At 45.3% G+C, this 288,358-nt stretch overlaps 2 protein-coding genes across 2 annotated transcripts; both read right to left on the minus strand.

The window, feature by feature from the left end:
- Positions 1-1,346: 1,346 nt before the first annotated feature.
- On the minus strand, positions 1,347-5,463 carry LOC129343864 (guanine nucleotide-binding protein G(o) subunit alpha-like). Its single transcript, XM_055000247.1, has 2 exons — positions 5,385-5,463; positions 1,347-1,890 (listed from the first exon to the last, which is right to left on the minus strand). Exons 1-2 carry the CDS (start codon positions 5,461-5,463, stop codon positions 1,703-1,705), a joined length of 267 nt encoding a protein of 88 aa, XP_054856222.1. The 3' UTR covers positions 1,347-1,702.
- Positions 5,464-21,795: 16,332 nt separating this feature from the next.
- On the minus strand, positions 21,796-242,950 carry LOC129343925 (guanine nucleotide-binding protein G(o) subunit alpha). Its single transcript, XM_055000328.1, has 8 exons — positions 242,833-242,950; positions 242,107-242,149; positions 141,658-141,799; positions 67,867-68,027; positions 40,595-40,723; positions 38,210-38,339; positions 26,315-26,468; positions 21,796-22,785 (listed from the first exon to the last, which is right to left on the minus strand). Exons 1-8 carry the CDS (start codon positions 242,948-242,950, stop codon positions 22,598-22,600), a joined length of 1,065 nt encoding a protein of 354 aa, XP_054856303.1. The 3' UTR covers positions 21,796-22,597.
- Between the last annotated feature and the right edge of the window lie 45,408 nt (positions 242,951-288,358).

Below are 288,358 nucleotides of genomic sequence, written 5' to 3' on the forward strand. Positions count from 1 at the left end.
GGCAAACAATCCTTCAACTTTCTAAGCTGATTATGGATACCCGGAAACCCTACATGAAAGGTCTTCAGGGCTCCACATTGTGATGGCCATTAAGATTGTAAAGACTAAAGGCGGCCATTTTGTTTCCCCTGAGGCCCTTGTTTCTCCTGCTAAAGCCAAGATGTTACCTGCACCATTGACAACTTGCAATTACAACAAACTCAGATGGAGAAAGCCTCTTAGAATGGTTGCAAGCTGTTACTGTGTGCATGTGTATATGTATGTGTGTGTGTGATAAATAAAGCAGAAAGAGAATGTGGGAGATTTCCTTTCTTTTTTGTACGTACAAAGCATGTGGAGGGAGGAATCTTTCAGTCTCCCCCCTTTCTTAATTTCCACTTTTGTTTGTTTAGAGTCTAAACTTGGCTAAAACCAGGTTTTACAGCATCCTACGGAAACTCACAGCCACCATTCCAATGATTCAGGACATCATACACTTAGGCGATAAGGAAGGCCGTGTCTTTATACAAAGGCCCAAAGGGCATGCTATTTAGCAAAGAGAAGGCTACCAGAAAGGTCCATGTAAAGTTGGCTAGACAGGCAGACAGACAGACAAACGGAGGAGGAGGTCTGGGCATACATATGTTAGGAGGGAAAGAAAATCCTGAAACCAAACACATTCGAAAGGAGGAAATCCCCAAACTAGAGCCAAATATTTGAACTGAGTTGTAATTTTGTGGTAAAAGGGGAAACATATTCTCCCCATCGTCTCTTCTAGAGCTTGGCACTGACAATTTTCATAGGCAAATGCCATCTTCTGGTCGCAGGGGGCACTACTGCAACTTTCAAGCCTTCTCTTTCGTGCAGTCTCTTGTGCTGGTTTAAGACAGAAGAATCCTCACTTCTGCCTTTTAACTTGGGATGAGTTTTCTTTTACATAATCAGTAAAGATACCACCCCATAATCTCTTTATGGGGGAAGAGGGGGAACCTTAACCCGTTTCTGAATTTTCGTTTCCCACAACTTTTTTGTTCGAATGGGTTTTAAAGACACAAGAGCTGAACGGAACCGAGAGGTCCTGAAAGCCCAGCCGACACGGCAAAAGATGCAGTGTAGCCATAACTTTGATGGAAAGTTTCCACATATGGTGGTACCTTAAAAAAAATCCACAGGAACCAGGAAAAAAGGAGAAGATTTCCCCCCCCTACCCTATCCCCAAAAGCACCCTATGCACAAAGGAGTCTTTAAAAAAATAACAATACCACTTTTTTTTTTTTAAGAAAGTTGATTCTTTTTTAAAATTCACAGGCTGTCTTATGTTTCATATATGTTGGTGGAGAGTTTAAAAAATCCATTGATCTTTTTTTTTTTCTTGGCATGTTCAGGAAGCCAAATATTTAAATTTAATTGTTTGTTATTGTCAGGTAGGGCTGAAAACTTGTCAGGGGGGTATCAGTTCTGTCCACAGCTCTTTGAGGCAAACTTAAAAAAAAATGTGTTTTCATATATATATATATATATAATTTTTCATTATGCCTTTTTATTTACCAACTTGCATGATTCATTAATATTGTGTGTGTGCGTGTGTGTGCGTGTGTGTGTGTGAGAGACTCGTATTTTGTTTTTGCCTTTTTTTTTTCAAATATTTTATTTTATTTTCCTCTCGGTGTGATTGTTTCCAAATAAGTTGCTTGCTATACAGAATGGGAGAGGGAGGGGGGGGTCAGTATAAGCCGCAGCCTCGAAGGTTGTTGGCAATGATGATGTCGGTGACGGCGTCGAATACCACCTGGATGTTGTTCGTGTCCGTCGCACAAGTCATGTGACAGTAAATCTCCTTGTTTGGCGAACGGTTTTTACTCTCGAATTGTGCTTGGATGTAAGCTGCAGCATCCTCGTACGTGTTGGGACCTACAAGCACACGGTGAAAGGAGAAGAGAACAGCTCCTGTCAGGGCCTGCGAATCATAGTTTTCTCAACAACAACAAAAAGTAGTAAAGAACATTCTGGCCCAACTTTAACGACGGCCATTTCCACACACGTTGAATAATGCACTTTCAATGCACTTTAGCAATCCTTTGGAAGTGGATTTTTTGTTTCACACATGGAAAAGCAGTTCCAAATGTTCACTAAAGAGTATTGAAAGTGGATTACCCAACGTGTGTGGAAGCAGCCAGTGTGTTGCAAGTGAAATACAAAATCTGTTGGATAAATTCCTCATTGGGGTGCATCCATCCATGCATCCATGAATCCAGCCATCCATCCTCCAAGCAGCCCTTCTCTAGCTTCAGGAGCCTCCCTTCAATTTAAGTACTTGTAAGAACTTACGTTGGAGGAAGGTTCCTTAGATTGGAGGAAAGCTTCAAACTTCAGCCAAAAGTAAAGATGGGGGAGAGCCAGTTTGGTGTACCGGTTAAGAGTGTCAGGACTCCAATCTGGAGAACCGGGTTTGATTCCCCACTCCTCTGCCTGAAGCCAGCTGCGTGACCTTGGGTCAGTCACAGCTCTCTCAGAGCTCTCTCAGCCCCACCCACCTCATAGGGTTATTGTTGTGAGGATAATAAGAACACACTTTGTAAACCTCTGCAGGACAAAGGTTGCCTAGGGGTGAGTGTCAGCAGCTGCTGTCCTGATGGGGAAGGTGGCCTGGGGCTCTGTGGAGGCCCCCCACAGCTGAGGTAGGGCTGTCAAGTCCTCTTACCCTCCTGGTAGGAGGGGAGGGCCTGGCATTTTCCTCACGGATCTTTTTGTGTGAGTTTGCTTCCAGCAGGGTGCAATGTCATCACTTGAGGAAGTGATGTCATAGTTCCCAGAGGGAGTGCACCCACTACGTGCTGTCCCAGGAGGTTTTTTTGCCTCCTGGGCCCGTTCCCCAGGCTTTCCCCCTCTGCTGGCCAGGTTGAGTGGCAGTGGGGGGGGCACAGGCTGGGAGCAGGGGATCCTCTGCCCTCACCGGGGGACCTGGCAGCCCTAAGCTGCGGTTCTGACCAAGGTGGCACTGCAGGGCTTGGGGACAGTGCCTGCTGCTGCAGGGCTAGCGGGGGAAGCAGACAGGAGCACAGCATCACTGGACACGTGGCTTGGAAAACTCTTGGAGATTCAGAGGTGGTTCCTGGGGAGGCCAGAATTTGGGGAGGGGGAGCTCAGCGAGAAGTGATGCCATACATTCTGCCTACTGGAGCAGCCATTTCCTCCAGGGGAACTGATCTCTGTAGCCTGGAGATGAGTTGTAATTCCTGGAGAACACCAGGCCCCTCCTTGAGGGTGGTTTCCCTTGATCAGAAACCGTCCCCAAGGACTGGCACATCTCCTTGGTGGGAACCCACTGCAGAATCCTCTGCCATGCTATTGGCGAGTAGAGCGTGGCACTTAGATCTCCGGTTTAATTCACACCTGCCAATTCATTGCTGAAAGGCAGCAACATCAAGGGTTGACTGCACATCTGGCTCAGTCATTACAGAACAAGCACCAGATTACCAGACTGGGGAGGTCTGCATTCAAATTCCCGGTTTGTCACGAAGCGCCCTGGTGACCTTGGGCCAGTCTCTCAAACTAGCCTATGTCACAGGGTGATTGTGAGGAATAATTGGTAAGGAAACCATGTCCACTTCTCTAAGTTACTTGGAGAAAGGTGGGATAAAAAATATAATAAAGTAGGCACACAATGACAATTATTTATAACTTGTTTATCTAAAATAGTCCCTAGTATGAAAAGCTGTGAAGACACAGGTAAGAAGAACTGACAAAGTTGTTTTCCAGAGTACCAATTTCGAGTCTTTGAAAACAAGGTTGCAAAACTGCGGAGTGTCAGATTTTCTTGTTGTGTGAACCCTTGTCACTCAGTGTACATGCGCTCTACTGCCAAGCTAGGGAAGTCACCATAGTTCAATGGCAAAGCAAATGCTCTGAACGCAGATCATTCTAGCTTTTGTTTCCATTGTCTTTGGTTAAAAGGGTCCCAGGTTAAAAGGGTCCTTTGGTTAAAAGGGTCCTCTGCCTGAGACATGGGAGAGCTGCTTCTAATTAGAATACAACCAGTTGTTCCAATGGTTTGACCCAAAATTAAGCAACTCCATATATTCCTATGGCACCTTAGCAATAAACATGTGAACTGACCATTGGTTGCCTCTAAATGCTGTCGCCCTGTCTAGAGGAGCTACATTAAGGCCGTTATAAGTTCATTGGTTCAGGCTTCCTAAGATCTGACAGGCCCGGTTTTGGCTTGTCACCCTGGGAGTGGAACGTGCAGCTCAGGGCCAAGCTACAAGTGACGAATGACACTTGAACGGCAAGTGGATTGAGTGGAGGGCAAGTGAACAGGGAGAAATACACTTGCTGTTCAAGTGTCATTCGTCACTTGTAGCTTGGCCCTCAGTTAATTAATTGCACCTGTGAGCTGTTGCTCAGACTAGGTGGCCTTGAGGCACAAGGGAGTCTTGGCTCCGCATGTTCTCTTTCCCTGTTCTCAGGCGAGCAACGCTGATAGCGAAGTGTGCCTTGACTGGCTGACATTACTAGAAAAGATGGCTCCTCGCTGCATTCGGTTCCATCTTCCAGCTAACGTCTCATCATCATTCTATGCTACCTTATTCCATCTGCATGTGAGAGATTTTGCTCCATGTCAGGCCTGAGATGACCAGAGTGGCCTGGCATGGCTTATGGACTTTGTTGTGAGTATGAACCCTCAAGCCTCTTCGGAGAAATGCAAGTTAGCGAGCTTATGTCTAGATAGATAGTTTTAGCCAAGAAACAGATAAGTTGTTTGTTATTTTATTGACTTTGCTTGTGCCTTAATAGAGTGGCTCCTGCACCCCTGCACACACTCGCCTACGCTAATAAACAACCATTATATTTACGCCTGTGTCTTGAGTTTCTGACCAGCTGCGTGCAAATCCACCCAGAGTAAAGAACCCGGAGACTGGGAAGTCTCAAACAAATCCTGGTAGTTCAACCCTCCCGGAGGGCTGCCAGGGGGCTGAGTGGCTGGGAGCAGCACTTGGAACGGTGGCCTGGGGGATGAATGCCTAGATATGCCCTCATTCAAAGAGAGAAGTGATCAGTGTGTGGGAACCAGTTTCTATGCACAGATCCTATCAGGAAGAACGACAGACTACAGCCCTTTTCCTTGATGTACTGACTTTGTATGAACTGGGACTGTTTTTCATAGGGTGGAAGTGTTTCCTGCACCTGCCGTCTGAGATGGAACAGCTCCACAGAAACTGTACCAAGATGCTGGTCTGATTTTTTTTGGTGTGCGCGCTCGAGTTCAACATTAAACGACTGAATCTTCTTTCTCTGTGGTTAGAACCTGCCAACATCACAGCTGCTCGGCCAATGGCTGGGGCCCCAGCAGATGACAGATAAGCAGGCAGCCAGGTTTTGTTTAAATTTTCAAGGGAAGATACCTCTCAAGCAGTGCTGGATAAGCCTGGGAACTTTACGCTGAACCATATTCTGGGCCTCAACATACTCAGTCTGATCCATCTGCCACTGATTCTCTGGTCTTAGGCTCCTGTGCTTCTAGGTTCTTGATCAGTGAAGGCGAAGACCTCACATACCTGTGTATTCAGGGAAGCAGATAGTCAGAGGTGATTTCTTGATCTTCTCACCAAACAGGTCTTTCTTGTTGAGGAAGAGGATGATGGAGGTATCGATGAAGAATTTGTTGTTACAGATGGAGTCGAAGAGCATTAAAGACTCATGCATGCGGTTCTATGGCACAGCACGAACCGGAAAAGAAAAAGACAGGGACAGACAAAAGAAAGAGGGAGGGAAAGAGAGAAAGAAAGAGAGAAAGTTAGGCTTAGGAAAAGAAAATTGTTACCAAATGAGCAACTGGGAAAAGCATGAAGAACCATGGCAGAAAAAAAAAACACACCACAGCACAGTTATAGATCAATAAGGCAGTTAAGGTAAGAAGGTGGGGAATTTATTTTATTTTATATATTTTACTTCATTTATACCCCACCTTTCTTCCCCTATGGGAATTCAAAGCGGCTTTCATCATTTATGTTTTCTTTAGCTCAGGTCATCAACTTTTCTTTCTTCAAATAAAAATTATCTTCCAACAATGGTTCTGGGCTGCACAAGAATGGCCCTTTCCCTTCACCAGTTTAAATGTTTGTGACCATTCTGTGTCACCATAGTTGTTGAGCTACAGTACTCTGCCACCTCTTTCTGCAGCATGGCTCCCCTGGATCCCAGTAGGCTGCCTTCCCACTATCCTCTGTGCAATGGATACATGCTTTCAACTTGGTATCCAGTTGCTGCACCATTTCTTCCAAAGGGATTACTTTGTCGGTGAAAATCATACTGAAAGTCTTCCACTGTATGGAGGAAAGCAATTGCAAGTCAAGATTTTGTTGTCTTTCAGGGGAACATGGTGGTCACTAGAAGCAGGTATCTAAGTCAAGGCTGGATCCAAGAAATCAATTTGGTCCCCTGTTTTTGTGAACAGCTGGGCTCAGCAGCTTCTCTGCTGTGTCTCAAATGAACATTCTTCCATTCATTTTAAGAGCATATTGCAACTTCTGGATTTTTAAAATCCACTCCATTAAACACGTTGCCAGACTAGGGGGTGGGGGGCGGGTGAGGAGAGAAATGAGATTCAGTTGCTGGAAATTGGCTGCCAAGAATCCGTATAACACCATTAAGTGGCGACCTTCCACTTTACTGCTTCGCTTGAGTTCCATTACATTAAACGGCAGGGGATATTATGTATGAACCATTTTATGCAAAAGCCATTAGAGGGAAGCTGAACAGGGAAAGCAATCTGGTAAAAGACATGTCGGACCATACTCTGGAAATTTTCCAGCAAAAGGGATGTTCTCCTTTAGAAGAAATGTGTGCATGCAGGGGACAAAAGGTAAAGCCTAACGGCAGTTTGCATAATATTGTTGAATATAAGGGGACTGCTGGATTGGACGCAAGATCCATTCTATAGATCCAGAGGAGTTAGCCGTGTTAGTCTGTAGTCGCAAAATAGTAAAGAGTCCAGTAGCACCTTCAAGACTAACCAACTTTATTGTAGCATCTGACGAAGAGAGCTGTGGTTCTCGAAAGCTTAAGCTACAATAAAGTTGGTTAATCTTAAAGGTACTACTGAACTCAGTCTTTACTAAGATCCATTCTGTTTCCAACAGTGGCTAGCCTGAGAAACTTACAAGCAGGGTGTGAAGACGCAACTCTTCCTGACTGTCCTTAGGATATAGTATAACCAGAAGTACAGTGCCTCTGAATATGGAAGTTCAATTTTTAGCTATCCTGGATAACAGCTATTGATTGGGCCATCAAGCATCTGCAGCTAATTCTCTTTAACAATTGCTATTTAAGCCACTAACTGTCATCATGTCCGAAAATGAATTATACGCCATCTGGAAAATCACTTTTTGTTCTATCTGAATCTTTTTGCAGGGGAATGTCAAAGCAAGGTGAATAATCTCTATTAAACTTCTCCATATTATTCATTCTTAAAAATGTATCCTCTAAGGCAAAACAGGCAAGGTAATTATTTCCCATAGAAATCTCCCACTGGGACTTTTACACAGGGGAAGGTTCCAAACAACAACCAGAGAGGAATGAGAATTTTTTTACTCCCCGTTTTCATCCTTGGAGACATGCGTCATTAAAACACCATTTCTATCAACATGAAGCATTTATTAGCAAAACTGTGCCTTGTTTCTCTTTTCCTTCAACTGACAGCTCAGAATTCCCATTAAACTTATATAGGTTGTTTTTCTTTGCTTATTAATCACGTTTTGTTTGCATAAATTGTGGTGCATTTAAATTTGGTACTTCTGTAAGCCACTTTGGGTCCCTACTCATGAAAAAAATGCGCGGTGATAAATTGGCTAAATAAATGGGTGGTAGAGCATCTGGTTTGGATACAGAAGGCATTTCCAGTTAAAGGGATTTCAGGTGCTGGGAAAGACCCCTTCCTCCCTGAGACCTGGAGAACCACAGCTTGTTGAGACAGAACAATAATGAACTAGACAGACTAATGATCTGACCCAGCACATCCCAGCATACCCCCCAATATCCCAGCATATCCCTCGATACCCCCAGGCAGAAAGACACTCTTTGGGACACAGGTCTTGATTTCCCCCCCCTGCCTTACACAACTATGAATTGTAATTATTGCTGCGTAGGACCATCATAAGAGCGTAACAGCAGAGTCTTAACAACGAAGATAGTAGCAATCCAGCATCTTTCTTTGGAAGTCAACTGAACAGAAACCAATGAGAGGCATGCTTGACCTGATGAGATGTAGCATCTAAAAAGTATTTTATGATGTGCAGGAAAGGAAGATTCCTGCAATATTTCATTTTTGGAAAAAGGCAAATTTAGCCTTCAAGGTTGTGTGTCAGCACCACCTGCACAAAGTTCCAGTATTCAAGGGTCTGAGTTCTAATCTTGGCCACCTATCATTTCCTAGGCATCTTCTGGTTAATGTAACCCCGTTCTTCCTTTTTAGAGTGTAAGTTCTTTTCTCCTGCCACCTATTGCTCACCCAAACATTCCACATTCTTCTAACCATCTTTTCCAAATAGAATACAAGCGCGGAACATTTAAGCAAAATAAAAATATCAGCATACGTTCTATTAAGCAGAATCAATTTCTTTCCAGCAGGCACTTGGAGGATAACAGCACAAGTTTTACGGTCTCAGATTTCTTCCCAAAAGGCCTTTATCCCCAATAGAGCCCCAAAGCAGCTTACACTGTTCTCCTTTACACACAACAAATCTGTAAGGTAGGTTAAGCTGAGTGTGTGTGAACGGTCCAAGGTCAACCAGCAAACTTCCAAGGATTCAAAAGGGGATTCACACCTGGGTGTCCCAGATCCTGGTCTAATACTGTAATCACTGCACCATACTAGCGCTTGATCAACAATAGACTTGTTTTATGAGGCTACAAAAACAGAATATATTTCCAGGGGGGCGGGTGGTGGTGGAAATCTCCTATAATAATATCCTATACATCCGCCTCTCTCTTTTTCCCAGTCATCCTTATTCTGGTCATATGGGAGGCCAAGGGTTGGATCCATCCAGCTTCTTCACTCAATCTCACTCAATAGCCCTTGTTCCACAAGACAGATTTGGGAGGCAATAGCTCCTACTGCACTTAAATAATTTGTAAAACCATAAATAAACAAAAACAGACATACAAATAGCATGGATTTATAAATATAGTTCCTTGGATGGCACCATACTAAAAAAAAAATCTAGTAAGTGTCCAGATTGTGATTTCAATCATTGCCAAACTGATGAAACAATAGAAAAAATACCTTTGCCTGGGTCCTTCCCCAGTTTAATAATCCCACAGTGTGGACAGAGGGGAGTGAATTGCTTTGTGTATGCTGGTGCGTATACATCTATACCGCACTCTTAAATTAGCTTCATGCCAGTTTCACTACTACTGTGGAATTCTGAGAAATAATAGTTGTGTGATAGTGCTGACAATCCTTTTTCAGAGTCCAAAGCATCTCACAGAACTATAATTCCATGGGAATTGGGAGGAATGTGTGTTTGGGAATGGCATCGGTTTTGTGGTTGTAGTGCAGACATGCCCACGTGTCTCTGTACAAGCCACAACATCAAAAAAGCTGGAAATCTAGTTTTGCAGCTGTTTGTCTTTGCAATGCCACAAGATTATTTTGTGTTGTACCTGAAACAGATAAAAAGATAGCTACCTCTTTGAAATTTTGCAAGTTCATGGAGGAGGAGCAGGGAGAAATATTCTTGATATTTTTCTGTTTCGGAACCAGGCGTTTCTTTGACCAGCACTAATGCAATGCATTTTGATTAGTGTTTTGAGCCGGATAACAATGACTTGGACAAAACTGAGTTTGTGGAATACCTACCTGTGTCAGCTAGTCAATGAATGTTGGGTTGCTGCAGACATAAACACTTGTGGCTCTGCATCAGTGCATGTGTGCATACCTATACCCTCTCCACATGTTCAGCCATGCAGAAATGAATGTATGGAAGGGGGAGCAGGATTGGGCCTGCTGGACATGCCTCTGAATTCATCCAAACCTGTGATGAGAGTCAATGCGAACATGTTTGGATGAACCACATAATCAAGAGTCAGGTCAGCAGGAACAAATCAGGTCTCCTCTATGTGTTCGATTTCAATATGGGTGAATGTGCGGAAAGGGCTATCCAAATGCAATACAAATACAGAGACATTTCCCATTGATTCTGTGTGCTCCTGCATTCCTTACTTCCCCAGGAATACAGCCTTTTATACCAAAGACTAAACATCTTGGCTTGATTTAAGACACACATCTGCAAAATCACAATTATAGAAGGAGGCCACTTGTGAACATACGTTTAGTTGACCTTCCTATCTCTATCATATCCATTCAGATTACGCAGGAAAGATTCCAAAGTGTTAATAAATTAACAATTGCTTTGAAAATGTCCCGGGAGAGGAAGGCCCAATAAAATCTCTCACACACTAGAAAAGAGCTGGCACTTTATTAACATTTGGTAACTAATAAATACATTACTGACAGCCAATAAATTATTACAATAAGAATTAAAAGGACCTATTAAATCGACAATCATTCATACTCCATATGAAATGACAGTTAATATGGTTCAGACCCAATGAACATGCAAGGGAAGAAAAAAAACCTCTCTGCAAGGAAGTGGCAAAGAAAGGAGATTTTTTAATGAGTTTCAGCACTGCAGTGTGTGTGTGTGTGTGTGTGTGTGTGCGTGCGCGCGCGTGAATAGAGTACAGGAACAGAAGGGGCAGAAAGAGAGTAAAGCAAGAAAAAGGGCTGCTGGTATATACAATCCTAGAAAATGTGGTGCGTTAAGGACAAAGGGGAAATGGCTGGCTAGATCAAGGCAGGGGTAGGGAATGCATGTACAGAATCAGATTTCAATGTGCATAGATCAATCTGGATGGTGATGTGGCATGCCAACAGATGCGTTACACTGGATCCTCTGATCCAGCTTTATATATGTAGCCAATAGCCCTTTTCAGACATGGCAACTGCGTGTACAGGGAGACTACCAAGGGCATGTATTAGAAGTACACCCGACCCGACCCTGCTGGTATACGTGGTGATCATGTTGTATGGACAGGGGCAATGCACATATTTACCATGTGCCTCGGTACATGTGCACCATAACTCCTGAAAAATCCATTTGTCAGTTCACATGTGCCAGAGCTATACATGCATGGTAAATATGTCCATTACACACATGCATATTGAAAGGATCTACGCCTGGTTGTTAGGCTTATGGTATGTACAAAAGGCTAGGGCAGGGGCAATTGAGGCCACTAGCATTTCAGGAGGGGGAGAGGAGGCTGTAGTGGGAGGCAGATTTATTCTTCCTTCCCAGCTCCCACACTGACGGATTGGGACAATTGTTGACTTTCTCACAGGGCTTCCTAGTGTGCAGTTAGACCTGGGCTGTAAAACTCTACGAAGAGTTACAGCCTTCTAAGCCCATTTACGTTGATGGGCTTAGAAAGGTGTAACTCTGTGTAGGACTGCACAATTAATCCTTATCCAAAGGCCAACTCTAAGGGTTTATATATTACAGGAGGAGGATTTGGGATTTTTTTTTTTTAAAAAGGAACCAGTGACATTTTGGTGTTAAAATATCAGCCACTACAAGAAGTCTATTTTGATTATCCAAGTTCAGTGGCTCACATGCGGCTATACCTGCAAGGGGGGTGGTGGTAAAGGTGGATCCTTGGTCTGGAAAGGTTGAAGACCACAAGTGCTCGCACATGGGCAGTGGTAAACTTCATAAGCATGATCTCATGCTTTATCTCGCTTAATCCTCACATTAACTGCACAAAATAAATTGGTATTCTTGTTCCCCCTCTTGCACAAGGGGTGCATGACAGAGGAGACAGCTGCTTTTCTGAGGCCACCAAGTTAAGTTCATAGCTGAGCTGACCTTTGAACCAGGGACTTCACAGTGCGCTGTGCTGCATGTGGCACCGACTTTTCAGACGTGACGCCTGTAGAGGGTTTCATTATTTTTATTACGCCCCCATTTTCATGTTCGTTTATCTCTGGATTAGTAGGTTTTTGTCCTGCATTTTCAAAATATTTTAATGATGCCGTATCTTAATGCACGGGGACAGATCCCACTGATTTATTCCACTACCGGAAATGCTTTCCTCCGGCTGAAATAGCCTCCCGATTCAAGTGTCTCAGAAAAGCTTTCATTTTTTTTTCAAGCAACAGGAAAAAAAAAAGAACTATATTATTGGGGACAGCATGGAATCCCTATTACAAGTGCCCTATTATTAGGGCTGAATCCAAATTTTGCCAATGAACTTTTCCAACTTGAAATAGGAGGAACTGGGATGTGCGTGCGTGTGAAATGTATTTATTTACTTTATTTATACCCCACCTTTCTCCCCCAATGGGTATCCAAGGTGGCTGACATCATTCTCCTCTCCTCTATTTTATTCCCACAACAACTGAATGAGGTAAATTAGGCTGAAAGTGTGTGACTGGCCCAGCAAGCTTCCATGGCAGAGGGTGGATTTGAACACGGTTCTTCCCAGGGCTTTTTTTCTGGGAAAAGAGGTGGTGGAACTCAGGACTGCACAACGATGTCACTTTGGGTCAGCTGGAACAAGGGGGGGAGTTTGTTAAAGTTTAAATCACTCTCGGCGAAAATGGTCACATGGCCAGTGGCCCTGCCCCCTGATCTCCAGACAGAGGGGAGTTGAGATTGCCCAAGCAGCACAGAGGGCAATCTAAACTCCCCTCTGTCTGGAGATCAGGGGGCGGGGCCACCGGCCATGTGACCATTTTCAAGAGGTTCCGGAACTCCGTTCCACCGCGTTCCAGCTGAAATAAAGCCCTGGTTCTTCCAGATCCTAGTCCAACACACTAATCACTACACTATGCTGGAAAGGTGCACAAGAGCCTCCTTCCCACCTCCTTCAACCCTTTCATTGCCTTTTTCATGGGGGCTTGATAGCAACAACTCTGCTTTCTGCAGCTGTAGGGTGGCTTCCCCCTGCCTTTGTTTTCTTCAACAAGAAGATACCAGGATGGGGTCACACAGCAGAACATGATGTCCTCTGCTGCCAGGTGGGGCACATACTTTGGTCATTCAAAAAAAGGTCATTGGAAGAGGGGGGGTCTTATTTGTATGCTGCAAAGACAGTAATGAAGAATGAGGAAGGACAGACTTTTTGCAGCTTGCCATTGCAAGGGATAATCAAGATTTTAATTTCGATTGGCTCACCCGGACGTCTTCCATTCTAGAAACATTTGCAATACATCTTGGGTGGGCATTTTTTTAAAAAAAGGTGATGCAAGAGTGGCCGTTTCCACACGGCTTACCTTGTTCCGGAAAACAGTGAAATCTCGCATGAAATCGTGCGAGAAGATGCAATAACAGCGTCTTCTCGAGAGATTTCGTGTGAGATTTCGCTGTTTTCCGGAACAAGGTAAGCCGTGTGGAAACGGCCAGAGTCTAGAGTGAACAGCAAGGTGAACAGCATAGAAGGTGGTGGTGAAGATAACCAGCAGGTTAAACTAAAAAGGGAGCTAGCCATTCTTTTTTCCCCTCCGAGCATGTCTGCTCCAGACAATAGACTTATCCTTTCCTTCTCTTGGATCAGGATTTTTGAATAGTCACCCTCCTTTCCTCTCTAGATTTTTTTTGCAATTCAGAGAGGGGCTTTTTTTGTGTGGGGGCAAAAACTGGGAGTGAGCTTTGGAAATGTGGATTTCAGCTATAAGAACAGGAAACAGCAGTTTTGGCTAAATAGGTGGTAGACTGCAAAAATGCTGAACATAACCTTCTAACTGCCATTCTATGCCTATTGGGCTAAAGATTTTCTTTGTAGAACGATAAAGGCTTTTTTTTAGGTGAGGAACCTCAGGTCCTTCCTTCCTTCCTAGCAAGTTTCTAGTCCATATGACTGTGAAGATATACCTGAACTAAGCGAAATAAGATACTTAAGTGGATCCTACCCCATCCTATCAGTCTACTGAGATCTTCCTCCAAATTAAGTGGTGCTGCGTCCGGCAGAAGAGCCAAGTAAGTTGGAGGAAAGCTCCTTACACTGGAGGAAGGCTTCAAACTTTCTCCGAGGAGGGTAGGATCCGTCCCACTCAGTGGTTGAGGGAGCAACATTAAAAACTGAAAAAACTTAAGCAAAATAGTAAACAAAAATATTTTGCACAATTAGAGAAAGCTCGCCACTTTGTCAATGTGATTAAAAGACAGAGATGGGGTTTCTCAAGGCTGGAGAAGGCATTTGCACCAAACGTACCAGATGGCTGTTCCTGAATATGGCCCCGCAGGCATTATTTTGGCACTGAATTGTGATTTATGGCCCAAAATGTGAAGGGGATGAGCAGAGCTAAATGAGTAATAGGTCTGCTCCCATTTCTTTCCCCACAGAATGGCAATGAAAAAAATGACTTTTGGTCGATGATTTGGCACCATTTGTAGAATATGAAAATGCCCCCCCCCCCGCAATGGCACAGCAGTACAAGTGTACTAAAGTCATCTTTTGATCAACACCCTGTTGGATTGCCATGAAATGCAAAGAACAGTAGGTGAAAGAAAAGAGCTGTAAAACATTGCGTATCTTTTGACACCATCTATACAAGACAACATCCATCTACAAGCTCCTGCTGGCTCATTCTGAGTTGAACACTGATTCCGCACACGTTGGATAATGCACTTTCAATGCACTTTAGCAATCGTTTAGAAGTGGATTTTTTGTTTCACACATGAAAAATTCCATTCCAAATGGTCTCTAAAGAGGATTGAAAGTGCATTATCCAATGTATGCGGAATTAACATGGACTAGGATCCCCTTATAAGTATGCCCTGAAGAGGCAAGGAAATATCCACTTGCTAATCTTGAGCTCTCCAAATTAACAATGTCAAAGGCAGGGAGGTTAAAGATTACTAGAACGGAATAGCTTGTCTATGTTAGGTACAGAATTCTGTGTCATAATATTTATTTATTTATTCATTATTTTATTTTTAACCCGCCCTCCCCGCAAGCAGGCTCTGGGCGAGGTACAATATTGATTAAAATACAACTTAAAATCAATTTAAAAAACAGATAAAATACTGTTCCCCTTTTGGGGCAACCAGCAGGAGTGGACTCTCCATACCCCTTGTAGAGGGAGACCGGTGGAAGGCTCAGCAATGATGGGCTAAAAATTAGCCTCCACCATATGCCTGGCGGAATCACAGGGGCACATACATGGCACTTCCACATATTCAACATCTTTCTCGTGCATTATCTCAGTTATCTTTGCAACATCCCTGTAAGGTAGACACTGTACCGGGGGAGATGGCAGCAGTAAGGCCGAGAGGCTTGCCTAAGGCTAGCTTCTGGATTCCTTGCAGAGGTGAGATCTGGATGGAGAATTTCTGGCTCCCTTAATCATTATGCTGTACGAGTCCTGGAGGGCAGACACCCTTAGATCACTCTGTGTTTTACCCTACCCTTCCTCCAAGGTTCAGGCTGGAACACATGGTTCTCCCTTCCTCATTTTTTATCCTCACAACTGTCCTATAAGGTAGGTGAGGCTGAGTGATAGAGAATGGCCCAAAATCACCCAGTGAGCGTCAAGGTGGAGTGGGGATTTGAATATAGATCTGCAGATCCTGGCCTGACACTCTAACCACTACACCACACTGTCTCTCTGTAACGCCCTCAGCCTCACTTTCATACAATTCATCTCAACCCTTCATGCCGCCCTGAAATGTTGATATTTATCTCTCACACTTGCGCTCACCTTCAACATGTCCCTCTTTTCCTCCTTCAAGAGGTCTTAGAATTTTTCCACACAATAAATGCACTTTGGTCTCCTATTTTTTTAGCACAGGCCCAACTTCTCAGGCCATCCCTCAAGGTTGCTTTTGCCACGATCACATTTTCTATGCATCCATAAGACAATGTTTTGTACTTGAGAAAATGGGACACTTCCCAAAAGGCCCATGCCATATTTTAATTTTTCTTAAAAGGGATTCTTTAAATGGGTGGACAGGAGTCTTACTGCACGGTAATTAAAAATCATTATCCTGTCTGAAAAAACAACATGCGGTGTTCAGGTATATATACAGGGCTTGTCCACACCAAGTATTTTCTGCAACTTGGGCTTCTTAACCGCATTATTTCTCCCTTCCCCGCCCAGTATCATTTGCCAGTTGTTGCTCTCTCATTTCCCCCGTTTTTCTCCTGTTATTCAAGTATATTGTCATAGTATTATGACACTACTGATTTATTTTTTCAAAAATGCCAGGAAAAAGCCTACCAGTGGCAGGGTGAAAATGGCAAGTGTGGAGGGGAAAGGGTGCCCGATGTGAGTGGACTGGTCCCAAAATCTGCACATTCCCATTCACACCATGAGCAATTCCAGAAAGTTTGGAATAAAGCAGATCTGAGATCCAGTGGGGCAACCCAGGGGAAACCATGGTAGGAGACAGAAGGAGACAGGACTGGAGGGCGTCGTCATGTGAATGCATAAAAAAAACCAACCCCGATTTGAGAGCCAGAATAGACAAATTCTCCATGTTAAAGCAGCCACACAAGATTTTATATTCTCCAAATATTTTCTAAATATTCAGGGTAGGATCCTGCCAATATTTTCTGTTTGGCTATTGGAATGAACCACCAAGGTCCAAATCCCAGGACCCAACATTAGCATCTGATAATATCTGACAGCAGACGCTGTGGCATTTTGCAAACTTTGTAGAGTTATACCTCATGTATTCATTTAACCAAATTAGAAAATAGGTGAAAAACTTCACCAGCTGCAGCCTGAGGTCAAATTTCAGTTGCAGCATGGGAATCTCAAATGGTGATGTTATATTTCAGAATTAAAAGACAGAATCAAAATCTAAACTGCAAATGTATCATTCCCCTTCCACAATTTTTAAAAAATCTGATATTAGCATATGTGAAATGTTAACGCCGAATGTCATTGCATAAGTCTAAATATAAAATAAAAAGACCTAAATTTTCTGAAAGCTCAGCTGGATTGGAGAAATGGCGAAGCCAGTTTTATTTCCAGTACCCATCTCAAGATCCTCAAAGCCTGGAAAACGAAATCTCACCAACACTCGAAACTTTAAAAACCGAGGTTTGGCAACAAAAACGGGATGCTCACATCCTATAATTAAGAATCCACACTTTCACAAGTTCTTGAGTTTCTAGTAATTTCATAATAAAAAGTTCCAGGCTTACACCTTTTCTGAATGTGCCCCGAGACTAAAAAGCCATAATTGCCAGAATTTGCAAATTCATATTGAAACTTCAGACTTGTGGATTGGAATGCACATTTTGCTATTCTAATTAGCTTTGTTTCAGGTCTCAATTTTGCTTAAGTTTTTAGTCAAGCTTTTTTTACTTCAGTCTGGATTCTCTTCCTATTTATTTTTTCCTCTTTTCATTTTCTACCTTCACCTCTCTGCTATTGCTCTGATCCTCTGTTTTGCTGATGGAGAGGAAACCAATCCAAAATGCCCACCTGGACATCTGTATAACATTGCAAGAGCAATCTGAGGACATTTTGTCTATGTGTTGGTATTAAAAAATACCGATTATCCTCATGGTAATGAAAAACTAGTCAAACACCTGCAAGTCACAAATAATAAATCTTCATCCAGTGGTCAGCAGCCCACCAAGGCTGCACACTATTCAAAGCATAAATTTATGGCAAATTACTGCAGATCCCGCCCACCTCTAAGAACTGTGAGAATTGTAGTTCGGTAGGCTCCGAGAATTCGCTGTTCGAGATCCTCGGCTCCTCTCCATGGAATTACAGCATTCCCTGGGAGGAGGGAATGTTTAAATCTGCAGCATAAAATTCGAGTCCAGTAGTACCTTAGAGACCAACAAAATTTTCCAGGATATAAGCCTTTTGTGCACTTTCACCGACAACATGAGCTTTGACTCACGAATGCTTAATCCCTAGAAAATTCTGTTGGTCTCTAAGGTGCCACGGCACTTGAATTTTGTTCTACGACTACTGAATCTGCAGTGTTGCAAGACATGTTAAGGTTTTCTTCATCTGGGGAGCATTTCTGGTTCGATGGAAACTCCCCCCGCCCCCCGCTCATGTAACTAATTCATGTGTTTTTCCCAGCAAGCCACTGCATGAAAGCGTTATGGCTAACAGCAGCCCTAGCAAGAACAGCAGACTTGGAGGTAACAGCAAGAGCTCCTACTCAGCCCCTCATGAAAGGTACCAGCAAGAAGGTATCCTTACAACAAAGTTTAGGAGCCCAAATCATATTGGCTGCCCAAATTCCCAAAAGCCACTACGAAAAACAGGGCAGGGAAAAAAACTAGCATTGCTATCTATAGTCCTGTCTAGGGACCCTATTTGAGTGCAAAGGTGGCATAAAAATGATAAAAAAAATAAAGAAAATAAACCTGACGCTGACTCAGCAAATCCTAACCTGGATAGCACAGGTAAGCCTGATCTCGTCAGATCGCAGAAGCTAAGCAGGGTCAGACTTGGATAGTAACTGGATGGGACAGCTCCAAGGAAGTCCAAGGTTTCTATGCAAAAGCAGGCAATGGCAACCACCACAGTCTCTTGCCTTCAAAACTCCAGCAGGGGTCACCATAAGTTGGCCATGACTTGACAGCACTTTCTACCACCATGGCTCAGCAAGCCTCTTTTATTTACCTGGCTGTCGTTGGCTCTCTGCCTGTCCTTCATTGGACTGCTTGTCCTTCATACCTGTTCTCAATTTTGCCTGCCTTTTCTCTCCCTAGACCTGACTCGGTCTCTGTCGGGGATCCAGTCCTGCAATGCCTCCTGCTTGGGTCCTAGTTTTTCACCTACCAAACCTTTTCCAGGCTCTGACCTTGCACTACCATCGTTACACCCTTCTAACAACACTGAAGTCAATGGGCTTAAATGGGTGTAACTCTGCTTACGATGACACTGTTAAAGATGTATAATCTTGTCTATAAACTGGACTTGGTGTGAGCATTCGAAGAATGTTGGTTGTCGAGGATTGTTGTTCCAAACCTCACTCTGTTAATTTGCCATGCTCCTGTTCTTTAAATAAAACAAAACACAGTAACAATTACAAACCTGCGTCTCGGGTGTAGCCAAAAGGTGAAAAGCCTTTTCCAAAACGGAGACCTAGCCATTTAAAAAGCCCTATTATTTTGCACAACACTGTAGTTATTTAGGAAAGGTTCACAGATGGACTTCACCCAGTCATTTCTCTTCAAAGGCAGCAGCTGACAACCAGCAGTCTATAAAAGGCCACCATTTGCCCCCCTCACACCTTCCACAATACATCCTCAATAGCAGACTAAGAGCTAAGCTACAAGTGACGCCAGACACGTTTTTTATTGTGTCAGGGACACAATTTTAGTTGAAAACAGTATTATGTCCCTAGCACGGGGAAACAGGAGAGGAAGAGCTTTTCAAGGAGTTTTCAAAGACAGAGCCACACGGGCTCACTGGAGGAGAGGAACTTTGTAATTGTTTTCTTGTAATCTCAATGGGAGGGATAAACTACCAGCCCCTTCCCTTCCTCCCTGCGCTAGGGACAGGGCCCTGTATTCCTCTCCGTTGAGACTGCAAGAAAACACTTTTAAAGTTCCTCTCCCCCAGCGATCCCATGTGGCTGTCTTTGAAAAGCTCTTCCCCCCACCCTTCTCTCTCCACGTTAGGGACATAATGCTGTTTTCAACTACAGTTCCCAGGCAAAATTGTGTCCCCAACACGTTAAAAAACACGTGTCTGGCATTACTTGTACCTTAGTTCTAAGCAGAAGTTCAATGCCTATTCTAGGAAAAGGAGGGGGGGAAAAACCTTCCACATATCTGTCAGCAGGGCAACATACACGTTTCCTACAGTTTTTCCCTTCCTTCTCTCAGCTGTTTGTGAAGAAAATCCCCCCCCCCTTCCTGCTTGCTTTCTAAATTTTCTGCTTTAACTTCCTCTCACCAGAGGGCAGCACATTGCTTGGCACTTTTAGTCCCCCTTTCAGGCTCAGTCAACTTCAGACATTCAAGAGGGAGCAACTGGTGAATAAGGGAAGGGGGAAGATCTCGACCTTTTACCTCTCAGTCGCAGTAGGCCACGTGGCCAATTGAATCACTGAATTTATATAGTAATGAAAGAAGAAACACCACACAATGGGCAACACAAGGGTTGCTACTCTCTAGATAAGGCGATCTCCAGATTACAGAGATCAGTTCCCCTGAAGAATACGACTGTTGGGGGAGGGGGCTCCATGGCAATATACCCTGCTGAAGTCCCTCTCCTACCTAAACCCAGCCCTTTCCAGGCTCCAACCCCAAATCTCCAGGAATTTTCCAACACAGAATCTGTAACCTTAAGACAGAACAGCAATAGACAGTGATACTAGTTTTATTCTGCCCGGTATTTTGCAGTGGATTCTGTGCCTCGGAACTGAATCAAGTATAAAATGTGGCAATGTGGTAGGCGCAGGCATGCACGTGCTCATACACATGCGCACACTATCTCTGGCAGAATGAAAATTTCACATTCACCATGTAATCGGATGTGGAAATGTGCACAAATTAGAACAGTGCAATTTCTATGATGTGACTAAAGAGACAAGTGCTGTTGTCTACGGACAACTCAAGGGCAGCGGGTGAGGGGACAGGGACGGAATAGCTAAAATCACTAAGGAAAGATGTGCAAAGAGTTACAGAAAAAATGCTACATGAATATCTCAAACAGTAATTAAACCTGTTTAAAGCTTGAGGTAAGAACTGTTAACGGTAACATAAATGCATTAGATCAAGGATGGTTCAAACTTGGCTTTCATTCCTCTGCAGCCTCCCAAAACACAGGGAATCCCTGCAAAACAGAGAGGATTCTGGAGAATGTTTTAAGGTGCACAGTCTGGGACACCCTTATAGTCACTGCGCATGAGCTGAGTATTCTTTACAAGGCAATCTACATTGTCCTTTACCATTGTCCTCCATCTCATTTATCCACCTTCTTCCACCTTGAGAAGCTTCTCCTCAAGGAGCTGCTAAAAAGCTTCTAAAGAACCTAAAGTTTCCTTAGAACACTCTCTGAAAACCATTGCTTTAGGTTATACTCCAGAATACTTAGTAATGTCTCCTACAACCGAGCCTATCCTATTACGAGACATTGACAAACATCAATATGACTGCTCCAGGCCTCCAGTTCCTTGCCTGTAATTTTTTTTAAAGTCCTCAGACCTCAAACCAAACTATACTATTGTCAAACTATTCTACCCATTTACCTTTGGGGTAGAAAGTGGAGCCAGAATATGTCTCCGAACTAATAATCCTTTTTGAGAAACCGGTTAAAAAGGTGAAGAAAACTGAAAGCTCGTCATACACTAGGGTTGCCAGTCTTCCAAGGACAGCGGGGGAATCCAGTGGAAGTGGAATTTTTTTTTAATGGCTATCCTGGAAGTAACATCACAGCTCTCTAGGAATTGCCAGAAAATGGTAACACTAGAGAGTTTTCAGCAATTGCTAGAGATGACTGACATCACTTCCAGGGAAATGCTGGAAGTGATATCAGTTGTCTCTAGGAATCACCAAAAACTCTATGACTCTGGAGATTCTTAGAGAGGTGTGATGTCCCTTCTGGGAAAATTATCAAGCTGTCACCAATGGCTGCTCTCATGTCCCCCCACACCCCCATCTTCTGCTGGCTGCCAGGCCAGGCAACCCTACTCATGGGTTTTTTTAAAACGTTTAAGATTCAATCATCCAGAGATGTTAAATTTCTGGTATGCCAAAAATTAATTAATCTGTATTTTTTAAAGTACATTTTCATTTTATACGTATATATCTGGGATTCAGGTTCTTTTGTGTTAGCTTCAATACTGGCTCCCGTTCCAGAAATGGGATAGTAGGAAAAGTCATAAAATACTTTTAAAAGCAAGGTGAAGAGAATGGGAAAATAGAGTTGAATTTTCTGTCAAGAGTCAAGGAGGAGTAAGTTTTGCTATTTCTTCTGCTAGAATTGAGGGACAACTTCCCCTCAGGGACCCTGTTGAGCCCCTGAGCACTGCTGGAATTTTGAGAAAAGGTAGCAGCTGCCATCATAAAATGGCTGCTATGGGAGGTATGAACAATCACAAAATGGCTTGCCATGGGGTCAATCAGAAAATGTTTGGAGGTTCCAAGCCCAGGCTCCTCTTATAATGGGGCAGCTATTGGGCACTCCCTCCACACCCAAAGGTGCCGCTGCCTCCTGGGGTCTTCTGCAACATCTCCTGCTCTAATGAGGTGAAGATAAGCCAAGATTGACTCTTTGGTCTTGGGAAGAGGCACTTTTGGAAAGAAGTAAGTGGTAATCAGGTAACGTATCAGTGGGCACCATGGCACCCCGAGGCCGCACTGGGGATCACTATGGTAAAACTGTCTCATGAATGCATGTCTCATGTGGTGATCAATTTGCCATCACAAAACTATTTTTACCACATTAATACTGAAATGGGAAACGGGACTTGTGAAACTTTTCTGTTTCAAATATAGCTGTATGAATGGGTCTAAATGTAGGGGATGGGAAGTATGTCAGAAAAGTAAAAATAAACCCATCAACCTAAAAGTGAGTTTGCATCCCAGAAGGAGAAGGATGGGGAAAGGAGAGAGGAAAGGGAGGGGCTTAGTACAGTCCGCATCCACGCAAATTGTTGGCAATGATCACGTCAGTTACGGCATCAAAGACAAACTGAATGTTGTTGGTGTCGGTGGCACAGGTGATGTGTGTATAGATCTCCTTGTCAGATGACTTGTTCTTGCTCTCATACTGAGATTGGATGTAAGTCACGGCTTCAGTGAAAGAACCTGGGCCTGCAAGAGAGAAACATGAAGCCAGGTGAAAGACTAGTTCGAAACACGTAAGAAGCCCCGTCCATCTGACCTGACTCCCCCTCACCTCCCCAGATTCGCACCCGGCTTGTACAGGAATAGACTGAAGGGTGGAGGAGGGCCTGCAGAACCTTCATTTGGATTTCTTCAAAATGTCTGCATTGTGAGATCTTAAGCCATGCATGACGTGCCAAAATTCCACACTAGGACTCCTTGAAATTTATCCACAAGCCCTTGATTGGACAGAAGCCTGAAGATGAGCAACACTGGCTTGCCTAATGCTACCTAATAAGTTTATGGCTCAATGCACAGTGCTATCCTAAGTAGAGTTGCATCTTTCTTTGACTATTGAGTTCTAATGACTGAGAAGAATGTTATTCGGTTTAGAATTGTACCGTTAAGACTTTTAAGGCTTAAGCAGATGAGACAAAGATTGGGCACCAGAGGTGGGCATGAACCGAAATACGAATAGAAGTTTATCACAAACCGGGCCAGTTCGTGGTTCATGGACTGGGCCGGATTGTGGTTCACGAACTGGTGGTTTGTGGGAGCTCATTTCTCACAAACCTTGCCGAATTTTAGCCCAGTTCATTTGGTTCGTATTTTGGCTCGTCACTGCAGACAGCCTGACACTAATCTATCAGTTTCCTAGGCAATGGGGGTGTGGGGGTACTCTCTGCAGACCTGCTGACCCGGAAGTGACATTTTCACAAAATGAATGAACTGGTTCACAAGCCGAGGCAAGTTCGTAAAAGTTTGTGAAACGTGACGAACCACGAACCACACAGTTTGGAATATTCCCGGTTCGTGCCCATCTCTATTGGGCACCTCAGGCGTCTTGTGTGATCTTGATTTGCCTTGAGGCCATGGAGGTAAGGGAGAGGGATTAATACCCCTACCCCCTCAGGGTTTGCTCCTTGCAATAGGCCTCTCTGTTCTGTTATTGGCATTTTAAAGGAGAAGTTATGTGTTTTTAAAGGACACATCTTTTCTCTTTTGAAATGCTCATCAGAAGAGAGGCCAGTGTCCAATAGTGAAACCGAGTAAAGGCTGAAGGTCCCAGAGCAAACTGAGGTAGCAGAAAGCTGATTTTTTTATTCTATGGATGGAATGAGATTCCTTGGAACCTGCAGCCACAGTGCAACACAAGCGCTTAGATTCCTTGGAACCTTTAGTCACAATGCAACACTGTGAATTAATCAGAAGCTCTCGGTCTTTTGCTGGTGTTAATTTTTCCTCCTTGTCACCAACAAATCTGTGGTGAAAGAAGGACAAGTAACAGGTTTTTCTTTATATTTAATCAGAGGTTCACACAAAGCCTCCCTCCCCGGAAACTTTGCCAAATCTCTGGGCAGTACACAGGTAGGTTGCTTGCACGCTGAAGTTTTTCTCCACTTTGTTGTCCAAACTAGAGTGCTTTTTGAAAAGAGGATCCACACGATATTGTGCTCTAATAGTGTTCCAGTCATCCCTTCCCCATCCACAGCTTGCTTTCCCCCAAATTTGCTTTGCTATGAACTCTTTGGGAAGTGAGCTATTATGCCCTCTGGACAGAAAGCAGTGTATTTCCCAAGGTCTCATCCGCATCAGTGCTGTTTTTCTTCTCTCAGCCTTTCGTGGCTGCCATTTTCCCCACTGTGCCATCAGAGGGGTTTTTGAAGGATTAAAAAAACATTGGTAATTGCTATAGTGCTACAACACTTTCCCACTGTAACTATTACCGACTCCCCCATCAAAAAGCCCACAAAAGTCATCCAGTGGCAGGGCTGGGAAAAAATGTAGGGAAAATGGCAGTTGATGGAGGTAAGTGCATGGAAAATTGGAAGCTCGGTTGTCAATGTGAATGGCTCTGAAAATTACAGTAGCCATAAGTGTAAAAATGGAGACCTCCCTCACTATGTGGAAGAAATTTAAGTCCTGGACAATCTTTCTGGATCCTTTCTTTTCCTCTCCTGATGGCACCTCTTCAATGGAAAAAAGCAAGACCTGTTGAATTTTATTTTTTCAAGAGCTGGGAATTAGCAAAGGCTCTTGGCTCTCAGCATCTTCATCATTTGCCTCAGGAAACCCTGATTTCATGATTAACTCAGTGAAAAGTATCCATGATATTAAAACTGTCCTCAGGCCAGCCCCCCATCTGTTACGCTTACTTTCCTCACACTGTTGTATATGTATCTTACATATAAACATAATAATTTCCCCTCTGGATCAGATTAAATATTTGTCTATCTATCTTCATCTCAGAAAAGCTCATACATGATTCTCCCCACCCCCATTTTGTCTTCACAACAACCCTGTGAGAGCCAGTTTGGTGTAGTGGTTAAGAGTGGCAGGACTCTAATCTGGAGAGCCGGGTTTGATTCCCCACTCCTCCACTTGAAGCCAGCTGGGTCACCTTGAGTCAGTCACAGGTTCTAGCTCTCTCAGCCACATCTACCTCACAGGATGATTGTTGTGAAGATAATAATAACACACTCTGTAAACTGCTCTGAGTGACCATCAAGTTGTCCTGAAGGGTGGTATATAAATCGAATGTTGTTGTTGTTGTTGTTGTTATTATTATTATTATTATTATTAGAGGTTGAGAGAGAGTAACCAGACCCAGGTCACACAATGAGTTTTATAGTTGAGTAGCAATTTGAACCTGGGTATCTCAGGTCCCAGTCTAATACTCTAACCACTGCACCACACTAACTAGTCCAGCATTTTGTTTCCAAATGACCAACCAAATCCATCTGGAAGTTCATTAGCACAGCGTGAAAGTGACAGGTATACGCTTCTGAACACAGCAGCTCCATTTAGTCTAGTAGCCATTGCTAGACCTATCTTCCATAAACTAGTCTAATCTAATGCCCCCTAACACTGTTGGTCATTGTTTCTTTTGGAGCACACAGCCTACTGAATCCTTTATCTTAGAGCCAAGCTACAAGAGACAAATTACATGAGGACGCACACATGAAGGGAGTCGCAATGTTAGCTGGGAAGCTGAGTTTTAAAAGAGGTTGGAAGGCTTTGTCAATTTCTTCTCACTACAGAGTCAGCAAAGACAGCTCCTCAGAGGGTTTGTTAATTTCCTCTTTGCTTCCTGAAGGCCCTGTCAGTTTCACCTCCTCTTCTAGGAGGCTAAGAGGAAACGAACAAACCCCCTGAGCAGATATCTGCAGACTCTGTAGAGAGGTGAAACAGACAGAGCCTTCAGGAGGCAAAGAGGAAATTAACAAACACTCTGAGGAGCTATCTTTGCTGGCTTTGTAGAGAGAGGAAATTGACAAAGACTTCCAATCTCTTTTAAAACTCAGCTTCCCAGCTAACATTGCCACTCCCTTCACATGCACGTCCTCATGTAATTTGTCTCTTGTAGTTTACCTCTTAGACTAGTATAGAAAATACACAAGTTTAGAATAAAACAGAATTCTCTTACAAATGCACATACTTTTGAATCATCTTGAAATCTTGTCTTAAAGATTATCTTAAAAATATGTCTTAAAGCTTCTCTCTCTTTTTTTTTTACCTGTATATTCTGGAAAGCAGATAGTTAACGGCGATTTCTTGATTTTCTCCTCAAAGATATCCTTCTTGTTGAGGAAGAGAATGATGGACGTACCCGTGAACCACTTGTTATTACAAATACTATCGAAGAGCTTCAGTGATTCGTGCATGCGATTCTGCAACAGAAAGGAGACTGCGCATCAGGCGAGAGATGGTGATAGTGTCATTTTTCAACATGTAAGCGTTTGTCTAAGTTAATAAATAACAAAAAGAAAGTTGACAACAGTGAACATAATAAAATTCAATGTGTACATACTGAAAAATGTGTACATACAAGAGATGCCATCCCCACAGATTTGATGTACAATTAGTAACACTGTAAGGTTTTTTTTTAATTGTTTAACGGAACTGTATAGGTTTGCATAACATATCCTTTCCCCCCGCAGCTCAAGTATATCATCATGCACCATGCATGTACAGGGGGGAAACTACAGTTTCCTTAAAGGGAAAAAAAATCTAAAAAGAAGTGCAGGTCATGCAGATTTTTCTAGAACATTCTTGTTAAAATGTCCATCATCTCATTCATTGATGCATGTGTGTATGGGACATGTATTTGTTTGGATACATTAACCAAGGACTGGTAAGATCCTTGAATTAATCGAGAGTTGAAAGCAGACCAAGAGGTAGCAGTCTTCTTGGCAACGACCTTGCCGTGACCTTTGGCCTTAGTAGTTTATTATTTTGTTTAGTGTTGGTGGTTTACTTGACTTTTTTTTAGTGCAAATCTTTTTAGGAAAATGGCTTGCTTGAAAGCATCTTATACAAAAAAATCAAATGAATTAGAGAGAGAGAGGGAAAAGAAGAAGGGCCAAAGCAAACCACGACAGAGAAGAGAGAAGCAGCCGCCAGCAAAGTACCTTGCTGATGTTAAATCATGCTTCAATATTAGATTTGTGTGTGCGTGTGTGTAAGTTCTTTTCTTTGCAAATGTCACAAGATAAAACACACAGATGAAGGAGAAGCAGCTTTTCAGTTGGATTTCGTGCAATAAACCATGAAGAAGAAAGTAAAAGAGGTCAATTAAAAAAAACGCATTGGTTAGTTAGCTGCAGCTTCTGGTGTATGGAAGGTGAAACAAGCTCACAGCAAAATCAGCCAGTTAGCATTGTGTTCCCCGGCTGCTTTCAACTCTTGGGGTATTTTTTTTCTCAGTTCAAGAGAAGCTTCATACCTGCCAAATTTGTTGGGTCTCTCAAAATCTCATTATTTTGGCCTTTGTTTGGTAAGGAAAGGTCAGACGGCCGAGGAAAAGTGGTGATGGTGCAGAGCCTGGCGAAGTTTGGAACGAGAGGGTGAAGCTGGAGCGCCTGGCCGGTCACGTGGCCGCCTCTCCCAGCAGGAAACGGAAGAGCAGAGAGAAGCAGCCGTAACGGAGATCGAAGCACACCCAAAGAGTCAAGGGGAGTGATCAAAAGGCAAAGCAGGTTACAGACCAGAGAGATTTCTTCTTTGTCATCGGCAGCACTGAGGGCAAGATGCCGTAGTCCCCGCTACATGAGACTAGCACAGATTATCATCAACAAATGAAACAGACAGAGAACTTGGAGACTTATTGGAAGCCTTTTCAGAGCAGGTGGGACGAAAACTTCCTCAACCTATTCTTGAAATGATCGTATCATAGGATGACGCTATAGTTTCATAAAAGCTGCTGTGGTGTAGTGGTTAAGAGCAGCAGGACTCTAATCTGGACAACCGGGTTTGATTCCCCACTCCTCCGCTTGAAGCCAGCTGAGTGAACTTGGGTCAGTCACAGCTTCTTGGAGCTTTTTCAGCTCCACCCACCTAACGGTGTTTGTTGTGAAGATAACAATAACATACTTTGTAAACTGCTCTAAGTGGGCATGAATATAAATCAAATGTTATTATTACTGTTATTATAAACTGTGTTCTAGGATCCCTGAAGGCTTATCAGAGATTCTTTCACGACAAATTCAACAATGGCAGACCAAGGTCCCTGAAAGATAGCTTACCCACCACTGCAATGAACAGCTTGGGGGAAGTGTCAAGTGCATGTCCCTTCCAGGGGATAACAGTGCGAGTCAACATGCCCGGTCATTGCTATGTAAGCTTGTGTACCCCACAATGTGCCTTGTAATCCTTTGCTACATGCAAGGACTCTACTCTAGATGTCCAGGGATTCTTAGATGGGCTTTCAGGGTACTCTGAAGAGAGAAAGTTTGAAAACTGTTACACATAGACTTTTATTTATCCTATTGGCTTTCATGCGATATGACGGTGCAGTAGCTAAACCAGTGCCCACCAGGTAAGATCAGCTTAAGAACCACTGAACTAGACTGTTTGCGTATCTTAGGAGCAATTCTGTGGTGTTCCTTTTGGTTCACATGCTTCTTACTGATCTGCTTGTATCCAAACACGAGGTTACAAAATCTTACGGCGCTTAAGGAGCGGGAGAGGAGAAACATTCCATAAGTTATCTATATTACCACATACTCTGAATATCCTTTTCTGTTGTAGTTTAAATTTAGTATTCTTTATGTTGTGTAAGTTTCTATGTACTTTCTATTGCTATCTATATTTTTCTTTTCAAATAAAATTCTAATTTTTTTAAAAAAAAACTTATGGCACTTCCATCTCTGGAAGAGGGGAAAGCGATTTCTGCCAACTTTTCCTTCCAGTGCACACACACACACACCCCTGCCCTTTTTGCTGTTTGTGCAGATCCATTGACCTTGAGGAACAAAAATTAGGGAGAGAGCATAGTAAGCTTCAAAGAGAAGGGGAAACCATTTTGTGAGGTCCGCTCTGTGCACAGATCTTGTTGGATACATGCCTTTACCCCTGACCTCCCCCCTGCACTGACCGAAGACACGGCCAGTTCCTCCCCGGGGCCATACCCTGAAGATGACCAAGCAATTACATCGAGATTGGAGAGCGGGGCCAGCATGCTGAAACCTGATATTCTTCCTTGTGTGTTACCTGTACCAAGCTTCTCTCTCAGCCTAACCTACTTCACATGGTTGAAGTGAGGATGAAACGGAGAAGAGGTTAATGTTGTAAAATGCTTTGGGTCCCACTGTGGGGGAAAGTGAGGTATAATTATCTAAATAAATAAATAAGGGAGGTGGAGATATCTCTTTTATTTATGTATACCATTCTTCTCACACGATACCATATTTAGCTGTAAGGAAGATGGCCTTGAATGCAAGATGACCCCCTTAAAAATGTTATACAGAAAAGAATTTTTTTTGTTATGATACACAACTGTAACATGTTTGTGGACTGAAGACAATTCCTTTTTCTTCTTGACGGTACACCTGGAAGAAAACCCTTAAGTTTCCCTTTGGGTAAATACCATATCCACCATCTTCCTGGCCCAGGACAGTCATTGGGCCGAAATGAGAGCCAAGCTACAAGTGACGCCTGACACAGGTTGGACACTTGTCAGCTTACCTCAGGTTTTGATGGGAAATGTAGGCGTCCTGGTCTTACAGCTTGGCTCTCCATTTAATTGAAGTTTACAGAACGCCCCCCCCCACACCCAGCGGAGGGGAAGGGGGGCACCCGTCGAGAGCCCGATGCCTGCACCCCCCTCCCGATCGCATGTTCTCCCTCCCATAGACCGCCACTCTGTAAACTTCAATTAAATGGAGAGCCAAGCTGCAAGACCAGGACGCCTACATTTCCCATCAAAACTTGAGGGAAGCTGACAAGTGTCCAACCTGTGTCAGGCGTCACTTGTAGCTTGGCCCCGAGGCAGAGCTGCCTACATATCTACAATAGCCCTGAATGCAACAGTTGATACGTATTAGGAACCTGTAAATCCTTTTGGCTTTGGAAGTAATCAAATGGTGTTACATTTGCCTATCACAGGGCACGGCAGAAGCGGCCGTCTTATGTGGATGATCCCATTTGGTTTTCCTGCAGTCCTCACCAATTGCAGAAATTCTATCTAAGCTGAAACACCCGTTGTCAGCACGTTGTATACAATGTGCTAGAACGCTTGCCAGGGTTCAGAACGGCAAACCACCACCACCTCCACCACCACCACCACCAACAACAAAGGTTAAAATTGTTATTTCAACTGATCCTTCGGAAAGAAGGAAGAAGGAAATGATGGGGGGAAGCACAAAAGAGCAGTTATATATAGTTGTATGGCATCAACATCAACGTATCATGGACCAGATGTATGATTCTTTGAAGAGGAGCAGGAAATCTAATGCTGTGGTCTTCAACCTTTTCAGACCTGGAACCTGCTCAACATGGGACCCACTGAGCTACTAACACAGAACCGGAAGTCATATGGCATCACAGTCACATGACAGGAAGCAGAAACACACAGCTAAGGCTTCACTGGAGTCAAGGCCAGAACTGTGACCTGCAGACCATGAGAGACAGAGACAGGAAACGCAAGCCAAGCTTCAGGAGGTGTACCATAGACAGGAACATACCAAGGCTCAGACACAATGGACGAATCCTCTTCACCTGTGAGTGACTTGGTCATACCATTAGGCTGTTATTCTCAGAAGGTCAGGAGGTGTCGCACCCATGTTCTCTATGCATGCATGCTACCCACTTGGGTCTCCCAAAGACAGCAAAACATGGCAGCTTTATAGGGCTTGTGACACACTGTTTATATTGGCGACTTATTGTTCTAACCAGAAACTATACAGATTTAGAATCATTATAAGACTTACTCCCCCCACCCAGTTCTCATAACAACATTTGAATAATAAGAAAGCAACTGGAATAGGTTAAATATGGAGAGGGAGTTGTAGTACCACAGTCCGAACATGCACGTGACACAAGATGGATATTTTTATTTTCACTCTTGAAGACTTCTCTCCTGCTGGATTTATTATAAAGCATCCCAGAGCAACTGGCCAGCATCTCTGCTCTACATCTAGGCGCCATCTGAGACCACCTTCGTCTTTTTTAAAAATTAAGAATATTCTTGTGGCAAAATTGCCTGCAGTACCTCTTTCTGCTACTACTTATTTTGCCTGGGTTGTGGATAGGGTTACCAATCTCAAGTTGGGGCCTGGAGTTCTCTTGGAATTACAACTGGTCTCCAGGCTACAGAGAACAGTTCCTCTTTAGGAAATGGCAGCTTTAGAGGATGGACTTTATGGCATTATTTTTAGCAGTCAGATCTGCCCTCACAATATTAAGAAGGCTCAAGAATATGGGCAATATCATAAGCCCCTCTCCATTTGTGTTTTAAACATAGAAATGCTGCCTAGCAAGGCAGGAAATGGCGGCCAGATCCTGGACGGGAGCTGGAAAATTACTAGCATGTGAGGTGTCAGGAGAGACCGGGGCCGATTCCACATGGCTTACCTGAAGCTGGGACACTGCGGAACATGCCGGAAAAGAACGTGGAAGATCGCGTTTTCTTGCACAAATTTTGAGCGATGTTGCGCAAAACTCGCACGAGAAAACACGATCTTCCGCTTTTTTCCGGCATGTTCCGCAATGTTCCGCAACGTCCCGGCTTCAGGTAAGCCATGTGGAATCGGCCCAGCTTTCACCCCCCATGCCCCAGAGATGTGCAAAGATCCTAAGGCAATAGGGTCTTCCCTGAGTTCCTGAATTAATCTCCTAACACATCCTACCGATCTTCTCTTATCGACTCTCCCATTTTGGACTATTCAGGGCTAATTCTCCCAACTCGCAAGGAGACATTCCCCCCCCCCCAATTTGGGTAACATTATACTCCCTCACCTCCCCAAACTATACACTCTCCAGGCACTTGCCGCGTGGCAAGCCGGCTGCCCCAGTGCACACCCGAGCTGCCGCCGCCAGCTCCACAGCACACTGTGTGCTGGGGCAGCCGGCTTGCCGCACAGGCAGCATGTCCTCCCTACGTGATGATGTCACGAAAGTGATGTCATCATGCAGTGCCGGGAGCGCGCGTGCAAAACCGGACAAGGGTTGCCCTCGGCGCCGGCAATCCTAGATCCGAGCCTGTTAGCAGAGTTTAGCAAATTATTATAAACCAAAGTTTCTTTAAAAAGAAACAATTTGTTATGAAGAAAAAAACAGGAAAAAACATCACAATTTTTTTTAGCAATATAAGCAATGAAAATGATTCAGTAAATTCTAGTTCACGCAAGTGTTTCACCATTCTAGAGTAATTCAGCTTAAAGGATTTACACTCTTATGCATCTAACGAAGTTAAAGCTTATATTTTGTTAGTCTTCAAGATACCACTGGACCCTTGATTTATTTTGCTGCTACAGACTAACACGGTTACTGATCTGGAAAGCGAACAGATTTTGATATCCTAACGCTTTCTGCTTTACACTATCTTAACCATGCAATCCTTTTCCTTTGTAGTTCCCTGGTCTTTGCCACTCTTCCCCTTTCCAGTCTTAGCCAATCACTGCCTGCCACTTTCTCAACCCTCAACTGTGGATTCTTCTTCTCCAATATTTTCTTAAAACTGCCACTGGGTATGAATAAAATTATGAATTTCATTGTTCATGTATAAGCATTGGTTAAAAAACAAGTGCCCCCCCCCATCCAATTACAACTTAAACTGATCTGATTACTGATCATATGTATATCTATATAAAATGCCTAACGCAACTCTAAAACTGTACCACCAGTCATTTAATCACAAATCCCTCCGTGGCCAAGTAAAGGAAATCCACACCCGCCAGAAGTGAAAGAAAGAACCACACAATGCTATGTGACGCATGTCATTTAACTCAAATGCTGTCTGGATGACACTACAGAGACTTGCGAAATGAAAAGACAAGAGGCCAGCATCTTTTACAACTAAAAAGTCAAATCATGTCAAAATATAGAGTAAGAGATCAACAAAGAGATGGTATAAGAAAACCAAAAATATACACAGCTTAACCTTATGGATAAGGTTTGGTGTAGTTTGGAGCCAGTTTGGTGTAGTGGTTAAGAGCGCGGGACTCTAATCTGAAGCCAGCTGGGTGACCTTGGGCTAATCACAGTTCTCTGGAGCTCTCTCAGCCTTACCCACCTCACAGGGTGTTTTGTTGTGGGGATAATAATGGCATACTTTGTAAACCGCTCTGAGTGGGCATTAAGTTGTCCTGAAGAGTGGTATATAAATCAAATGCTGTTGTTGTTGTTATTATTATAAATGACATGTTGATTAATAATCCACAGAATTTCTGCAGCCCAAACACTGGTTGTTGTGGATCCTTTATTAAGACGTGGCACACATGAGATCTCACAGTAAGTACTGAATGTATACAGGAGCACCCCTGCACAATTATTTTAATGCACTACCATAAATCAGTGCATGGTTTGCACTTGTTCACCTGGATCATTTCCCTTTCTGAAAAGCATCTCCAAAAAGTGCTTTAGCCCCATTAAAAGTCGTTGCCTGCCATTCCCGGCACATCTTGGTATTCTAGCATCTAGCATTCTAGTTGGGCGCGGCAGGGGTGGGGGGCGCACGCCCGTAATCCCAGCCTGAGCATGGGAGGCTGAGGCCGGTTGATCACTTGAGCTCGGGAGTTCGGGGCTGCAGCGGTGTAACGCCAGTTGATGGTATTCTAGCATCTCAACTACCCGTCTGATAGACCTTAACTTAAAGAATGCCTATTTGGTTCTGTACTGAGCCACAGCTTGCAGTCCCCGGATCTAAAGGTCTTAATCCAACTGGCACCAACAGGTGCACTGTAGTTCAGAGAGAAAGTTACTGGAATTTTTCTGTAGCACCCTAGCAACATATCCGACTGCGAGCTTTCACCTTCCAACTGCCCTTAATGGGACCATCAAAGAAAAAGCACGACGCAGCCATGCAGAAACCCATCCCTTGGAAACATTTTTATTGAATTGTCATGTTTTGTATGCACTTCTACTTGTCAGATTTGGCAGAACGAAATAAATAATGGAGCGGAGCACCTAAGCTTCTTGTCTGCTTCAGTGCCACCTATGGCCAAGAAGTAGTATTGCAGCTACCTGCATTGCCAACCAGCCAGTATTTTACTGATCCAATTGGTAAATCAACATCTTTATCCTCAGCAGAAACTGCAGGATAATTTAGCACCTGCTCGATATCCCTGGTTAGTTTTGCTCTCAAAGGGAATACCTGTAGCTGATCAACTCTGTGTATGTTTATTTGGCAACAAGCCTTGGTGTAAATTTATTTAACCTTGTCTGGGAGGTTAGGAAAGAAAGAACCCCTTCAGTTGTTGTTTTGTTGCGCTATACAGGTTTGATTCTTTCTTTATACTATGTTTATTGTCTTTTGGAGATAAAATATAATGTTTGCTTATTATAGTGAGCCAGCATGGTGTGGTGGTCAGCTCATACCTGAAGAAGATACATACCTCATATCTGAAGAAGTGAGCTGTGACTCACGAAAGCTCCTACCCTACCACAAATGTTGTTAGTCTTATAGGTGCTACTGGACTCTTGCTCTTTTCTACTGCTTCTGTAATTGTTTAATATTTGAATGCCTGCTGCTAACAGGTAATTCAAATTATTTTTAGTTCATTTTTGTAATTAGGACATACTTCTAATACTATGACAATTAGTTCTACAGACTCACATTGGCTATTTTTCTTTCTTCGCTAACTGGAGATACATAGATATTCCATTGTACATTCCGAAGAAACTACAGTATCCTAACAAGTTATACCTAGGACTTTTCCTTGTTTGTACAATGTTCATATTTATGTTCTCCCCCATGTTCTAGTCCAGTGTTTCTCAACTTTGTTTCCTTCATGTGGCCCCCCCTGTCCTACCGGTATAAAGGTAGCTATTTTATATGCCAATAAAGGTGTTGTACTTGAAGGTAGCTATTTCAATGTCTTGTTTGTAAATAGCCAAGGAACAAATAAGCATAAACAGCCACACAAAATGCACACATGCAGTTCTTATTGGGAAACTTAAATTTTTACCTGAGGCCCCCTTGGAATATCCTGGGGCCCCCTGGGGGGCCATATGGCCCCAGGTTGAGAACCACTGTTCTAGTCTATACATAAATGTCTATTCCTTTTTAAAATTATTGTTAATATCATTATGTTAACGTCTTTATTTATTTTGTAATTATACTGGTTGGTTTTGTTTTGGACACAATATGAATCTATATAATTCATTGACATAATTACTTCTCTTGTGTTGCTTGCCTTCTCTTTGGAGGTCCTTATGAGCATTGTTAAAACAACATGGCTCAGTGGTAGAGCAGCAAGATCCCAGGTTCAATTCTTGGCATCTACGGTTAAAAGAGCCTCCAACTGAGACCCTGGATAGCGGCTGCCAGCCAAAGCAGGCAACATCGACCTTGACAGATCAATGGTTTGATATAGACAGTTTCAAGGTTCTGTGGTTTTGAAATCTGAAATTGGCAGCTCATCCTATGAATTCACGTTCCTGGGAATTGGAAAGGAAGGTCCTTAAAAGCTATGTTTCTATCTCCCTCCCGTATGTGTTGAAGTGGCATTCGCTATTGTTTAAATAAAAAAACATGTGCGGATCATTAATACTGGAGGATCAAAACTTCTACCATTAGAATGGTCTTGAAAGCACAAGATATCAGTGAAGTGGTTTATAGGTAAATAGCAAATTTATAAAAGCCCCCCCCCCTTGACTCTTCACCAGCTGAACACTGGAGAACCGTCATTAGTTGCAAACACTGGTAGGCAATTTCCCCCCATCCCATAATGCATTATTCTAATAACCTCAGTCCACAAAGAACCCATCCTATTGTACAACAGAGCACGCTCATGAGCTCTGCCCTCTTCCCAAGGTGCGTCAGCCTTGAACCCCCTTGAATTAGAAATGAAATAGATTGCAGCAATAGAAATAGGCTGGCATCAATTCGCAGCATCCACCGCTGGCTAAGTACAAATTTCTGAAGCCTGCACAGCTAATGTACGTTCAGGGTGAAGACCGCAAAGCCACAGCTGCCTTACTGATGTCCATGATCCAAAGACAGGCAGATGATTTCTGGGAATTTTCTAATAAAAGCAAAATGTCAGACTGAGCTACTCCTTTAACCTTTTCCTCCTTCCCCTGGCTTTCAGGAAGGGGTTCTTCTCTGAAAAGTTTTTATATGCTGTATATGAAAATGGTTATAACTGTGAGATGAAATTGCACGGCTTGATTCCAGCTAGCTCTCTACATTTGCCTTCCAGTTCCACATGCTGGAGGGTGCCATCAAGTCACAGCCAACTTAGGGCAACCCCTGCTGGGGTTTTCAAAAGGTGGATTGGCTTTGCCTGCCTCTTCTTAGCGACCCTGGCCTTTTTTTGAAGTCTCCTATCCATCTACTAACAAGGGCCAACTCTACTTAGCTTCTGAGATCTGATAAGACTGGGCTTGCTTGCTTGGATTATACAGGTTAGGGCTCCTAGTTCCATAGTCTATGCTTTAAAAAATCCCTCAGGAAGACATTTACTTTTTATATTTGACAATGTTCCACTCTTTAAAAAAATTATTTACAAACTAGAAGAAACCATAAAACCATGAAATATAGACAGGAACTCCCCCCTCCCCCCATTAAATTACACCATAAAAAGGAGTAACCGAAACAACACTTAGCAAATTGTTACAAACCCAAGAATCACAATAAACAAGCATCTAAACTTCGTTGCCTTGAGGGGATTACATCTTTGGCACTTAAAAAATCCAGAACTGATTTTCAAGGTTTTTTTTTTTTTTTTTAAAGAGACAATGTTCACTCTATCACTGTAGCAAAATTACCCCCTAGGCTGGTCAATGTGAACTTCCATGCTGAGGACTATAATCATGTCAACATGTTCCCTGTTACATGAATCCATTTAGCAGACGGTTGGTTGGATTTTAAAAAAAAAGAAGCAGAAATTTGGAATGTGACAACACCATTCAGCAAAGAGGGTTAAGAGAGCTGGTACTGAACAGCTTAGCAAATAAAGAATATGTAACCTTAATTTTGCAACAATGAATAGTGGCACGGGATTAACAGGGGTAGAACTCCATTAGTACAACTGCCTGACCTCTGTAGCCACCAAGGAATGTTAACTCAAGGTTCTAATAATCCCCAAAGCTCCCCTGTTCAGAATACAATTAAAAAAACAAAACATTGGTCTTGTGGCTTTCCCCAACTTTCAGACCTTGTTCACTGTAAATAAAGAGACCACAAATTTCCAGTTCTCTCGTCTCCAAAGGAAAGTACCCCCCTCACACACACACACACACACCCCAGCAGGCTTTCTTAACCTGACTGCCACTTGGGGAAGGAGGAATATGAATTGGTATTATTATTTTTATCTGAGTGAGCAGGTGTTAATATTCTTCAATAAAATTCATACAATCTCCTCTTTAAGACCCAGCTTTCATGGTTGTACTATGTACTTGAATTCAGAACACCAGTACCAACATTTCTGGTTCTGAAGCAGGAAAAGTAATGGTAGGAATCTGGCCAAGAACAGACCTTACAACTGTGATTAGTTCAGTTGCACTCAGTCACATTCAGCCATTATTACCCCAATAATGGGAGAGACAGCTCTTGGCAGATATCCTCTCTTTTTTTTTGCTTTTGTTCTGCAGGTTTTCCCTGAGCAGAATAATAAAAACTACTCTGCATGATTCCTTATATATATTTTTAAACATGATCCAAACATCCCCTTCTGTTCTGGAGACATTCGGTTCAAGTTAACCAGTGAAAAAGGGTCCACAGATCTGCAGCCGAATTCTTGATTAACTTAATAAGAGGGCAAGGAACAGTGGTTACCTGTGCTAATGTCGAATGGAAGACTTAACATCCAACAGTTGGCTGTAGAATGGAATCTCTGTAGCATTTAAGAGTCAAAGGAAGACATGTTAAGTAAGAAAAAGTGCAGCATCCTTTTAAAGATGTGACCTCCAACTGATACACAGAAAAGTGCTCACCTCTCAGGGACTAACTTGCCCGGGGAATACTCACCGTGGTTTCATCTTCATGAAGCACCTGGTCATATCCACTCAGTGCGACACAGAAAATAATCGCGGTGACATCCTCAAAACAGTGGATCCATTTCTTACGTTCTGACCTCTGACCTCCAACGTCAAACAGCCTGTAAAAGAAACGGGAATGGTTTTTCATTGTGGCTCGGATCCAAGGAATGCCTTCCAATGTGGAATTGTCCAGTGACAGACCAATGTGTGGATACAGTCTGAGCTTTTTGCTGAGGGAGAAAAATCTATCTCCGTGTAATTTAGTTTAGTTTAGTTTATTCGGTGTTTAACCCGCCCTCCCCACAAGTGGGCTCAGGATGGGGTACAACAGTCATAAAATACAATTACATAGCAGATTCTACAATAAAATTCAGCAATTGAAATTATATATATACACACAAACCTGAAATAGTTGGCTACACATTCCTGCCCCCAGCATACAAAGAGGAGGTAGACGGACACACGAGCTGTACTCAAATACTGGAGACCAGTGGGAGGTTCAATGATGGTCCTGACACTCCTCAACATCTCCTAATACCTCAACATCTCCTAATACCTCAACATCTCCTTCTATGCCAGAGGCCGTATATTTGGCTATGTTTTTGGTCTCCTACAGTTTGTGCTTTCTTCATCAAAAGTTTCAAAGGGAACTTTCATCTATATAACCTTTTTTACATTTCATTTATGAGTTAAAAACTGCAGTTCTTTCCTCTTTTTAATGGATATTGTTGATAAACTGAAAAGAGCCTTCAGTCATTAAATCTGGGTTAACTCGAATAGTTTAAATTATCTTATTTCTAATTGTAACATCACAGAACTCAACAATTATGTCTTTTGGTAATTTGTATAGTCTTGCGTATTTGTTATTGATCTGAAATGTATCTACATCCTCCATATTCTGATCCTAATCAAAAAATGAATATTTTAAATTAATCCTTAAACCATTCCCTTCTGTTTCCTCAGTCGAACCTTATTCAAAGATTGGTCTTTCTGACCTAATTTTCCATACCTTCCAACGTTTCTGACAGAATCATCCCCTTCTTCTGTGTACTAGTTTTTCCTCAGAGCCAAAAAGCACTTTCTAGTTTTTCCAGAAGCACTTTACAATCTTGCTACTTTATCTGCCATTACTTTCTGCTGATTGTAACCTCTTTTACTATCTCTTTTTCAATACTTTGTAATTTCTGTTCTAACTCTTCAAAGTGCTGCTTCATCTACTTTGTTAAACATCCATTTCTGAACTTCTTTAAAACCTTCTCTGATCCCCCAAATGTCATATAGTTTTTGTTTTTCTTCCAAAATTGGCATAATTTCTCCCTTAATAGCAGCTTTTTTCTTTGTGTATCTAGTGATCGTTCCCCCATGAGAGAAAAAAAAAAGTTCTAGCACCTGTCTTATTGTTCAAGGGAAGCCATTCAACTTCCTAATTAGTGACAAAATGGTAGACTGTATCATGACTTTGTACCAACACATATTGATTATTCTCTCCTATAAGGTAGTTAGAACAGTCACTGCTGGGTATAGAACTTTTTCAGTGTCTGCTCCTCTTTTATGAAATAGCTTTCCTGAAGTTGTTAGGGAGTTGTTTTGTTGATTCTGCAAATTTTGCAAGGCAGAATTATTCAGGAGGGCTTTTGACAATGACACCTAATTTTAAATTACTTGTATTTGTTAGTGTTTATGGATTTATCCTGTATTTATTATCATTGTGACCTGCCTTGAGTCTGGTTTTGGACAATGGCGATAGGAAAACATACTACAAACGAACAAACGAACGAACGAACGAACGAACGAACGAACGAGCGAGCGAGCGAGCAAGCAAGCAAGCAAGCAAGCAAGCAAGCAAGCAAACAAACAAACAAACAAACAGTGATTAAGTTTAAGTGGGATGCTGAATATTTGCAACGTTAAACAAATAAGTTTAAATTGGGTCTTAGAGAGTTAAAATTAAGAGGTGCTAAAACAGGGCCTTCTTTGCAGTGATACCATTATGGAAAGCCCTAGAGAGGTCAGTCAAGCCCCTTACTGTTCAAGCTTAGGTTTCCTGTGACAGACTTTTAACATTTACCATATGTTTAAATTTGGATCTTTAAAAAAAGAGTTAGTGCAATTGTTTGATTTGAGCGGTTGATTGTGCTTACTCTCTTTAGATGAACTCCTCAGCCATAAAAGGTCACTGGATAATTTTGCACCACTTTCTCAGACTAAGCTATCTCATAGAGTTGATGATAAAAAGGGAGTCAGAGAATATTATGCACACTGTCTCAAGTTTCTTGGAGAAAGAGCATGATGAACAATTGATTAGACAAACAGAGGGACTGCTGTGCAACAAAGCTGTGCGATCTTAACAGTTGCATTTTTGCATTGTACTAACCTGAAGTGGAGGTTTTTGAACGTGAAATGGGTTTCTACAATGCCAGTTGTTTTGACCCTGGTTCGAAGGATATCTTGCTCTGTTGGCTGGTAGTCAGAAGCTCCAATTCGATCTAAGCTGTCTAAGTAGCTGTGGAAATGGAAATATTAAGAAGCATGAGGCAAAAAATAGACAAAATATTTTTCAGGGCTATTGATACTTCAGGGAAAAACACAAGACACATTTTCTTTAGATTTAAAAAAAATCAGAAGAAAGCAATTATACACAGTTTGTACTATTATTGCTATAATTTAGGAGGCTCAAGAAAAAAATCAAAATGGGTAGGGGAAATAAAAGAACAGGATATTCCCTTCTCCCCATTATAGGACTGGAGGAACTGGTGCTCAGAATTCTGCATAGCCACAAAGCTCACTGGTTAATCTGGAGGCAATCACTCACAGACTGAGCTACCTCGCAGGGCTGTTATGAGGTTAAAATGGAAGAGGAGAGAACCAAGTAAGCTGCTCTGACCTTCCATAAGGAAGGGAGGGGTTAAAATGTTATAGACAGCTTAAGCTCAAAGGAGACAGAAGCGCCAAGTAATTCCAAATGCTAATGGAAACTGCCAAGTTTTTTCAGATTTCTGGAAGTCTAGGAGGGATGCAGCAAAGATCTCCCTTGAGAAGTCTGAAAAGGCCTGTTTTACATATCCACTTCAGGCTGGGGTCATTTTGTAGAAAAAGAGCTGCAGGAACTCATTAGCATAACTCATTAGCATATGCCACGCCCCCTTGCCACCACCGGAAGTGTCATTAGCATAACTGATTTGCATATGTCACACACCCCTGGCCTCACATATACTGGCTGTTTTGGACCCAATCCTGGCCATTCAGGGCCGAAATTAGACCCAAAATGGCAAAAAGGGGCTGAAAATGGCTGAAAAGGGACCTAAAATGGTCAGAATTGGGCCACTGCTGAGTGGAAGAGTGATCCACCACCCGTCAGAGGCCTGATTCTGGCCGTTCTGGGACCAATCCTGGCTGTTTTAGGACCAATCCTGGCCATTTTGGGCCCAATCCAGGCCAAAATTGGCCCCAAATGGCCAAAAATCAGGTGGGCGGGGCCACCTGACATGTGACCTCTTTGGAGAACTACTGGAACTGCGTTCCTGCGTGTTCCCCCTCAAAATGAGCCCTGCATCTCAGGCTGGGGACTGGGGGGAGAGAAGGAGACCTCAGACATTGATCTGAGTGTCTATATACATACAGACGGGAAAGGGTGACTGCAGTCCTTGCAAGATTAGGCTAAGCGGTCTTTATATCTAACCCCTGGTCAGCTCAAAACATATTCAGAACAGGCCAGCCTTGGCAATGAATATAGGGATTGTAAAGATTAAAGAAAACCTGTTTTGTAGACATTAAAAACTTGGGCGGGGGGTTAAACTCCCTCCAAAGTATTAATTGCATCACAAGAAGTCCAGTCTGGAGCTTGGGCAGCATTCCGATTGCTCCACCAACCCCAAATGGTACTCACTGTGGTGGCACCAGCCATAAACAGTGGGGGCGAAGTTAAATTGGACCCAGAATGGAAATGGAATTGGTGGGAGAACAGGAACTTCGTGTCCCCTGAAAGTTCTCACAGTGGTCCCTCTTAGGGTTGCCAGCTCCAAGTTGGGAAATTCCTGGAAATCTGGCGGGTGAAACCTTGAGAAACCTGGAGAAAGTGGGGTTTGGGGAGGGAAACGACCTTGGCATGGCATAATTCCAGAGAGTCCGCCCCACAAAGTAACCATTTTCTCCAGATGAACTGATCCCTGTGGCCTGGAGACCAGTTGTAATTCCAGGCGATCTCCAGCCACTACCTGGAGGCTGGCAACCCTAGTCCCTCTTGTTCTATGCTATTTCAAAAACTGGTAATGCTACAACAATAGGAATTTATTTACAATGGCTCATCTGCTGCTGATGGATAGTAAAGACCTTTGAGGATAGTAAAGATGTTTGCCACTCGAATGTTATTCTCAAAAGCTGCAAGCCCACCAAACAGGCTTAACGCAAGTCAATGGGACTGAAGCTGCCTGTTTGTAAGTGTGCAGATGGCTCAATCCAGAACCTGGCATGCGTTCTTTATAGAGGACAGGCTGCTGCAAAGGAAATGAATACAGCGGGCAAAAAAGCCTTCAGCACAGTGTAATGGTCGTTGTGTGCACACATATATAGCCGCATGGATCATAATGTGACCCTTGGTGGGAGAAGAAGAGTGTTGTAGTCTGTGAAAGGTTAGAGGGTACAGGGTTATATCCCAGGGAGCTTATTTTAGTCCCTTCCAATTTAAGCTGCATTTGTTACTGGCAAGAGGAGAGGAGAGATGACAAGAAAAGGTTCCCTGTGGAATCCACACTGTGACTTCTCAAGACGGCAAGCAGTCTGCAATTATTCTCAAGCCTTCATTTGGCAAATCCTAGTCTCGGAGGGGGGGGGAAAGTTCACATTCCAGACTCCAGTGCTTTGGGAAAAGATGGCCTAAAGGGCATGTAACTTCTGCTTACATCCTGGAACGAGAATGAAGGATCCCTCAAATGAAAAGTCTGGATGCACAAAACACTTTGATTGTCTGATCTCCTCATTTCAAGGCAACAGTGCCCTCCTGGATTCAAAGAACAAGCTCTAGGCAAGGCCAAAAAGCCTGCTTCTTGGCTTCGTTGGAGCCCGTTTCTGTTTCCCTCTGCTTATTTGTTTTCATTATTCATTTTCAACAAAGAGTTGTAAAAGTGACGTCACCTGAGGAAATGTGCAAGGCCTATGTGGACATCCTTCTCTCGTGCCTTTTGCTGAGCATTTAAAAAACATCTATAACCATAACATATAGTTATGGAGGCTTCCTTAAAAACCTGACACTGGGCAGGGAATCTTTGACCAAGGGTGCAAGAGTTTATCTTGGACATCAGACTCCTGGTTCTGATTCCTTACAGACATAACCATTCATTTTCCATTTACAAACAGCTGCCATCTTTTATTATTGACGAAGGGAGGAGGGTCTTTTTGAAAGAAGTCAGTGTCCTAGTTTTGGTTGTGTTACTAGTCTTGGGGACCCCAACATTTTTGACCTGTGGGCACATTTTGAGAGTGGGTGGTAAGCACCAACTGAAAATGGCTGCCACAGGAGGTCATAGGAAGGGGAAATTTACATATAGGAATGAAATCCACACAAAACCTGAATCTGTAGTCCTATGTCTTCCCAGACACCCTGACAATTCCACAGAAATTTGAGATATGGTGCCTCTCTTTTCTTAAATGTTTTGTTTTGCAATGGAATATAATTTTCTGAGTCATTCGGTTTTAGAAGGCAAAAGAGGGAAAAAACTCAGACGCAGTTCATTGCTAAAGGCAAAATGCTATCTCTTGGGGTATAGGAAGAAGACACGTTGGCTGTAATACAGAAAAAAGGAGACAAACCTATAAGCAGGGCTTTTTTTCTGGGAAAAGTGGTGGAACTCAGGACTGCACAAGGATGTCACTTTGGGTCAGCTGGAACAAGGGCGGAGTTTTTAAAAGTTTAAATCTCCCTCCGCGAAAATGGTCACAAGGCCGGTGGCCCCGCCCCCTGATCTCCAGACAGAGGGGAATTTAGATTGCCCCCTGATCTCTCTGTCTGGAGATCAGGGGGTGGGGCCACCGGCCATGTGACCATTTTCAAGAGGTGCTGGAACTCTGTTCCACCACGTTCCAGCTGAAAAAAAGCCCTGCCTATAAGGAACATTCTTCCTGGAAATCTTAGGTTCATTCTATTTTCCATGTTTTTTTTAGGCAGGAGGTAGACAATAGCTTTAAAAGGGGCTCAAAAGTGGAATAAGAGGGCTCACTGAAAGTGGTGAATTCCCATGTTTCTTCAACCTCTCTCGCTCCTTTGGACAAACAGGTTTTTGAAGTACTACAAAACCTCGTGAAACCTATTTTCCAGGGGTGATCATGGGACAAGAGAACATATCAATGGCAATGAAACCTCTTCGGCTCTGTTTATTTATTTATTTGATTTTATTTATATCCCACCCTCGCCACGAATGGGCTCAGGGCAGTCCACATCATCATAAAATACAATAAATTAGTCATCAGCTATAAAATCAATAATGTTCTTAAAATTATCACTAAAACAATCCAGGCTCCATTATACATAGGCTATTTTAGATAAATAATCAAAAACCTGCATAGGCCATAGCATGTGGGCAGAGCACATGGCCAAGGGCAGTCACAGAAAACTGTTATCTGTCTACAGCCTACACTTCTCAAACACATAAAACTTGTGTTGTTATACTTAGGAATTTTTAGTATTCATCAAGATGAGTAGCCGTGTTACTCTGTCTGTAGCCGTCGAAAAGAGCAAGAGTTCAGTAGCACCTACAAGACTAACAAAATCTGTGCACAGCTACATTGGAAGAAGTGAGCTGTGACTCACAAAAGCTCCTACCCTACAACAAATTTTGTTAGTCTTATACAGGGCTTTTTTCAGCTGGAATGTGGTGGAACGGAGTTCTGGCACCTCTTGAAAATGGTCACATGGCCAGTGGCCCCGCCCCCTGATCTGCAGACAGAGGGGAGTTGAGATTGCAATCTAAACTCTCCTCTGTCTGGAGATCAGGGGGCGGGACCACCGGCCATGTGACCATTTTCTCTGAGGGCGATTTAAACTTTAAAACTCCCCCCTTGTTCCAGCTGACCCAAAGTGCGGTCCTGAGTTCCACCACTGAGAGCAGAACCACAAGTGACAAAAGGCACAGACTGGATACTTGTCTGCTTCCCTCAAGTTTTGATGGGAAATGTAGGCATCCTGGTCTCGCAGCTTGGCTCTCTGACTGCTGTCCAATGGACTTTTCAACTGTCACTTGTCCAACATTCCGCCAAGCTGCCTACATTTCCCATCAAAACTTGAGGGAAGCTGACAAGTGTCCAACCTGTGCCTTTTGTCACTTGTGGTTCTGCTCTGAGTTCCACCACCTCTTTTTCCAGAAAAAAAGCCCTGGTCTTATAGATGCTACTGGACTCTTGCTCTTTTCAACTTTTAGTATAATTATACCTGCTATGAATGTACGCTCCATGCATCTGATGAGATGAGCTCTGACACATGGAAGTTTATGCTGGAATAAATGTTGTTAGTCCTGAAAGTGCCACTGGTCTTCAGCTTAATTTTGTTTGTCGGGTGCATGTCTGCCTGAACACCAATGCGCTAAACAGAGAGGCTTTCCAAAGGGAGAGCAAGCATGACTAACACAACAAGAGCTGCATGAATTTGTTGACAAGCACAATGGCATAATCTTTGGATAGTCCAGCCCAAATGTGGTGTGTGTGCGATACAAACCAAGCTAGCAGTTTGTCAGGCAATTTTGGTACCGTTGGCTCCCTACGGAGACATTTGGGCTGAACTATCCAAAGATTATGCCATTGTGCTTCTCAACAAATTAATCCAGCTTCTTGGAAGAAACGGGAGAACAATGGGGAAGTGTAATAAGGAGTTACCTTTGAAACCTTTCATTGATTGTCGGGTACACCTCAGATGTAATGAAAATTGTAACCTTATTTATTGTGTGTTATATTCTTGAGACACTGTAATGATTTCTGACAGTTTGTAATTATTGATGGTAAAATTGTGGATTATTTATTTGAAGCACTGAGCACTTTATACACTGAAGGATATACATTTTGATACTGTAATTGAGAGAACTCTTGTTGATGTGCCTCAACACCAAACCAATGACACCCATGAGTGAATGATGTATTTTCACAATCAGACATTCTTGACCTTCCCTGGATGGAGCTCATCCTATGAATTGCCACGACCTTGGGAAGCTAGCTTAGTTGACCACCAGACATGGTAAGAGAAGACACCGGTGTTAGAATTTGGCGTCCCAGGTCACTCAGGCAATTTTAAAGCAAGTTTGGAGTACTTATGACAGTGAAAGTGGGCTTGGAAGTTATGTGGGAAAGCATGATGAATCTGAAAAGCTGGGGGTTGGATTTCCAGTAGCCAGTTGGAAATACTCCACGTTTCCCCAGATAGGGTCCTCTGAAACAAAAGGGGGTTTGCTTCACTTGATTCTTTTGATTGCTGGTCACAAGCTCTCAGCAACCTACAGGGATCTGACCTCCTTGTTCCCTGATCTGGTTATTAGCCCCCTTTTATCTCCCCCTCTTGCCACGCCTCCTCAATGGGTGGTCCCAGAGTCCTCCTGGCCAATGGGATCCTTTGAGGGTTTGGGCCAGTCCTTCTCACTCCCGGGGCTCAGGTTCCTCCTCCCTGTTCCTTCCCGTACTCCAGGGCCTTGTGGCAGGCCCTCCTGCCACTTGGTCAGTAGGATACACCCTGGCTCCCCATCCTGATGGCAGCTAGCCAGTGGCCCCACAAAGGCCTGTGGCCGGCCTCCCAGCCATCTAGTGTCCTCTGCCATGTCCTTCCTATTGGCTGGGTCAACCTGAGTGCCCATTCCATTGGCTGCTGGGACAGGCAGGAGCAGCCCAGATGTCAGCAAGGTTGGAGGAGCTCCATTGATGGAAGCCAGTGGAGACAGCAGCAGGATGAAAACCAAGTGCAGTATGTCTGGAGCCGAACACCAGTGAACATACCTCATGCTAAGTGGGCATTATATTACCCAAACCTCTGCTCATCAGATCAGATCAGGAAAGGAAAGTGAAGAAAAGAAACACTGGCTTCCAAGATTGTGGTATTTTCTGGCTAGTGCGATATCTCCAGGCATTTCTCACTTCTCAGCTTATTGCTGAGGGAGACATTTGTCCTTTCCACCTCCTTGGGCAACACCTGAGATGTCATTAAAGTATCTTCGAAGCAAGCTGCATTGATTGCATTCTGGGACTATGCAAAACTCTCTGAAATGATGGACCAAGTTATGTTGTACGAGACAACTGGGAGAACTTGTGCCTAGTGAGAATCTCAGCCACGTCCTTAGATTTAAAAACAAATGTTGTTGATTCAGGGGAACAAAATGGACTTGCTATGGCTTGAGGTGGAATGTTTATCTACTGCAGGTCTGCTTCGCTTTTCATGACCCCTTCCAAACCGGCTCTCAGAGAAGCTTACTGCAATTAAAAACAAATACAAATATTAATCTAAATATAATTTCTGAAAACCATGGGTCTCGGTGTGGTGGCACAGTGCCTGACAACAAAACTCTTTTACCCCTGAGGGCTTCGCTGAATATAATTGGGAACTGGGAAGTAGGGTACTGTCGGGAAGAACTGAATCCACGTAGACTCCTGCCCCTTCACCTCCAGCCAGCCAGCCACCTGCCTCCTGCTCACCACCTCCCTCCAGGTGCCAGAAGCGACCCTGTCCTCTTTAAGTCCTCACTCCCTCATACCTGTTTAAAATCAAAGCAGCAAACTGCTCAGGCCAGTTCCCAAACAGGCTACCATGCCCAGTTGCCAAGGCAACCCAAGATGGCGACCAGACCTCATGAGAAGATTAATCTCAAAGATGCTCAGGAAGACATAAATGACGTGCATTCCTTCCCACACTGTTTTTAAACAATGTTAACAAACAGAAGACGTCGGGAAGACGAAACATCAGGAACAAACCGGATCTGCGAGTTGGGCATCAGGGCTCTGGTGGAGCCTTCTCTGTGCTTTAGTTTAACTTTCAACCACAAGGCTTGAGTTCATGGACTTTATTACCTTTATTGATGTTAAGAAATACAATATAGGCATTTAAATTTACTTGTTCATAATTTACCTTTGTGTTTGTTCACTTTATTAATAACCTTGAAAGTGATTGTTCATAATTTGAGCCACCCACTGATGTGGTTACACTGTTTGTATTACTATACTGTTTTTAAACAAAGCAGGGACTGTGAAGAGGTAAAAAGGATTCTCTCCTTTCACTCTTGGGTGGGAGTTGTTGCAGCAGCAGTAAGAAATGGGGTGATGATTAGAGTTGCCAAACACCACACAGGACTTGGAAATTTTCTGAAATAAGCGATTTCCATACTACAGAGATCAGTTCCCCTTCAGAAAACAATTGCTCTGGAGGGTGGACACTATAGAATTATACCTAGGGTTGCCAGGTACTGTTACCCTCCTGGCAGGGAAGAAGACCCTGGGTAATAACCAGTGTGAAAATCTTCACCTGACACAAATGTCCAGGCTTGCCGTGGATGCCGCTGGGCGGGGTGCCATCGTGCCTGGCTCCAACTTCAGGGGGGCACCAGGGATACTGCAGGACCCTGCTCTGTGGAAGGAAGGGTGGTATGCCTCACCCTGGCTCCCTCTCAGGGCCAACCTACACATGACAAATGACACTTGAACGGCAAGTGTATTTCTCCCTGTTCACTTGCCCTCCACTCAATCCACTTGCCGTTCAAGTGTCATTCGTCATGTGTAGCTTGGCCCTCAGTCCACTCATTGGCCTGCTCAACCTGACTCCATTACCACTCTTCCTCTCCTCCATCTCCTCCTCCATTAACTTGCCTCCTCACTCTCACTTCTCTCCACTCCTACACAACCCACCATAAACACTCTCCGGGGCCAGCTTTTATAGGGATCCCTTCACCTTCTCCCGCCCTTCCTTCCCAGCTCCTTCCCTCTCCTGATGCTGCCCAGCTGTGTCTGCCCTCAGGTGTTCCTACCCTTTCACTAACTCCTCCTGGCCTTCCTTGCCTCTCTAGCAGGGTGGGGTTAAATGTGAATGTGTCCCAGCTGAGGCTTCCCCCAGGTGTGCCTCCCTTTCTTCCTCCTTCCTTCTCCCTCAGACTTTCCTGCAGGACAGGGCTGGCAAGGCCTTTCCAGGTGATGCCCCTTGGCTGTCTCTGCCTCTGCTCACGAGGTGCTGCCTCGGCCGGTGTCTGGGCTACCTGTCCATTGGGGCTGGGTGTGGCTGCACTTCCCTGGCTTTGCTCATGAGGTGTGGCTGCACTTCCCTGGCTGTGCTCACGAGGTGCCATCCCGGTAGGTGCCTGTACTGCCTGTCCATTGGGGCTGGGCGTGGCTGCACTCCCCTGGCTGGCTTCCCCCTCTGGCTCTCCCCCCCCACACTTGCTGCTGGCTGGAGATGTGTTGCCCTCTCTGGAGCCTCGGGGCCTCCTGAATCTGCTGCTGGGGTGCCGTCGCCCCTCCAGTAAGGGGGCTGTGACAAGTCCGGGGTGCTCGGACTGCTCAACCCCAGACAGCAATGACGTCTGGAAGTGACATCACCATTCTTCCCCACTGGGAGTGCTCCTTTCGCGTGCTTGCCTGCCAGTGGTGGGCAATTACCAGGAGGCTTGCAATCTCCTGCCGAGGCCGGCACTGGCAAGCAACGGGCCAAACTGCCGGGAATTTGCCTGCCATTGGTGGGCACCTGGGAAGCCTAATTATACCTTACCAAGGTTCCTCCTTTGCCATACTCTCTCCAGCTTCACCCCAAATCTGCAGGATTTTCCCAACTAGGAGTGGGCAACCCTAGTGGTGATGCTGGCAAAACGCCTGGCATCACTTTCTTACTAGATACTACCAACCAGATGCAGAGCGGCAACATCCAGTTGGGCATTATCATTCTGATGTGAAATACGGATTTCGTATTTAAAATTTAGTTGCAAAGTTTCAGATTTGCAAACTGAAACTTCCCAGAACTTCAAACTTTTAACAAAAATCTATTTAGAGGAAACATTTTTGCATGCAAAGGAAGATAAAATGCATTATGACTGTGAGGAATGCTACAGGAATGTTTGCATAAAGTGGCATGCAGACAGCTTGCAGCTCTGAGCTGGACACAAGCCAGAAATTAATGTGCGAGAAGTTATAATATTCTGGCAGGAAGTCAGTATTGCTCAGAACTGGCCAGGGGCACCACCGGTCCGTGCCCCAATGAGATCTTCTGCAGTTAACTTTTCAAGTGAACCAAGATAAAAATGTTGCATGAGAGAGAAGGAGAGAAAAGGAGAGAGGATCTTTTCAGACAGGTGTCTCCACTGGGCTGGCAGAACTGAAGAACTAAAGGGTGAATTGTTGCCAAGTTTGGCCCAAAGCATAGCAACTGAGAGTCCGGTCTATGCATGCCACAGAATGAGGTGGGAGAGTGCCACGAGACTGCGGCCGTGGTGGCCATTAGTTTTCAAAAAGCATTCCAAAAAATTTGCAGAAGGTAGGTCTACTCATTGCGATTAGCCACAATCCTCGCTTCACCGTACTAAGGCCATGGAACCCCGTCTACGAAATGCTAGAGGCAGATAGCAGGAGTTGGCGTGGCTGCTGGATTTCCTCAAGGTTTTTGGAAACACAGCTCTGGACAAGATTGACGTGGGGCTGATTCAGCAACACAAAATCATTATGTTCTCTGTACTCTGTGATTTACAAAGCTCCAGGTAGGCAGTGCCTTTTCATACGGAGGCCCAGCTGGCTGGCTGTCACCTCTCGCTGCTGTTTGCAATTACCCTAATCAGAATCCTGTGGTTCAATAATGTGTTTCTAGCAGTTGGAGGAGCCTTTTCAGGTGCGCAGTTTAATGTGAAGGGGAAAAAAACTGGCGGAAAGCCGGTCCTCCAATCGCAACGCTGGATTTGTGAGAAAAGGCATGCAAAAGGAACATGAAATCAAGAGCCCTTGGAACTGAGAGGATTGGGTTGGTCAGGGCTGACTCTAAACTAAAATAGATTTGCACCTGACGAAGAGAGCTGTGGTTCTCGAAAGCTTATGCCACAATAAAGTTGGTTAGTTTTAAAGGTGCTACTGCACTCTTTACTATTTTGCAACTAACACGGCTAACTCCTCTGGATCTAAACTAAAAGGCATTCCAGGTATGAATTATATTACACGTGGGAGATCTGCAAAAAATGGCAGGGGGCATCTCATTTTCCTTTCTCCCAATACTTCCTCTTTCCCTTCCCTGAAATCCCCCATAGCATCTTCCCTTTCCCTTCTTCCTTCTTTCCTTTCCACCCACCCAGCCACCAGCCTCCCCCATCTTCACTTGTATTTATTATTTCATTTATACCTTGCCTTTTTCCCCAATGATGACCCAAAGTGGCTCACATCATTCTCTTCTCTCTTCACAACAACCCTGTCAGGTACTTTAGGCTGAGAAAGTGTGACTGGCCCAAGGTCACCCAGTGAGCTTCCATGGCAGAGCGGGGATTCGAACCTGGGTCCCCCAGATCCTAGTCTGAATCTCTAACCACTACACCACATTGGCTTTCGTGGGGTGGCTGCTGATGAATAGTAGCAAGCAGCTGGGCCCGGGTGAGTCATGGAAGTCACTGGTAGCAAGTAGCCATGTTGCTCTGGACCTGGCCCCAATCAGTCCTCCCTCAAAAACCAGAACAGGTCTGGTAACAGCAGAAGATCGCATTTTCTCGCGCGAGATTTGCGCAAATTGCGCAAATCTCGCATGAGAAAACACGATCTTCCATGTTTCCCCCCCGCAATATTCCGGGTTGTTACGAGCAGCGGGGAGCCATGTGGAAACAGCCCAGGCTTCCCATCTGAAAGCTATGCTTTTGAGAGAAAGCCATGTCTAGCATCACAGTTACAAGTATGTGCAACTCTGTTTTACTAGTGTAATGAATTCTGATCTTTCTATGCTGAATAAAGAAATGAGAGAAATGAGAGGAACATAAATCCAAAATGGTTTCATTATTTAAAAATGAAACGTGTTGATAAACAGGTCAATCAAGATAATTCAAGGTTGGAAGCAGACCTGAGATTTTGTTTACCCCGTTTATACTCGGGAAGGTATAATATTAAACGTTTATCTTATTTTGTCTGAAATGGAAGATTTCCTTCGAAATACATTTAAAGCAGGCTAGGATAAGAAGTTGAAAATGCATGTCAAAGATTCCAGATGGGAAATTATATTTGTACATAGGCCAGCATCGTCACAACGTAATAATTTGAAAGAAAAATTGTATGATATGCATGGTATACATCATCTCACTGCGTAAGTAAAATTTATCACTGCTTGCAATGTCGGAGATGTTCAAAAGGCAATTTAATTCACATCTGGTGGGAACATCCACCTATCCATAAATTCTGAAATATAATTCTGCATGTGGTTGGATTGATGGTCGGTTATATAATGTATCTAGAGTCATTCCACATTTTACTGGGACCATTGCCCAGATCAGTGAAAAACCCAACGTTCCGTGCAGTCCTAAGAAGAGCGACTCCTTTCCAAACCCACCGAAATCAATGAGCTTAGAAAGGCATCACTCTTTTTAGGATGACACAGGTTATGCATTAATTTGGAACGCATTTCCTGCTGCAAAAGTGTTAATGGCTGGAGATTTTCAGAACCACATTTGTTTTTAACTTGAGATGCCAAGTCACGGGACCGTTGTGGAGATGTTTACCGTTAAGGGCCTGGTGCACAAGCAGCATGAGATTTCTTATAAAAAATCATACTTGATTGTGTGGAAACCTTTTGTGGAATTTGTAACATGCCATTATCATGTGCGTTATGTGCTGCCAAGTCGCCTCTGACCTATGGCGACCCGATGAATGAAAGACCTCCAAAACGTCCTATCATTAACAGACTTGCTCAGATCCTGCAAACTGGAGGACGTGGCTTCTTTTATTGAGTCAAGCCATCTTGTTTTAGGTCTTCCTCTTTTCCTACTGCCTTCTACTTTTCCTAGCATTATTGACTTTTCCAGAGACTCTTATCTTCTCATGATGTGACCAAAGGACAATAATCTCCGTTTTGTCATTTTAGATTCTAGGGGGAATTCAGGCTTGATTTGATCTAGTACCCATATTTGTTTTTTTTGGCTCTCCACGGTAGCCGCAAAACTCTCCTCCAGCACCACATTTCAAATGAATCAATTTTCTTCCTGTCAGCTTATGATAATGGTCCTGACAGGCCATTATCACAAAAAAAAACCCAAATCTTTGGACTTTATATTGTCAAAAGATTTGAATCTGGTAATGTTTTGGCAGTTTTAATACAGGAATGCAGAGTCTTATTGAACCTGTAAGCATGTCTGGATTTTCAAAACATGTAGCAGACGCCATCACAAAATGGCTGCTATTGAAAGGTTCTGGCCAACTGCAAAATGGCTGTCATAGGAGCTGGGGCCAATCATACAATTTTAGGAGGCTCCAACCCAAACATCAGCCTACGGTGGAGGCAGCTGTTTCTGAACAGGTTTCTGAATAGGCTCTCCCCTGAAGATGCAAACTCCTGAAGCATTTCATCCTGATTCAGTGAAGTGGGGGAAATCTAGGATTGGTGCTTTGATTTCGGGAAGTGCAATGGGAAACACAGAGGCAGGCAGCACGCCACACATGGACTCATCAATGTTTTAATATATTTTATATGAAATATTAATAATTTAATATATTATAATTTAATATATAAAGAGGAAGATTGGTCTATTCCAAATTCAAAATGTGATCGTAAATTGCCTCTGGGCAGGGTATTTTGAAGCTTTTGACACTGATAGCATGACAGAAACAAATAGAAACAATGTGCCGTGCAATTCTCACCACATCTTTAGCAAGTCTGTGAAGACAGTTCAGAGCTTTCCCTCTTCTCAGCTGGCAAGACAGTGACTTGTTAGGACTAACCCCAATCCAAGCACAGTTGGCTTTCTGTTAGGCCACACCCAGTTCTTTTTTCTAGTCTAAGGGCCAAGCTACAAGTGACGAATGCCACAGGTTGGACACTTGTCAGCTTCCCTCAAGTTTGGATGGGAAATGTAGGCAGCTTGGCGGAATGTTGGACAAGTGACAGTTGAAAAGTCCATTGGACAGCAGTCGGAGAGCCAAGCTGCAAGACCAGGATGCCTATATTTCCCATCAAAACTTGAGGGAAGCTGACAAGTGTCCAACCTGTGTCATTCATCACTTGTAGCTTGGCCCTTAGACTAGAAAAGAGAACTGGGTGTGGCCTAACAGAAAGCCAGCAGTGCTTGGATTGGGGTTAGTCCTAACAAGTCACTATCTTGCCAGCTGAGAAGAGGGAAAACTCTGAACTGTCTTCACAGACTTGTTAAAGATGAGGTGAGAATTGCACGACACATTGTGTCCAACCTGTGGCATTCGTCACTTGTAGTTTGGCCCTAATTCTCTCCAGAAGATTCCTTCTTTTCCTGTGTTTCACTTTCCACATCAATCCCGTGCTGCTGGTGATGTTGGAGAGTGTGCTTTTTTCATCATTTCCATCTTTCTTTGTCGGAACAAACTCCCCTAGCAACCAACTACCTGAAAAAATGGCATTTATTTCCCTTACAGCGACTTGGGCTCATTAGCTAGTCTCTGCTGAATAAAATGCTTTAATGGGTCTCTGGAAATGAGAGTCGGAGGAAGGCAGAAAGACAATCAGAGAAAGAAATGGTCTTGTTGGGTCTGCTTCGGTTGTAACCAAGATAACTTTGTGCAACTCAATGCCAAGGCACTCTTGATGTCTTGGGCTGGGAACAGAGGACAGTATTTCAGAGACTTGAAGATGGCCTGCTTTAGAGAATGGCTCTACTCTGCTCTGGTTAGACCTCACCTAGAGTATTGTGTTTAGTTCTGGGCATCATAATTTAAGAAGGATATGGACACGCTGGAACATGTCCAGAGGAGGTCAACAAAGACAGTGAAGGGGTCTGGAGACCAAGTCCTATGAGGAAAGGTGGAAGGAGCTCAGTATGTTTAGTCTGGAGAGGAGACAACTCAGAGGTGATATGATAACCATCTTCAAGTATTTGAAGGACTGTCATATAGAGTTGTTTTCCATTGCCCCAGAAGGTCAGACCAGAACCAATGGGTTGAAATGCAATCAAAAGAGTTTTCGGTTAAACATTTGGAAGAACTTCCTGACAATCAGAGTGGTCCCTCATTGGAACAGGCTTCCTCGGGAGGTGGTGGGCTCTCCTTCTTGGGAGGTTTTTAAGCAGAGGCTAGATGGCTATCTGACAGCAGTGCTGATTCTGTGAACCTGGGCAGATCATGAGAAGGAGGGCAGGAAGGGTTACATCAGTGCTTAGTTCTCGTGGCCCCTTCTTACATGCCCAGGTAAGGCTGATTGCCACCTTGGGGTCAGGTAGCAATTTTCCCCAGGCCAGTTTGGCCAGGGATCCTGATGGTGTTTTTCCATCTTCTGGGCATGGAGCAGGGGTCACTGGGTGTGTGTGGTGGGGAGGGGGGAAGTAGTTGTGAATTTCTTGCATTGTGCAGGGAGTTGGACTAGATGACCTTGGAGGCCCCTTCCAACCCTATGATTCTGTGTGTTCAATGGGGCCTAGGCTCAGTGGTAGAGCATGCAGAAGGTCTTTTTTCCCACCCCCAGTAGCCCAGCTAAAATGATCCAGGAGTGGATGACTTCTGCTTGAGTCCCTGGAAAATTATTGCCTGCCAGATGGACCAATGGTCTAGCTCAGTATGAAGCAGCTTCATGTGTTTGCTGGTGGGGTTGAATGAACCACTCGTCCATAAGCGAGCCAGTGTAGTGGCTTGGCTAGAGTTTCAGACTAGGATCTAGGTGACCCGGGTTCAAATCCCTACTCTGTCACAGACTCACTGGATGACTTCGGGCCAGCCACACACGCTCAGCCTAACCTACCTCTCAAGTTTGTTGTGAGGATTAATCGGAGGGGAGGAAAACTATGTAAGCTGTTTTAGGTCCCGGCTGGGGAAAAAGGAGGGAGATAAATGAAGTAAAATAAAAACAAATACATCTATCCATATAAAAGGGAAAGCGTGTTCCCAACGATGCACTTTTATCCTGGTGCGCCTGTGCATCTTGGCCAATGTGGGTCCCAGAGGGAGCCGCTGCCACAAGATGGCCAGGTGACTCTGCCCGATCCTCTGGAGGGAGCCATGGCAGCTGAACGGCTGGGCGAGCCTGCCTGCCCCTCCGGAGGGAGCCGCTGCTGTGGGACTGTCAGGCAAGCCCACCTGCCCCTCCGGAGGGAGCCGCTGCTGTGGGAAGCCCAGCATTCCTGGGTTTTCTAGAGCCTGTTTTTTTTTTAAAAAAACGGGCTCTGTTGCTAGTAAATAAATACAATAAGTACTACTTCCATTTACCAGAGGGCATGGTTGAGTGGAGGAAGGAGATGCAGTGGGGGGGGGGAGGTGGGGAGTGCATGAAGCTGCTGCAGTTCTTAAAGAGTGTCTTGAAGCATCCAAGGGCAGCAGGGCGCTGATACTATTGGCTCCCAATGGAAAAGGCTACATTAAAAGGGAGCAGGGTCAACCAATGCCCCAACTCCTATTCAACTCTTTTAAATGAATATTGCTCACCCAGGATTTTGCCCAAATAGGAAAGTTTCCTAACTGAGCTGAAAAACTCCGAGGGCAGTTTTGCAAGAGATCTGCTGATATCCGTGTGATCAACTAGGTTTATTAGAGCAGAGGCAGACCTTTGGAAATAAATAAGGTATGCTTTATGTGTATTGATTTCCCACTTGGTATTTGGCACAGACTAAGTGCGCCATTTAGAAAGACCCATGCTCTTTTATGTCAGGTTGTTCCTTTCGGTGTGGGCAGCCAGCAGCAATAAGAGAAGGTTTGCTCTTGCAGATTCATTCCAATACTGATGTTGAATCTGTGAGTACCTGGTAAACATCTGGGGATGTTCTCTTATGACTTGCAGCCCGACTGGAGAAGCGGAGGGCAGTCAAAAGGCAGGGGTACAGTCCATATCTTCAAGTGGTTCACCCTTTCTTCACTCCTCTTCTCTTCCAAGAACCCTGTATCCTGTCCATCTGGGAGGCCACAGGCTAAGAACCCCAGAAGGAATATCCAGGCACTAATTTCCTTTATCTACTATGGTGGCAAAAACTCTCAGTCATTTCCCTCCCATCCATTTATACAATGTTGATTACATGGACCAAGGCCTGCCCTTGGGAGGTTGAATTTAGGAACATCAACTTTTGGAGTTCATCAACATCAATGCTGCATCAGTTATGGCAAAAGGATGTGTTCGTATGAAGCATCTTCAAAACAATGTTGAGCATGGAACATAACATGCATTGCTTGGCCGAGAAGGGGTGTGTGTGGGGGGGAGTGTAGTTCCAAGGGAAAACACATGCTGTGTATACACAATATTCTAAGTTCAGGTCCTGGCTGTTTCAGCTCACAGGATGGTAGCAAGTCTGAGGTCTTGGAGAGTAGCTGCCAGTTGTAGTAGTCAGCACTGGATGATGCGGACACTTGGATGGATCCAGTGATCTGCAGCTACAAGGATTAAGGAACTTTCTCATGTTTCCCTCCCTCTAGCAGTCCTGTCCAACCCCAAGCAGGTTGATTCCTAGGGTTGCAGGACCCACCTGGGCTGATTGGGGGAAGGGGGGCAAATCCTCTGTACTGACAGAAGAGGATTAGGTGCACGGCAACCTGAAAGAAGGCCTTCTTGGTCATGGCATCAAAACTATGAAACTCTCTCCTAGGACCAGGGCTTTTTTTCTGGGAAAAGAGGTGGCGGAATTCAGTTGCCCTCGGAGAAAATGGTCATATGGCTGGTGGCCCTGCCCCCTGATCTCCAGACAGAGGGGAGTTGAGATTGCCCTCCGCACCGCTCAGCGGTGCGGAGGACAATCTCAACTCCCCTCTGTCTGGAGATCAGGGGGCGGGGCCACCAGCCATGTGACCATTTTCAAGAGGTTCCGGAACTCTGTTCCACCGTGTTCCAGCTGAAAAAAAGCCCTGCCTAGGACATTTGTCCCTTCCTTTCTGTCACTGTCTTCTGCCAACAGGTGAAGTCTTCTTTGTCTTGTCTGGTGTTTCGTCAATGATCTCCCCTTCCTGCCTTTTGTTTTAATTACTGTTTTTCTGTGCTTTTACATGTGAATTTGAGTTCTGATTTTAGTTGTGTTCATGAGGTGTTTTTATAATGGTTTTAACTAACAAGAAAGTACCCTATGCTAACAAAACGTGCAGATAAAATTGAAGTCATTGAACGTATGATTATAGAGCGTCCCATATATTACTGAGTTGAGGGCTAGCTTAGTCATCCCTTTACTTAAAAATATGGCACTACCTAATATGAGCGTGCAGGTGACATGGTTATTATCGGAAACAAATTGTTCCATTACTCTTTCTGTGGCAAAATAAAATGGGGTAATAATTAAACATCAGAGACATGATATTAAGAAAGGTGCTTCCCATTTTAATTTTTGCTTAAGGCAATAACCGTATGAACAGCGATAGATAGATAGATAGATAGATAGATAGATAGATAGATAGATAGATAGATAGATAGATAGATAGATAGAGGGGGGAGAGAGAGGGAGAGGGAAAGAGAGAGAGAGAGAGAGAGAGAGAGAGAGAGAGAGAGAGAGAGAGAGAGAGAGAGAGAGCCAAAAGATAGGGTATAAATTTTGTAAAGGAAAAAAAAACCGAAGAGGCAAAAAGTGTGATTTTGACCCCTTCCCACTCCCTACTGCAGCCTCTTGACCTGTGTCCATGCGGGTCCCACAATCCCAGGAATAAAATTTTCCAGTGTTGCAGAGGAAGGGGGAAAGCAGGAAAAATCCACAAACATCAGCACCTTCTGTTGACAGATAGCTGGATCCAACCCAGTACAATGTCTGCAGCTATGAAACCTACCCATCATACTTTCTCTGTTGCCTCTGGTATAGGTACGGAAGCTCAGCTCTTCTTGCTCGGGCAGTGAATTCCTAGGAAGGATTTCCCAAACATTCTTTGCAAAGCCCCATTCCAGAGATTTAGTTTTGTTCCCTGAACTCCCTTGGAGAGAATTATGTTCTTTGCAACATATTCTCCGTTTGCTTGCAAGAAGCTACTTGGTGCAATCATCTGCTGAAACACAGGATACTCACCAATTGATCGACCTCACATACCAGCATATCCCATCCGGACCACAACCAGAATGCAAGCACATTGCAGAAAGTTTCTTGTGGAGCAAATAGCTCTCTTGGGTCTACTCATATCTCCCCACTTTCTGTCTCTGGGATACAGTGGCAAAGATCCAAAGAGCACCAGAAGAAAATACTTGACAAAAAACTGTAACACCAGCAGTTGTCCTCAAGCATCTGGAGGGATTACGAAGCATGCTAGCGATAGCCCAGCATCCCTTGAAGCTGAGATTGTTCGCTAGTCATTACGGGACCACAAAAATTGCACCCACTGTTTCATTTGGATATCAGACGTCAGCTATTTACTAAAATTTATCTGAAAACAGTTTAGGCAGCGTGGGAGCAAACTGTTCATACCCAGGGATAATTAAGCAGCAGCCATTACACAAACAGTGAATCAGAGCTGATGGTCCAAATGGAATTAAATAGACACTGACCAACCATGTCAGCAGCTGATGCAGCATCTCCTATCGATACTTCATTACTTTCATGTCTAATGCAGGACTCTTTATCTTTGCTTCTTTCTCTGCTACATACTATGAATGATGTACAAAGGAAAGGAAAAAAGATCTAGCAGTCAGGACTAGAGATGGGCACGAACCGAAATACGAACCAAAATTAAGCACGAACCAGGCCGGTTTGTGGTTCACGAACCACAGTTCGTCAGATCTGCCACGAACTTTAGGCTGGTTCGTTTGGTTCATTTTTTTGGTTTATCACTGCAGACAGCCTGGTGCCAATCAATCAGTTTCCTAGGCAATAGGGGATGGACTTCCTGTAGACCTTCTGCTGACCTGTAAGTGAACTTCTGCTGGCCCGGAAGTGATGATTTTCTGACCCGGATGTGATGTTTTCACAAACCAAATGAATCGGTTCATGAACCAGGGGCAGGTTTGTGAAAGTTCATGGTTCGTGAAATTTGACGAACCACGAACCACATTGTTCGGTTTTTTTCCAGTTCATGTCCATCTCTAGTCAGGACTGAGTTTTAAATTACACCAGGCTCTAGCCCTGCAGAATGAGGCAGTCTATACCTTAACGGTGATTTAAGAACCAATCATTACTAACTACAGAGGCTGGGTGCAAAAGTCAGACATGAGCTGCAGGATTTCCTCAATTCTTGTGTGGACTGGGGTTGTGGTGTGCATGGAAATGGGGATTTACCTTTCTGTACTACATTGATTTCCCAACCTGAAATGGTCCTAGGAAGGTGCTATTTGTATCATTTGAGAAACTCACATTCTCCTTTGTGGGTTTTCCCAATGGGAACAACAGTCCCTAAAACCATTTCAGGTTGTGAAAATAACACAGGGCTGGTAAAGGCCACAAGCCTGTTTTCCACAGGACCCTGGTCCCAATCCAAACCAGGCACCCTATGCACAAGAATTAAGGAGAATCTGTAACTCACATCTGACTTTTAGTGTTCAGAAAGATGCTTTAAGAAAGGTCTAGGGGCTGTGGACTATTACTACTGCATACAGTATGTAGTATTTGTCACTATATGTATGATCCTGCTATGTAATTTCTGCATTGTTTAATATGTTGTGTTGTTTTAGCTGGTTTCAGACCCTATCCTAATCCTATCACATTGCTTGCTGGATGTACCGTCCCGTTGACTGTATTGATTTATGCACGTACAACCTGCTTTGAGTGAAAAAGGCAGGCTATAAATAGCATAAATAAATAATTATTTAAACAATTCCTGAGTTCCCTGTAACGTTTGAATTGGATTATTTTTTCATATATAAACTGGAGGGTTGGATCTATTACCGTCTTGTCCATTACCGTTTCTTATGCGAATGCTTTATTATTCATGAATGCAATGCATTGGACTACATACGTTTTTAAAGATAGACTTGATTTCTTCCTCAATTTCACAAGAAATTGTATCACTGCTTTAGGAAGCATTTGTGATCCCATGTGATCCAATACGGGGACCCAGAAATGCCTGCCAGGGAAAGACCTTTCCTCGTTAGTCACCTGCTCCAAGGGCTAGCTGGAACTTGACTGGGATCTGGAGTGAGATTGCAGGCCTATCAGCAACATCCCATAAAGAGAAGAGAACTCCTATGAGGAGTTCCTTCAGGGATAGCTGATGAAGATGTGGTAGAGCAGAGGGTCTGCTGGCTTTGTCATTTCACTGCCCCTGAGGACACCTTCCATTTCTTTGCTGGCACTATCAACAACTCTGCCTCGTTTCCTCTGCATCCCTCATTTGGTCTAATCTGATGTGTTAATTTGTGCTACTCTAAGATCCAGAATGCTTGCAATGTAAGAGAGGATTTAGGAATGCCTTTATATGACAAAAACAAGAGACACAAATATTGGACAGTTTTGCATGTCGAGTTCACTGACAATTTACACTTTGTGCACCACCCCTGCCCCCTTTTTAGTCTCTTAAACTCCCCACCTGTGACCCTATCATGCTACAGAAGCTGAAAGCACGATCAGACCCAGTACGAAGCTTCGCGTGGATTAACGGCAAAGGCAAGGGCACCTGCCACTGTTGTCGCCCTCCTCCCTTTCCTTCCCTTCCTCCGTGTTATGTTGTGATTTTAAGAGGATGCAGCCTTAGGAGGGGAATAGCCTTCCTTCCCTCTCTTCCCAACCCTTTCTTTCCTTGTTTCTGCACAGCACAATGAAGCCTGGAACAATGGCGTGGGGTGGGTGGGTCTGGATCGCTCAACGGAAGAAGGGACAGCCAGAGTCCAGTTGTGGGAATGGCGTAATCATACAACCCAGATTGGCAATGGGTCTAGGATAACCGGACAGACTCAACACATATGAGGAACACACAGGGCTTTTTTCAGTTGGAACGCGGTGGAACGGAGTTCTGGAACCACTTGAAAATGGTCACATGGCTGGTGGCCCCGCCCCCTGATCTCCAGACAGTGGGGAGTTTAGATTGCCCTCCGCGCCACTGTGTCTAAACTCCCCTCTGTCTGGAGATCAGGGGGCGGGGCCACCAGCCATGTGACCATTTTCTCCTTGGGAAACCCAGTGAGTTCCACCACCTCTTTTCCCAGAAAAAAGCCCTGGGAACACATAAGTGTGGATGTGGAAAATATCACATCTGATTATCACAGCTGCTTTGTAGACCCAGTTTCTCTGAAATATGGACTGTTTGTACACCTGATCATCAGCATGGTGATCCTTCAGGGATTTTGCCTGGTCAGGTTTAGTACATTTACTTTCAAAGTGGGCTTTAGGGGATTTTTGACTTTTAAGATATGGAATGAGATTCAAGGTTTTTTTTGGAGGATATTCTCTAAAATCCAGCCCCAGTTTTACTGCTACCTTTCCAATACCACTCATGAGCCTTACAGATGGGCGTTCTTCAGAGCCCGATTTGAGGCACTTCCTTCTGCCGTATCGCAGGGTAAATTTGCTCGTGTGCCAATGCATGAACGCCTATGCCCATGCATGACCAACATGGTGGAATCAGTCACTCATGTTTTCTTATTCTGCAAACTATATCAAGAGGAAAGGGCTTGTCTTATACTGCCTCTCTTGTCTAAATTTAACCCCTTGCAGTCCTATCCCGATTTTAGACCAGAAATCTTGCGCAACTTCCTTTTAGAAGACACTCAGAGCTCAGTGACTTATACTGTGGCCAGATTCTCTTCCTTGGCCATTAGCTGAACATTAGCTGAAAATGTGGTATAATTGCTTTTGCCATTTTTTCTTTTATCTTCATTGTTTTTATTTCATCAATTCTTCCAGCACTAATGCTCTGATCTTATTGTTATGCCCTGATGTAATAACTTATTTTTTATCGCAGATTTTTTTTGTTTTACTGGCTTTTGCTGTAATAATAAATGACGGACTGGCAAATCACATTTTATCTTTTCCTTTTGAACCAACTCACCTTAGTAGAGAAAATGAACCTTTATTATAAAGATCGTTGATTTATTATTTTCTCTCCAGCGAATTATTTTTTCTTATTGATACTGGAGTGGATCCAACCCCTATCCTACCACTACACTAAGCCATGTTTCAAGCCTTCCTCCACTCTAAGGATTCTTCCTCCAACTTCTCTACCACTGGAAGAAGAGACATTTAAGTTGGTGGGATGGCCATTTAACAGGCTACCAGAAGGCTTCTGGGAGGAGGATTGAATCCACCCCACTTAGTGGAAATAGTACGTTATGGTTTCCAAAAAGGCCTGTAAAGAATTATTTAAAGGGCATGCTTCAATAGGATACTGATTTTTAGCATCTTTCTTCTTTTTATGGTGTATAAAGTTATGGCAGAATAGTGAATTTATAGATTAGAGACCACTGGAGAAGATTGTGCAGTCAAAATGCGTTTTGTCCATTACCGTTTCTTATGCGAATGCTTTATTATTCATGAACGTACTGTATTTGGACTACATATGTTTTTAAAGATAGACTTGATTTCTTCCTCAACCTTTCTGGGCTTACAGTAAAAGGAGACATTCCGGGTCAAATTTCACAAGAAGTTGTACCACCGCTTTAGGAAGCATTTGTGATCCAATGCTTTAAAAATAAGTTTCTCTCTTAACAGCTGCATTAGAACAAAATCTCTAATTCTTCGGGATGGTGACTTTGCAACCAACCTTCCCTCCTCGTTGCTGGAGATTTATATCCTCTTGTTATTCAGAGTTGGGGAGGTAGAGAAAGAGAAGAGAAGTGGTCAAGGGCTAAATAAATAGCAAGTGGGTCATAAGCAGCCAGGAGTCAACTGTCACTTGTGTTATCGCCCGTGCAGCTAATGCATCAGGATCCATGGCTGGGAAAACCAGGAAGCACTCATAACCTTGACTTGTGACAAGCTTTTTGCTCAGGGTGTTAGAAAGCACCAGAGGGGCTGCAGCAGTAACAAATCCAAACAAGTTACGATCAGATGATGTTTAAGCAGAATCACAACCTTGGGAGTTGCACAACTGTTCTCAGGGTGGGGAGGGGGAACAATGATGGAGGACTTGGCTGGGCGGCAACAGTGGCAAACGTAGGCAGTGCTTTATTATTCAACAGACTGGGCTGAAAAAATGTAGTCATCAAAAACGTCATTCCTCAGTTGTAGTCTCTGAACTGGTTTAATCCAGACTGGACTGATTTTGGCTGTTTCCACACGTCTTTAAAGGGACGGCCCACTCACCGAACGTTAGTGGCTTTTCCCCTTCAGACATCTCCGTTTTCAAAATGGTTGCAGGCTATTTGGCTTCTGTTTTTCAGCACCTTTCTGTGGTGGCCCCAGAAAAGGTGCCCCTCAAAACTGAAGCCAAACAGCCTGCAACCGTTTTGAAAACGCAGACGCCTGGAGTTAAGGGGGAAAGCCGCCAATGTTCGGTGAGTGGGCCGTCCCTTTAAGGACGTGTGGAAACAGCCTCTGATGAATGGGTAGACCAGTCCCAAGATTAAAATGCACAGGCCTGCATGCAATTCTGCCATCTCAGGGCTCAGCCTGTTCTCTTAACAAATGCCAGTCAGCTAAATGGCCTCCTGGGGAAGCCAACATGCATCTCTGGGAGCATGCAGGTTCCCCCAAATAGCACCCCTCCCTAGATGGTTTCCAGTTGGGAAAATAGGCAAGGAGGGAAAGGCTGAAGCTCTTTCTCCAGTGTCCTGATACAATTCAAGCACTGTGCACATGGGAATGAAGGAGAACCCGCAAATTACATCTGATTGTGGTAAGCCTGACACAGTGAACTTGTGTGCTCCTTAATGTACTGCATCCACTACACATCACAAAGTCACTGTGTTTGCTGGGAACGATACAAGGGTTTTGTACCACATGTATCTTTGGAATTTTGTGCTCCCAGATGTACGCTGGTTCTTTTCTGTTTGCAACTACAGCACGCAGGGAGAAGCCACCTTTGCTTCCCTTCCATGTTGTTTTTGCCTCTACGATCTGCCCCACAGAGCCATTATTGATTCCATAGTGAAACTAATGGGTAGCCACATAAATCATGTGATTTTTTACAATGGATCCAAAAGTGGTTCCATGGGGCAGTCTGAGGACACAAAAACAGCATCGTGGGTAGGGGTGGGTGGGTACAGCTGCTTCTCCTAGATGTTGGGGCTACAAACAAAAAAAAGCCAGCATGCATCTGGGAGTTCCTGTGTTATTCCCCAAGAAACACAAGGACTTTGTAATGTGAAGATGGAACCTGAATTGGTCTTCATCAGGAACTTAGTTGTATTATTGTTTATGGCAATCTATAGGGATACATGCGGATTAAATCCACTGATTTGAAGCTGGAATGATGGTAGGGGAGGAACGTCAGTCAATTGTTTCCTGGAATGACACATTGACATCATTAGTAATTACCTGAGGGCATGTAATCCTGACACAGCAACACTAATGTGTTTCTATCCCGCTGTGATGAAGATAATGATGCCAGAAATACCTTTGGGCTTCTCAGGAGCTCAGTTTTTCATTGTGCCAGAGAGACCGACGCAAATGCCATCTCTTGTACGAAAGCAATGTTGGTCATGCAATTTAACAAGAGAAGACTGATTTGGGAAGCTAAGCAATGCAGACACTGAATAAGAATATTGAGAGTTAAAGACCAAGTTACGTGCCTATCATGATTCCACATGTGTTTGTGTGTGTGTTGGTGTTTTGCCAAATTGTCATGGGTCACAAGCCAGCTTCCTGAGAATGTTACTGTCTCTGTGTTTTTAAAAAGTTTCTCGCTCGGGATAAGAATGTTCTTTTCTTTTCTTTTTAATGTAGAATGCACAGTGTTGGTGAAAGATAACATTAAATGACTAGAATAGGAGCAGTTAAAGACCAAACGATGATAAAGACACTAAAGTGCCACTGTGTACAAATTCAATAAAGGTTCATATTTTCATGGTACCAGCGTTTTGATAAAATAGGAGGCTAAAGTCCATTAAATTGTTGTTGAACTGGGGGTTCTTATCACTGAATATATTTGTAGAATTCTTGTTCCTTTTATGGCACTTTATGAGAACTCCTATTGGATGAAGAAACTCGAAATGAGAAAAAACATCCGGAAAAAATGTCTATGTTTTAAGATTCAGTGCACAACTTTGGAAATCTGTTGTTTATATGAATGGATTAATCATATGTACTGTTGCGGTGATTTAATCTGCATGGTGAATATTTTGTAAAATAATTATTATAAGACTCCATTGATATACACATGAAAATATGAACCTTTATTGAATTTGTATACAGTGGCACTTTAATGTCTTTATTATCATTTGGTGAAAGATAACCTGGCAGATTTGATGTGGGTAAAGCACAAGGGTCAGATAGTCAGCTCTGCTCTGTATCTGTAGATTTCTTTTGTAATGCAGACAACGGTGGGGCTGTGTGTGTGTGTGTGTAAAGTGCTGTCAATTTGCCAAGGTCTGAAAAGATCGGGCTTACCTGGGCCTGTGGTTACTCAGTGTTTAAAAAAACAAGTAAAATGCTAAGCCAGGGTACTCTTCATTCTGGCCCTTGCAGTCTGTATATATTATGCAAGTCAAGCATCAATCCCTATTAGGTTTTTTTTGCATAATTTATTCTGCTTCTATGAATGGGGGCAAGCAACTCCACTGGGCAGTGAAGCTCTTTTCTCCCCAACTGGCTTCTTTCATCCCTATGTCTCTCTACCTTGCAAATAACTGCCCAGTGTCTGCCAAATTAAAATTATTACTCCCTAAAGGGTGCAAGATCTTACTCTTTATTCTATGTGTGGAACTACCAGTGACAAAAGGCACAGACTGGACACTTGTCAGCTTCCCTCAAGTTTTGGCGGGAAATGTAGGCAGCTTGGTGGAATGTTGGACAAGTGACAGTTGAAAAGTCCATTGGACTGCAGTCAGAGAGTGAAGCTTCAAGACTAGGATGCCTACATTTCTCATCAAAACTTGAGGGAAGCTGACAAGTGTCCAATCTGTGCCTTTTGTCACTTGTAGTTCTGCACTATGATGACTGTCATCAAGTTATACAAGAAGGTAAGCCCACCGAGACCAGACCAAAAGCCCCACTAGTTCTACCTGGGTTGCCGCCACACACCATTGGCTATTGCACTATTGCAGCCACTATTGCAGTCGTTTGCAACTGGTTTTTCCGGTGTGGGCAAGAGAATCCAGGAAATGAAGGATTGCTTTAGTAAAACAAAAGACTACAGAGACTGTCTGAGAACTTTTCCCAGCCCTACTGTTTCACCTGGGGGAGGGGGAATGTAACCCCTTCCCTGTTTTCTTTTTCCATCTGCTGGATCATTGCTGTCCCTTATTTTAAAATGTTTTAATTGGGCTGGGTAGTATGGGTTGCCACTTTTACTGCTGAACTGTATCTTTTCTATGGTTTTAAATGGAAATTTTGATGTAGATTTAAATTTTCTTGTCATCTGTTCTGAGCCTGCTTGAGGGGAGAGCAGGTTATAAGTTGAACAACAACAACAACAACAACAACAACAACAACTAACAACAACAACTAACAACAACAACAACAACAACATTGCAAATGCCCTGAATCAGGGTCTCGGGCATGCCAAGCCCTACCAAAGCTGCAGATGCTGCAAGATACTCACTATTGAGCAGAGTCATTGAGTTGATATTCTCGGGACCGGTTGAAGCATTCTTGAATGCCGGAGTCTGCCCAAAGTCTCATCATCGCTGAAAGCAGTTCTGGAGAGAAGGGCTCTGTGTCCTCCATCCGACTGACGACATCGCAGACCATCTTTGCATCAGCCTAGAGCGAGAGAAATAGCGGCAGGTCAGGTTGGGGCATTCCTGGAAGCTTCAGGGCCAAAGTTCTCCTGGAACCTGGTATGTATGGAGAGGATGAAGACAGGCCTTTGCAACACTTTATGTGACAATTTGGCAAAGCAGCAGCCTTCTGTGAGTGGCTAAACCAGGCCGAATGATGCAAGATTACGCCACGGAATTTATTTTGCTTGCATGCTTCAAGCTACTTTTAGTGTTTATTTCTTAACAGGCAGATTGTGGACTGCAACAAACCGGCTGATACTCTCTAGAGGGCTCGGTGGATCACTTCCCTCTTCTTCTCCGATCACAATCAGTCTCACACTTCTCTTAGATCTCAGTCTATGTTTCCTGAAGAAACTGTGCTGCTATGTTTATTTTATTTACCCCCTTCCTAAAAGAGAAGGAACCATTATTTGATTCTCTGATGAGCACTAAAAGGCAGATCTAAATTACAGCTGGCTTGTAACATTTCGAAGGGAGGCCTTCCATCACTTCTTCGTCCCAGTTGTGGTTGCGCAACCTGAACGATGCTTTGGGCCAGCCTCCAGCTTCCACATCGCAGCCCAACACTATCAGAAATTGCAGCACAAAAGGTTTTTCCATTAAGGTCACCCCCTACACACACTTTTTGCCAGCCTGGAAAATTAAAGCATTCTGGGGAACTTAAAAGCTTGCTCACTTACTTTGTGACATTTTAGCAGGTCCTCATAAGCTTTATTACACTACTAACATTGGTCACTCGGCTTGGAATCTGGTGTTGAATGGCTTTAGCACTGCTGGTTTGTAGAATCTTGAGTAAGATTCTGAGAAACAGCTGAGCGAACTGGGCTCTTATTATTGTGAGCAGAAGACTGGAAAGACTGGCTCTAGAAGGGACTGTGTGGTATGCATTGTAATGCATCATTTCTTTCTCTCTTTTTTTTGTTGGCAAGTCACAGCCGACTTCAGGTAACCCTTCAAGGGGTTTTCAAGACAAGGTGCGAACAGAGGTGGTTTGCCGTTGCCTGCCTCTTCCTTCCTTGGTGGTCTCCCATCCACATACTAACCAGAGCTCTGTAAAGGCACCGAATCCATCTACTTGGAAGCACAATATGATTTTGTGAGTCTGGGAAAGAAAGTATAGTACGATCCTCTAATATGGTATATGGTCCTCGATGCCAGTTAGCAGCACACTTTCTTGTATTATGCAGATTTATCAATATATGCCTATTTTACATTTTTGTACTTTTAGCACCCACACCCAGATACAGTATTTTTTTAATAAGATTTTTATTGGATGGGTTAACATATACAAATCATAATATTTAATATCAATCTCCATCGCATTATATTATTCCCACCCATTCCCCCCCCACTTTTTCATTGACTTCCAACAGTTTTCCATTCCCTTCATATCCATTACATCACATTACATCTCTATCTCCTAAAATAATAATTTCTATAATATTAATTTCTACATTATACTGTATAATATATAGCATAACATATCCATCTTTACCTACATTCCATAGCTATCTCCTAGCTTAGCAAATTACCCTTTATCATATAAACTTCTAATTTATATATTATGTATTATATATAATATAGCATATACTATAATATACCACTATCTGCAACATTTAACCCAGCTTTCTATTATTATTAAATTCTAACTTATAATATGTAATATAATACCTTATTTTAACCTCTAAATTAAGTAAAATAAAGACCTATCTTCCCCTCAACAATTATCCAAAGACCACATCTTCCCTTTCCCAGATACAGTATTTTATAGTGATTTCTTTGTGCGCCTTTTCCTAGTTTTGATGTTAATATCCCATTCTCTTTTTTTACACGACGAGTTTGCAATATCATTAAAAGGAGGTAGTTGGGATTTGGTAGCCACGGGATCTGCGCAAGATAAAAAGCACCATGCTAGGAGATTAGGGGCAGGCATGACGACCGCACATATTGGGAGGATCTACGGGTACTTTTCAGCTAGGATAACCAAACTCCAGCTGGGGGCTGTGTACCTCTGGGACTACAACTCACCTCCAGGCCACAAAGATCTGTTCCCCTGGCTGCTTTGGCATAATAGCCCACTGAGGTCGCTCCCTAATCCACATCTACCCCAGGCTGCACCCCCTCCCCAAATCTCCAGGAATTTCTCAACTCAGAGTCGGTAACTCTATTGCTTCCTGCCATACGTCTGAAAAGGGTAACGTTTTCTGTGCTATTTTAGCAAATACTCTTAACCCCCTGTATGACAGCTTGCATATACATACTGCAGCATTTCTCCTCTCTCTCATCTTCTTCTTTCCTTTGCTTATAGCAACACTGCAATCCCTCCCTCCCTCCACGTTGCCTGGCAAGAGCTAGTGCTGTGCTGATGAGAAACACAAGAGTTGGAAGGGGCAGGACACTGTCTGCTCACAGAGGGCTGAATTCATATACCTCCCGGGCTATGCAGGGGCAGTCACATATAATTTATTGCGGCATTACTGTAATTGAGGGAAACAACACATGGAAGAAACCCAATAAAATTGATCACACAGATGCTGCAGAATAGCTCTGTGGTTGGTGGCCGGCGACCGAAAGCCCACAGCCTGGATCCTGCCTGTGGAGGTTTTCACCACGGAAAGATTTGCTTGTGGTCAGTCACCACGAACAGCTGTGCGGGCCAAAGTAAAGGCTTGGAGATCTGGGTGGGCTGCTGATCAATCTGAAAATGCTCCAATTCCTCAGACCTCCATAGATCAAAAGCCACAAGAGCTCTATATGATAAGGGGTTTTCTTGTTTTTTCATCTAACTTTATAACGATTTTTTTCTTTGGGCTGCCTAGAGACCGCTGGCCATGAGTCAGCTCATGAACTTTTAAATTCAGTAACAAATTCATGCAGGACAATATTAATCCTTTTGAAATTAGTTTGTTGGTTGTCTCCCCACCTCCCCATGAAGGGCTCCTTATTTTAGGCATTGTTAACACACAAAAAGAAACAAAACCACCCTTGTTGCTGTAGAAAAGAACAAGAGCACCTATAAGACTAACAAAATTTGTGGCAGGGTAGGAGCTTTCGTGAGTCACAGCTCACTTCTTCAGATACCTGTGAGCTGTGACTCTCAAAAGCTCTAACTTACCACAAATTTTGTTAGTCTTCTAGGTGCTACTGGACTCTTGCTCTTTTCTACTGCTACAGACTAACGCAGCTATCCATCTTGATCTACACCCTTGTTGCTGTTTCACTTAATTGTATGTCTGGCTTATTTGATTTTTTGAGTTTATTTTATGCATTTTTAAACATTTATTCGTGCATGTGTGTTGGTGTGTAGGGGGGAGAATCCATCTTGATTCCTGCAGCCCAGCCACCCTAAAACAAATCACAGGGTAAGTTTCATGGGGGTGCGGGTTGCCCCCTGCTCTGAAATACAATTCCAGACAGATGACTGTAAGATCCAGTGGTGGTACTGGGTAGAAGCATTCTACTTTTCATCTTTCTTTTGTGAAGACTCAGTTCACAGCCAGTAGTTCTGGCGACAACAGTCTTCTTTTAAGACAAATAGCTATCCCCCCTTTAATGTGTTATCCAGGATGACGTGTATGTAGAAAGCTAGCATAGCTCCTCTTAGAGTGCCACCTGCTCGTAACAGCCCATTGTAGGAGTACCCAGAGGTCTTTGTCTGGGATCTGGGCACATGAGCTTCCTGGTACATGGCTATTCCCAGGGCTTTTTTTCTGGGAAAAGAGGTGGTGGAACTCAGTGGGTTGCCCTCGGAGAAAATGGTCACATGGCTGGTGGCCCTGCCCCCTGATCTCCAGACAGAGGGGAGTGTAGATTGCCCTCCGCGCCACATGGCACAGAGGGCAATCTCAACTCCCCTCTGCCTGGAGATCAGGGGGCGGGGCCACCAGCCATGTGACCATTTTCAAGCGGTTCCGGAACTCCGTTCCACCACTTTCCAGCTGGAAAAAAGCCTTGGCTGTTCCTAACACAGCTGCTTCAACCACTGTACTTTAAAACCTTAACTGGCTCAGAAGGATTTAAAAAAAAACCATATTGGTCCATGCAAATCTCCCCAAAGAAGAACAAAATCCATGTAATACCTTTTTTTGGGGGACCAACTAAATTGGCACAAAACATTGTGCAAGCTTTTGAGTCCACCAGGACTCTTTGGCAGGCCAGATGTTACAAGCTTTAAAGAGACGGAAGGGTGGAAAGCAGGCCATGGTGTAAAGGTCTGATATTGCTGGCTTCCTCAGCAGGCTAATTTACAAGAGGCAAAGATAAGGCATCTTGCAGCCAAGGATTTAGCAAGACAGTTTGTTCGGAGGAAATTCAAGAGCGGTGACAAGGTTTATGATGAGCCCTCACCTTGGAGGTTTTTAGGAGGTGGTGCAAAGCCTGTCTGTTTGCCAGGGCTTTTGAGAAGGTTTGAGTGGCAGGAATCTTTTAAGGTGGGGAGGGAAGGATTTGAGCGTTGTTACTGTATTTTGATTTTAATTGTAAAAGTTTCTAATCTATTATTGTAAGCCACCTTGAACCATAAGAAGGTGGGGTAACAGGGCTTTTTTCTGGGAAAAGAGGTGGTGGAACTCAGTGGGTTGTCAGCACAGGGAGCAACTCTTGGCAGGAGGTGGTGCCCCTGGTACCATATGTGCGTGTGCAAAGTGCACGCATGCTCCCAGAGCCAATGACATCACTTTGGGTCAGCCAGAACAAGGGGGGAGTTTTTAAAAGTTTAAATCGCCCTCGGTGAAAATGGTCACATGGCTGGTGGCCCCGCCCCCTGATCTCCAGACAGAGGGGAGTTTAGATAGCCCTCCGCACTGCTCCAGCGCTCTAAACTCCCCTCTGTCTGGAGATCGGGGGCGGGGCCACCAGCCATGTGACCATTTTCAAGAGGTTCCAGAACTCTGTTCCACTGTGTTCCAGCTGAAAAGAAGCCCTGGGTAAAAATGTTTCAATAAATAAATGAACAGCCCGGAAGTCCAAATAAGTGAAACTTACATTTTACATTTTCTAAAACCAAAAAAAACCCATCTCGCTTTAATAGTTCTAGGGATGGAGGCACCACCACACGTCATGCGTGTAATCCACCTCAAATAACGTATGATGCAAACCTCTGACTATGCAATGCTGTTCCCCCCAAACAACCATTTGGTATGTAGCATTATTGCTGTGCTGCTTCAGTATTACTACGAGAGCTGTTAAATACCATCGCTTCTCCCCTTGGGAGCACAATGCCTTCCAGTACCGTCATCTCATTCCTTTAGCTTCCTGTCGCTTGCATCTGATTCAAACATACATGGGCGATGATGGATTTCTCTGCCCTTGAGGACGAGCAGCCGAAAACTGGCCTCATTTGAAAGAATTGTACTCAGGTATTGGGAGGCCAGATGGAAGAAGTTCCACCTGCCATGTTATCTCTGGGACGGCTCGCTCATACATGCAAATGATCATCCAGTGATGATAAATGGGCAGGAGTGAAGGCAGCTTTGTACAGCCTTGTCTCATCAGATCTCGAAAGCTAACCAGGGCCGTTTCCAGACGGCTTACCGGCCCCCGGAACGTCGCACCACGTTGCGGGGAAAATGCAAAATATCGTGTTTTCTCGCGCAAGTTTTGCGCGACGTCATGTGACGTCGCGTAAAACTCATGCGAGAAAACACGATATTTTGCGTTTTCCCAGCAACATGGCACGACGTTCCGGGGGGCCGGTAAGCCGTCTGGTAACGGCCCAGGGCAGTACTTGGATGGGTAACCACTGTGCTGTCACATCAGCATAAGAGCTTGTGCTTTTAAAGGAGAAGCCGATGGGAAATGTAGTATCCTCCTAACCCCTTTGGGGCAACTTCCCCTAAAGAGAGCCTGCTTTAGTGTGATTTTATGATCTTTTTCCTGTCTTTGTTTGTAACCTCTCCTATGGGAGGATGGGGAATCCTCCGCTTTTATCGCAATCTCCAAATGAACCTCTGCTATGAATAAAAGGAAGAACTCGGCTCATGGCTCAATGTGAGTTATCTTTGGGTCAATGGGAATGAGATGCCCTGGGTCAGGCGGAGGTGGAGAGGCGCGTAGCCTGGAAATCAGGAAAACCACCAAGGAAGACTCTGCAGAGTAAGGCAATGGCAAACCACCTCTGCTTCACACTTGCCTTGAAAGCTCCTTTCTGGGGGCACCATAAGTCAGTTGTCACGTGATGGCACATACACACGTATAAAGGGGCACATGTGAACCAGAAGCTTACAGGTATAAGGTGATAAAAGGCAGCATGGTTTAGTGGATGGACTGTCTGGATTTAAATTATTTTAAAATAATTTAAATTATTTTTATTTTAAATTATTTTTATTTAGGTTTAAGTTGTTGTTATTGTTGTTATTGTTATTATTATTAATAGTCTGCCTTTCTCACTGAGATTCAAGGTGGATTACATACTGGAAGTGAATACAATATAATCAATAGCCAGGACATTCACAGAGCAAAACTACAATAAGATCGATCAGCAGTTAGGGCATGCAATGAAAACAGGCATGATAGGGTATGGTAGGAGCACATTTGAAAGCAAGCATAAAGCTGAACACATTGATGATTTTTTTCTGAATTAAAGCATAAGTAATTAACAGGACATCTTTAGCAACGTCGAACTACCCAGTAGGAGTGTACTTACATCAGCAGACAGTACTTAATAGCCTAGTTTATAGTTGCTGGTCCTTACCAATGCATCTCTCTGAGTTACTTCTTACGACACAGCCCTATAATCTGAGAAGAAAACCCTCCTGAACCATTCAGTCTCACACCGTTTGTGGAAAGCCAGGAGAGTGGGAGCTTTCCTGACCTCCTCAGCTGCTGTGGCGGATCATAGGGTGAGAGGCAGTTTCACAGATACGAGGGGCCTGAGGGAGGGGCTGTCACTCAATGGATGAGCATCTGCTCTGCATGGAGAAGGTCCCACGTCCTATTCCCAGCATCTTCAGTTAAAAAGGACCAGGCAATAGATGATGCGAAAGACCTCGACTGGAGACCTTGTAGAGCGGCTGCCAGGGTGAGTAGACAATACTGACCTTGAAGGACTAAGGCTCTGATTCAGTATGTGTGTTCGACCTCTACTCTGCCACGGAAGCTCTTTAGATGATTGAAACTTAAACTAGAAGAGATGAATTACACGAGGACGCTCACGTGAAGGGAGTCATAACGTTAGCAGGGAAGCTGAGTTTTAAAAGAGATCGGCTTTGTCAATTTCCCCTCTCTACAGAGCCAGCAAAGATCACTCCTCAGGGGGTTTGTTTGTTTTCTCTTGGCCTCCTAGGAAGTGAAACTGACAGAGCCTTTGGGAGGCAAAGTGGAAATTAACAAACCCTCTGAGCAGCTGATCTCCCTGGCTCTGTAGAGAGGGGAAATTGACAAAGCTTTCCAATCTCTTTTAAAACTCAGCTTCCTGGCTAACATTAGGACTCCCTTCACGTGCTCTTCCTCGTGTAATCCGTCTCTTGTAGCTTAGCTCTGACCCAGTCACTGACCTTCGGCCAGTCACACTGTTTCTAAGCCTAACATACCTTAGAGGCAAAATCAAAAAGAGTCCAGTAGCACCTTTAAGACTAACCAATTTTATTTTATTGTAGCATAAGCTTTCGAGAATCAAGTTCTCTTCATCAGATGCCTGATCCGGCATCTGATGAAGAGAACTTGATTCTCGAAAGCTTATGCTACAATAAAATAAAATTGGTTAGTCTTAAAGGTGCTACTGGACTCTTTTTGATTTTGCTACTACAGACTAACACGGCTAACTCCTCTGGATCTATACCTTAGAGGGTTATTGTGTAGATTTAAAAAAAAATGGAGGGGGGAGAAAGACAAGGAAGTGAGTGATAAACATTTTCCAAATAAATATATATATATAAATACATGCATGTAAACCCTTAATGAAGACCATTATCAGAAATAATTGATACCATGCCCCAAGTCCAGCATAATAATAATTAGGGGTGCTTAAACATCCACTGGTTTGGCTCATGTCCTGTTTGCCAACTGTGAACAGAGACCTACTTTTTCAACAATTGGTTAGATAGTTCATCGATCGGTTTGTAGGCATTCTACAGGTTGTTTCACAGCATAATTGGCTTGTTCTCACACAGCCTGACTGAGGCCTACTGTCTCCCCATCCTCGCTACATAACTGCTCTGCTCAACAGATAATTATTTAAATAGATAATCAGATCACTCACAAATCATATCAATCAGTCATCAACAAATGCTGTGTTTCAATAAAATCCTACCCTTCGGTGTACACAGGGGTCATTTCGTAGAAAGAAGAGCTGGAGGAACTCATTAGCATAGCTCATTAGCATATGCCACGCCCCTTGCCATCACCGGAAGTGTGTCATTGGCATAACTGATTTGCATATGCCACATCCCCTGACATCACCTATCCTGGCTGTTTTGGACCCAATCCTGGCCATTCAGGGCCAAAATTGGGCCCAAAATGGCAAAAAGGGGCTGCAAATGGCTGAAAAGGGGCCCAAAATGGTCAGGATCGGGACGCTGCTGAGTGGGAGAGTCATCCACCACCCCTCAGAAGCCCGATCTGGGCTGTTTCGGCCCCAATCCAGGCTGAAACGGGCCCAAAATGGCCAAGAGTCAGGTGGGCGGGGCCACCTGACACGTGACCTCTTTGGGGAACTGCCGGAACTGCATTCCTGTGCGTTCCCCCTCAAAATGAGCCCTGGGTGTACATCTAAGTAGCCCTTAGTGATGCTAATGGCTGTTGATCAGTTTGAATTGGCAGAGCCCTTACGCATGTGCAGTTTTGAGAAATGCTTCGATGGGTGTTTGTGGCCGCATGAACTGATCAGAGTGATGGGATCTCATCTGATCACCAGTTCTGAACGTGGTAAGTTCAAAAGTCAATTCACAGCATTCCTAATAATTAATATGTACGTAGTTTTTCCAAATATTGAAATTCCTTTAAATACCTTCTGCGGTTGTAATCCTTACAAGTCAGTTACATATAAAAGTGCCTTACAGTAGGTCAGACCCCTGATCCATCTAACCCCTTCTTGCCTACTCAAGGGAAAGGCCTTCCCAGCACCCACTAAGATCCCTTGCCCAGATTTACCAGGGATGGAAACGATGACACTTTATCCCACCCTTCTTCCAGGAAGCTCAGAGTGGGTTGTTTACATGGGGATTCCTTCATCCATTTTATACCCAGAATAAGCTTATGAGATAGCTAAGGCCAGGGCTTTTTTTCTGGGAAAAGAGGTGGCGGAACTCAGTGGGTTGCCCTTGGAGAAAATGGTCACATGGCTGGTGGCCCCACCACCTGATCTCCAGACAGAGGGGAGTTGAGATTGCCCTCCACGCAGCGCAGAGGGCAATCTCAACTCCCCTCTGTCTGGAGATCGGGGGCGGGGCCACCAGCCATGTGACCATTTTCAAGAGGTGCCGGAACTCTGTTCCACCGCGTTCCTACTGAAAAAAAGCCCTGGCTAAGGCCGCAAAACAGAAACTGGCAAAAGCTCACTCCAGGATCTTTGTACGGTAGGTTGATATTTTGTTTGTAAAGTACTGTTAAGTCACCACTGACTTATGGTGCCTGTGCTGGGGTTTTCAAGACAGGAGACGAGTGGGGTGCTTTGCCATTGCCTGCTTCTGCCTACCAACCTTGGTCTTCCTGGGGGGTCTCCCATCCAAGTACTAACCAGCACCAACCCTACGTAGTTTCCAAATTGGACTGGCCTGGGCCATCCAGGTCACGGCAGGTTGATATTAGTATCCCCATATTACAAATGGGAGGGAGTATGAGCCTGTGTCAGAGATTGCCTTGGCTAAGGACTTAGTTTTGTGTTATAAAGTTCTTGTTTTTGTTGGCGGACATCATGGAGACTTTTATATCAGATGTGTAAAGGGAGTGCTGTGCTCTTCAGGTGCACGCTGACCCTTTTCTTCTTGCCAGTGCAGTGCGTGGCACGAAGAGGACTTCAGCTCACCATCACACTTTGCATCCTCAAACTGTCTCATGGAGCCATCATGGGATGCTGTGAGTTGATGAAGGGTGCTCTGACTCTTGAAAGCTCATGCCCTGGGAATCTAGTTGGTCTTTAAGGTGCTACTGGACCCGAATCTTGCTCACATCGCCTATGTGGCTCATTTTCTGCAACAGAGTCAATGGGTGGGATGGAAGGGTGAAGCCATTTCTCCCTGCAGGCAGAAACAATTCAGCATGCAACTGGGAGCCACAAAGCACCTGTTGTATGTCTAATACAAAGCCCTTTTGTCTTCCACTCACAAAAATGATGACTTTGTAACACATAGTCATGCCGTTATGAAGGCTACCCAGGGCTTTTTTCCAGCTGGAAAGTGGTGGAACGGAGTTCCGGAACCTTTTGAAAATGGTCACTTGATGACTGGTGGCCCCGCCCCCTGATCTCCAGACAGAGGGGAGTTGTTGTGGATTTTCCAGGCTGTATAGCCGTGGTCTTGGCATTGTAGTTCCTGATGTTTCGCCAGCAGCTGTGACTGGCATCTTCAGAGGTGTAGCACCAGAATACAGAGATCTCTCAGTGTGACGGTGGAGCGGCGCGGAGGGCAATCTAAACTCCCCTCTGTCTGGAGATCAGGGGGCGGGGCCACCAGCCATGTGATCATTTTCGCCGAGGGCATTTAAACTTTTAAAATCTTCCCCCTTGTTCCAGCTGACCCAAAGTGATGTCATTGGCCCTGGGAGCTTGCGTGTACTTTGCATGTGCACATGTGATACCAGGGGCACCACCTCCCGCCAAGAGTTGCCCCCTTTGCTGGCAACCCACTGAGTCCCACCACCTCTTTTCCCAGAAAAAAATCCCTGAGGCTACCTATTGCGTTCGTAGAAGAAGCAGAATTGGAACCAGGGGCTTTCTGACGAATAGCTTAGCCATGCTTTCTTCATGCTAGTTGCAAGAAGTCTTGGTCTTGTTCTACTCCCCTCATTAGCTACTCAGGCCCCAAACTGGCTGCCATTTGTTTTGCCATCTTTATAAGGCACTCCATTCTGTCTGTCTCTCTCTTCTTGCAGAATATTCTCTTTCTGGAGCTTTCTTTGGCCAGATGGAAACATGCTCAGTAAGCAGTGCTGTACCTCCAAAGTAATGAAAGCAATCTTTTTTATTTCCTGGCTGCCTGCCACCCGCAATCACATCGCCAAACCCGAGAACCACCACGGCTGGCTCTCCCAGTAGGCAGATAAAGCAAGCGCTCAGGACTGTATTTCTGCCACAGCAGCAGCAAAGAGGGGAGGGAGCGTTCTCTTTCTGACGTCACTTCATTCGACAAGATTTTCCTGCTCGGCAACTGAAGAACGAAGAAAGGACAAACATTCTGAATCGATGCTGGAAGGAGGCTGGAGCGGGGGACAGAAAACAGGCAATGAGAGAAAGCAGGGGACGGTTTCTAATGGGCAGAAAGGGGTAGGCACAGCCAGCTTTTAGGGCTTCTGGAACCAGGAGATATTGAAAGATGTAGGGCAGAATGGGTAAACCTAGAAACCTTGGGTTGTAGGAAAGGGGGTGCAGAGCAGAGTGAGCTGGGTATGTAGCATGACAACTGACCACAAAATCACGTGGCCCTGGATTCACAGGCATAGAAACTCGTGAGCCTAAAGAATACCATACCTAACGCCACCACTGTGTGTAGTAAGGTAAAGATAGTCCCCTGTGCAAGCACCGAGTCATTACTGACCCATGGGGGGGACGTCGCATCACGGCGTTTTCTTGGCAGACTTTTTACGCGGTGGTTTGCCATTGCCTTCCCCAGTCATTTACACTTTACCCCCAGGAAACTGGGTACTCATTTTACCGACCTCGGAAGGATGAAAAGCTGAGCCAACCTTAAGCCGGCTACCTGAACCTGGCTTCCGCCAGGATCGAACTCATGTTGTGAGCAGAGCTTGTGCACAATGCTTAATACAGTACTGGTGCAGTACCATGGAGGCATTTTCTGTCAATGAGGGCACCCAAAACAGCCTCCTGTCAGACTTTGCCTCATGGAGGCATTTTCTGCAACCAGGGCTGCTGCTACCCAGCATGCTCTACTGCGAATGAGCATCCAGACACAAAAATCTGACTGGAGGCTTTCTCCGACACTATACCATCCTGAAGGAGTTTACGGTCTAAAATGTGACATAAAGAAGACAAAGTGTATGGATGTGGGGAGGACAGAGGCAAACAGTGGCAGAACTTATGTTCACCCCATTTATGAATACTGAGGCTTAGGCCTGGACTACACATACAAGTCAATAAGGCAGTTCTGAGGTAGTGGAATGCTGAGGTGCTAGAAAAGAGTGTAGAGGAAAAATTACCATTTCCCAAGTTTCCCTACATTCCTCATCTTTGGAATGTGGGAAACAAGCACAGCACGAGAAGGGCCAAACTGACACCCGTCCCCGCCCCCTTCAGGTGCTCTCTGTTTATATGCAGAGAGGGGTATGCCAAAACTGTCATAGTTCTGAGGAAGGAATTGCAGGAAGGAAAAGAAGTGCCAACACTCGTGTTGTGGGAGGCAATTCAGGGCAAAGGGGGCTATTGCCAAAATGCTCTTTTTTGGGGTTCCTTTCCTAAAAGAAAGAGAGGAATAATTAAAGGGCACGGGAGCCCTCCAGACAGTGAAGGGTAGTGGAGATGCAGGAACAAAAATCATGAGAAAAAGCCTTGCTGGATCAACTGTGTTGAAATGTTACAATGAATGCATGTAGAATTCATATGAAGTGTACCCTTGAGTTTTCTTTATACCTGTCTTATTAAATTCAATGCACACACAACTGAACACATCATTGAAACCTCCATGTTTATCCAGTTAATAATCTCTGGTTTCATTTCTAAAGTGAATGCACGTTGACTCTTTAATACAAACAGGCATACACATGTATGTGCAGGCTGTGCATGCATTTGCTGTAACATGTGAACAAGGCTATTGTCCGGAGCAGGCTCCTCCTGCCCCGGACTGGGCGCGCACGCCGGCCTCCCTGCCGCCCGCGGAGCTCCCCCCCCACCTGCGAAGCTCCCCTCCCCACCCACGGAACTCCCCTCCCCAATCCCGCGCACCCCACACACACCCCCAACACCCCTCGGGGACCCCCTACCTGCGGGGAGCATGGACGGGGCGCACGGCGAGCCGGGCCGAAACAAGGAAGCGCTCACCCGCGCCGCCGCCCCTGTCAGCAGAGCCGCACGGGCCGGCATGGATGGCCGCCGCACCGAGGGAAGCCGCTCCGACGAGGGGAAGGGCTGCGGCCCAGGAAACGCCGAGGCGGCCGCCCACACCGTCCGGGTCGGAGGCGCAGGAGTGGGCCTGGCCGGCAGCGGGGCGAGGGGGCGGGACGGAGAGCCAGCCACGCCATCCCCTGACTGGCTGGACGGCTCCTGAGAGGGCTCGCCGGTGTGAGCCACGGGCAGGGATTGGCGCAGGGCCAGCACCGGCGAGCCATCAACGGGGAAGAGGAGACAGCTGGCGGGACAAGGAAGAAGTGAGGAGGGAGGATGATGGACGGGCACGGTGACCAAAGGGAAGGGGGGGGAAACCGAGGGAGAGCAGAGGGTGGAGGTGGCACGCACAGGGATTGGTGACGGGTCCAGAGGTGGGGAGGAGAGCCGCTATAAAGGGGGAGGTCCCGATGACGCCGAGGAGGAGTAGCTGACTGAGAGGTGGCACAGAGAGAGGGAAGGAGAAGTTCTCGGAGACAGCTGGCTGGAGACAGAGGCTGCTGGAGCAGCCACGGTCCCAGCCCAGTCTGAGGCAGAGGGAACTCACCCCTCCCCCTGGAGGCAAAGGAAGGGACGGCGGAGCACGAGGAGGGCGCGGTTGGGGGCGGGGCGGGGCCTCACAAACTGGTGGAGAATGCAGGCAGGCCCCGGCGGACCCGTGAGGCACCCGCTTCCGCACCTACCCACCCCCGCAGGCTGGAGCAGCTCCCGTACCCTTATACGCCCGGCAGTGCTGCAGAAGCCGAGCGGAGAGACACACCCGGCCAGCCCTGCCATGGATCTCACCCAGTTCGGGCAGTGGCTCACAGAGCATCAGGGCCAGCTGCTGAAGGAGGTGGCCCAGCAGCAGCTGGATGCCCAGGCCGCTCTCGCCCGCCAGCAGCAAGACGCTCAGGCGGCCCTGATCCGGGGACTCCAACAGACCCTGGCCCAGGCAGGGGCCGGTGCCGGCGGGGGCGGGGGAGGCGCCAACCCCCGCCCGTCCTTTCACCTGGCCAAGTTAGGGCCAGAAGACGACGTAGATGCCTTTTTGGAGGCCTTTGAACGCACGGCGGAGGCGGCAGGCTGGCCGCAGGCCCAGTGGGCCTTCATCATTGGCCCTTACTTGACCGGAGAGGCCCAAGCCGCCCTGAAGGCCCTCCCCAAGGCCGAGAGTGCCGACTACGTCAAACTCAAAGAGGCGGTCCTCGACCGCTATGAGATAACGCCGGAAACCTACCGCCAGAGGTTTCGGGCCATCACCTTCCAAAAGTCAGACCGCCCCCGCACGCTGGTAACCGCCCTCCAAGATACGGCGTACCGATGGCTAAGGCCCACCACAGACGAGGGGCGGAGGATTGTGGACCAGGTGGTCCTCGAGCAGCTGCTGCAGGTGATTCCCGCCCGAGCCAGAAACTGGGTGGCCTACAATAAGCCCGGCACCCTGAAGGAGGCCACCACCCTCTGGGAAAACGTGATGGCCGTGGAGGCTCGAGACCCCCCGAAGGCAGAAGCTCGTCTGGGTGGCGAAGGGGGCCAAGGTCCCGGCGGGAAGGGTGGCCGGGCCCGGTCCGGGCCTCGCCCACCCACCCCGCTCAACGCCGGTCGGCCAGCCGCCGGGCCTCCCCAGGGACCTCGGTGGACTTTCCCTCCGCCCACCACCCCACCTACCAAGCCGGCCGGAGCGAGCCGGGACCCCAGCGATAAGGGGCCCTGCTTCACCTGTGGGCAGCGCGGACACTGGAAGAGGGAGTGCCCCCTTATGGAGTGCGACTTGGGTTGGGACACCGCCCTGCCAACCACCGCCCGGTCCTCCAGGCCGCCACCCATGCTGATCTTGGTGTCACTGGCCGGGAGGCGATTGACCGCCTTGCTTGATAGCGGGAGTTCGGTGTCTATGGTCAGGACCCATCTCCTGCCGCCCGACCTGCCCGTAGTCCGCCAAGCCACCATTGCCTGCGTGCATCACCACGTCGAGGAGTGCCCAGTGGTCCAGGTGCCCGTGACCTACCGTGGCCAAACCCTTGAGACGCACCTGGCTCGAGTGAACGCCCTGCCCTACCCCGTCCTCTTGGGGAGGGACGCCCCCCACTTCCGGCTAGCCATGCGGACCGCCCTTCCCCCGGAGCCAGTGGACGGCGATGAGACACTGGCCGGAGCGTCGGTGAGCGACCCATCGGAACCAGACGAGGGAGAGGGGGCAGAAGGGGCCTCGATGCAGCTACTCCAGGGATGGAATAGGGAGCCACGGTTTGCCACTGCCCAGACGGAAGACCCCTCGTTGGAGAGCTTGCGACGGGCGACCGCAGTAAGTAACGGGCGAGTCTTAGATCCCCGCCGAGCCAACCGGTGACCGCGGGTCATCCAGGAGGGGGGCCGTTGGTATCGCCTGGTGAAGGAGAGAGGCAGAGAGATCCGTCAACTCCTAGTCCCCACCGCCTTCCGACCGGAGGTCTTAAAGGCCGCCCACGACCACCCGTGGGCCGGGCACCAGGGAGCCCGGGGCACGACCGCCCGGATTGAGGCCCACTTCTTCTGGCCAGGCTTAGTTAAGGAGGCCAAGCGCTATTGCCAAGCCTGCCCCCTGTGCCAGCGGCTGGTCGGCCGCCGTCCCGCCAGGGCCCCCTTGGCTCCCCTGCCGGTCATCGAGGAACCCTTCTCCCGGGTGGCCATGGACTTCGTAGGACCTTTACCCCGCACCCCCCACGGGGCACGTTACCTCCTGGTCCTGATGGACTATGCCACACGGTACCCGGAGGCCGTCCCTCTCCGCGACATGAAGGCCCCAGGGGTAGCCCGGGCGCTGGTAAGGTTCTTTGCACAGGTGGGGCTACCCAGGGAACTGCTGTCAGATTGTGGGAAACCCTTCACGGCCCAGATCACCCGACACCTATGCCGAACGCTGCATGTCCGACAGATCTTCACTAGCATCTACCACCCCCAGACCGACGGCCTGGTGGAGAGGTTCAACCAGACCCTGAAGACCATGCTCCATAAGATGGCCCACGACCGGCCCAAGCAGTGGGACCTGTATGTTGACCCCCTACTGTTTGCAGTACGCGAGACACCCCAGGCCTCCACGGGATTTGCCCCCTTTGAGCTCCTGTATGGCCGGCGCCCCCGCGGGATACTGGGGCTGGTGGAGGAACAATGGGCCCCCCCGACCGCCTCGGAGGCCCGCCCGGTCCCCACATACGTGCAGGAGCTCCGAGCGCGCCTCGAGGCCTGTCGGGCCGAGGCCCGGCAGAGGCTCCAGGCGGCCCAACAATCCCAGAAGGCTTATTACGACCGGGGAACAGCGGCCCGAAGGTTCCAGGTCGGAGAAAAGGTCTTGGTCCACCACCGAGTCATGGGGCCGGGCCCGGGGGACCCCTGGCGAGGTCCCTATCGCATTACCAAGGTTCGGGGGCCTTGGTCCTACGAGGTCCAGTGCGGCGCGACGCCCCGGCAGCGGAAACGCCTCCATGTTAATGACTTGAAGGCCTGGCACGAAGCAGAGCCCCTTCAGTGCAACCTGTCCCCCGAACCTCTCGAGCTCCCAGCCGGGGAGCTGCCTTGGACCCCAGCCGGACCCCCGGATGAGGAACCGGTCCTTGACCCCGCGCTCACGGGGGACCAGCGGGCCCAAGTGCGGCAGGTGCTCCAGGAGAACCCGGGCCTTTTCTCTCGGCAGCCGGGGCAGACCACGGTGATCACCCATTCCATCTCCACCCCGCCAGGGCAGGTGGCCCGTGCGCCCTGGAGGCCACTACCTCTGAAGCGCTGGGAAATCGTGGCCCGGGAGGTAGACGACATGCTCCGCTTCGGGGTGATAGAGCCGTCCCGCAGCGCCTGGCGGAGTCCTATTGTGCTAGTGGGCAAGCCAGATGGCTCTGTCCGCTTCTGCGTGGACTACCGCCAGGTCAATGCGATCGCAAGTTTTGACGCCTACCCTATGCCGCGGGCCGACGTGCTGGTAGATCAGCTGGGAACCGCCCAGTACATATCTGCCCTGGACCTCACAAAGGGGTACTGGCAGATCCCCATGGTTCCAGAAGACCGGGAGAAGACAGCCTTCGCCACCCCACAGGGGTTATTCCAGTTCCGAGTCATGCCATTCGGACTCCATGGGGCCGCGGCGACCTTCCAGCGGCTCGTCGACCACGTGTTGGCCCATTGCCAGGGATTCGCCCGCGCCTATATTGACGACATCATCATATTCAGCCCCGATTGGTCGTCCCACCTCCGGCACCTGGACACGGTGTTGAAGGCGTTGGCGGCAGCAGGCTTGCGAGCCAACCCGAGCAAGAGCCGGATCGGGTTCCGGGAGCTCACCTACCTCGGGTACCAAGTGGGGCATGGGGTGCTCCGCCCAGTGCCCGACAAGGTGACCACGCTAGAACAAAGCCCGCGACCCCGGACCAAGCGCCAGATGAGGCGCTTCCTGGGGCTGGTTGGCTACTACAGCAAATTCATCCCCCATTTTGCCAGCCAAGCCAGCCCCCTTTCCGACTGCCTGCGGAAGGACCAGCCCTCCACAATCCAATGGCGACCCGAACGAGTACAAGCCTTCGAGGCTCTGCGCAAAGCCTTGTCCGCGGCCCCCGTCCTCAGGAACCCCGACTTCAACCGACCCTTCCTCGTCCAAACGGACGCATCGGACGTGGGGCTTGGAGCGGTCCTGTCCCAAGAAGTAGAGGGCCAAGAACATCCAGTGTTGTTCATCAGTAGGAAGCTGCAACCAGCCGAGGTCAAATACGCCACGGTGGAGAAGGAGGCCCTGGCGGTGAAGTGGGCCGTGGGGGCCCTCCAATTCTACCTCTCCAACAACCCCTTCACCCTGGTCACGGACCACGCCCCCCTGCTCTGGATGGCCCGCATGAAGGACCATAACCCACGGATCCTCAGATGGTATCTCTCTCTGCTCCCTTTCAGCTTCCAACTACGGCACCGGCCAGGGCGTCTCCATCTGAATGCGGATTACATGTCGCGGGTCCACGAGGAGACAGCGGACCAGGAGGCGCCCAACCCCAGGGAGGGGGTGTGTCCGGAGCAGGCTCCTCCTGCCCCGGACTGGGCGCGCACGCCGGCCTCCCTGCCGCCCGCGGAGCTCCCCCCCCACCTGCGAAGCTCCCCTCCCCACCCACGGAACTCCCCTCCCCAATCCCGCGCACCCCACACACACCCCCAACACCCCTCGGGGACCCCCTACCTGCGGGGAGCATGGACGGGGCGCACGGCGAGCCAGGCCGAAACAAGGAAGCGCTCACCCGCGCCGCCGCCCCTGTCAGCAGAGCCGCACGGGCCGGCATGGACGGCCGCCGCGCCGAGGGAAGCCGCTCCGACGAGGGGAAGGGCTGCGGCCCAGGAAACGCCGAGGCGGCCGCCCACACCGTCCGGGTCGGAGGCGCAGGAGTGGGCCTGGCCGGCAGCGGGGCAAGGGGGCGGGACGGAGAGCCAGCCACGCCATCCCCTGACTGGCTGGATGGCTCCTGGGAGGGCTCGCCGGTGTGAGCCACGGGCAGGGATTGGCGCAGGGCCAGCACCGGCGAGCCATCAACGGGGAAGAGGAGACAGCTGGCGGGACAAGGAAGAAGTGAGGAGGGAGGATGATGGACGGGCACGGTGACCAAAGGGAAGGGGGGGGAAACCGAGGGAGAGCAGAGGGTGGAGGTGGCACGCACAGGGATTGGTGACGGGTCCAGAGGTGGGGAGGAGAGCCGCTATAAAGGGGGAGGTCCCGATGACGCCGAGGAGGAGTAGCTGACTGAGAGGTGGCACAGAGAGAGGGAAGGAGAAGTTCTCGGAGACAGCTGGCTGGAGACAGAGGCTGCTGGAGCAGCCACGGTCCCAGCCCAGTCTGAGGCAGAGGGAACTCACCCCTCCCCCTGGAGGCAAAGGAAGGGACGGCGGAGCACGAGGAGGGCGCGGTTGGGGGCGGGGCGGGGCCTCACAGCTATGGAGCTGTAGCATAAGCTTTCGAGAGCCACAGCTCTCTTCGTCAGATGCAAGATGAAGAGAGCTGTAGTTCTCGAAAGCTTACATAAAGTTGGTTAGTCTTAAAGGTGCTACTGGACTCTTTACTATTTTGTTACTACAGATTAACATGGCTAACTCCTCTGGATTTAATCTTGAGGAGCCAGAGGCCATACCCAAGACCTTCTGTGTGCAAAGCAGAGGCTCTTCCATGGAACCTCTGCTTTGCACGAAGATTCCCTTTTCTGCATCAGACCACTGGTTTATAAAATTCAGTATCGTCTCCTCTTGCTCACAGCAGTTCTCCAAAGTCCCAAGCAAAGGTCTTTGATATAACTGAATCTTTTAACTTGACGAGCTGGGGATGGAACCTGGGACCTTCTGTGTGCTAAGCTGCTGCTTTGCCACTGAGCCACACTCATTCCTCAGTTCTATCTAGTCCAACTGTTTTATGCTTCTGGCTGTCCTACGTTCTGCCAAAATGCTCTTTTTTTGGGTTCCTCTTTATACTCTGTATGAAGCATTGGCTGTTTGCTGCTTTAATAAAATTCAAGAAATGCAGTGTGTCACATATCTGATTTATGACACTAGGCAGAAGGAGAGAAAGGAAGGGCATCAATGGAGGGTGATGATACAGCAGAAACCGGAGCTAAATTGGGAGACCGGGGAAGGCATCTCGAGTGACGACCAGATCCTCAGAATGGGGCAGCAGTTGAGCTAATGCATCACGACAGAGAAGGTAACTTGGAACTCACTGCATCAGCAGAAACTGCACCTCTCCTTTGCCAACAACCCCCTCCCCCCAACACACATACACACGTGGTGATTTGGGCTTTGCTTGCTGGGATACTCCTCGCACAGCAGAAAGGGGCCATTACTGCTTGAAGGAAATTTCTGCTGTAGGATTGGTTGCAACATGCAGAGGTCAAGCATGATAGGATGATGGGGTGTCTGGGGGGGTAGGGAATGGGTACACTGATTGGGGACCAGGCAGCAAACTGAGTGTTGCTGTAGCACTGTGGTTAAGTGGTTTGGCTGTGAATCAGCACTCTGCTGGTTCGAATCCCACTGCTGATGTGAGCTCAGGAGGTGGCCTTGGGTAAGCCACTTCTCTCAGCCTCAGTTTCCCAGCTGTATTGTGGGGATAATAATAACAAAAACTTGTTAACCGTTCTGGGTGAGGCACTAATCTATCTAGAAGAGCAGTATATAAGTGCAGTTGTTGTTGTTTGTTGTTGCTGAATACTGATGATAAGTTCTACTTTTACCCCTTTTTATTTTTGAAAATCATACGCAATCCACTGTGAAGTCATGACATACATTACAATTATACAAAACAACATACAGTCTGAAAGTCAGCTGACACACGTTCAGTTCTAAATAACAGACCACACTGTTTTAGGCACTACCCTAAAACTAAATTTAAATATCTAATTAAAACATTCTATTTATGTCACTACGAACATTACAAGTTGGTAGCAAGCCCAGGGAAAGGATCCCAGTCATGCTTTTAAACCTGCCCTTCCTTTCGAGGAGCTCAGGGGTGGCTTACACGGCTCTCTCTTCTTCCGTTGATCCTCAACAACATCTCTGAGTTACTGGGCCCAGTTCACCTGGGCCGATTCCGCACGGCTTACCTGAAGCCGGGACATTGCGGAACATGCCAGAAAAACTGCGATCTTCCACGTTTTTTCTGGCATGTTCCACAACGTCCCGGTTTCAGGTAAGCCGTGTGGAATCGGCCATAGTGAACTTCATGGCAGAGCAGAGATTTGAACTTGGGTCTACCCGTTCCGACAGCCTAACTATAGATGCCTGGAAGAATCAAAGGTTTTATTCCATCTAGCTTGACAAACAACTCTTTATTTAAACTAAATATGTTTTTTTAAAAAACAGGTTTAAATAACAATACCAGTATTTTTTTTAAAGAAAACCCTTGCACAGCACAAGCAACCCCAAAAGGGCACTGCGCCCAGGCCTTCAATACGTGCTTTCCTTCGCTGACTTAACAAGCAATTAGCAGTCCAAGCAGACACTATGTCCCCCTCTCTTCTTGCTCTCCAGGACGGGTCTCAAACTGTGCATGACCTTCGCATCTTCGTCCCCCCTCTGGGCCCAGCAGGTCAGATTTTGAAATACGGCTTGAGTATTTTTCTCTTTCCCTTTTCCCTCCTGGCCTGCCTCTGTCTCTTTCCTCCTCCAAGGCAGTGGGGTTCAAACCTCCTGCCATGCGTTGCCATCTGTACCGAAGTGCGCAATTAAATAAAACAAAACAGGGAAAAAAACACACCCTGTCCCTATCCGTTCCCATCCCACTGGGGTTTTGTTTAATGAATACCATGGTGGTATTTCAGGCAGGAGGGGAGCTAAAAATACACAAGTGGGCACTCCAGGGATGGCTGGACCGAGAGGCAGAAAAAGACTGCACAATAGACCTCTCCATCTTTGCTTTCCCCCATTTTCTCTTTTTATTTTGCCTCCTTTTCAGTGGCTTCTATGTTATGGCTCTCCCAGACTGATGAACACAAAAGGAGCATCATATTTATCATTATGATTTATTGCTAGCAAAAGGGCCACTTGACAGCAGGAACGCATGCGGAGCAACAGGGCTGGTTGCTGTTTGCCTCTGTGTGCCCATATTCATTCCTGAGCCTTGGCTTCGAATCCAGACATGCTAAGCCTAGGCGTCTGTGCTCCCTTAAAAGTGACACACGTTGGTTGCTGGGCATGCAAATAGGTCAGAGATGAAAGCAGAGATTGGCCACTGATGTCAGAAAGGAACTGATGACTCCCTAATGATTGTGTCAGCCAACATAGGTTCCAAGAACCCATGTTAGTCCAAAGAAAAATCCCAAAACAAAAGCCAAATAATTATTATGACCAACCCAAACAACGCATTAAGTGTGCAAGCTTTCAAGTTCTTTAGAATTCTTCATCAGGATGGATGTTTAAAAAGGGGGTGGGAGAGGGGGGAGAAGATGTATCTGGCTATGATTTTGAGGCCTCTCATCTGTTCCTCTTTAGACAGTCTAGGAGACTAGCCGCACAATTCTAAAGAAAGTTACACCTAAGTCCATTTAAGTCAATGGGCTATACAAAACATGTATTTAGTTAGATATATTTATGTATTTATTTAGATAAGTGCCCCACTTTCCTCCTCAGGGAGGACTCAAAATGTCTCTTGACATTGTTCTCCCTTTCCTCATTTTATCCTCACAACAATAACCCTGTGAGAGGTAGGTTAAGCTGAGACAGAGAGGAAGGGGAAGGGGGGGGACTAGCCTAGGGTCACCCAACAAGCTTCCATGTCAGGGTGGGATTTGAACCTGAGGGCCAAGCTACAAGTGACAAATGACACTTGAATGGCAAGTGGATTGAGTGGAGCGCAAGTGAACAGGGAGAAATACACTTGCCGTTCAAGTGTCATTCGTCACTTGTAGCTTTGCCCTGTGAGCCAAGCTACAAGCGACGCCTGACACAGGTTGGACACTTGTCAGCTTCCCTCAAGTTTTGATGGGAAATGTAGGCAGCTTCGGGGAATGTTGGACAAGTGACAGTTGAAAAGTCCATTGGACAGCAGTTGGAGAGCCAAGCTGCAAGACCAGGACATTTCCCATCAAAACTTGAGGGAAGCTGACAAGTGTCCAACCTGAGTCAGGCGTCACTTGTAGCTTGGCTCTGAGTCAATTGAGTGAAAGAAAAAGGAAAGGAGAAGAAAGGGGGGGTGAGGGAAGAACCGCGAACAAACACAAAGCAACCTAACCTCCCCCTGCAAAGCAAAATGTGTGGGATGTACTGATCTATGTGTATGTACAAAGCAGTATTACTGTGAATTAAAAAATGAAGGAGGAAAAGTGGGTGGGGTGCAGGGGATAAGTATTCTGAGAATGACAGTCTCGCCTCCCCATGGGCAGTCCAGCGCAGCCTCCAGACCGCGTCCAGGGCCTGCTGTGTGCTGACAGATCAGCTCCCTTAATTACAGAGTGGGGATCAGTTCCCTCCTTCCAGCCCTGAACTCTGAACAGCCAACTAATTACTGGGTTCCGGCACTGTGTGGCATCCCAGCTTGAAGAAGAACGTCCTATAAATCATCTGCCCTGAGCTGTACTTAACAACAGATGCGTGTGCGCCTGGTTATATTTAAAGACAGAGCAGACACCGACGGCATCCTTGCCTCAGTTTGCACATTCTCTGCCTTACCGATTCCGCTTCGCTCACAAGTGCAAAGTTACTCCAGTCCAAATAATCCTATTAGTGCGGAATCACATTAAGTAGCTTTTCTCACCGTGTATTGGTACGTCTGGGGATTAGCATGTTAGGCGGTTGCGTTTAAGGGCTAACATTTCCACATGTGGAACGCAGGGTATCTTTGCCAATTCTCCCCTCCCACTGAACACCTCTGACACAGAGCAGCATTCTGGGCTACACTGGTAGAGTGAAAGTGAGATAGAAAGTGAGATAGAAAGTGAGATAGAAAGTGAGATAGAAAGTACTAAACAGATTAGTAATTTTTAGCAAACCATGGAATCTCAGCTTTCTCAGAGAACATATACAATCCACCTTTACAGGGATGTGTCGCCATCAGGGGAATTTTCAAGAAAAAGTTTGTTTATGGGGTACCCATGTCAGATTTCAGCAGGGAAGTGGAGAATAGCTAGTTCAGTGGGAGGGAGACAGACAACATTCTCGGTAAGAGTTTTAAAAACTATTATTAGATATGTTCAGAATAAAATACATGGGCATGAAGCCAATGAACCGTAAATAGAGCAAATTCATGGCATGGATCTTTTCTTCCTCCTGCTACAGACACCTGCCCCTGAGAAGCTACTCTTGAGAAGGGCTGCCAACCTCCAGCTGTGTGGAGATCTCCTGGAATTACAGCTGAGCTCCAGATGACAGAGATCAGTTCCCCTGGAGAAAATGGCTGCTTTGGAGGGAGCGCTCTATGGCATTATATCCTGCTGAGATTGTTAATAACATTAATAATAACATTCGATTTATATACCACCCTTCAGGATGACTTAACACCACTCAGAGCAGTTTACAAAGTATGTTATTACTATCCCCACAACAGCAATCACCCTGTGAGGTGGGTGGGGCTGAGAGAGCTCTGAGAGAGCTGTGACTGACCCAAGGTCACCCAGCTGGCTTCAAGCGGAGGAGTGGGGAATCAAACCCGGCTCTCCAGATTAGAGTCCTGCCACTCTTAACCACTACACGAAACTGGCTTCTGCTCCCCTCTCCAAACTCCATCCTCCTCAGGCTCTATTTCCAAATCTCCAGGAATTTTCCAACCCAGAATTGGTAACCCTACTTTTGAGGAACACCGTATGATAGGGTTGCCAAGAGACCTGGAGGAATGTGTCTTACCCCATTAATAGAGCATGTGTGCAAATGGGTAGCGGAAGTTTTTCATGGCATCGAGGTAAATAACATCACCTCGCACATAACGTTCCATTAAGCCTCTGTCCAAGGGACACGGGACGCTCTTTCTCTAGGAAGTTTTCTCCATGGAAAGGGGAATAAGGAACTGACAGAAGTAACCCCTCAAATTCTTATGTGAGCTCAGAAGATTTGAAAAGAAATCGAAGCTACAGAAGATTTGAAAAGAAATTGAATTGCTAATTGCAAACCAGAATTGTTTGGGGAGGGGCATTTCTCTAAAGGTATTAGGGCTATATTACAACAAAATGGTTTAGTAAGGTACTTTTTACAAAGAATGATTGTGTGGGGTAGCCCACGGTGTATAGTATACATCAGTATGCCCACAGTTGGCTTTATGTATTATCTTGCTCCCACCACGTCTTCTACTTACGTAATAAATTTTCTGCATTGTTTAACATACCATATCTAATACTTTTTGCTTTGTTTCTAATTTCTGTCATCCTAGTCCAATTCTGTTGCTTATTAGATGTCACATGTTATTGATTGCATTGATTTACACTGTCTGCCTTCAGTGCAACCCTAAACTGAGCTACTCCAGTCTAAGCCCATATGGCATAGATAGGTTTGCCAGGCCCCCTCAACCTCTGGGCGGGGGATAGGGGCCTGGTACTTACCTTGTGGAAGAGGGGGATGCGTGAGAAGCGCGCATGTGCGCCCCCCCCCCCACAGGCGTGACGACGTCACTTCAGAAGTGACGTCATCGTGCAGCCCCTGGGAGCATGTCCAGGCTCTGCAGGGGCTCAAAACGGGCCCGATCCATGCTGAAACGGGCCTATTTTTGAGGCGCTGCAGAGTGCAAGAGTGCTCCTGCGCTCCGCAGTGCCTGAAAACGGGCCTGTTCTGCCACAGATTCTGTTCTGCCAAATTCAAATCAATGTTGAATTTGGTATATCTACTTAAAACAGAGAGGCAGTGTGATGTGGGACTAGGATTTTGAATTCAAATTCACGTTTGGGCGCTAGTCACTCTCAGGGCCAAGCTACAAGTGATGAATAACACTTGAACGGCAAGTGTATTTCTCCCTGTTCACTTGCCCTCCACTCAATCCACTTGCCATTCAAGTGTCATTTGTCACTTGTAGCTTGGCCCTCAGTTTAATGTACCTCAAAAGGGGTCCATGCAGATAAAACGAGGGAGGAAAAATATACACCAATTTGAGCCCCTTGGTATAAAAGTGGGGGGAAAGTATAACAGATATAGCCAGATGCAAATCCCTGCCCCATTTAAAATGAAAACGTCTGTTTCTTAATGGCTTGTACATCTGTTCCTAAAACTAAATTATAAATATAACCCCAGCCTGACCTTTAACATTTCAATAGCTGATTAAAGCTTCAAAAGTATTCCCTCCCAAATGACAACTTCTCTGAGGACAAAATACACTGAATGTCATAATTAGAAATATTGATAGAGGAGCGGTCAGTATAATGATTCATCTCTTTGTAAAGAAAGGTTTTGATTATGTACAATTAAGTTTTCAGTAGCAGTTATGTTATATATTTATCCCTGAAAAATACAGCCCTCAAATAATCTGTAGTTATATCTCCCAGAACAATAAACTGATTAACAGTGATCCCTTGTTTTAAGATTTTCTTTGACTTTATAATAGCAAATGTACAAGAATAAATTTTTAAAATGCATTCTTTTATTCCAATGCCACAAAGCGTATTTGAAAAGTACCTTAGAATATACTTGTCATGGGTCCGCACATCTTTATCTACCTCTTTTAAAATTTATTTATTTTTACTTCATTTATACTCTGCTTTTCTCCCCAATGGGAACTCAAAGCAGCTCACATTGTTCTCCTTTCCTCAATTTTATCCTCACAACAACCCTGTGAAGTAGGTTTGGCTAAGAGTCTCTAACTAGCCTACAGTCTTCCCGCAAACTTCCATGGTAGAGCAGAGATTGGAACCTGGGTCTCTCAGATCCTAATGTAACACTAGCCCTGTTCACAAGTTACACCGAACACATGTACATCCTGTCTATGTGTGCATACAGCTGTTTTAAGAAAGTGTTAATACATTAACACAGTGAACTGAAATTGAACCCAGTGAAGACGGAGGTCCTGCAGCTGGGACGGGGGCTGCCAGATGTTGGAATCCAGCTCCCTGCCCTGGATGGGACATCACTGGCAACTTTGCCAGTGGTAAAGAGTCTGGGTGTGCTCCTGGATGCCTCCCTATCGATGGAGGCCCAGGTCACGGCGGTTGCCAAGTCTGCATTTTTCCATCTTTGTCAGATCAGGCAACTTGCCCCCTACCTGACGCCCCAGGACCTGGCTACAGTGATCCATGCAACGGTCACCTCCAGGCTAGATTACTGTAACTCACTCTACGCTGGGCTACCCCTGGGCCTGATCCAGAAACTACAACTGGTCCAGAATGCGGCGGCATGGGTCCTGACTGGTATACCTTACCAGTCACACATCACACCTGTCCTGCGCCAGCTGCACTGGCTTCCGGTTGAATTCCGAATCAGGTTCAAAGTGTTGGTTCTTACCTTTAAAGCCCTGAGTGGGTTGGGACCGGCATATCTTCGGGACCGCCTCTCCCTGTACGTTCCCCGGAGATTGCTTCGATCAGCGAATAAATATTTACTTGTGGTCCCTGGCCCTAAGGAAGCCCGCCTCGCTTCAACCAGGGCCAGGGCCTTTTCAGTCCTGGCCCCAGCCTGGTGGAACGCTCTGTCAATGGAAACCCGGGCCCAGCGGGACATATTATCGTTCCGCCGGGCCTGTAAGACAGAGCTGTTCCGCCAGGCGTTTGGTGATTGAAGGGGGCGGTGCCATGTCGGCCTCCCACCTTTAGGGTGGGGAAGGTTCTCCCCACCACTGCACCTTGTTAATTTGTTTTATTATTTGTATATTGATTTTAGTTTTTGTTTTTATCGATTTTAACTGTTCACCGCCCAGAGCCCCTGGGGATGGGCGGTATATAAATTGAATAAATAAATAAATAAATAAATTATTGATTCCACACACGTTGGATAATGCACTTCCAATCCTCTTTATAGATCATTTGGAACGGATTCTTTTGTGTGTGGAACAAAAAATTCACCTCAAACAATTGATAAAGTGCATTGAAAGTGCATTATCCAATGTGTGCGGAATCAGCCCATGTTTACTTTAAAAATAAAAATTGGGGACCAGTACCTTGATAAATAGGTGGTTTCAATCACACGTTCAGCTGTATGTGCTTTCTACATAACATGAGAATTACTCAAAGCATGTAAAAAGAAAAATTAAGTTTACACTGTACATGGATTGTATATGCATTCACTGTGACTTGTGAATGAGGCTGCTCTAATGACTATAGATATAACATAGCTGCTAGTTTTGATGCATGGTAATGTCTCAAATTTTACATGTATGGTAATGCCGTCTCACATTTCATACTGCCATGCCACTCTTACTCAGTTTTTAAATAAAAGGATCCAGCTTTGAACATGCACACTTAAATCATGAAACAGGAATAAATCCAGATTCCTGTCTTTCGTTCTTCATGTAAGATGTTGTTTCTGCTGCCTATGTCCTTTGACAAGTGATTTGAGTTCTGATAAAATTATACATAGTGTCTTCTCGAGTATGTGCTTTGGCACTCATTGCTTCAGTCTCAGCACAGTAGTGGGGAGGGGGGCAGAGATGTGTAAATCGCCATCACTGAAAGGCACAACGTCACTTCTGGCACAAACCTGGAAGCCACATCGTCACATCACGGCAATGCTCTAGGATTCCACTAAAACTCTATGGTTTCTCTATAAGTGGGAGACCTCCTCTCCCATCAACTCCAAATCAAAATATTTTAAAACTAAAATTACAGCCTTCCAAATCCATCAGAAGAAGGTCTTCAAAAAACCACAGCCTTAGACGTTTGAACTACTACTGACCTAAGTAACTATTCAGGATATTATGTTTTGAGTACATTGGCCAAAGTAGGCACATGCTAACCCTGAGGCATGCTGGAAGTTGCTTTTGAGGCTGTCATCGTGTGCAGAGTGCCATTAAGAAGACACGAGCCAACAGATGCAGGCCAAGGAAATGTGTGCAAATTATTCCAGCATCCTAATTAAGGTTTTATGGTTGCAAAAGATATTTGTCAGAGGAGAAATATAAAATGAGAATAAGAGTAACAGTAATCTGAGGTAGCAAAATAAAAAACTGGAAGGAAGCTTATGCCTCCCGTGCCATTTTCCCAACCTGAAATGGCCCTGGAGAGCCACTACTAGTCCCAGTGGGGCAAATGTAGCCATCAGCAGATGTAAATTTTAGTTCCCACCACCTCTATTTACAAAGATCAGATAGCAGAAAGACCTCAGCCTGAGACCCTGAGTTGTTGCCAACTTGAGTAGATAATAATGCCCTTGATAGACCAAAGTATACAGTGGTTTAAATAAGGAGCCATCATGGTTCAGTGGCAGAACATCTGGTTTGGATGCGGAAGTCCTCAACTTTTATTCCTGGCATCTCTACTCCAAGAGAAGACATGAAATGACTACTGATGAAGGTTAAAGGAGAAAGCACCAAAGCAGGATTACAGCTGAACATCAAGAAGACAAAAGTAATGACTTTTGGAGGAATTACACAATTTTAAAGTTGACAATGAGGACATTGAAATTGTTCAAGATTTTCTATTCCTTGGCCTCAATCATCAACCAAAAGGGAGACTGCAATGAAGAAATCAGAAGAAGATTGAGACTTGGAAGAGCAGCTGTAAGTGAGCTAGAGAAGATCGTTAAAGATAAAGATGTCTCTCTGGGAACCAAGATCAAGATAATCCAAACTATGGTATTCCCCATTATTATGTATGGATATGAAAGTTGGGTGGTGAAGAAAGATGACAGGAAGAAAATTGATTCATTTGAAATGGGGTACTGGATAAGAGTTTTGCAGATACCATGGATGGCCAGAAAGACAAATAAGTGGGTACTAGATCAAATCAAGCCTGAATTCTCCATAGAAGCTAAAATGACAAAACTGAGGGCCAAGCTACACATGACGAATGACACTTGAACGGCAAGTGGATTGAGTGGAGGGCAAGTGAACAGGGAGAAATACACTTGCTGTTCAAGTGTCATTCGTCATGTGTAGCTTGGCCCTGAGGCTATCATACTTTGGTCATAGTATGAGAAGACCAGATTCTCTGGAAAAGTCAATAATGCTAGGAAAAGTGGAAGGCAGTAGGAAAAGAGGAAGACCTAAAATGAGATGGCTTGATTCAATAAAAGAAGCCACGTCCTCCAGTTTGCAGGATTTGAGCAAGTTTGTTAATGATAGGATATTTTGGAGGTCTCTCATTCATAGGATCACCATAGGTCAGAGGCAACTTGACAGCACGTAACATGCACGTCTCCCCTTAGAAGTAGATGGTGATGGGAAAGACCCCAACCTGAGATTCTGGACAGCTGCTACTGGTCAAAGTAGACGATACTGACCCTGATAGACCAAAGGTTTAACATAGTAGAAAGTAGGTTCATGCATTCAATGGGGTCTTCATAGGATCAGTCTATTGACTGCTTGTTACAATCATTACTTAATGTGTAGAATCAGTAAATTCTGGGATAGAACCAGAAACAGAGGTGCTCCTGGGAATAATCACACATGGTCTAAAATTCAGGCGATTGTCCCCTTTAGCCATCCCTAAATGGCAGCCTGCCTTAATAATAGCCCTCCCTCTCTCTCTCTCTCTCTCTCTCTCTCTCTGAGAGAACATTCTTGGGAGCTGCAATTTTCTCGTAGAAGTTCTGCCAACAATGCATTGTGAAAGGGGGGAGCACTCGCAAGTCTTGATGGAGTAAATCGTGCCAGCAAAATAGAGATCTGTCCCTTCCATCTCCCATGGCTACTTTCTCCATTAGTAGCGAGCCTACAGGATCTTTGTCTGGTTAATAAAAATAACCTTTTAAAAAAAAGACTCCGGGGCCGGGTGCCGTGATCCCAGAGCCTCAAACCAACTACGGGGGCTTTGTTGCCAAGGCAACAGCTTGTCTCCTAGCTGCAAAAGGCCATGAGAATGAAGGCAGCCTATGGAAGATGAATAGGGTGACAGCACAACAACAACAACAACACACACACACATTTGCCAAGCAGAGTGTGAGGGAAGCGAGGCAATTTCTTGGCCACAAACAAAATGCAAATCCAAATGAGATTAGCTAAGGAAGCACATCAGCAGGCAAGTATGCTCCCTGATTTCCTATGCAGGAGGCAAAATTCCATCGTATTTATTGTGGAGGGCCCCCAAAGGTGCAGAAATCTACCTCTGGCACGGTCAACTATCATCAGTATATCTAATTCTCAACATGCCTCCATCTGCAGAGACTTAAATCCAGAGACTGAAGCTATTGACAGATAAGACAGATCATTCTACAAACCTGAGAAAATCTCCAAGTCTGCCGAAAAAAATCCAAAATCTTAAAAAAAGGGGTTAACCCTCCCACAAAATAATAGAAGGTGGCACCTCTACCTCAATCGCCATCCACCTCATTTCTGCAGGTTGGGGCACTGGGAGCTGAGTTTCGGGAAAGGGTCATAACTTGCAGGATGGGTGGTATCCTTCGGGCACCCCAGCCCCAAGCTGTTCAACGCCTTAAAGATAAGAATCAGCAATTTGAGTGGACCTTCAGCTAAACGTATCAGGGCTGGCTCAGCGCCCCCTCCCATACCCCCTACTACCATCCACTTCTTGCCCTCCCACTGCCGTGTCCCCATGTACCTGAGCATCCTTCCTTCACCCACTCAAGTTCTACAACCACCAGCAGTCACAGCTGCCTGCACACCCTTTCCCCGATGGCACTGGGTGCAGCCAGGAGTGTCACGGCCATGGCCACCAGGAATGCTGATGCTTTGTGTACCACCCACATGCCCTTCTCCAGCTAGGCAGCATTTGCAGCTGGGAGCAGAGGTGAGGAAGCACTCAAAAGCAGGCAGTGGAAGGCTGTGAGTGCAAGCATCAGAGGAGATGTGTGAGTAGGGAGTCAGCAGCAGTGTGGGCCCCACCAACAGCCATGGCCCCTGGCAGCTACCCCACCCCCCGTCATGTTCTGACGCCAGCCTGATGCGTATGTCTCTTGTGTCACAGTGTACGTGATCCTAGAGGGCCTGTGTTCTCCCCATGTGTATGGAATGACAACAATCTGCATTGCATTATTCATACAAAGTGCAGTGATTACAGCCTGTGTACGGGAGAAATCTGGCATCTGTTGAAAGCTTTTTAAGTTCGAGTGCCCCCCCATGTTCTTTATGAAATTAAAAGTGAAAATGATGATCTTCTAGAAGAAAATATGTGATTTGTTGTTAACGTCAACGAAAGGATTGGAAAACAGTCAGGGGCGTGCCAATTTTAATGTGACGTGCTCTGAACCCTCCAAAGCACTGTATGTCTGTGGAGCACGGCTGATGAAGCGGCCTTAGACTGAATCAAACCATGAGTCTATCAAGGTCAGGATTCCCTATTTAGACGGGCAGTAGCTCTCTAGGGTCTCAGGCAGAGGTCTTTCCCACCACCTACTACTTAATATTTTATCTAGAGATGCCAGGGATTGAACCTGGGACCTTCTGCATGCCAAGCAGGTGCTCTACCTCTGAGCCACAGCTCAAACACTTAGATGTGATCCCCCCCCCCTTCCAAGTATCTACCTTTCCAGTTCCTATTATCACTCCTCTTCAAGCAAAGCAGCAATGGCTCAGGATACAGACGTTAAAGTCTGACTGGCGTTGTGTGATGTGTTCTGCCCACTCCCACCCCGTTCTGAAAGACTCATTTAGGTGATGAAGCGCTCTTGCAATCAACCAATGTCAACCATTTGCATTTCATGCCAAGCGTTGCTTTATAGCCCCTCGCAGTCAATACGACGGGGCTGGCAGGCTGGCTGGCTCACCTTTTGAGATGAATTGCTTCCTGCCTGCTCTCTGCCGGGCTGGAGACCATATATTAGAGCTGGCCTGCCAGCTCCCAGGACCAATGATTTATGGTTGATTACAAAGGCGACATTTGTTTGCCTGCAAAGAATAAGGCAAGCACAGCTTACATTTTCGTCTCACGTCCTCTCGGCCTACCCTGGTGAGGAGAAAGCAGAGAGAGGGCTGACTTCTCTTGCAGGTAATAGCTTGTTGGTGGAGCAGGGGTGGGAGTACTAGTTTGATCTATATTTCAAATTAGGGGTGATCCACCACCCAAGGGCCGTCGTCACACGGGTTTTTGTTTAGCGCTAAAAAGGCGCTTAAATGGCGCAATTTCCTGGCAAAAACCCACCTTGAAGTGATTTCCTCATTGCTGTTTTTTGCTTGATAGTTGCGATATTTTGCGCCTCAGTGTGAATGCCTCACATCGATGTATTTCACCTTGCAACGTCCTATGCCCTCCCTTCAATCCCAGAATCCATTTCTTCCTGCGACTCCCCTTTTTTAAAATTTTATTATGTCCTTATAACGCCATAACGACATAACACAATGCAAACTTTCTGCTGAAGTAAAAATGACTCAATTGCCATGGCAGAGTCTTCAGCGATGGGGATCACGTCAGACAGGGAGTTTTCTGCGGGCAAAGGGCTATTTATATAATTTCAAAGTTGGAAAAACAAAAGGGTCGTAATGTTTATATGCTGTTAATCCGTTATAGCGGAATTAAACGCCAGAATAATAAAAAAAGGGAGGGAGGAGCTGCTTCTGTGCGGTTAGAGAGAACAGAACAGAGTGCTTCGGTGTGGACAGCTGGTGGCGCGAAGAGCCGTTAGGTGACCCAAAGAAACGTTACTGTGCCGATAACAGGTAGGACGCTATATGCTGTAAATTTAACGGAAGAGATGCCCGTGTGACGACGGCCAAGGTCACAGGCCAATATGTCCTGACCCCCAACCCCTCTCTGTCCCAAATGGTGTATTCAGTAAGCAACATATCAAACTGGACTCCTTTTCTTGATGGAGAAACTAGAAGAACTGAGCCCATATAACCCCAAATTTTGTACCTTGGAGAACAGAATCGGCCTCTCTGAATAGACATTGGCCTGTATGCCAATCCCTCCAGGTCTGCTCCAAATTAGATAGGAAAACAAACCGGGATCACAGTGTAAAAAACCAAAAGACTAGCAAACAACAACTGTGATTTATAGCTACTATATATTGTAATTAATAAAATTCCATATAGTCCTTGCATAAATGTCAGAAAATTGCAACAATAAATGTGATCCCATATCACACATTTGAAAAAGTCCCATTCTTGTGATATTGTGGAACAGCTTCTATAAGTTGTAGTCAGGGCTTTTTTTCTGGGAAAAGAGGTGGTGGAAGTCAGGGGGTTGTCCTTGGAGAAAATGGTCACATGACCGGTGACCCCGCCCCCTGACCTCCAGACAGAGGGGAGTTTAGATCTAGATCTAAATCTAAACTCCCCTCTTTCTGGAGTTCAAGGGGCGGGGCCACCAGCCATGTGACCATTTTCAAGAGTTTCCGGAACTCCATTCCACCACGTTCCAGCTGAAAAAAAGCCCTGGTTGTAGTAATCACAAGGCAAGCATCTAGATTTAAGCCCATTTCGTAACAGACCTTCCTCAGAAGTCATTCTTAGTAGAGCTTCCTCAGATGTTATCTCCTTATTTGATCCTGTACAATATATACCAAATAACAGGTTACAAGATTCCTCTTCAACCACATGTAATTTTTTTGAGAATTATGGCAAGATATAAATATATCTACTATAAGAAAAGAATTAATCTCAACTCTTTTAAGTGCAGTTAAGGCAGCAAATCTGGCAAAGTGGAATTCAAAGAAAAGTCCGAGAGCAGATCAATGGTATGCCAAAATTTGGGATCATCTAATCATTGAAAAAATTACAGACAAACTTCAAAATTCAAACGAGAATAGTAAAACCACTAGTTTGTATGAAAAATGGATGCCCTTTATTGAATATATTATGGTCAATAATACATAACCATCTAATAAACTACATAAAACTATATGGGACTCCTAAGAAATAAAAGCTACACAAATAAATAAGTTAGATTTGTGTATGTAAAAATGTAAGTTAAATATTCAGATATTTGCAATTATAGTTATTGTTACAATCTAAGTTACAAATGTAATCTTATTTAAGCACTGTTATTTCTTCTTGTGTGTTATCAATAAAAAAACCTTGTTAAGAAAATTATCTCCTTATTTACAGTTCTTTACAACTCAACATTTATATAAGAAGCAAGCCAGTCCAACAGCCTTTCCTCAATCAGGCACAAAGCCTACTGCAAAAAGCTAGTTTCCCGTTGAGAAGCTGTTTCACAATATCTCAAGAATGGGACTTTTTCAAATTTGTGATATAGGATCACATTTATTATTGTAATTTTCTAACATTTATGCAAGGACTATATGGAATTTTATTGATTACTACATATAGTAATAATAGTAGTAGCTATAAATCATAGTGGTTGTTTCTCTACTGGTCCAAAATAGATAGGGTCATTCCAGTCTTCCAAGCCTCGCTTGCAGTCTGGAAAGAATGGTGGTTTTCCTCCTGTCCAATCTTGTTATTTATGGCGAGAAGAGGGTTGTGGTGAGAGGAGGGAACAGCTCATAAGTCTCCATTGCTGATAATGAAACCACAGTAGGAACTGAGGATCTGGAATGCTACTGTACAGTAGTGATTAAGCTTTAGCTTGGAATTCAGCATTTCTTTGTTACAGGTAGGAGAAGGACCCATTTACGCTGAGAGCAAATGTGGTACTGCAGGTCATGAAGCTGCTGGGTAAGCTTGGTCTAGTCTAGTCATTCTTGCTCAGCCTGATCTACTTCACAGGCTTGTGAAGAAAAATGGGGGAGAGCCACGCAAACAGCTTTGAGCTCTTTGAGGAAAGAGATAAAAAATTGATGTGATTGATGGACACAGCAGAGGTTGAAGGTTCCGGTCTCTGGAGCACGGAGATGACATCACTGCCATAAATGTAAGCCTAGAGGCCCAATATGAACTCTGTACTGACATTCTGGGCACCAAGAGGACACCTGAGGAATTAATATATTTACTTTGGATTATTTCCAGTGGTGTATTCTTAGTGGTGGCTAGGGTTGCCAGCCTCCAGGTAGTGGCTGGAGATCTCCCGGAATTACATCTGGTCTCCAGGCCACAGAGATCAGTTCACCTGGAGAAAATGGCTACTTTGGCAGGTGGACTCTATGGAATTAGGCCATGCCAAGGTCCTTTCCCTCCCCAAACCCCACTTTCTCCAAGTTTCACTCCCCAGATCTCCAGGAATTTCCCAACTTGGAGCTGGTAAACCCAGTGGTGGCAGTCCAGTTGTCCTTTTCTACCTCTTCTTGTTAGAACTGAAGAGCACTGTTTGGTTGCCATGGAGATGTCATTGAAAATGGCCCCGTCCATTCTGTAATGTATGTGAGTGTTCTCCATGTTACTTGCTGTCTTGCAAATTTCCCTCTCTCTGCATCTTGATGCTGGTGTGAGGGGGAAAGTTCATGGAAATTTACAGCAAAAACCTGCCAGTTGCTCAATGGCAGTAGGCAATTCCTCATCTCTGCCCTTGATAATTTGAGGAGTGGGAGAAAAAAATGGGGAGGATGACATTGACAATCTAGGAATTTCTCCTAGTCTCGATGGTTTTTACTATAGAGATTAGGGGACATTCCTGCAGCATCACCCAGAAGTGATATCCGTTCCTCTTGAAACTTTTTCTTCCCCTGGCACCTGTCCCCAAATCTACAGGCAGTTGCTGGCATAGGGCTGGGGACCCAGTTATAGCATGAAACAAGTCATGTTGTGAGTATTTGCAAATGTTATTTGCTCAAATGCACATCAACCATGTATTTTGGCATCATATTGAGAATTATCTAGTTAGGCTCTACAATTCCCACAACCCCTTGGAGGGGAAGACATTAAATCTATTTTATATATATTTATTTAGATATTTATATCCCACTTTTCTATCCAATGGGGATCAAAAGTGGCTTACAATGTCATGCTCTCATCCTTCATTTTATCTTCACAAGAACTCTGAGGGGCAAGATAGGCTAAGAGATAGAGTAACTGGTCCAAGATCATCCAGCAAGCTTGCATGGCATGGCATGGCATGGCATGGCATGGCATGATGTTACCATGCTCAATTCAAGGTATTGGTTATTACAGACAAAGCTCTTCATGGCATACCTACAGGATTACCTCCCTCCCTATATCCCTCCACAGCAGCTTTGCTCATCTGAACAGGGTATCTGCACATGGGTAAAACAACAGTAGTCTGTACACAAGCTTTCTCTGTGGTGGCCCCTACCCTGTGGAATGGCCTGCCTGAGGAGGTCAGGAGAGCCTCCACACTCCTGGCTTTCCGCAAACGATGCAAAACCGAATTATTCAAAAAGGCTTTTTATTCAGATAGGAGGAAAGTATTGTAGGGAGGGGGTGCCAGATGCTTCGCTAATGAGTTAGGGACCATAGACTTCACCACTATGTTGCCTTGCATATTATCTGTTGCTTTGAATATGTACTCCTATATACTACCTGTGCTTCAGGTTATCTAATTTCAGCCCAAGAATTGATTATGTTCTGTTTCAGCAATTCTTCAACTCTGTATTGGATCTTTGCTAATGCTATGTCTTTGTAAAATACTATGACATTGGTTGTTGGGGGTTTTCCGGGCTGTATTGCCGTGGTCTTGGCATTGTAGTTCCTGACGTTTCGCCAGCAGCTGTGGCTGGCATCTTCAGAGGTGTAGCACCAAAAGACAGAGATCTCTCAGAGATCTCTCAGCACCAAAAGACACTGAGAGATCTCTGTCTTTTGGTGCTACACCTCTGAAGATGCCAGCCACAGCTGCTGGCGAAACGTCAGGAACTACAATGCCAAGACCACGGCAATACAGCCCGGAAAACCCCCAACAACCATCGTTCTCCGGCCGTGAAAGCCTTCGACAATACTATGACATTGTTTATGGAAATGTTCTTGATACTGATAGCACTAATCTCACACTATGTAGTCTGCCTTGAGTCTCAGTGAGAAAGGCGGACTATAAATGACATAAACAAACAAACAAATAAATGGCAGAGTGATGATTTGTACCTGGGTGTCCCAGATCCTAATTCCACATTTTAACCACTACGTGACACTAGTTTCATGTCTGTAATACAGAAGTAGCCTCTCAGTGGTACAATTAAGTAACTTTAAACTCTAGATTTAATCGTCTTATGATCTCATTCATCGTTAATATCAGGTGCTCTGTGAACTACAATTCCCAGAATGCTCTGGGGAGGAAAGGAAGTAGAAAATAATGATGGAGGTGAGATGGGAAGAGCCTATCTATCACAAGCTACTCTCTGCTTTTCGTGTCCCACCTGTTGAGGTGGGGTACCTGGGGGCCTGGACTTATGCCCCAAATCCTGACCTCAGACTTTGAATTGGCTGCCTGGATATAATAAAATGGGTGATACTTGTAATTGAGTGTTTAGGCCAAGATGATCTCTAAGCCTTACCCCTGCCACCAACCAGGTGCTCTGTAGGCTTGGGGGGGGAATGGTAAGAAATGGGGGGGGGATGTTACCCCTGTCCCAATATGCTGACATCACTCCTCATGAGTCCAGAAGTGACATCAGCATGTTGTTGGGGGGCGCTGGGGATTCTCTAGCATCTGGGGGATATACTATGGTTTAACCACAGAGTTTTCCCCAAATGCAAGAGCATGCATGGTGTCCCCCTGGCAATTCACTGATGTCAATTCCGGGTGTACAGGGAGTGACATCAGTGCATCGCCAGTGATGTAACGACATCCCTGGCAAGCCCCCTGCAGCTTGATAAGTCTTTCCCTGACTGTGCCGGTTGCTGGGGGTAGGGGGAACCGGGCGACCCTGCTCAGCCTAGACAATGTTCACCTGTCCTTGGCCACTTTTAAAGCCACTGGGATGCAGATTAGGAGGGTGCACCAGGCTTATTTCTTCATAACATGGGGAAGTGCTCCTTGACCTTCCAGCTTGTAAGCAATAGTGGCCTCAAGCGATTGCTTTCTTTCCCTGGCAAGCCCGGTGGACTTCAGGATCTGTGTATCATCATCCACAGCCTTTTACCAGCGAGCCACAGAGTCTAGTAACAGGGCTATTGATAGCAATGGCATCCTGCCCCCACTTCCTGCCAGCATAACTCCTGTCCCCCTTCCGCGCTTCCAGATGGACGGTGCCAGTTCTGCCAAGTTCCCGCTTCACTTGCCAGAGAAAGCCTAGCTGATCAAACAAAGAAAAGAAACCCTGTTGGCAAAGTTGGAATCTTAGCTCTAAGGGTGGAGATGTTCTGCTTTCAGGCTGAGCTCCACATGGTTTCTGCTACTCCCCTTCTGAAAGAGCAGGGAGCTACCATCAGAGGGAAGAGAGAACTCCTCCCTGTCGGTTATGGCCTCAGTTAGCAGACAGGATCTTATGACAAAGATGAGGTGAACGACTGGAGGGTTTAGTTTATCAGTTTATGACCCATGACATGGGACTTCCATGTTTGGTGGCACATCTCAGCCACCAAATACTAAGGACAAACAGGTGGGAGGACCGCCATCTTTCTGTCCTCTTTGTGGGTGCAGCTGGCTGGCTGCTGGAAAGAGAAAACTGGGCTAAAAGGACTTTTGGCTCTGAGTCAGCAGGGTGAGTCAACTCTGGTGAACTTAAAAGATCTGTAAGGGTGGAACTGATTTTGCATTTTAAAAAATTACATTCACTGAATGCATTTCAGTCACTGAAGAAGCAACCATGTACCTGTCACGAGTTGGTCCTGTGACTCCACAGAAATTAGACTGCTTCTGTGGGCGGCTGTATTGCAAGTAAGCCCTGAAAACTAACCTGCACCAACTCTGAGAATTGAAAGTTCCATCTAGGGCTGCCATGGACCCAATCGAGGTAGATGATTCCCCACCCCAAACTCCCATTGCCCACTACCACTCCAGGCAGCAGGAAAACCTGAAAGTGGCAGCAGTAGCTCTAGGGATTGCTGGAAACTCTATGGCTTTTCTACAGAGTTTTCAGCGACTCCTAGAACTACCACCATCACTTCCAGGTTTTCCCTGGAAGCAATGTCATCACAGTTACAACCCTTCCCCCCATGTCCCTGCATCCCAACCCTTCTGCAGCAGCCCTAGTTCCATCTGACTCTTGAAGTGTTTCACTTTAGGCACATATTCCTTAAAGGTCAACAACCCAGAGAGCTTAGTTATTGCAAAATAGCTCTTTGGCTTCTGCAGAAACAAAGTCAATTTACACCAGACTTCAGAATCTGATTCCATGATTTCAACACACATCCCAGTGGAATTTCTCCCCATCTCCGACTTGGTGGTGGGTGGCATTAAATATTTACAGCATAAAATGTTTAATTCCTGTTTGCTGCACCTGCAGCTTTAGGAGATCAGGGACCTGCTAATGTTCTTTGCCACCTACAATGTCTGGAAATTAATGAAAACGCTGATCCATTTCTCTCCTTCCTCCCCTAATTTTTTTTTTTTTTAGCTTGGCATGTTTGGTAAAGCAGTGCTGGTCTCTTCATCGACGCCTGAGCAAGCCTGCCTCACTCAGCAGAATGGGAAATTCCTCGCTGGGCTTCAGAGAAATGAATTTAATGTCAGTGGTTTCCTTACAATCAAATTTAAAGGCTTCCTCCTCGCCAGAGCTGTGTCAACTGGGCTGGGAGAAGGAGCACAGGAATTGGCTACTGGCAGAGGTGAGTGTTTGGCTACTGGCAGAGGTGAGTGTTGGCTACTGGGAGAGGTGAGTGTTTTTCCTTGCCTTTCCTAAGAGTCTCTCTGCGCGTGATGCCAGAGGGCATGTCCATCAAAGGTAGGAAGATGCAATGTTAGCCAGGAAGCGTAGTTTTAAAAGATAGAGCTGGCGGAGACTCCAGAAGGGACGGATTCTCTCACAGCCCTCCGCTGCCTCTGGCATTACAGAGACGTGGTGGGATGAGTCCCACGACTGGAATACAGTAGTAGATGGGTATGAGTTATTCAAGAAGAACAGGAAGTGTCGTAGAGGAGGTAGAGTGGCACTGTATGTGAGGAATGGGCTTGATTGTCAGGAAATACTGGAGGAGGAGAGTGACAACTCAGCGGAAAGTGTTTGGGTGAAGGGATTGTGGCTGGGGTCTGTTACAGACTGACCGAGGAGAGTAGGTGGATTCTGCCCTCTGTGAGCAGCTTTATAGGGTATCCAAGAAACATGATTTATCCAGGTTCTGGTCCCTGGTTTCGTTTGAAAAGTGAACACACGTTGGCTCTTTCTTACAAACAGGTACATGCAAGGCACATGCAAGTTGTATATGTGTTCACTGCAACATGTGCACAGGACAAGTGTCTTCCCATAAAATGTATACAGTTTCCACCATTATATGCACACTAATAAATCAATGTTATGTACATTACACCACAAATCCCCGATCTTTTTGACATCTGGGTACTATATGGATTTTGAGAGTAAGCAGTAGGCACCATTACAAAATGGCTGCCATTGGGGGGTGGGGGGAAGGGGGCTGAGGCACTCCCTGAAGACATCTGAGCGAGGGCTCTCTGAAGATACAGTGGTTATACCTCCTGGATTCTTCTGAAGCACCTCCTGCTACAGTGCGGCGGAGGAAATCCAGATTTGGCTCTTTGTTCTGGGGAAAAGATGCTTTGTAGATGAAGCAATTGGGCACCAGGAAGCCCAACATTGGGTACCACATTGAGTGTCACTTTGTTACCTTACCGATGAAAAGATATAAACAAATAATAATTTAAAAGTAAACAACATAGGGAACATTTGCTCACCCCCAGGGCTTTTTTTCAGGGAAAAGAGGTGGTGGAACTCAGTGGGTTGTCCTCGGAGAAAATGGTCACATGGGTGGTGGCCCCGCCCCCTGATCTCCAGACAGAGGGGAGTTTAGATTGTCCTCCGTGCCGCTCCAGTGGTGCGGAGGGCAATCTCAACTCCCCTCTGTCTGGAGATTAGGGGGCAGGGCCACCACCCATGTGACCATTTTCAAGAGGTTCCGGAACTCCGTTCCCCCGCGTTCCCCCTGAAAAAAAGCCCTGCTTACCCCTAATATTTGGGAGCTATAATGTTTGAGTTCCTGTAACCTTTCTTGCAAGACTTCGTTCATTTTGAGATCAAAAAAATCTGATTTCAGCCTAGGAATATCAGCTACAGTGCAAACACGAGGGGGGAAATAATTCAGAAAAAAGGAGAAAAAAATTGCACAGGCAATTTCATCCTGTCATGATTTTAAAATCAATAATAACAACAACAACAACATTTGATTTATATACCGCCCTTCAGGACAACTTAATACCCACTCAGAGAGGCTTACAAAGTGTGTTATTATTATCCTCACCCTGTGAGGTGGGTGGCGCTGAGAGAGCTCTGAGAGAGCTGTGACTGACCCAAGGTCACCCAGCTGGCTTCAAGTGGAGGAGTGGGGGACCAAACCCGGTTCTCCAGATTAGAGTCCTGCCACTCTTAACCACTACACCAAACTGGCTCAAAATCAAGTTCTTTTAACCCGTGTTCCAATAAGCCTCTCTTACATCTCTCTTAGATCTTCTCACTGACTACATTTCTTGCCCCAAGTGAATGAATCTGGTAAAGATGGTGTACAAGACAGAATGTGTAAATATTTCTATAGCACCAGAAATGCCATTTCCCTCTCCACGCATTCTAAACTTGTTAAGATGATGATTTCCATTCCAGCACACCATACAAATTTAATCACAATCGGAAGCTTGTGTTGTACATAAAAATGAATATGTTTTCATTTGCAAGGGATCCATTAGTGGAGAAGATGAGTCTTTCAATCTTTCAGAAGACCATTATTTAAAGTGCTCAAAGATAATGAAACTCAAAAAAAAACCTTGCCAAGGAAGAGCTGCACACACAGTGTGAATCTCCTTGAGCTTGCCACTTAAGCCCTCTTCACGTGTCACAGTGGCCACACCTACATAGGAACATAGAGCTGGAAGGGGTCCCGAAGTGTCATCTAGTCTAACCCCCAGTGCAGGCAATTCACAGCTACCCTTCCCCATTCCCCCAGTGACCCCCTGCTCTATGCCCAGAGGAAGGCAAAAAACCTCCTGGATCCCTGGTCAATGTTGCCTGGAGGAAAATTCCTTCCTGAATCAAGCGGCCATCAGCATTACCCTGGGTATATAAGAAAGGGCCACAAGAGCCTAGCACTGGCTCATCACTTCCGGCCCTCCCTCTCCTGACCTGCCTAAATTCATACTGAAACGAACAGTATAACCGTCACCTACTAACTAATATAACACTAAAGATACTTGACACAGTTCTATGCAAAAATACAAAATTTACTAGTACATAAAGTGAACTCTAAGTGGACAATAAAGCAAATTCTGTTTAAACAAGCATGATAGAACGTATATCACACCCTCACCTCAACAAAAAAAGGGGGTGGAAGGGAAAAACATTCAAACCAATCCCCGATGTCCACAGAGCCAATACAATTATAATAGGGCTAGAAAGCCTCTACAAAAATTCATCCAAGTACCAGTATACTTCTACAGAGTTACACATGTATGTCGTCAGAATCACTGGTCAATAAGAATTCGATTTGTGAATTGTACGCCGGTGAGCGAGCCATAACTATGTTAGATGTGGAGTATGAATTGCTTTGATTTGCTGGATTTGTAACTGCTCTGAAGAAGGGGAAACCGGAAACGGGACCTCTTGCTAGCTGACCCGTTGCGGTTACAATTTGAATATGGACATCGGGGATTGATTAGTTAGTAGGTGACGGTTATACTGTTTGTTTCGGTGGATTATTCCGTTACTCTCTCTACTTGGATTTTTTTTTTTAATTCATACTGAGTCAAAGAATCATCATTGCTGTCAGGTGATCAACTAGCCTCTTCTTAAAAACCTAACAACAACAAAAACATTCGATTTATATACCGCCCTTCAGGATGACTTAACACCCACTCGGAGCAGTTTACAAAGTATGTTATTATTATCCCCACAACAATCACCCTGTGAGGTGGGTGAGGCTGAGTGAGCTCTGAAAGAGCTGTGACTGACCCAAGGTCACCCTGCTGGCTTCAAGTGGAGGAGTGGGGAATCAAACCCGGTTCTCCAGATTAGAGTCCTGCGCTCTTAACCACTACACCAAACTACACCAAAAACCTACAAAGAAGTAGAGCCCACCACCTCCTGTGGGAGCCTGTTCCACTGAGGAACTGCTCTGTCAGGAAGGTTTTCCTAATGTTTACCAAAAAAACCTCTTTTGATTTAATTTTAACCCATTGGTTTTGGTCTGGCCTTCTTGGGCAACAGGAAACAACTCCACCCCATTCTCTATGTGACAGTCCTTAATATACTTGAAAGGGGCTATTGTATCACTAGGGATGTGTACTTCGTGTTTCCGATTCGGGTTTTTAACCTGAATTGGGCCCGATTAGGAAAGATTCGGGATTTCTGAAGCAAAGCTTTCCGAAGCAATTTGTATTGCTTCGGAAAGCTTTGGGTAAAGCGGCAGCAGCAACACTTTTCTTGCCACTTGCAAACTTCAAGAAAAGTGCTGACTTGAGCTTTGGTGTGCTCCGTAAAGATTTGGGGTTTATTGAAGCGGTTTAAACACTCGACTTTGGGGCTATTCCGAATTGTTTTCCCACTTTGGGTAAACACTTGAGGTTAAATATGCCCAGCTCTTTCAACCTTTCCTCATAGGACTTGAGCTCCAGAATCCCTCACCATCTTTGTTGACCTTCCTTTGGACACATTCCATCTTGTTAACATCCTTCTTAAACTGTGGTGTCCACAACTGAACACAGTACTCCAAATCAGGTCTAACCAGAGCACATTTAAGTGATAATTTGGACTTTGCATAATTTGGACACTATACTTCTTTTGCCTAAAATTCTGATACTGCCTAAAATTGCATTTGCCTTTTGAGCTACCGCATTTCACTACTGACTCTTGTTCAGGGTATGATCTACTAAGAACCCTAGATACTTTTCACGTTTACTCCTGCCAAGACAAGTCTTCCCCATTCTATAATTATGCCATCCAGCATGTACGTGCATACATCTGTGTGTAAGAAAGAGCCCGTGTGCATTCACTTAACAAATGAAACTGGGGACCAGTACCTGGATAAATAGGTGGTTTCAATCACATGTTGGAGCTGTACATGCATCAGACATAACCTAAGAATTACACAACATACACATAAAGAAAAATCAAGTGTACACTGTACATGGATTGTGCATATGTTCACTGTAACTTGTGAATAGAGCTTTAGGCATAATATTATGAGTAATAGATAGACAAAAATGAAACAAGGTTTAAGGGCATGTCCCGGTAGGCATATCTCCTGCACAAACCCTTCTGAAATGATCCTGAATTCTGCAATTCACTAGGGAAGGGCCGTATCTCAATAGTTAAACACTTGATTTGCAGGTAGAAGGTCCCAGACCCGGCATCTCCAGTTAAAGGATCTGGGCAGTAGGTGTTGGAGAGATAGCACAAAATTGACAGGGAACAGGTTAGGCGGTCAAACTTACTATGTTTGATTGCATCGGTCAGATGTGCCAATGCCAGATCTGTTTGGTTTGGCAGCCAACAACTCAAATGCATGATGAACGAGGCTGTCTTGGGTTTTTGCAAAACTGCTCATGTAAAAAACGGCTGCCTTTCCAAACAGATTGCCAGCCATTAGCACCACTAAGGGATACTTAGATGAACACCAAATGGCTGGGTCTTTTTAAAACACAGCCATTATTTATGGTTGATTTACATGATTTGTGACTGATTTAACTGTCTCTTCAAAGAATTGCCTGCTGGGTGGAGCGGCAGTGCGGGGCAGGTGGGGTGGTAGAATGGGATGCGTGAGAATGCGCATATGTCCGAAGCCAATTACACTGTACAGGAAGGAATATGGTGAAGCAACCTGCCGAACATCTGCGAAAGGGTTGACGGACAGATGGATAGTGTGTTGGGAGCCAAAACAGTCGGTGTTTGCATCCTTAGGAAGGACGTTTGCCTGCTTAAACCTCTGGAAAGTCACCAGCCATAATATCGCTCTCCATCGGAGCCTGATGAACCTCTGATCTGATGGAATAAGGCAGCTTTATCTGTTCATTTCCAAGGCGCTCCCAGAGCAGATGGCTCCCAGATAGGTCCAACGAGAGATAAAGCACAAACCAATGTACTACGCAAAAGTAAATTCAGGGGCACGCAGAAGGGTCCCACTGCCATTCTAGTCGGTCAGCCTGTATTGAAGCTAAAATAAGTTCCTTGAACTTATCTGTAGAATCTTTATCCCTGCTCTCTGAGTCTGAGGCCTTCTCAAAAATAAAATCCAGGCTTTTGGGATTAGAGTTACAAACTCTCTATAGTTCTGCTAATAGAACTTGCTCTCCCCTAAACTTGGGGATTGTCCCTAATGTAAGTCTCCCAGCAGTATACCTTTGCCAACTCCTGGCTCCCGATTTACGTAGAGCCTTTTCTCTGGCCAGATTTAATGTTCTTCCTTCAGCCAGTTTATCTGGCAGATTTCATGGGGTTCCTTATCCTTAGCAGGTGTTGTCCTTGTTTGATGGACTGTGCTGAAACTGTTTCCCACGTTCTTCTTCAGTTCTCTTGTTATCTGGCGCCTCACCGGGATCTTCTACATCCTATATTAGCCTAACTTTCAGAGTTTTCTGATGATTCTAAGGTTCAGTTTCTGCTTGACAACCCAGATGGGGAAATAACTGAAATAGTAGCAAAGTTTTTCTACAGTGCCATGGCTATACGCCTGGACAAGTAATACTCTATACTGATTTTGCTATACTGCTGCCCTGTTCCTATCTGTAATTTTAATCTCATTCTGTTTGGATTTGTTTCTGTATTTAAAATCTTGTATTTTTATATATGCCAATAAGGGCTTGCTAGAGTGAGTGAGTGTTGTTATTAGAAGCAAGGGACTTGGAACAGGAGAGTATCAAACGGAGGGATAGAATCCCTTAGAAAAGTGATCCTCTCAATGATAAACTGAAGGTCTGTTGCACCAAAGATGCAGGGGTTCTTGTTCCAGATTCTTGGCCATTGGCCCTACTGGCTAAATGAAACCTCCATATACAGAGGCAGTATATCTTTGAGTGCCAGATACTAAGAAATAACTAAAGTATACACCCACACCCGATCTTCACAGTATGTTTATGAGCTGCCTCCTTTGGAAACAAAATGCCAAACGAGCTGGACAGCGCTGTTTTCATGTTTGAAAATTCAGTAGTAATCCATTTTGCCTCCCACATGGACATGCTATTGTTCCCCAAACATTTTCCATTCGGAGAAGATCCTGGAAAGACCAGAGTTTTATGCCAAGGGACTAGCCGAACTGATTTGCCTTTCATTAACCTCTGGGGGCAGCAAAAAAGGCGTATCTGATGGTGCTAAGTGGCAAGCCATTATGCGCTAAACCTCAGCATCGGGCTTGATGGAGCCAAAGAGACAAAGAGAGGGCATGCGATGACTTCTCCTCCTACTTCTCCAAGACACTGTAAATAAACATGTTCATAACGCACAGAAAGAGAAGTTTAATCCAGGGCAAAATGCGACCAGTTACCACAGCAACCCGCAGCAGGGATGGAGGAAGGCCTTGAGGCTGATTTCACAGGGTCAAAGTAAAGTTAGAAAATGGATGAAAGGAGGCAACCCCTATCCCACTGCTGTCACATTCATTTTCACACTGCAACCTCCTTCTATGAAAAGCATGCTATATACATATGTGCTGCCGAGTCACAACCAACTTACAGCGACCTAGCAAGGCAAGTGAGAAGCAGAGGTGGTTGGCCATGGCCTTCCTCTGCAGAGTCTTCCTTGGTGGTTGCCCATCCTATGGGGCCACCTCCTTCCCTATGTCCCCCCACGGCAGCTTTGCTCACCTGAACAGGGTCTCCTGCAGGTGCCAGCCTGTCCATGGGTGAAATCAACAGCAGCCTGTCCATGGGCTTTCTCTGTGGTGGCCCCTACCCTATGGAATGGCCTGCCTGAGGAGGTCAGAAGAGCCCCCACCCTCCTGGCTTTCTGCAAACGATGCAAAACCGAATTATTCAAAAAGGCTTTTTTACTCAGATAGGAGGGTGGTATTGTAGGAAAGGGGTCCCAGATATTTCGCTAATGAGTTAGGAACCATAGATTTCACCATTATGTTGCCTTACATATTATCTGTTGCTTTAAATGTGTACTCCTATATACTACCTGTGCTTCAGGCTATCTAATGTCAGTCCTAGAACTGCTTATGTTCTGTTTCAGCAGTTCTTCAACCCCATATTGGATCCTTGCTAATGCTATGTCTTTGTAAACTTGTATACATTTACAAGTTTGAGATGTGAAAAATATGTATGAATTTGTACTTACCTGCTTATTTCCTGTAAAGCTGAAGTGGTGAAATGTATTTCTGTACTTGCACATACTCGGTTGCACTTGCACTTTAGTAGAATCATTAACATTTGTTAAGAGAAAGTTAATGTGTATTGTGTTATTTACCGGGAATTAAGATCTTTGTTGGCTGCTGTTAACCCGTAATTGCCCTGTTTGCTAGTAAAGCCTCCAAGTGGTGGCTGGAGATCTCCCAGAATTACAACTGATGTCCAGGCGACAGAGATCAGTTCCCCTGGAGAAAACGGCTGCTTTGGCTGCTATGGCATTATACCATTATACCATTCTGAGACCCCTCCCCTCCCAAACCCCACCCTCTCCAGGCTCCCCCCACCCCAAATCTCCAGGAATTTCCCAACCTGGACCTGGCGACCCTACTATGAATATATGTGATTAATACTTCTGTGTGCCACTTCCTAATAAAAGAGTCACAAGAACCAGGGTTGGGGGCTGCAGAAATGTCACGTATTATCAATCAACATGTCAGTATCAGTAATGTTAAATAGCATCGTTTCAGTTACGTGAATGGATTTTTTCATAGTGGCTCTTGGTTAATATCTTACTCTGACTTTTGATGTAGGGGGGCTGTTTAATTGTCGCAAGTTGCATCAGATCCCTGGTTTAGCCTCTCCCGCTGAACAAACTACGGTTCTTTTGTCAAGAATTTTACTTGAGTCATTTCTTTCATATTCCAGCGGATCTATTAGGAGAATAAAGGCAAGTCAGCCTTCTGTGACTTCATTTTAACTTGGCTGCGGATCATCCATGCAGGAATTCTAACAATCAAACTTTAATATAATTTCCCCCCTCTTTTCACAGCAAAATCTGTAATTGGTTTTTTTAAAAATTATATTTCCAGATGACACATTGATGGAATAATGCTGCCCATGAGGGTATGAATCAGCCTGCCTCCCAAAGCTTGGCCAAAGGCATCGACTAAAAAACTGGAAAGCATTTAGACAAAGACTGTAATAAGCAGCGGTTAGAACTCTGGTCAGGTTCACATCATCGGCGCTGTATTTTAATTGGCCTCCCACTGGGTGTTGAAGCTGCGTGAGAGCCATCGATGGTGTGACTGAGAACTGCAGATCGCTATGTCAACCCAGTTTTATTCCCACTTTCCTGAGAAGGAATATTCCATACTGGGAGCATAAAGGTATTTATTATAGGTGTGCACAAAATTCAAATTAAAAACAAAGTAAAAACATAAGGCCTGAATCGCAGGCTAAATGCATATGTTAAAAAGTGCTAGGAACATACTAGAAAGTTTATAATGTTCCTAGTGTGTTCTTTTATTGCTTTGTTCTTTTTGCATGATTGGATCAATTTTTTATATATACAACAGGTCTAGCTATCAAATTTAGAATGTACAATTAATATCAAAATAGAATACAATATGTTAAAAATGTAAAAACGTTAAAAGTTTCACCTATGCTGAATCCGCCGTTCCAGAAAAAAAAAACCCTCTTAAAAATGGGTTATCAGATTATATTTAGAATATATCTTTGTTTGTGCTTTGTTAAGATAGCTCCTGAGCTGAACAAAGCTGGCTTTTAGTAACTGCTGCTTCTTTTCAAGGTCGACCAGCCTTAGAGCCACCCATGAGATTCAGCCCACCAAGCCCTGTGGCAACATGCTAGATGTTCTGACATCCAACCCTCTGCCGTTGGCTGCCCAAGAGATAAATTAGAAAACCATGTTGAACAAAGAGCAAGTTTGCTAATTAGCTGGCATGCCGGAAGGGAAAGAGGACGCTTTGTAATAAGGCACTCCCAGAAAAAAATCCCTCTTGCTCTGAGATCTGCCAGTCCCCCAGGAAGGTTTACGTGGAATTCTCAGGCGGCCAGATCTGTAGAAGGAAGAGGCCATGGAGTCCCTCTGCTCCAATCGGGAGACAACAGTCAAAAGCTACTCAAAGTTGTTCCTAATATGCACAGCAAAGACTGACAGAGGGGCCAGTACTGTTATCCAAATGATACTTGGCAAGGAAGAGGAATCATATGGGTCTGTTTAGCCTTTATCTGGAGGGTAACCTCTGTTCCTTTTGTTGGCGGCCCATTGTTTTCTCGGTGGAGGAAGAGAAGTACTGTTGCCAACATTTTTCATCAGAACGATGTTTGGTTTGGGAGCACACAACTTGGAACCTGGGTTTTCTGCGAGGCTGCAGGGCAAGTTGAAGGGCCACCGGCATACTGTGCTGACAAACACAGAACTTTCTTCTTTGATAATTCTCAAAGAGCATAGCAACCAAAGACCTGCCTAAGGCCCTGGATTTCAAAGCATCAAGAGAGTCTAAGAGTGCAGGACTTGAAGAACGAGGTTATATTTATGTACCAAGAACTGCGTTAATAAAGATTTAAGACATTTTATTAAAAAATCTTCCAATGTTTCATATTTCCTGTATAAACAAATTGTATTAGTTTCACAGGGCATCTCTCATCTCCTTCAATGCCAAAACTGGACTTGGAGAACAAGTTATTCCCAGTTCTCCCAACAGCAATATGAAGCATTAAAGCTTTTTGTGACCCACACCACATCAGGATGCAGGAGGGCTATTCTCCAGGGTCTCAGGTAGATAGTGGTGTTTCTAAGCACCAAAAAGGTCTTTCCCAACACTATGAGGGGGAATGTGCAGAAATGCAGTTCCAGTAGTTCCCCAAAGAGGTCACGTCAGGTGGCCCTGCCCACCTGATTCTCAGCCATTTGGGCCCGTTTTGGCCTGGATTGGGGCCGAAACAGCCCGGATTGGGCCTCCAACAGGTGGTGGATCACTCTCCTGCTCAGCAGTGCCCCATTCCTGACCATTTTGGGCCCCTTTTTTGGCCATTTTCAGCTCCTTTTTGCCATTTTGGGCCCAATTTCGGCCCTGAATGGTCCGGATTAGGTCCAAAACAGCCAGGATAGGCGATGTCAGGGTGTGTGGCATATGCGAATCAGTTAAGCTAATGACATTTCCTGTGATGTCAAGGGGTGTGGCATATGCTAATTGGTTGTGCTAATGAGTTATGCTAATGAGTTCCTCCAGCTCTTTTTCTATGAAATGACCCCTGGTGTTGAGAGGTTCCAAGCTAAGTGTCATCCAATGAGAGTTATTTTGGCATGATTTTTCCCTACAGATAGAAAAATGAGGCTTCTTGGATTTTTCTGAGGCACCTTCTGCTGCACTGAGGTAGTGGAAATCCAGGACTGGCTCTTTGCCTTGGGAAAGAGATGTTTTGAGGAAGAAGGAAGTGGGAACCAGGAAACACGTCAACAGGTTCTATGGCGCCTGTGGGCACCATGTTGGGGATCGCTGCATCTGAAAAGTGGGTTCCATGAAAGCTTATACTGGAATAAAAATCTTGTGAGTCTTTAGAGTGCCACAAGACCTGTTTATTTCTTCTTTAACAACATTTTTGTAAGTTGCTCTTCCCAACCAACCATGGATAGAAAGTGTACATTCAAATCCTACTCCATCTGTCTTGAAACACTGGAGAAAGTTAAGCTTTTGCTTTAAACCCTTTTAGGGCTCATCCTCAGCGGAATCAATCCACGTTTGCTGGCATTAATCCCTTGCAATATCCCCTTTCCTCAGTTGTGTTCTTCTGCCTGTCCCTAAATTTAGCCCTAAGACAGTAGTCGGTCTTTTGCTGATTGGTGCTCTGTCAAGGGTCATCATAAACACATTCGGCACCAAGTTAATTAATTAAAAGAAGCAGATTCCTTTCTACCAACAACCACTGTAGGTGTTCTCTTTTACCAAAGCAGGAAGCAGGAGAGGGTGGGAATGCCATTTCAGTAAGAGCTACAGATTTCACCAAAGCTGCTAGTGTTAAAGATTCTCCTGACTTCCAGCTTGGGAAATAGCCCTGGTCAGCGTGGGATCAGTGGCCATTCCCTGTTTCGTTTCCTGGTATACTCATTTATACTTTTGTCAATAGCTTTGGGGCTGTCCTTAGATTTGTTCACATTATGCCTACATACTGTACAGTGGTCTGGTATATTTCTTTAAGGCCTGCTTGAATAAATGTTTCTTCCTAGCTGAACCTGTGTGACAACTGCACTCTTCACTACAGGATTTCCTAACTATCGTTTCACTCTTGAAGCTACGGCCTGTGATTAGCCTGAGCTTTCCGATGCTGCCCTGCAGCAATAAAACTGCCTCCCAGAGGCAGGCACCTATCATTGGGGCCTTCTTGCAAGACTGTAAGGGTCACTCTACGTATTACTTCTTTTATGAGTTCTCCACAGAGCCAACCTGTGCTCCACGCGGTCACACAGCAGCTCTGGGGAATGGCTTTTATAAAAAAAAGGAGAGAGCAAACGGAAAGATTTTGCCAGGGGAGGGGGAGCTCCTGCCTTTCTCTCAAGCTTCCCCCCACCCCTGCAAAAAACAGTGGCCGATTCCGCACGGCTTACCTGAAGCCGGAACGTTGTGGAACATGCCGGAAAAAACACGCAAAACACAATGTCGTGCAAAACTCGCGCGAGAAAACGCGATCTTCCTCATTTTTTCCAGCATGTTCCGCACCATCCCGGCTTCAGGTAAGCCGTGCGGAATCGGCCAGTGTGTGTGGGAATTTTCCTGATTCTGCTGCCGCACATGCACACAATGCCTCCACATTGAGCAGTGGAAGTGGGGAAATGTCTCCCCTCTGCATTGTTTCTGGATGAGACCTATATATGGTGGCACATTTGAACTGAGGGAAAAAATACCCCTCACAACTTAAGCATCACCGCTCAGATCTGAATTGGGCCCTTCCAAAGTTCTTTTTAGTCTTTTAAAAAATGTGACTATTTAATATTAGCTTTCCTAGGTCACATCAAGTTTGACCCTCGAGCGTAGTAAACAGAAATTTCAGCTGTGTGGGGACAGTGCGTTTTAAAATGGAACTGAGTCACTCAGCTGAGTCATTAGCCCCCCTCCCCGCACACACACACACACACACCAGTTCTGGTTCATGTGCAGTGAAGCTGCAAACATGTGCATTGCCCCTTTCACACAAAATGGTGATCAGTCTAGGGTTGCCAACTCCAGCTCTGGAATTGACTGGAGATTTGGGAGTGCGGCCTTGGGAGGTTGGAGCTTGAGAGGGGAGGGAGGGGTTGTAATGCCACGAAGTCCATCTTCCAAAGCAGCCATTTCCTCCAGGGGAACTGATCTCTATAGTATAGAAGTCAAGAGTCATTCCAGGAGAACTCAGACCCCTCGTGGAGGCTGGCAACTCTACATATCAGAAGGATTCCGTGTAGCATTCTCTTCCGGTATATATGGTTGCCAAGCTTCTATCATCTGTGAGCAGAACCACAAGTGACAAAAGGCACAGATTGGACACTTGTCAGCTTCCCTCAAGTTTTGATGGGAAATGTAGGCAGCTTGGCGGAATGTTGGACAAGTGACAGTTGAAAAGTCCCTTGGACAGCCGTCGGAGAGCGAAGCTGCGAGACCAGGATGCCTACATTTCCCATCAAAACTTGAGGGAAGCAGACAAGTGTCCAATCTCTGCCTTTTGTCACTTGTGGTTCTGCTCTGTGACTGTAATGACCAGAAGGGGATGTGATCTTTGAATGAATTACTTGCTCTCCACTTGCTCTCCACTTGACCAAGTGTTCACTGGAGTCAATCGTTATGGTGCTGCAATGTTTTTGTGTGTGTGTGTGTGTGATTCTAGGCTAAAAGAACAAACTGTGGCAAGGGATTGACTTTACAGAGCATTAAAAAGCAAGCCCCAGTTCCTGAAATGAGAGCTGTCTTCAATAAAATCTTGAGAAGTGGAGCGTTATTGGTGCCCAACGGGATCCAGCATCCTCTTGCGGATGCCTTTCCCCTCTCTGCTCAGAACAGAGCCATGATGAACTGGCTGATCTAATTCAAGCCATTTGTGCTTGAATACATTTCATATATTAATTGGTGTAGTTTTCACCTGCACGGGCAAATGTTTTAAAATGGCACTGAGTCACGCTACTGAGTCATCCCCCCCCCCCCCCACACACACACCATCTAGTTTCAACATTTCCCTTTCAAGACACTTTCTTTGCCCTGTGTGTAAAGTGGGGACAGAGGGTCTTAGGAGAGAGTTGCCAACTTTTAACTGAGCAATCTCTGAATGGGTAACCTGAGTCATCCCTGTGGGTGTTAATATGTCTTTCTCTTGCACTACATGGGAAGGGGCGTGGCTCTGGGTTTTTTTTACAAAATTATAAATGCCATCACAGAGACTATGTAATGTGGCAAAAGCAACCATACTGAAGGCAAATAAAAGCCCTGCGGAATATGACTATTAAATTCTCATTGGTGGAGAATGTCCATAGTTGTATGAATACTTGTTATCTTCCCAGTAAAAGGCATTGTTATCGTCCCAGTAAAAGGCACTTGAGTCTCTTCTGGAATGCTGGGGAAGGAAACAGATTCTCCCCTCTACTAGACAGACAGGGAACAGAAGGGCTTGCAATAAGGATAGCTCGGAACGCCTGATCCCTGCTGTTTGAACTCAAGCCCCGCTCGATTTCACTTCTCTGTCAGAACTGAAACTATGATTCTTTATTTTCACTCCATTTTCCATTTCTTAGCATTGAATTCCTCCCATAAAATACATGCATAATTTTCATGACAATAAATCAGCATTATACATTATGTATAAATAATATTAACAGGTAATACACGTCTTATATACCAGTGTGTCCAGAGGCATGACCTTTTAGAACGAGATGAAGGGCAAGAGCCAAAGGGATCTTTTCTACCCCAAAGAATCTATCCCTGAAAGCAAAGAGGCAACCTTGGTTTTCCTCCACCTCACTGGAAGAAGAGGTGCTTCAGAAGAACCCAGAAAACATCTCGTCTGCAAAGATCACCCAATCAGAACGGTTCCATAAGATCCCTGTTGGACAGCTCTTCCAAAACATCTACACTCAAACCTACAGGGAGCCTTAGAACCAGCCCCTTCCCCCAGGTTTTGCTTGTTGCTCTTTTTTGGTTGCTCTGCCCACCTCCTCCCTTGACTAATGCATTATTTTCTTAAGGGTGGGTAAGAAGTGGCTGCTCGTCTGCAGCGCTGAATAACAAATTCTGTGGTTTCCTCACCATGGGCTAGTGACACTTTCTTCTCCGTATCCTTTTTGATCCCTTCCCTTTTTTTGGCGGCCTTCAGGGCAGCTCCGTCTTGAAATAAAGTAGCACATTCATGAAAACCATAAGAATTTCTGCAAGTGGAAATATTTGAAACTTAAAACAAGAGAACATACTACCTAAAAATCCTTACCAATCCATTTTGCAACAAAACATCTTCAAGCCTCTTTGGCCCAGACCTGGATGGTCCTGGCTAGCCTGATCTTGTCAGGTCTTGGAGCTAAACAGGATCAGCCCTGGTCAGTATTTGGACGGGAGACCACCAAGAAAGGCCAGGGTTGCTACCACCGCTGAATGTCTCTTGCCTTGAAAACCCCTTGAGGGGTTGCCATAAGTTGGTTGCAACTTGACAGTGCACATACACAGAGCCTCTTTTATGAGTCTCTCTACACGAGATATCTGACATGTGAAGAACACATATCTGGAGATGCAAAGTTAGCCAGGAAGGGTAGTTTAAAAAGACAGAGCCAGTGGGAGGGCAAAGGCTTTGCTATACACTGGAGTTGTGTGAAGGGGCTGTGAAATGCCAAAGGGAAACTTCAGCCCATTATAACCTCTCCAGGTCCAAGCCCTGTTCTGGAAGGCAGCTCCAGCCCACTTCTGCACTGCCCTCTGGCTGCGATCCCACACAATTTTAGACTGGAGAGGTGAAATTGACAGAGCCTTCAGGGAGGCGAAGATGAAATTAACAAACTCTCTGAGGAGCAATCTTCGCAGGCTCTGTCATTTTAAACAACGCTTCCTGGCTAACATTGTGTCTCCCTACACTTGACGAACACACGCTGAGGCACCTCGTGTAGAGAGCCTCTATGTCAACTGGAAGAATGTGTATTCGATAGAGGAGATAAATAAAAATAGAAGTCCTGGGCCACAGCTACCTGCTAACATCTTCAAATATTGCTACATTGCTCTAATGTTGAGTTTATTTATTTAAAATATCTCTACCTTCTCTTCTCCCAAAGTGGCTGTCAACAGCTGAATATCCAAAAAGGGCTGATTTCCTCTCCTAGCCATAAGCAGTATTGCAATGAGTACAAACCAGAGAAAATTAAGCTCTGTTTAATCAGCAGAATCCTAGGCCAGTTTCGGCTGCAGGCGTAAATATTCTCTGTTGGGAAAATAAAAAAACTCTATGCATACAGAAAGCTAAGATGTTGCAGAGAAAGCAACGCTGCACCCCTTTCCTAATATCCTTGCTTAGAATGCCCATGAATTTGTAGGAGGTGGGCGGTTGATCAGGGAGCATTTAAACTTGATTTCCCACCTGCACTCTGAAATTGTACAATCCAATCAGACATTTGTACAAGTGGGGACCTGCGAAGAATTTTTTGGAAACTCCTCTCCCCTGAAAGCCTTTTCTTCTTGGACTTCATACCTTCTCAGTGGCCTGGTCATGCTCAGATGTAGAATATCTGCATGGTATGCAGAAGTTGGAGTTCCGTACTGATGCCCAGTTACAGGGGTGCCCAATTCTTACATTTCTCAGAAAGTTGAATTTGCACTAAGGTTGAATAGGACCATTACATTCCACATAGGGTGGCAATGGCAAACCATCTCTTACCTTGAAAACCTTACAGGGTCATTGTAAGTTGGCTGCAACTTGAGGACACTTCACACACACAGAGTCGCCAGCTGGCCTGGAGAAAAATATCCCTTTAATAGAGGTTGGCTCAGACATTATTTGCCAGGATAAACATATGGAGCAGAGGTCCATCTGGATAAACGTATGGAGTAGAGGTCCATCAGTGGCTATTAGCCACAAGGTATAGATGGAACTCTCTGTCTAGGGCAGTGATGGTCTGTATTCTTGGTGTTTGGGGGAGCAATCAGTGGGAGGGCTTCTAGTGTCCCTTCCCCACTGGCAGACCTCCCGAGGACACCTGGTTTTTGGCCACTGTGTGACAGAGTGTTGAACTGGATGGGCCATTGGCCCGATCCAACATGGCTTCTCTTATGTTCTTAGGTGATGTTTATTTACCTCCAAACATGCAAAACATCAGCTGTTCATTTCAACATGTTAAGCTTCTATTAAAGAAACAGGATATTTTTCTTCAGGCCACTTGGCAACCCTAGTTCTGTCTGCCCACATGCCAGAATAGATGGTGGCATCCAGAACAAAATTCACAATTCACTCACAGCATGCGACACCCACAGCTCCACCTACATTCTGGAAACTTCAGAGCAGACATGATGAGGCCAAGCACTAGAGTTGCCAGCCATTGGTTGACAACCAGTAGGAGAGGAATGATGTCACACCACATCCAGCTCAAAACTGAAGTGACATCACCATATTGGCTTCATACTATAGGATCCGCCCCAAACTCTATGGTAAAACCATCACTGTATCGCTACATGATTGGCTTGGAGCCTAGTTATACATAATGGTGGGGAACAGACTGCTTAGAATCACCATCAACAGGGTCCAGACAGTAAGGGAAGGTGCAGATTTAATCCGCAGACCAGTGGCATTCCCCCCTCCATGTTCAGCCCACTGCATTCTACTGCATGAGTATGCAGTTGGCAGGGAATTAAGCTGTCTGATTTTAGGAAATTGAGGAGAAAAAAAATCCAGTTCATTTCCCTCAAAGGACAATGCATCAGACGCTAAGAAAAACACTGAATATGGAGTCCGGCAGCTGATGGTCACATGACCGCCTTCCCATTACTAATCCCTTGAAACATCTTGTTCCCTGTAAATGAAAATTAAAACAATAATTTCAAATGAGGCCATCTGGACTGTTCCAACCGTCGATTATGCAGATGTGCCGGGCTAAGCTCACTGCAGATTCGGGGGGGGGGGGCACAGAGTTTGAACTGTTCTTATTGATGGCTGGGTACAGAGAGGACCAATGTACGTAACCCATCGTGGGAGGGTGCAAAGCGCCTAGAAGCCAAGAGTTCTCAACAGCCACCGAGTGATTAAGAAGATGGTTCTGTTCTATCCAGAGAAGAAAGAAGCTGGAAAGGGGTTGCTAGGCAACAGCAGAGTGCTCACCACCTCCCCTGGTCTTGACAGACTTGGAGTCTGGCTATACATAATGGTGGGGAATCGGCTGCTTAGAATCTGCAGACGAGGCAGGTTCTATGGCTTTGACCATCGGGGCGGTCACTCTTTCCGCCTAGCCTACCTCACAGAGTTGACGCAAGATGAAGTGGAAGAAGGGAGAATCATACATACTGCCCTGACGCATCTGATGAAGAGAACTGTGACTCTCAAAAGCTTATACTACAGTAAAATTGGTCAGTCTTAAAGGTGCTACTGGACTCTTCGATTTTACTGAACTCCTTGGAGAAAGAACAGGAATAAAATGTGATGGATGGAGGGATAAGATAAGACAGACAGACAAGACAGACAGAGAGATTAGATAGATAGATAGATGAAACAGACAGACACCCGTCACCATACCTTTTCCTGCTCTCCCAATGAAGAAAGTGAATGAAAACAGTAGGAAATAGCTCCTTGACTAAGTCTTATTGCTTGGGATCTAAAAAAACCCCTTCTGTTGTTTTTCCAAAGAGTAGCATCCAAGATGTACAATTTAAGAGTTCCCTACCTGGATAAACACTAGTAGATTTTAATTTTTTCAAAAATTAGCCAACAGCGAAATGACATGACTCCCTCCAGCAGGAGAGCAGCTATTCTAGTGGCTTTAATTTTGCTTGGGGATCCCTTTCTTTTCCTGGGACAGCAGGGAAACATGAGCGGAGTAGGCCATTTTCCTTGCCTGTTGAGACTGTTGTAGGAAGGAGGTCCTCTACTGGAGACCTCTCCTCTATGTTGTATTGGATTCCTACTAATGCTATGTCCTTGTGAACTTGTATCTATCTACCCTATGGCATTGTTTATGGAAATGTTCCTGATATTATTATTGTTGTTGCTGTTGTTGTTGCCAGTTTGGGGTAGTGGTTAAGAGCGTGGGACTCTAATCTGGAGAACTGGGTTTGATTCCCCACTCCTCCGCTTGAAGCCAGCTGGGTGACCTTGGGTCAGTCACAGCTTCTCGGAGCTCTCTCAGCCCCACCCACCTCACAGGGTTTTCGTTGTTGTGGGGATAATAATGACACACTTTGTAAACCGCTCTGAGTGGGTGTTAAGCCATCCTGAAGGGCTGTATATAAATCAAATGTTGTTGTTGTTGTTGTTGTTGTTACTACTACTACTACTACTACTACTACTACTACTACTACTACTACTACTACAACATTTATAGTCTGCCCTCCCCGCAAGCGGGCTCAGGGTGGATTACAGCACACAAATAAATACAATAAATAAAACAGTAAAATCACAGATTCATAAAGTCCAAAATCCAAGTTCAGCAGCATAAAATATTGACTGCACTAATCTCACACTCTGTAATCCACCTTGAGTCTCAGCGAGGACTATAAACGACATAAATAAAAACAAAATAAACAAATATGAGGAGCTCTATTGTGTAGGCCGAACAACTTGGAGAACAACCATTTGGGCAGCCTACTGGCTCAGAGTGAAGCAGTGTGGCTAGGGGCTAGAAGAACAGATGAGGGGTTTGTGCGGACGGATAGAGAAAGCAAAGTAACACGGGCCACAATCTGCTCTGAGGTTGGGTCAGCATCCAGCGAAGCGAAGAGTTTCATGAGTGGAACTCCCACTTCAACGCCACTCTTTTTTAAGATATCGGACTGCCTGTGGTCAGAAACAGAAGTTCAGCCTATGACGTCCCTCCCGACACCAACTTGGCCTCCTCCAACTCGGCGAATGGCAAGTGCTCGGTTCTGTATTCTCACCCCAACAACAGGCAGCTCCACATTCAAAGTGAATCAAGGAAGCGGGCTTAAAAGGAGATTAGAAACGCTGCCATGACAACAGGAGCGACATTACCAGGCTGCGGAACAGATTTCAAAAACATGACACTGGTAGGCATGCCGATTATGTTTTTTAGGAGAGCAAGACTGGGGCACACCCATGTGCACAAAATCGCACATTTTCCAGGTTCCATTAAATAGTTTACTGTTCTTTCAATGTAGGAGGAAAGGTCCTCGAGACGGACGCCTCTCAATCCCATTTAAAACACTTTGTAGAATCCGATTGGGAATTTAGCTCCGGCTATGGAACTCCACAGGAAATGAATGCTTGATGTTGCAGAGAGATGCAGAATTCTACTGCTCATTAGGGACTTTGCCATAAAGCTTTCCTCCAGAATCTTATGGAACTGCCCATATTCAATTTCCGATATACTTCCATCTGACTGAGCTCTCCTCTCCTTACCACTTCCCATAGCATAGATTTTATTCCACTGTGACTGCAAACATAGAGGCGTCCACCCCTTCTAAATAATCACGGCAATTACAAAGTAATTGCAGACAGTGAGTAGCTTCTCCCACCCTGATTTCACACCTGCAATATTCTATTATTGACATCTCACGGGGCACCTGAGCAGGGGGTGCCAAGGGGGCAGAGAGATAATGGGCTGTGAAGACAAGCCTTGTATTGAGTGAAATATTCAGACTTCCCATGTGATCATGGACAGCATCTCTGCTCTTTGAGCCCTCCATGGATATCCATAGGATACTATCAACTCTCTCTTCCTTTAAATTCCTCCTCCAAACACCTTAGGGTGAAAACAGACATACTATGAATATGCTCTGAGCCAGGGCTTTTTTTCTGGGAAAAGAGGTGGTGGAACTCAGTGGGTTGCCCTCGGAGAAAATGGTTACATGGCTGGTGGCCCCACCCCCTGATCTCCAGACAGAGGGGAGTTTAAATTGCCCTCCGTGGCAATCTAAACTCCCCTCTGTCTGGAGATCAGGGGGCGGGGCCACCAGCCATGTGACCATTTTCAAGAGGTTCCGGAACTCCGTCCCACCGCGTTCCAGCTGAAAAAAAGCCCTGCTCTGAGCTCTCTTTTTAACATACATATGATTGTAATATGAACACATGATGCTGTCAGACCCTTGGTCTCTCGAGGTCGCTGTTGTCTACTCTGTGGCTCTCCACAGTCTCATATTCCCCCTATTACCTGATCCTTTTACCTAGAGATGCCAAGCATTGAACCTGGGATCTTTTGTATGCCAAGCCGATGCTCTACCACTAAGCTATGGCACTCCCCCTGAATTATGAATCAAATCATGATATGCTAATATGCTACTCAACTGCTCTCTCCATCGATAGCAGGAAAAGGAGATAGCCGCAATAGTGAAGAGGAAGCAAACCCTCTGCTGCAGTTTCCTTATTTGGTCCATTGATTCGCCTGCCCTCTTGCTCCAGCCTCCTTCTGTGTCAGTCAAGTGGCTTCAGATCAGCTCCTTCACTGCCCTTTCTTCCTCTCTTCCCACTAGGGAACAAAGCTCCTTGCTGTTGCCTGCCTGGGCTAGGAGGAGATTGCACTAAGACAGCCGGTAAGCCTGCAGGGAAAGAAAAAAACTCTACTACAGCTTTCTTCCCCAGCTCACTTCTTATTCCCTTGCTTCTTCTCACCTCTAAGCAGGAAAGGCAGCACTCCCTGGCCAAGGTTGTGAGGGGCTTCACTCCCCAAAGCAAGAAGGGAGAGGAGGAGGAAGAGATGCCAGTAGCATGCACAATACAAAGAGAGCACAATGCAGCCTATGAGCCGTACTTTCAGGCAGCACAGAAGTCTGACTGCCTTCACCTTTAATGCTCTTCCCTAACAGAAACAAAATCGAAGTACATATATATAGTATTCGTCATACAGGCAAATGCCTCACCTGTTATCCGGGGCTGATTCCGCACACGTTGGATAATGCACTTTCAATGCACTTTATCAATCATTTGAGGTGGATTTTTTGTTCCGCATACAAAAAAATCCGTTCCAAATGATCTATAAAGAGGATTGGAAGAGTATTATCCAACGTGTGCAGAATCACTCCGGGTCTCTGGTTTTTGATACAGAACAGTATAACTTGATTTAGGATTGCATTGTCATTTAGTTACTCCAGTGCAGAGAATCAGTCTTTGTGCTTCCACTTGGAGGCTCTGTAACAGGATATCTGAAACATGTCCTTCATTCTCACTGATCTCTCAAGGATTTTTGCTCCATACTCTCTGCTCTTCAGCCTTGATATTTAAAAGCCATCAGCCATTTCAAGCAGTCACCGCACTATCCTTGACTGAGCCACTGATTGCCCCTAGCAACAAGACAGCCTGTGAAAATAACTAGCAAGAAGAGGCAGGATCATTTCATTTCCCATTTGGATTCTGTAGAATTATATATTCGTTTTCAATGTCCGCTGACAGCTTAGGGATATGAGAGGCAATCCTGCTCTGTCAAAGTGGAATAACATCACGAACCATTTACAGAAAACCTGAAAACCAGGGATAGCAACACAAGGGAGTGGGTTTGTGTCTGCTGTCCTTGCTTCGGATCTCCATGTGGATCTTCCATACACAGGCTATGTGTATACAGAACTGTACATGTACAATCATTCTTAGCACAACCTGTTCCTTGTATTTTCCCACTTCTGCTTTTCATGTACTGATTACTTCCAGGTTTCAAGTCATCTGCATAGGGCTACAAAAGACGCACTTGCCTTTTTTTTTTTAACGGCTCAATCTCATACCAAACAGTGTGTGCAAAATGGCATCAAGTTGCAGCCAACTTATGGTGAACGTTCCGGGGTTTTCAAGTTACGAGACATTGCCATTGCCTGAGTTTGCATAACGACCCTGGACTTCCTCAGCAGTCTCCCATCCAAGTACTAACCAGGCCTAACCGTGCTTAGCTTAGTTTCTGAGATACCAAACGCAGGAGAGTCCTGACAAAGGTTAACAAGCAAAGGCATTCAAGACCACCTAACAACAACCACTTCAATTGTAAACATTCATACAATCAATACAGTAATTATAAATTGCCAATATCTGTGCAGTTCATACAATATTCAATACCCATTCATTATTCACTGTTGTATCAATACCTTTATACAGTCTCCGTTGCAAGATCCAATACAATTCAATACATCAATATAAATGGCCAGGGAAGCAGGCAATGGAGACTGTATAAATGTATTGATACAACAGTAAATAATGAATGGGTACTGAATATTGTATGAACTGCACAAATATTGGCAATTCATAATTACTGTATTGATTATATGAATGTTTACAACTGAAGTGGTTGTCGTTAGGTGGTCTTGAATTCCTTTGCTTGTTAGTTTCTGAGATACGACAAGACGGAACCAGCCTGGGCTATCTGGGTCATGTTAGCCATGTTTAAAAGGAGGGATCACATGGGTAAGACTGGTCATGAGGGTCCTGCTCCAGGTGTGAATAAGGCTAGTACACACAAGAGGTCAGCTTTGTTCTTGTGGAGCATCATGCGCTCCAGCCATAAGGAAATGGCAACCATTGCACACTGGCACTGTGAGGGACTTCCCAGGGCTGAAGCAGAAAATGTCATGGTACATCCACAGCGGGTACCAAGCCCAACCAGTCACTGTGGGCATGTTCCAATTACTCGTCACAGGAGCAAAGAGGGACGTGTAGATCATTTTTACCCTGTTTTTGTCCCACACAAGGGACTCAAAGCAGCTTAACAAATAAATGCAAAAATACAATTTAAACAAACAGAAAAAAATACACAATGCTGCAATATTAGTGGCAGGCGAATACCATCTGGGTTGAGTTTGGTTTTTCCTCTGCTTGCAGGTATTTAGCCAGGGTGCGGCCAGAGGCATTTCTAGTAGATGAGGTAATAGGAAAGTTCCTGCGAGATGGCTCGCCGCAGCTAAATATAATTCTGGGCTCAGCTAGTTTTCTCCTCTACTTGCAGGTACTTACCTGGGGGTGGCCAGAATCGCAAGCCAAGGACCTCTTTACCCTTGGTTCTTAGCTCATAACCTGGGGTCTATTTTAGCCAGCCCAATGAATCAGACTCACCCAGGATATGTTTGTTTTCTTTGTTATTGAAGAGGACCTCCCTGCCAGCATAAGGTAAGAGCCAGGTCCCCCCAACTCCCAGCAGGAGGGTATAGGGACCTGGCAACCGTATCCTGGGCCCAGCGTGATGACGTCACTCCAGAATAACATCATCACTGGCCACTCAGGAGGTCAGGTAGGTGAGCAAGCCTGCCGCTTCCAGAGCACGCAGGAGGAGGCTGTGCTGGCTGGTTGCTCCTTGGACACTTGGGCGAGTGAGCAGACTGGAAGCAGGGGGGAGATGGTACAGGAGGCTGGGCAGGTGCCCAGGCCACTCCCCCAGGAGAGTAGGGAAGAGGGGGTGCTGGGGGTGCAGGAAGGCCTCCTGCAGGTAGGGTTGCCAGGCCCCCTTACCCTCTTGGTGGGAGGGGGGAACCCGGAACTCAAGAGCTCCTAGCACCAACGTGATGACGTCACTTCCAGAACCAACATCATCACGCCGGCCATAGGAGCGCTTCTGTGCTCTGTGCTGGGCCAATTTTTTGAGAATCAGCCCTAAATGAAGCACGAGGTTGCTCCCACGGCCGGCACAATGATGTCACTTCTGCAAGTGTGTTCCTGGGGTGCCTGACAGTGGCTGGCCATCTCCTGGTGGCTCAAAACCTCCTGCCGGTTGCCAGCGACCGGTGAGCACCGGAGATTCCCCGCCACTGGCCGGCACCTGGAATCTCTACCTGCTGTCCAGCAGCCCCCCACTCCTACCCCATGCACAAAAATACCAGACATTTATATGTCCAGTATTTTATCTGCTTTTTCCCTGGACAGTCCAATAAAAAAACCAGACTGTTCAGAGGAAAACTGGACACCTGGCAATCCTAGCAAAAAAGCAAGTTTGATATAATCATCATTCAGCATTCATTATGAATTATGCTTTTACTGAGACATATGTAATTGTGAGTATATGAAAACCTTCCAAAAGCACGTTCAATGCAACAGAACGATCAGCTGTGGTCAGGATTTGTTTTGTATATTTTACCAATCAGGAGGCACATATATGTGCATCGGTAAACAACTGTACAACACGTATCTTAATGTAGGCTTATCTACAATTGCATAAAGATTGCTTTTTCCCAATGATTTAGCAATGCACACATATGTATCAATAAAAAAAATGGTGGTGGGGGGGGAAGCAAGTCGATGGACATAACATTGTGGCAGGTTGTACATGATTAATCCCAGAATTAATTTTGGTTAAACTGCATTTGCAAGGTAAGTGACAGAGCAAGTTCATTGAACAAATAAGCAACTAAACTAGGGTTAGAGGTTCAGAACCTGCTCATCTCTGCAATTGGGGTTGCTAGTACTGCCTCAGCAAATGCCAGGAGATTTTGAGAACAATACTTGGGGAGGGTGGAGTGTTGGGAAGAATTTCTAGAACTATCCCTTGTCTCTATGGAAAAGACCATAGAGACATGAGGAAATTCCTACAGCATCACTGTGAAGGCCGTTTTCTAGCCATTTTCCCCCTGTTCCTCAAATTCTTGAGGGTGGGGATTAGAGCCAATGGCAGGGTTAAACTGCCATGACCAGGCAAATGGCAACCCCACCTATAACTAGGGTTGCCAGCCTCCAAGTGTTGGCTGGAAATCTCCCAGAATTACAACTGATCTCCAATCCACAGAGATCAACTCCCCTGGAGAAAATGGCTGCTTTGCACTGTATGGCATTATACCTCACTGAGGCCCCTCCCCTCCCCAAAATCTCCAGAGATTTCCCAACCTGAACCTGGCAACCCTACCTATAACTGGGATCTCTGACTGCTGAAATCTTATACTCTGGAAATCTTATTGATTTCTGAGGTGCCACTAGACTGGGTTGCCAGCTCCAAGTTGGGAAATTCCTGGAGATCTGGGGGGTGAAACCTGGAGAAACCTGGAGAAAGTGGGGTTTGGGGAGAGAAAGGACCTTGGCATGGCATAATTCTATAGAGTCCACCCCCCAAAGTAGCCATTTTCTTCAGGTGAACGGATCTCTGAGGCCTGGAGACCAGTTGTAATTCCGGGAGATCTCCAGCCACTACCTGGGGGCTGGCAACCTTACACTAGACTCAAATCCTGTTGTACAACACAGCAGTGGGCCTGGGACCTGCAAATTTGCCCTTTTTTGTCCTGAAAAGAAAGTAGCCTTGGGCATATTCTGAAATATCTTTTCCTCCATCACATACTTTTTCCGGAATATATGAACACAAACAAACAAAACAATCAATGTTGTCGATTCCTTCCCTCACACCCACTAGGCAAGCACGACCTTTTTGGTGGTAAATTTGCTGCACTTTCAGCCAGGGCTTTAAAAAAACTTGTTTAAACAGTCGGCTCAGAGGCATTCCGAGGAGTCAAAGTTCCCTTGGACAGCACATTCGAATGTGCATCAACAGATTAGACAGCAGCTGCTTCATCCGTTTGTTCAACAACTGACATTTTTTAAAAAAATGGCAATGTGCGTATTCAGGGGTCATTTCGTAGAAAAAGAGCTGGAGGGACTCATTAGCATAGCTCATTAGCATATGCCACACCCCTTGACATCACCGGAAGTGTGTCATTGGCATAACTGATTTGCATATGCCACACCCCCTGACATCACCTATCCTGGCTGTTTTGGACCCAATTCTGGCCATTCAGGGCCAAAATTGGACCCAAAGAGGCAAAAAGGGGCTGAAAATGGCGGAAAAGGGGCCCAAAATGGTCAGGATCAGGCTACTGCTGAGTGGGAGAGTGATCCACCACACGTCAGAGGCCCAATCCGGGCTGTTTCGGCCCCAATCCAGGCTGAAACGGGCCCAAAATGGCCAAGAGTCAGGTGGGCGGGGCCACCTGACATGTGACCTCTTTGGGGAACTGCCGGAACTGCATTCCAGCGCATTCACCCTCGACATGAGCCCTGTGTGTATTTATGTAGCTTCCAATGGAAAGGCCTGCACCTTATTTATTTGGGTGCACACACACAGCCAGCCCCTGCAAGGATGGGGAAATTTTTACTATTGCTCCTTTCTCTCTACTCTTAGGGCCTTTACCATGGGAATGGAGAGAGGCTGCCTTTTTCTGACAGATTCCAAGCCCTTTTAATAAATTTTCAATTTTCATTTTTTAAAAAAGAAAAATCTCTAGCCCTTCTACTTGCAGAGATGGGGGAGAGACAGAATTCAGGCAATTTTTCTATCCAACAGTGCAGGAAGAAGTCTGTGTAGCTCTTCCTTCGCGTGTTTTAGCCCAATGAACGCAACAGCACAGGAAAGACCGGCAAGCAACCAGGCCCTAGTCACTTACCTTCTCATGTTATCAATTACATTTCTATTTTATTTTTAATTAAGTCTCATTTTTATTAAACGGCAATCTTTATTCTGATATTACTCACCAAATTACTTTGGTTATTAAATAAACTTCGCACAGTCTAAAAAGTAACAACCCTTCCCCTGGCCTGATTTACTAATCACACTCCTGTCTTTTAAACCACTAGCCAATGAAGGCAATGTTTATTTATTTATGTTATTTATAGATTGTCTTTCTCACTGAGATTCAACATGGATTACACAATGTAAATCGATGCAATCAACAGCATGATACATTTAATAAGCAAGGTAATAGGACTAGGAAGTACAGATTTTGAAAATAGTGCTGTTGTTTGAACAAAGCATAGGTATTAAGCATGACATCGTTAGAGCCCTCACCGCTCTAAATAAGCGTGGCACCTTGCTTTAATACTCCCTGCAAGAGTTTTAAAGGCCTCAGTTAGCCTCTGTTGAAACAACATCTAGTACTGTTTGCTCCAGTCCCTGCAACTTGATTCTTGGACCTCAGCCTTGAGTTTAAACACACAATGCAGATTAATGTTTGCAGCAATTAACAAAAGTGGAAAATACTTTTCCACAACTGGTAGCATGGAAGACTGTCCTGTTTAGAACTAACTGCTATCAAGGCACCTATCTATGGGATGAACTGAGGCTCCGGCTTCAAGCAGCAGCAGAGGAAAAATAAAAAAAACTCACTGGTGTTGCAAGCATGATGAGGTCACTTCCTGGGAAATTGAAAATGACAGTGGTAGCTCTAGGAAACAACAGAAACGATATGATTTACCATAGAGTTTCTGATGATTCCTAGAACTGCTGATGTCACTTCTGGGCTTTCACCAGAAGTGACCTCATCATGCTCGCAATCCCCATACCCATGTCCCTGCCCCCAACCCTCTGGCTGGATGGCCTGGCAACCTTGGTATCAAGCACAACGCAAGGCTGCTAGTTAGTAACAGATCCAAAGATCCGCTTATGGAATTGCCATCCCTGTTGTTGAAATATATTTGCATGCTGACTTGAAGAATTAAATAATGGAAAGGCAGGATATAAGTCTTTGAAATAAACAATGCAAGTCGACCGATCACAAGCAATTGAGACCATATATAAAAAGGGAACTGCAGAGGTACAGAATAAACAGTCTGCCTGAGGGTCAGGAGCGAACGCCCCATTATGAAAACTTCTGACTCATGAAAGAGGTTGAAGAAGTCACGACTCGAGTGGCACAGCAGTGCCCCTCAGTCTAAAAAGATTAACAACAGTACTGCAGTCTCCATTGTGCCGATTACTTGTTTAGTTCTGGAACTGACATACGGGAACTACAATGAGCATGACGGCAATTCAAAAGCATTTCCCATTTAGAAATAGCTGAAAATCAATTTTCTGACCGTACATCCTCTGCTCTAAAGACCTGCATGCTTCTTTTTCCTTAAAAAAAAAAATCAAAAACATGGTGCCTAGCCTTAGAACTCAGGTTTTGCAAAAGAGCTACAGTAATCTGTTTGATGATGACAAGGAATGCCAAAGGAACTTTTCCTGACCTATTTGCATAGGAGGAAAATGTGTGCACTTTTTTTTCTTTTTTATGCTGCAGAACATGTCTCGAATTGGATTTCATGCCTGCTAATCTTATTTGAAAGGCGATGGGAATTCAAAACAAACACATATGCCTGCCTGCCCAGCTTTCTTTTCCTTTGGCTGTATCTAATCATACCCCACCCCACCCCTGCCATGCAGGCTAACTTGTAATAAGAGAATCCACTGTCAATGGGCACTGTTAGATACTGTTCATCAAAAGAGAAATGAGAGGGCAAAATGTAGGGCGAATAAGCAGGTACCACTTACACCCTTCCTCTTCGCTGCTCCCTCTTGGTCTTTCACTACCACATTTCTCCTGAGATTTTTTCCCCTCACTGGGCAGATCTTCGATGTCTTGCCCTCCAAATGTGAATACCACAACAGCAAAGGACAAAACTAGAAAAAAATCCTTGAGGTCCCAGAAAATGCCGCTTGCCTTCTTTCTTTACTTCCAGCAGATTCCTAAAAGAACTTTCCAAACTCCCCTTTTAAATCTCAAGTATGTTTCTCTTCTTTAGAATAAAAATCTATTTCTTTTGTTATATTTATATTATAAAATTCTGTATATTCCCACTCACCAACTCCATTTCAGAAATTTCCTTTTCAATATGTTTTCCATACATCAACGTACCCTTTCCTAATGATATAATCTCATGACAAAACTGAGGCTATCGTACTTTGGTCACATCAGGAGAAGACAAGAGTCTCTGGAAAAGTCAACAATGCTAGGAAAAGTGGAAGGCAGTAGGAAAAGAGGAAGACCTGAAATGAGATGGTTCCAGTTTGCAGGATCTGAGCAAGCCTGTTAATGATAGGACGCTTTGGGGGACTTTCATTCATAGGGTCGCCATAGGTCGGAGGCGACTTGACAGCACATAATACACACACACACACGAGATATAAAAATATGTTCCACCTTTAGAATCAAAGAACACCAAGCAGCATCTATCTTGTATGTTTTTTTAAAGTTCAGAAATGCCGTTAACTTATTCCATTTCTATAGATCCTTTAGTTTTCCTAACTGCTCCTCTTTCTGAGGAACCCATTGTTTCCCCTCCATATTGCGTAGAAAACCCCATCTCACTGCTCTAACGGCATTTAATTTGAAATCCCAAAACTGCCTTGGTACTAATGTGGCATAGTTAACGTTTCTAGTGAAGTTGCTCTAGAGATTGTTTTAGAGACCATTCCCAAGAACATTGAGCAGAACCACAAGTGACAAAAGGCACAGATTGGACACTTGTCAGCTTCCCTCAAGTTTTGATGGGAAATGTAGGCATCCTGGTCTCACAGCTTGGCTCTCCGCCTGCTGTCTAATGGACTTTTCAACTGTCACTTGTCCAACATTCCGCCAAGCTGCCTACATTTCCCGCCAAAACTTGAGGGAAGCTGACAAGTGTCCAACCTGTGCCTTTTGTCACTTGTGGTCCTGCTCATTGTCTGCAACATTGGAGCCTTTTTGGACTGGTTTCCACACCCATCAAATGGCTGCAAGCATCAAGCGATGCACAGCGACAAACCCATCACGGATCTAATGTCACAGACGAAAAGTCAGTTCACACATTCAAGCACGAGTCCTCGCCAAGCGCTGACTCATCACTGTGCACGTTTGAACCCAGCCTGCTTCGTGAGTTTGGGCTGCCATCGCTGAGCTACAATGTTACAGTCCCACTGCGGGGAATAACTGCTTCTTCTGCAGCACAAAAAACTGCAGCGGGAGAAGAAGACAGAAACAACTGGCAAGATAAAGATAATTGGTTGGTTTCTCCAGGAACAAGTTATCTCTGGAGAATAACCTCCAGTAATTAAGAGGACCATCTGAAGGGGGAGTCGTCAAACAACTGAGTCAGAACTATTGAAAGGATGTCTTGGCTCACCAGAACGGGAAGGAAGAACAGTTCAAATTCAGGTCCCTCCCTTGCAGAGGTGCCTCTATACCAATCTTTGGGATTCCAGCAGATTTTTCCTTTGGTACAGAGTCTTTCCCTTGGTTCTGCTACAGGAAATGATGCAACTGGAGAGGCACAGGGAATGGACTGGGATCTGAGACGTCCCCAGCTCTAACCCCTCCTTAGCCAGGAACACATGGCCTTACGGATGCGTCTCAGCTACTCTGCTGATCTACTTTAGAGGGCTGTTGTCAGGATTACAGTCAAATGTCACCTTGAAATACTAGAAGAGCAACGGAAATGCTGACCTGTTCACAAGGGCACGAGGACATAACATTCATGGGGTGTCCCTCTAAAGGAGTCAAAAGAGGTGACCAGGAAAGGGTCTGGGCCTCTTAAACAGAAGAAGCACCAAGATTTGCAGAGACATGAATGCTTTAACACATTACAACTGTGCAACCACTACTTTGTTTTTTCCTGTTAAGAGGATGGTTTCCTAAGGAGACTCACAGAGCAATCATATCCAGAGTTACTCTAGTTCAGGGGTCCCCAACTTTTCTGAGCCTGCCAAAGATCCCACTTTTGTAATTCTGACACAGCGTGGCAGGCGCATCCACCGGATGTTGTTACAAAATGGCTGCCGCAGGAGGCAGAGTCTGCCACACAACGATTGCTGCAGCTTACCTTCATTTACACAGCAAACCTCCTTGCGCAACAGTGGCAGCTGCTGCAGAAACAACATTTTAAAAAATTTGCACAGTCCATCAAATCTCCTTTGGCCAATCAGAAGCCTTCCTGGGGAAAACCCTCATTTGTCCCTCCCCACTTTCTAAAAGCACTTGGTGGGTACCAGGAAAGGTGTTGGTGGTTGCCATGGCAAGCCCACAGATTTCAATTGGAGGTATTCAGCAAGGGATCGCACGGTCAGTCTCTGAAAGGCTGTGGGAATGTACCACGGAAAAACACAATGCTTTAGCCTCATCCAATTGTGACTGCAGAACCCTAGTCAGCAAGTAACTTTGCCAGAGGGCTACCTTGACAAAAGGAAGGAACCTAGGTGTTTTGTGCTATCTGCAAAATGGCTTGTGGCCAAGTCTCAGTGCTGCTCTCCTATAACCCTCTGGTGCCACTGAAGCGGACAACTAGACATGGGCACAAACCAAAAAATATTAACGAACCTGCTGTTTGTGGTTGAGTGCCACTGCCAAACCTGAACAAACGAAACGAACATTTCCCGTTACCGAACCAGTTCGCGGTTCACAGTTTGTGGGCATCGGAACAGCTCCCATTGCACTTAGAGAGCCCATATTCACAGAGAGTATTTAGCAGGCTGTCCTCCAGCCAGCATCCATGTTTGGTCAAGATTGCAATAGGGATATTAGAGTTATACCCTCTCCAATCCGAGGCCCCCAGGAAACTCCCACTCGATATAATTAGAGCCACCAGTTGACATTGGCCCAGTGTACAAGGGGGTGGCCATCAGAACTGCCTATCAGGGTTTGCAGGGATGGGATTGGAGTGCCCATGGCTACAAAACACCCCCCTTCCCCTCCCTCCCCCCAGGTGTCTTCTCCCATGTAACCAATTGTAACCAATTTGCAGCTCCATGGTTGGAAGGAAGACCTGCTGATCAAGGTAAGCTGGGCTTCGATTCGGGTTTCCAGGGCAACATAAGGAGTGCAGACAGAGTTCAGGCATTCCCCCAGCTCCATTTCCAAGAGAATTGATTGATGGTGCCTGACTGGCTGGCTTCATGAACCGTGGGCGAACGCAACGAACCAGGCTTCCAACAAATGCTGGTTCGTTGGCCACAGACCCTCACGAACCGCCAAATTGCAAACAGACAATCTGGCGGTTCGTGGGGTTTTTTTGGTTCGTAATGCGGTTCGTGCCCATGTCTACTGAAAACGGAAAAAGAACCCACCATGCACTGCTTCCCTCTGCTATAGCATCAAAATATCTCCAGTGGCCCTGACCACCCTTTGGGCCCCGGGCCCTTTCCTCCTCTCAGGAATTCGAAGTCATATTTGTAGCCAAAGTAGATTGTCATGTGTGAGTGTGAGTGATCTCTCTTGCTCAGCCCCATTTAGTACACACCAGAATCTGATGTCACATGATGTACTTAATCAGGTAACCTCCCTGCTGCAGTTCCTGCTAGGCTGTCCCACTGTAGTCAACAAGTGAGAGACAGCATGTCTCAATGATCCAATGTACATGCTTATAGAAAACTAGCATTTCAGGGACAGTTATTTCATCTTAATCTTTCCCTGACACATTAATCTTCTATAGGTAGGGATATTCTTTTCCTAATACGGAAGAAATATTCAGATTTGCATCATGTGATTCTACAGTTCATGGGATGCTTCTTCCATGGCCTCCATGTTACTTTCCCCATGAACATGCAGCCTTTTAAATGATTTATTTCTTTTTAGAAAACTCTTTTACTTTGTATAATTTACTTAGGAAGCACATGATTTCACAGTGGGCAAATCCACACGCCTTCAGAGTGTCCCGGGCGTCGTGCTAAATGTTCGCTAAACACCTGGAAGTATAGCGTCTTTCTAGCGCGATTTCTGAAATCATGCTAGAAAGACGCTATACTTCCAGGTGTTTGGCGAATATTTAGCGCAACGCCGGGACGTGCCAAGGGCTTGTGGATTTGCCCACTGTCACATGAGTCATTGTTTCAAATGTATCAGGCACATACTTGACACCACATGCAAACTGATGTAATAGTTTGCTTGCCTGCGCAATTTATGCATACAGCACATTAATGACATCTGTCTCAGGTAGGCAAATACTCCCTTTCCTGCATATACTTAAGATATGAATATACAAACTAAAAGGTTCCCCCCTTAATGAATTCGCCATTCACAAAGCATTTGTTCACTGGTGTCGCCTGCTTCTTGACTCACCCTTCTCTCCTTGTCTCCGTACTCAATGCCCAGGGTGTCCATTGCACGAACAATGGCAGCCAGTGACTGAATCGTGTTGCTATAGACCACAGGCTTGTACTGCTTCACGTCTTCTCCAGAGAAGCCATCTTCATGAATGATCCTTTTGAAGAGAGAAAGTAAAAGAAAAGCCTGTAAAGTCTGAAAAGTCCACCAGTCAGGACCTTTAATGGCATAGCAGTATACAGGATAGGCTAATACAAATTGCAGGATTACAATAAAAAGATAGAAACATGTACAGATAAAATTCAAGTATAACGTCGGATCACTGGTCTTATCTTGGCGCATCTTAATGGCATGTTGAAGAAACCAAGCCAAGGAAAAGGAAAAGGTCATTCTCAGGTCTTCTGAGCAGCTACAGGCTTGACCACACCCAGTGCTACTTGCAGGAGTACTGCGGAGTTGGGCTCTCACTGTTGAGAATTCAGAAGATTCCCTGGAGACACGCAGAGAAAGCTGCAGGGAATCGCAGAGCCTCTAGCCATCTTTCGCCATCTGTTGTTTATCTCTGCTTATCTCGTATCTCCTTAGCTGCTAATTACCCCTGCTCCTCCCTCTCCTAACCCCAAGGGAAAATTAGTTAAAGGGAGGGGATAAGGTAAGCAACCATAATCACCAAAGGCGGCCAGCTGTGCCACAGTCCCCTCTAGCTTTCTCTGTCTGTCCCTGGGGAACCTTCGGAGAAAAGCTTACGTGTTGCTGCTCTTCACAGGATAATGTCTTTATTTTGCTACTTCTACCCCAGCAACATCCTCAACAACGTCGTTCTTTCCTCCTCCGTTTTTATCTTCACGGCAACCACCCTACACTACGTTGGCAAACCAGTCAATAATAGTAACAACAATAACAACAACATTTGACCACCCTTTAGGACAACTTAATGCCCACTCAGATTGGTTTACAAAGTGTGTTCTTATTATCCTCATGACAATCTCCCTGTGAGGTGGGTGGGGCTGAGAGAGCTCCGAGAAGTTGTGACTGACCCAAGGCTTCAAGCGGAGGAGTGGGGAATCGAACCTGGATCTCCTGATTAGAGTCCTGCCGGTCTTAACCATTACAGCAAACTGGCTCTCAGGATCTATGAATGAACTGAGAATTCCCCCTTTGCCTCACCTCTGCTGTGAACTCAACAGGAAGCCCCTGAGGCTAGCTGTAGACACAGCCAGGAATTCCTCTACCAAGCCTTTCTCTTTTCCTGAGGGTCTGGTTATATATTAGACATTATTTCTATGTGCTGCAGCACTTCAAGCAGGATTTAAATCCTTATTCTGACATGAAATTCACTGGGCGGGGGGCACTGAGTCAGCCACTTTCTCTCTGGGTAAAAGGGGGAGAGAAGCTGCCCTGAACTTCTTGGATGAAGGGTGGGGTATAAATAATAAAAAAGACATACACAGGCATATACAAAGTTCATTAAATACTTACAGAAACAAACGAGCAAATGACTTATAGCTTAGTAGTTAAGCGGTCGGGATGCAAATCAGCACTCTGCTGGTTCGAATCCTTCTACTGCCATGAGCTCAGTAAGTGGCCTTGGGTAAGCCACTCCTCTCAGCCCCAGCTCCTCAGCTGTATTGGGGGGATAATAATAACACCGACCTTGTTCACCGCCCAGAGCAGGGCACTAATCTATCTAGAAGAGCGGGTATATAAGCGCAGTTATTATAATTATTATTTAATAAAGCAGATCCTCCATTTTGGAAACCTCAAGGAACTCATTCCAAACATGCTTGCGATGGAGAACCCCTGTGGATCAGGGCATGAGTTGTTTTTAGTTTTCTTTTCAACATGCTGTTTTTAATGTTTGATTTGCTCACATTCATTTGTGTTCTTTTTACATTGTTGTTACCTGCCTTGGTTCCTTCTGAGATGCTTGGAAGAAAGATGGGTATACAAATATAAATTCTATGATGAGCTTCTAGTCTAGAAACTTATTTTAAGCTGCTTAACAAGCTCTGTTTTTATGCTCTGGCTGGTTTTTATAAATTCTGGATTTTAATTCGTAACTTTTAATGTTTGATTTTTAAATTGTATTTTATTTTTTTTAATTAGGTTTTATTTTGTAAGTTGCCTCAGGCAACTTCCCTGAAAGGATGGCGTAAAAAAATTCCAATCATAAATAATAGATAGATTGAGCTTTTGATCCTGGAAGCTTGAGCTTTTGATCCTTTTGACTATTTCTCATGGAGACTTCTTTTCAACAGCTCTTAGGCAAAATCTTTCGTCTGAACTTCAGCTTTGCAAAGATGTCTACACTGAATATACACATTTACAGACAAATCCTAAAGATGTCTGCTTGTAATGACTGCAGGTGAGGGGGCCTGGGATTGACTAAAATGGCATTCTGCTGAGCCACAACATTACTTTCAGCTGCATAACAGGAAGCGATGTCACTGCATTGCAGGGATACTTAACGGTCTCACCTGAAACTCTACGGAAAAACCACAGAGATTTGGGTGAGCCCTAGAGTGTCCTACATCATGGCAATGTTACTTTCGATTATGTAGCTGGAAGTTATGTCACAGTGTTACAGGACACTGTTTTGCCCTTCCCATTTCTCCCTCTCACCCTATAGAATAGCAGTAAGGGACAAAGATTAATGGCAGGAGGTGGCTGCCAAAGTGGGAGATTTGCCAGAGCCAAAGAGGGCCATTTGGCCAGCCTTACTTGGAAGAAAGTTCCATGCGGTTCAATGGGACTTGCAGATTGCTTGTGGTTGGCTTCCGTCTTAAGCAAAGTTCCTAGAAAGCACATGTCTGTGTGCCCAGTTTCTGAATAGTCAAGCAATATCCGCAGGTGTGTTTGAGCTGTAAGTTCCTGTGCAAACTGGGGATGTAGGTTTGTGGACTGGGCCAGCATGAGCAATCTTGATACCCACTCAGGCCTCTTGCACATATGTAATAATAACAACAATAGTTCATTTGTATACCACTCTTCTGGACAGATTAGTGCCCTCCCAGAACGGTGAATAGTGTTATTATTATCCCCACCATACAGCTGAGGCTGAGAGGAGCAGCTTACCCAAGGCCACATGGTGAGTGCATTGCAGTAGTGGGATTCAAACCAGTGAAGTGCTGCATCACAGCTCAGTTACTTGATCACTATACTATACCAGCTCTCTTAATATAGACCAAACATTTGGGCTTATCACATTATTTCCTATCAAAATGACAGAGCCACCCTAAAAAAATATGTACTCAGAAGCAAGTCTCACTGAGTCCAATGGGTCTCATGCATCAGACCAACAATCCACCTTCTATTTCACGCAGCAGCTACCCAGTTGCACAGAAGGGCTAACATGTAGGACATGGAAGACAAAGCCTGCCTTCCTAGCTAGGTTTGGCAAACCTCACCTTTGCCCACTGGCACCTGAAAGACAGAAGGGAGAAAATGGCAGCAAATTGGAGAACGAAAACCAGACGTGACATAGTGGGACCCTCTAGAATCTGCAAAAAACTCCATGGCAAACTCTACAGTAAATCCTAGAATGCCCCATGATGTCATTTCCAGTTTTTTCCAGAAGTGACATCAGTGCACTGGCATGACACTGGCATACCATTCCCTGTCCCCAAAATCTGCATCTAGCAATGGAATTCATAGGTCACTGCCTCTAAATACCTAGGTTCCCTTTGGTTCCCATCAATCTGTCCTCCATCAGTGTTTAATCCCGTTTTAAAGCCATCGATGCTAATAGTCACCATTACTTCCACAGACAGTGAATCCCACAGTTTAATTACTTCCTTTTGTTTGTCCCTGAGTTCTAGGGAAAGGGAGAAAAAGTTCTCTGTGTAGTCTCTCGGCCTCATGCATAATTTTATAAAAATCTACCATGCCCCCTTTCAGCCGTCTTTTTTTTTTCTAAACAGAAACACCTCAGGCTCTTCAAGCATTCTACCTAGGAGAGGTGCTCCACCTCCTTAATCATCGTGGCTGCTCTCCACAGTAAGCATGCTTAGGACCACTGCCTTAATTGCACAACACAAAAGCCCACACTACTTTTGTGATGAGTGCATTTAGCATTGTGAAGGCCCCTTCTTGCAATTACGTTCAAGGCCGTAGTCAGAGCAACCGTTTGCCACACTTGAGAATCTTTCAAAAAAAACCCTAAGCATTTAAAATTTGTGGCATAGGTGCTTTCATTTGAAGAAGGAGATTTCAGTTGGTAAGAATGTTCTGGCAAAAAAGCTCAGTATCCCCACCCCAATTTTTGGTGTTCAAAACACCACCACTGTGACCACCCCAGATCTGCCCACGGCAGCTTTTTTTCAAGATGACCATCATACTTCTCATTTTTTAAAAAATCCACCTTTAGCTACTCTGACTGTAAGCATAGCAGGGTGTAAGCATAGCAGAAGTAAGGGTTGCTTAAAGAAGCGATCTATTTAAACACAACGCATAAAAACACTTGAACCTAAGTGGTTCTTTTATGTTTTTGAGGCTAACTCTTCATACAGCAGGATTTGAGTCCAGTGGTACCATAGAGACCAACAAGATTTTCAAGGTACAAACTTTTGAGAGTCAAAGTTCCCTTCTTCAGATACTCAAAGCCTGCTGCTCTAGTGCAGACTAACATGGCCTAACTAAGTGCAGACTAGTGCAGACTAACACTAACTAAGTGTTCATCGATACTAAGATGAGCTTGGGATTGGCGAGAGGGTTATAGGGTTGATCGTGGGGAAATCGCTGATGCTTTTTTAATGTCCTTGAAGCCCGATCTGGAAATGTGCCTGCCACAACTAGCACATGAAGCTGCCTGAGTCAGAACTTTGGTTTATGAAGGACACTCTTTTCTACTCCTACTTGCAGCAACTTTCCATGGTCTTATATAAAAGTATTTGATATCATATACTTCCTGATCCTCTTAGCAGGAGATACTAGAGATTGAATCCGAGACCTGCGAAGGAGATGTACTAAGTCACAACTCTTACCCTCAAAGCTTTGGACACATGAAGCTACCTTATAACTGAGTCAGACCCTTCATCTATCAAGGTCAGTAGCAACAACAACATTCGATTTATATACTGCCCTTCAGGACAACTTCATGCCCACTCAGAGCGGTTTACAAAGTATGTTATTATTATCCTCACAGCAGTCACCCTGCTCTATGGCTCTATGATGGGCTAAGGTGTGAGTGTTGCACAGCGCCTGCTACCGGATCCTTTTAACTCGAGATGCCAGCGATTGAACTGGGGGCCTTCTGCATGTGCAGTAGATGCTCTACCAATAATCCATGGCCTCTCCCCTAACGAAGGTAGGCTATGGGTTTGGTGATACCACTGGCAGTGTGGGTGTTGCTTGCACCTTCTTTCTGACCCACAGTGTCATGTGAGAAGCCTTAAAGCCTGAGGCTCTCTGCAGCACACTTCCTCCCACATGGGCCCAAGCTTTCTCACACACACAACCCTGGAAGGACAGGAAGAAACCAGCCCTGCCTGGAGGCAACTTCAGTTCCACACCTCTCTTTCTCTTTGGCCGTTTCCACATGGCTTCCCTCTCCCCGTAACGACCCGGTAGATCGCGCAAAAAATGCGGAAGATCGCGTTTTCGCGCGTGAGATTTGCGCGACGTCACGTGATGTCATGCAAATCTCAACGCGAGAAAATGCGATCTTCCGCGTTTTTTGCGCGATCTACCGGGTCGTTACAGGCAGAGGGAAGCCGAGTGGAAATGGCCTTTCTCTCTTATGGTAATGCAGGCATTGCTCCTCCGGTGAGACTGCTGCTGCTTATCTTCCCCTGTTGTTCATGCTTTGCGTATGGGCAGAGAAGCAAGGCTGGAATACAGAGTGGCATCCATGGGCAGTTGCTGTACTTTCAGGGTATAAGCTCACCAGCTCAGCAGCCATCTCAGCCTATCCTTTCTGGATCGTGGCAGGGCTGCCAATTCTGAACTTGGGGAATTGCTGAAGATTTGGATCCAGTACCTGGGAAGGGTGGAGTTTGAGGAGAGTGGGGAGCAAAGAGGGGACGTGATGTCATTCTAGGCATTCTGTTTCTCCAAGACTTTATGGTATACTATACAACCCACCCTCTGAAGCTGCCATTTCTTCCAGGGTAATTGATCTCTGTAGTCTGGAGCTCAGGAGTAATTCCAGGAGAACTCCAGGCACCACGTGGAGGCTGGCAACCCTAGGTGATAGTGATAGCATTGGGCCACCTAGGGCCTGAACTTATCAACCCCTCCTCCTATCTTGGCACAGGTGAAGGCAGTGGCCCCCCTTTGTCTTGCCTTCCTATATTGTCAGAGTGTGGCCGTGGCCTACTGTTCGTGTTTCCCTAAACCAGGCCTGCCAATGGATACAGGAAAGGATGCAATGGGACCGCGCCGAGGTCCCAATGTTTGCTCCTTCATCCCTTTTCTTGGCTCAGGCAAAGAAAAGCCTGGCTAGGGGGAACAGGTGTGCCATGAAATCAACAGCAATGAACAGGCACACCAGAACTCATCGGCAATTTTCATTTCTGGGAACAGGCAAACATATCGTAGAAGGCATGTTCGTACAAAGAGCAGGTGGTGCCTGGGCCAGCAGAGACTCTGGGGGGAATCAAGCAAAACAAATATATTGTTGTAAAAGATTTGGTGTAAACCCCTCCCCCCACCACACACACATAGGCTTACAGAGATACACATTCCCCCTACCTGGACCGCAGATTTCTACTAACTACATCCTTTGGGACAACAGAGTATCTTGGGTAATGATTCTACTTTGCAAAATGTGCTCAATAAATGTGTGTGGTAGCACAAAAGTGTGATCCTTTCAGAATGTCATTTTTCTTCTGCTAACAGCAGCCGGCAAAAACAAGAAAGAAGTCTGTCCCATGGGCTTAATAAATGGGGATTAAAGCCTCCCAACAGCAGTCACACAAAATGGCGGACACAAATGGAGGCCCTCTGCCTGTTCTTTGCAATGGAGGAATTCAATGACAAGATTTAACACAGAGATGAAACAGAAAAGGAGTAGGAGAGGTAAATGTATGATTTTGAGGTCATAATAGAGCAGTGAGGGAAGGAAGGCAGCATGGTATAACCAAATCTCATCAGATCTCAGAAGCTAAGCAGAGTTGGTGCTTAGATGGGGGGCCACCAAGGAAGTCTCCACAGAGGAAAGCACTGGCCAACGTCCTCTGATTCTCACTTGCTTTGAAAGCCCCTTGCTGGGGTCACTGAAAGTCAGTTGTGTATGTAAGGCAGTGGTTTTCAGCCAAAGAGTTAGGTCTGTCAGATGGGTCCCAGAGCCACGTGTTGCTAGCTTCCATGGAGTTGCCATAAGCAAGGTCATATTAACCCATGGCCGGGCCCCTAGGCTTTTAGGTATTTGGGGGCCCCTCCGGCACTTCAGTCTTTCACCCCACTACAGCTGACAGCCTGACCCTGGTACAGTAGGTACTAGACCTAGGCAGTACATAGCCCTCTATCCATTTTGAGGGTCTCCTGAAGAATTCTATTCACAATTTTTAAAATGGTTTTATTACGTGAGTAGAACTCTTCAAGAAAGCACTTTTTGAGGGTATAATTGCTCAAAACTGTAATATTTTGAAGTGAATAAAATGGTTATTATTTATTAAAAATATATATAATGTATGGATAATTGTTTTAATATAAGAGACAATTTATTTTACTTCAGAAAGTAAGCAGTTATCTTATTAATAAAGGTTATATAAGAGAATCAATTAATTGTAATGTATGTGGAGGTGTGCCTCAGCAAAAAAAACCTGATGGGCCCTTAGTCCCTGCAGGGTCCCTAGGCTTTAGCCTAGTCAGCCTTATGAATAATACGGCCCTGGTCATAAGACCGCAAGAGTGCTGAGTCTCCTGTATCTATTGGATTGGAATTTTGATTAAACTCTGCATTTGATTGGTTGTTGTTGTTGTTGTTGTTGTTTATTAAATTTATAGTCCGCCCTTCCTGCAAACGGGCCCAGGGCGGATTACAACATACAGATAAAAATACATCGATAAAACAATAACATCAAATAATCATAAAAACCAGATTCACCAACATAAAAACAAGCTCTACATTAAGTTCCTAATATCTCAGATGGGGATTCCCTTCACCATTCCCTGCAGTCCATAAGAAAAAGAGAGGGGGTGGGGGACATGAGTTGGTGCGCAATTAATCACTATTCCTACATGGGGCAGATGACCCATATTGCCCCCCCCCCCACACACACACACTAGTAGGAGACAGGTAGGGAGGCCAATTGGTGGATCTAAATACTGGCCTCAACCATATGCCTGACGGAACATCTCTGTCTTACAGGCCCACTAAAAAGACACAAGGTCTTGGCAGGCCCGAGTATCCTCTAACAGACAGTTCCACCAGGTTGGGGCCAGGACCAAAAATGCCCTGTCCCTGGTCGAGGCCAGTCGAGCCTCCCTAGGGCCAGGGACCAGCAGTAGGTGTTTTTCTGCTGATCTAAGCACTCTCTGGGGTACATACGTGGAGAGGCGGTCCCTCAGGTATGCTGGTCCCAGTCCGTTTAGGGCTTTATAGTTTAAGACCCAAACCTTGAACCTGATCTGGAGGTTGCAGAGACATGAGGGATGTGTAACGTTACTATGTCACGTCTAAGTAAAACCTGGTAGCTCTAGGAATCGCTGGAAATTCTATGGTTTTACCATAGAGTTTCTGGCAATTCCTAGAACTACCCGATATCATTTCTGGCTTTTACCTGGAAGTGACATCATGATGTCAGCATCATTGCTTTTTAAAAATTTTCTCCCACTACAGCTAGGAGTGGCAGAGAGCAATGGGGCTTGATGGCGAGAGGCTTGGCAAGCTTCGCTTGAACAGATGAGGCACTGGAAGTTCTGTGAACAGAGCTAGCAGGCACAAAGGGGTCTGGTTTGGACTGGGACCATAGCATGAGGTGCGTGTGTGTGAAGTCTTCCCCGGCTGCCATTTTCTTGATCTAAAATGGCTCCAGGAAGCTATTTGCCCTAACGACAGCTTCTGAAGCTACTTTTCAGGTCAGGAAAACAGTGCAGGGGGATAGTTTAGCAATGCTTGGTGTCTAGAGGAAGAAAAAAAGCCAGGAGCTCCACCCACAGAGCAGTATAATGATCAGAGTGCCAGACCAGGATCTTGGAGACCCAGAATCAAATTCTTACTCTGCCATGGAAGCTCACTGGGTAACGTTGGGCCAGTCATATGCTCTTAACTTAATCTACTTCACAGAGTTGTTGTGAGGATAAAACGGAGGAGAGAGTGATGTAATTGCTTTGAGTCCCCATTGGGGATAAAGACAGAGGTAAAATTAGGTAAATAAATAGGTAAATAAAACTCCACATGTCTTGTCTGTTTGAGTCCCGATTGAGATATCTGGATAGTGCAAGCTACAGGGTCAAACAAAATATATTGATCTAATTGCCTAAAAACTGGTTGTCTTTTGGCTATGAGCCTCTCCCGCCCTCTAGCTTTTGTAACTTCACGAAATGTTCACAAACACCCCAACTGTTCTGGATATGATGCTGACTCACAGCACAACCATTGCAAGCAAAACGGAAAGTTCATATGGGACAGGGCCAGGATTCACAGAGGACCAAGGCTGATGATGGGAGTTAATTTCGAATACTGGTCAAAACAACCGCCAGGCAGGGTTTATTTTCAAGCAGCAGGCTTCAATTAATGTGAATATACACCTATCTGCCAAATACATCTTTGCCGTGTTTCAGTGGAGCAGATCTCATAGCAATGATGATATATATTCTCATTTGCAATCCACTGATGTGCTCCCCCTTCCTCCAGCCTCCTTCAAGTCCTGGCTACACTTTGTACCAACCCCTGCTTATTATTTTACTGGTTAATACTGCAAAAGACTTGTAGCGGAGGGTGTGGCAAACCAGCTGTATCCCATTGTCTCTCAATGCACATAATTCAAACACATGATCAGATCCTGTTCTGACCAGAGAGCCTTTGTTAATTACTGTGATATAAATGGAAAAAAAGGGGGCCAGCTGTCTTTTGCAAAGCGGTTGACCCCTTAGAAACATCCTCTCTGGATCTTGAAAGCGATTCAAATTTAGAGCTGATTCATCACACCCTGAAACCAGCCTTTTTGTAATATGTTGCTATGAAAAGACTGGAGAGCTGATCGGCAAAAGCACAGTAAAATGTCAGATGATATTGGGAGAAAAAATGGATTTTTGTGTGCAATCACCGGAAAGTTTCGCTGTGCATCTAGAATCAGCCCATATTCCTTCAGTGCACCTTTCCGTAAAGGGTAGAAAGGCTTGTTGCCTTGTTAGGAGATTCGTTTTAATGTGTTGTATGTTTTAGGCTGTTTTATGCCTTTGCTGGGTTTTTGATAGATTATTAACTTTTATGGTGTTTATGTTCTTAATTACATTTTACTTTGTATGCTGCTTTGAGCAGGCTCTATGGAGAGAAGACAGAGAAATAATCTAAATATAAATCAACTAACTTGATACCCATGCTTTGCTATGGTGTTTAACTACTTTAAGTCCAGTTATAATACTTATGGGTATGTAATATTTTTGGGTTTGTGGGTTTGTTTGTTTTTTGAGTTGGCAACCCTAGTGAACTTTTAGGGGAAGACTGGGAGGTGCATTTTACCTCAGAACACATTCAATGACTCCCAATAGCAACTACAGTTTAGAATGTGAGGGGTGAGGACCAATCAGGCCACATACGCAAATGACCTCTGTGTTCTAACTTTGTAGAACGTTGTGAGCCCCAATCATCCCGCATATGCAAATGATTTTGAAAGGCTGGCCCAATCAGGGAAGAGTGGCCAAGCTGGTAGTGGGCAGGGGCGCAAGCAAGCAGCAACCTGCCAGCCACACAGGGAAGCTGTATCTCTTTGGAGAAATATATTTTACCCCTTTTTACCCCCTTAGGGGGCGAATTTCTTAAAATCCCTTCTTAGTGGATGTTTACATCATGAAATGAATGTTCTCCCCAAATTTCATGTTTCTAGGTCTATGGGTTTGGGCTGGGTGTTGATGAGTCAATCAGGACACTTGTCTTTATATATAGATAGCAAGCAAGCCAACTCGTGATGAATTCCATTGGACCAACTTGCAGGCAAGTGGTCCCAAAAATCCAACCCACATGCAGGATTTATCCCATATTTAGGCCATGTTGAACATCATTCCTGATTTTCCGTTCTCCTGTGTCCTTTCTTTCTTAATGCCATAGGCAGAGTTGCTCTTATATCACAGAGAACTCATGCTATTCTTGCAAATTATTGCCGCATTGCAATAGAAGGAACTAGGTTGGGAACATACTTTTGCCCACTGAAGGAGATCTGGGCCGAACTTCTGTTACTTCTGAGTTTTCAGGTATTCACAGGGAGTAGCCAGTGATGTGAGCCAAAGGGCAACACTCAAAGTACTCTTGGGCTGCTGGCTCTTAGTCTGTGGCTTGTTGTTTGTTGATTGGTCTAAGGTGAACTGATGAAACCAGCACTAGCCTAGGATGTTCCAATACCATATTGCAGGGGTGGCCAAACTGCGGCTCGGGAGCCACATGTGGCTCTTCTAGACATACTGTGCAGCTCCCGGAGGTCTCCGAGTATCGCTGTGGCCATACATTTTATTTTAGTCTAGTTTATTTCCCTCCCTCCCTTTCCTCCTCTCTTTCCATGTCTTTCCCTCCCTTTCCTCCTTTCTTTCCATGTCTTTCCCTCCCTTTTCCTTTTTTCTTCCTTCTTTCTTTCCATGTCTTTCATATTTTCAATAAAAATGTTGGGGTTGCCAGGTCTGACTCAGAAAATATCTGGGGACTTTGAGGGTGATGCCTAGCAAGGATGTGATGTCACTTTTGTGATGTCACTTCCAAGTCAAAGGTCAGGTGATGGCTCTTCCCAAGCCCCACCCCTTCCGATGATGTCACTTCCAGCATACTGCACCAAAACCCCACCCCTTCCTGTGATGTCACTTTCAGGACACTCCCCCAAACCCACCTCCTCATCTGAAGTCACTTCAATGCATCATGTCTCACAGCTCTCAAACATCTGATGTTTATTCTATGTGGCTCTTACATTAAGCAAGTGTAGCCACCCCTGCCATATTGTATTTGTTTCTGTTTAAGTTGTGTTCTTGTATTTATTTTTATTTGTATTTATTTCATATTTATTTTTAAGCTGTTTTGAAGAAAAGAATAAGCGTCTAAATATATGAATACCCCAAAACTTCTGAACGTAATGTATGTATATTGCATCACTACTTCTGGAAGTTGCCATTGGTTCAATGCTTCTGATGTCACAGAACGGTTTGCAAGCTTTTCTCCTTCTGACTTGCAGCAAGCTTCATGACAGCTTCCTTGATGGTTTTCTAGCTCAACAGTTACAGAAATTGCATAAAATGCTAGCCGAGCTTGCAGCCTAGGAAAAGCACAACTGTTCACACAGGTGGAAAATATATTGTGTGAACTAGTTCTGACAATGACTCTTATCATGCCCAGGAGCCAATTAGACACAAGCATTTGGAAAAAGGCACCTTCAAGCAGAAAAAACATTTTATGCAACAGATCCTATGCAGAGACGATGTTAATGTCTTACCCTAGCAGTTTCCATTCTAAAATCCCCATTTCGTTCTACCATGTGCACATTGAACCTATGATGCTTGATTTTTGTGGCATTTTGTATCCTCAAACTAATTTCCCCCCACAAAATCAACACATTTTCCAGTAACATTTGTGCAATAAAAATATCAACTCTTATAAATATACAAGCAGGGAACCTATGAGAACTTGCAGGGTTGGTTATTTATTATTTATTTATTTATTTGATTTGATTTATACCCTCCCCTCCCAACAGATGGGCTCAGGGCGGCTAACAACATGCAAAAAATACATTAAAACTGGTGTCTCGGTTCCCCATTCCTTCTGTCCCTCTTGCTTTTCCTCTTTGCCTTCCCTGGCAATGGCTGTACCTTCTTCCCTTCCCTTCTCTTCAACCACCCACCCCAGATTGTAGAAAAATGTTCCTTATCTGTACACGGCTCCATTGTACATATGTTTTGATCTACGCTCTGAAGCCATTGTTTAGAATTAAATATAACGATTTTAAATGATGTACAGTGTACATGCAAATTGTGTTTTAAAACACGCACGTTCATGTCCACCCTATACAGGTGAACTGATAAAACCAACGCAGAAAAGGAGTGAACTGAAGCCACTGGCAAAAATAACAACACATCTACGAAGAAATGAAATAGGGACTATTTGCTCTTCTCTGCCTCTACGTAGCAGCTACACAACATAGCGAATGCTCTCCTCATCAACTCCCAATGAAAATCTCCCCTTTAAACCCTCTGAAAGCGCTTGATTTTGCATACATGATAATGAACAACATCTTTGTGACACCATCTGCAATTTAACCTGCAACCCTCTTTGCCTTGGACCTTCGAGAAGATGGCCACAGTAGCTTTTCAAAGGTTTACCCTCAATCAAACCACATGAATCTCTATGGTGTTGGTGACATATCTTTGTATATATAATCATTCAGATTGCCTAGTTAGATGTTAACTATTTGGTTTCTATGTGTATCTATGTATAGTGTTGACTGTTCTTGTACTTCTTTATATATAAAATAAAATAAATATATATTTTAAAAAAAAGTTTACCTTTGCCACCAATCCTTACATGTCCTGTCAGGCTTCTGATGCAACAGCAACAGGGGAACCCGTTCTGAACACCTAACGTGCGTTCTGCTTCAAGAAACGTCCCTGGCCCGATCAGCCTCAGCTGCTCCCATTTCAAAACTGCCTCTTAGGTCAAAGTTGACCAGAGTCTTTGGCTCTCAAAAGGCGAGGAAGCGTCGGACAAAAGGCGCTTTCCAACACAGCAAGGTGAAATGTTTAACGTTCTGAACAGGTGCTCGCCCCAATCTTGTTTTGCTTGTTTGTACAATTTATGCTGCATTCAGGTTTCAGCTTTGCAAGAAATGACTGGGGATCTGCAAGGACTGTTCCCCGCACTCTTCCTTGCTGCTCTTTGGTTCCTGCTATCTGTTGCTGCACTGTGTCAACTCCCGTTTCCCTCCCTGCACTTGCCTCTCCACTGACTTGCTAGAGTTTCTCTCCCCTAAATTTTATCTGCTTAACTGCTCACCTTTCCAACCCCTCCCCCTGCTGGTGTGGCAAAGGGTGGGATGAGAAGTAGCCAGAGGTAGTCAAGCCAGAGGTAGGCGAGCAAGAGAGGCAAGCCAGAGCAGGGTTTCCCCTTCTCATCTCTTCCGGCCATTCCTGCTACATTCACGGCAGTAGCTCATTGGTGGTTAAGTGGCTCGGCTGTGAGTCAGCACTCTGCTGGTTCGACTCCCACTACTGCCGTGAGATTGGCAAGTGACCTTAAGTAAGCCACTCCTCAGAGCCCCAGCTCTCCAGCTATATTGCAGCGATAATAATAGCACTGACTTGGTTCACAGCTCTGAGTGGGGCACTAATCTATCTAAAAGGGCGGTATATAAACACAGTTGTTGTTACTACCTACGGCTTAGACAACAGAAGTACAAGGGCATTTCAAATCAATTTGTATTTTGCTGTTGGGATGGGACTGCACCCTGAATGTATAGTCAAAGTCACTTTCTGGCAGCAGTACCGTCCTCTGGAAAGGTGACCACCCCAAATATAATTCAGCAAACTGGCACATTTTGACAAGGTGCCTGTCCAAGCACAAATTGGTCAAAGGGTATGTCCTTGGAAAGACACCACTCTCAACACTAATCAATAAGAATACTGTAGCTACTTGTCAGAAGCGCAAGGACTCATCCAATATAGGTAAGGTGATACCTCGTCTTTGGTAAAATGAGGACCTTGAGACCAAGTGCATCATCAGCAGAGCAACTCTTAGACCTTTCTAGATCGGGGATGCCCAAAGTCTCTGTATACCAAGATCTTCTACATATAGTTGAGACAGCAGCCTTGTATACGTGGCATAAATAGGGACATGTCAATGAGCAAGCATGCTGGTCCGGCCTCTTCCTTGTGATGTAGCCCACTAGCCTCGCCCCTCCACAAACATGGGCACAGGCCTATGCATATAAAAGCCATACGTGCATAGGATTTGTCCTCTTGTGATCCAGAATGATGCTTTTCAAATGGCCTTAGTTTGTACACAAGAGAAGGCAAGGGGCTAGCACACTTGCTCATGAGTGGGGGGGGGGCAGCACACTTGCACCTACTCACGTTTTCCAACCATACAATCCATGTTGTATAAATATAATTCCTGAAGACCCTCCTTCACCTACATTGATCCCTTTTCAACTCTCATAGGCCTCTGGCTACCATGTTAGAACACTGCCAGTTTTTGAGTATCATTTTTGCTTTAGATCTCGTCAGATCTTGGAAGCTAAGCAGGATTGGTACGTGGATGAGGGACCACCAAGGAAAACTGCAGAGGAAGGCAATGGCAAACCACCTCTGCTTCTCACTTGCCTTGAAAGCCCCTGGCTGGGGTTGCCATAAGTCGGTTGCGACTTGACAGCACGTGCATACATATGTAAAGCAAACTCCAAATGCCACTCAAACCCTGGTGGTTTGGTTTTTTGGTAATGTCTGCAGATAGAAATTATTTTTTTTTTAAAGTCAGAATCTTACTTCAGTGTCATGGCTGGCTCTATTGTGCAGATGTGGCTATCAGTAGGCGTGCCAACCTTTGTATGTCAGGTCTTGCAATGCCACAAGAGTTTTGTGTAGCTCAATGAATCTGATAAAATAAAACCGACATTCTCCCACAGGGAAAACAGTCAACATTAAACAGTGGATCCTTGCAAGGCCAAACATAGGTCGAACAAATAATTGGAAAACAGACCTTAATCAGATAAACTGTCTTGGATTATTCTCTGCTATCACCTTTTCCCAGACAGCCATTAATGTCTAGCTAATGCCCAGCACTATTAACTCCTATCCTTCAGCTTCGAATCAGAACAATATTTTTGGATCAACGGTTGATAGCAAACTACGGACTATCCCATGTAGAGTCAGCTTTCATTGTCAAGTGAAATTTTGTGGACAAGCAGTGTTGTGATTTTTTTAAAAGAGCGATTTTGAAAGGAACCATCATATTGAAAGCATTTTTTCTTGAAGTCTTAATGGAAAATTTTCTGTTCTGTGTTTGGATGGATTTCGATTTCATACACCTTTCGGTGGGACAGAATCGGTGGTAGAAAGTGCCGTCAAGTCATAGCTGACTTACGGTGACCCCCTGTTGGTATTTACAAGGCAAGAGACAAACAGAGGCGTCTTTGCATAGCAACCCTAGTCTTTGTCCTATTCAGGTACTAACCAAGGCCAACCCTGCTTAACTTCCTAGATCTGGTGAGATCAGGGTTGTCTGGAGTATATAGGTCAGAGTTAGTCTCAAGGTTTTCCTTTCCTTCCTTCCTTCCTTCCTTCCTACCTTCCTTTGTCTTGGTGCAAGATACTGATTGGCTTTTGGGTGGAAATTTTTTTCATTCTGCATTATTGTGAATGAACTCAACCACTCAGCTGCCATCTTGCATTGCCTGTCTAATGTCATGTAGAAAAGGGCAGATTACCTGTGGGAAATCTGGATTTTGTAACAAACCTTACTGGTTTGAAGTGAGGTCATTTGAGGGAATACCAGAGCAAACGTGTGAGTAAATTGCTTCCATCATATTTATGGTTAGAAAGATCCCTTCTAGGGAGTGAGAGCTCTGAAAAAGAAGGACCTCAGACCTAACGTGGTGGTGTGGTTAGAAGGACAGACAAGGATTTGGTAGAGCCAGGTTTGATTCCCCATTCTGCCATGGAAGCTTGCTTGGGCAGTCACACACTCTCAACCTAACTCACCTCACAGGGTTGTTGTTGAGTACAAAACGGAGGGCAGAAAAACAATGTAAGCAACTTTGGGTCTCCAATGGGGAGAAAAGTGGGGCATAAAGGAAATAAACAAATAAATCAATTCTCATTGCCGTGGACTCTGGGATTTAATTCAGAAGCATCAAGGGCGAGGTTAGAACTTGATCAGTTTCAACCTGGTGATACTGTGATCTATGCAAACAATATGCTCAGTCGTTGAACTTCTGTACTTTTAGTTCTCACTTTCTCTTGAGTCAAGCACACGATATGCTCCAATTGCTGATTTGGTCAGAATTTTTACAAACTCAGTGTTTCAAATGTATTTGCCTTCTACAGTATTGGTAGGCTAGTAGCCAGTGTTCAGAATTTACTGGATGGTTGGAGTCAGGGCTTTTTTTCAGTTGGAACGCGGTGGATGGAGTTCCGGAACCTCTTGGAAATGGTCACATGGCTGGTGGCCCCGCCCCCTGATCTCCAGACAGAGGGGAGTTGAGATTGCCCTCTGCGCCGCTCCCCTCTGTCTGGAGATCAGGGGGCGGGGCCACCAGCCATGTGACCATTTTCTCCGAGGGCAACCCACTGAGTTCCACCACTGCTTTTCCCAGAAAAAAAGCCCTGGTTGGAGTTGATGGGAATTCTAGTCCCCTCCACCCCCACACTTGGACTTCCAGATCAATTTGGGCTGTGAAAACTGCAGTTCCCACTGAGCTTAGGAAAGTTATGCATGGGGAGTCTGGAGAAATCAATTTACAGGAAACATAGGTCCCAGTCAGGCTTCTCATATAAAGTCATTCCCTACAGCAAGTTCTGTACACTGCAAGACAGAAAGATGAATTTTATGAATTGGGGTGGGGGGAATGATTTGTGTGTGCACGCGTGCATTTCAAACATACAAGAAAGGAACAGAAATGTGCCAAGTCTGTCCCTGTGATTGGCAGACAATAAGGGCCAAACGTCATATGAATTTCACAAGAATTTGCTATGGGGAGTTGCACCCATACTGCAGCTTTTAGAAGCACTGCAGGGGTCACAAGTCAGACTATGGCATGTGGGGGGGGGAGATGGGTTCCTGCCCCACCCCTGCACCATTTTTCTGAGCCAAAATGATCCGGGGAGAGTGTTGTTTGCCCCGCCACAGGGTTCCATGTGTAAGCATCCCAGACACATGTAACTCCGCCAGCAGGGCAAATAACATCCCGCCAGAGCTGTTTTAGTTCATGAGAACAGTGCAGGGCCACAATCTCATCACAAGATTGATAGCATTCTTTATAGTCAACCAAGTTTACTCCGAGTGGCACTCCATGCACCAAGCTTCTCAGGGCCAAGCTACAAGTGATAAGTGACACTTGAAGGGCAAGTGGATCGAGTGGAGCGCAAGTGGAGGGCAAGTGAACAGGGAGAAATACACTTGCCATTCAAGTGTCATTCATCACTTGTAGCTTGGCCCTCAGGCTTGGTACATGGGGAAGGATTCTGAGTAGCATGTCACAGCATGTCAAAGAGACACAAATGTAGGGAACCATTTCCTCCCCCCCCCTTCTTGTGACCCTGCTTCTGAAAGGAGGAGGAAAAGGAGAGATGTACTTCTGATTCATCATTCCCACCCCAGATCAGGAGGGATTTCAGGAGGGAGATAAAGTATTTTTACCCTTCGTCTTTCTCCCCTTCATCTTTTCTGAAGACTAGCTCTTGACTTCCTTTCTCCCCGCTAAACCAAACTGAACTTGTGGGAACTTCTGGAGTTTTGAGGAAAGGCCATGGACACCAGCACAAAATGGCTGCCACAGGAGCCAGGACAATCATAAAACGTTGGGATGCTCCACATAATGTAGATTCAAAGGCATTACTGAAAGAGGGAGACAGCAGATTCTGAATAGGTGTTCCCTGCAGATCCAAAGGCAAGGTCTTTACTTTGTGAAAGAGATCATGTGTACTTTCAGCTTCCAAAGAAAGGGGAAGGTCCATCCTTTGCATGGCCACCAGTCTCAGAGATATAGGAGAGTCTGTGTCTAGAGCTAAGCTGAGGCTCATGGATATGGCATACATGCCTGGGAAGAGATCAGAGGTTTGCTAGTCAATCAGGAGGTAGACAGTGACCTAAAACTCCCTGTTTTTTCCTGCTCTGTTAAAGACCCATTTCCTCTAATCCTAGAGATTCTAGGGCTTCTGCTATAGCCTCATAGCATCCTGTCATTGGAAATGGGGGGAGATCATGTGCTTGACATTCCAGCATTTTGCAAAAAAACAAACAAAAACACCCCTCTATGATAAAAACCATAGAGTTTTTGCAAAATCCTAGAGTATGGTTTTCACCAGAAGTGGTGTAATTGCACTGGCGGGATGCCAGTATGCCAGGCCCTGTCCCTCCATTTCCTCCTGCTGGCCGGGCAACCCTATTTAATCCTCAAGACTGAAGATGTAGGTGATTACCAGGAAATACACTGGTAGGCACCGTGGAGCTGCTCTAAGCCACCCTGATGGATGGAGAAAAGATGGAGGATGGTCCTCCTGGCTAAGAGACATCCTCCAACTTAAGCGGCTCTGCCAACTAGATTGGAGGAAGTCTTGGAACATTTCTGAGTGGAGTGATAGGATACAGGCCATTAGGTGTACTTTGCTTGTGCAGACTGTTTTGTTCTAGAAGAGGTCAACAGATACTTCTCAAGGCTCTTTGGGACAATCTGAAGGTCTTGTAGCAATAAGAGAAGCTGTTTGGAAAACTTACCTCACCTTTTTTACTCCCTTCTCAATTAACTTGCAATCTTAGCCTTCCTGTTATTCAGTTAACATACCTGATCCCTTTTCAGTGTAAATTACAAAAAAGAGTAATATTATACACCATACAACCATTTAGTATTTGGAAGGGTGACTTTGATTTATTCTTCTGATGCCATCTGTTTCTCATTCCTCTTCGCCAATTTTTCCAAGCTCACCAGTACTGCATACTGGCACCTTTTGGGGGGCTCTTCCAAGCTCCTTGTAGGGAACTGGTGGAAATCAGTGCAATCATATCTATGGGTGGTGTAGGAGAGTGCCCTCCAGTCATAGCTGACTTATGGTGACCATTGATGGGGTTTTCGAACTAGAGACTAACAGAGGTGGCTTGCTATTGCCTGCCTCTGCAACCCTGGTCTTCTTTGGACGTCTCCCATCCAATTAGTAACCAAGGCCAACTTTGCTTAGCTTCTGAGATCTGACAATATCAGGGTCACCTGGGCTATACAGGTCAGGGCAAATATATGTGTACCAGCACCTTTATGAAAAACAGAAAAGCATTAACTAAACTAGCCAGTTTGGTGTAGTGGTTAAAAGCACAGGACTCTAATCTGGAGAACCGGGTTTGATTCCCCACTCCTCCACTTGAAGCCAGCTGGGTGACCTTGGGTTAGTCACAGCTTCTAGGAGCTCTCTCAGCCCTACCCACCTCACAGGGGATAATAATGTTGTTGTGGGGATAATAATGGCATACTTTGTAAACCGCTCTGAGTGGGCATTAAGTTGTCCTGAAGGGCAGTATGTAAATCGAACGGTGAACATGCTTCATTCTTGCAAGGACTGTGATATTTAGTAAGTGTTCCTTATTACTTTCATTTACATTGTAATTACATTCCAAAATTTGTCATCAGAATTTTTTTTTTTAAAATTCTTAAGTTAGCGAAATGTTCCTTTCAGACTGCAAGGCATTTTTTGGCATGAATCTTCAATTTAGATCTGTGGGAGAAAGCTAGGTTAGAGCCCTTTCCTTTGGTATCCTAATATATAAAAGGCAAGCCGTATTGGCAATGACTTACTTTTTATTCTTGTGCAGGCGCATAGCTGACGACTCTGGCCTTGAGGCTGCTGTGAAGCGCCCACTTGCTGCCAGGAGGGGACCCACCGAATTGACAACCTAAGTACTCCTCCCCGTGCCTCCCCTCAGGGCCCTCCCACTCTGGCCTCCAGGCCGCTGTAAACCACCCGCTTGCCACCGGGAGGGGCCTGCCAAATCACTTTTCTAGAGCCTGTTGTATTTTTTCACACAACGGTTGTTATTTCTAGTCTAATATAATTCCCACCTCCCATGTGAGAATCATTCTATCTCCTCACTGCAGGCTGAAATGATACAGTCGGGGGACAGTTGTTGTCTGTGATGATTTGCATTTCTTTTTAAAATCACAGCAACACTAAACAATTGTGTTTTCTCGGTTACTATCTTACCATTTGGGGCAAGAAAGATGCCAGTCTTTGAACATGCAATGAAAAAACGAGCTGAACAAGCAGGGGAACCAACAAAAATCAAGATTACTCAAATGTGTATATTCTTAAGATACATGTAAAAATATTTGCAGGGCAATACTGTGCAATATATAAATACAAATTAATTCACTTCAGTATAATGAAAGGTGTATACATATCAAGTATTTCCATCAGACCGTATCCCCTCAGCCCAGTCCCGATCCCTCAGTCAGGTGGAGATGCTCGCTCTTCGAAATTGTATTATGAACGTGATTGTTTTCCACAGACTGAAGACTCCCGCCAAAGTGGCGTGGCTGGACGAGGGTCCAAAACATAGAGGAGATGAAGAAAGGAAATTCCCAAAGGGGATAAATCTCCTGGTGTTGTATTTTCAATTGCAGGTGGAATGCAGAGGAGAACGGAGGACCCGGGAGGGTCCCACCCGGAGGGTCCCACCCCCACCCTTACAAGCAACCGGTTATTTCGTCTTGTTTCATGCAATCCACTTCCTCAGGGGACGGCACACAATCCACCTTGAACAATAAACTTTTCCGACTCTCCAACGAAATAAACTCTCATGCATACATCTCAGCGCGCGTACAGGAATGATCATGATAGTTTCATTGGAGAGTGGACTCTTTGCAACAATAATAATGACTTTCAATTTATATACCACCCTTCAGGAAAACTTAACTCATGCTCAGAGCAGTTTACAAAGTGTGTTGTTATTATCCTCATGACAATCACCTTATGAGGCGGCTGAGAGAGCTCCGAAGAGCTGTGACTGACCCAACGTCACCCAGTTGGCTTCAAGCAGAGGAGTGGGGAATCAAACCCAGTTCTCCCAATTAGATTCCTGCCACTCTTAACCACTACATCAAACTGAAGTGTTTCCAGTCACCCACTTCCTTCTTCCATCTTCTTCACTTGTCTTCTTTACCTCCTCTCTACAAACAATGTTTTCTTCCTAGGTCTAATATGTAAAACAAGCCCGGTTGGGAGAAAAAGTGCTTTGGGGAGTGGATCGTAATGACTTTCCCCAAAGAACTGGGAACTGCAGTTTGGAAAGGCTTCTGAGAATGCTTTATTAGAGCCCCCCCCCCAGACTACAATTCCCAGAGATCTCTAGGGAGACAGAGCCTCGCTGTCAAATCAGTTTATATCTGTAGCACAGACATGCCCTAAAAGAAACTCGAAACTAATTCAAATCTGGCCTAGCTGTATTCCCTCCGCCAGCTAGCCCAGTGGGTTTGCGTGGTGGCCAACAGCACCAGCGAGTCTTAGGGGCAAGACAGCAGTTGTTGTGGAATGGCAAAGACAGAGAATCCTTCATCACGGTGTGAAAAGCAACGAGGTCCTTGGCAAAATCAGTCGATTTTTCTACTCACCTCGCTGAACAATTGGCTAAAAGTTAGAACTCTCACCAGATCGCTGCTAATGTTACGTAATGCCATTCTGGTGAATTACACTTGTTCCGTTAATCCTCTTAACGGTTCATGACAAGATGTGGCAGGCGGGGGCGGAGGGGAATACGGACGATGCCCACCCCTTCTGCTTTCTCACCTCATTCCCAACCCTCAAATTCAGGATGGCACTTTAAAGCCAAACGATTGGTTTGTGTTTTTTTAAAAAACAAGCCCTCAAACTGGACCGCTATTAAAAACAGCTTTGCCTCCTTACATAAACCCATAAGCTGTCATTAACCACCATAAAAGCCCCAGAATGCCAAGCAAATGGGATCGCTATTTATTTTGAACGCTTCTACCTGTTGATAACATACATATTTTTCATTTCTATCGCACTTGAATTGACAGGGACTTCTTGGCAATGATGGTGTTTGAATTACATTTAGGCTCCAGGAAACACCTGGTGTCTCTTAGGGAAGGTTGTTCTCAGAACCTTAAAAACGGGGAGGGGGGCTGCACAGGCATTGGTCAGAAAAGAAATCCTCTTGCTTGGGGTGCTGTAGTTCTTAGATGGCAGGGCTTGGAGATGGGAGACCCAGTTTAAAAACCTCACTCTCCCATGGAAGGGCTCCTCGGGCCATCATTCTCTCTCAGCCGGACCTTCTCTACAAGGTTGTTGTGAGGATATGAAAGAAACAGGGCGGAGAATGATGTTATAAGCCTTTTTACATTCCCACTGGAAGAAATGTGGGGTACAAATATCTAAATCAATCGATTAATAACCAACATTGTAATTAGACAGTGAGACAGAATTTCTAGACTATAGGAAGTAGTTAGAAAAATGATGTGAACTAATATGAAAGGAAGAAAAGCAGACTCTTCCAAACCAGCAAGGAGTAGCAGATGAGGTTCATGTGTTACTCCCAAATTCAGAAGTGCCTGCAAAGTATGTGATAACATTGGCAATGCCTCTAGCAAATAGGTGTAGTATGCGTGCCAGGAGAAGGAGCTGACATAGGGCCAAGCTACACATGACGAATGACACTTGAACAGCAAGTGTATTTCTCCCTGTTCACTTGCTCTCCACTCAATCCACTTGCTGTTCAAGTGTCATTCGTCATGTGTAGCTTGGCCCATAGGGTTGGGATTGGGAGACTTGAAGGACCGCCTCCTCCCATACTGACTAGCCAATCAGTGTCACAAGCCCTGCTCTCTATGCTCCCACCTTGAGAGGTGCCAACCAGAGACAGGGACTTTTCAGTAGTGGCACCTTGCTTGTGCAATGTCTGGCTCCGTGAGGTTTGCCTGGTACCTGCGTTATTTCTTTGAGGTGCCCTGCCAAAGTGTTTCTGTTTCCCAAGCTTTTAATTAAGGGGATGGTTTTGTAAATGCTATTTTATTCTGGAAACTTGTTTTCAGGGGTCATTTCGTAGAAAAAGAACTGGAGGAACTCATTAGCATATGCCATGCCCCTTGGCATCACCGGAAGGGTGTCATTAGCTTGACTGATTTGCATATGCCACACCCCCTGACCTCACCTATCCTGGCTGTTTTGGACCCAATCCTGGCCATTCATGGCCGAAATTGGGCCCAAAATGGCAAAAATGGGCTGAAAATGGCTGAAAAGGGGCCCAAAATGGTCAGGATGGGGCTGTCGCTGAGCAAGAGAGTGATCCACCACCCATCAGAGCCCTGATCCGGGCTGTTTTTGCCCCAATCCAGGCCAAAATGGGCCCCAAATGGCTGAGAGTCAGGTGGGTGGGGCCACCTGTCATGTGACCCCTTTAGGGAACTGCCGGAACTGCATTCCTGTGCGTTTCCCCTCGAAATGAGCCCTGCTTGTTTTAAACAGCTTGAGGTCTGTTTTTATTATCTATGTTTTTATTCTGTTTTTTAAATGATGAATTTTAATTAATATTTTTAATGTTTTTATTGTTTTTATTTTGTAAGCCACCTCTGGCAGGTTCCTAGAGAGGCAGCATAAAAATGTTCTAAATAAATAAATAGGACTGCCAATTCCGGGTTGGGAAATTCCTGGAGATTTGAGGATGTAGCCTTGGGAGGGAAGGGTTTAGGGAGGGGCGGCAGCTCAGTGGGGTATAGTACCATAAAGTCCACCCTCCAGCGTAGCCATTTTCTCCAGGGAAATTGAACTCTGTAGTCTGGAGATCAGTTATAATTCTGAAAGATATCCAGGCTCTACCTGGAGGTTGGCAACTCTAGACTTATGGCACTAGGTCCCCCCCACAAGATAATCTAGCGAACCTTTCTCCCTACAACACAAGCAATCAGGCCAAGCAAGGGAATAAAGAACATGTGCCACTATTGTTTAAGAATAAGACGGGAGAGACTCGAGAGCTATTTTTGGACCCCAGATAGAGTGAAAAGATCTCCTAAGCTCAGAGCACAAGACCGAGGGCCATGTCACATGTTACAAAGTCTTTGTGCCTCCCACATGTTTGCCATGGGTCCTATCAATCAGAAGTGACCCGTGGCCAGAACTTAACTCTCCAGGGTACGCATGCGTCTGATTTTGATCTGAGACAGGGGCTGTTTCCTCAACCTGAAATGGTCCCAGGGAGCCACTATTTGCCCCCTCTAGGCAAACAAGCAAGACAAACATTCTTATTCTTATTCTACTGGGGGAACAAATGCAAACAACAGCTACAGAGGAAAATCTTTTTAAAAACCAAGTGAAATGCCCACTCTGCCACGAAGCCCTCAGGGGAACTTGGGCAGCAAATGTCTCTTAGCCTAATCTACCTTACAGGGTTGTTGTTAAAATAGAATAGAGGAGGGACATTCCTGCATGCCAACCTGAGTTCCTCAGCGGTAGACAGTATAGGGCATAATGGGATCTTACTGCTGTTTGGATAATTGTTTATTTATTTAGGATGTTTGTATGCTGCCCTTTCTCCAAGTCACTCTATGCAACATACCTCTTGCTGCTCCCTCTCCTTCATTTTATATTCATAACAATCCTGGGAGATAGCTTAGGCTGAGAGAGAGAGAAAAAAAGGCCCTGGCTCAGTGGTAGAGCATTTGCTTGGCATGCAGAAGGTCCCCGGTTCAATCCTCAGTATCTCCAGCTTAAAAAAAGAAGATGTGAAAGGAACCCTGAAGAGCTGCTGCCAGTCCGAGCAGGCCAATGGTAAGATTCAGCACAAGGCAATTGCATGTGTTCATGTGATGTGTGGCAAAATTGCACTGAGCCTGTTGAGCACAGACAGCCAGTGTGGTGTTGCGGTTAAAGCGTCCGGCTGGGAAAGCTAGGATCAAATCCCCACTTCTGCCACGAAAGCTTGCTAGCTAAGGCTCTCAGCCCAACCCACAGCCCATTATTGTTGGGAAGATAAAAAATAGAGGAGAGGGGGTTGATGTAAACCACTTTGAGTTCCCATTGGCAAGGGACAAGAAGTACTGTTTAAATGTCCCCCGTGGATTGGCCCGTGCCTGATAATAATTTGCAAACGATAGCTTTAAACCTAGATTGCAGCAGTGTCCAGCCTAACCCACAGATAGATCTACACACATTGGAAGGGGAATCCCCCTCCCCCACTCCATTATCCCCGGGATAAATCTAGGGCAGAGGTACCACGGTTTGATCCAAGCCAAGCTCCTCTAATTAAGTTTCACTTAATTAATGAAAGGGGACTCCGGGGACTCCGAGAACAGGGTGTCCACAGTTTCTGTTTTTTGCCTGGTGAACGTGTTATGTAACCAAGATCCTGACTGAAGACAGCTTCCTAATCGAGAGTCGTTCAGCCAGTGAGAGAGATTGTTGCCTTAGAGATTCTACAGCAGAATCGTACACTTGTTGGAAAGGGGACGTCATTACAGGAACTGTCCGACACAGGAAGCTGTACAAGCTCAGAATTCTAGGATCAAACAACCCAAGAGAATCCTCAGAAAAAGAATACACGAAGCAGCCTTCTATTGAGTCATACCCTTGGTCTATCAAGCTCACCAGGATCTTTCACATCACCTTCCACCCGATCCTTTTAATTAGAGATGCCGGGCTGAACCTGCAATCTTCTGCATGTAAAGTAGATGCTCTTCCACTGAGGCCAAGCTGAGTGGAGTGCAAGTGGAGAGCAAGCAAACGGGGAGGAATACACGTGAGTCTGTTCACTTGCCATTCATGTGTCATTGGCCCTGAGACATGGTTCCATTCTGCCCCTCTCTCCGCCCCACCATGCTTTTCTACCTAGCACATTTTTATCCCACCCTGTAGGATCTTATGGATGGTTCTTCTCTCCTCCATTTTAGCTTCACAACAGCCCTGTGAGGTAGGTTAGCCTGAGAGAGATCTTCATAAGAGAAAGTGGATATGATCCTTGGTCTTCTGTGGTCCATGTCAGTGGGGACTTTAATCTCTATTTTATTGCACAAAGGAAAGAAACAGAGACTCCGGAAAGAAAAACATATGAGGAGGGACCACAATCCCCCATCCACTTCATCAAGTTTCCCAATTGCAGAGTTACAATCAGTTCTAATTCTGGGAGAACTCCAGGCCTAACCTTGAGGTTGGTAACCCCATCTGTACCATGTGATCCTGCTGATCAAATGGCTTAAAATTTCAACATCATTCTTAATTTGAAGTGGGGCCGTGGCTCAGTGGTAGAGTGCCCGCTTTGCCTGCCGAAGGTCTCAGGCTCGATACCTGACATTTCTAGTTAAAAAAATAATCAAGTAGCAGGTGATGGGAAAGACCTCCACTTAGACCTTGGATAGCTGTTGCCAGTCAAAGTGACAGTAAATCTGAAAATGTGTTGCTTGTCTGTGCTCTGTGATGGGCCAAAGTGCTGAGGCTGGATATGTTGCAGAATTCGGCACCTTGCACTTCCGCTGGTGTGTGTCTAACATGCCATCAAGTTGTAACTGACTTATAATGACCCCTCGAGGGGTTTTTTCAAGGCAAGAGGTGGTTTTCCACTGCCTGCCTCTGTGTAGCATTCCTGGACTTCCTTGGTGGTCTCCCATCCAAGTACTGATTGGGACTGGCCCTGCTTAGCTTCAGAGACCTGCCAAGGCCAGGCTAGCCTGGACCGTCCAGTTCAGGGAAAGGGGTTGGTATGGAATTACGAAACTGTTTCTGAGGATAAGGAAACGGATGTTCCTTTGTTGTCGCCAGCTCATACCGCGGCTGCCGGAGTACTAAAGCAAGACACTGCCACAAATGCAAGAGCTGCCAAAAGAGGAGAAATAACGAGGGGCTGTCATAACCGGATTCCAAAGAGCAGCCGTTGCACAAAGAAACCCGTATCAACAGTTGGGCTGGCGGCAGGCACCAGGCAGTGCATGCATGGGAAAGGGAAGTCGTCAGGCCCTTTGGCCTTTAGAAATGCAAAGCACTGCTGCCCCTCCCCACTTCCCCCCAAGCCGCTTTCCTTTGCCTTGCTGGACACACAACAGGCAGCACAACCAAGGCCTTTTCAAGGGAGAATAATAAACAAGCTTGTTTTTCTCCCAGGCAGCCCATCACCTGATAAGTAGGGGCTGGCCAATGGGGATGAATTGCAAAAAGAGCACTTAAAGGGGGGAGAGAGGGAGAGAGAGAGAGTAATTTTCAAATTCCCACAAGGCACACCGAGCTGTGTATATTTCTTGCCTTCACAGTTGCATCAGGTACTTTCAGCCTTTGGCTTAGAGTTTGGCAGCTGAGGTCTCCTCTGATTACATCCTTCCAAATTAATTTTTAACTAGAGTTTTTCCTCCTTGCCTATCAGTGGCACAAGCAGCTTTGGTTTGCGCTACTCTATACGGACACGCAGATGTCAGCACCTACGCACGGCCCCAGTAATGCATGCTTGGAAAGGGAGTTATTGTTAAAACTGCTACTAGGCCAGCTATGAATTACATTAAACTGGGTTCTTCAAATTCTGGCAATGTTAGTGCATACATTTGGGTCCTATTCCCAGCTGGCGGATGGAAGGCAGAGCTCATGCAATTTGCCCTGTCTGCTGGTTCTTGTATTGAGATGTTTATCTCAGCATCACCAAGCTCTAAGATGGTAACCCCAAGAAGCGTCCGGCAGACACAGACGGTGACGTCAGCATTGTGCAACACTGCAAAGTCACTTCCAGTTATGTAACTGAAAGTGATGTCATCATGTCAGGTGACGCTCCAGGAATTTCCAAAATCTCTATGGTTTTTACCATAGAGATCTGGGGGATTCACAGAGCATTTGCCTGATGTCATGACATCACTTCTAGTTATGCAACCAGAAGTGATGTTGCATCGTTGCAGGACACCAATCCCCTCCCCATTTTGCTCCCTTTGCTCCATCAAGCAGGAGATGGAGGCCAGAGCCTGGGGGAGGGTGGGCTCCTGCCAAAGTGGGAGACTTGGCAACCATGGGATCTCACCCAAGGATTGCCAAACTTATCTCTTAACCCCTGCCCAATAATGCCACTTCCCCAAATAAATATACATTGTACGATCATGAATATACAGTAACTGCTTAAAATGGTAATGCACCAAAAAACTTTCTGGTACACTGTGGGTTCAAAAACATAAACAGAAAATTCACACCTTGGCTACCGCCAATAGGCTATGGACTACTTAGATGTACACCAAAAGGTAGTTTTGTAATAAAAAAACCCCACAGCATTTATTTATGACTGATTTATATGATTTGTGACGGAGATAACTATGTATTTAAACAACTGCCTGCCCGATGGAACAGTAGCACAGCTGAAAAGGGAAGGGGAGGTAGAGCTCATTTGGGCTGTGTTGGGCCATATATGCACAGAAAGCGAATTGCACTGTACTGATTAGGAAGGAATATAGTAAAGCAACCTGCCGAAAATTCACAAACAGGTCAACGAATTTGCTGCTGAAAAATCAGCTCCCTGTTTGCAACCCGCAAACAGGACATGAACTGAACTGCGGGCATCCGAGCATCCCTACTTATTGCGTACTTTTGGATCCAGGAGCCCCGCCCAGGAGTGCATAATAGCATTCCTGGAACTACCTCATTGCATAACAATCTTGTTAGATAGGCTAGGCCACGCTCATAAGGGTCCCAAAAATTTCAACATGCTGGATCCAGATAGAATGGACGGGTGCCTAGCGGCCGACTCTTCTCCCTCTGTTCCCAGAGTTCTGCAATTTCTCATGCATATACCCTCCATTTCTAACAGTGCAATCCTAAGAAGAGTTACTCCAGAATGAGCTCATTGAAATCAATTCCCATTTCCTTCTTTCATAAAACGAAGAGCTCATCCTGGCTTACCTCCAACTCTTTGGAGCACAAGGTGCTTCAAAAGAGTCCAGGAGGCATCAGCATTCTATCTGCAAGAAGCACCCATTCAGAATCAGCAATTTTCATCACAGGAGATGCTTGGATTGGAACCTTCCAATATTTGATGACTGCAGCCAGCCCCCATGATCGCCATTTGGGAAGAGTGGCACCCACTCATTGCTCTCAAAATTCCCAAAGTGCTCACAGGCATAACAAGATCATGGACCCCTGTTCTAGGGAATTTAGGGTGGCACAGATGGCTTATCGCCCTCCTGCTCGCAAAATTAAATTTGTAACAACCATGTGAAGCAGGTTTGATTGAAACAGAGGCTCAAGGTCACCCGCAAGCTTCGTACAGGAATGCGGATTCAAAGTATATCTCCATACGTCCTGCTTTCTGTCCACTTCAAAACATCCACATGGCTGCATAATGCCTAACCTCGGTCCCTTCCTTTGTTATTCTTAAACACTGGGAAAGTTGAAAGAGCCAGGGGGGTGAAAGGCTTTGCATCATTCCGAACAGGAGGGCCTGTGAGTTTGCCGCAACCTCATTGACGAGAAGAAATCTCACATGCTGGCATTGCCCCAAAGCCTTTGTATTGTAGGTCCTACTTCTCTCCCTGGCATGGTGTCGCGCTGCCTCGTCAGGTCTTGGAAGATAAGCTGAGTTGGTACTTGGATGGGAGACCCCCCCCCCCAAGGAAGACTCTGCAGAAGAAGGCAATGGCAAACCACCTCTATTTCTCCCTTGCCCTGAAAACCCCTTGAAAACTGTTGTGTGTTGGTTGCAACTTGATGGCACACATATATATACATACTTCTCTGCTATCTTAAATTCGCACCGACTATACAAGGAAATAATTGCCTACGTTGTAACTTATGTCTACAAATTTATTCCTAATTATATACACATATATGAATCAATTAATGAATATCATAGGAAGGAAACCACATTGAAGAAAACAACAAGTCAGAAATTACATTTGCTCAGGTGTCTATTATCTTCTCTACATTAATAACAATAAAGTGCTGTGTGCTCAAAGTGCTTCTTATCATTCCAATTGCACATATGAATAAAGTGCAAATGCTCATTAGCACCATACAAACACCAGTCCTTGTAATGCCATTCAATCTTCAAGACACCCGATATTCCAACCATGTGGTAATACAAAGTCAATGAAACATAACAGTTGACCGTAGAATTCACAGAATGAAAGGTCCTTGGTCATCCCTTGTGTAACAAATCAGTTCTTCTGTGATAATCACTCCTCTAACGCGTGGTCTAGATCCTTATCACGCCCGTTTCAAAAATCTCTTTTTCAAAGACTACAGTCAATACAAATTCTTCAATCACCTTTTCAATAGCTACTAATACAATCATTTCCTGTGTCATCATCATTTCCTGTGGTTGCAACTTGATGGCACACACATATATATACATACTTCTCTGCTATCTTAAATTCGCAGGCATCTTTTTTTAATTATTGCATTGATTTCAGTCTCTCACTCCACAGTTCGCCTGGCTCTTGACAGTGGCCAGAGGGAAACAAAACGTGTCACTGACATTTCATGTGAGAGACTGATGTCAGCCGTATCTGTCCAAACGCCTGGAGGTCAGCTGAGGGCAACTTCACAGTGCAAGTCAACTGCATCCAGTTGGGAACAAACGTCGTCGGAGGCCGATGTGAGGCTGCCAAGGCAGAGAGACGAGCTGCTGACCTAAACACATTGTGATGCTGGCAATTCCTGCTTGGTAATGTACAAGACCACAGATGCCATGTGCACCCATGGGAGGACAAGACTTGGTGGGCTGAGGCAAAAGTATTCATAGCTGGAAGAGCCCGGAGTTACCCCTTCTGCATTACAAGCACACACAAAAAAACTAAATCCGCCTCCCCCTCCCTTAGTTTTTGGTGGTGTGTTATTCATGTGAAAGGTTTTAAAAAGAGGGCTGCAAAAATATGCCTTCCCCATTTTATTTTTATCAAATTGCTTGTTGCTACGAAGCTTGCTGGGAGATGTTGGGCTAGTCACAATCTCACAGACTAACCTACCTCACAGGATTGTTGTGAGGATCAATTGGAGAATAATACTGTAAGCCCCTGTGGGTCCCCATTAGGGAGAAAGGTGGCATATAAATAAAGATAAATAAATAACTTTCACTCCTGGTGTGCCTTATTTGGTATGTTTCTTTGAGTCCGCTTTTATGATGGCGTTACACCATCAAGTTGTCTGTACTCCATCTTTATGCCATTGGTGCATGTATAATAATGCATACTTTTAAAAAAGCAGCATAAGAAAACAGAAAATGGTGTGATAATAATATAATATAATATAATAATAATGACATTTGATTTATATACCGCCCTTCAGGACAACTTAACATCCACTCCGAGCGATTTACAAAGTATGTTATTTTATCCCCACAACAAACTCCCTGTGAGGTGGGTGGGGCTGAGAGAACTCCTAGAAGCTGTGACTGACCCAAGGTCTCCAGCTGGCTTCAAGTGGAGGAGGAGGGAATCAAGCCTGGCTCTCCAGATTAGAGTCCTGCTGCTCTTAACCACTACATCAAACTGGCTAATGAAGACAATATAGAGGCAGCTTTTGTTCCAAGCTCAGACAATGCTCCTGGGGTCAGTCTTGACTTCGAACAAGCTCCTGGGGCGTGGGGTGGGGTGCACAAGAGGTTCAGCAGGGCAGTTATTCTTTTCTATTTGTGTGCTCATGAAAGGACAAGCACCATTCTCCCTGGCTCACGGGGAACAACAAGGCTAGGACACAAATGCGTGGATACATAGCAAACATACAGCTTCTCATGTTCAAGAGCATTTGCCATTGTTTCTTCTCTCTCTGCCTCCCCAGACTGACCACCACCACTGTTACCCATCCATGGCTCTTTCTTGTCCTCTTCAGCTGAAATGTTTACCTCCTTAACAACAACAACATTTGATTTATATACCAACCTTCAGGACAACTTAACGCTCACTCAGAGCAGTTTACAAAGCATGTTATTATTATCCCCACAACAATCACCCTGTGAGGTAGGTGGGGCTGAGAGAGCTCTGAGAGAGCTGTGACTGACCCAAGGTCACCCAGGTGGCTTCAAGCAGAGGAGTGGGGAATCAAACCTGGCTCTCCAGATTAGACTCCTGCTGCTCTTAACCACTACACCAAACTGACCCTTCCCCTAGGGTGCTCACAGCAGCATACGCAGACTGCCCCTCCTCCCTTTCACCCTCACAACAACCTTGTGAGGTAGGTTAGGCTGAGAGAGAGTGATAGCCCAAGTTCACCCAGTGAACTTCTGCGGCAGAGTGGGGCTTTGAAACCAGGTATCCCTGGTCTGGTGTCCATACCCTGACTCTTATTCTTTCTCAAACCAACATTTGCGGAGCTGGTTACATTATTCACAGAACGGCCTCCCCTTCTGCTCATTCAGAATCTCAAACATATGCATTCATTAATCTGCATTTGATATTGTATTTGGGCGGATAAATTCATGAGCTCTCCACTTGATGCCTTTGACACTGCTACAAATTCATAAAACGAAAAGAGGGCCATCAGTATTACCATAATTTATCAACAGCTTGGGCTTAGAGTCTATCTAACAGATGAGCTTCCATTCATTAACCTTCTCGCTACCAACGGGTAGCCAAGTGCAGCAACGAGAGCTGCATTTAATTTTCTGAAAACTAACCCTAATTTGGGATTGCAGGTAGAGAGTACATGTATATGCATTGTATGCGACATTTGGACAGAAAAGATCATATACTCCCCCCCCATCCCTCACACACACACACACCTGCCTACAAAAAACAATTTTCATTTTTCATCTTAGCTGAGTATTAAGCCAAATAATATATAGAAGGAATCTATACGTTACATACTCACAATATTTATTCATATATTTATCCTCCCTCCCTATAAGATCGCACTATGCCATCCCCACTGATTTGGCATCTCTTCCAGCAGCCTGAACGCCGTTCCTCCTCTTTTTGAAGGCTATTCCTCCTTTCTGTGAGGAAAGATCAAGATAGGAGCTTGTGGTTGCATACTGTATACCCCACCCTCCTCATCACATCTCGAATGAGAGATCCCATGGTTATTTGCACGTGGATGTCTCCCTTAACTTGGGAGATTAAACTCCCTGAGGATTTAATCATCAAAGGTCAGAGGAAATCCTGCATTCACTGACCCGCTGAAATTCTCTTGGTATGCTGTAACAGCCTTTTTGTCAACATATACTGGAAAATGTTACGAAAAGTTTAAAAATTTTTTTAAAATTAACCAGAATCTTCTGACACTCCTCTATCCACTGAGAGAACAGAAGAAACTGAGGTAGGAAGACGCAAACCTGAGGCCCACCCGTTTGGTATAGTGGTTAAGAATGGCAGGAGTCTAATCTGGAGAACCAGGTTTGATTCCCCACTCCTCCACTTGAAGCTAGCTGGGTGGCCTTGGGTCAGTCACAGCTTTTTCAGAGCTCTCTCAGCGCCACCCACCTCACAGGATGATTGTTGTGGGGATGATAACAACACACTTTGTAAACCGCTCTGAGTGGATAAGTTGTCCTGAAGGGTGGTATATAAATTGAATCTTGCTGCTGCTGCTGTTTTTGTTACTACTACTACTACTACTACTACTACTACTACTACTACTACTACTACTACTACTACTTATCCCTGGCCATTCAGTTCTTCTTCTGGGTTACTCTCCCAGAAGAGAACAGCAATGGCTGAAGATGAGATGCAAGTTAAAAAGGTGTATTGAACAGACAAAATGGAAGGATAAGACAGATCTATTCTTCTGAAAAATCATAAAGAGTCTAGTAGCACCTTTAAAACTAACCAACTTTATTGCAGCATAAGCTTTTGAGAACCACAGCTGGGGTGTAGGAAGATGTGTCTGGTCTGTTCATAGCGCCAGTCTCCAGATTCATGTATCTGAAAATTAGGGCCACTTGGCTACGAGGAAATAAGATTATAATTACACAACGTCCTGTACTTAAAAAAAAAAGTTACTTTAATCAGTGTTTCACTCCTTGTTTGTATTTCGCCATCTTCCTCTTTCCTCCCTTTTTTCAAAAGAGTATTTTATGCCTATAGATAGCCACACAGATCAGATCCTCTATGAAAAAAATGTCAAAATGTGTTACGGAGATACACAGAAATGCAGATATTCTGGCGACCTCTCCACAGATTCCAAAACCGAGAAATGGAGCCTGTTTATTTTCAAAATCATTCCCCTCTGTTCTTTTTTCTAATCTGCATCAAATTTGTTAGTTTCATCAACTCCGTCTCAGTCCCTCATTTCCCTAAAATTTCTGGGTTTTGGAGGACAGCTGGCATTTAAATAAATAAATATGGCTTTAAATACATTTGCCGTCTTGCTGCTGTCTTCAGTTTTTACAGATGATCAGACAAGCATTACTAACTTCAACTTCTTCTTCAGTTGACCATACAAAGCTTATCAGGGAAACCAGCCTCACATTTGAATTTGGAGGAGGGCTGATGGGGTCAACAACTGAGAGCCAAGCTACAAGTGACGCCTTACACAGGTTGGACACTTGTCAGCTTCCCTCAAGTTTTGATGGGAAATGTAGGTGTCCTGGTTTTACAGCTTGGCTCTCCATTACAGCTGCAAGACCAGGATGCCTACATTTCCCACCAAAACTTGAGGGAAGCTGACAAGTGTCCAACCTGTGTCAGGCGTAGCTTGGCTCTGAAGTTCAGGAGCGATCCTAAGCATGTCTACTCAAAAATAAGCTCCAATGTTATTCAACAGGGCTTACTCTCAGGAAAGCGTGCCTAGGTTTGTAGCCTTTCTTTCCCTTTCAGGTATGGGATGGGAGGTAGGATTCAGCAGCAACACTGACGTCGGCATGCCAACCTGGCTTCTGCTAGCCAATCAGCAGTGACTGTGCATTCCCCCCAGGAAGGTCAGTGCACAGTTCTCGTGGCTCCTTCTTACACGCCCAGGGTAATGCCGATCATCACTTTGGGGTCAGGAAGCAGTTTTCCCCAGGCCAGTTTGGCTAGGGATCCTGGAGGTGTTTTGCTGTCTACTGGGCATGGAGTGGGGGTCACTAAGGGGGTGTGTAGGGGGGAGGTGTGAATTTCCTGCATTGTGCAGGGGGTTGGACTAGATGACCCTGGAGGTACCAACCCTATGATTCTATGAAAAACTGGTTTGGGTTGATCTTCCCAAAAAGTTCACACTCAAAGCAGGTTTGGTCACTATGTGGGTGGGAAGGTGTGGATTTTGAGATCTTTGCACCCACATTGGTGCCATTTGTCCACTGTATCCTCTCATCCCACCATTTCCCACTCTGCCACCAGTGGGTTTTTTGCTTTTGTAAACCAGCAGTTTTTTTTTTTAAAGTAGTGATATTAAAAAAAGAACTGGCCAAAAGCCTGCTGTTAGTGGTGGCAGGAATAGCAGGCATGAAGGGGCACCAAAGAAAACACAGATAATCTCTGAATGAGTACATTTGAAGCAGCACTGAAAGCATAATGGGGAAACATCTCAGTGAGGAAGTGGCTGTTGTTTCTCTGCATGCGTTTATAAGGACACAATTCTTGCTTTCGCATCAGCGGCAGCAGATAGTTGTTCCTTTCTGCCGCACCGGCAGCTTTAAAGAAAAACAAAAGCACCTCTGGAGTAAGGAAATAATCAGAGCCCCACAAGAACAAGTGGAGACTCCAGCCTCAGACAAATTCTGAAGAACATTTAATTTTGGGTTTGTGACCAGATTTAATCCTATTTCTTCAGGCAGCTCCCTGACAGTCATTTGAGCAGGGAGAGGGAAAGGGGCCGGCTTCCAAGTACAATAATTCTCCCCGAAGGATATTATTAAAATGTCCCAGTGTATTTTGGCAGTTCCAAAGTACAGGCATTTGCTTACAAAAAAAAATAATAAAACCCCCCAAAGAAATCCCTTTGCAGCTCAAGTCTGCAACATTACTCAACTGCTCTGCGAAAGCTCATTCACTAGTATCCAAAAATTAGGGCAATTAACCATTTTGCTCTATTTTAGAGCCCATTCAAAACAGGGTGAGTTTGCAAGTGCAGGGTGAACTCTTTTTGCCATTATTTGAGAGCTTCCCAGGCCAGGCTTAATTTGTGCCTCAGTTTACCTAGATGCAAACGAGCATCTGTTTAAAACACAACACACAGTTGCTGTCCTCACATCTGTCAGCACCATCGCGGTGGGTCTCTCCCAATGGAAACATAATTTATATACCTTTGGCTGCCGGAAGCTCTGCTAGGTGATCTTTGGAATATACACAAAATTCATTTACAACCGTTGTATTGTCGAAGGCTTTCACGGCCGGAGAACGATGGTTGTTGTGGGTTTTCCGGGCTGTATTGCCGTGGTCTTGGCATTGTAGTTCCTGATGTTTCGCCAGCAGCTGTGGCTGGCATCTTCAGAGGTGTAGCACCAAAAGACAGAGATCTCTCAGTGTCACAGTGTGGAAAAGATGTAGGTTATTTGTATCTACTCAGGAGGGGTGGGGTTGAGCTGAGTCATCCTGTAAGAGTTTCCCAGGGTGTGGAATGCTAATGGCGGGAGGCTTCACTGTATCCTGAGGAGGTTCTTTTGCATATGGATTGGTACTTGATGTGCTAATCTTCTCTGTAGGACTATTGTCGGGTGTAGAGTGTTTTGTTAGCCTGGTGTTTTTCAGAACTGGCAACCATGCTCGGTTCATTCTTAAGGTTTCTTCTTTCCTGTTGAAGTTTTGCTTATGCTTGTGAATTTCAATGGCTTCCCTGTGCAGTCTGACAAAGTAGTTGGAAGTGTTGTCCAGTATTTTGGTGTCCTGGAATAAGATACTGTGCCCTGTTTGAGTTAGGCTATGTTCAGCCACTGCTGATTTTTCAGGTTGTCCAAGTCTGCAGTGTCTTTCATGTTCTTTTATTCTTGTCTGGATGCTACGCTTTGTGGTCCCGATGTAAACTTGTCCACAGCTGCAGGGTATACGGTATACTCCTGCAGAGGTTAGGGGGTCTCTACTGTCTTTTGCTGATCGTAGCATCTGTTGTATTTTTCGGGTGGGTCTGAATACTGCTTGAAGGTTATGCTTTTTCATAAGCTTTCCCATCTGATCAGTAATTCCTTTGATATATGGCAAAAACACTTTTCCTGTGGGAGACTGTTTTTCTTTGGTTGTTTGATTCATCCTGGGTTTGATTGCTCTTCGGATTTCATTTCTGGAGTAGCCATTTGCCTGAAGTGCGTGGTTTAGATGATTAATTTCCTCATTGAGAAAGTGCGGCTCACATATCCGTCTTGCACGATCCACTAAGGTTTTCATTATGCCTCTTTTCTGTCGGGGATGGTGATTGGAGTTTTTGTGTAGGTACCGATCAGTGTGAGTTGGTTTCCTGTAGACCTTGTGACCTAACTGAAAGTTTGCTTTGCGGATGACCCAGGTATCCAGGAATGGGAGTTTTCCCTCGATTTCTTTCTCCATGGTGAATTGTATGTTCAGGTGGATGTTGTTGAGATGATTCAAAAACCCCATCACTTCTTCCTCCCCATGGCTCCAAATGATAAATGTATCATCCACAAACCGGAACCATACACTAGGTTTGTGGGGTGCTGATTCTAGAGCTGTTTTTTCAAAATGTTCCATGTAGAAGTTTGCTATAACTGGGCTGAGTGGGCTCCCCATGGCCACCCCATCCATCTGTTCATAGAATTCGTGGTCCCATTGGAAGTAACTGGTTGTCAGGCAATGGTGGAATAAGGCTGTTACATCCTCTGGGAAAATCTGATTAATAAGTGCAATAGTGTCTTTTGCCATATATCAAAGGAATTACTGATCAGATGGGAAAGCTTATGAAAAAGCATAACCTTCAAGCAGTATTCAGACCCACCCGAAAAATACAACAGATGCTACGATCAGCAAAAGACAGTAGAGACCCCCTAACCTCTGCAGGAGTATACCGTATACCCTGCAGCTGTGGACAAGTTTACATCGGGACCACAAAGCGTAGCATCCAGACAAGAATAAAAGAACATGAAAGACACTGCAGACTTGGACAACCTGAAAAATCAGCAGTGGCTGAACATAGCCTAACTCAAACAGGGCACAGTATCTTATTCCAGGACACCAAAATACTGGACAACACTTCCAACTACTTTGTCAGACTGCACAGGGAAGCCATTGAAATTCACAAGCATAAGCAAAACTTCAACAGGAAAGAAGAAACCTTAAGAATGAACTGAGCATGGTTGCCAGTTCTGAAAAACACCAGGCTAACAAAACACTCTACACCCGACAATAGTCCTGCAGAGAAGATTAGCACATCAAGTACCAATCCATATGCAAAAGAACCTCCTCAGGATACAGTGAAGCCTCCCGCCATTAGCATTCCACACCCTGGGAAACTCTTACAGGATGACTCAGCTCAACCCCACCCCTCCTGAGTAGATACAAATAACCTACATCTTTTCCACACTGTGACACTGAGAGATCTCTGTCTTTTGGTGCTACACCTCTGAAGATGCCAGCCACAGCTGCTGGCGAAACGTCAGGAACTACAATGCCAAGACCACGGCAATACAGCCCGGAAAACCCACAACAACCATTTACAACCGTGTTTCCCAACCTGTAGGGCCTGACCCAATAATGGGTCATGAAACCTGTGAAAGGGGGTCCGGGGCTTAAGAATTCGTTTACAACAGTGTTTCCCAACCTGTAGGCCCGAACCCAATAATGGGTCATGAAACCTGTGAAAGGGGGTCCCGTTTACAATTCCAACCTGTAGACCCACTGTTTACAACAGTGTTTCCCAACCTGTAGGTCCTGACCCAATAATGAGTAATGAAACCTGTGAAAGGGGGTCCGGGGCTTAAGAATTCGTTTACAACCATGTTCCCCAACCTGTAGGCCCTGACCCAATAATGGGTCATGAAACCTGTGAAAGGGGGTCCCGGGCTTAAGAATTCATTTACAACCATGTTTTCCAACCTGTAGGCCCTGACCCAATAATGGGTCAGGAAACCTGTGAAAGGGGGTCCGGGGCTTAAGAAATCGTTTACAACAGTGTTTCTCAACCTGTAGGTCCTGACCCAATAATGGGTCAGGAAACCTGTGAAAGGGGGTCCGGGGCTTAAGAATTCGTTTACAACAGTGTTTCCCAACCTGTAGGCCCGAACCCAATAATGGGTCATGAAACCTGTGAAAGGGGGTCCCGTTTACAATTCCAACCCGTAGACCCACTGTTTACAACAGTGTTTCCCAACCTGTAGGTCCTGACCCAATAATGAGTCATGACACCTGTGAAAGGGGGTCCGGGGCTTAAGAAGACATTTACAACCGTGTTTTCCAACCTGTAGGCCCTGACCCAATAATGGGTCAGGAAACCTGTGAAAGGGGGTCCCGGGCTTAAGAATTCGTTTACAACCATGTTCCCCAACCTGTAGGCCCTGACCCAATAATGGGTCATGAAACCTGTGAAAGGGGGTCCCGGGCTTAAGAATTCATTTACAACCGTGTTTTCCAACCTGTAGGCCCTGACCCAATAATGGGTCAGGAAACCTGTGAAAGGGGGTCCGGGGCTTAAGAAATAGTTTACAACAGTGTTTCTCAACCTGTAGGTCCTGACCCAATAATGGGTCAGGAAATCTGTGAAAGGGGGTCCGGGGCTTAAGAATTCGTTTACAACAGTGTTTCCCAACCTGTAGGCCCGAACACAATTATGGGTCATGAAACCTGTGAAAGGGGGTCCCGGGCTTAAGAATTCATTTACAACAGTGTTTCCCAACCTGTAGGCCCTGATCCAATAATGGGTCAGGAAACCTGTGAAAGGGGGTCCCGGGCTTTTGAAGTTTTACTGATTTGTGCATACTTCGTTTCTTTTTTAAGAACGGCAGCATTATGCAAATCGCCTCTGCCCCTGTCAGTCTGGACAGGTAGAGACAACAGAGCCTGTCCTTCTATACTGTCAGTACTAACAGGTGATTCGAACAAAGTATATCTCATCAGTTATCGCTGCCCACCCAGGCAGACCAAGTCAGTTTTATTCTGCCCTCCTTCTAACTGATTCCTGCAAAGAAATTACTGCTAAGGTCGCAAGGTTCTGTGCTTTGGCTAGTGTAATCAGACAGAACACTATTACTTCCTCTAAAAATTTTAATTAAGATTTTAATGATTTTACCCATTTTAGCACACTGATGTACTTAATTCTTAGACATGTGTAAATTTAAAATTAATGCACTCTTACAGTTAATTTTATTCTGTGATCCTTTTAGCTGATTGCTGTAATGAAATCCCTGCTGAAGTAGCAAGATTCTGCACCCTGACTAGTTTAATTAGATAGACTATCACAACTTCCTTTTAAGAAATTTTAATCAATATTTAGCCATTTTATTTATTTAAATATATTGTTCAGTTTCCTAGATATGCTTCGATATGTAATCAATGTATTTGTTATATATTATTGTATATGCTGACTCAAATTCTGATCCTAGAAGAACGGCAGCAGAGCAAGCAGGGGTGCCATTTTCCTGCTGGGAGGAAGGGATCGCTTGTTCCGAGTGGGCCCTCCCCGGTGAAATGAAGGGTCCCAAAGCACCGCCAATCATTTCCAGCGCAAGCACAAGTGACGTCAACCCATTGCCAGTGATACTGTAGCCTTTGGTCAAAACACTGTGGTTAAATCTTAGCATTTTGGCTGAATACTACAGCGTCACTGGAGATAGGCTGATGTCACTAAGAATGGGACCACAAGTGACGCCTGACACAGGTTGGACACTTGCCAGCTTCCCTCAAGTTTTGATGGGAAATGTAGGCAGCTTGGCGGAATGTTGGACAAGTGAAAGTTGAAAAGTCCATTGGACAGCAGTCAGAGAGTCAAGCCGCAAGACCAGGATGCCTACATTTCCCATCAAAACTTGAGGGAAGCTGACTAGTGTCCAACCTGTGTCAGGCGTCACTTGTGGTCCCGCTCTCAGTTGCACTGGAAGTGACATCAGTGTGTCACCAGCAATGTCATTCCATCACCAGCAGGGGTCTCCACTCCCACAAGTTCCCAGCCTCGTACATTTCAACTAGGTTGGAAACCACTGACTGAGAGAAATTACAGGATGGCCACCAGGTTGGATGGTTTGAAAAGGGGATTAGATTAGGAAGTTAGACCCATCTGTCACTATTACCTACAAGGGTTAAATGGAAACTCCACGTTCTGAGGCAGTATACCAGGCGCTAAGGGGCAAGGATGGGGCAAGGGGAGGCTTTGATCTCAATGTCCTGTTTTTAGGCCTTCCATGGGCATCTGGTTGGTCACTGTGTGAAAGAGGATATTGCAATAGAAGGATGATTGCAACAGGGATATGTTACGTGCTTATGGTCTGATTCATCACAGTTGTATTCAGAGGTCCAAATACTCCAAGAAATGCTGCCGCCATCCATTCCCACTGCATTCAGAATTGCATCTCCTTCTGTGTTCTCTAACTGCATAACTGCAGCCAAATCAAGGCTAAGGCCTCGCTACATGGCGCTGGCAGGTAAGGCAGATGTCAGTGCAGTCTGTGATGGCAGGGCACACCGGTCTGGTTGCCTAGGAAACAAGGATGCATTCTCTTCCCATTCACAAGCAGCAGCAAATCTGAGGCACAATGGCTGCAAACAAACATTTGAAAGTCACAAAAGACCATAATAATAACAATAACATTCGATTTATATACCGCCCTTCAGGACAACTTAACGCCACACTCAGAGCGGTTTACAAAGTGTGTTATTATTATCCTCATGACCATCACCCTGTGAGGTGGGTGGGGCTGAGAGAGCTCCGAGAAGCTGTGACTGACCCAAGGTCACCCAGCTGGCTTCAAGTGGAGGAGTAGGGAATCAAACCTGGCTTTCCAGATTAGAGTCCTGCCGCTCTTAACCACTACACCAAATTGGCTCTCATCAGAAGGGAACATTTTTGTTGAATATTTTGCAATCCTCCAGACAGCAACTGACAGGGAGGGGCTGCATAACCCCCTTGCCAAGTTGGCTGCATCACTTTGCATCACTTTGTCACTCCCTAGGAAAACCTGGAAGTGCCGTTGGGTAGGTGTAGGAATTGCCAGAAACTCTATGGTAGCTACCCACTGCCAGTTTGTACCTGGAAGTGATATACCTGTGCAGAGCCTAGTGGCTCCCCCAACCCCTCGCCACAGGTTAGAGTGTTGGCAGGCAATTGAGACAAACAGCAGGAGGCTGTTTGGTTCGACTGCCTGGATGTCTAAACCATCTAGATTTGGCTGGATGTCAATTGCCTAGAAGTCTAAACCATCCAGATTTCACTTTCCATTCCCCTGGATAGTATTGCTGAGCCATGTCAGAGCACGGGTACAAGGTGACAGATTCCTGATGGTACACCAGAAAACTTTCACTTGCTCTGAAGGCTCAAAAACAAAACCACTCCTTTGGAGGAAGGGCCAGTGTCTACGCTTAGTGACTCATCTAACACCAGTAAGAGACAGCTTGAAGGTTCAGGGTTTGGATGCCAATTGCTGGAACATGCAAAGAAATGGAAATACTGGAGTAATCCCCACCCTCTATTTCCAATTTGTTTTAGGAAATTGAGCGCCATCTAATCTGTCTACTGGATGAGGCTGGCCTTTCCCCAGCAGCAGCAAAAAAAGGTGGTTCAATATGGTGGGTGGCACTGTCTTTGATTGGCGCATATATGGTTGAACTGCCAATGCCAGGGCACTGCTGTGCACTGTGGCTGCTACACGTATGGCTCAGAGGAGACCGAAAGCTTCAGAAGTCCCGATTTAGCAGCTTAGAATCTGCCTTTTAAAAAAATCTGACATGTCCTGCAAGTTACAGAAGTGAGGCTTACTTACTGCCATCATCAAAGCCCAGGCCCTAAGGCGGGTAACAATAATATATAAAAAAAATCTAAATTAATTTGATAAAAACAAATACTAAAACAACACATTAAAAACAATGTATGCCCCAACCTGCAGAGTATTCCTCCTTTGCCCAGGCTCAGGCTATTTATTTATTATTTATTTAGTATATTTATACTCCCATATATATAAATTCCCATTTAAACCAGCCACTACTGATATTGTTTGGTCCTTGCAACCCTACACATGGGCTGTTTTCACACTACTAACCTGCTTCCGTAACGTTGCGAAACGTTGCGCAAAAAACGCGGAAGATAGCGTCTTCTTGCGAGAGTTTCGTGCGACATCACGCAAAACTCTCGGGAGAAGACGCTACCTTCCGCGTTTTTTGCGCGATGTTTCGCAACGTTACGGAAGCAGGTTAGTAGTGTGAAAATGACCATGGAGGTTCAACTAAATACACTGATTTTTTTTGTTGCACTCTAAAGCCAAGAAAAACTGTTAATCATGTTGGTTAGGCACTAGGATTCTGAGAGGGTGGATGGAAATGCACCGTGCAATAAAGCAGTTTTCACAGTATTCTATGCTAGAGACTCTTTGTGGGTTCCTCTGTGAAAGGAATCCACTAATGGCCTTCATCCTTGCCCCTCCCTACTGATCTCCCCCATGCAACAGATGGGGGGGGGAAGCTTATGGTTTATCTTTCGTACACTATTCAGCGTCAAGGAGAGGAGGCAAGTTGCAACAAGCCTGTGTCCTGCAAGTACTAAACACGCTCCAGTGATCCACTGCAGCAGGCAAGCCAGCCTCAGCCAAGACATAGTATGTATCCTACTGAGTAAAAACTTTGGGGTAAGGGAGCTGCGGGACAAGATGGACGGGGTAGAAGGAAGAAAAACAGGGACTGAAAATGCGATTGCAAAACTGAGCCTGCTAAAGTTGTTACTAACAGTCACAATGGGAAAAAATATACATCATCATCATCATTTTTTTTTGCCATTCTGCCTAGAATAGGATCCACAAGGCAGTTTACAAGATCAAAAGGCATTAAAAACCGATTTAAAGTCCCAAGGAATGCTAACATTAAAACAAATTGGTCCTAACTCAAAAGTACTGTGGGATCAGCTCACTGTACCGTTATTATATATTCATTGGCACAGCCTTCCAGCCAGGAAACTTGACTAGTTACTGCTTACTTGAATACATCACTATCTCCTTTGCCAATTGTACAAGCGTCTACTGACCCCCTGCTTGCTGCTAAGTAAGAAGCTTCGGTTTAGATCCACCTACCTATCCATTTATATTTACTGAGAAGGGGACAGAGACAATCTCTAGGCAGTGTCATGCTGGCCAGGTGGCCGAGATATTCAGCTGTGCAAGCAGCTCCTGCTTTGACAGCTTGAGTTGGAGGCAGTCCCTAGGTCTTAGCACTTTGATAATTAGAGCCAAGCTACAAGAGACGCCTTACACAGGTCGGACACTTGTCAGCTTCCCTCAAGTTTTGATGGGAAATGTAGGCGTCCTGGTTTTACAGACTGGCTCTTCATTACAGCCGCAAGACCAGGATGCCTACATTTCCCATCAAAACTTGAGGGAAGCTGACAAGTGTCCAACCTGTGTCAGGCATCACTTGTAGCTTGGCTCTGAGAGTCGCTGGTGTGGTGTTATGCAAACTTCTTATAGCCTTCCCTCTGTATCTCCATAGGCATTTTGCAGAATCCAGAGGGCCTCGCTGTACTCTAAAGCATCCCCTTCTAGCATAAGCATTTTCTTTCCTTTTTTCTTTGGGTACAGAGAGATTGCTGGAAATTAGAACCTTTTCTGGCCTTCCATGTTACAGGAGGAATCCCAAGGAAATTTTGCTTTAAACCTGCCTGTTCCCAGTTGAGGACTCCATTCCTGCCGCTCACATCCAGCGGTGTGAACTGAAGACCGTCAGGAGATCGTGTTTTAATCTCGCTTGCCCTAAAACCAAGGCAAAGGCCAAACAAAAAAGGTCACCAGCCTCAGCACTGGCGCTGCCAAGCTTTAAATGTCCTCGATTAACTGAGTTAAGCCATTCTCAAGAGTTAACCCCTTGGCTGCGTTCGGATGTAACCAAGCCAGGGTCCTTTCAGTGGTTTATGATGTACACACATTTATTTGCCAGCCTTTGTCATTTGCAGCTAGAAGCTTTCCAAAGAAATCTTAACCAAATCTCTAATCAGATGAAACTCTGAGCATGCGCAATTATAGCTTCTTTCAATTCTACCCATTTCCCAAAAACTTGGAGGGTAAGAATGGTAACTCAGAACCTAAGCAGTGTAAGCCATGTCATGCTAAAGGAATACAACTTCCCAGACTCCCTCTTCTCAAACTGTGCTCTTTTAAAAATTTTTTTTTTTATTTTTTAAACAACAAAGGAGATAGAGGAGAAAGAAAGCTAAGGAAAAACAGAAATACCCATTACACTGGGGGGAAATTAAGATACCCTTTACACAAATTATCTAGAACACGGTCGCTATACATCATTTGAATATTATGTTCAAGCCCACAACAACCATTCTCAGAGACATTTCCTCTCTCTTCCACTGTGTCTTGCTATTAAACCAAAAATATTATTATGAAGTATTTAACAATATTTACTGCTCTACCCCTTCCATCTCCAAATCAATAGCTCAGAACACACCATTTCATTACTATACTACAATGCACCAAACTATACTAACTATACTAAACGAATCAAATTAAATAATATATGTTTCTATTTTTGAAAATCTAAGGCTTAAAAACAATATTTCAATAACCTCTGTCAATCTGAGCTCCTATTCAAATTTATGTTATTTACATTATTTATTTCTAATTTTTATTTCTCATCTTAATCTACAATAGGCAAAGTAATCTTCCCATTTCTTTTCAAATTCTCTGATAGGTCTTCTATTTATATAATTTGTTAATTTTGCCATTGCCACATGTTCTGTCATTTTAACTTTCCAGTTTTCTTTGGTTGGGCATTCTTTGTCTTTCCATTTATTTGCCATTACTACCCTTGCTCTGAGGCATATAGCTCAGAGATTCATACAGTATTTTCTCAATATTATCTGGCATTCTCCCCAACAGCACAGTCCCTGGTTTCATTGCAATGACTCAATCTGTGCTCTTGAGGGACAGTGGATTCCTAGGAACAGTGCGGGGGCAATGTGGGGGGGGGCACACTGCGAGCTGAAAATTGGCAAAACTTGCTCTCCTATTCACAGAACTGCGGTTACAATGACAGAACAGCAATTTAGGATCCAAGCCACAGTCTGAGGACATCTTTCTACAAAACATTTCTGTAATTTGTTCTCCCACAGAGAACCCTGGGAATTGTAGTTCAGCAAAGACGGTCTGGAATCTCTAATCTCTCATCAAACTACAATGCCCAGGATTGTTTGGTGGAAGCAAGGATATGACCACAGAACTGTTATATGTATTTATAGTATAGACCAGGGCTCATTTCGAGGGGGAATGCGCAGGAACGCAGTTCCGGCAGTTCCCCAAAGAGGTCACATGTCAGGTGGCCCCGCCCACCTGACTCGGCCATTTTGGGCCCGTTTCAGCCTGGATTGAGGCTGAAATGGCCCGGATCAGGCCTCTGACGGGTGGTGGATCACTCTCCCACTCAGCAGCGGCCCCATCCTGACCATTTTGGGCCCCTTTTTAGCCATTTTCAGCTCCTTTTTGCCATTTTGGGCCCAATTTTGGCCCTGAATGGCCAGGATTGGGTCCAAAACAGCCAGGATAGGTGATGCCAGGGGGTGTGGCATATGCAAATCAGTTATGCTAATGACACACTTCTGGTGATGGCAAGGGGCCTGGCATATGCTAATAAGTTATACTAATGAGTTATGCTAATGAGTTCCTCCAGCTCTTCTTCTACGAATTGACCCCTGGTATAGACACTCCTGGCTTGATAAAGCAGAATATAATACTCATTAATAATGTGCTGTATGTATGCTTGGACAAATTCTCAGTAATCCAACAACAAACTGAAAAAATAAGTCATTCTAGAAGTGGAGAAAGGTAAGCTTTGATGAATCCCAAATAGATGTGCAGCAGATGTAAAGAATGCCTCTTTACGTTTGGCACATAGGCAGCAAAGTCTCTACACCAGGAGCTGCCTGTGGAATTCTGAGAGGAAGTGCTGAGTATCACCTCCAAACGGCTTCCATGGAAGGTGGAACCCAACCCCAAAAGGTTGCTGCAGGAGGCAGAGCCAAAGTAAAAATGGCTGCTACATGAGGCAGAGCCAAATGCAACACCTCGTTCTGCAAAAGAGTCACGGAAGGTGAATAAAAAGAAATGAAGGAAACCTTGGGTAGGAGGAAGGGAGAAAGAGGGGATAATAATGAAAGCCTGAAGAAGGAATGAGACCACAAGCCTGGATACTTACTGCAGGTTAACCCTGCAGGGGTTATTACAACTGTGAAAACCCTTTCGTTTGAATGAGGGCAGCCAATAACAAGCCTAGCCTTACAATGGCCCCGCCTACTTTCTGAAAAGCTTGGCAGGTGCCAAAGTGCCCAAAGGTGCCACACTGGGGAATCCTGATCTAGATTTTTTCTCAGATTATGTTGAAGATTAACCTTACCCGTTCCTGGGTAAGGTGATTGAGCGGGCGGTGGTAGAGCAGCTGCAGGTCTTCCTGAATGATTCCTCATCACTAGATCCTTTCCAGTCGAGCTTCCGTCCGGGACATAGGACAGAGACATTGCTGGTTGCCCTGATGGACGATCTCCGTAGACAGCTGGATCAAGGCGGGTCAGCGCTGCTGATATTGTTAGATCTATCAGCAGCATTCGACACGGTCGATCATGACCTGTTGGTCCACCGCCTTGCCGATGTGGGGATTCGAGAGACAGCTCTGCAGTGGTTTGTCTCTTTTCTCCACAGTCGGGGACAGAGGGTGGCACTAGGGGAGAAGTTGTCATCCCACCACCCGATGGTGTGTGGTGTCCCTCAAGGGGCAATACTCTCCCCCCTGCTATTTAACGTATATATGCGCCCTCTCGCCCAGCTGGTACGGAGTTTCGGACTTGGGTGCCATCAATACGCAGATGACACTCAATTGTATCTGATGATGGACGGCCGGCCTGGCTCTGCCCCAGATGTCCTGGAACGCGCCTTTGGAGCTGTGACTGGATGGTTGAAGCAGAGTCGGCTGAGATTGAATCCCTTGAAGACGGAGGTCCTGCATGTGGGTCTAGGGTCCATGGGTGCGGGACTCCAGCTCCCTGCTCTCGACGGAGCGCCACTTACGCCGGTGTCGAGAGTGAGGAGCCTGGGGGTGGTCCTGGATGCTCCCCTGTCTATGGAGGCACAGGTCGCAGTGGTTGTTAGATCCTCTTTCTTCTATCTAAGACAGGCACGACAACTTGTCCCCTACCTATCGACCCATGACCTTACAACAGTGATCCAGGCAATGGTCACCTCCAGATTAGACTACTGCAACTCACTCTACGCAGGGCTTCCCTTGGGCTTGATCCGGAAACTGCAGCTGGTTCAGAATGCAGCTGCACGGGTGGTTGCCAGAGCACCAATCATGGCTCATATAACACCTATCCTCCGTCAGCTGCACTGGTTACCGGTTGAGTACCGGGTCTGGTTCAAGGTTTTGGTGTTGACCCATAAAGCCCTATGCGGACTGGGCCCAGCATACCTTCGGGACCGCCTCTCCCCATATGTTCCCCAGAGGTCGCTTCAATCAGCTAACAAGCACTTGCTGATGGTCCCTGGCCCCAGGGAGGTCCATCTGGCCTCTACCAGAGCCAGGGCCTTTTCGGTCCTGGCTCCAACCTGGTGGAACTCTCTGTCTGAGGAAACTAGGGCCCGGCAGGATTTGTTACCTTTCCGCCGGGCCTGCAAGATGGAGATGTTCCACCAGGCATTTGGTGGGGGCTAGGCTGTCCTCTTGCCGGCCATGCCGCTGAAGACCTTCCACCACCCATGCAGGACAATGCTGCATTTTAATATTTTATATCCGTCAATTTTAATTGCTTTATAATGTTTTTATAATGTTTTTATTGTTTTAAGCTGTTGTTAAACCGCTCTGAGCCCGTCTTGACGGGGAGGGCGGTCTAGAAATGTGATTAAATAAATAAATAAATAAATAAATAAATAAATAAATAAATAAATAAATGAATGAATAAATGAATGAATGAATGAATGAATGAAGATAGAATGCCTTGACCTGTATGGCCTCGCGTAGCCCGATCTTGCCAGATCTTGGAAGCTAAGCAGGTTCGGCCTTGGTTAGTAATTGGATAGGAGACCACCAAGGAAAACCAGGGTTGCTATGCAGAGGCAGGTAATGGCAAACCATCATAGTCTCTTTGCCTTGAAAACTGGGTCGCCATAAGTCGGCTGTGACTGGCCAGCACTTTCCACCACCAATGATAGAAGACACAGGAGGAAATAGGAGCCAGTTTGGTGTAGTGGTTAAGAGCAGCAGGACTCTAATTTGGAGAACCGGGTTTGATTCCCCACTCCTCCACTTGAAGCCAGCTGGGTGACCTTGGGTCAGTCACAGCTTCTAGGAGCTCTCTCAGCCTCACCCGCCTCACAGGGTGTTAGTTGTTGTGGGTATAACAACAGCATACTTCGTATGTTAAGTCATCCTGCTGATATGCCCCTCTGAACATATCTGTGAAATCTCTACACATCTCTGGCTTACAATGCCTGCACTGAAAACATCCCTGAATGGCACTCAGTCTACAGAGTGCAGGTAGCTGATGTATTTGTGGGCAAAATGGTAGCTTGACACACTGGCTACAGTTCCCACTGGCAACGTTTCTTTTTCTTGGGGATGAAAGCCCTGGCACCAGTCAGATAAAAAGAGATGCATCCTCCGATACTTCTCCAGTGTTTTGTGGTAAGTTGCCAGGAGCAGGCATAAAGCAACTGGTAGACAATGCCACAATTAATGTCCTTGATTTGTATAATTAGCAAACTATTTCCATAATATGCAAATTAGGCTTAGAGAATCTTGCAAATGGTGCTTAAACGCACCTGCAATATGCAATTACACAGCCCCCAGCAAATCCATCCCAGAGTTTCTGCTGCATCTTATTTCAGCTCTAGGAGTCCATCTACACATTATGAAGTCCTACTGTTTGTCAAGCAACCACACAAGGATTTTACACCATGCATGCGATCGTGGGAGTTTTGCGTCTCCCAAATGCTCCTAGACCCTTTTCTGTTTGCAACCACAGCGTGCAAGGAGAACGGGCTCTAGCATCCCTCCACACACCGTTTTCACACCCACAAACTGTCCCATGGAGCGGCTACTGGCTGGCAGTTTGAGGATACTACAGCTGCTTCTCCCTGCATGCTGTGGCCACAAACAAAGAAGGGTGAGCCAGATGTGCAAGGGGCAGCGCAAAACTCCCCTTGCACATCTGATACAAAGTCTTTGTATTGTTCCCCAACAAACACATGGTATAGCATCCAGACAATGGCCGTCACAAACTCATCTTAGGAAAGTGAGTTCCAGAAGCCAGCCAGTGTGAACTCATACTTGGGTGTGGTTGTTATGATCAATCACTCATCAGTTTTAGAGGACAGCTCCTATTAGTGAAGGGGAAGGAGATAAGTTTCTTTCTATCCACTTTCTTTACACATGCAAAATTTGAAGGTCTCTTTCATGTCTCCCCTTCGTAGGGTTGCCAGATCTCCCTCTATAGCAGAAGACCTCCCACCAGCAACCTCATGGTCCCCCACTGCTGCTTGTAGGCCAGTGGGGAGAAAACAAAGCAAAATTCACTGTTGTATCAATACTGTGATGTCATTTCCAGAGAAAACCTGAAAGTGACATCACAACACTCTAGGATGCAGAGGAAACTCTATGGTAAAAACAGAGAGATTCTGCTGAATCCTAGAATGGCACAGCATTTGCTGGTTCCCTCAAGAAATTGTCATGTTGTCAATACAATGTCCCTGCTCTCCAGACTCCTGCCAGATGCCAGCCACCAGATGGCAACCCTACACTCAGTTGCTTTTTTTCTAAATGTAAAAAACCCAGATGCTTTAGCCTTGCGTTATAGGACTGGTGCAGCAGTCCCATAATGTGTAGCTGCTGTTCTCTGCACCTTTCCCAACTCTTCAAGATCCTTTTTGAGAGACGGCAGCCAAACGAGAAGTCACTGGGGGCTTGTATAAAGGCATTACTATACTGGCAGATTTATTATTTGTCGTTTTCCACTTCCACCCCAAAAGCTTTTTCTTGATCTGTTACTGCTAGCTCAGACCTCCATCAGTGTATATGTGAAATTGAGATCATTTGCAGGTAATTGCATAAGTTAGCTGACGGCAGCACTTTTTTGGAGTAAGTTAACTAAGTTGTTTTGCGTTTCCCTGAGAAGAGCTAATTGCTTGAAACACTTTGCAGTAAAAAAAAAAAATTGTCTTCTGCACTGGTTTGATTTTCATTTATTTCCCCTCAAGCGATCTAGTCAATGAGCGTCACTTCAAGGTGGGACCTTTGTCAAGTTGAAAAGCATTGTGACCATTCAAATATGGTCCTGTATCAGGGGTAGTTGCTTGGCTGCTCACGGAGAACCGCATTCACAATTTCCACTAACCAAAAGAGCCATGTGACTAGAGCATGCTCTGTGTGCCACCCCACCAAACACACACAGAGAAGATATAAAGATTAAATATATAATTACAACCTATTTAATTGCCAGTGAGCCCATGAGGCTGCCTCCTCCCACCACTGCTGAACCTGTGTGTCCTTTATTTTCCCCTCTCTGCCTTCTCACTCAGTGGCTCAGGTCAGACAGTGAGATCGCCAAGGTGCTCAAAGGACAGCAAACTGGTGATGGAGAAAAGAGTAAAGCCATCACTACCCTACTGTGGCCAGCTCACCCTTTTCCTGGATAGCTGCCATGAGGGGTGGTTTTACTCCTTCTTCTCTGTGGACAGATTGCTGTCCTTCCAGCTGTTGCTAGGATGATCGCACAGAGGCTACAAAAAAAGATGGGATGCTGTTGGAGAAGATGGGTTCGTTACTTCCACCTCTGGCAAAAGGCCTGCACCTCGTGGAGGTTCACGGCTTACCTATCCTCCGGTGGTGGCTGTTTCTTTTACAGAACTCCCTGACAGTCACAGGCCTCACCAGGATACAACCGTACCCACGTTCCTGAAAAATGGAGCAGGTGCCATATTGGGAAATGGTACTCAGAAGAACCACGGTTGGCATGTCAGAGAACCACATGTGGCTCCCAAGCAACTGAGTGGATATATTCAAAGTATGGCAATGCTAATGGCAAGAGAGTTTGTTGCCGCAAAACAATGAAATTGTGTTCTAAATGGTTGTGTTGATATTTAAACCCTGCTTTTCTATCCAATGGATAAATATACCTTCATGTAAATGGACATGAAATGATATTCAGTAGCTAGCACTCTTTGTGGTTTTTATCATGGAATCCTTTGATCTGGATAAACATGCAGACAAATGTTTTGAGAAAACTGAGCAAATAACAGACACAACTGTTACCAATCTGACTGCCTTTAGGGTGCTCTGTTACCTTCCCACTCATATAGGTCCTCGAGGCAGTTAGCAAAGGTAATTTCAAATGTATAACAATTCAACGTTAAAATCATCAGAGACAAAGCAAACATCCTCCAGCTACTATAAACTCATCAAATGAAAGCAAAAGCAGATTTATGGGCCATAAAAATCAAGCCGCATTCAGTTCGCTTCTAGTTCAGTGATCTCCTGGAATATCTTCAGTTTGCTCCAAGAGGGTAGGACTAATCCCTCTGTCCATCTTTCTCCTTCCATTCTTCCAAAAAGCTCAGGGCACCATCCATGGCTTTCCCTCCCTCTTTTCTCCTCTCAACAACCCTGTGAGGTAGGTTAGGCTGAGAGAGTGTGACTGGTTCAAGGTCACCTAGTGAACTTCCACGGCAGACTGAGGATTCAAATCCAGGTCTCCCAGCTCCTCGACTGATACTTTTAACGCTGTGCCAGTCTGGTGTAGTGGTTAAGAGCAGCGGGATGTTAATCTGGAGAACCGGTTTTGATTCCCCACTCCTCCGCTTGAAGCCAGCTGCGTGACCTTGGGTGAGTCACAGCTCTCTTGGAGCTCTCTCAGCCCCACTTACCTCACAGGGTGATTGTTGTGGGGATAATAATAACATACTTTGTAAACCACTCGGAGTGGATGTTAAGTTGTCCTGAAGGGCAGTATATAAATCAAATGTTGTTATTATTATATTATTATAAACAGAGCCCCGTGGCGCAGAGTGGTAAGCTGCAGTACTGCAGCCCAAGCTTTGCTCATGACCTGAGTTCGATCCTGGCGGAAGCCAGGTTCAGGTAGCTGGCTCAAGGCTGACTCAGCATTCCATCCTTCTGAGGTCGGTAAAATGAGTGCCCAGGTTCCTGGGGGTAAAGTGTAGATGACTGGGGAAGGCAATGGCAAACCACCCCGTAAAAAAGTCTGCCAAGAAAATGTGATGTGATGTCCCCCCATGGGTCAGTAATGACTCGGTGCTTGCACAGGGGAGTATCTTTACCTTGTACCTATATTATTATAAAGCTCCTGTCTCTGCCATTTTGTAGAAGGGGCATTTACGAAGGCTCTAGGGTTGTCTGCCTGCAACTCCTGGGAAATTTCTGAGGCAGGGCCTGTGGACAGTCACTTCTGGCCCAGAAGCATTGTCACTTCTGGATGACACTCTAGGAGATCACCCTGAATTTCTACAGTAAAAATCAGAGACTGAGGGATCCAGATTAGATGCCACCACCCTTTGTTTTTCTCCCACTTGGAACATCAGCAGCCATGAGTGTGGTGGCAGGAGATCACCCACTGGAAGTGACTTCCAAGGCTTCTGAGTACGTGGAGTTGCCTCATTTATTTTTGGCCCAATGTGTGGTCTACATCTGCTGAAATGTCTGCAGAATTGCTGCATAAAATCCTCAGGAGTTAGAGTAGTGATCCACAATGTGGCACCCATGGGTAACATGATTCATGACACCCACTAATGTGTTTTCTGATGGCCTTTTTCTTCTTCCTCAATGGAGCAGGAGGTGCTTCAGAAGAGCTCAGGAGGCATCGCCTTGTGTCTGCATTTTAAAACCGCTGCTTCTATCATAGAAGGGCACCTAACTTGCAACCTCCCCGTGTTTTCTGATTGGCAGCCATTTCGTAGTTAGCTGTTCTCCCCGTGGCAACTATGTTCTGGTAGCCCCCCCCTACTTGTTCTCAGATTTCCAGAAGTGCCACAGGCTCAACAAAGTTTGGGACCCCCCTGGGTTAGAGAGTTGGGTTTCCAGATTGTTGCCTCTCCCTATGATTCGCATAAATGGAATATGATTGAAACACAAAACCGATTGCGCAAAATACAAAATACATCCAATTGTGCACATGTGATTAATTATGAAGGCTGCAATATCCAGATCCTCTTGTAAAAATGGGGGTTGATCTCCCCTCCCCCTCCTGTGGAAATACTCTTACAGGGCAATTTTATACAGTATTGTTCCAGCCTTATACCACTGAAGTCAATGGGATTACTTGCTTACTTACTTATTTAAGTTATATCCTGCTTTTCTCCCCAATGGGTACTCAAAGCTGCTTACATCACTCTCCTCTCCTCCATGTTATCCTCACAACAACCCTCTAAGGTAGGTTACACTGAGAGGGTGTGACTGGCCCAAGGTCACCCAGCAGGCTTCCACAGCAAAAAGGGATTCAAACCTGGTTCTCCCAGACCCTAGTCCAATACTCTACTACTACTATTACTACTACAATAACAACAACAAGATTCGATTTATATACCGCCCTTCAGGACTACTTAATGCCCACTCAGAGCGGTTTACAAACTATGTTATTATTATTCTCCCCACAATAAAACACCCTGTAAGGTGGGTGGGGCTGAGAGAGCTCCTAGAAGCTGTGACTGGCCCAAGGTCATCTAGCTGGCTTCAAGTGGAGGAATCAAACCCAGCTCTCTAGATTCGAGTCCTGCGCTCTTAACCACTACACCAAACTGGCTCTCTATACCACTCTGGCTCTCCTATTTAGTCTGGAGTAACTGCATAGGATTGTACTGATAATCTTAAAATTGTGAATTGTCCATCCGTGACGATCTGACTGCCTAGGCTTGATGTCAGGGCAACTGTCTTGTATCTGGAGCTTCCAAGCCCCGTCCCTTTTCTTCTCCCTCACAATATTTATACAAGCTGACATAGGCCACAGTTTTTGATGCATAATAGATTTTGAAAACGTGTTAGGGTGTCATTTTGTTAACACTTTAAATATTTAGATTCTCTACAGATTGTTTACATAACCTGAACTATTTATAAGGTTCTGTAAACTTCTTGTCCAGAAGAGCCGTTGCATCCTTTGGGGGGGCCCCATGTCTTGAGGGAGTACAGTTCTCTGGCACAATGCTCCCAGGCTTGATAGCTTTTGGACTGTGTCTTCTCAAAGATGAGGGGGGGAAGAAGCATTTGTTTTTCTTTGCACTGTACTGTCCCTGAGGAGGGAGTTGGCTGGAGCCACTGGAAGAGGATTCATAGATCTCTTTGAAGGGCATGCCTGTCCTTGAGGGTAGGAAGAACACATGACAGGAAAAAATAGTCCAAAGTGTAGTGAAGACCAACTGGACGACCAAATTGCCTTCATAGGAGTTGTTTTCCACACAGGGGCAAGCTTGTGTGGTTTCTCTGTTGCTGCTGTGGCAAAAGATACTGTAGCCACAGTGGGGCTTCCACATGGGAAGTCCCTTCCCCTCAGTTTCCGTGGCCCAGTCCCTCAGCATGACCATTCCCTCCCACCCCGAGCCACAGGGGCTTTTTCAGTTGATTATTATTATATTGATATAACATTATATCCATGTGTGTATCGGATTCTCTGAATTCCCGGCTTTTGTTTGTTAAAACTGTAAGTCTCTAGCTAGCCCCTTTTACTGTGAAGATATGCCTTTCTCTTATACCTTTGTGTTAAGAACCCCGTGGCACAGAGTGGTAAGCTGCAGTACTGTAACACAAGCTTTGCTCATGACCTGAGTTCGATCCTGGCAGAAGCTGGGTTCAGGTAGCTGGCTCAAGGTTGACTTAGCCTTCCATCCTTCCGAGGTTGGTAAAATGAGTACCCTGTTTCCTGGGGGTAAAGTATAGATGACTGGGGAAGGAAATGGCAAACCACCCCAAAAACGTTGTGATGCTATGTCCCCCGTGGGTCTGTAATGACTCGGTGCTTACACAGGGGACTACCTTTACCTTTTTTTAAAAAAAAGTCTCTAGCTAGTCCCTTTCACTGTGGAGATATTACATCTGACGAAGAGAACGTGATTCTTGAAAGCTTATGCTACAATAAAATTGGTTAGTCTTAAAGGTGCTACTGGACTCTTTTTGATGTCTTTCCCTTATATCTTTGCAATGAAAAGGGCTACTTTTTAAAATGAAAGCTGGGAATTCAGAGAATCTGGTGTACAGATTGTTATAATGTTATATTGTCTATCAATATTCAGTTGTCATTTCTTTTTAGAAGTCCCCCAGTGACAGGAGGAAGAAAGGGCCACTGCATGGACAGGCTCAAGGAAAATGGACGCCATGTGGGTGGGAAAACACAAATTTTGCCACTCACACAACAGACATTCAGGCTTTGCTGTGATCTTTCCAACAACTTTGCAGCTAAGCAAGGTTGGAAAAGACTAGGAAACTGTGGGGAAGTTCATGAATGCACTGTGATGTTGAGGGAAGAAGGAAAAAACCCACTTCCCAACAGCATCGAACGCCGGGCGAACAACCTGTGTGGGAATGGCCTTGGCATTCCACAATCAAGAATTTTGCAAACTTTATTCATCAGATCAATATTCATCTCTATCCCACTGGCTCAGAGCAGCTTGGAGTAATTCCCCCCCGCCATGCAAATACTTTTGTCTTCAGAGGGTTCATAATCCAAGAAACGAAATGTCTTGGAAATGAAGAAAGAATAATTTTATAGATATAAACACCTAAACCGAAAAAAACACTTATACTGAATCATACCTAAGTGATCCCAAAACTGATTTAAATGGGCTTAGACTGGAGTAACTCTGCTCAGGATTTCACTGTAAGTCGTTGAAGGAGGGTGGCAGAGTGGGCCGAGTGGTGGGCCGAGTGGAGTGGGGAACTGAAGTCAGTTCGAGGGGGTGAGCAGTGATGGTTCTCCAAGAGCTCTGTGTCCAGTTCTACATTAGGAATGCTGAGAATTTCGATACAAATATGATCTCCAGGACTGCTTGCCTGGACTGAACTCCTTTGCTCACATATGAGAAAAGTTCCTGATAGTTCAGCATGGTTTTGTGTTGACATTCATTTTGAGGGCTGTGTTTAGAAACTGACACCACTGCAGTCGCTGCTGTGTGCAGCATGGTTAATAAGGACAAAATAATTTTCAGCTTCCAGCTGCTTTTGTACTTGCAAAGTCCACAAACTAAATTTTCCTGGTTTCTGGAGAAGCGGTATGTAACCCCAGGGGTCCTGGCTGGGCCATTAAAGCAACCTTCTTGTTAAGCATGTAATCACAGTTTTGTCACGTAGGGCTGCCAGGCCTTCTGCTATGGCATTATCATCTGTGCTGTTATGTCCCTTCTAGAAGTGACGTAGGGTCGCTCTAGGACTTGCCAGAAACTCTTTGGTTTTACCACTGACTTTCTGGAAATTCCTAGAGCTACCTTTTCCACAGAAGTGGTTTAGTGGCGCAGATGACACCACGACCCTTACGTCCCCCTCCTCAACCCTCCACTGTTTATCAGGCACAGTCTGACAACCCTATTGTCATTTGTGACTGTGTAGTCATAGGTCTTGGACCAGGTGATTTTGGACCCATCACAGATACATTCATTCTGGTCTCCCCCAGAGGGTTTTGTGAGGATAAAATAGAGGAGGAAAGAGCAATGTATGCTGTCCAGAGTTCCTTGGAGGAAGACAGATTACATAATAAAATAAATTGCGTAATAAATTAAGCTGAGAGCCAGTGTGATGTAGCGGCTACAGTCACAGCCTAGTATCTGGGAGACCCAGGTTTGAATCCCCACTACAGCCGCTAACTCTAACCCCCACTTTGTCATCGACATTTGCTAGGTGCCCTTGGGCCAGTCACTCTCAGGGTTGTTGTGAGGATAAAAGGAAGGAGAGCAGAACAATGTAAGCCACTCTGGTCTCCACTGGTGAGAGAAGGCAGAATATAAGTGCACTAGGTAAATTAATAAAGGATTGCCACCTTAGCTCAAGAATTTAGGAATTAAAAAGTGGTTCTGTTCATTGCAGAGTCGCTTTTCCTTTGCGATTTGCATCTCTTTCTATTTCCTTATACCTAATATTGTAGTCCTTCCACACAGTGCACTCATTTCTTCCCTCAAATTCTCTCACAGCGGAGGCTGGGACATGTGTGGTTTCTATCACTTCCACATTCAGGGGGTGACAGTCAGACAGGGAGTGACTTGACACCTAAAGCTTTCTCCGGATGTGGAAGCTTTAACGGTTTACACAGAAACCTTGCTTCATTGTTGGGTTCTGTAAACTGTCCAAATTTGCTATCCAACTTAGGCACCATCGACACATTACTTTGTCCTCGTGTTGATTATTTAATTTTACTTCACTTATACCCCGCCTTTCTCCCCCATGGGGACTCAAAGCTCCTTATATTGTTCTGTTCTCCACTTTATCCTCACAGCATCAACTCTGTGAGGTAATTTAGGCTGAGTGTGTACGACAGGCCCATGGTCACCCAGCAAGCTTCCACTGAAGACTGGGGCCTGAAACCTGGGTATCCCAGATCCTAGCCCTGCTCTCTAACCACTACCCCACACTGGCTCTCATATTGTTGAGAACAGCCTGAATTTCCTCTGCTGACTTTTGTGGGGCTTTTTATTACTTGCTCAAGCCTGCCACATGGTTTTATTACATGGGAAAAATTTTATTCTTTTATTCTGAGAACAGCACCTAATTACACAGGTTCCCCAGCTTACATAATAGAGCGGAACTACAAGTGACAAAAGGCACAGATTGGACCCTAGTCAGTTTCCCTCAAGTTTTGATGGGAAATGTAGGCAGCTTGGTGGAATGTTGGACAAGTGACAGTTGACAAGTCCCTTGGACAGCAGTCGGAGAGCCAAGCTGCAAGACTAGGATGCCTACATTTCCCATCAAAACTTGAGGGAAGCTGACAAGTATCCAATCTGTGCCTTTTGTCACTTGTAGTTCTGCTCATAGAGAGCTAAGAGGCAAAGGTATTCCAAAACAGAAACTTCTAAATAAGTTATAAGCTCTCTGTTATAAATAAATGTTAACAGCATTTAGAAAGCATACAAGTCTCCCTCAAATGTTCCCGTACAATTATGATCTCTTCACCATGACATACGTATATCTAGGGCTGAACTAAAACCATGCACCATGTCTCTGGAGCATTTTGGTTCAGGCAGAAAGGCACTTCTGTTTTTTAACCACGTTTCAGTGCTGCTTATGAAAATGTTCCCCACTTTCTCGACGTGGCTTGCCCTTTCCCCCCAGCCTCAACAGACTTCACTTGCCCTCAGTGATACCATTATACAGTCAGATCTAACTGGCTACGTGAAATCATGAGTCATGAGCTCATCTTCTGTCACTAACTGAGTGGTGTCAGCCATGTTACTAAAGAAGGATGCAGAAAGCTACGATAACCAGGGGGGAAAACTGCAGCGAAGCGGCAGGAGCCAGAGGGAAGCAATGACACCGAGCAACAGAGAATATTTGCACACAGTCCTTCTTAGGAAAAATTTCTATTCCCCTTCCTCTCTCCGCATCATCCCTATTTTTGGCCTAAAAATCAAAGCCGGAGCGTATTCAGCGGAGCCCAAAATATATCCCTGAAAACAGCCTTTTCAATCTTCCAGTGTCATAGAGAAAGGTAGCTGGATGTTGTTTGCTAGTTTAGAAATACCTCTCTCTTGTAAATCCACCCTGGAAAATGGCTCTGCCTCCCCGGTCAGATTCAGATTCGCCCCAGAAGCAGCTGCAACCCCTAAATCCCTTCCCTGACTGACCACTAAAGCCTCACAAGGCCAAGAAACATTGGACACAATAAACACATAAAGCTGCCTTAAAAACTAAGCGATGTCTGTCAACATCACTACTGTCTACTCTGACTGGCAGTAGCTCACAGGGGTCATAGGGCAGAGGTCTTTCACCTCACTTACCATCTGACCTCTTTAACTGGAAATACTGGAAGCTGAACTTGGAACCTTCTGGCTGCAAAACAGATGTTCTACCACTGAGCCATTCCAGTCCTGTCAGAACTCTAACGGCCATAATTAGACACGGCCCCTTTAAGAGCTACTAGCCTGTTACTAGCGAGGCGAAGCTTGCAACCCCGCTCCCTTGCAGGAAAATTTGAAGGCCTCAGTCCACTGGCTGAGCATCTCAGAGCCAAGCTACAAGTGACGCCTTACACAGGTTGGACACTTGTCAGCTTACCTCAAGTTTTGATGGGAAATGTAGGCATCCTGGTTTTACAGCTTGGCTCTCCATGACAGCTGCAAGACCAGGATGCCTACATTTCCCATCAAAACTTGAGGGAAGCTGATAAGTGTCCAACCTGTGTCAGGCATCACTTGTAGCTTGGCTCTCAGTTCCTTGCTGTGTTGATGCCTGCCAACTCGACTCGTGGACTTCGGCCTTGCGCAGGTCACTGGTTGATCCGCCACGTATAAAAACAAGAGTGGCTGATTCATAATAGAGAAATTGACGGCCAAGCAATCAATATACCAGCTTTTGCCACAGCCGAGCATGTTTTCAAACTGCTGTTGTGAATTCGATCGTTCGCATTGATTGCAAGAACAGGAAGTGTCTCCTCTGACCAGGACAGGAATGTTGCATAGTCTGGCCAAATGTTCCTTGTTGGTGAATCAAAAAATGCTTAATGAGAAACCCACTGCCTAATGAGTCACTTTTTCCCACCATTAATCCACTGGAAAATAACACTGCTGAAGCATAAATGTCTCTCTGATTACCACAACAAGACCCTTTCCCTGCCCCCAGCTGCAACTTGGCTTTTTACTTCCAATCTACCAGCAGGGGACACAGCCCTGCCACATCAAACTATCCTGCCCATTAAAATGGCCTCTTATTTATATTTCATGCTTAACATTCAATACCAAATACACTCCCTCCAGCATTAATGAAAGCCCAAATTTCTAGGCCACAAAATGACACATTTTATAATTTTTAAAACCAATGCCAAATCCTTAGGAAAAAAAAGAAGCATTTTCAACTCTTCAGCTCTCCCTCGCTTACACACGCAGGAGAATAAAGGAGTAGAATGCTGAGGAGGCAGAACAGACTGCAGGTGGTAGATTTCAGTTCTGAAATCCACATTTGAAGAAAAAAAACCTCCATGTAAGCAGAAACCTAGCAACACAGGGAAACCTACCCCCTCTTTGCTTGAGGCGATGGTTTTCCACTTGCAGGGAGTTTTGAATGTGGGGAGGATTCTACAATAGGAGCTTCTATAATCCTCTACTTGCATTCTGAGGTGGTTCTGTCCATACAATCACCTTCACTCTCTACCCCCACATTTTCCTCCATGTTTGACCATGACAGTGTAGCTTTCCTCCCTCTGGTGCAACAGACCACTAATTACATAACAAGTCTTGTTTTTCACAATACAAGTTCTCCATAATAAAGTAGTGAACAAGCAAACGACAACCATTGCTTCTAGGGTTGCGAGGTTCCTTTACCCTCCCAGCACTCCCCTTTTTGTTGCTCTTTTGTAGTGCCTTGCATGTGTATGCTCCCGGGGCAGCACAATGATGTCACTTCCAGGAAGGTCTGGAAGCAAGCATTTTGTAGTGGGACCATTCTCTTTCAATCCCCATCATCTTACCTTAAAAATGAAAACTGCACAATGACCAGATGTGGCTCAGTTGATATCTAGGCAAACACAAAAAGAACTGACTCATGCAACATTTTATATGCCCTGTATCTTGTTTAAACTGGAACCGCAGATGCTGCACGAGCACTGTTAATGTGCCAGAGAACAGAATTGCACCATCAAGCTAACGGGCACAATGGCTGAGGACCCAGTTTAAACAAGACACGTTTAGACACGTGCAATGCCACACGAGCAAGTTCCTCTTCCCACCCGCACCACATTTACATCAGCCTGGGTCCTTAATCAACACATCTGCACCCACCCCTACAACCTACCGCTGTGCAAAACCTAATGAGAATTGTAGTAATTTCTACTAATTTTGTACTCCTCGCTGAATTTACATTCAGTGTACATGGCTATTTACACCCACTTGTAGACATTTCTGGACCAAATTACTCCTGATATGTAATTCCCTTACCATCGTCATTTCACATTCAAAGCCCCAACTGCTATATGGAGAAGACAAGTTACCAGACATTCCATAATACTTCTTAACTCACATGAACATATGACCTGTGGTCTATCATGTGGACTTTTGGCCCACCAAGATCAATATAGTCTACTCAGCCTAGCAGTGGGTCTTTAGGAGCTCATAACACCAACTACCTGATGTGTTCAAATGGAGGTACTGGGGATTGAACCTGGGACCTTCGGCATGCCAATCAAATGTTCTACCACCGAGTCACGACAGTCCCTCCCCACAGAGCTCCTATGTCTTTAGCTTTGAATGCTGATCCTCAGGGCCGGTGCCACCATTGAGGCGGTGAGGCGGGCGCCGAGGGCGCTGGGGCACCAGAGGGAGCGCCGGAAGGGGTGCCAGGGGCGGAGGAGTGCACCATGGAGCTGGCATGCCTGGCCCGCAGCTGCTGCATCCAGCCATTCCCGCGCCGCCACCGCCGCCACACACCCCTGGCCAGGTGCAGCAGCCGCGGGCCAGGCACGGCAGGTGTCCGGGGCGGTGTGCGGAGCGCAGGCAGCCTCCACGCACCGTCCCAGCCACCTGCCGGCCAATGGGGCCGGCTTTGCTGAGTGATGACATCATCACGCGGTGATGTCATTATGCAGTCGGGGGGGGGGCGCACGCACTACATATGCGCGCATGAAAGGCAGCCGCAGGCGCCAGAAACCCTGGCACCGCCCCTGCTGATCCTATCATAGTCCCTATAATACAGAAAGCACTGAACACAGTTCAGTAAGGGACATTTCTACCACAGAGTTGTACACCTCCAAGAGCACAGACAGACAATTGGGCAGAATGAGGCCAAGTCCTCCCTTTTCAGCCCTGTCCAGAGATGAAAACAGGGAGCTTCAGTGACAGAGTGGGTCCCATTAATTAGATGAACTATCATAATAGAACTGGTGTATGTTCCATGCTATATTTACTTAGGGGTAAACAAAAGCCAAAACTGCCCTTTTCTCAGTGTCTAGGCTGGTGTCCAGGAAAGCAAGACAAAAATGCCTGCTTATTTCAGTTTGATAAACACAGTCGCTTCTAACAAAATCCTTAAGTACAATAAGGATACTTCCTGTTTCATACATCCCCTCCATTTTTGGAATTCCAGCTTTCGTATTCATTGCCTCACTCTTCACATTTACATTCCACCCTCCTGCATGGTGTGTACATGGGTAGAATGGTCCCATTTTTTCTTCACAAGCAACTGTGCCAGACAGGTTAAGCTGAAAGAGAATGGCCTGGATCGTATGCAGCGTGAATGCTGCATGAATGCAGCGTGAATCATACTGCATTATGGTAACTTTCCTGTCTCCCTTTTCTCAATGCAGTGAACTCCCCAGGAACGTGAGGACAGCAAAACGGGGGTCTTCAGTGAAAAGAGAGAATAGGCCAAAAAACCCCAAAACCCTGCCCTTCCCCTCTTCCATGAACAGAAGCACCTACCTGAACCGAAAAGCAGCTTTGGATCTTAACCAGGGACTAGACATGTTACAGTGAACAGGCATACATCCTGCCTGTACACGAGAACACGTTTGTAAGAAAGAGCCTGTGAGTGTTCATGTTACTAAGGACCAGAGAAACCATGGAGAGCCAGTTTGGTGTAGTGGTTAAGAGTGCAGGACTCTAATCCGGAGAACGGGGTTTGATTCCCTCCTCCTCCACTTGAAGCCAGCTGGGTGACCTTGGGTCAGTCACAGCTTCTAGGAGCTCTCTCAGCCCCACCCATCTCACAGGGTGATTGCTGTTGTGAGGATAATAATGACATACTTTGTAAACTGCTCTGAGTGGTGTTAAGTCATCCTGAAGGGTGGTATATAAATCGAATGTTGTTGTTGTTGTTATGGAACAATGCCTGGATAAATGTGGAACTTGTCTCACACATTCATCTGTAACATTGACTGTAACACAAGAATTACTCAGTAAACATACAAAGAACAATAAAGTGTACACTGAACATGGATTGTATGTGCATTTACTGTAATTTGTGAACAAGGCAACTGTCCCAAGGCCACCTAATGTGAATTTTCTGACGCTCCCCTTCTGAATCAGTTTGTATAGTTCTTTCCACATGGCCTCTTAAGAGCAAAGCAGGGGCTTTCATTCAGTTTCACTTGCCATGCCAGGTGTTATCTGTTTATGCCCAATCAGGATCCAGAAAAGGTCTTGATTTATTTCTAACAGAAAAGTTTTCAACTCTGCTTGTACTAGGTCCTTACCACGGCTTGTACCAGGAATTACCACGGTTTCTCTTCAGATCGCATAAATCTTACCACGGCCATATTTGGCCTCATACGTATCCAAGATCACCGATGGGGGACACAATCCACCTTCATGTAACTAAGCAGTAACTCATTTGTCAAAACACTAGCATATTGAGAGCCAACCCTTGTGGTAGAGCTTTGAAAATGCTGACCCAAGAACATCCATCTGGCAATTTATCCATTCTCTTCTCTTGTAATATTTATCATCTCCCGCCACCATTTGACCGTCTAATTTACAAACCATTACCTGGAAGGAAAAGCGGCTGTACGGTAACGATGTGCATTCATCATCTCTTAAAACCGCTCCATTCTTTTCTGCAGCGTAATCGCCAATGAATTCCCCTGTTCTTCTCTTCGTGTGTCTCAGAGTTCTCCCCCCTCCACCCCCACTCGGGTTTAAAAGCTGCAGGATCAACTTGTAAGCCACAGACAATGCAGAAGGTCAGAAATTCCAGAGGAAGGAAATTAAGACTGATGGAAGGAAACCATAAATGATAGTTGGCACTTCTTAAAACTGGCTCACTTCCTGAACCTTTAACAACAGCCCAAGACATTCCGCACCACTGCAAGCCACCAGACACCACCGCATGTTTTCAGAGCAAGGCCAAGTTACATCCTGTTTCTAGGTACACCGTTTTGGCCCAGCATTTCTGTTCTTTTGTTGCTGTTTTTTTAATGGAAGGGATTTCAAAAACTTAAAACATTTTTACAATAATACTACACCTTAACATTTGTGTAGTATTTTTGACATTTGAAAGAACTTCACAACCATTTTGTAAGGCAGCTAGTATTATTAGCCCTGATTTTGGAGGGGAAGTCTGCGGTGGTTGCTCACAGCCCCCAAGTAAGTTCCTGACAGAGGCAAGATTCAAGCCAGGGTTCTTCCTGATTCATACGTTGGTCACTTTGCTGCTAGGCTATGTTGCAAAGTAATTGTACGAAGCTTACTGGACCGAGTTTAAGAGCTCAGTTTTCATACTGGACATCAAAAAGCCAATGTAAAGCATGCATTAAATTATCCCCTAACTGCCTGATATTGCATTGGTGAACTTTGCCAGGCTTTAACCTTAACTAAAGAGAACCTCTACCATTCCTTTGTAAACCAATGGGTCATCCTTTATTCAAAAACGTTGAAGCTGAAATAAGACGTTGTTAGACGGGTCCAAAGAAGAAAACTCATCTAAGGGATGCAGAAGAGATAAGAGAATTTTCTTCTGTCCAAGGCAAAGGATAGAAAGAGGCTAACATTATTTATAGCAATCTATATTTATATTAAAGGTTGTGGTAAGCAGTTGTATTAAGAAACAATTAGAGATCCTGCTATTAATTGTAATTACTTAAAAGGAATAGACAGTAAGGAGCAACCATGGAATAATGAGGTTCTTCTTTTTATTAGTAGTATTATTAATACTAAAAATAAGCAGGAATGTGCTTAAACTATGCTTGTGTAGTATAGTTGGAATATATATATATATATTAGCTAAGGTTAATAATGAATTATTTCTTAATAATGGGAAAACTTTCAGTTATAAACTTTGTATTTGTATAATCTTTGTAGCACAAAGTCATATATCTGGTTTAATTTTCCTCCCCCTTTTTATCCCTTTTTTTCTGTACCCCCCTTGAATTGAAAATAAAATATTAAAATATTTTTTTAAAAAAAGAAAACTCATCTAGACAAGCTTCCAGCCCAAATAAAAGCATTGGTTTTGTGTTATTTATTGATTTGCACCCCACCCCAGTGAACTTGGGGCAGCATACGTGGGATTTCCCCTATCCACAAAACAACTCTGTAGGTAGGTGAGACAAAGTGGAACCTTGGCTGGCCCAAGGTCACACGATGAGTTTTTCAGAGGAGCAAAAGAGATCTGAATCCATGTATCCTTCTTTATGCTATACTGGACCCACCAGTGCTTCAAGAGTCTCAGCAGTTTATGTAATCTAGAACTGGCTATCATTCAAAACAACCCTTCTCTGGTTGATTATGCAGTTTTAAAGCAATATCCCAAGATGCTTGTAATCCGTTCTGCTTTTCTGGAATATAACCAGGAAGGGTAGCTAGTTTCAGGTGGATAGCTGTGTAGGTCTTCGGTAGAAGTACAAGATTCGAGTCCAGAAGCACTTTAAAGACAAACAATTCCAAGGTGTAAGGTAAAGGTAGTCCCCTGTGCAAGCACCGAGTCATTACTGACCCTTGGAGGGACGTCGCATCACGATATTTTCTTGGCAGACTTTTTACAGGGTGGTTTGCCATTGCCTTCCCGTGTCATTTACATTTACCCCCAGGAAACTGGGTACTCTTTTTACCAACCTCAGAACGATGGAAGGCTGAGTCAACCTTGAGCTGGTTACCTGAACCCGGATTCCGCCAGGATCGAACTCAAGTCGTGAGCAGAGCTTGGGCTGCAGTACTGCAGCTTACCACTCTGTGCCATGGGGCAGGCTGTAAACTTTCCAGAATTAAAGTTTCCATTGTCAGATACCATCAGATATCTAGTCTAAGCCCAATGAAATCAGTGGGCTCTGTAAACCACTTATAACAATACTTTTTACTTAGATCATTTGGTCTGCCTGCCTCTCCAGGGTCTCAGGCAAGGAAAGGTCCTTCCGAATGCTTGCTATAATAGAGATTCTTTAATTGGAGATAATAATAACAAGAACAAGAACAACATTTGATTTATATACTGCCCTTCAGGACAACTTAACACTCACTCAGAGCAGACTACAAAGTATGTTATTATTATCCCCACAACAATCACCCTGTGAGGTGGGTGGGGCTGAGAGATGCTAGGGATTGAACCTGGGCCCTTCTGCATGCAAATAAGGTTGCCATCTCTGGGTTGGGAACTTTTTGGAGATTTGGGAGCGGTGCCTTGGGAGAGTTTGGGGAGGAGAAGGAGTTCAGTAGGGATATATAACTCTAGGACTGTTTCTTCTTCTATACTTTATGGTATACCATAGAGTCTGTATTCTGAAGCTATAATTTCCTCAAGAGGAATCGACCTCTGTACTCTGAAGATCAGTTAGTACTCTAGGCATTACCTTGAGGTTGGTAGCCCTACCTGCAAAGCAGGTGCTTAGATCAGCTTCATGGCAGAGTGAGGGACCAAATGTGGATTATTCCATAAAAGTCTAATGTAATAAACACTACATCCATCAAATTGGGTCCCTCTCTACCAGTGGGATGAGGACCTCTGCAGTGACTCTCTTCCCCTAAACAGACCCTCTACTCATGTTTAACTTTAGAAAAGGAAAAAATGTCATTCTCTGGCTTTCCAGGCAGCATGGTGCAGTGGTTAGTGTCAGATCAGGATCTGGGAGACCCAGCTTCAGATCTCCACTCTATCATGAAAGCTTGCTTGGTGGCGTTGGGACAGACACTTTCTGTCAGTCTAATCTACCGCAACAGGACTATTATTGTGAGGATAAAATAGAGGAGGGGAGAACAGCATTGTAAGCTGCTTTGGGTCCCCATCAGGGAGAAAAAGCAGAGTATAAATATCTAAACAAAATAAATAAAATAGCTTCAATTAAAGAGCAACGAAAGGACTTGCCAGACATGACCAACAAAGCAGGGGCTGGCAAGAAAGCTCTCTGTGAAAAGCCTGTCCATAAAAATATAACGGCTGAGTGTCTCTTTCCCCCACTGAAAGATTGATTCTTCTCACTTGGAAAAACAAACTGGGTGCCGCAGAGACAAAAACAACATGTTCTTCATTCGCTGTGGAGAAGAGACACACGTCGCATCTCCCTATCACACAAACCAGCTTCGTGCCAGCCGGAGACAGGCACACAACTGTTTTGTCATGGAACTGTGCCGCGAACTCTCAGCCTTGCATCTCTTCTGCCAATAGCACCTCAAGGAAGAAAAGTAACAACAGTTGCAAGTGTCATGGCTGAAAAATGTCAGCGGATCATGTATCAAACGATTTATTATCCAATGAATAATGATTCCCGTCCTTCTGCTTGCTTGCTTTTCTGTCTGAGGCAGAGGCAGACTAGCCTGCAGGAAGCATGTGGCACTCTGCTCCACTGGAAGACTAGCTCTATGGTACAACTGGCATCTTGCAACAGAATTCTGTAAAGCCTTACAATAAATAAATGTTGTTTCCTGTATTTCTGTCCTTACCTGTTTTATGTATTGTCTTAGCCTGCTTCACCTTGAAGGGTGAAGACAGCCAGTTTGGTGTAGTGGTTAAGAGCGCGGGACTCTAATCTGGAGAGCCGGGTTTGATTCCTCACTCCTTCACTTGAAGCCAGCTGTGTGACCTTAGGTCAGTCACAGCTCTCTGAGGGCCAAGCTACACATGATGAATGACACTTGAACGGCAAGTGGATTGAGTGGAGGGCAAGTGAACAGGGAGAAATACACTTGCCGTTCAAGTGTCATTCGTCACTTGTAGCTTGGCCCTCAGCCCCACCCACCTCACAGGGTGATTGTTGTGGGGTAATAATAACATACTTTGTAAACCACTCTGAGTGGGCATTAAGTTGTCCTGAAGGGCGGTATATAAATCGAATGTTGTTGTTGTTGTTGTTGTTATAAGGAAGTTCATACATTACTTAAAAGCTAGGCAAACTATGTATGGTGAGGAGACAGTGTGCAGAGATGTTCTCCCTCTCTCACAATGCAACTTCACCTCAGCAGTAGATTAGGGGCAGAAAGAAGTTAGCATTTCTTCTCACATGACACGGTTAACTTATGGAACTCAAAGTCACTGAATGTAGTGACAGCCACTAGTATTGATGGCTTTCAAAGTGATTAGGCCACTTCATGGAGACTGGGTCCATTAATGGTGTTAATCAAGCCTCCGTGACCAGAAGCAGTATACCTCTGAATATCAGATGCTGGGGGCCAGATGTGGGATGGGATGGTGCCTTCAGGCCTGTTAATGGGTTTCCCAGAAACATCTTGACTGCTCTTGCTGATGAGCTAGATGGAGCTTCAGTTTGCCAGACACGAATCAACAGGCCCAGGGCCACCTCTCCAACCTTTTTGAGGGTATGGCCGCCTTTGGAATTTTGAGGGGGTGGTGAATACCATGCCAAAATGGCTTCCACAAGAGGCAAAGCCAAACCCAATATGGCTGCCTCAGAAGGTGAAGCCAAATGGGATACGCCCCTGCTGGTAAGAAGGAAATCCTGAAGGGGGAATGTTTCAGTTGGGTAGCCATGTTGGTCAGTAATAGAAAAGCAGGATTTTAGTCCAGTGGCACCTAAAGACCAACAAGATTTTCAGGGTGGAAGCTTTCGAGAGTCAGGGCTCCCTTCTTCAGAAGGGGGAACAGAATTACACACTGATTAAGGACAGCCCAGTTGCGTACCAGTCTTCCTCATCCTCCAGTGGAAAACTCTTTTGAATGTGTGGTGGTAGAGAGTGCCCTCAAGTCAGAGTTGACTTATGATGACCCCTAGTGGGGTGTTCATGGCAAGAGCCTAACGGAGGTGGTTTGCCATTGCCTGCCTCTACAACCCTGGTCTTCATTGGAGGTCTCCCATCCAATTACGAACCAAGGCTGACCCTGCTTAGCTTGAGATCTGACAAGATCAGGCTCACCTGGGCTATCCAGATCAGGGCTTTGCAAATGGGGGAAGCCAATAAGAAGTCCTGACTTACAACAGCCCACACCAATTTTCTGAAAAGTCTGGCAAGCACCAAGGTGCCCCTGGGCACAATGTTGGGGAATCTTGCACTAGACTAAAAGCCATTGCATTAGCAGAAGTGCTTTCTTTTATGTTTATTAACTTTATTTATACCCTACCGTTCTCCCCAATGGGGACCTAAAGGGGCTTACATCGTTCTCCTCTCCTCCATTTTATCTTCACAACAATCCTGTGAGGTAGGGTAGGTTGAGTGTCTGACTGCCCAGGATCACCCAGAGAGCTTTCATGGCAGAGTGGAGATTCAGACAGCTCTCCCAGATCCTAGTTTGACACTCTAAGCACTACATCTCCCTGGTTTTTTTTAAAAAAATAAAAGTTGTAGCTATTGAAGAAAGGAAATCCCATTGTATTCAAATAACTATTGCTCTTTGAACAGAGCATCATGCTAGCATTCACATGTTGGTCTACATTTCTGAAAATTTTAAATTTGATAATGGGGCTAGGGACTGGAATTTCAAAGTAGGAAATGGTAAGCACTCACAACAGTGCGCTACCACTTGCAAAGAGATCCTTGTGTTAATGGAAGACCACTAAGAGCCAAGCTACAAGTGACGCCTGACACAGGTTGGGCACTTCTCAGCTTCCCTCAAGTTTTGATGGGAAATGTAGGCATCCTGGTCTTGCAGCTGTAATGGACAGCTAAGCTGTAAGACCAGTACGCCTACATTTCCCATCAAAACTTGAGGGAACCTGACAAGTGTCCAACCCGTGTAAGGCGTCACTTGTAGCTTGGCTCCAAATTGGAGATGAACGGTTAAATTCAATCAGTTTGCCGGTGAAAAAGGAAGGACCGCCACCAAAAAATGCTGGAGATCACAGCACGCGCATAGACAAAATCCATGTGTGTTGAGGACTGCAATAAAGAAGGGAATTGGATGAGGCTGATTGAAAAATGCTGGTTGGATCCAACCCAAACTCTTATTGACAAGCTGATATATACAAAGACCTTTTGAAAAATGTCTAGCACAAGTTGATTGAGGACTCGGTATGCGCTGGAGGTTACCTCCCCTTGCATTTGCTGAAATGATAAGCAGGACCCAATCCGTGAAGTCTCCTTCTTCCAAGTCATCTCCCTGGTCCATCCAGGCAGGTATTCCCTACTTTGACAGATGCTCTACAGGAATGGTCTTCAGCCTACAGGTCGGGTTCATCCAGGGTTGTGGGAGCCCCACCTGCTGGATTGCAAGGCTCGCTACCCTTTTTGGAAGGACCAGCAGCTTCTGAGCATGCCTTGAGAGCGAGGGCATCACTCCTCCTGCTGGTCTTCACATGCCAGCAAAGAGGAGCAACTGGATGGCGAGTCAAAGGCACCGCTCAGCAGTGGTGAGGTTTCTTCCACAGCTTGTTCCTCACTATGGCACATCTGCTGGCGCACACCCTGGGCTTCCTGTCTCCCGTTCTCTTGTTCTGCTGCCCACAGTTCAGGCCTTGAAACTGCTGAGGTCGTGACTCATCCTGTCACATGACTGAGAGGCCACACACTTCCCGTTTAGTGAGTCCTACGCTGCTGCTTTGGGTGGGTTTCATGTGCGGAAAGGATGAAGATCACTACTTTGCAAGATGTCACGCAAAAGTCTTTCTCATCCTGAAGAGCAAAGATTCTTTAACTCATCACTAAGAGCTAAGATCTTTAAACTGGGAAAGCCGAGCATTGATCCTGGGAACTTCTATATGCAATGCACATGCCTTTACCACCAAACTATGTGGTCCTCTGTACAGAATTTTCCATTGTGCTTTGTAAATGTTGGGTTTGACTCTTTGTGAATGCTCAGAGGTGAAGTCCAAACTGCCAGTACAGGCAGCCAGTTCAAAAGACAGAATTAGACTCCCCCCTCCCCCCTCTTTTCTGTTCCAAGCAGCGGAGAGGGAACAATAAAGCAGCTTGTAGGATAATGATAGGGACAAAGGAGAGACAGCTCTAACCTCGTCACAAAAGCAATTAAGTCTTCAAACTTTTCCTGCCCTGGCAGATATGGGCAAGAGGGGTGCTGGGAAGAAGAAGCCCAGAGTTCGAGAAGGAAGACATTCTTGGGGAGTTGTTAGAAGCAGCCCTTCAAGAGAGCGGCCATACACGGACACATGGCACACTGAGAAATGACGAGCCAGATGGAAACGACAACTAAGGTGATCTTAATCCAGACTGCACACCTGAAACCACTGAGAGCGGGACCACAAGTGACGCCTGACACAGGTTGGATACTAGTCAGCTTCCCTCAAGTTGTGATGGGAAATGTAGGCATCCTGGTCTTGCAGCTTGGCTCTCTGACTGCTGTCCAATGGACTTTTCAACTGTCACTTGTCCAACATTCCGCCAAGCTGCCTACATTTCCCATCAAAACTTGAGGGAAGCTGACAAGGGTCCAACCTGTGTCAGGCGTCACTTGTGGTCCCGCTCTGAGATTCACCTTTCTCTTTAACAGCACAGGTTTAGGTTCAGAACAGGGAAAGAAGGATACATTTAATCACATTTGCTTTTCCTGTGCTCAGAGGCTGTAGTATTTTGTAGTTACGCTGTTCCACTGTATTAATTTGGATATTCATGTTCGGTTCTATGCTTTGAGACAAAAATTTCTTTTTCTGAAAGAGATTATTGAGTCCCATTAAAGCCATACCACGAGTATGAAGTGGGAGCAGCTGTTAAGCCCTACTCTCCTGGAGAGCTCAAGTAAGTGAGGCTGGTCCCCAAAGACAAGGAGCCTGAAAGTTGGTGTTAAAGCCTTTGAGGAGGAGGAGACCTCTTGTCCAGCAGCCTTGCCCCCCCCCCCCCCACTGCCTCTTGCAGCAGTGAAAAAACCGGGTGGAAATAGGCATCAGGCCAATGCCGTGTTATCACTTCCGACACTAACCCAGAAGTGATGTCACCATATTAGCATAACGTTCCGGATCTCCCCAAGAATCCTAGAGTGTCATGTCGACATCACTTCTGGGTTCATGCAGGAAGTGGGTGCCAGCTTTGGGCTTGCAGCCCCATTGAAGAGACATAAATTGAAAGAAGGCTGGGTGAGGACCCTCAATCTGGACTAAATCGCTGAGAATTGGTCTGCTAGTGCTAGTGGGTACCCTGAGAAAAGCGGGGTGTGTAGGAATACACCCCTGCTGGGGTCTAGTGGCTGGAAAATTGAGCTCGCTGAATAACTGACTCATTCTCTTGTGGTATGGAAACCTGTTCTGGCAACGCCTGTCTAGCTGCCCTCACAAATGAGGTGAATATACATGCAAAAAAGTCACTAACAATTCAAAATTCATAGTTAGCCAACGGTTAAAAAATAACACTCACAACTTCCCTTTTTGATGAGCTTCCAAATTTAAGGTGAGAATGGATACTCCCTGTACCTTTTCTGAGCATAATCTAACAACAACAACATTCGATTTATATACTGCCCTTCAGGACAACTTCATGCCTACTCAGAGCAGTTTACAAAGTATGCCATTATTAACCCCACAACAAACACCCTGTGAGGTGGGTAGGGCGCCCAAGGTCACCCAGCTGGCTTCAAGTGGAGGAGGGGGGAATCAAACCCAGTTCTCCAGATTAGAGTTCCATGCTCCTAACCACTACACCAAACTGGAATCTGCAATCCCACACCTGACACAATTTTAGGAAAAGTCACAAGGTGAACCCATGTCATCATCAGGGTTTCCACATGTGCATGCAAAAAACTAGCTTCCTCTCCACCCCCACCTCCTCCTCAAATGCATGTCAAGTTGAGGGCTAGAAGATCGGAAATGTAATCCTAAACTGACTTACAACCTTCTAAATCTACAGAGGTCAATGGGCTTAGAAAGGGTGTAACTCATGTTTAAGACTGCACTGCAAGTTATCTAAATAACCACAAACATAAGTAATCAATTTGTCACAAGTGGCAAACGCCAAACTTAAGTTAATACAGCCGTTAGTGAAGACATGGCCAAACCGTGGTTCAGCTACCAAGAATATGCTGCTGAACAAATGTGATCTTGGAGGAACTTGGGTTGTCCCAAAGATAGCATCTTTCCCCGCATTCAACCTCTGCTCTCTTGCACCTTCCGTACAAGGCTTGTTCTAGCTCTCAGTTCCCTCCACAGTCAACGGTAGCCTTGGGCAGAGTCATTGCCGGTTTGGACTTATTTCCGCGCCTTGTGTTTAATTGCATTTCCCCGTGTATCTCCGTACCAGCTTTTCCTCCAAGGCCCTTCTCCTCGCTTTCATCTCTGTTCAGCCATGCATCATTCCGATGATTCTGGCGAGCGACTGCCGCAGACATGATGAGTTCCTGGGCGTCTTCTACATTTAGAAAACCACCAAGCCGTTGAACAACACCAGTGATTGCTTCGTGAGGCTTGAAGAGTGATCCTTAAGGAGTTTTTGTTTTAAGTCTCGGATAACAAAATCCTCTCCAGGCAATGAACACAACAGAGGACAAGCTACTTTCTAAGATCACACAAATCTGCCTTCTACTGAGTCAGGATCCTGGTTGATCAAGGTCACTACTTTCTACCTTGACCAGCAGTAGTCTGTTCACAAGTCACAGGGAACACAAATACCATCTGTGTACAGTGCACACTTGATTTTTCTATATTCTCATGCTACATTCAACCTATGTACAGTTGAAGATGTGATTAAAACACATATTCATCCAGGCAGTAGGGTTGCTAACCTACAGTTGGGGCCTGGAAATCTCCCAGAATTGTACACTGGATCTCCTGACGAGAGAGATCAGTTCCCCTGGAGAAAATGGCTGCCCTGGAGGGTGGACTCTATGGCATTACACCCTGCTGAGTTCTCGTCCCTCCCCAAATCCTGTCCTTACCAGTTTCCACCCCCAAAATCTCCAGGAATTTCTCACCCCAGAGTTGGTGGTCCTACCAGGTACTGGTGGCTGTTTTCATTTGTGAAGTGAACCCATGTTGGCTCCTTCTTACAATCAGATGTACATACATTTGGGCAGGATGTACATTTATTCATTGTAACGTGTGAACAGGACTACTGACTCTCCGGATTCTCAAATAGAAGCCTTTCACATTACTAACTCTGAAAGTGATAAAGATTGCACCAGGGCCCTTCTACCTGCCAAAGGTATAGCTCACTGGGAATACCTGGGAGTCCATTAACCAGATTCATCTTGACAAGGACTCGCTCCAGAAATGGAACTGTATGAAATAACTGACCGGGGAAAGTCCTAGCATTCAACAAGGCAAGGTAGTCCATATCATTCCCTCTCGCTACAGAGTTATTTTTCAAGGGAGCTGCAAGTGTGTGTTTTGAGAGGGAGATGACAGCCTTGCCAGTTGTGTGTTAATGACTTTGCACTTATAAAGCTGGATCTTTGGAATATAAAGCTAAATTTCAGAGGAGATGTGCAAATGTCTTGTGAACTTTGCACAAATTGCACAGAAGAGTCTTTTTAAAGCGAGAGTCACAACAAATACAAAACAACAGCTGTTTGGGGTGGGAGAGAAGAGGCCCTGTGGGTGCCTACCATTGTGTTCCATTTGCAAACAGCTACACAAGCTTTTGTGCATCTGTTCAGGAAGATGTAAATCATAACAGATTTTTAAAATTGCATCTTAATAAACAATTGCAGAAATTGATTTCTCAGCATCCAATTTCTTTTAGAACTGGCATAGCAAAATTGCAAAACGCATAAAATAATTCCGCACCCAGTAGGAAGTAATCAATTATGAACTTAACACAACAACAAGAGAAAGAAAGGAAGAATGCAGAGCCTCCCCATTTCCTTCATCATTTTTCCACCCTCACGGTGGTGTGCCTTAAATTTGCCATGCAATGTAGTCCCAGAAATGGCAGCTGCTCTAAAATTCTGCAGTCAGAATATTGACTGCATGGCCCCACGGATCTCATGATGCTAAAGTCGCAATATATACACTGGCTTCCAAATTATTTCTGTGCCCAGATTCCTATGGGCAACAGCTGTTATTGGTGCTCCACCCATGTGCCTGCTGGCACCCCTGCCTGGGACTTTCAGCCCAGTCTACCTTCTTTTAAGGATAACATTGAGTGATTCCGCACACGTTGGATAATGCACTTCCAATCCTCTTTATAGATCATTTGGAATGGATTTTTTTGTGTGCGGAACAAATAATCCACCTCAAACGATTGATAAAGTGCATTGAAAGTGCATTATCCAATGAGTGTGGAATCAACCACTGAGAAAGGGAGAACAATATTGTAAGCTGCTTTATGTTCCCATTGAAAAGCAAAGTGAAGCACACATTACTAAAAAAAAATAACTGCACACCAAAGCCTAGGAAAAATATGATCTCTCTGCTATTTTGAGGAGGAGGGGGGAAATGCCGAGCGAGTTTGCCCATATCTTACAAGAGAAGCATTAAACGGGTTTTTAAAATCTCAATTCAGATTTGAAAGCTGGGAAAACCAAACAATCCCTACTCATTCATTCCTGGATAAATATTTCAAACAACTCAGAAGATTAAATAAACTGGTCAAAACCCCACCAGTCAGGGTGAGTCTATGCAATCCACAGAACTAAATGGACATCTGGACACTATTACTTTAGGCTACTGGGTACTGTAGTGGGGGAGAGTTGCACGTCTGAACATTGCCCCACAAGATAATCTAACCACACATAATAAAACTAGCATGGCAAGAAGAAAACGACAACTGAGAGCGGGACCACAAGTAACACCTGACACAGGATGGACACTAGTCAGCTTCCCTCAAGTTTTGATGGGAAATATAGGCATCCTGGTCTTGCAGCTTGGCTCTCCGATGGCTGTCCAATGGACTTTTCAACTGTCACTTGTCCAACATTCCGCCAAGCTGCCTACATTTCCCATCAAAACTTGAGGGAAGTTGACAAGTGTCCAACCTGTGTCAGGCGTCACTTGTGGTCCCGCTCTGAGCCTGCTGTGCAGTACATTGCTCTTTTGATGAGGAAAGGCAGCTAATTTTTGCACAGGGGCATTAGAGCATGTAAAACAACCACTATCTGTGTCCATAGTACACTCTGAGGTATGCATGACCATTCTGAATCTGCAGATTGTATAAACGGAACTTTAGGTAATCCCACCCCCTTCCCACAGTACACCAGACACCAGAGCTATGACAGCTATATCAGTAAAAACCTTGGGTCCCTCTAGAGGAAGCAAGCAAGCAAGCAGGAAGGAAGTGAGGAAGCAAGCAAGCAAAAAAGGAAGATAGGAAGGAACCAAGGAAGCAAGCGGGAAGCAAGGAAGGAAGGAAGTGACACTACGGCCGAATCCACACTACCTATTTGTTTCCACGGCTTTTTCGCAATTGGCGCGCTATTCATGCAGATACTCACATGCTTTCCCATTCCGCGTGTTTTCTGCCATCACCGCGCCACTATTGCGCCTTCCCTCCAAACCACGTGATATTTGCGGAAATCCGTTTTCTCCCCTTTTTTTCCACAGTGCATAAAGGTCGGTATACTGGTAAACCAACTGCAGTGAGCAGCGGTTTGCGTGGGAAGAAACGGTCACCGGAGTCAAGATATCAGTATACCGGATAATTGACCCTTTTTTTTAAAAAAAGCAGGAAGTGACGAGCGCCGTCAATTCTGACGGCGGAGGATGGAACCGCCCACTGTGATGCTTTACTCAGTGGCGTGTGGAGAACTGATTGTGCCATGAAGACGCACCGGAAGGGTGGATGTGAGGATGCACGGCCTGGTAGCGGAATGAAGGCGATTGCTACGACAGCGCAAGATAAGCGGAAGATGAGTGAGTGTGGATTTGCCCTACTTAATTGGTTTAACAGTCGTTCTTCCAAGAGTCACCTTACAAACTATAATTCTGTGAGGAATTCTAGGGCGTTCAAGCAAGGAATTTCAAGCACCCTTCACCAAACTACAATTACCCACATTCTTTGGCAGGATGCCCAGGAGTTAAACCAGTACCAAACCAAGAAAAGTTTGCAGCATATAGATAAAACCATTATACAGCTATTTGTATCACAGAATATTGTTTCAGGTGGGCAGCCGTATTGGTCTGCATTCAAAGAGTAAAATCTGAGTACAACGGCACCTTAAAGACCAACTACATTTCCGAAGTATGAGCTTTCAAGAGTCAAAGTTATTTGAGGAAGGGAGCTTTGACTCTCAAAAGCTTATAACTTGGAAATCTAATTATATGTGTGTGTGTAGCTGAAGTTTATAAAATCATGAACAATATGGAGAAAGTATATGGGGGGGGGGGAAATACAAACATTGAGCACCTTCCATGGAAATTCATAGGCAGATAATTAAATATATATAAAAGCAATGGGTCTAAATGGATAAATGATCTCTGGAACTCATCGTCACTTGATTGCTGCTAAAAAAGAAGAATTTGATAACTATTTTTATTTTAATTTAATTTATTATTAAATTTATAGTATGCTATCCCCACAGACTATGTGGAGGGTAGTTCTATTGATAGTTATTTTTAGCATAGACTCAAAACAGACGTGACGAAATACCTAGGTTCAGCTCGTGTTCTCTTACCTCAAGGTTTGTTGGGAAGTGTAGGCGTCCTTGCAGCTTAAAGTTTAGCATTTACAGAGCAGCAGGGAGGGAAGTGCAGGTGTCCTTGCAGCTTAAAGTTTAGCATTTACAGTGCAGGCGTCCTTGCAGCTTAAAGTTTAGCATTTACAGAGCACCAGGGAGGGAAGTGCAGGCGTGGGGCACCTTTCCTCCCGCTCTCAAGGTGCATCGCGGCATTTTCCCTTCCCCTCACCTGGCTTGGCCCTGCAGAGCGACGCCTGGCTGCACTGGGAGACTTTAAGATGCAAGGACGCCCGCACTTCCCTCCCTGCTGCTCTGTAAATGCTAAACTTTAAGCTGCAAGGACGCCTACACTTCCCGACAAACCTTGAGGTAAGAGAACACGAGCTGAACCTAGGTATTTCGTCACGTTTGTTTAGGCTCATAGTTAGCCAACAAAGACACTTCTGGTTGGATAGAAAACATTCATTTGACAACCAAAACTGGCCATTATGAATAGGAAATTCTACCACCCTCATGCCCAGGCTTGTAAATCCATTATTGCTTAGCCACTGTGGAGAAAAGGGATGCTTAGCCAGATGGACTGTTGTTAGGCCTTTTTTATTTTTAATATGTCAACTTGGGAAATCAACGTTATCCATTTAAGGGGGTCAAAAACCTCTTCTGTACCAGACAAACCATAGCTGAGGGCGGGGGGTCCCTGAACTGCCCAGCTAGCTCTTATAACAAGCCATTGTTCTTGCATTTAATAAGCCACATCTGATAATTATCAAGGAGATGTTGACATGCCTGCCAGGTAACTAAGGTGACCCCGTGTGCAGTTCTTTCTTGCTAGGCTGCAAGATAAACACCACACACATGAGCAGGTTTGCCATCTTCACCTAGGTAGGAAATGCAGGTGGTTGTGGAACCCCATTACCATGGATCACGTCCGTTGCGTCTGTCACCTCTTAACATCTGCAACTTCTGGGCCTCATTAAAAAGTCCATCCTTCCAGTTTGCTGCCTTTCCAACTCCTGCCATTAACAAGACTCCAAGGAAAGATTATAGCCCAGAAAACTTTTCTGCCACTACTAATTCCTGTTGTCAACACAACTCTTAATTGTCTAGATCACCTGGACAAACAAGGGAAAGAAGGCAAAGCAAAGAGAAAGGGCTAGGTGCTGATCCAAACAACCGACAGTACAGATGGCAGAAAGGCAGGATCCAAAGGCTTCCAGAGATTACGGCTAGAGAGGGTCACTCATTCATCTTGGGGAGGCCATTTCAGTGATTTCGTAAAAGGGTAGTGGGTGCAACCACAAAACAGTTGCCATGGGAGAAGCGAGGGGGCAATCAGAGAGCGGCTGCCATGGGAAGGAAACCACAAAACGTGGGAAGTCCACCCCAACCATTCTTCCATTTTTCAATGAGTACTTGCTGCAAATCCAAAGGCGATGCCTCATATTTTTGAAGGAATCCAGAATGAAAAGTTCTCTAATAGCTGGAACTTCTCCATTTGCCATTACTAACACACAATGCCTAGTTTGGGATGCATTCTACCTAGGTCACTTCCAATAGGGCAGAAACATACCTCTCATGGATGAAGTATGAACCCCAGAACATGCCCGGCAACACATCAGGTTCAACGCCAGATATGCAGGGGTCCCTCAGCGAACAAACTGATTTGGGAAAGGGTTCCCTAACATTGGCATGCTTGCAACCCCTGGGTATAAGCGATGACAATATTTGTTATGCGGCCTCCCGTTTAGCGTTCACTGCCTGCGCACAAGCACCTGAAATAATGTCCAGGGCTTGTCAGCTCAGATGTCCAGTTCGGTCCAAATAGATTATAAATCTACACGCTTAGCAGAATTGAGATTCTCATTTAAAAACTGGCCAGGCAGCAGCTACCTTGAAATTACCAAGTTGATACAGCACTTTGGGTTTTCTGCTGAGCTGCAGAACTGGAAGCTATAAATTTACCTTGTAGCTGGGGAGGGGGAAGGCAAGGGCCTGTTATTGCAAGGAGCCCTCTGCTTTGTTAAGTCAAAGTTTGTCCTTCGAGCAGAAGGATCTCTCAAGTCTGATCCAATAATCAATCAGAAAAGAGCTGCAATCAAATGCAGGATGACTTGGTGAAACATTCACATACCACTTCCGTTTCTTTCTTTGTCTGGCCCATTGCCCCAGTGCTAAAAGTCCCGTAACGTACATATCAAGCACAACAGTTACCTTGCAACTGAAAACAGAGGAGTTGAATCATTGCTGGAGATGTTGCAAATGTTTTTTTTTTTCTGAAACCCCAAGAAGTAAAAAAAAAAATCCAGCACGTTTAAGCTTGTTTGAGTTAGATGAATTGATTGTATTTGCTATGTTATCTTCAAACGCTTGGTTGCAAAACTTACTTTAAAAAACAAAGAATGTTCAGAATTTTCAAGACTGCTAAGACCGGCAAAGTGGAAATAATCATGGCCAGGAGCAAGAGGGAGAAAATGTGCAGTGAACCCTCTATGGCTACAGTTAAACTGCTCACTGCCCAGGAGAGATAGGCACCACTTAATTCACTGTAGCACAGCAGTTAAGTGGTTCGGCTGCAAATCAGCACTCTACTGGTTCAAATCCCACTACTACCATGAGCTCAGTAGGTGGCCTTCGGTAAGCCACTCCTTTCAGCCCCAGCTCCCTAGCTGTATTCTGGGGATAGGGTTGCCAGCTTCAAGTTGGGAAATTCCTGGAGATCTGGGGAGTGAAACCTGGAGAAACCTGGAGAAAGTGGGGTTCGGGGAGGAAATGGACCTTGGCATGGCATAATTCCATAGAGTCCACCCCCCAAAGTAGCCATTTTCTCCAGGTGGACTGATCTCTGTGGCCTGGAGACCAGATGTAATTCCGGGAAATCTCCAGCCTCTACCTGGAGGCTGGCAACCCTATCTGGGGATAATAATAAGACTAACATGTTCACCGCTCTGGGTGGGGCACTAATCTGTCTAGAAGAGCAGTACATAAGTGCAGTTATTTATTATTAATAATAATGTCAGTGTGACCAACTATTACTTGACCACAGTCATAACCGTGGGAGGCCAGTTTGGTATAGAGGTTAAGAACAGCAGGGCTCTAATCTGGCGAGCCGGGATTGATTCCCCTCTCCTCCACTTGAAGCCAGCTGGGAGACCTTGGATCAGTCACAGCTTCTAGGAGCTCTCTCAGCCCCACCCACCCAATCACAGGGTGATTGTTGTGAAGATAATAATAACACACTTTATAAACCATTCTGAATTAGCGTTAAGTTGTTTTGAAGGGCGGTATATAAATAGAATGTTGTTGTTACTGAATAATAATAATTATTAATGCATATCATTTATACTCCACCTTTCTCCACCACGGGAACCCAACGCAGCTTACATCATTCTGCTCCACAGTATCCTCACAACAATCCTTGACGGTGTGCCATTTTGAGAGTATGGAATAAATACAAAGTTAGGTTTTGTTCGAAAATACCTCTCTGGTTATTATTAAGAAGGGAAATGGTGAGTCCAACTAAACGGTTAACTTATCATGACCTGTTTCTCAAGGTCAAGTTAAAATTAAATCAAGAGAGGATTTAGCAGCAAAAGGGCATGTTTGCCAATGGTTTTCTTATATGCGAATCTCGGAGAGATTTAAACTAGACAAGAGACATTATGACCTTGAGCAATCTAAAACTGAATTTGAAATTGCCCTCTGTACAAATGATGAACATGTTATTTCTAAAATGTACAAACTTTTCTTGAGGTTTGAGACAGAAGAGCAAATAAAAGAACGTATGATTAAATGGGCAAACAATTGTGGATATGATATATTAATGGAGCAATGGGAAAATATGTGAACAAGGGGGTTAAAATTTACATTAAGCTCTAGTATTAAGGAAAGTTTTTAGAAGATGATGTCTCGGTATATGACTCCTGAATAATTGGCTGGAATGTACAAGGATGCTTCAAATCTATGTTGGAAATGTACTAAACAAGAAGGGATGTTTTATCATATGTGGTGGACATGTAAGAAAACAAACAGTTTCTGTTTGCAGATACAAGCATCGATTCAGAAGATTTTGAAGATTAAAATCCAGTTGAAACCAGAGACTTTTTTGTTGAGAATGATGGACAGCCAGTTGGAAAGATATTTTGGAACTTTGTTTTTATATTTGATCACGGCAGCAAAAGAACTCTATGCACAAAAATGGAAAACTCCAACATTGCCTACAATGGAGGAATGGTGGATATAAGTTTTGGAGTTTGTGTCAATGGCAAAACTTGCTTCACTGATTACCGATAAGACATTAGTTACATTCTCGACTGAATGGAAACCGTTTATAGACTTTTTACATGAAATGGATAATAATGACTTGATGACATCTGGATTTATGGATTAAGAATCATGAACAATAGAAAAAAAGAGGGCTCTTATGTTTAACATAGAATAAGTGAGACTTTGAAAATGATGTATATTTGTTGAGGAGACAATCGGAACTCAATGTGTTGTTTAATTTTAGGGTTTTTCTTCTTTTTCTTGTTTGTTATTTTATGTTTATATGTATTGTTAGGGTGTGTGTGTTTTTTAAAGAACATTATGTTTATTTTTATGTTTATCGTTTATAGCTTTTATGTTACTGTTTATAGCTTAAATAAAGAAAAATTCTTCTCCACAACAATCCTGTGAGGTAGGTTAAACCGACAGTGTGTGATTGGTCAAGGAGGTCACTCAATGACCTTCCATGGCAGAGTGGGAACTTGAACTTGGGTCTTCCATAGCCTAGTCAGATGCTCTAACCACTACACAACACTAGCTCTCATATCTACGTATCTAGCACATTTTTATCCCACCCTTCCTCTGAAGAGCAACATGATATTGCAGCCCCATTTTACTGTCATCACCACTATTTCTAAAACCATTAACTGACACCCCGCCCATGATCTTGAATTGTGGAGATGAAAGATTCATGAAGAAGATGTCCAACAATGGCTACTAGCCAAGGCGAGTAAAAGGAACAAGACATCCTAAGCAGAGTTGCCAGATGGCTGGCAACCACTGAGATCTTTTGAGGCAGGGTCGGGCATAGCACGGCATAGAGTTCTGGGAGATTGCTAGATCATCGCCACGATGCATGGTGTCACTTCAGTGGTGTGACCAGAAGTGCCACAACATCAAAAAACAAACAAACCCATTTCTATAGTTAGCTAGTCCAGAGGTAGCAAATCTCTGAATGCCAGTGCTGTAAGACAATAGCTGCAAGATGGGTCTTCCTTTACAGGAAGGGAAGGCAGAGAGCCAAGATGGCGACCAGACCAGACGCATAACCTGGAGCTCTTGTGGGTTTTATCTCAGTATATTCCTATCCTATTTTATTGTTTTAATTGAGTCTCCTGGGTATATAAGTCTGGCTGCTTGTTCTTGGGAGCCTAAGAATACTTATCTGGGAGAGAGTTTCATTGAATAACATGCAACATCCTTCTGAGTATATCGTCCTACAATTATTGTATACATCAAGGGAAGGTCTCGGCCAATCGCGCCTGTTTTTTGGACCTGCAGGACAACTCGTTGGCCATTATGTGAAACAGGAGGTTGGACTGGATGGACCGCTGATCTGACCCAGGGGGCCCCCTCTGGTGTCCTGCTGTTATGAAGGCTCTCCTCTACTTGTTGGATCTTGTTTCCACTTGTCTTACACCAGGATGGTTTCCTGAAGCAAGGCGGGTCATTAAACCGACCGTAACCGTTTCTTGTTTCAAAAATTAAGACAGTTGAATAGAAGGTCTAATCTCACAACAGATCTGGTTACACTTATTATAGAGTCGCTGTAACTGAAAACACAGGCGGCAGCATTATTAGAGGGAAAGAGCAGATAAGCTAGTGCACGGGCGTGTGGGGGGGGGGGTCTATGAGCAGTCATTTATGTGCTAGGATGCATCTACTCCCTTCCCCTATTTGGAGTTTTCAGTTCTCACGGGGTCTGAAATCTAGAGAACTATTATGTATGTGTGTTGTTCACAAAAGGCATGCCCAACACCTTCCCCCAGGAGACAAAGTAGGAATGGTGATTTACCAGGGACAGAAAAAGAAGAGACTAGCTCTCTACAACTCACATAACATCACCATTTTTGCCTCACATATTATCTGCTGCTGTAAATATGTACTCCTATGTACGACCAGCGCTCCATGCTGTCTAATGTTAGTCCTAGAATTGATTATGTTTTGCTTCAGTATCTCTACTATGTCTTGGACCCTTGCTAATGCTATGTCTTTAAGCTTGTATATGTTTACCTTATGGTATTGTATTGAAATGTACTTCCTTGATACTGATTGTATTAACCTCATTCTGTGTAATCTGCCTTGAGACTCAGTGAGAAAGGCGGACTATAAATGACGTAAATAAATAAATAAATAAATAAATAATAAATTAAAAAATAGACAACAGCAGTGTACTTATATACTGGCTTTCTGCCACACTCAGAGCAATGAACAAAGTCAGTGTTATTATTATCCCCACAAGATACCGGGGGAGCTGGGGCTGAGAGGAATGGCTTACCCAAGGCCACCCGCTGAGTTCATGGCAGTCATGGGAGATGAACCAGCAGAGTGCTGATTCAAAGCCCAGCCACTTAACCACTATGCTACAGCAGCTCTCACTATGTAGTACTAGGCTACAGCCAGTGTGGTGTAGTGGATAGAATGTCAGACTAATGTCTGAGGGCCAAGCTACAAGTGACGAATGACACTGGAACGGCAAGTGTATTCCTCCCTGTTCACTTGCCCTCCACTTGATCCACTTGCCGTTCAAGTGTCATTCGTCACTTGTAGCTTGGCCCTGAGAGGCCCAGTTTCAAATTCATGGAAGCTTGGCCCAGTCATACACTCCCCTCCTTAACCTACCTCCCAGGGTTGTTGTGAGGATAAAACGGAGGAGAGGAGAATGATATAAGCTGGCTTTGGATCCCTACTGGGGAGAAAGGCAGAGTCTAAGTGAAGTAGATAATTGATAAATCGTTGGAATAAAAATGGGGGAGTTAATCATGGATAAAGGTAAGAGGGTCAGGCTAGGATTTGGAAGACCCCAGTTCAAATCCCCGTTCTATCATGGAAGTTCAATGGGTGATCTTGGGCCAGCCATTCTCTCTCATCCTAACCTACCTCACAGGGGGCTTGTTGGGAGGATAACATTGAGGAAAAGAAAGCGATGTTGTCAGCCGGTTTGGGTCCCCATTGAGGAGAAAAATGGAATGCAAATAAGCAAAAAATGAACACTTACACTTTGAAATCAATGTGTATAGAGGGGAAGCAGGTAGGGACATGCTGATCTCTCCCCTGCCTGCCTACACACAATCGTCAACTCATAAGCATGGAGTCTGCAGGCACAGCTTCCTTCCCCATGAACAGCAATACTGCTTTTTTTTAACCATCTCTGGGACTGGAAGTGTGCCTATGCATGTATACTTCCTATGTAGAGATGGGCACGAAACGAACCACTGAACAAAATTCCGGACAGAACGGCTGGCTTGTAGTAAAAGAAAAACATGTTCCGTAGGGCTGCATTTTTATGAAACAAATGACTTTTAGCTACTGTTCCATTGTCGATTCGGGAAGCCAGACACTTTGGCAGCATTCAATCCATCGCCCAGGCAACGGTGGCAGTCTTTTGGTTGCCCCCAATCTGAGACCTCCATGCTTGATTGGCAGCTGTCCCTGCCAACTAGAGAGCTCCCATTCTGGCGCATCCAGCCAGGAAAAGGGCAGCCCCTCAAAGTAGCTGCCAGCAGACACTCCAGTTTTAACTACTGTGAAGAGAAAATGACAGGAAGGGGGGGACCCATGGATCATGCCTTTCCTGGGGTTCAATCTCTCTGAAACTTAGGTGGTCTCTAGAGGACAGTGAGGACTAGCTCCCCTGCAAATTTGGTGGTCATTGGACATTGGGAAGGTCTTGTTTAGTTTGGCTGTGAGCATGAAGGGGCTCGTTCTGGGCTCCCTCGAACCTCGAACCGCAAACCGGTTCACGAAATGGCTCAAGTTCAGCAAAGTTCATGGTTCATGCTCCGTGAAACTGAATGAACCACGAACCACGTGGTTCATTTTTTCCCCGGTTCGTGCCCATGTCTATTCCTATGTGCACAGACTCCATGCTCATGAGCTGACAAACACGCATAGACAGGGACAGGACCGGTGCGCTCATGCCCACTGCCCCTCTACATGCATTGATTTCAATGCATCTAATGTCCGTTCATTCGCAAAGAGCTACTGTCTCTAGTAAATAGGGAAACAAGTAGAATATGCATTAGGTGCACATTTCATTTTAAGTATTTTTGCTGGGGCAGATTCTGCCATGGGCCTGTGCACCACGAGAACAAACTGGGGAGTACTCTCGGGTGGGCTCACATTATCCCTCCTTCCTGTTCCCGCCTCCCCCATGCACTGCAAGCCAATTAATTATTTCCGGGTTTCCTGCCACAAACATGCAGAACGTCCCTGGCATTTCCTATTAAAAGATTTCAGGAAGCAGGTATCAGGAAATGTTTTGCCTTGCCTGAGACCCCAAGGAGTAGAAAGTGCTGAGCTAGTGCCGTCTTATTCTGCAGAAAGCAGACTTCTATGTTCAATCTAGTTTGGCAAAACAGAGAGACCTCCTGAGAGAGCAGCCACATCAGTCAAAGAAGTCTCCTTACACTGATAGGCTGGAATGGCAAAGATGACGTTTCTGGATCCCTCCGATCCAGAAAGTGCTGAGATAAGCATCTAGAAGATCTGCTCTTGCTGGTCAGGCTTCTATTTCCAACGTCATTGTTGCTGCAACGTTAATTGCACAGGAACCAGATCTGAGATCCCCCCCCCCAAAAAGGATGTTGCATTTGATAAAGATTCTGCCCGCCTCAAGCATCTCATAAGTGGAGTTGAAAGAAGTGTGACTGTGTTTTACACAAGCATAAACCACCTTTTTACAACAAAATCATGTGGAAATGCAGGACACAAGTGCCCTCATGCCCTAACTCACACAATTCTTCCCCTTTCAGAAATAAAAGGGGGGGAATAATGCAAGAGAATGCCACGAATGCCTGTCTGCACTGGAATTCATATTGCATATTACCTTACGTGCCTGTTGAAGGGTGGTTTGAATAGTGCTCTAGAACCAAATATGGCTCAATGTGGAAATGATTAGACAGACAGACAGACAGACAGACAGACAGACAGACAGACAGACAGACAGACAGACAGACAGACAGACAGACAGACAGACAGACAGACAGACAGACAGACAGATAGATAGATAGATAGATAGATAGATAGATAGATAGATAGATAGATAGATAGATAGATAGATAGATAGATAGATAGATAGGCAGGCAGGCAGGCAGGCAGGCAGGCAGGCAGGCAGGCAGGCAGGCAGGCAGGCAGGCAGGCAGGCAGGCAGATCACATCAGTTGCTGAGGCAGCAGAACACAAGTTATCATTTGGACAAGCGAGAAACTGAGGCTTGTCCCTTCATCACTGTTGCTCCTACACCTCCACGAGTACTGGCAAATATCTTCCAGAAGGCACCCACTGCACACTAAATGTCAACCCCCCCCCCCCCTTCTCCAGTGACAGCTTCTTTCAATCTCCTACGAGCTCACAGCACAGGCGACAATCTTGCAGCTAGCAATTTTAGACCAGATTGCTTTCCCCTTTAACAAGCAAGACCCGTATAGATTCGGTAACAGCCTGCTTCACTTTGTCTGTGACTGAATCCTGCTTTTTTAAAATTATTTTAACAAAGACCAGGAAAACCCTGGCTCAGAAGGCAATTCAAAATAATCCTTGCGCAGGATTATTTGTGAACTGGTTGTACGCATTTATATTGCACATGCCCCACCAGACAAAACCCGGCAGTTGTAGCAAGGGTGACATTCGGGGAGGGCAGAGGCCTCTTTCAGATCACGTGCGATGACTCCCGTGCTGGTTCCAGTCACTGGAAGGCTATTGTTAGAAACAATTAAACGGGCCCACATGCCAGGTAGCTCTGCCAAAGGCACAATCCTTTTGATACAAAACAGGAGTATGCTTTCTTCAGTGCCGGGAGCGGCTGCAATAACCAGAGCAAGGCTGACAGTGCAATCCTATGTAGAGTTAGGCTACCGTAAACCCACTGGAATCAACGCACTTAGCCTGGAGTAACTATGTACTGGATCGCATCTTCAGTAAACACATTTTTTTAAAAAACCAAGCCAGTAACCAGTCCGCCTAATTCAGTGGAGAGGACACATTTAAAGAAATAAATGGTAGCGGGGCAGGGGGGGCAGATAAGGGGTTCCTTCATAGCCAACACAATCCTTTATAACCTGTTTGCTTAGCATACACATCTGTTTCTATGCATTTTAGCATTGCTGAATTGTTAGTTGAATAAGAACAGTATTTATGTATTGTCGAAGGCTTTCACGGCCGGAGAACGATGGTTGTTGGGGGTTTTCCGGGCTGTATTGCCGTGGTCTTGGCATTGTAGTTCCTGACGTTTCGCCAGCAGCTGTGGCTGGCATCTTCAGAGGTGTAGCACCAAAAGACAGAGATCTCTCAGTGTCACAGTATGGAAAAGATGTAGGTCATTTGTATCTACTCAGGAGGGGTGGGGTTGAGCTGAGTCATTCTGTAAGAGTTTCCCAGGGTGTGGAATGCTAATGGCGGGAGGCTTCACTGTCTCCTGAGGAGGTTCTTTTGCATATGGATTGGTGCTTGATGTGCTAATCTTCTCTGCAGGGCTATTGTCGGGTGTGGAGTGTTTTGTTGGCCTGGTGTTTTTCAGAACCGGAGCCCATGCTCTGTTCATTCTTAAGGTTTCTTCTTTCCTGTTGAAGTTTTGCTTATGCTTGTGAATTTCAATGGCTTCCCTGTGCAGTCTGACAAAGTAGTTGGAAGTGTTGTCCAGTATTTTGGTGTCCTGGAATAAGATACTGTGCCCTGTTTGAGTTAGGCTATGTTCAGCCACAGCTGATTTTTCAGGCTGTCCAAGTCTGCAGTGTCTTTCATGTTCTTTTATTCTTGTCTGGATGCTACGCTTTGTGGTCCCGATGTAAACTTGTCCACAGCTGCAGGGTATACGGTATACTCCTGCAGAGGTGAGGGGATCTCTGCTGTCTTTTGCTGATCGTAGCATCTGTTGTATTTTTTTGTATTATGGAAAAGCATAACCTTCAAGCAGTATTCAGACCCACCCGAAAAATACAACAGATGCTACGATCAGCAAAAGACAGCAGAGATCCCCTCACCTCTGCAGGAGTATACCGTATACCCTGCAGCTGTGGACAAGTTTACATCGGGACCACAAAGCGTAGCATCCAGACAAGAATAAAAGAACATGAAAGACACTGCAGACTTGGACAGCCTGAAAAATCAGCTGTGGCTGAACATAGCCTAACTCAAACAGGGCACAGTATCTTATTCCAGGACACCAAAATACTGGACAACACTTCCAACTACTTTGTCAGACTGCACAGGGAAGCCATTGAAATTCACAAGCATAAGCAAAACTTCAACAGGAAAGAAGAAACCTTAAGAATGAACAGAGCATGGGCTCCGGTTCTGAAAAACACCAGGCCAACAAAACTCTCCACACCCGACAATAGCCCTGCAGAGAAGATTAGCACATCAAGCACCAATCCATATGCAAAAGAACCTCCTCAGGAGACAGTGAAGCCTCCCGCCATTAGCATTCCACACCCTGGGAAACTCTTACAGAATGACTCAGCTCAACCCCACCCCTCCTGAGTAGATACAAATGACCTACATCTTTTCCACACTGTGACACTGAGAGATCTCTGTCTTTTGGTGCTACACCTCTGAAGATGCCAGCCACAGCTGCTGGCGAAACGTCAGGAACTACAATGCCAAGACCACGGCAATACAGCCCAGAAAACCCCCAACAACCAAGAACAGTATTTGTTTACACTCCCCAGATTTTGCCAACTTGCAACAAACATCTTCCTTAAATAAGCACAAACTTTCTTGAAACTGCCTATTATCTCTTGTAAGCACGTTACCATGCTTGCAGTCAATTCAATTCAGTTCAGCAACCTTTATTGGCCTTACATCCATGTCATGCTTGCAGTCTTAACTACAAGCAATGTTTTCTGGATAACTTATGCATAATGTCTGAAAGTAATGGGAAGGGAAAGGATACCAGAGAGACAGAGCACAGCAAATCAGGCTGGGAGAATTCAAAGTGTTACCATTCAGGGAAGGGCTGTAGTCTCTGCACCTCCTTTTTAAGTCAGAAGTATTTCTGTCTGAAAGCATCCAGGTTTTAATGACAAGCAAGGATTGTCATTAAAGAGTAGGTGAGATTTGGGGGGGGAGGGCCACATGGTTTGTCAACCCAACGGTGCTACATCATTTCTAAGGACAACATGAAAGTGATGTCACATTGCTCTAGGAATTGTCAGAAATGCCATGGCTCTACTATAGAGTTTCTAGTGATTCCTAGAACATCATGATGTCACTTCTGGGTTTTCATCAGAAGTGATGTAAACACCATTGTGTTGACAGAGATTTTTTTAAAAAAAAATTCTCCTGCTGTGACAACAAGAAGAGTAGAATGCCGGCAGGATGTCTCCTAACATAGCAGGATACCCTTTTAAGCCATAACAGGAGACTTAGCAACCCTATACAACAACCTAGATTAAAGAGTATAGTTTTTTTTTAAAGGCCTTGGGCAGGGTAGTTCATTCATAGGCCCCACTATGGCTGTAGCCATGCTTACAAGACTCTCAGGTTTGAGATATATTTATTTTTTGCAATTTAACATGGAAGGCCTTTGTACCTTTGCGGAACAAGGGATACAAAGCACCTAGAGAGGCCTTTGTAGATGTGAGATTTGAATCAGGGGCTTTCCTGTTTCACAGCCAGAGGACCACACTTGCCAAATCACCAACCTCCATCATAAATTCAATATTGGCAACCAATCAAGAAAGCATCTAGCGCTGGGGTAGAAAATTTTGTCTGCCTGATTGCCCAAACTCATGAAGCGACCTTCTACTGACTCAAATCACTGGTCTATCATGAGCATTCATCTACCAAGGGGTCTATTCTGACTGTTGATGGCTCGAAGCCTTTCCAATCACCCACAACCAGATCCTTTTAACTGGAAATGCTGAGACTAAACTTGGAACTTTTTGTATGCGAAACAGATGCTCTGCCACTGAGCCACAGCTAGAGATGGGCACAAACTGAAATACAAACCAACGTTCGTCACAAACTGGGCCAGTTTTTAGGGGTTTTTTGCTTCGTGAACCGGCAGTTTGTTGGAGCCCATTTCTGACGAACCACGATGAACCACTATGATTTTTAGAGCGGTTCGTAGGGTTCGTTTTTCAGTTTGTCACCGCAGACAGCCTCATGCTGATCAATCTGTTACCTAGGCAACGGGGGGGGGGGCTTTCTGCAGACCTTCTGCAGTCCCAGAAGTGACAAACTGACGAACCAAACAAACTGGTTTGTGAACCAGGTAAGTTCATGGCGGTTCGTGGTTCGTGAAACGTGGCTAACCGTGAACCGCAATGAGCCGCCATTTTCCTGGTTCATGCCTGCCTCTAGCCACAGCCCCTAACATGGATCTGTGATGATGTCAGTATGTCAGCAAACAACAGAAAGAACAAGGGATGAGGGCTGTGCCTAGCCAGACATCCTGGGAGCACCGGAAGGACTGGAAGCATCTAGGAGGCTCGTCTTGGTCCTTCAGGCAATGCTGATCAAAAATTTCAGTAGTGCCACTGCTCTGCCAGAAGCTGCCTGCCCCTGACATGAGGTACTTGACCATAGGAGTGATAAGTTTCTTAAAAGCCACCAACAGTGCAGGAACAGTGTGCATCTTGGGTCACGATGCGGCATCCGTGTAATGGGATGGGGGAAAGAAGGCCTGTTATAAACACACACGCCCTGGCTGTCTACCTATTCCACCATCTCAACTATGCACAGTGAACATCTTTTTTTTAAAAAAAAAATTCAAATGGCCTTTGTCTTCCTCCTCTGCCTCGTCCACAAACTTCTAATTCCCACATACAGAAAGATGGAAGATCCTGGGTGATGTAGGCCTCTCATTTACCCACCGGGGGGTGGGGAATTACCACCTCCAGCCTCGGTTTCCCATTCCCAAGGAACTGAAAACCAGGAACAAAAAATGGCCTCCACATAGTGAATCTCTAGGAAGTTCCCCTGGTCTCGATACAGACTAGGGGAGGAAGCCTAGAATGTCACCTGGAAGTGATATCACATCCTTCCCAAACTCTGCCCTTCCCAGCTACCACCCCTCCAAATCTGTCAGTGTTTGCCAAGGCAGTGTAGGGAGTATTAATCTGGTGGGACTCCACTCACTTAAAAGAAAACATTTTGCCAAATCTAAACAAAACCTAAAACATGATCAGCAAAAAGCTGTCTACACTGGCATGACCGGAAGTATTTGCATTTTGTTGACTGGTTACCCTTCTTCCCAGTTCTTCCTTGAACAACCTCAGCAAGGTCTAAATATGTCTCCTAAGCAGCCTTCCATCCACTCAGCCTCCCAGACTAGATTTAATTCATTTCAGTATTAGACTTAAGTCATTAGACTTCAAACTACTTGCTGGGCAAATGAAATGGCACTGGGCAGTAACATCTTCTATTGACACTACAATCCACAAGGAACATTATAGGATCTATCTGGCTAAGTTGGATGCCAGCACGTGGAATTAAACGTATCTATGCTTAATCATACCGGGATGCCAAACTTCCTTGCTTGATCCCCTTTATTAAAGTCACACATTCTACATCAGCCTTAGCAAATTTTATTATTTGTTTGTTTGTCTGTTTATGTCATTTATAGTCTGTCTTTCTCACTGAGACTCAAGGCGGATTACATAGTGTGAGATTAGTACAATCAGTAGCAAGGACAAGGGCAGGCATTTCCATACAGTGTCAAAAACATTTCCATAAACAATGTCATAGGATTTTGCAAAAACATAGCATTAGCAAGGGTCCAATATGGGGTTGAAGAATTGCTGAAACAGAACATAATCAATTCTAGGACTGACGTTAAACAACATGAAGCACAGGCAGTATATAGGAGTACATATTTAAAGCAACGGATGATATGTAAGGCAACATAATGGTGAAGTCTATGGTTCCTGACTCATTAGCGAAACATCTGAGACCCCCTCCCTATAATACCGCCTTCCTAGCTGAGAAAAAAGCCTTTTTGAATAATTCGGTTTTTTACTCATTGCATCTGTTTTGGTAGCACTTCTACTACAAGTTATACCGCTTTCTTTCATAGGAGCCCTGATGGACAAATGTCTATGCAGGACAATTTGACACCTCTCTGTAGTCTCGCATGTAACACCTAAGGCTATTTTCAGCCCATGTATGTGACTGGTGAAGAATGCGTTTCCTGATACAAACTGAGCGCAGATTCTTGAGGAGAGCAGTTGCCTATCACCAGAGTTCTAATAACACTTTCCTGGGATTAAGTCCCATTGAACAGACTTGAGTAGAAGTGTGAATAGACCTACTTAGGTTAGTTCTCTCCGTCTGCAGAAGCACTGAGAGTTTTGCTTCCGTTTTTGTAACATCAACATTTTCACTTTTAATGGATGCAGGAGGTGGATATACAAGTATGTTAAAGAAAGAGGGGAACAGGCCAACAACAAATGTTTAAATTAGGCCTCCTAAGAAGCCAAGGAGATGATAAGGAGGCAGCTCCAACTATGAAATGCTCGTCCATACAAGATGTTTCCCCTCAAGCAAAAACTCAGCGTGTCAGAAACAAGGTGTAGTCAGAATCCTTCTCACCAATATTTATCAGAAGACCAATTTGGGTCTCGAGGAACATCATGAGAACCCACTAGCAGCGGCATAGGTCGAACACAAGTTGACCACCTCCTGTGCGCTCAAAGACAGACTGCAACAACAATAGCAACAGACACAGCAACCTTAAGATCCCAAACCAACCCCTCTCCATACTGGCAGCTATGATTCTAAAACACGAGCCACCATCCCCAATGGAACCTGGTTCATGGATCTTTATCCAGCTTCTACTGGTCTGAATTCTCCTATAAAAATATTATTATTAAAAACAATAACGATTTCTTATTGATACAATTTGCACATCTATACTGAAATAAGTATTACATTTTTATTTTTATTTGAAACACTTCTACCCGGCCTGCCGCCAAGATGATAAATAACCTTCCTGGCTTTCAGCTACTTCACTTTCCGTCCCCGTTTAAATCAAGATGAAGCACATCCCGAATCAATTGGGGGGGGGGGCAAAGGGAATTACTGACGAATGCCGATGCTCTAGCATCCTACAAGGAAAGGAAGCTGTCAGCAAAAATCCCATCACCACAGCCCCATATGATCAGCTGACTTTAAGGGAACCAGGGGATGCTCCCAGGGAGAGACCCAGCCAGATTTGCAAACCTTTGCTTTACGCCAATATGCACAACTAAACACCCTCCTCCCAATACAGCTCTAGTCATGTTCAGCCAGTGGCCACAGCTGGGAATGAACATCAGACCAATGCATCAATGTGCCCAATTCGCATCTGCGTGCATCAGCGCATCACAATGCTCAGTAGCAGTTGAATCTCCCTTGCTCTTAGACTATTTTTATTGTTTATAACTTTGTTTTTATAAATAGCTATAAGCTGCTTGGAATACTAGTTCGGGTGGGCTGGAAAGGCCCTGAGTAAAGCCGTGCAAATATTTTCCTTCATAGCATTTCCTGAAGCATATTATGCTGGGGGCACTCAAGTTTCTCAAAACCAGGGAGGGCATGGTACAAAAGACTTTGCCTAGCAGATTATTTATAGACCAATCAAGACTCTGGGTTTTCCAATGTGTGACTCATAGCTCCACTGAGATTAGGGAACAGCATCAGCGGCAATCACAAGTCTCTGATTGATGCGGGGTCCAGTTTACTGCAGGCTGCAGAGGTGATGATGAAAGAGGGGCTGTGCGGGGCCAGAGATGTGCTTTTGCAAACGGAGAGGGGGGATTCTTAGGAACATCTAAAGCTGCCTTACATCAGACCATTCTTTATGGTTGACTCTAACTGGCAGTGCCTCTGCAGGAACTCGGGCAGCAAAGTATCTTTCTGAGATCTTTTAACTGGAAGTGTCCAGGATGGAACCTAGGACCGTCGGCATACCAGGCACATGTCCTACCCGCTGAGCCACAGAAGTGGTTAAAAGAGCAAGCTTTTGAGGACAGCTTAAAGACTCACTTTCGGATAGCATCTGTAGAACTGAGCACTGACTTATGAAAGCCCATGTTGAAATAAATGTCTTTAAGGTGTTTTGGATTTCTGCTTTATTTTGCTCTTGGATATAATTTATTTAATTTATATGTTATTTATAGTCCATCTTTCCACTGAGACTCAAAGCGGATTACACAGTATAAGTCAATACGATCAACTGTGGGAACATTCAATAAAAAATACAATAAGATATGGATTGAAGAAATTTGAAAGCAAGCATAATTCTGAATACAGAGATGTAACATTGCTGAAACAGGACATAAGTAATTTGGCACGACATATTAAATGATGTGGAAACTACCCAGTAGGAGCATATCTACACCAACCGACAGTACCCAGTAGTACAGTTTGCAGTCCCTGTCCCTTTACCAAGGCATCTCTCTGAGCCATTCCTAACAGCACAGCCCTATAATCTTAGTGAAAAACCCCTCTTGAATAATTTGGTTTTGCATAGTTTGCTGAAAGCCAAGACAATGGGAGCTCTCCTGACCTTTTCAGACAGGCGTTTCCACAAGATGAGGGCCACTACAAAGAATGCACGTGTACAAGCAACCAAAGTTAAATTGCAAAAAAAAAAAATGTGTCTTTTATGAGAAATTTCCTACGCTAGCTTTTTCACAGCAACAAGTAAAAAATATAACTATGAGGTCAGCGAACATCAAACAGTTGCCCTGTTTGTTTTGCTTTTTCAAAGACACGGACGTGTCTTTTTAAGACCAATGCCTGGTACGTCTGCCCATTCATAACAACAGTCACTCTGTGTGCACAACCAATGTGCTGGCTACAGATAGGGGGCTCTGAGCCCCATTTTCTCCCTCTAGACCGAACCCTGCATGTGGCACAGGGGTTTATGGGGGTGTAGAGCTGGGCAGAGGGATAAAATGCCATCTAGAATGGTAACCACTACATGGGCAGGAAAGAAACATTAACGGTGCGATCCTGAACAAAGTTACACCCTTCTGTGCCCATTGACTTGAATGGACCTTGAAGTGTGTAACTCTTTTTAGAATTGCACCGTAACTCTCAGAACTAATCAAGCTGGTTTAGCTGTCAAGAACCTGCTTTGCAAACAGAAATACTCTGATCCACTCTGTGCCACCTCTAGTTAAATGGAGATCAGGTACCAGGGGATCAAGAAACACCTTTCTGCATCTGCCACCTTGGAGAGCTAATGCCAGTCAAAGGAGACAATGCTTAGGTAGGTGGATCAATGGCCTGACTTGCTAAAAGGGCTGTGCAGTGTAGAAGTTAGAGGGTCATAATAGGACGTGGGAGATCTAGGTTCGAATCCCCACTCTGCCATGGAAGCCTGCTGGGGGACCTTGGTCAGCCGCTCTCTTAGTCTCACCTACCTTACAGGGTTGTTGTTGTGTGGATAAGAACATGGATGGGGAGAAAGATGTAAACCACTGTGGCGAGAAAAGTGGGATATAAATAAATAAATGGCAGTCGGATGTGTTTTTAATATTTAAGATACATAATTCTTTACAATATTTTTGTCACTAAAATACCTAGAGCAACCATTTCTCTTCGGGTCTCATCTTAGCACAGAAGATTTTTTAATGCTGCTGGAATAAAATGATCTGTCCCACTGAGTTGTTGTTGTAAGGACAGAATATTCTGTGCATTTAAAAATAAAGATTTAAATGATTAATCGTGTAATGTATGCTTTAAATTACATGTGCTTTACTGAAGGGCGTGGAAACTTTATAAAAAAAACTCAGGATGTGGTTGTAAATAATTGCAATATAAAAACTATTATTTTTTTTAATATCTTCCCTCAAAGTCAAGACAGGTCAGAAGAAATCCCGACTTATTATTTATTTCATCCTCACGACAACCCTGTGGGGTAGGACGGGCTGAAACTGGATCTTGTTGAAACGTGCTTCATTTGAGAATTTTACCCCACTTGCAATTAGGAGAGTCCCAAACTATCATATGCAAATGCACTTTTTAAAAAACAAAAATCTTTGTGCATGGATCTAATGAGGAATAATCAGATTTCCGATTGGAGCCGAGCCTTTCCGGCTCTTGCCGAAGCGCCCCTTTTCAGCGGAGCCGAGCCGAGCGCCGAACCCGACCAGAGCCGAGCCTTGCCGAGCTCCCCCAGAGCCAATCGCCTCTCCGCGTCTCTGCTGGGCGCTGTCCACCACTCGCCGCGCCTGAAAGCAACCTTTACCGCCCGCCTTTGCTAAAGGGGCGGCTGGGGGCGGGGGGGGGGGAGATCTCTCTCTCTCACACACACACGGAATCTACTCAATGCAAAAAAGGGGGGGGTGGATGGGAATCGAGGCCCCCGGGGCGTTGCCAGCTTGCAAACACCAATTCCTTCCCTTCCCCGCAAACACCACCGTTCACCTCCCCCTTGACAACGCGCAAGCCATCCAAAGGGCGGTGCAGTGCAGAAGAGCAGCGAAGCACAGTCGTCTTTTGCCCAGCCGAACCGGCCCCGATTCCGACGCGGCTCATCGGGGAGAGCTTCTCTCTCCAGCAAATGCAACGGGATGCCAACCTCCCCGGGGCCGTGCCATCCGAACACCTGACCCACACAAGCTCACACTCGGCCATAACCTTTTGCGGCTCACAGCTCTTCCCCAGGGGACGCAACGGGCCACGTAACACCAGTAAAGACCGCTTGTTTATCGCACGGCAACTCCCTTCCCGCCCGTGCGCGCCCCCGTGCGCGCGCCCGCGTGTTTGTACAATGGGGCTACGGCACACCTGTGCATCGCCAGCTGCCCGACACATTTCTCTCCCCCACCCCCCACACACCTCGTGAGATTTTTCATGCAACATCACAGAGCATTACAAGAAACGGGGCGATGCGGCGCCCAGAAGAAAATGGCTCCACCATTCCCAGGAGCAACGCCTATGGCGGCGCCTTGAAACTGACACGGTTCGGGCGTCTCGTGTGTCAACCACACGGGAAGAAACGCGCAGGCACTAAGAGGAGCCAGGCTTGCGCTTCTTCTGCAGCCCCGCCACGGATCTGTCTCCGCCAACAACCCGGCTTAATTTGCAACAGGCCATGCAAAGCTTAATGAATTAAAAGGGAGGGGGAGGCTCAGATCTAAAGGGGGGGGGCGATGAGCGACAGCCAGCCTCGTTTGATAAATCCGTAGACAGATTCCTCCACCACCACCAAGAAATAAGTCGGTGCCCATCAGCCAAGCCCACCAGGCCGGGTCAAGAGATCAAACATGGCACGCAGGGTGGAGGCAGGGGAGAGAGAGCACACCGGCTGAGCAAGCCCTGATCTTCAGCTTCACTGACCGGGGCTGGGTTTCATGGCCATGCCCGGCTTGCATGGGAGACCCTTCATATCACGGTGGGATCCCACCGGCCCTCTGCCCTCCTTTCCTTGGGGGAGGGAGAGAGGCCGAGGGAAACCACTTCAGCACCACAGCCCTGAACAGCACTCACCTAGCCCACCCCTGTTTATCAAGGAGGGGAGAGAGGTACCTTCCCTCCTCCGACCCCTCCCTCCAGCCCATCTGGGCTCCCAGTCTTTGACCATCTCTGTTCCAGGTGTGGGTCCCCCCCCCCAAGGCAGCCCAGGAAACGCAACCCCCAATAAGAGCTTCCCACTTCAAACATGGCGGACGCCCATTCATGCCATGCAGGAGAGACTTCGCTTCCCCCCCTTCCTTCCCCTCCCTGCCTGTTCCCCACCCCAAAAAGACACTGACCAGGGAAGCAAGAAAGAGGGACCCCAGCCCCCTCCCTTTCTCTCTCTCTCTTTGACAACCAGCATTATTCTCAACTTAGTCACTCTGGCAGCAGGGGAAAAAAACCAGATTTAGAAATATATATATAGGATATATACAAGATCGAATTGTGCTAAGGAGAAAAGCCTCTAGCAACTCACTTCATCTGCTTCACGATGGTGCTTTTTCCGGATTCCCCGGCCCCTGTTGGGACAAAAAATAAGAAAAAAGCAGATGTTTTAAAGAAAAATTCCGGTAAAGGCAAAATCTTGGGAGTGTGAGAATATAAGAAGATAAAGGAGATTACATAGGGAAGGAGCAGCTGTACTCATGGGGGGGTCATGTTTGTGTGACTTAGTTTGCGAGATTTGCTGTAGTAGTTTTCAATGCAAAACGGGTGGGGGGATTAGCGGGGGGGCAGGGATGGGCCTGGGGAGGACTCCTGATGAAGCCTCCCAGTGTGATTTTCTGCATCCAGAGGAGTGAATGGGATTACTAGAATCACGCCTGTAAGGGGGGGGGGCTGGCACTGAGGGGGGGCAGGTAGTGGAGGGAGGGACCCTGCTTGTGCTACAGCAAATGGTTAGTCTGAAGATGGAGGAAGGGGAGATTACACCTAGCCGCGGAAGGGGTTGATTCTGGAGGGAGGAGAGCTGGGGTGGGATTTTTTTTCTTAGCACTCAGTTTCTTTTCATGCAGGGTGGAAATGAAGCCCCCCTCCCCAAACGCTAGGAATGCACTGAAACCCTACAGTGCAAAAGAGAAGCCAGATTCTTTTGCATTGCTTTCGGGGAGTGCAATGAAAATGGATGGCGAGCAAGGAAGGGGAGCAGAGGAACTGAGGGGGGGGGGCGATCCTACCTTGGGGGGGGGGGCGCGGGGCTTACCTAGCAAGAGCAGCTTGACGTCTTTGGCCGCGCTGATGCCATCTTCCTTCAGGTTCTTCTCGATGGCTTTGCTTCTTTCCAAGGCGGCTCTCTCCTCCGCGCTCAATGTACATCCCATGGTGGTGGCCCCCCCAAATTATCCTGGCCGGTGGACGCTTCTCTTCCCCCCCACCTCTTCTCAGACACTCCAAGTGGGGGCAAACAGAGGAGGGGGAGGGAAAAAATACTCCAGACCACAAAAAAGGGGGAAAAAATGGTAGACCTCTGTTTGGATTTTTCAAAATCAAGCCCCAGGGAAAAACAGATGAGGTTGTCTCCCCCTCCCCAAAAACCCCCGCTCCCTTTCCTTCCTTCTTCCCGGCTCTGCGTCTCTTTCGCCCCAGCAAATCAATGCATCCAGACGAGATCCGAGGCGAGCCTGGCAGGGGGGGTGGGCTGCTGCAGGCACTGGGAAAGACGGAAGCTGGAAACAGGGGCGGCGAGGCGCTCGGTTGCAAAGGAAAGGGGGCTCTGGCAGGGACCGGCCGCTTCCCAGCCCAGCTCTTCTTCTCGCAGGGGGCGCGGAGGCTGCGTCGGCTTTTGCAGGATTTGTGCAGGATCGTTCCCTTCGGGATTTCTCGCCGAGGTCTTTTTTTTTTCCTCCTCCTTTCCCCTTGCCTCCCCCCTCCCCGTATCGTGGGGGTCTCTACTGGGCGGCGGCGGCGATGGCTGCGAGCGATCGCATCGTTCAGCCGATCCTACTGGAGAGAAAGGCAGGCGGGGGGGACGCGCGAGAGCCGGGCGGGGAGGGAGCCGGGGAAAGTGCGCCAGCGCCTCTGCGCTTCCCTTCCCAGGCGAGGCGAGCGAGAGAGCCGGGCGGGGAGGGGGGGGCTGGCTTTGCCTGCCTCGATGACGTCTGCGGCGCCGCCCGCGCATGCTCTCTGGTCGCCTCTGGCAGTAGCTGCTGGGGCTTTGCAAAGCAAAAGAGGGGAGGGGGAATCCTTCCCCCCACCGCTCCCAAAACCCCATTAGCCACCCCGAATTGCTCTCGCTGCAATGGAGAAAAGACGCTTGCTAGCCGGGCTCCCGCAGGCAAGACGGAGGGGGAATGTGGCCGGGGCTGAGCAGGGGGTTGCCAACCTCCAGGTGGGGCTGGCTGTTTCCCGGAATTGCTACAGAGATCTGGTCCCCTGGAGAAGATGGCAGCCCTAATGCCCCTGGAGAGCCCCTGCCAGTTAGAGCAGATAAGACAGATCTTGACGGATGAAAGGCAGATTCGTGCCTTAGTGTTCTACCACTAGTGGTAGAAAATAATAATAACAACTGCTTCTACACACATTGGATAATGCACTTTCAATGCTCTTTAATGATCATTTGGAACTGAGTTTTCATGTGTGAAACACAAAATCCGCTTCTAAAGGATTGCTAAAGTGCATTATTCGACGTGTGTGGAAATGGCCAATAACAACATTTGATTTATATACCGTTCTTCTGGACAACTTAACACCTAATCAGAGCGGTTTACAAAGTGTGTTATAATTATCCTCCGGACAATCACCCTGTGAGGTGAGTGGGGCTGAGAGAGTCCTGAGAGAGCTGTGACTGACCCAAGGTCACCCAGCTGGTTCCAAGCGGAGGAGTGGGGAATCAAACCCGGCTCTCCAGATTAGAGTCCTGCCGCTTTTGAGCAATACACTAAACTGGCTTTGGCATCTGCTTGCCATGGAAGAAGATCCTTCTCGTCTCCAGAGAGAAGCCTTGGGCAACGGGGTAATGTGGAAAGCCTGCCAGAGATTAGGGTTGATAGTCCCTGGTTAGGAAATTCCTGTGGATTTGATGGGTGGAGTTTGGAGAGGGCACGGTTTTGGGACGGAAGAGACTTCAGTGGGGTATAATGCCATAGAGTCGACCCTCCAAAGCAGCCTTTTCCTCCAGGGGAATTAATTACTGTAGCCCGGAGATCAGTTGTAATTCTGGGAGATCTCCAGCCGCCACCTGGAGGTTGTTAAGGCTACCAAAATCCAGGAGTGTTGCTGCCTGTCAGAGCAGACAAAGCTGGCCTTGGAAGACCAAGGGCTTGACTCAGTATAGGACAGCATTGGCAGTTCTTTTGATTAAATAAAAATCTGGGAAGAGGGTGCTCAGAGAGTGGAGCTGAGTATGTTTTCTGTTGTGACAAAGAATGGGTTTTCATGGGTGATAGGGTGGAGTCTAGTGCTGTTCTTCCCTCCTTCTACAAAGAACCAGTGTGGTGCAATAGTCATAATGTTGGGCTAGGATCTGGAAGACCCAGGTTCGAATCCCCACTCTCGCATGAAAATGTGCTGGGTGACCTTGGGCCAGCCACACACTCTCAGCCTAACCTACCTTGCAAGGTTGTTGTGAGGATAAAAATGGAGGAGAAAAGAATGATATATACTGTTTTGGGTCCCCATTGGAGAGAAAGGTGGAGTATAAATGAAGCAAATAAATAAATAACCAACATTATTTACTTAAGAATAGCCCCTTTCTTCTGGTGTCTGTCCCTGGCAAAAATATTTTCCCTATTTTGATTTTGCTTGTGGAAATGATTGGGTTATTTTTTTAAAAAATGTGGATGTGTAGCCTAGATTTCTGTCTATCCCTCCCTCCTCTTCCTGGACATGAATGTTGCTGAACATGTTTGAGTCGTAGATACTCTGTGATAGAAGTACAAGTAGATCTCCTGTAAGAATAAAGCTTCCTAAAGCGGAAGAGAATCCTTACAGTCAGTTGACCATCATGCCTGTTTCAGATGCCGAGGCAGGTTATAGCAAGATAAATTATCCAGCAGCAGGGAGCCTTGAGCGATGAGTCAGAGAAAGCCACTGGGCTGGCAACTGCTGGATACAGAATGGCTGACTAGATGGACTATCGGCCTGCTCCAGTCAGGCTGCTCTTAGGCTACAGAATGTTCTGACCAAGAACATCAACCAGGCAGTGATCCTGTCAATGCACAGCCGTGTCCCTAGGTGTTCTGAGAATGTATGCATCGAAAAGGTTTATACCTCACCTCTCAGCTTGATGACCGAGGCCGCTTCTGACCACACATGGGCAAGGGCAGGGAGTACATTATAGGCCTGGGGCTCTCTAGACAAGACTGGGGACTACCCATTGCAGAAACAGGCCCCGTATTATTCAATGCAGAAATACAGCTAGACTCACAGCATCCAGTCCTGCCCCTCCATGCTGCCTCTTACAGCTGCCTCTCTTCTCTGTGTGCCCAGCCTAAGAAAACCCTCCATTGGCTGTTGGCCCAACAGCCCCATCCAGGCCTGAATAACCACACCCAGGGCTCACTTTGAAGGGGAACACGCAGGAACGCAGTTCCGGCAGTTCTCCAAAGAGGTCACATGTCATGTGGCCCCACCCACCTGATTATCAGCCATTTTGGGCCCGTTTTGGCCTGGATCCGGGCCGAAACAGCCCGATTCGAGCCCCAAATGGCCAGGATTGGGCCCAAAACAGCCAGGATTGGTCCCAAAACGGCCAGGATTGGGCCTCTGACGGGTGGTGGATCACTCTCCTACTCAGCAGCGACCCAATCCTGACCATTTTGGGCCCCTTTTCGGCCATTTTCAGCCCCTTTTTGCCATTTTGGGCCCAATTTTGGCCCTGAATGGCCAGGATTGGGTCCAAAACAGCCGGGATAGGTGATGTCAAGGGGCATGGCATATGCAAATGAGTTGTGCGAATGAGTTATGCTAATGAGTTCCTGCAGCTCTTTTTCTACGAAATGACCCCTGACCACACCCCTCTCGGTCTCTGTTCCTTACGTCTTTTTCAAGCAAATCCCCCCCTTCCACACTCACCTTGCCCCCTACACCCAACCAGGTGTGCCCAGTCTGGGCTACATGATAAGGTATTAGTCTCACTGGCTTTAAGGGGCCGGGGTGGCCTTGGTTTCTGGACTCCGGGCTGCTTGCTGAGTCCTTACCCCCTGGCCTCAGTTGGGGCTTCTGTGGCAATGACCCATGGAAAGGGCACCACCGATAGTATGTGGCTCGGACGGCAACACGGGGCTTGCTTTTTGGAGCTGTGGCTCAGTGGCACAGCAACTGCTCAGTGTGCAGAAGGTCCCAGGTTCAATTCCTGGCATCTCCAGTTAAAGGGATCTGGCAGCCGGTGATGCAAAAGACCTCTGCCTCAGATCCCGGAGAGCCACGGCCAGTCTGAATGGACAGTACTGATCTTGACAGACCAAGGGTTTGACTCAGTATAAGGCATCTTCCTGTGTGTTCCTGTGCATATGTTTATTGATTGATTTGATTTGACTTATACCCCGCCCTCCCCACAAATGGGCTCAGGGCGGCTAACAACCTTCATAAAACACAGTGAATCAATCAAAACCATAAAATCAATAATAATCTTTAAAAGTCATTAAAATAGTCCAGATGCAGGCTATTTAAATAAATATTTGGGAGTCTGTATATGGGCATAGTAGATGGCTGAGGGCAGCCCCTGAAAAAGTGGTGGTCTTTGATGGAAGAAGGGGGACACCCGCTGGCTCTCAGCCAAAGGCCCGTTGGAACATCTCCGTCTTACAGGCCCTGTGGAACTGTAACAGGTCCTACAGGGCCCGGATCTCCAACGGGAGAGCATTCCACCAGGCTGGGGCCAGGGTAGAAAAAGCCCTGGCCCTGGCCGAGTCCAGACGGATGTCCTTCGGGCTGGGGACCACCAGGAATTGCTTGTCTGCAGAGCGCAACACCCTGCAGGGGACGTAATGGAAGAGGCGGTCCCACAGGTATGCAGGTCCCAGTCCGTGCAGGGCTTTAAACACCAAGGTTAACACCTTGAACCGGATCTGGAACTCCACAGGGAGCCAGTGCAGCTGGCACAGCACAGGATGAATGTGCGCTCAGATTGGCATTCCAGTAACTTCCAGGTCAGGCCCAAGGGCAGCCCAGTGTAGAGCGAGTTGCAGTAGTCTAGCCTGGAGGTGACCGTTGCATGGATTACGATGGTCAGGTCCCGGGGAGAAAGATAGGGCACCAGTTGCTGGCCTGTCGAAGATGAAAAAAGGCAGACCTGGTAATGGTCATGACCTGGGCGTCCACTGAAAGTGTGGCATCCAAGTGTGGTATGTGATCCCGAGCCACCAGTCTCCTATCCACCTATGCATGCGGGCACAGTCCACACAGCCCAATAGAGTCCATAATTAAAGCGAATCTCTAAAATAATCATTAAATAGTATCAATGTATCAAGCATTAACAGCAGTTAAAACAGATGATGTCCCGCAGACGTTGAATGATATTTTAAAAGAATCAACCAAACTAAGAACGTTTGACCCCAGCACCCCAGTACTTCCTGCACAAGCAAAACAGCTGCATAGAGGGATTTCTTCAGCCTCAGTGCCACCACAGAAAAGGCCCTGCCTCACCTTACTATCCATCTCAGCTGTGAATGTGGGATTACCCCTCCAAAAGGGCTTCCATAGAAAATCTCAAATAGTCTCTCATGGGAAGTGTTGGAGGGTAAGTTACTAAGCACAATACTGGATACTAAATCCAAGATAAAAATAACAAACAGGCAGATGAAACACCAGATGGTTGGCAGCTCTTCTGTTTTGCTTTTTCCTGCTTTCTTCTTATTTTACTTTCCCCCTTAGAGTAGGGATAAAGTGTCAAACTGAAGTTAGGGTTCATACGTGCAGGGCTGAATGGGAATTAAAAGTTTTGCTTACCTTGGGGCTCTTTATTTGCCAGAAACTAGACAAGGGGCAGGCATTCTGGAATAACCAGTCATGGATTCCATCCGCAAGGACTCTCGCTGCACAAACCCTGGTGGAAATGAAAGGCAATTGTATGAGAAATATATCGCAATTGTGTCCTGTCTTAACTAACTCTGCCTGTGTTGCACCCAGCACAGTGACAGGCTGGGTGTACTCGAGGCCTGCTACGACAACGATCCAATTTACAATTAAAAAACAACAACACCATGAATAGGGACAGTTACAGGAATGTCTCCTATTCTGATAGGAGAAGCTTTGTTGGTGGCAAAGAGCACAAAATTCAGCCAACTCATCTCAAATCTCTGAATTTTTTGATAGTACATTTTTGTTGCGGCTGGGGCTGTTCAAAGTTCCTACATCCAATGGCTGGGCACGTGTGAATATCCATGACTGCAAAACCCAAGTGCAGAATTGGATATCTGGTGTAACCAGGGCTTTTTTTCAGCGGGAACGCGGTGGAACGGAGTTCCGGCACCGCTTAAAAATGGTCTCATGGCCGGTGGCCCCGCCCCCTGATCTCCAGACAGAGGGGAGTTTATTTGAAAAGCAGCGTGGAGGGCAATCTAAACTCCCCTCTGTCTGGAGACCAGGGGGCGGGGCCACCAGCCATGTGACCATTTTCAATGAGGGCAATTTAAACTTTAAAAAACTCCCCCCTTGTTCCAACTGACCCAAAGTGACATCATTGTGCGGTCTTGAGTTCCACCACCTCTTTTCCCAGAAAAAGAGCCCTGGGTATAACATTCAGCATTCTGGGAATCTTGTTTTTAATGATGTTTTTAAAAAAGAGCATTGCTTGTCCATTGAAAGTAGCTCCGCTTGATCCACCCTTTACAGTTTTCGAATAAGTTCTGCTTATCGTATTTCACATCACAACTAATTGGATTAGATCTAATTTTATGTTTTTCCTACTCTGCCCATCTTCAACAGCCGTTGTGGCTACATGGAAACTTCCTAGTGGATGATGGCCAGGGATGAGTGAGGGGGCTGCTGTTACCCAAAACAGTTCCTGTGTCAGGCCTGTCATGTACGGAACACCCGGCACATGAAGAATTAGAACCCAAGTCCCAGGACAAAAAAGAATCTTCGGAGTCTGTCGTAGACACAGTTCCCAGTTTGGCACAATAAATCCTTGAGGAGGAAAAATAGATGGGAGGCAGGTCCTTAGATGGCAAGTAATTGTATTACCGTTTCCAAGATACCGAATAGGAAGACGGGAATAGGACAGAAGTAAAAGCCTACAAGACAGCATAGTTCAATTGATATCCCACCACAGCGATTTACATGTGACAATCCAATAAAAACAATTCACATCTATTAGGCAGGATTTTATTAAACAGCATTTATTTATGACTCTTTTATATGATGTATGACTGACTTGATTCTCTGTTTAAACAACTGCCTGCTGAGCGGAGCAGTTACGCAGCAAGGACGGAGGGCAGTACGACTCAGTGGGGTCGTGCGAGAATGCACATGTACGGAAAAGCCAGTTACACTGTACTGCATGGTTAAGAAGGAATATGGCTTTCAGCATTGTGCTAAACAGCCACGAATGGGTCAATGAACAGTCAAACTGATCACTGAAAAATCAGCTGTCTGTTCAAGACCAGCAAACAGGATGTGAGCCAAACTGGCATTGTGTTCAAGCATCACTGGTTTCGGAATTTAAGACAAGCATCTTCCTTCCTTTAAAAAAAATATCACTGGCACTCATTGGCAGATCAGAGAAACGACATGTGTACATATTGTATTGTAATTTGCTTTTTCTCAAAGGAACTCAGTGAGGCCTGCATTGTCTCCTGACCCTTCCCTCCTTGTTTTTTTTTATCTTCAGAACCAAACTATGAGGTACTTTAGGCTGAAAGGTGGTATCGGGAACCTCAGACATAGGTCTCTGAGAACCATGGCCCCCTACCTTAGCCGCAATGCCATAAGCAAACCTGACCCTGATAATAATGGTAATATAATATAATAATAACATTTTATTTATATACCGCTCTTCTGGACAACTTAATGCCCACTCAGAACGGTTTACAAACTGTGTTATTATTATCCTCGCAACAATCACCCTGTGAGGTGGGTGGGGCTGAGAGAGCTCTGAGAAACTGTGACTGACCCCAGGTCACCCAGCTGGCTTCAAGTGGAGGAGGGGGGAATCAAACTAGGCTCTCCAGATTAGAGTCCTGCTGCTCTTAACCTCTACACCAAACTGATGGGACCCACAGCACCATTCTGCAAGTGGCCAATCTGAGAACTGTGGCCTAGGCCCACCCAAAAGTGGCAAGAGACACAGAATGCTAATCAGGGCAGGGCAGGGGCTATATAAGCTCTTCCTCTGACTAGGTTCCTCACTCCTAGCGATTGTGGGCCCAGATCTACGTTGTCAGCTTCCTGAACTTGATCTTCTGCCTCTGGCCTTGGTTTATTGGTTGCATCCTCCTGTTTGCCCACAAACATACTGCTTGCCCCAGGCCCAGTCATTTCAGCTTCTTGCCCAAGGAAGGGGGTCTAATTGGACTCAGGGCCAAACTACAAGTGACACCTGACACAGGCTGGACACTTGTCAGCTTCCTTCAAGTTTTGATGGGAAATGTAGGCAGCTTGGTGGAATGTTGGACAAGTGACAGTTGAAAAGTCCCTTGGACAGCAGTCGGAGAGCCAAGCTGCAAGACCAGGACGCCTACATTTCCCATCAGTACTTGAGGGAAGCTGACAAGTGTCCAACCTGTGTCATTCGTCACTTGTAGCTTGGCCCATAGTCTCAGTTGACGCTGCCTGATAGTGAGCTTCGTCTAAGCTGAGCCCTTACCTAAAATCCACATGGAACTGTCTTTACGTGGCTTAAAAAAACACCAACACTGCCTCTTTCTCAGAAACTTTTTTCCTTTGTGGTTCGGTTCCTCTCTTTTCCTAATTCAATCACCAGCCTACTTCAGGCTCGGGTTGTCAGCTCCAGGTGGGGAAATTCTTGGAGATTTGGGGGGTGGAGCCTGGGAGGGGAAGGCTTGGGGAGGGGAGGCACCTAAGTGGGGTATAATGCCACAGAGTCCACCTTCCATGGCAGCCATTTTCCCCAGGAGAAAAGCGCAAGAGTTCAGTAGCACCTATAAGACTTACAAAATTTGTGGTTGGGTATAAGCTTTCAGGAGCCACAGCTCACTTCTTCAGCTCATACCCTACCAAAATTTTGTTGGTCTTGTAGGTGCTACTGGACTCTTGCTCTTTTCTACTGTTACAGACAGACTAACACGGCTACCCGTCTTGATCTATCTTCCCCAGGGGAACTGATCTCTCTTGCCTGGAGATCAGTTGTAATTCCGGGAGATCTCCAACCACTACCTGGAGTATGGGACCCCTAGCTTTGGTCTCTATTGAGCATAAGGCAAAGTCAGCTCACTGCTAGCAAGAGCAGAGTCTCCTGGTTGCTCACACCAGCCTTCAAGTGTGGTGGGGCCAGAGTGGAGCGACTCGGGTTCAAATCCCCAGGCGGCCGTGGAAGCTTGATGGGTTCTGATGAAGCGAATTTGACTCTCAAAAACTTATACCCTGGAAATCTGATTGGCCTTTAACATGCTATTGGACTTGAATCTTGCTGTATTCAAGGTCACGAGGAGTCGTGGTCATGTGATGCCTAGCCAACTGCTGATTGGTCTCATAAAACTGCAGATCCTGCGAAGTTTCCTTAGTCTGAGAAATTCCTGAGAAATTCAGGCCAAATATTGCCCTGGCTTCCAAATCTTTATATTGCCTCTTCCCATAGTTTTAGATGTGTCTGCCCATTGTTATAGAAGTTAGTGCCTAAATCCTGTTTTCAAGGGGGGCGGGGGGATCAAGTACTTCTGCTTCTACTATGTTTTTAAATGTCAGGGTTATGTGGAACTAAACTAAATACAAATGGGAGTAATTCTTGGCAGTTAAGAACATAACAACAAACCAGCAAAACAGTTCTCAACGGGGAAAAAAGATCTGTTGTGTTAACCACTATCCCAAGCAGAGTTACTCCAATCTAAGCCCATTGATTTCAATGGGCTTAGACTGGAGTAACTCTGTTAAGGATTTCTTTGTAAGTCTGTTGCTGTTTTTTGTAATGGTGTAAGAGATAAGAAGTAGGAAGTTTATGGGAAGTATAATTGAGTGGCTTATTTTCATAGGCCAGGGTGTGGAAATGGAACAAAGCACTCAGGTGGGGAAATGCGCAGTCCCCATTAAAATGATTCACTATGAAACAATAAGTTATTATTCAAGAAAAATATTTAACTTGGCAGCCTTGAATATTTCCACAGTGTCCAGATCCTCAACATACTTTGCATGTATCTATACAGAAATACTGAAAAAGTCACATGTATACAGTGCTTTCAAGTGTTTACTTTCATGACAGCACTGTAAGGCAGCCAATAGGATTAACCCCAGAATTCAAAATGAGAAGTTAGTGTTAAGAGAAAATACCTTGTTTAAGGCCGTACAGTAAACTTATGATGGAATGGAGATCTGAACCAGGGACTTCCCTACAGATTCATCTATGAATGACTTGGTTTGGTTTGGAAAGCAGGCATCATCTATGTCCACACATAGCGCAAGCCTGTCTAACAAATTGACCATTGAACTCATTCCAACTTCGTTTGTTAATTTCCTCTTTGCCTCCTAGAAGGGGAAATGAAACTGACAGAGCCTTTGGGAGGCAAAGCGGAAATTAACAAACCCTCTGAGCTGCTGATCTCCCTGGCTCTGTAGAGAGGGGAAATTAACAAAGCCTTCGGATCTCTTTTAAAACTCAGCTTCCCAGCTAACATTGTGACTCCTTTCACGTGTGCGTCCTCGTGTAATTCATCTCTTGTAGCTTAGCTCTTATAGTGTACTTTAGGAGGAAAAAATGTTGGTTGATTGACTCAGAGTAGATTTCAACTGGATTGGATAATTTAATAAATAGGGTTGGATCCAGCCATCTTTTCCATTCAGTTGCACCCAATTCCCTTTCTTACTACGGTCCTTGTTCCACGTGTTTTTTGTCCAAGCAGGTCCTATGACCTCAGGATGGGCTTTTTGTTGGGATTTAGCAAGTGTTTCTGTTTCAGTCATGAAAGAGTTAAACTGTTTGTGTTACTTAGTTAGGTAAACTTATTTACATGTAACCACTTAGGACTGGAGTAAGGATTCCTGCCATGGAAAGGGGAGTCTTTAAGCATAATAAAGTAGAATTAGGGTTTTCTATTGGACAGCCTGTTTATTGCAGGGAGGCAATTAAGTGATGCTATATACTGAAGTTTTATTACTCTTTGTTCAGACTCTCTCAGTCAGTCTTAAGATACCTTTTCTAGTAAGATGTAGTCAGTCTAGCAATTTCTTATTTTCTTCCAACGTAACCCTATTTTTATCCTTTATGTAGTAAAGTATTCTTACAGAGCTATACTGGAGTGTGTGCGTGTTCTCATTCATTCCAATGTGCAGTCTCTGTCTTAAACTCTGCTAATTTTCAACACTTTTGGAGTGGCCTAGGGAGACTCCTTCATCCCTTTTGCATCGATAGAAAAGCTGGTTGGATCAGACCGACTGGGTTGCTGATTCTCAGATCTTTTACCTGTCCTTTATTTTTCACTAGCAACAAAGCTCATTATGAGAAAAATTACAACAGGCTCTAGAAAGGGGAGGGTGGGCAGGTGGGCATTGCCTCCTCCTCTGTACCTGATCCCAGTCAGGTGAAGGTGGGGGGGGGCGGGAATTACCAACTGCTCCCCTCTTGATCCTGGCTGGGTGAAGGGTGTGTGTGGACATTGCAACCTACTCCAGCCCTGATCCCAACCGGGTGAATGGGGCAGGGATTGCCTCCTGTTCTATGCCTGCACCTGGCCAGGAAAAGGGGGTGGGTGGGCATTGGTGCCATCTGTGCTCCTGATCCCAGCTGGGTGAGGGTGGGGGTGGGCATTGCCTCTTGCTATGCTCCTGATCCTGACCTGGTGAAGGTGGGGAGAGGGCATTGCCACCTTGTCCGCTCCTGACCCCGGCCGGAAGAAGGCAGCAGGCAGGCATTCCCAATGCTCTTCTCCTGATCCCAGATGGGTGAAGGCGGGGGACAGGCATTTCCACATGCTCCACTCCTGATCCTGGATGGGTGAAGGTGGTAGCCAGACATTTCCACCTGCTCCGCACCTGATCCTGGCCACGTGAAGGCTGGGGGTGGGTGGGCATTGCCACCTCCTCTGCTCCTGATCCCGGCTGGGTGATGGCGGGAGATGGGTGTTGCCACCTGCTCCACTCCTGATCCCAGCCAGGTGAAGGGGGGCAGGCATTGCCACCTGCTTCTTGCCTGATCCTGGGTGCAGGGCATTGCCACGTGCTCTGCTCCTGATCCCGGCTGGGTGATGGTGGGGGATGGGCATTGCCACCTGCTCCGCTCCTGATCCCAGCCTGGGTTTCCTGCTGCTTCAGCATCCTCTGCTGGTGCACCAGGGTAGGAAGTGAGTCGTCTAGAACGTGCTTACTCTTTTATATAGTAAGATGTTTTGTTAAATAAATCAGGTATTGACAATCATTTTTTAAAAAAATCCGTTGGTTCTATTCCCCGTCTACCAGACTTGACCCACCAAGACCCGGCAGAAGCTTCTCACTGACCTGAAACAAGCTGAGTGGGCGCCCCCCTTCAGCTAGTCAAAACCCATTCCTAGTTCTTCCCACTGACAGGATATTTTTAAAATCATGAATTATCAACCCTATCAATAAATCTCTGCCAAGACAACAAAGTGAGACACAGAGGCTAGGGAAAACACATCCTGGCAGATGGATTGATTTTGTTGTTGTTGTTGTTTGTACTTTAGAGAAACTAACTCAGGAAATGTCGGATCCAGGAACACACGAAACAGTTCCAAGCAGTGGTCTCAGAACAAGAAATGGAGTAGATGACGTTGCTATAAAATGAGTGCAATCCTGCCTCATATGTATATGCTGAAGAGGCACAAGTGGAGCATATGTTGTAAATCATTCAGGGAAAAAATTGAAGCAGGAGTGTACAGCAAGAGGATTTATTATTATTATTATCATTATCATCATTATCATCATCATTATTATTATTATTATACAACAAACAAAAATTGACACGGAAAGCAGCAGATATTTAAAAAAAAGAAGGGAGGGAAACAGGGAGGAAGACATACCAGTTGGTACACTTTATAGAACTTCGTTAAGATCGTTACTTAGTCAATAATTCTTTCGTATTACCCTTATTTTGACTAAATATATAAATTCAGCTTTAATGAGATCCCCATTACTTCTCCATATTTCAGCATAGTATTTATTGCCTACCATAAAAATTCTAATTTTCAGATCCACAGATCTCTGACTCTGACTTCTCTTTCACCTGCAGAAAGTCCACGAAAGGTTTCCAGATCTTCACAAAGTTGGCTGTTGTTTTCTCTCTCAACAACCCTGTTAATTTTGCCATTTCTGAAATCTCCAACATTTTCACCAACCGATCATCTACTGTTGGAAGCTTATCCGATTTCCAATATTGTGCGTAAACAATTCTTGCAGCTGTTGTCATATATCTTATTAAAATTCCAAATTCACTTTCTATTGAAGTATCCATTAAATTCAGTAGGCACATATGTGGCTTTAGTTGTAGGTTACTCTTTAGTACTTTTTGCATTGTTAATGTATTTGTTTCCAATACTTTTTAGCAACAGGGCAAGTCCACCACATACGGTAGAAGGAACTCTCATTCATATGGAACAATGGGAGACAATGTGGAAATATGGCCTAAAATGTACATTGCGTTATAATTTGAAAGAGAATTTCTACAAAATGATGTCTAGGTGGTACATGACTCCACAAAAATTAGCTAAAATGTTTAAAGGGGTGTCAAATAAATGTTGGAAATGCCAAAAAAAAAAAGCAAGAGGATTTTGTGTTGGAAATAGCAATGTCTGGTGTACAGCAGCAGCAAGAAGGAAGGAGAGCATTTCCATGCAGGGGGCAGCAAGGATCACTTAGTTAGGACAGTGAGAGCAGCACCTCTCTTGTTTCCTGGGGGTCATTTCCTTGTCTTGTCTCCTGTTGGGCTAAACAGGGCAATATCCTGCTTCTTCTCTCTCCTGCTACACTTCTTATCTCTCTCTGCAAGATTTAGTCAGATAGCAAGGAATCTCTCTCTCTCCTCTTTACTCTCAAGTATGTAATTTCCTCAAATAAAACTTTTTGCCTCTTTAATCAGCACAGCGTAATTTCTCAGCATTATTTGCACTCATCCATCATTTTGTGCTACCCAACTCCCTGCAAACAGGCACTTGGTTATTATCAGGAGCTAGATGGAGCATGCCCATTACCCCAGCTGCTGAAGCATAGTGGTTAAGTGGTTGAGCTACAAACCAGCACTTTGCTGGTTTGAATCCCACCTCTGCTGTGAGCTCAGTAGGTGGGGTTGGATAAGCCCCTCCTCTTAGCCCCAGCTATATTGTCAGGATAATAATAACACTGACTTTGTTCACTGCTCTGAGTGTGGCTCTAATCTGTCCAGAAGAGTGGTATATAAGCGCAGTAGTTGTTGTTCAGTCACTCCACTGGCTGCCTATCAGCTACTGGATTCAGTTCAAGATATCAGTTCGTCTACAGTGCCCTTCATGGTGCTGGACTCTCATATCTGTAGGATTGTATCTCCTATGTTCTGTCATGACAGCTTCAGTCATCTGAGCAGGGGGGTGCCACACTTCAAATAGGCAAAGTCAACATCTGCCCATACATGTGCATTTTCTGTAGTGGCCCCCACCTTGTGGAACGGCTTGCCAGAGAAGGTCGGGGAGGCTCCCACACTTCTGCCATTGCTCAAACGATGTAGAACGGAATTGTTTAGGAGAGCGTTTGTAGAGAAGCAATAGAGCTCTATCATAATAGAACAGATCAGGAAGGTGCATGTTACAAAGAATGAGGCTGAGGACCACTGTGTTACCTGTTTGCTATTTGCATTATTCACTGCATTGTTTTCCACGTAGGTAATTCCATTTTCTGCATTGTTTAATATCTCATGACTAATACTTGGTGCTTTGTTTCAGGTTTCTGTAACCCTGTGTGTGTGTGTTATGTGCCGTCAAGTCGCCTCCAGCTTATGGCGACCCTATGAATGAAAGACCTCCAAAACATCCTACCATTAAGCAGACTTGCTCAGATCCTGCAAACTGGAGGACGTGGCTTCTTTTATTGAGTCCAGCCATCTCGTTTTAGGTCTTCCTCTTTTCCTACTGCCTTCTACTTTTCCTAGCATTATTGACTTTTCCAGAGAATCTGTAAGCCTAGTCCTGTTACATTGCTTATTAGGCATTTCCTCCTATCAAGGAGAAAGATGTACTTCCTGTGGCCCACTTGCTTCTTTCCCCAAAACATTTTTTTCTCTAAAATGAACAGCCAATCCTCATTTTCCTCTACTTAATTGGGGTATGAAGTGATTAAGCAGAGCCAAGCAGCCATTTCCTTTGTTTCTTTAGGGAATGCTCATTCAGAAATATCTGTCCCCATCACAGCAGGATGCTAGCTTGGAATCTCTTCATATTTTGTGAAACGTCCCAATGTTTTGTGATTGGACTACCTTGATGGCAGCCAGTTTGTGACTGGTCCTCCCTCCCGTGGCAGCCATATTATTGTGGTTCCTCCTGCCTGTTCTCATCATAAGGTTTGATTTAGGCAGGGGTCATTTCATAGAAAAAGAGCTGGAGGAACTCATTAGCATAACTTATTAGCATAACTGATTCGCATATGCCACGCCCCTTGACATCACCAGAAGTGTGTTATTAGCATAACTGATTTGCATATGCCACATCCCCTGACATCACCTATCCTGGCTGTTTTGGGCCCAATCCTGACCATTCATGGCCGAAATTGGGCCCAAAATGGCAAAAATGGGCTGAGAATGGCTGAAAAGGGGCCCAAAATGGTCAGAATCGGGCTGCTGCTGAGTGGGAGAGTGATCCACTACCCGTCAGAGGCCCGATCTGGGCCAAAATCCAGGCCGAAACAGGCCCAAAATGGCCGAGAGTCAGGTGAGCGGGGCCACCTGACATGTGACCTCTTTGGGGAACTGCTGGAACTGCATTCCTGCACGTTCCCCTTCAAAATGAGCCCTGGATTTAGGTAAGGGATGGTGGAGGGTAGAAGGAGAAGAAGAAGCCCCAAATCAGATGACTTGACTCAATAAAGGGAGCCACAGCCTCCAGTTTGTAAGGCTGTTAATCATTGGACTTTTATTCAAACGGTCATAAGTTGGAAGCGACCTGATGACATGCAACTCACACACACTACCTGTTTTCACAATTCCAAAAGTGCCCACACAGGTTCAATAAGATTGGGGGTCCCTGCTTGAGGACATCTACTCTGTCCTTGCATGAGATAAGGAATGCCTTTTCCGAACAGATTTTTAGAGGAGGACTTCGTATATTGTAGGGCACTTGGCTGGGCATCCCTTCTCCTCTATCTGATGGAACACCTGCCAAGTCTGTCTGCTGGGGAAGGGGGAGGGATGATCTGTTTCAGAAGCATCTTGAGAACACAGCAGTGAAGTGTTCACTCTGCCAACTCGCCAGCATCAAAGACGGAGTCATTTCTAATATGCTGGATGTGGTGAAATCCTTAAGAGCTTGGGAGCATCCCATGAGTAAGAAATTCCCGACGACATCAGAAGGGAATGAAGAGCATCATGACAAGCAGCAGAGAAGGAAGGAAAGAGAAAGAACGGGGCAGTCTATGCCTTCTCTTTCTGCTCATCTTTCTTCTGCTCTCCTGTCTCTTACCTTAGGCCAGGTGATGACATAATTGCGGACTGCAACCTAGTAGGCAAGACCGAGGCCGCTGTTTCCACGTGTCTTACCTGCCTGCGGAACATCGCGCGAAAGACCCGGAAGACAGCGTCTTCTCGCGCGAAATCACGCAAAACTCCCGGATAACAGCATCTTCCTGGCACGATTTTGCGCGAGAAGACACTGTCTTCCGGGTCTTTTGTGCGATGTTCTGCAGGCAGGTAAGATGTGTGGAAACGGCCCGATAGTCTGCAGTATCTAATGCAAAAAATATCCCCAGATTGTTCCATCAATTATGGGCAAATGACAGAACCCTCAGATTTGGTTTGGGCTTTGCTTTAGGTAAGATTTCACAGTGAAGCTGAATCAGGGTCTACCTTCATAATGCCCCTAACAAGTGGAAAGAAGTCTGGGTTTCCGTTTTTCCTGGGAACAAATTCTATTGAACCGGCAGAGCTTTCAGAAAGGAGTTTAAAACTGGCCCACAGTGTTTTTCTTCAGTTACGGCTAGGAAGGGACTTGGCTGCTGTTTGCCGTATCAGATGATCATGTAAGATTCTAGCAGGGTTGGGAATTAGACTGAAAGCTATAGATCCACTACATCCTACTAGGTACAATTCTGACCTGCAGTGTTAAGAAGCTGAAACTGCAACCTTAACATATTTACTGTCAGCTAAGTCCTAGTGACAGAACTGCATGTTGCCTTTGAGCAAAACTTCACTGTCCTGTGCTGGCAACTCTAGTTGCATAATAATTTTGTCCTGGGTCCCTTAATTGCAGCAGTGCTGAAAAGAACTTCTGTGGCTGCATCTACACGAGGACGATTCTCCGTTCTGTATTCATTGCACCTGCGAACGCAGAGGTATGTGCATTGACAAGGGAATGTCCACACAGAACGTTCGCACAACACACTTTCTTCCATCAGCTGCCACTTCCTTTGCATCTTCCCCACCTGGACAGGAATGCTCTTTCTTTCTTTCTTTCTTTCTTTCTTTCTTTCTTTCTTTCTTTCTTTCTTTCTTTCTTTCTTTCTTTCTTTCTTTCTTTCTTTCTTTCTTTCTTTCTTTCGCTTGCTTGCTTGCTTGCTTTCCAGCATCGTCCTCCCCCCTCTGTTTTATCCTCACAACAACCTTGTTGTTCCCAGGTTCTCACTTCCTGACATCTTGAGTCTAATCATCTCAGATAGCCATTGCTAGAAAACAACTTTCAGTGCCTGAGGACTCGGAGATCTGTTGCCAGTCAGAGCAGATTATTTTTTCCTCTAATGTTAAGGCATGGCAAAGCTTTTCAAAATTTAACCAAAACAGAGATGGTAGGGGAGGAGGCTTTAGTGCTTTCCCCGATACTGTTTTCCTGATCTAGATTTCCCCCTTTCCCCCAAGCTGTTGCTAGCTATCCAGTAGAAAACATCACATAGGCTGATTCCGCACACGTTGGATAATGCACTTTCAATGCACATTATCAATCGTTTAAGGTGGATTTTTTGTTCCGCACACAAAAAAATCCATTCTAAATGATCTCTAAAGAGGATTGGAAGTGCATTATCCAACGTGTGCAGAATCACTCATAGAATCATAGAATCATAGAATTATAGGGTTGGAAGGGACCTCCAGGGTCATCTAGTCCAATTCCCTGCACAATGCAGGAAATTCACAACTATCTCCCCTCCCCACACCCCCAGTGCCTCCTGCTCCATGCCCAGAAGATGGCAGAACACTGTCAGGATCCCTGGCCAAACTGCCCTAGGGAAAATTGCTTCCTGAACTTGCAGTGGCGATCGGTCTTACCCTAGGCATGTAAGAAGAGGCCACAAGAACTAAGCACTGATGTAACCCTTCCTGTCCTCTCTCTCATGATCTGCCTAGGTTCACAGAATCAGCATTGCTGTCAGATGGCCATCTAGCTTCTGCTTAAAAACGTCCAATGAAGGAGAACCCACCACCTCCCAAGGAAGACTGTTCCACTGAGGGGCTGCTCTAACTGTCAGGAAGTTGTATTGTCGAAGGCCTGGAAAACCCACAACAACCATTGTCAGGAAGTTCTTCCTAATGTTTAGCCGAAAACTCTTTTGATTTAATTTCAACCTGTTGGTTCTGGTCTGACCTTCTGGGGCAATGGAAAATAACTTTGCGCCATCCTCTACATGATAGTCTTTCAAGTACTTGAAGATGCTTATCATATCACCTCTCAGTTGTCTCCTCTCCAGGCTAAACCTTTCCTCATACATACATAAATTATTATCCAACTAACAAGCATGGTGTGGGGGTTAGAGTCAGATAAGGTCCTGGGACACCCAGGTTCAAAGCCTCACTCTGGCATGGAGGATCACTGGGCAACCTTGGGTCAGTCACTCTCTCTCAGCCTAACCTACCTCACAGGGTGGTTGTTGCAAAGCTAAAATGGAAGAGAAGAGGAGGATGTTGAAAGCCAGTTTGGGTTCCCCCATTGGGAAAAAAAGTAAGGCATAAATACATAAAATAAACAACAACTGCAGTGAGAAGAGCACACTTGACATTTTAGTGGGAATTTTTGCTGCTTGCATGTAACATAGGAGATCAATATTGCAATGCTTACATTTGCTTGGATAAACAATAGAATTACCCTAATGAAGAATTTCAAGTTACTATGGAGATTCATCTCATAAAATCCATAAACTGTGGCTTAACGGTAAGGGGTGTACGGTGGGGAGATTGAATCCAGGTTTTATGGACAGGAAATGGATTTGGTGAATCTAAACACGTTAGGGGTGCTTCCACAGCTTGCCCCAAACTAAGCCCCTCGTATTGTACCGAGGTTGAAAACCAGAACATTTTTATATTATGTACCTGCGTTGTTATTTCTGCTCTGTAGAGAAAAAAACATGCTGTCATGCATGATGAATGCAACCAATTGTGCTATCTCAGTAAACACAATGTGACGTTTGATTACGAAGGATAGGTGTACTCATTTTCCTATGTAAAATAGTATCTCAATAGGAACATCATCATAAATGAAGAATTAAGTAAAATGTGCCCTAGAGCAAGTATCTAAGAATTTTACAGCAACGACACTGCTACTAATCAACTCCTGAGCCCATGATGGGAGCAGCTATTTCCAAAGGAGCACTCCTGTCAGACTCAAAAGAGATGGCTTCTGGATCGTACTCTCTTTGGGGGGACATTCTCCCACTGATGCCCCCTCTCCTCTCTAGCCTCTGGGTCCAGCATGAGAAACTGTGTGGGGGAGGTAGTAGAAATTATTTCATGCTAGTTTAGTTTAGTTTATTTGATGTTTCACCCGCCCTCCCCACAAGTGGGCTCAGGACGGGGTACAACAGTCATAAAATACAATTATACAGGAGATTCTACAATAAGATTCAGCAATTAAAATTGTATATATACAAAAACTTGATATAGTTGGCTACACATTCCTGCCCCCAGCATACAAAGAGGAGGTAGACAGACACACGAGCTGTGCTCGAATACCGGAGACCGGTGGGAGGCTCAATGATGGTCCTGACACTGGCCTCAACCGTAAGCCTGGTGGGACATCTCCATCTTACAGGCCTGTCGAAATGATACAAGATCCTGGCAGGCCCGAGTGTCCTCAGACAGAGAGTTCCACCAGGTTGGGGCCAGGACCGAAAAGGCCCTGGCCGAGGCCAAATGAGCCTCCCTAGGGCTAGGGATCACCTACTGATGTCAGTTGATGCTCTGGAAACTATGGTAATACCATAGAGTTTCTAGAGCATCTGTTTGAGCACTGATGTCACATCCACATTTTTGCTCATGCCGTGTGATGTCACATCACCAAAGTACAAAGAAATCACCTTCAGTGAAACCCCTCCCCCACTTCACTGATTGGTCAAGGTGAGGGGAATATCTGTGCATTGGCCTAATTCTGATTTATTTTATGATATCAACACAGAGCCAAATCTGATTGGCTAGTTTATGCTATGACTACCGACGAAGTCATGAGAGTTGCTCTGATGAGTTCTCCTACTAGTCCCTTCCACCCTTTTGCCCCCTCCTTTTCCAACTTTCAGAAGGTCACACATGCCACATAACAGATTTATAGATGTACAACTTTTTATTTTATATTTTTTTATTTTATAAAAAAAATTATTTTCTAACTTTTCCCAATAACAACAACAATAAACATCTATATAACATTAACACTTAACAATCAAAACTATGTAAAAATCCCAATAAAGGTTAATAAAAAGCAAAATCGATGTATTTCTTTGACAAGGTATTGTTTTCAGTTGCATGGTTAGAGATGTAGTCAAAGAAAGGAAACCATTTTTCTATAAAACAGGAGTTATAATTAGGATCATCTTCGTCTGCCATTGCTAATTGGTCTGAATTCTGTCCATTATAAAAAAATCCCATACCTTTTGCATCCATGATTTCACCGATGGAATCTTGTCAGATTTCCAGTTTTGAGCTATTACAGTTTTAGTTGCTGTTAACAATAGAGAAATAAGTTCTTAGTGTAGGAATGGAGCTATTGTCCCACAGGTTTTCTGGAGTATTTAGTATTGAACATCCTGTAATTTTAGTCCTTGATAGATTTATTTATCTAGTTACTTATTTTCATTATTTGTAGTCCACCTTTCTCACTGAGACTCAAGGCAGATTATGTGGTGCAAGCCAATACAATCAACAGCTGGGACATTCAATAAAGAATGCAATGCAAATTTGCAGAGATTTGAAAACAATAATACAAAGTAATGAACAGTGAATTTATATAATACATAAGGAAATAATATGACAAAACAGTCAACGAAACTCTTAAAGGGAGCCCCGGTAGCACCAGACCACCCCCGTCGCAACGTTGCTCCAGCAGGTAGCAACGCGCAAAACAAGAAAGAGGGGGGGGGGAGGGCAACCCAAGAGAAAATGGCTGTGATATTCACAGTTGACTGTTTTGTCATATTATTTCCTTTTGTATTATATAAATTCACTGTTCATTGCTTTGTATTGATTGTACTTTTGATTCTTTCTTAGTTAGCTGGTCACGATTTTTCAGATATAATCCATATTGCGTGACTCTACTGGGCTTCTTGAGATTTGTAGAAACTGAGCATAAGCAATTAGATGTGTATCAAACAACTCAGAAGCTACCCTGTAGGGACATACTTACAGCAACAGACGGTACAGTCCCCGTCCCTTTACCAAAGATTTCAAGCTACGATATTAATTTCAAGGTTATAAAGGTGAGAAAGGCACAGGGGCCCCTGAGGCCTGCCTATATTCCTCCCAATCTACTTACCTACCCATGTACTCAGAGATGGCAAAATGAAGTTTGTGCAAATTCCAATGAAGCATTTTATTCGTTTTCAATCATTTCCCGCCCACTTCCTAATTTTTTCAGCTGCTGCTGAAGACAGTTTGCACGCACTAGTGATTATAATGCATACTGTGCATTGAAGCATTTGTTGCTATTTACTTTTTAAAGAGCCCCTTTGTGGCGTTGTATATAAAGCCGCCATCTGTTCAGGAGGACTGCTTTTCGGAGATAATTCTCTCTTTGCAAACTTCGTGATTCGTGATCTATGCATACTGCATTAAGAATAACTGCACAGGGTAAGGTAGAGGCATACAAACAACCAGCCTGTGCATGAATACTAAGGCGCCAGGCAATGCATCTGTGAACACTGCACAGGCATGGTACATGCACACATGCACAAGCTGGTTATTTGTATCCGTTTCACATATGACAATTACTGAGATGTATTTTGTATTGTTCGGGATTTAATGTATATTAAAAGCACCTGCATACTGCTTTTTCCTTTTGGCTTGAAGCAGCTCTCAATAAAATGAAATAGAAATGCCATAAATATGTAAGTTGTGGGTTGTCTTCAATTCCTGTGGGTGCTGTGCAACACCCTGTTAGGATCTGCACCGTGGTGCGTGTGGAAAAGGTGCTTCAGACTTTCAAATGTCTCCATGCTATTTTCCATTCCTGAAACAATCCCAGGTGTCTCCTGTTGGGCCTGCAAAGGAAACTTAAATGTGTTTATTTATTTACTTCATTTATGCTCTGCCTTTCTCCCCAGAGGGGACCCAAAGCAGTTTCCATCGTTCTCTTCCATTTTATCTCCACAACAACACTGTGAGGTAGGTTAGGCTGAGAGTATGTGATTGGCCCAAGGTCACCAGGTGAGCTTCCATGGCAGACTAAGGATTCAAACCCTGGGTCTTCTAGGTCTTAGTCTGACACTCTAACCACTACACTACAGTGGCTGTCCTGCACATCTCAGGGAACATATGGGATTTTGCCATGTACTGTCCCCTGGGACTGTTTGAGGCTTAGGGAAATGGCATGGGGGGGAGTCAGAAGCCCCTTCCCCACATGCACTGAGGTCCTGGATCCTAATTGGGCACCACATATGCAGGAATAGAGGAGAAACCACAACTCATGTGGCTTATACTACATATACTACATAGGAATTGGATGCTTTTACTGCTGCAAACTAACACGGCAAACTGACTCCACACCAAAAGGAGATGTTTACGTTTACTAGCAAAGGAATGTTTTGGTTGCCTCCCGGCTAATTGCATCCTGTCCCCTTGTGATATATGTCCCCTTCTCTCCCCTCTCCACCCTCCTCTTCTGTATTTGACCAGTTTGTATCATGCATCTGACAAAGAGAACTTGATTCTTGAAAGCTTATGCTACAATAAAATTGGTTAGTCTTAAAGGTGCTACTGGACTCTTTTTGATTTTGCTACTACAGACTAACACGGCTAACTCCTCTGGATCCACAACTCATGCGTGATACTCAGTATGAGGCCCAAGTCCCAACCAGTGAGCATCAGTTTTGTTTGCAGAAACACAAAAGCACAAAGAAAACACAGCCCTTTGCAGGAGAGGACCAATTTGGTTCACTAGTGGCTGGGCACTGCCGAATCATTTGATTGTGTGTGTGTGTGTGCAGAGTGCCACCAAGATGCAGACGACTTATAGCAAAAAGTCCAGTAGCACCTAAGACTAACCAACTTTATTGCGGCATAAGTTTTCGAGAACTACAGCTCTCTTCGTCAGATGCACTACGAAGATGACTTACGGCGACCCATACTGGGGTTTTCAAGGTAAGAGACTAAAAGAGGAGGTTTGTCGTTGCCTGCTTCTGTGTGGTGACCTTGGGCTTCCTTGGGAACTTCCCATCCAAGTACTAACCAAGACGGACACTGCTCAGCTTCTGAATTCAGAGGAAAGCAGGCTCGCCTGGACCATCCAAGTAAGAGAACCATTTACTTAGCTCTCCAAATTTCACTGAAAATTATTGTGTGCGCACGCACACACACTGATTAAATTATTACATTATATTACTATATCTCCCAGTTGTGGGATACCATTCTTGGTTTAGGAATGTCCAGATGGTGGTTGGAGTTCTCCCGGAATAATAGCTGATCTCTAGGTGACAGAAATCAGTTCCCCTGGAGAAAATGTGTGGGGAGGTGGTGGAAATGATGTCATGCTACCTACTGATGTCAGTTGAAGGAAGCTTTGGAAGGTGGACTCTATGCCATTATACCCAGCTGAGGTCCTCCCTTCCCTAAACCCCTCCCTTCCCAGGTTCCACGCCCTAAATCTCCAGGAATTTCCCTATCCGGAGCTGGCAACTCTAGTTTGTACATTGGAATCATGACTCCTGCAAGGGGAAGAAAGCTCTGATGTAGCTTGGCTCTTAGAGAAATGGTGCGACTGGCAGAGAGAATGAGCTAACAGTTTCTCTCCTCTGCCACAATCTGTTGAAGGGTGCAGGCACTTCAGAAGCTACACGCTGGAAGCGGGCAGACCTAGCAGCATCCTTGGCATAGCCAGCTGTAGGCCCCCTCCCTGGTTCCTATCTTTTGTAGCCAGGAAAGACTGCCTGCTTACTCTCCCATTCACCGGTCTGTGTAGGCAAACCCCATTCAGAAAGTGCAGCAGCAGTGTACCTTTTAAAAAAAATCTGATCGATAAGAGATGCAGCTACTTGGGATCTAATGGAGTGTTTTTTTAGCAGTTGAAGGCAATTAGAAGAAGAATTAGAAGAACTGCCTGTTTGCTTTTTGCAAGAAAACCAGGTTAAGATTTTCATGCAAGCAAAGGAGCAGTGGATTGTTCAAAGGCTTTCCAACCTCCAGAATACAGAGATCTGGAGAAACCTCTTTCAGGGAGGGATAAAATGCACCCTGGTCTTGAGGGACAAGACTTGTTAGACTGATGTAAGATGTTTGCTTATATTTTTGTAATCCAACTTGAGTCTTATTGAGAAAGGCAGGATCAGGACTCTCAGAGACCCTTACTCCTATTTGTGGGCACTGAACACAGCCTTCCCCAAACCCCCAGGTTGAGAAATTCCTGGAGATTTTGGGAGTGGAGCCTAGAGAGTGCAGGGTTTGGGGAGGCAAGGGACCTCAGCAGGGTATAATGCCATAGAGTCTACCTTTCAAAGTAGCCATTTTCTCATGGGGAACTGATGTCTGTTGGCTGGAGATCAGTTGTAATTCCGGAAGATCTCCAGCCATCACCTGGAGGCTGGCAACCCTATGTGGACACAGGCAGGTAAAACATATTTGCAATTTATTAAAGCTAGATTATAAGGAGTGTATGCTGAGCAGGAAACACTCTTCATACAGGCATTAAGGCATTAAGGCAAGCACAAAGCAAATAAAGCTATAAATGAAGTAAATAAAAATAATTTTTTTTAAAAAGCCTGTTTTCCTTTTCTGTTTTATGCCCCATTGTCCTTTAGCTTCAGCGTAATGTGTGTAGAATTGTTACACAAACAAAATCACTTGCCATTTTTATTACCAGTGAGAACCAAATGGGATTTCCCCCCTTCTACACAATACCGGCCTACGTACAAGTAGAATCTACCATCTCGACGTGTCCTCAGTACATCCCTAGTACAACATTATGAGTTGTCTTGTGGATAACTAGATAGTTGCACATGCGTCAAACACAGCCATTTCCACATGACTCCCCCTCCCGAAAAATAGCGCAAAAATTCCAGAATGACACGCCTTCGTGGTGCGATTTTCCATCACGACTTTGCTTCGTGGCGTGTTTTCTGACGTCATCATGCCACAAAGCAAAGTCATGTCGGGAAATCATGCCATGAAGGCGTGTTGTTCCATAAGTTTTGCGCTATTTTTCAGGAGGGGGAGAAAACGTGTGGAAATGGCCCAAGATTGTTCAGGAAGATAGATTTAGGACAGGAATTTTGCGATTTTTTTAAATGTTTGTTAACGCTTTTGAGATAGTTTAAAATATTTTTATCTTTAGTTTTTTTATTATATTTATTGTATTTTTATACTTTGTAATCTGCCTTGAGTGTCTGCAAGAAAGGTGGTATATAAATGAAGTCGATAAATTAGGATCGCACAGGACCAGCCATAAGACAGTAAATTTATAGCACTGCTCCAAGAGTCAGACTCATCAACTCCAAACCGGGCTGGGAGATACATGGTATTTCTATTTTACTGATGGGGGGGGGGGATTGACTCTGGGAGTCACCAAAAGCACAGTCAAAGCCTGCATCTGAGCGATTACTGTTATATTTTCTCTGTATCATACACAATATATTTCACGGGCATGCAAGGGGCCTGAAGTGAATTAAGGGTTGCATACATTCTGGCGAACAAGCGATCTCAACAGATGATGTGGCAGCTCTACATTTCAATTGTACTTGTAAAACACTGGAGGGGAAAATTAAAGACCAAAGAAAATAGACTGGCTGAACTGTTAAATAGGGGGAAATAATTGCCTTATCAAAAACCCAAGTCATACTTTGAATTGGGTTTTTGATAAGGCAATTATTTCCCCCTATGAAGACATTTCAGATACAGGGGGACCTGATGTCAGATATTTAAGGGATATGTCTGGATTTTTGTTTGTTTGTTTGCAAGCTCTTAGGAATATTTTGTTTGACATGCTTATTCTATGTTTATAATTTAATCTGAACTAATTCATTTTTACACCCAATTAAGTTGACAGGCAAGAGATTCAGGACTGACAAAAGAAAAGGCGTCTTTGCTCGATGAATAATTAAATTATGGATTTCGCGGCCAGCGGTTGTAGTGATGGTCACAATTCACAACAAGCCCTTTCAGAGGGGCTTGGACAAATTCATGGCAAGGATGTCCATTGAGGGCCACGGTGTCCAATGGGCTCTGAATCGCAGGACCACGAAGTAAATTAAGGGAAAGCCGCAGCCTCCATGCCCTGTTTGTTTGGGCTTTCAGAGTGTGGCCACTTTAACTCAGAGCAGAACTACAAGTGACAAAAGGCACAGGTTGGACAGTTGTCAGCTTCCCTCAAGTTTTGATAGGAAATGTAGGCAGCTTGGCGGTATGTTGGACAAGTGACAGTTGAAAAGTCCATTGGACAGCAGTCGGAGAGGCAAGCTGCAAGACCAGGATGCCTACATTTCCCATCAAAACTTGAGGGAAGCTGACAAGTGTCCAACCTGTGCCTTTTGTCACTTGTAGTTCCACTCTCAGTTTTGCATTGTCATCCCCTGTGGTCGCTTTAACTCAGTTTTGTATTGTCATCCCTTGTAATCCACCAATTAAGTAGATGTATATATTTGGTGTACGGTCAGTTGGTCCTCCTCACATTGGGAAATTAACCTTTGAATGAATACCTTTGCCTGTTAAGAGGATCATGTCGTTGATGATGTGAGTATGAGAAAGACTGGATTTTAACTTTTGTAAAATAGCATTTATTAACATATGTAATTGTTGGTCTGGTGACTATATGTAAAAGCATTAGCATGTATTTTATATTGTAGGCAGTCATGACGAGGCTCGAAAAAGCAATGCGAAACGGGCTGTGATAAGGCTGCCGCACCCGTTGCCAACAGCCCGGGAGAGGGTTTCCCCATCTTTAGCTCTCCTGGAGCGTGTCCTCCCGCTGTCAAGTGCCAACCGGAGTTTGCCTGCAGAGAAAAGTAAAGAAAAAAACGGATCACCGAATGGTGATGTTGAAGGAACTGTGAAACTCACCAGCGTTGTTTCTTCAGCGACAATTTATTGACAGTAATTGGGGCACTGTCTGATTGTGAACACTGTTATTAGGCATGGGTTCTATTGTGGTCAGTGAGCTTTGAACAATTATCAAAAGCTATGATATTGATTGGGATTTTCTTGCGCTTTGCACTTAAATTTGTACTTTATATACAGTGGTCTCTTAGGACTGTGTCTCTGAACGGGGTCCTCCGTGTATATTTGCCTGGCCTTTCAGAGCAACTGGTGGGCCGCTGTGTGAGACAGGGTGGTGGACTCGATGGGCCACTGGTCTGATCTAGCAGGGATCTATATGCTTTTTTTTTTCTTATGGAAGGTGGGTATGCAACAACTTAATTGTCTTGGTAGGTAACTCTCATGCAGGAGAACAGATGCGACACAAATTGCTTTCTTCCTCCAGCTGCCCATTTCAGCGGTTATTAATAGCCATTTAACCTTGGGCAGGGGCTAGAGAAGATTAATTTGACTCTGTTGAACAAGAAGGTTCACAGAAAGGGAACCCTTTCTAGGAAAGAAGTATAAATCTCATTAGGACTACTTCTGATCCGGCTACAAAACTGTCATTTAAGCCTTGCCATGTTTTTCTTCTGTTCTGTGCTTTGCAAGGAATCTGTACGTTCCAGTTAGTTCAAGGGAGGCCTCCATTTAATTGCTAATTTTAATACTGGCAAAATGAAGGACCACTTTTGGGGGATGGAGGCTTCTCTGTCCTTGCAGTCTTTGGTGTATCTTGAAACTTGTATTTCAGTTCACACAATGCCACATATTCCAATTACATCTGGATCTATTTCCCATTTTAAAAGTCTATAAGATGCGGGGCGGGGGGTGGGGTTGCATCATGTCCAGAAACAGCTTCTTCATTCAGATTGATTAATAGTTCTTGGGAATCTGAAAGCTTGCACACTGTTTTGTGATATTTTACTTGGTTCTCGTCAACCTAATCCTAACCCTAACGCTAGAGTAATGCAATTTGAATTTTTAAAAAAATAACAAAATAAGAAACTAAGATAAGATAAAACAGCAACAATTAAAAACCCAACATCAATCAAACAGCAACCAATAAAACCAGCAATGTAAAATCAGCATAAAATTAGCCATTAAAGTAGGAAAAGAAAAGAGCTAGGAGAGAAAATTAACTCAAAAGCCTGAGTGAACGTTTTGGTTTGGCACATAAAAGTCAATAAAGAAGGCACCAGGTAGGTTGCCAACCTCCAAGTAGAGCCTGGAGTTCTCTGGGAATCACATCTGATCTCCAGATAACAACAACAACAACAACCAACATTTGTCATGTCATGTTCAGAGCTCCTAGCATGAAAGCCAGCAGGTCTGAGAGTCTCTCTACACAAGACATCTTACACGAGGATGCTCAAGTGTAGGGAGACACAGTGTGAGCCAGGAAGTGCAGTTTAAAAAGACAGAACTAGAGATCGCTCCTCAGAGAGTTTGTTAATTTCATCTTCGCCTCCCCAAAGGGGAGGTGAAATTGACAGAGCCTTAGGGGAGGTGAAAATGAAATTAACAAATCCTCTGAGGAGCGCTCTCCACCAGCTCTGTCTTTTTAAACTACCCTTGTCTGGAGAAGTGAAATTGAGAGTCAATTAGTGTTGAACTAGGATCTGGGAGGCCCAGGTTCAAAACCCCACTCTGCCATGAAAGCTAGCTGGATGACCATGGGCTAGTCATGCTCTCTCAGCCTAACGTACCTCACAGGGTTGATATTGTGAGGATAAAATGGAGGACAGTAGAACAACATGAGCCTCTTTGGGTCCGCATTAGGGTTGCCAGCCTCAGGTGATAGCTGGAGATCTCCCGGAATTACAACTGATCTCCAGGCAACAGAGAACAGTTGACATGGAGAAAATGGCTGCTTTGAAGGGTGAACTCTATGGAATTATACCCCACTGAGGCCCCTCCCTTCTCCAAAACCCACCCTCTCCAGGCTCCACCCTCAAAATCTCCAGGAATTTCCCAACCTGCACCTGGCAACCTTAGTCCCCACTGGGGAGAAAGGCAGGGTATGAATAAAGCAAATAATCAAGTGAATAAAATACCGTCTGCACCGTGATCCTTGCTGAGTTGGAAATGAGCTCTGCTCAGTGTTGCCTTTTGGCTGGATACACGGCGCTGTTTGCTCCGTTTTTGCCAGGAATGTCTCTTTGATGTCCTTCCCTTCCACAGATTCCCCAGCATAAAGGAAGTGGTCAGGACAGGCTTAGCCCTGTGGGCCAGTTCATCCATGAAAGAAAGCCTTGCTTGTTTGCTCCATGTGATTGTGAACAAGCAATGTGATCAGGAGTGTCCTATGAATGCATCTTTCGATGTTACCATATCTGATCGCAGTTAGGAGAGACAGTTTTTCTATGGGGAAAAAAGGCCTGGTGTGTCAGGGACGCTGCTCTCATCTTCTCTCTGATATAGTATGATAGCCCACTGGCTGTTATCTGAATGTAGCTGATGAACACCCAAGAGAGACAAAGCTAAAGTCTGATGTGAATGGCACATTTTATCAAAGGGAAGGGAAGTGTTGTACAGAGTTGGCCCAATCACTTGACAAATCTAGGTGATTGCCTAGGGTGCCAGATTTTACGGGTTGCCGAAAGAACAGAAGAGCCTCCTCTACTGGCTCGAAAGAAAACACAGCATTAAGTGGCTTCTAGAATCTTCATATCTGTTGACTCTGGCCTTCCATAGCTGCCATAATGGAACACGGAGGACTTTTGAAGAGCTTATACCTTTTTATTTGTACATTGTTCATTTTTAATGAACCAGTTTGGTGTAGTGGTTAAGAGTGACAGGACTCTAATCTGGAGAACCAGGTTTGATTCCCCACTGCTGGAAGCCAGCTGGGTGACCCTGGGTCAGTCACAGGTCTCTCAGAGCTCTCTCAGCCCCATCCACCTCACAGGGGGATTGTCATGAGGATAATAATAACACACTTTGGAAACTGCTCTGAGTGTGGCATTAAGTTGTTCTGAAGGGGTATATAAATCAAATGTTGTTATTATTGCTCAGTAAGTAAAATATTCATTCCAGACTTCTCACTTTGCATTCTGTTGAAATGGGTGTCTGTGTGCCAAACTCAAAGTTTGTATAAGGTGAAAAAAAAACCCTTGGGTCAGCTGTGTTCCTGTCTCCTTACTGGCTGATTCCGGACACGTTGGATAATGCACTTTCAATGCACTTTATCAATTGTTTGAAGTGGATTTTTTGTTCCGCACACAAAAAAATCGATTTCAAATGATCTATAAAGAGGATTGGAAGTGCATTATCCAACGTGTGTGAAATCAGCCAATGTTTGTTGGTATAAAGTTTGGATGAGCCAAAAGGTACAATCCTAAGGGCTTTTGCTCCTTGGCTGTTACCCCACGCCAGCAGCCCGTAGTCACTCACTGAGCCACCCATTGGATGTTGAACTCATCCAGGTTGTGGGTTTGTGTTTGTTTTCTTTCTTTATTAATTGTATTTTTTCATGTGGAAAGGGTGTATTTCAATGAGCTGCTTCTGTGAGCCACACTGGGTCCCTGCCAAAGAGAAAATTGGGTTGATAAATGACCGATATAAAGAAGTAGATTTATTTCAAGGCCTTTTTTACGGGTTATTTTTCAATCAAAACCAGCCTACATAATAGGAACAGCAAATTGCTTATGATTAAGATGTTATGCATCCTATTTATACATTTGATATTAAAACAGACACACAATCTGCAGAGATAGCGTTGATATCATAGATGGTCTTCGCTTCATCCGCCAACGTCTTCTACACTCTCACATCCCTTCTCGCAACAAGCTCTGCTCACTTGTTGTGAATTTCAGTCTCTGTTTGCAACAGGGACAAACTACTCTGACCAGCCAGATACCTCCTTGACATCTTGCACACGTGGCATTAACCATGCCATCCTAAACAGAATAGTAAAGAGTCCAGTAGCACCTTTCGGACTAACCAAAAAAGCTTTAGAACACTGTTTTTATACTCTATTACAGCGGCAAGAGTACTTTATGCACAAAAGTGGAAAACATTGCCTACAGTGGAGGAATGGTTGACAAAAGTTTTGGAGTTTGTGTCAATGGCAAAACTTACTGCATTGATTAGACAAAGGACATAAGTTAACTTCTTGACTGAATGGAAACCGTTAATAGACTTTTTGCATGAAATGGGTAACAAGGATTTTATGACATCTGCATTTATGGATTAAGAAACATGAACAATAGAAAAAAGAGGGGTTTTGTGACTAACCTAGAATAAGTGTGACTCTAGAAATGATATATACTTGTTGCGGAGAAAATCGGAACTCAACCTGTAGTGTAATCTAGGTTTTTTGTTTGTTTGTTTTCTTTTTCCTTTCCCTTTTAATTATATAGATATATGTATTGTTAGTGTGTCATGTTTAGAATTGTGTTTTTTCTTATTTTCTATGTTTATTGTTTATGTAATGGTGTACAGTTTATAGTTTAAATAAAGAAAATTTAACCATTAAAAAAAAAAGACTAACCAACTTTATTGGAGTATAAGCTTTCGAGAACCATAGTTCTCTTCGTCAGATGCATCTGACGAAGAGAACTGTGGTTCTCGAAAGCTTATGCTACAGTAAAGTTGGTTAGTCTTAAAGGTGCTACTGGACTCTTTCCTATTTTGTGGCTACAGAGTCAGACTAACAATGCTAACTCCTCTGGATCTATGATCCTAAACAAAGTGACACCCGTCTAAGCCCATTGACTATCGGAGATATTTTGTTAGTTGTTGTGTCTGAGGGCCAAGCTACACATGACGAATGACACTTGAACGGCAAGTGGATTGAGTGGAGGGCAAGTGAACAGGGAGAAATACACTTGCTGTTCAAGTGTCATTCGTCATGTGTAGCTTGGCCCTAAGTTCCACAGTTAGGAAAGTATGGCATCACATGTAGGAAACACTCTCCAAGCCAGTATATTGCAACAGATAAAGCTTATTTTTATTGACGCTGATTCATATTCACTTGCATTCTTTGCAGGAGCAGAAGTCAACACAGAAGGTGCCTTTTTCTTAAACACACAGAAAGATTGTATGGAAGCGTTTATGAAAAAGCACTTCAAGAGCACAGTAACCTTTTTCACTTCCCATGTGCCATTTTTCTCTCTACATATGCGCATGATCACAAAATGGTAATGTGCGCTAGCATGGCATCATTGTGACTTAGATAAACAGGATCAACCTTCAGCATCCCTCTCCCTGGCACAGAAAAGACAGGATTGTTGCCAAAATTCATAACTATCTGTTTCAGAATGCAAACCTACAAAATGTAAAAATAGAAAAGAGTCCGGTAGCACCTTTAAGACTAACCAACTTTACTGTAGCATAAGCTTTCGAGAACCACAGCTCTTCATCAGATGCATCTGAAGAAGAGAGCTGTGATTCTCGAAAGCTTATACTACAGTAAAGTTGGTTAGTCTTAAAGGTGCTACCGGACTCTTTTCTATTTTTGCTACTACAGACTAACACGGAAAACTCTTCTGGATCTACAAAACGTATAATGCTTGAATGGATTATGACCTCCCCGTTTCCTTTGAGAACTTCTTCCCCAGCTTTGAACATCAAATGAACATTTGCATATACACAGAACATAGTTTCAATTTAAATCTCTTTCTGAAGTTCTGCAGAACCTCTTTTTTCCATTACCAGTCTACTCAGAACTCGCAAAAAAGCCTTGTGCTCCCCAAAACATCCTCTAATAATGCTTGTAATTACTGCCCCATTGTACTAACTTTCCCACCGCCTGAAAAGACATTGCTGCTTCCATTTAAATGTGGAGTGAGATCTTCATCGTTTTGCAGTACAATCCTAAGAATGCTGTCCTGGGAATAAGCCTCGTTGCATAGATCTGAAGAAACTGATATGCTTAGGACTGCTGTCTTTGCAGTTTAGCCTATGCAATAATATTAGTGCAAATATACAAATATATCCAGGGCTTTTTTCTGGGAAAAGAGGTGGTGGAACTCAGTAGTGGAACTCAGGACCACATAATGACATCACTTTGGGTCATCTGGAACAAGGGGGGATTTTTTAAAAGTTTAAATCACCCTCTGCGAAAATGGTCACATGGCTAGTGGTCCCGCCCCCTGATCTCCAGACAGAGGGGAGTTTAGAATGCCCACCACGCCACTGCGGCATGGAGGGCAATCTAAACCCCCCTCTGTCTGGAGATCAGGGGGCGGGGCCATCGGCCATGTGACCATTTTCAAGAGGACTGGAACTCCGTTCCACCTCTTTCCCGCTGAAAAAAAGCCCTGAATATATCTTTTAAAATTCTTCTCTTGTCCATATAATTGCACTGATATATTTTTGTGGATGAGCATCACTGAAATTTGTACCAATGAATAGCACACAGTCACTGATTCATTTGTTTATTTATCTGCTTCTCTCCAATTAGCCGCAGCCGTCTACACCATAGGTCACCACACCACAAAGAGCTTCACTATTTGCTGATGAAGTTAATTATTAGGATCTTCAGTATGTGAACCACCCACCACTGAAAATTGATGAGGGTAGGACTTTTTTTCAGCTGGGACGCGGTGGAACGGAGTTCCGGCACCTCTTGAAAATGGTCACATGGCTGGTGGCCCCGCCCCCTGATCTCCAGACAGAGGGGAGTTTAGATTGCCCCCAATAGGTATGACATCCAGTGTGGTGCAGTGCTTAGGATGTCAGAATAGGATCTGAGAGTGTCAGGCTGGAGTCCTCACTCTGCCATGGAGGCTTGCTGGGTGACCTTGGGCCAGTCACACTCTCCACCCTACCTCATAGGGTTGTTGTAAGGATAAAATGGAGGAGAGGAGAATGATGTAAGTTGAGCTGGGTCCCACTGGGGAAAAGGCAGGGTCTAAATGAACTAAAATGCCCTCAAGTCATAGTTGAATTATGGTGACCCCTGGTGGGGTTTTCATGGCAAGAAACTAACAGGGAGATTAAGATGTATGGAGACCTGTTTGCCTTTATTTTCTCTCTCTCAGAAGAAGGGGAAACAGAATCACTTAGCAAGCACCACATGGCATGTTTGCCTCGCACGTGACCTCAGGTGCGCAGACAATGGGGGGCGGGTGGCACACACATGTTGCTCCCCTCATTGGGAAAATCACTTGCCAGGCAGCTATGCGAACCCTTCCTGTGAATCTGGCAGCCTGCCCAAATGTCTGCAAAAACTCCGGTTATCATAGCAGGTAGAAAAAATTTCAGCTGCCACTGCGACAAGAACTGCTGTCTTTTCTTTCCCCCCAATTACTGGATGTGTTTCTTTGAAGCACCTGCCTATACAAACCATTGAAACTGCCTGTTACCAAATTGATCCATCTAGCTACTGGAATCCAAAGCGGAGGAAGGTTTTTCTCAACACCTCTCTGAGGACAGGACGGGTACCATGAGTGGAAGGTTACTCTTCAAGGTTGGTGGGCAGAGCTAGTTTTGAGGGGCCCCGTGCTGAGAGTTCCCAGGGCTCCTACCCATCACCAGGCCTCCCACATGCCCTCCTTCCTTTCCCTTTGCCCATCTGCCTTCCATCTGCCTGTGAGCCAAGCTACAAGTGACGCCTTACACAGGTTGGACACTTGTCAGCTTCCCTCAAGTTTTGATGGGAAATGTAGGCATCCTGGTTTTACAGCTTGGCTCTCCATTACAGCTGCAAGACCAGGATGCCTACATTTCCCATCAAAACTTGAGGGAAGCTGACAAGTGTCCAACCTGTGTCAGGCATCACTTGTAGCTTGGCTCTGTGTGTCCTTCCCCTGCCCGCTTGTGAGCTTTCCCTTCCCATTGCTTGTGCTCATTACTGCCTGCAGCCCATTTCTCAGCAGCACTGGGCACAGAGTTTAGCTGGCAACATGGTGGGGAGCTAACAAATAAGTGGGTTGGAAAAAGGGAGCCCTGCCAGAAGCCCCGGGCCCTGAGAGCTGCCCCACCTCAGTTTGCTGACGCAGGCCCTGTGTGTCACAAGTGTTCAGGCCCAATTTAAATGCATACGATTTCCTCTGTTTCCAAGAGCTGGGAGAACGCTGCCTTTTTCCTTGGTGCTTTTTGCAACCTGTGACATGTTTACTCAGGTCTCACTGAGTTCAATGAAGTTTAGTTCTTAGTAAGCACACTGCTGGTTGTTGCTTTGGTAACCTTATGCAACTCACGTGGCGGTATAGAGGCGCCTCTCACATCAACCCAACATGATGATTTGGGGAAGAGAGGCTAGCGAGAAAGGATGAGAGGGTTGCCTGAAATCTACTCTGGGAACAGTTGGGCTGGGATTATGCTCATTCTCTTGACCTCATAAGTATAATAAAAAAAGCAGTTATGTTCATCAACTCATCGCCAGCCATGCCCATTTAGAAGATTACCATTTTTTCCAATCCCATTTTTAGTAAAAGAGGATTGCTAACCATTTTGAGGGCTGGTTGTTTATCTGCCTGTGGTGTTCATGAAGGGGAAGAGGGAAAAGCAGTGTTTATTCTCCCTTTCATCAAGCCCAAGTGAGATAATTATTCATCCCAGGGAATGTGGGACGAGTTCAACAGCCCAGGACATTTTCACCCCCGACCATCAATATTATCGGTGTCCCTTCTGAGTTCACGTCTGGAAAGCAGATTTTCTAAAGGCAACTCTCTGAGTCTTTGGCTATATTCCAAAATGTGTCTCCAAGTAAATGTGCTAGAGGATCAAGGCGTTGAAATAACAACTACTGAAGAAGCTGACTCTACAAGCTCATAGGATTCTGATATTTCTTATAAGCAGGGCTGCCTGCAACACACAAACAAAACCCAAATTTTGCAACCCCAAATCTGCCAGATGTCCAGCAGTACAGTCCTAAGCAGACTTGCACCTTTTTAACAGGTGCAAGGTGGCCCTAGGCAATTGCCTTGGGATGCCCGAGGTGGAGGGGCACTAAACAGTCCTGTTACTAACCTGCCCATTGGCAGGATTTCTTCCTCTTTCCTCTTCCTTCACCTGCTCCCCTGTAATGAAGCACTGGGCAAGGAGGGCACGTAGAGTCCCCCGTCTCCCCGTGGCAGAGGAGGTAAGAAGGGTGGGAGGTCTTCTATTTCCTTGTGGCTTAGGAGTTGAGGAGGGCAGATGGTGCCTTCCCCATGGCATGGGTGGAGACTTCCCGACCTAGTCGAAGATGCCTCAAATCCTTGGTTCAGCCCAGCCTTCGATGCTTATTGCACTTAATGGGCTACGATGGGTGCAAGTCCACTCACAATGGCACTGTGTGTCGTGCAATTTATTTATGTACATTTTCTTATAAACTATCCGTCTATTGGGTTGGATCCGGCTGGTTTTCCACTCAATCTCACCCCATTCTCCTCTTTTACTGCCACTGTCCGACTTGGCTTGTGTCCATGCAGGTTCTATGATCCCCATCATAACCTCGTTCAGCATCAGAAAAACTGGTTGTATCCATCCCAATGTGTGGCATTGCATACTACTAAAAATAATTAAGTGCTGTCAAGTTGCGGCCCACTTACGGTGATCCTGTGTGGGGCTTTCAAGGCTAGAGATGAGCACACATAGTTTGCCTTTTCCTTCGTCTGCATAGCAACCTTGGTCTCCCTTGAGTGACTCTGCTTAGCTTCCAAGCTCAGGCTAGACTGGGCTTTTCAGACTGCTACACTGCATACTAGGCAACCATGAAATCTACAATCAAAACCAATAGCAGTACAACAAAAAAAAATGGGGAAACACCAGAGCTGCCGTATCTGGCTTTCTTTAAAATGTGCAAAAGAGAACAGGAGGATTTTCGTTATCTAACATTCACCAAGGACATGGCCTTAGAAGTCTTCTTTTGGGAAGCTTGCGGGTTAGTAAAGCCTGTATCCTCATATGTGCTGAAATGGGCCACTTGACAGTTGGGTATAGAACAGCTGGATGGTTTATACAGGGGAGAAGATTTTCAGGTTCACGTGCTGGAAAGGTGTGGTCCCACTCCCCAACACTAAAGAGAGAGATTTTAATTTGCTCAGATGCAAATATTGTCTCTATTCCATGGTTGGAAGAGGAGGACGCTGGCGGTATGCCTGCATCTCTTCCTTGCAGCAATAGCTGCCCACCACTGGGAGTGCCTTTAAGGAGTAGCATCCCATAATGTGGTGGGTAGGCTTGGCTGTGTACAGACACAAAGAGTGTGTATGTGTGTGTGTGCAAGGTCCACTAATATACTTTGCCCCGGGGCCCAAAATCCTGGCATCACCACAGGGAAGAATCAGATATACCGAGAGTAACCACAACGTCAAGAGTCACTCTAGGAATTCAATAATCATTCTCAGCCTCCCAGCTGCAAAATCACAAGAGGCAAACAGCCAGCTGTAGCTCGGCTCCCGTTACATGTTAATTAGAAAAGCTTGAAGCCGTGCCTGCCGTTATGTCTGCTTGCTTGCCTCTTGGTGGAATAAAAGCCATAGGTAGCTCATGATCCGGAGAACAGAGCCGTGCAAATCTGTGGCATTGTGTGTTTGCCCTGACTCATAATGAACAGAATGGACTTTTGGCAAAGCAAGGAAGAAGAAAATGTCATCTGGTGATCATAGCCCCTCTCTATACTGCCTTGGTCAGGCCGCACCTGGAGTATTGTGTGCAGTTCTGGAGGCCTCACTTCAAAAAGGATGTGGGCAAAATCGAGAGGGTGCAGAGGAGAGCGACGAGGATGATCAGGGGTCTGGAGACTGAGAGCCAAGCTACAAGTGACGCCCGACACAGGTTAGACACTTGTCAGCTTCCCTCAAGTTTTGATGGGAAATGTAGGCATCCTGGTCTTGCAGCTGTAATGGAGAGCCAAGCTGTAAAACCAGGACGCCTACATTTCCCATCAAAACTTGAGGTAAGCTGACAAGTGTCCAACCTGTGTAAGACATCACTTGTAGCTTGGCTCTGAGCCCTTTGAGGAAAGGCTGAGGGCCTTGGGAATGTTTAGTTTGGAGAAGAGGAGGTTGAGAGGGGACATGATTGCTCTCTTTAAGTATTTGAAAGGCTGTCATTTGGAGGAGGGCAGGGAGCTGTTCCAGTTGGCAGCAGAGGGTAGGACCTGAAGCAATGGGTTTAAATTGCATGCACAAAGGTACCGGCTGGACATTAGGAAGAACTTTTTCATGGTCAGAGTAGTTTGAAAGTGGAATAAGCTGCGTAGGAAGGTGGTGAGCTCCCCTTCACTGGCAGTTTTCAAGAAGAGGCTGGATGAATATTTGTCAGAGATGCTTTAGGCTGATCCTGCACTGGGCAGGGGGTTGGACTAGATGGTCTGTATGGCCCCTTACAACTCTGTGATTCTATGATTCTATGATCACAAATTTGTAGAAGTCAGTGCTTTAAAGGAGGCCTGTGCCTCTATAGATGCTATCAGACATAGCAGATAGACCGATGTCTGTTTCTCTCTCCAGCCATTCCCCACAAATGGATTAATGCTATGCAGGTGTTAGCTCCATGTGGAATTGCAGTGGAGGAGCCATTTGAATCCATTTAAGGCCATTAAACCCAGCGTGCTGCTCTGCCTGTGGGAACTATGGTGGCAGCCATTGGGCTTCCTGGCGCCTACTTGCTTGTTCTTCTTGAGTGTAATGGGAAACAGCCAAAGATCCTTAAACAGAACCGGAGCAATGGGAGCTCTGTCTGCACCACTCCCTCCCAACTGAGTGACTCAAAGAGTGTGGTATAGTTGGACTAAAATCTGAGAGGCCCAGGTTCAAATCTCCACTCTGCCGTGGAACGTTGCTGGATGACCTCGGGTTGGTCAGACAATGGCCGTTTTCACACTGCTTACCTTCTCTCGGAACGACCCGGAACATCCCGCAAAAAACATGGAAGAATGTGTTTTCTCGTGCGAGATTTGTGCGATGTTTGCACGAGAAAACGTGATCTTCCGCGTTTTTTGCACAATGTTCCGGGTCATTCCGAGAGAAGACAAGCAGTGTGAAAATGGCCATTCTCTCTCTCTCTCTCTCTCTCTCTCTCTCTCTCTCTCTCAGCCTAACCTTCCTCACAGGTTTGTGGTGAGGATAAAATGGGGTAAGGGAAAGCCATCTTTATTACTTGAGCTTCTTGGAGGAATGGTAAAATAAAAAAAATCATGATGAGAATAATATAACTTTATAGTGATGGACTTAACTAGAGATTTCTGGTCAGCTTTAATTCAGTTGTTTTGTGGTAAATCACTTAGAGCAGCAAAGAAAAGTGGTGTAGAAATGTAGTAGATAAATAAACAAAATGGCTGCCATGGGTGCATGGGCCTATACTTTCGGAGTAAGTTAAGACTTTTAGCCCCATCCTCAGTACTTTGTGGACTGAATGTCTGGACCTACAGCCGCCCAACATTAGCTCTACTAGTGAGTTGAGTTTTCCCCCTTCTTTATTGTTCCTAGGATTTATGAACTCACTAGCCATGCCTCATAGCTCCCCTTCTCAGTTGTTTCCTTCCTCTACCACGACGGTCTCTCTGTGTGTGTCCCAACTTGTAGACCCTGTGTGCATTTGTGGAATTTTGAGACCAGAAACTGGGTGCCATCCCAAAAAGTCTATCCTGGGGGCTGGCACCAGTCATAAAGCGTTGGGAGTTCCAAGGCAAGAGTCGTGGATGTTTCCTACTAGACTTGCCAGCCAAGGGGAGGCAGCCTCCAGGAGCTTTGGGGGGCAGGGCTTGGCATCCCTAGAGACTTTGGAGATTGCTAGATTGTCATGTTGATATGTGACAGAACCTTGGGTTATGCAGTTTTTCTTGGAAAACGTCTTCTGTATCCAGTAGCCCTGGCAGCGGGCAGGAGTGGCACCCTCTACTTCCTGCAAACATAAAGGCAGGGCTTTTTTTCTGGGAAAAGAGGTGGTGGAACTCAGTGGGTTGCCCTCGGAGAAAATGGTCACATGGCTGGTGGCCCCACCCCCTGATCTCCAGACAGAGGGGAGTTGCGATTGCCCTCCGCACTGCTCCAGCGGTGTGGAGGGCAATCTCAACTCCCCTCTGTCTGGAGATCAGGGGGCGGGGCCACCAGCCATGTGACCATTTTCAAGAGGTTCCGGAACTCTGTTCCACTGCATTCCCCCTGAAAAAAAGCCCTGCATAAAGGTGATGTAGGGCTGCCACCTCTGGATTGGGAAATTTCTGGATTTGGGGGTGTAGCCTTAGGAGGGCAGGGTTTAAAGATGGGAGGGACTTCAGTGGGGCATAACACCATTCAGTCCTCCCTCGAAAGCAGCCATTTTCTCCATGATCCCTGTCATTTGGAGATCAGTCATAATTCCAGGAGATCTCCAGGCCACACTTGGAGGTTGACAGTAGTGTTGCCAGCAGGGCTCATTTTGAGGGGGAACGCGCAGAAATGCAGTTCCAGCAGTTCCTCAAAGAGGTCACATGTCAGGTGGCCCCACCCACCTGACTCTCGGCCATTTTGGGTCTGTTTCAGCCTGGATTGGGGCCAAAATGGCCCAGATCTGGCCTCTGACAGGTGGTGGATCACTCTCCCAGTCAGCAGTGGCCTGATCCTGACCATTTTGGGCCCCTTTTCGGCCATTTTCAGCCCCTTTTTGCCATTTAGGGCCCAGTTTTGGCCCTGAATGGCCAGGATTGGGTCCAAAACAGCCAGGATAGGTGGTGTCAGGGGGTGTGGCATATGCAAATCAGTTATGCTAATGACACACTTCTGGTGATGTCAAGGGGCATGGCATATGCAAATCAGTTATGCTAATAAGTTCCTCCAGCTCTTTTTCTATGAAATGACCCCTGATTGCCAGTCTCCAGGTGGTAGCTGGAGATCTCCGGAATTACAACTGATCTCCAGGCAACAGAGATCAGTTCCCCTGGAGAGAAATGGCTGCTCTGAAGGGTGAACTCTATGGCATTATACCCCACTAAGGCTTCTCCCCTCTCCAAGCCCTGCCCTCTCCAGGCTCCGCCCCCCAAATCTCCATGAATTTCCCAACTTGGAGCCAGCAATCCTAGCTGACAGCCATAGGTGGGTCCTCCTGCTCCAATGAAGTGTTTGTTTTGGGGGAGTGAGACTCGGCATGAAGAAGGAACAGGAGGCCAAAGAAATTCATTGGTGAGCATTACGGCATTCGTGGGCGTCACACTGAGTATCACTTCTTTAAGGTGCCACAAGACTGTGTTTTATTTTTGCCACAACAAACGCAACTACTCCTCTGGGATTTAAACCAAAAATAGCTCCTCTAAACCATTTCCAAATTACTTTTACTATAAGTGCCATATCCTTCTTTTCCTCTCCTTCCTCTTCTCCTGCTAATTGCACCTCTGATCAGATTTGTAGACGGACGGCATCTCACGGCTTCTGGAGGGCTTGCTGTGACATGGAAAAGGGGGGGGGAATGAGCATATTTTGGAATAGTTATTGCTCCCCTCCCTGCATACACTTGCTTGCGGGCAATGTGGCGAATTGTAAATCCTGGAGGGACCCCAAAGTCTCTCCCATTGTGATCTAAGTCCCTCTTGCCTTTTTCTGCTACTCTCAGGAAGGGACTAGGTGGCAACCAGTATAGTGCAGAGGTTAGTATGCTGAACTAGGACCGAGGAGGGGGTCCTGGATCCCATTTGTACTTGAGTTTGAGTGCTCACTGGCTGACCTTAGGCCAGTTGCTTTCTTGCAGCCTAACCTGCCTCTCAAGGTCGTTGTACAGGTTAAACGGAGGACAGGAGAGATGTATATGCCACTTGAAGAGTTTGTTGGAAAGGTAGGATAGAAAAGTGGTAGAATGCAGGTTGCGTGCCTCTAAATATGGCTGCCACATTCTTATGTCCATGTTTTCTGGGCCTTGCCTGTAGCAATCAATAAGGTGGAATGGGGGTAAGGAAACACATATTATAATGCATATTATAATGCATACAGGGTTGTCGGAAGGGCCATAGCTCAGTGGTAGAGCATCGGCTTTGCATGCAGAAGGTCCCAAGTTCAATCCTCAGCATCTCCAGTTAAAAAGATTGGGTAGCCAGTGATATGAAAGACCTCTAACCTGAGTCTCTGCAGAACCACTGCCAGTTTTAGAGTAGACAAGACTGACCTTGATACAGCAAAGATCTGATTCAGTTTAAGGCAGCTTCCTGTGCTCCCAGTTTGAGGTAGTGGTTAAGCGTGGCAGGACTCTAATCTGGAGAGCCAGGTTTGATTCTCCCCTCCTCTGCTTGAAGCCAGCTGGGTGACCTTGGGTCAGTCACAGCTCTCTTTAAGCTCTCTCAACCAGCCGATTGTTGTGAGGATAATAATAACATACTTTGTAAACCGCCCTGAGTGGGCATTAAGTTTTCCCGAAGGGCGGTATATAAATTGAAGGCTATTGTTCTTATCCCAAGCATGATGTTGTTGATGATGATGATGTCAGAACAAGGGACAAGTTGAAGTAAATATCAAGTAGTGGGAGGATAGAACTCAGTCCCAAGCTGCCATTTTTGATGACAGCCCTAGAGGGAAGTGGCTATGGCTAAGCTGCTGTAGCACAGCGGTTAAGTGGTTTGGCTGCGAATCAGCACTCTACTGGTTCGAATCCTACTACTGCCATGAGCTCAGTAGGTGGCCTTGGGTCAGCCACTCCTTTCAGCCCCAGCTCCCCAGCTGTATTGTGGGGATAATAACAACACCACTAACTTGTTCACTGCTCTGGGTGAGGCCCTAATGTGTCTAGAAGAGCAGTATATAAGCACAGTTGTTGTTGTTGTTGTTGTTGTTGTTGATGATGTTGTTGTTAAGTGGTAGAAAATGTGGTGGGTCCTCCTTCTGTTCTACCGTCCCATGGAGCAACATTTGAAGCCTTCTTCCAGGCTAAGGAGTCCTCCTGCAGCTTAAATGGCTCTCTAATGGAGCTGGAAGAAGGCCTCTTAGGGGGTGGTTGGGATCCCATCCGAACGTCTCTATCAGCAGGCGTTGGGAAGACCTTGCTGTGCCCGAGGAGCTGGAGAGTTTCTGCCAGTCACAATAGATAAGAGGAATAATGCTTGGGCTTGCATTAGGCAATTTTGTAGGTTCGCAATGTGTTTTTTTCATTAGAGAACTCAACCTAATCATCCATCAGCCGGGTGCTGAGGAGAGCTTGGTGGGGCATTCCCTTCTGAAGAGGGACGTGGCTGAGAGCGGAACTACAAGTGACAAAAGGCACAGGGCCGATTCCAGATGACTAACCTTAAGTCGCTTCATGCCGCCCTCTTCCGGATCGCGACGGGGAAAATGCGAAATATCGCATTTCCTCGCGCGAGTTTTGAGCGTCGTCGCGCAAAACTCGCACGAGGAAACGCGATATTTCGCATTTTCCCCGTCACGATCCGGAAGAGGGCAGCATGAAGTGACTTAAGGTTAGTCATCTGGAATCGGCCCAGGTTGGACACTTGTCAGCTTCCCTCAAGTTTTGATGGGAAATGTAGGCAGCTTGGCAGAATGTTGGACAAGTGACAGTTGAAAAGTCCGTTGGACAGCAGTCAGAGAGCCAAGCTGCGAGACCAGGATGCCTACATTTCCCATCAAAACATGAGGGAAGCAGACAAGTGTCCAACCTGTGCCTTTTGTCACTTGTGGTTCCGCTCTGAGATGAAGAGCAACGAGAAAGAGTTAGTACAATCACATGGACCTGGTGGGAGCAGATGCCAAGACCTGCCTGGATGTTAATTGCTCAACTGTTTCCATGGACAGGGTGTTTTTTTTTTAAATACGGAAAGGGCAAACTCAGATAAACATTCCAGCTGGAAGGGCAGCCTTGGGCCAGTAATTACATTAGCAAATACTCAGTCCCATAAAACTATTAGTGGAATCACAGATTAACAGTTTTGGAGGGGGGGGGGAGAAATATGGTGGGTCTCAGGTCATTTCACACAGAGCTGCTGATTGAAAAGGCTCACACTTTAGAGTTTCCCAAAGCATCCTGCTAAATTCAGCTTTCATTTTCAATCGCTGATGTGCTGCTGGCTGTCGTCGTGGGACATCTTCCAAGGATTCTTTGGGTATAAAGGGGAAATCCCTCCCATCTCTCTATTCTGTTCCTTGCATGGCACGACTCAGATGGTTTCTGGACCATTTGGGCAAGGGCAGCGCATAAGGTTGCCAACTCAAGTTTAAAAAATCCCTGGAGATTGGAAGGCAGCGCCTGGGGAGGGCAGAGAAAGGGAAACATAGTTGCTCTGTGAAGATGCAGAGGAGTTAGCCGTGTTAGTCTGTAGTAGCAAAATCGAAAAGAGTACAGTAGCACCTTTAAGACTAACCAACTTTACTGTAGCATAAGCTTTCGAGAACGACAGTTCTCGACGAAGAGAACTGTGATTCTCGAAAGCTTATGCTACAGTAAAGTTGGTTAGTCTTAAAGGTGCTACTGGACTCTTTTCGATTTCAGTGAAGATGTAATCCATAGAGTGCCTGCCCTCCAAAGCTGCCATTTTCTCCAGGGGAGCTGATCTTTGTAGTCTGGAGATCAGTTATACCCACTATCTTCCGCTGGTTTTTTTGCAACGTTCCGTGGCATTCTGATTGAAGGGGAGTAGTGTGGAAACGGACCCTGTTTCTGAACTTCAGTGGATAACAAAGTGAGGCAGGCCCCCCTTTTGGGGGGGTGACCATTCAGTTGTGGACTTCCCATCCTCAAGCCATTCAAAGGGATGAAAAAGTTATTCTCTTTGCAATGCAATGCATGGATTTTGATAAATGAATGTGATACCTGGTGTGGGGAAAAGAGCCAAAATGGAGTTAACACCACTGATCGAATTTTCGTGCAACTTGAGAGCATTTCAAATGCAATCCAATAGCATCCAGAGAATCTTATGCATGCGTGGATCATTTATTGGAGGTGGGATTACAGATATAAATCAGAACAAACCTTCAAGAGGAAACGTAGTCCTTTGCTTTGGAGGGGATGGGGTTTTTTTTGCAACGTTCCACGGCGTTCTGATTGAAGGGGAGTAGTGTGGAAATGGCCCGTTTCTGAGATTCAGTGAATAACGAAGTGAGGCAGGCCCCCCTTTTTTGGGGGGGTGGCAATTCAGTGGTGGACTTCCCATCCTCAAGCCATTCAAAGGGATGAAAAAAATGGAGTTAACACGACT

Source organism: Eublepharis macularius, chromosome 16 (genome assembly GCF_028583425.1).
Source record: "Eublepharis macularius isolate TG4126 chromosome 16, MPM_Emac_v1.0, whole genome shotgun sequence".
Classification (NCBI taxonomy): Eukaryota; Metazoa; Chordata; class Lepidosauria; order Squamata; family Eublepharidae; genus Eublepharis; species Eublepharis macularius.

Excerpts from the sequence above, each read along its gene's own strand:
- LOC129343864 (XM_055000247.1), bottom strand. The coding sequence starts at position 5,463 with ATGGATCAGACTGAGTATGTTGAGGCCCAGAATATGGTTCAGCGTAAA. Across the intron at positions 1,891-5,384 it reads TATCCAGCACTGCTTGAGAG|GTCCCAACACGTACGAGGAT; the intron begins GTATCTTCCCTT and ends GTGTGCTTGTAG.
- LOC129343925 (XM_055000328.1), bottom strand. The coding sequence starts at position 242,950 with ATGGGATGTACATTGAGCGCGGAGGAGAGAGCCGCCTTGGAAAGAAGC. Across the intron at positions 38,340-40,594 it reads TTCAAAAACCTCCACTTCAG|GCTGTTTGACGTTGGAGGTC; the intron begins GTTAGTACAATG and ends TTTCTTTTACAG. Across the intron at positions 22,786-26,314 it reads CTGCTTTCCAGAATATACAG|GCCCAGGTTCTTTCACTGAA; the intron begins GTAAAAAAAAAA and ends TCTCTCTTGCAG.